Source organism: Dipodomys merriami, unplaced genomic scaffold (genome assembly GCF_024711535.1).
Source record: "Dipodomys merriami isolate MVZ:Mamm:240054 unplaced genomic scaffold, mDipMer1.0.p SCAF_40, whole genome shotgun sequence".
Lineage (NCBI taxonomy): Eukaryota > Metazoa > Chordata > Mammalia > Rodentia > Heteromyidae > Dipodomys > Dipodomys merriami.
Genome location: NW_027205604.1, coordinates 6,905,640 through 7,193,997, shown reverse-complemented (window position 1 = coordinate 7,193,997; position 288,358 = coordinate 6,905,640). Strand labels below are relative to the sequence as shown.

The following is a 288,358-nucleotide window of genomic DNA, read 5'->3' as shown; positions in this document are numbered from 1 at the left end:
TACTCTATTTCAGCTATCTATTGGTATCTTATAAACACCTCTGAAGAATAGTGACTTCAAACAGTGATGCCATGTTTTTGTTCTTCCATAAGCAGGGCTCTACTGGGTGGTTCTTCAGCCAGTTTTGTTTGTATTTCTTGCTCATCAGCATTACTGTGGGAGCTTGGTTGGGATGGGAATGTCCAACATGGCCTCCTCTTCTCCAGAGCCTTTATATGACCTCTCATCATTTAGGAACATAGCCTAAAGTTTTTAAATGGCAACAGCTACATTTTTGGAAGGATAGGTGTCATGCTCAAACATTTATACAGCCTCTGTATTATGTTTACTAATGTCCCATTGGCTAAAATAAATCACAGGGCCATGCTTAGTCATTGTGGGAAGAAACTACCTAAGGGTATGAGCACTGGCAGATATGTTAACTGGGAACCAGCGTGTAAGCATCCGACTATTTTGTAAGGATTAAATAAGGTATCCTGTGTAAATATGATTATTATCAGTCTTAATATTAATCTTAGCGATTGTTATTAATGACCATCAAAATCAACCCTTAGTACCCGAAGATATTATTCCTACCTTATTCACATATCTGCGCAAAAGGAAATGGAGCCTGCTTGCTTGTTTCTCGACTAGAGAGCTGAAGTCAGTTTCCTTTGTGCTTATTTATTTGCACTGTCTATGAGATAGATGGTCTGTAATTATACAACATCTAGCAAAGGGATAATCTAATATTCTGGGAGTTTGTTTTTGCCCTTGAATTTGTTTGATTTTTTTTCTTCTATGGTATTTTATTTTTGTTCCCTCAGCCCCTCCTGTGGTGCCTCCCCACACAAATGCAGTCCTGTGATCAGTTTATCACTGCATAGTTCAGCCTCTCCTAGAGATCTCCTTTGAATGGAACCACACAGTGTGTATTGTCTTGTATTTTTCACTTGGCATGTTGCTTTTGAGATGAACTCGTGTTCCATGTACCAGTTCTTCCCTCTTTCGGGAAGTAATAAGATACCATATTTTGTTTATTCGCTCATTAGTTGACATTTGGGTTGTTTGCTATTATGAATGATGCTGCTATGAATACGTCACACACACACACACACAAATGCTTGTGGGGACATATACTTTTATGGTCCTAGGAACAGAATTGCTGGGTCCTATAACAAGTGTACTTTATTCATTCATTCATTTATTTATTTACTATTTTATGCTGGTCTGGGGATAAACTCAGGGCCTTGAACTCTGTTTTGTTTTTTGTTTTTTTTGGTCGGTTGTGGGGCTTGAACTCTGGGCCTGGCGCTGTCCCTCAGCTCTTCAGCTCAAGGCTAGCACTCTACCACTTGAGCACATCACCATTTCCGGCTTTTTCTGCTTATGTGGTGCTGAGGAATCGAACCCAGGGCCTCATGCATGCAAGGCAAGCACTCTATCACTGAGCCACTTCCCCAGCCCCAGGCCTTGAACTCTTTACTTGACTTTTCTACTCAAGGCTGGCACTCCACCACTTGAGCCACAGCTCTATTTCTGGCTTTTTGCTGGTTAAATGGAGATAAGAGTTTCATGGACTTACTTGCTGGGCATGGCTTTTAAACTATGATCTTCAGATGTCAGCCTCCTGAGTAGGTAGTATCACAGGTGTGAATCACAGTGCTGATGGTTGTCTATTGTTTAGCTACTGATAGCTTATTTCCAAAGTGAACATACCATTTGCATTCCTATCAGAAAAGTACAAACATTCCTGTTTCTCCATTGTCTTGCCACTGCTCTAGGGGAATAAAATGCAAAGCTCTTGGCCCGTTCTCTCACAGGCATGGTTATAAGCTCTAGTCATGTGACACATACATGTTCAGGTCTCATGTTTCCATAAATGCAGACATCCAGCACACTAATCAGAAGGCAGGTACATCTTCATCCATTACCAATAGCTTCCCCTCTGTTCTATAAACTTAGACCAATGTGCTATAGCCACCTGTCACATGCAACTCAACCCACATATGACTCACTAAAATATATACGAGCTTCTTGAGAATGTGTGTGTTGGGAAGAGAGAACTATGTTGGGAAATTTCCTCTTTTGCATAAAAGCTAATTAAAGGGCAATCGGGCTATTGAATTTTTCTTGTTTCGCTTTTTAAATTTTTTTGGCTTGACAAGACAATGTGTGGGCTGAGCTTAGATCTGTGTTTGAATAATTATAACTACATGAAGCATCTACTCCATAAGGGGATCCTTTGGTGAGAACCATGCTAGAAGACGTGGGACACTTACATGAAAGACAGAAGATCTCAAGTACATCTGTGTGGCCTGACGTTTGTGCTCAGTGTCACTCTACCATTTCAGCCACAGATCCACTTTTGACATTTTGCTGATTTATTGAAGATAAGAATCTCTGGGATTTGTCTGCCTGGGCTGGCTTCAAACAGTGGTCCTCAGATATCAGCCTCCTGAGCAACTAGGATTACAGGCATGAGCCACCAGTGCTTGGCTAGCATTTGTACTTTTGATGTCATCCCTTTGCCAAACCACCCATCAATGCAGGGCCCGGTATTCACTATCTCCACCTTGCAGATGTTAAACTGTGACTCACAGGTTAGAGTTACACTGTTAACTGAATGCAAATGAAAGACTCTCCATTCCTGGCCAGGAAATGCTTATTTTGTGCTATAATTCTTCTCTATTATGTCATATGTTGTGCGATTATTCTTAACATCATCGTTGCAGTACAGTCAATGAGTTGGCTGTGGCTGCTTTTGGGTTAATAGGGCAAAATTGAGTCACTGCTGGCATACACATGGCCTACAAAGCCAGACCCAGTACATGGCTCTTTAAGAAAATGTCTTCTAGGATCTGGGATTTAGTCAGCGTTAGAGCAGTGTTACCTAGCAAGAATAAGGTGTTAGGTTCAATTCCCAGCACTGTGTGTGTGTGTGTGTGTGTGTGTGTGTGTGTGTGTGTATGTGTGTGTGTGTGTGTGTGTGTGTAATTGTTATTTGCTTATAATTCTATAAGCCTATAATCCTAGCTACTCAGGAGGCTGAGATCTGAGGATGGAGGTTTAAGCCTTTTTTGGCAGACTATTCCAAGATACTCTTATTGAAGATTAACCAGCAAAAAGCCAGAAGTGAAGGTGTGGCTGCAGGGGTAGGGTGCCAGCCTTGATCGAAATAGCAAAGTCAGAACACAAGGCCCTGAATTCAAGCCCCCATACCAGCACACACCAAAACAAAAAGCCAAAGAAATAAACAAGACCCCAAGAATCTGTGTGGCTGACCCTCCCTCCACCTGCCCTCCCACTGGCTTTTTCTTGTTCCTTCATTTGCTCTGCATTTGCAGACCCATTGGGCTCCTTCTTCCATATCAAGCTATGGGGCCCTTAATAGTTGTCATCTCTGACTCCTAAAAACCCCCACAGGCTTAGTCCAAAATCCTGCTCAGGGAAGGACTTTAAGATTGATTCTTGCACGATATTGTCGAATTGTTGTTGGCCCCCAGTTCTTCAAAAATAGCCTTGTTCACATTGAGTTTTAGTTTAATCTGCCTGCATTCCATTGTATTCTCCCCCTTGTCTGAGAAAGGGGTGGGTCCATAGCTTTTACAACAGGAAGTGACTTACCACTCCCTTGGGCTTCTCAGAGCTTCCAGCCGGCTGTTCTGCTCACCTGGCAGAGCTCTGTGATCCTTCCCAACTGTGAGGAATTAGCTTCCAACCATGGGACAGAGGAGAGGAGGGGAGGGAATGAGCCAAGTCTCAACAGCTGCTGCACAAATGGAGTAAGATGCTAATAATGTCTGATTGAAGATCTGGTTCGTGGATTGATGCTGTAACCTTCCATCAAACACAACTTTCCAGGGATGATTTGGGTTGGGATGCCATCTGCATCACAAGATGGCCCAGTGCAAGCAAAAGCAAAGCTGGGTTCCACCATGAGGCAGGATGGAAGGGTTGCTCCTATGCCTGGCAAAGACCCGACATGGGCACTTCCAGCCCTGACTTCTGGCTTCACCTTGTCTGACCCTTGCAATTGTTCTACGCAGGCTGATTTCATGACAGCTGTCTTTTGTGCCAGCTGTGAATGGCAGCCCCACTTGGTTCATGGCCAGCTGTTGCCCTGTCGATACCCACAGTTGCCCATATGGTTTTCCTTTGGCTCTCATCTCCTTTGTTTCCTCCTCATGTACACCCTCATTTCTCCTTTATTTACTCCAGTGACTGATGGATTTCATGCTCTCGAAAATGTTCTGTTGCATGAAAATTTTTGTTCTGAATATGCAACTTTTTTTTCGGAAAGGCTGGAAACACACAATTGGTAAGGGCTACCATAACAAATGACTGGGAATTGGGTAGATTACAGTATCAGGACTTTATTCTCTCACAATTCTGATGCGTAGAATTGTGAAATTCAGGTATGAGTAAACCGGGCTCCATCTGCAGAACCCTTCCTTGCCTCTTCCAGATTCTTGTGGTTGGTGGTGATTGCTGGCATTCCATTGGCGTTCCTGTCATCTTGCTCCACTGCCACTGTACAAATCTGTGTCTTTTGGTTCAACTTCCCCTCTTCCTTATCTGGTAAAGTCACCAGTCATTGGATGTAGGGCCCACAGTATGCTAGCATGACCTCATGTCAACTTGACTACATCTATAAAGTCCTTAATTCAGGTTAAAAAATCCCATGAGTCATGAATTAGAAGCTGGACATGTCTTTTCAGGGGGCACAATTAAACCCACTGTAATATGCATTAGTGTTACTTAGGAAGGTGAGGTCACATTTGGCCAAGATCATGCCAGCCTTGAGTGGGAAAGCTGAGTGAAAACCTGAGGCCTTGAGTTAAAATCCCAGTACCAGCACAAAAGAGTGAGATAGAGCCTCCTATTGCTATTTTACATACGATAAACACAAGACTCATCAAGGTTATGTTAAATCTTATCCATGAAAATACAGCAGATGAATGACAGCTGAAATCTGACTCCCATGTTATCAGTCTTTTAACTCATTCTCCTTGGTTCAAACATTCATTTGCATGTGCATTCTACTGTCATGAAACACAGTGTTAGGCTGCAGTGATTAAGCCAGGAACCTGGTGGCTGTAGCTGCAATTTTGCATGGCAGAAATAGAAATCTAGAGGATGTCCAGGAACTGGTGCCACAAAAGGTTTTAAGAGAAGCACGATTTTACCTAATAGAGCAAAACCATCTGAAATGCTGTTAGGGCAGGGTTGGTGTGATCTCTTTTGTCTTTAGATACGTCTTAAGGCTGAATGGAGGGAGTTTATCCACAGAGGACAAAGGCTTGGTCAGTTGCAGTGGCAGAGGCTTCAAACTTGCCCATACCCCCATAGCTCAGCAGCTACTACTCTGTTACTAGACTTTCTTTGCTTGCTAAGTTCCCAAGACTGTAAAACAAAGATGGGTTAGTTCAAGACTGTTATGACACATACTGAGCTTGCTCAGTGTTCAAATATGAATATGACTGGACTCTAAAATAGCCGCTTGGGTCTTCTACAGGTTTAATCTTGATATCTGACAAATAAAAATGCTAATTGCATTCATTTTTTAAACCAACCTATTTCTGAAGGAGAGGAAGACATAACTAAAAACTAGATACCAGCCAAGCTCCAGTGGCTCCTGTCTTTAATCCTAGCTACTCAGGAGGCTGAGATGAGAAGATCACAGTTTGAAGCCAGCCTGGGGCAGGAAAAGTTGGGAGACCCTTATCTCTATCTAACAAACAAAAAGCTGGAAATGAAGGTATAGCTCCAGTGGTAAAGCTCCCGTGTTGAGTACAAAAGCTAAAAGACAGTGACCAGTCCTGAGTTCAAGCCCTAGTATCAGCACAATAAATAAACAAACGAATAAATAAATATTAGATGTGGTAAGTTTGAGGCCAGTCTAGGTTACATAGAGAGTTTGAGAATCCCAATTGTTTAGCAAGTGTCTATCTCAAATAACACAAACAAACAAGCAAACAAAAAACCTATCCTGGACTAGCAAACATGCCATGCAGAAGCCTGTCTCTGTTATTTGTGCGGTTGTCTCAGTGAACCTGGCCAGGCTGCTGGCTTGGCTTTGGTTAGGTTTGGGAAAGGAGAAATGAAGCTCAAGATGCCATGGGAAAGGCTGCCACCTCTGTGTCATCCTTATGAGCAAGCCCTAGGGATTTTTGAACTCCCTGCTCTTTATTGTAAGTCTTTTCCTCTAATTCTTTATATTGGTTTTATTGGACTGGTTTCTGCCCAATCCAGTTTCAGCCTAGAACTGGGATCTTATCTGTTATGCTCATGGGTTCCTTTCATCATCTTACATGAACCACTTAAAATTAATTATATATACAACCCTACTAGTTGCTAGTTGGTACAAACTCCTCTGTCTTACTCTCTTTACAACTGGGAAAAGGATCTCTTAAAATCTTTTTATATCACTAAAATATCTATTAAGCAAAAGACAAGATGCAAAGGATCCTAAAATATTTTAGGATCTGTGTGTGTGTGTGTGTGTGTGTGTGTGTGTGTGTGTGTGTGTGTGTGTGTGTGTGTGTGTGTGTGTGTGCACCTGTCCTGGGACTTGAACTCAGGGCCTTACATTCTTGCATGGCTTTTTCACTCAAGGTTGGTATTCTTACCACTTGAGCCACAACTCCACTTCTGGCTTTTTGCTAGTTAATTGGAGATAAGGGTCTCATAGACTTTCCTGCTGTGATCCTCAGAACCTAGCCTTCTGCGTACTAGGATTATAGGTGTGAACCACTGGCTGCCTAATTATTATTATTTTTTAAATCTTAACCCACTATCACCCCCTTCTTTTCCTCTTCTTACTCCTCTAGTCATCTCCTTTCTCCTTTGCCACTTCTCTACTCATACTGACATCATTCCCCTTTCTGCATCCCTAGAGTTATACATGTTTTGAAATTTAGAATGTGTCAAACAAATACATGTGCATTCCAGCATGAAGTACTTTATAATTAAACATGTCAATTATTTGTATCACAATGCAGAAATATTCATGTGAGATCAAGATGATAAAGATGATGCCAATCCAGACAGATTTTACCATCAACTAAGTTTGCTACAGATTTATAAATAAGACAAAGCAAAACAAGAAAGGATGCTTTTCAGGAGGTTTCTATGCAGATTATATGAAGATCCTATGCAATTTCTATACAGGCCAATCTCCCTGCTACAGCAAAGGCCAAAGCCTGCCCAGCAGGGCCTTCTGTAAAACCTTCTGTAGGAAGGGTGCCGGAGCCCTCTGCACCTGTTGATTTCTGTGGCTGGCATGCTCACAAAGAAAGGTTCGAGCTGAGTTTGAAGTGAACCAGTGAGCCCAGCTGACAGACTCTTACTATCTTAAACCTCTAAGGGTGAGAAAAGAACAAGAAATGAAAGTAGAAATGAAGAACAGCCTGCTTTCGACTCCCCAAGAGCTGAGCACAGGACAAAGCCAAAGGCATCTCATGGAGCAAGTTTACCTCGGAGGCAGCAATATTGCTTTCAGACTCGTCAGACATGTAGTCGACAAGACGGACTGAGAGAAGCCAGGCCCACACATGAATATTAATGACAGCAGTAATTAGGGTACTGCTCGCCATTTCATGACGGCCCATGGACAAGGCCAGGTTCTGCCTATGCCAAGAGCAGGCAAACATTTTCAGAGGATACACGTGGTGTATCCTCCTCACCACTGGCTGCTTTTCCATGCTCTCCCAGTGCAGTGGTGCGCGTGGTGCTGTCCAGTGTTAAACACCAGAACGCCACTCTGGATGGAAGGTGACACTTCTCCCTGGTGGGGTAAACTCACGTGGGAGGCTGTCCAGGGCCATCCCACTCCCCACCAGGAATGGCCTGTATCCTGCATGGGGCTGGTGACAGGTGCAGACGGAGTGGGGGCTGCTATGCTGTTGACTCATTGAGTGTGACTCATTGCAGACTTGACCATTGAGCAACTCCCTGAGCGTGAAGGAGGAAAAGTCCACCTCTGGCAAAAGAGCGAAGAAATGCACTTTGACTTTGAGCATAGCTTTGTAAACTGAAGAGAATATATCATTCCCCACTCTCATTTATTTTTCTTGTCTTCATCTGAAGTCTTAGGAATCTCATAAATTTTATGGGATCCTCCTGGTTATGAATCAAAATTTCTCCAATCGAGTCCCATCTAACTTCTGTGTAGAGCAATCCTCTGTGGTGTGTGTGTATGTGTGTGTGCTGTCCCATAGCTTTTTTTCCCTCAAGACTAGTACTCATGGGATTGCATAAAGTTGCAGAGCTTCTGCAGGGCAAATGACATAGCTAGCAAGATCAATAGAAAGCCCACCGATTGGGAGAAGATCTTTACTAGCCATACAACAGACAAGGGTCTCATATCTAAAATATACCTGGAACTCAAAAAATTAAGCCCCCCAACAACAAATCCTCAAAGAAACAACTGCCCAATGAATAAGTGGGCGAAAGACTTAAAGAGAAACTTCTCTGAAGAAGAAAGAAGGATGGCCAATAGACACATGAAGAAATGTTCAACATCCCTAGCCATAAAAGAAATGCAAATCAAAACAACATTGAGATATCACCTCACTCCAGTTAGAACGGCAAAAATCAAGAACTCTAACAACAACAGATGCTGGAGGGGATGTGGACAGAAAGGAACTTTACTTCATTGTTGGTGGGAATGTAAACTTGTTCAACCACTTTGGAAAGCAGTATGGAGGTTCCTCAAAAGACTTCACATAGAACTCCCCTATGACCCAGCAATCCCACTTTTGGGCATTTACCCAAATGTTTACAAACAAGACCACACTAAAGCTACCAGCACAACAATGTTTATTGCAGCATTATTTACCATAGCTAAGATATGGAACCAACCCAGATGCCCCTCAGTAGATGAATGGATCAAGAAAATGTGGTATATATACACAATGGAATCCTATGCCTCCATCACAAAGAATGACATTGCCCCATTTGTTAGGAAATGAAAAAACTTGGAAAAAATTATATTAAGTGAAGTAAGCCAGGCCCAAAGAAACATAGGTCCCATGGTTTCCCTTATTTGTAATATCTAGTATATGTAGGAGTCAAGCGGAAAAGGTCAGATAATGTGATGTCAGGAAAATGAACCCTTAGATGTGTATTTTAATGTTTTTTTTCTTTCATGCATGTGTTTCTAACGCATTTATAAGATTATCTCTTTGTTGCTTTGTATGTCCCTCCCCCACAGTATAACCCCTGCTTTCACTATATTTGATGTCAGTATAACTTGTGGAGGAGATGGGGAAAAACCAGTTGTTTAAGGATAAGGACCTGTTGCAACAATGAGAAGTACAAGTTGTCATGTCCAAAACGAGCTTTACAACGTCGGTGCGGGGGGGGGGGGAAGGGAGGGAAGGAGAAGGATTGGGATTGGGGGGTAGGGGGGAGGCTGGGAAGGTATGTGAAGGGTAAACAAAGGAGGAGGCTGCAATGCTTGGTAAGAAATGTACGCATTATCCTGCCCATGTAATTGTAACTCCTCTGTACAGTATGTTCACAAATAAAATAAAATAAAAATTTAAAAAAAGACTAGTACTCAACCACTTGAGGCAAACCTCTACTTCTTAATTTTTGATGGTCAATTGGAGATAGGAGTCTCATGGAATTTCCTGCTTGATTGGCTTCTGACCACAGTTCTCAGATCTCAGCCACCTGAGTAGTTAGGTTTATAGGTGAGAGAATCTCTGGTACTGTTTCTGTGAATTAATTTAACTTATACAGTGGAGAGTGATCACTTATCAGAACAGACACATGGACTATGAATTGGCTAGAGAATGTAAGGAAACAGAAGTAGTCATGGGTGTCTCTGGGAAAGAGAAAAACTATGACTCAGAGGCAGAAAAGAAATGGCTAAGAGAAATTACTGTACAGGATCTAGACTTTTCCACTACTGTGTGGACTGGAATGATCCTTCCCAATGTCCTCACACCAATTCCTTCACTTAGCAGAACAAATATCCTGAATTTGACAAAGTCACTCTAGACTCATTGTATTATATCATCAGTGTGAGATCATATGGGATGAGAATGGGAAGTCAATCCATCGATATGCCAGAGGGCCCCGAGTGCCACAGAGGAAAATGACATTTCTGTGATGTGTTACATGGTGAAGAGATCCATTGGCATGCATTGGTAAGCGTATGATGTCACTGTGACTTATGGGGAAAGAGACAAGGCTAGGGAAAGGTGACTCATCTGTGGTTGGTTGTAATTCAAGTGGGAGAAATGGAATAGGTGGGTCGGAAAAGACAAGCTTTAGAAAAGGGTTAGCTGTATGTGTTTACTGATTAAATGTGGTTAGTAGTCTTGTTAATTTGGTTAGATTAAGAAATGCTAGGAGATTAGTAAAATATACTCCAGAGGTGTATGGGATGACATTTCCAGAGACAAATGCTGAGGGCTCTGATCCAATCAATGGAAGGATTCATCAAAGGGAACATGATGACATTGTTGGTGGCCTTTAAAGGAAGAGGTGGGACTACTTGGAAGAAGTGGGATTCTGGGAACGGGTTCTCGGTGGAGTAGATCTTGCCCCAGCTCATTTCTGCATCCTTTTTTCTCTACTTCCTGTCCATCATGATATGAATTGTTTTTCTCCACCACACCCCCTTACCAGGATGGACTGACACCTCTGTAACTTTGAGCCAAAAAGAAAAAATTCTTCTCTGTTATCACAGTATAAGCTAATTCATAGTATTAATTAGCAAGGCATTTTGGTCACAGACATGAAAAGTCTGACTGATACAAATGGTATTTCAAACAACATTGTGATTTCTAATCTGGATAGCGGAGAGAAGGAGCTCACCTTTGGTTGGAGAAGGAGAGTAGGAAGGCATGGGCTCACTGGGGCAGATTATTAATTTTGTTCTGTGTGTTGTAATTTTGAACTGATAAAGATACATTCACAGAGTGTCTTGTAGCTCATAGGACAGTTGATGGCTAAAGCTGTGAATACATAAGAGATCTTAACTGAGGAGACAGGCAGAAGTTGAAGGTGGTCAGATGACCGAGATGTGTGGAAAGAAAAAAGTGGCTAGAACTTAATAGGGATGACTGAGTCTAGTCTCCCCATCCATAGCCTGGGATTACTCCAATAGTTCTTCATTCATTCATTCATTCATTCATTCACTCACACTGAAGATTAAGTGGTGGTACCTTAAAATATTACTCCTCTCTTGAAAACTGACATTTTAGTGGGGACCAATATCTTGAACTAAAAAATCAAGTAAAAAACGGTTAGATCTACTTGAAAAGTGACCACATGACTACCACGGAAGACCTCTCCATGCAAAGGCCAACAACAGACCAGCTACTTTCCTGACCATCTGAAGGAGAATAACAGTGATCACGGGAGCTTTCCCCAAAGTGCAAACTGTATGTATGCACATACAGATGACCCTTATTATTCATAGAGTCTATATTTTCAAAGCCATCTCACTCATAGTCCTAAAACAAATGCTCAATGAAGCTTCGTGGTCATTCTTGGATGGACATACATACTGAACATTTTTTGGTTTTGTTTATTTTTGTTTTATTGTAAGTTGTGGGGCTTCAACTCAGGGCGTATGACCTGTCTCTGAGCCTTTTCTGCTCAAGGCTAGTGCTCTACCACTTGAGCCACAATTCTACTTGCGGTTTTCTGGTGGTTAATTGGAGGTAAGAATCTCAGGGACTTTCCTGCCACGCTGGCTTCAAACTGCTACCCTCAGATCTCAGCTTCCTGACTAGCTAGGATTACAGGTGTGAGCCACCGGTGCCTGGCTATGCTGAATGTTTTGAATTGTGCAATAAGTACAATCCCAGTTAAGGTCAGCTCAGGGGATGCTGCTTTCTTGTTTTACTTTATATTGTAAATTGTCTTTTTCTTGGTCTATTTAGTGCTATGTTTTCCACATTTTCGTGTTCTTGGAGGCTATTCTGGTGTTTAAAATGGCCCCCAAGTATAGTCCAGAAGAGTTCAGAGGTGTCGTATTACAAAGCACAGGAAGGCCATGGCGAACTCATGGAGAAGGAAGATGTGTGTCATAAGCATTGTGTCAGGTCACAGTATTGTGTGCTTATTATTTCAATGTCAGTAATTGAGGATTTATATTAGCTAGGTGTTTTAAGGGAATACGGTAAAGGCAGGGATATACTGATGCATGGACAAACATGTTGAGATGAGGAGCTCCTAGATACTGACCCTGTATCACTCTTCCTGTGTTCGTGAACTCAGTGTCTGTAGTGGCTTTGAAGAACCTAGCTGCCGTGGTAACAAAAGTCTTCTGCATTCTAATTCATTTTATAGAGAGAGAGGCATTGTGCTTTATTCCCTACTTTGATTGGCAAATAAAAACTGTGTACATTTATGGGACAGAAGATGCTGGTTGGTTAAATATACACATTGTAAAACAATTACCATGACCTGGCTAATTAACATGGCCATAAAATTGCTTCTTTGCCATTTTTGTGTGTGGTGACAAGATATAAAGTCTACTCTCTTAGCAGTTTTCCAGGGAACAATTTGTTATTATTAATTATAGACAGCATGCTATTGCACAGGTCTTGAGAACCTCTTGGTGCTTTCTAACTAAAACTTTACATCTTTTGATCAATATCTCTTCAGCCCTAACCCCCATTGCTTGAAATTATCATTCTACTCTTGCCTTCTCTGAGTTTGGATATAAATGAGATCATGCGGTATTTTTGTCTTTCTTACTCAGCTCAGCATAATATTCTCTAGGTATCCATGTTGCTGCAAGTGACAGAAATTCCTTCTGTTTAGAGGTTGGGTTGTACTCTAGTGTGTGTGTGTGTGTGTGTGTGAGTGTGTGTGTGTGCGCGCGCATGTTTGCATACATGTCACATTTCTTTATGGTTACTTAGGCTGTTTCCATCTGCCCCTTGGCTATTTGTGAATAGGGTTGCAATAAACATAAGAATGTAGCTATCTTTTCTTAATATACTGAATTCATTTCTTTGGATATATACCCAGAAATGGGATTGCTGGATCATTTGGCAGCTCTGTTTAAAATTTTTGAGCCAGCACCATTCTGTTTTCCATAATGGTTGTAATAATTTACATCCACCAGAAGTATTGTACAAAGGTTCCCTTTTCTCTCAGTCCTTAACAACATTTTCTAACACTTGTAGTCTGTTGTCTTTTCCTTTTCCTTTTCTGGTAGCACTGGAATTTGAACTCAGGAGCCTGTGCTTGCTAAGCAGGTATCCTACCACTTGAGACATACACACAGCTGAGGTGAGTCACCCCAGCAATTAACTACTCCCTGTTGACAATACACGCCCCCACCTCCTAGATGGAACAAGGAGAAGAGTTGGTGTACAAGGAGAGCCATAGACTTTACTATTTTGCATCTGCCTTCTTTTTCTCAACATTTTTGGTGAAACTCACTCTTACTGCTTTGTTAGCTTGTTACTTTTTTTTTTTTGGTCAGTCACAGGGCTTGAACTCTGGGCCTGGACACTGTCCCTTAGCTCTTCAGCTCAAGGTGAGTGCTCTACCGCTTGAGCCATAGTGCCACTTCTGGTTTTCTAGTGGTTTATTGGAGATAAGAGTCTCACAGACTTTCCTGCCTGGGCTGGCTTTGAACTATGATCCTCAGATCTCAGCCTCCTGAGTAGTTAGTATTATAGGTGTGAGCCACCAGCGCCCGGCCTAGCTTGTTACTTTTTATTGCCAACTATCTCAAAGTGCTTATAGTATCCACGTTCCCAAACTGGGCAGAGGTAACTGGCCTCTCAGTCAGTCAACAAACATCCATGGAGCATTTCCTATATGTAGACCCTGAGCTTAGCAATATTTGCCTATCAAGAGTTCCTGTAGCCAGGCTCTGTGGGATAGGCCTATAAGCCTGGCTACTCAAGAGACTGAGATCTGAGGATGGTAGTTCAAAGCCATCTTGGGCAGTCTGTGAGACTCTTATCTCCCATTACCCATCAAAAACTAGAAGTGAAGCTGTGGCTCAAGTGGTAGAGCACTATCCTTAGGCAAAAAAGCTCAAGGGCAGTGCCCAGGCCCTGACTTCAAGCCCCAAGACCAGCACACACACAACACACACACACACACACACACACACACACACACACACACACACACACACACACACACACACACACACACACACACACACACACACACACACACACACGGAGTCCCAGCTCAATGGAAAACCAGAAGGGGATGGAGTTAGTCAGAAGCCTAGTTCCCCAAATATGTATTAATCTGATAAGATCCTCTTAAAGGAAAGGGAAAGCAACTAACTTTGAGAATTGAAAACTAGATACAGTCTCCATTGTTACTAACTCATCTATCGAAATAGCAGTAAGGTCAGGCTTAGGGGCTCATGCCAGTAATCCTAGCTATTCAGCAGACTGAGATCTGAGGATCAAGATTTGAAGCCACCCCAAGCAGAAAAGTCTGTGAAACTCTTATCTCCAATGAAGCAGCAAAAAAAAAGCCAGAAGTGGAGGTGTGGCTGCAGTGGTAGAGTACCAGCCTTGAGTGAAAAAGCTAAGTGTGAATGCCCACACCCTAGTTCAAGCCCCAGTACTGACACACACACACACACACACACACACAAATTAGCAACGATATTCTCTTACAAGTACAAAGAGCACTTTTTGTTTTGTTTCTGTATTAAATAAAACTTCCACAAGCAAGTAACCAAGAGAATATTTCTGAGAAAAGAACTATTGTGCCACCACATGAACCCTACCTCAGCGGGATCACCTCCAGAGAAAACCTATTATTCTTAATCACCATTTATTGATGGGTAGTCATTAATTATAATAATATTTTGCGATCCAGGAATCCTTTCATCCTTCATTTTCCAAGTGGTTTATAGCTCACAATGAATTCCCCTAACCCCCTGGGGACCAATCGAAAGGCAGCAACGTGAGGCGAATTTGCACTCATGACTCACAGTACCTGTGCTCAGAAGTTACAGAGCCAGGTTACTGCTTTGTGGTCCCACAGCGTACTGATGGCTGGTTCCTACATGATCGCTAGAGGAGATGTAGTCAAAGGAATCTCTCCCCCTGCTTCTGGTGTTAAAAGCAAGAATTCAGAAAAGCAGCAGTGACAGCTGGCCAGACTCGTTAGGTGCTCCCTTGGTCTCTTGGACATGCCACCACACCAGCTTTCACTTTGGGGTGGGGAGAGGGCAGCTGGCTCTCAGTGACCCAACTTTCACCAGGTGCGGGATAGAGGGGGTAGAGTAGAGAGGATGGAGCCCTAGCCTGAGCTCAGGGTCTGGGCTGCCCTTGGCGGCTCTGTTACTTTTTGACTTTGGGGCCTTTTAACTAGTCATCTTACTTCTCTGAGCCTTTATTTCTTCTTTAGCCATATTAATTTGGATGATTTTTATGTCACAAATGAGCAATCCAAGCCACACTATTGGCCAGTGGCTGTATTTTGTTTGGCCACTGTGTGGTTTTCTTTTCTTTAAAGCATGGACTTCCTGGTTTGCCACAGTTCTCCCTATTCCTTATTTATTACCTTCTATCTGCTCTTCATGATTTACGTTACTTGCTTGTTCTTACAGACACAGGAGTTTGCCATTGGGCTAGAGTATCTCTGAAGCTATTTCCAACTCTGGAAACCACAGAGTCTCTCTGGGTCATAAAGAACTACAGTGCCTCAGTAGTCTGGTGGGGAAAAGACTTTCAGGATTGTGAGACTTTGGAGTTCTTTATTCTTCTTCTGATGATGTCATCTCTTAGGCCTCTATCTGTGACACTTCTGAAGCCAGGATCTGCTTTCTAGAGCCTTTTCTATCTCTTGTTCATAGTAAGCAATGATGGCATACAACTTAAGGTCCTGAATTACTTTCTAATTCTCTCTCCTGGATTCTTTAAGATGGGCTAACAGCCAAGAAGCTCTTATCAGGAGAAAGGCTGGAATAAGAAAACATCGATGCAATGGGTGGTTGTCCCCTCCTAAAGTTAAATTTATAAGGAGTCTTTAAGGCAGGCTGATTCTTTCTAGGATTTTTTTTCCTGTGGGTTCCCAAGCTTTGACTCTTTATAGCTGCTCTCGACTTTAAGAAATGCATGGCTGGCAACGCTTGTTTTAGATAGCTCTATGTAGGGTTTCCCTTCCTCGGGGCATCTGTTCCTGCTGACCTGAGGGCAAACAGCTGCTGTGGGCGCCAGGGGAAGGCTCTCCTGACGAAGCAGGCTGTGTGGTAGAAAGTTCTTCAGCTACACATCCACACGCTGGGGTTCTGTCATGAACAGGGTTGTGGTCACCCTGTGGAATTTGTGATGGCTAAGGAAAAATAGTGCCTTTCTCAAAAGCTTTCTTTTGGTAAGCTTTGGCTCCCTGGCAGCTGGGATTTTCTTTTGTAGCTGAACACCACAAAGAAAAAGAAAAAGAAGAAAACTATTTTAAACATAATCCAGCAGATGTGCGCCCTCTCAGGCCTGCTGAGCATGCAGGTGAGACGTGACCTGAACCTCAGAGCCATTTGCTGATGTGTCATTTTCTGCTATAAAATCAAGACATGGATTCTGCAAGCTACATTAAAACATGAAAAAAAAAAAAAACAAACCAAAAACAAAACATAGTCTAAAGCTGAATGCAGTGGCACATGACTGTGATCCCAACCTAGCTGGGAGGCCTGGGCAGGAAGATGGTTGCTGAGGTTAAACCCCAGACAACAAGCACAAGACTATATCTAAAAAAGAATGTAAGAGGAAAGCAGCTGGAGGTGTGGCTCAAGCGGTAGTGCAACCTGTTTAGTATGTGCAGGGTTGCAAGTTCAAATCCTAGTACTACAAAAGTATAAGGAAATGTAGCCTAACAATTACCTCTTCTTTTTAAAATAGTTAATTCCCCTCCAATAATAACGTCAGTCATTCCCACTGTGGAAAATAAACAGAAATCACCTGTAGCCTCTCTACCTAAAGATGACTCTTTCCTATGCTTATGGATCACTCTAGTCTCTTCTCTCAAAGTTACTTCCCTTTTCAAGAGATGATGGCATCTCTCAGGGAAGGTGGAAGGCTTGCATCATTTAGTTCATCTGTGATAAGCTTTTCCATGGTTGAGGGGAGATGGGAACGCTTGCCAGGATCATTCAATCTCTTCCAGAGATTCCACCTAATACTTGTGAAAAAAGAAAATAAAAGCCATGTTGTAGGGTGGAGGATGCTGGGACTTGCGTGGGGGACCGTGTGGAGCCGCACAGAGCATTTCCATGCCAGCATCGCCCAGATGAAGTTGCTGGAGAGGAGGCCAAGGTGGCAATGGGTCTGAGCAAGATCCAGATGTGGAGCTAGAACACCCAGAGTCAGCTCGGCACAAAAAGCATGCCCTCTGGTTGCCAAGGGAACACTCTATAAGAAGATAAAAAAAGGAAGACAAATAGTTTCCTTAAACACAATGCTTTAAACGAAACACCGACAGGAAATACTAAAAGGAACATAACGGACTCTCCTTAAAACGCAAGCAAATGCCCGGGTACTCTCACCGTCTGTCCAGGAGTGGGAATGGAGCAGACGGTTCACGTCCAGGCAGCCAGGAAGAAGTCAGGATGCCTTGCTCTCTGCTTCCCTCCTCCTTCCCCCTTTCTTCCATCCACCTATGGGGATGGGTGCTGCTCACATTCAGGTCGCCCCTGCACATACTACCAAGAGACACCCAACCCTACACATTAGTAATCTCCTAAGTGCTTCCTGATCCAATCAAGCTGACACACATGACTGCCCAACTGCTTGTTGATTAAGAACCATAGTTTGGAGACCAGGGCATGGGTGCCTGACACCTGGAACCTAGCTACTCAGAAGGATGAAATTTGAGGATTCTGGTTCAAAGCCAGCCCAGACAGAAAAGTCCATGAGACTTTTATCTGCAGTGAACCAGAAAAAAGCCAGAAGTGGCGGTTTGCCATTCAACCAAGTGGTAGAGTACCAGCCTTGTATGAAAAAGCTAAAGGCCCAGGCCAAGAGTTCAAGTCCTGGTGTGGGCATGTGCGTGTGCACACACACACACATGCACACACACACACACACTATAGTCTGGGTCCTTATCTCTCTATATTGTAATGTATCTTTGATAAGTTAACAGTATACTATTTTGTGCTTCTAGGAATTACTTTGTTCAAATTATGTTTCTGTTTTCCCCTTTCCTTCCCTTCCTTCCTCCTTCTCCTTCCTCTTCTCCCCTCTTCTCCCTCTTCTCCCTTCTCCTTTCCTTCCTTCCCCTCCTCCTCTCTTCCCCCTTCCCCTCCCCTTTCTATTGGGACCATAGGAAAGATGTCTGTAGGCATCTCTGGGAGGCTGGGTAGAAGACCCACATGATGCTGGTTTTTCAGGCATATGCAAGGCAAGCAAATGTCATGAAGGCATCAGGGGCGATGTTGGGCCCTGGTGGTGCACGTCTATAATCCTAGCTGCTCAGGAAGCTGAGATCTGAGAATCGGGATTTGAAGCCAGCCCAGGCAGGAAAGTCCATGAAACTCATCTTCAAAGAACCACCTGAAAACTGGAAGTAGAGCTGTAGTTCAAAGTGGTAGAATGTTAGCCTTGAGTAGAAGAACTCAAGGACAGTGCCCAGTCCCTGGCTTCAAGCCATATGACCATCAAAAAAGAAAAAAAAAGTTGGGGCCATTTAAACCTACTTGAATCACTGCTCAACCTTTGCCTGCTAAGAGGTAAACCTGGGGCTTCTGCTTTGGTGTCTGGTGGGTGATGGACACTTGTTCTTTCAGCCATGCTATAAACTCCTAATGGGGGAAGGTGTGCGTGAATGGGATGGGGAGAGACAGAGCAGGCGCAGTTCACTGACTGCACAGCTAACTTGTCCAGGCAGAAGGTTCCTTTCCTATCCAGGATTTCAATGAGTGTCTCCCAGAGAGTTCTGCTTTCTTCTCATTTTGCTTAGTAAGAAAGACTATCAGAGCGTGGCCATCCGTTACGCTGTTCACGGTGGAAGTTAACAACACAAGTTGTAATTTCCTTGTCCTCTATGTCACTGAAGCCAAGTTACTGTGGGAACTGTTAGCTGGTTCTATAGACACTGTAGTTTCTGCTTTCTAACTGGCATGATTTGGGTGAGGAATTGTACTGGGATTTGAACTCAGGGTCTCATAGTTACTAGGCAGGCATTCTATCATTTGAAACACACCTTCAGCCTTTTTTTCTTTAGATATTTTTCAGATAGAGTCTCATATGTTTGCCTAGGCCAAGCTGAAATACCAATCTTCCTTCTATCCCTGCCAGTAGCTAGGAATACTGGAATATATCATCATATCTGGCTGGTTGGTTAAGATGAGGGTCTTACTAATGTTTTGCCCAGACTGGCCTTGAACTGTGATCCTCCCAATTTCTATCTCTTGAGCAGCTGACTTGATTTTGAGAGGCACTAAAGGGGACACTTATGGTAAAAATGGAAGGACAGAAAGTCTTTTAACTTTTTTTTATGTGAATTCATTCATTCACTCATAGGACTACTAGTCCTGTGTGGAGTGCCAGAGAAATTACTGATAAAAAAAAAAAGTCACAGAAGTGTCCCTCTTCCATCTAATGGGGGGGAAATATAAAGCAAGTATAATTTAGTCAGAGCTCTCAGAAAAAATATGGGTGAATTCTGCCAGCCATTCTAAACTGCCGAGGACTGAGGTAGACTCAAGGAGGAGGTGGCATATGGGGTTGGACCAGGACAACTGTGAGAGGCTACTGGCAGGCAATTCAGCTAGAGGACAGAAAGGCACAAGAGTAAGGGAGTTCACATTACTGGCCAGCAGACTATAGTTTTGTATGGCTTGGGTCTCAGGTCCACAAAGCCAAGAGGGAATAAAAAAATGGAGATGTAAGTTGGCATTCAGTGAAGACACCTGCACACCCACGCTGCTAGCATCACTATTTACAAGAGCCAAATGATTCAATCAGCCTTGTTGACCAATATCTGATGCATGGATGTAGAAAATGTGGTATCTATGAGCAGTGGCATATTAGTCAGATATGAAGATGAGTCAAGTAGGTTGTTTGCAAGAAAATGGATGGAACAGGAGATCTTCCTGGTAAGTGAGCAAAGTCAAGCTCAGAGAGACAAGTACTGAATATTTTTGCTTGTATGTGGAATCTAGTCCTTAAGTGTGAGTGACAGGAATGTAAAACAGGTCTAACAAGGGGTGGACATTAGCAGGAGGGTAGGTGAACAGAGAGGGTGCAAGAAGGTGAGTATGGTTGAAATATTCTATATATGAACATGAAAACAGAACAATGAAACCTGCTGCAATTGTTTTCAGAAGGGGAGGGGAAGGGGGAGTGATAGGGGAGGATGTGATGGATGGTATCTGCTGTAATCTCAGCTACATGGGAGGTATAGGTAGGAGACTTGAAGTCCAAGACCTTATTGGGAAAATAATTAAAGCAAGTGCTGGAGGCATGGCTTAAGAGTAGAGCACCTGCCTAGCAAACATGAAGACATGAGTGCCAATCTCTAATACTGCTTCACACATGCACAAGTACAGCTTGTGTATTTTAAGAACTTGGATTTCCAGAACATAAGGATGTTGCTGACTTGGGGATAAATGTCAAGGACTTCTACCCTGCAGGTGTCTTTCACTCACCTGTGTGCTATGCAGAAGCCACTGAAATGGGCTAAGACAGTAGCGAAAGCACCAGGTGCTGGTGGCTCACAACCTGTAATCCTAGCTACTCAGAGGCTGAGATCTGAGGATGGCAGTTTGAAGCCAGTCTGAGCAAGAAAGTCCATGAGACTCATATTCTCTAATTAATAAGCAAAATGTTGGTAGTGGAAGTGTGGCTCAAGTGGTAGAGCACCAGCCTTGAGTCAAAAAGCTAAGGGACAGCTCTCATGCCCTGAGTTTAAGCCCTAAGACTGGCATAAAAAGAAGAAGGAAATAAAGATGAAAATGGAGAAAGAGATGGAGGAGGAAAAGGAAGAAGAGGAGGAGGAGGAGGAGGAAGGGGAGGAGGAGGGAGGGGGAAGAGAAGAAAAATGCATTAATGTAAGTGAATTGGAGGGACTTTCCTTGTCCTTTGGACTTTCTTAGTTGCCTGGAACAAAAGGACTCTGTTAGCTATTTCCCATACAAAACAGTTCTGGAATAAATTTAGTCTGACCTTCGGAGTACAGAAGGATTCTAATTTAGGGCTCAGCTTTTTACTTTTTGTTTTCTCTGAAAATATACATTTTCTAGTCTGTCTAGTCATCATAGGAGACAGTATTAGGCAGTAGTGTAACCAACAGCCCTAGGTTTGAATTTTGTTTCTACTCCCAGTGACTTCACTTTTTTTATGGAGTTGGGGATATTAAAGGTTTAACTCTGGCCTGGCATTTGTGAGCTAAGTGTGTTGCCACTTGAGCCTCATCTCCAGCTGAATGATCTAATTTCTTGAAGTCTAGTGTTTTATATTAAGATAGGGACACAATGACAAATGCATGGGATTGTGAAGACTAAATGTAGGAGCACATGGAGATTTCGTTTTGTTTTTGTTGTTGTCTCTTTGTCTAGGTTCCCTGGTCTCCCTCTTGGGGGTGGGGGGGGTGGGAATAGCACATCTTTGTTTTGATTTGTTAAGCAGTGGTCACTCACTGCTGGAGGCCTTTCTGATTGGATCCCCATTTGGGGACCCTAAGCTTGTAAGTTCTCATTCTGATGGGCTCTTCCCATCTTGGAGCCCGAGGCAGGCCATGGACAGTTCTACAGTGCTCAGCTGACAGCACTGTGACCACAGCCTCTGGAAAACTGTCTGCAGCAGCTGTGCCACCAGTCCCTCAGGGTCAGGGGAGACAGGTCCCACAGGGGTTGAGGTTGGATTAAGCATCATCCCCTCCTAGCTCTCCATAAACACCAGCACGTGGAATCCCCAAGGAATATGAGATAATTTCCATGTCAGCTCTTTTCTGCCCGCTGGGAAAGCTCTGGGAAGGATGAGATGGGACAGGAGATTTGCTGGGGCTTGTGACACAGACCAGAGGGAGGAGGCCCAAGAACAAAGGGAAGTTTTGTCTTCTTTGAAGGTTAGGAGATGCCTGCCAGAGGGACTGTCCATGCTCCTCGCAGGCCTGGGGACTTAGATGCTGGCAGGGAGGAGTGTGAACTTCCAAGGACCTGCAGAGTGCAACCATGTAGCTTTTCATCCCAGGAAAAAAGATTGCCCCAGCCTCTTGTCGCACCATCCTGGACAAGAAAGCAGAATGCAGACCTGGGGGTGACTTGCAGAAGGAGGGTGTCTCAGGTCAAGCGGGTGTAATGGGAACTTGATGCTAAACAAGGCCCCCACAAAGGTTTCCCCTTACAGAGAAGAAGCAGACACCCCTTCAACCCAGCCCCTCAGAGAGGGCTCTTGTGCTCTGGTTGTCTGGCAGGAAGAGCAGGACTGAGTGTCCATTTGTGGAAGGCCCAGGGCGTGTCAGTTAGGGGGAGGCGCTCTCCTTTGCCTGGTAGACAATTTAGCTACAACCTTTGCTAGACAGGAAATGCAGAATTTGCCGCAGGTACCAAGATGAGTCAGAGAGAAAGCAGTAGAGAGACAGGAATTTAGGACATTAGGGAACAGGGAAAACAATTTTGTCACTCTCCCCCCCCCCCAATGGTGCATCTCTGTGAGAACAAGGAAGCAAAGCTGTGGGGCTTCTAGAAGCTGATGGAAGGCTCAGAGTTGGAAGAAACGTTTACAAATGTGGCATTTTCCAGAAGAACACAAGGCCAGGGTGATGGGAGCAAAGTCACTAACGTAAGAAAAGTAGCTTCTGTGGACCAAGTTCTGCAGAACAGCTCTCAGTCTCCTCAAATCTTCCCGGCAAGGCGAGGAGCTGGGGACAAAGTTTGGTGACTCGGCCAAGGCCACGTAGTCAACCTTCAAAGCTTCCAGAAGCTTCCCAAGTCTCCCTCAAGGGCAAACCTCCAGGGGAGCAGTCATCAGACTCTAGCTACAGTCGGATCCCCTTTCTTGCTCCTGGTGTGGTGGGCCCTGGGCATCCAGTTCTAAGACCACCACAGGATGCCAAGCTTAAGAGCAAATGCCAAGGGGTAGCCACTGCCCTCCCACTCCTCTCCTCAAGCTCCTCAGTAGGAGGGGATCCAAACAGAAGGAAACTTCCTTGTTTGGGTGAGCCAATCAGAAAGCACTTTACAAAGGGCCAAGAGGAAGGCAAGACCACTTCAGCCCTAGTGCTCCATGAAGACTCCAATAACACTGGAATGTTTGTGCCCCCAGGAGAGGGATCCAATCAGAAAGGCTTCCAGCAAGGAATATCAATACCAAACTTAAACTCTATTACAAAGCTATAGTAATAAAAACAGCTTGGTACTGGCACAAGAACAGATCTGAGGACCAATGGAATGGAACTGAAGAAATGAACCCACAGACTCATGTCTACCTAATGTTCCATTAGGAAGCCAAAAAAAAAAAAAAATAGGATGGAAGACAGTCTCTTCAACAAATGGTGCTGGAAAAATTGGTTAAATATCGGTAGGAAACTACTGTTAGATCCTTCTATATCATCCTGCATCATAATCAATTCCAAATGGATCAAAGACCTCTAGGTAAAAGCAGATACCCTGAAAACATTAAAGGAAGGAATAGGAGAAATTCTAGGGCTCCTTGACACAGGCTGAAGTTTTCTTAATAAAGACCCAGAAACACAATAAATCAAAGTAAGGTTGGACAAATGGTATTGCATGAATCTGCAGAGCTTCTGCGTGGCAAAGGACATAGCTAGCAAGACAAATAGAAAGCCCACAGATTGGGAGAAGATCTTCACTAGCCATACAATAGGCAAGGGCCTCAGATCTAAAATATATGTTGAACTCAAAAAATTAAATCTCTCCCAAAACAAATCCTCAAAGAAAATACAGCCCCATTAATAAGTGGGCTAAAGACTTAAAGAAAGACTTTTCTGAAGAAGAAATAAGAATGGCTAATAGATACATGAAGAAATGCTCAACATCTCTGGCCATAAAAGAAATGCAAATCAAAACAACATTGAGATTCCACCTCACCCCAGTTAGAATGGCTATAATCAAGGAATCTAATCACAACAGATGTTGGATGGGATATGGACAAAAGAGAACCTTACTACATTGTTGGTGGGATTGTAAACTTGTTCAACAACTCTGGAAAGCAATATGGAGGTTCTTCAAATGACTAAATATAAAGCTCCTCTACAACCCAACAATCCCACTTCTGGGCTTTTACCCAAATGACCACAGCAAGGCCATACTAAAACTACCAGCACAACCATGTTCATTGCAGCATTATTTACCATAGCTAAGATATGGAACTTATCCAGATGCCCATCCTCAGTAGATGAATGGATCAAGAAAATGTGGTATATATAAACAATGGACTTCTATGCTTCCATCAGAAAGAACGACATTGCCCCATTCAAAAGGAAATGGAAAGACTTGGAAAAAATCATATTAAGTCTAGTAAGCCAGACCCAAAGAAACATAGATTCAATGGTTTCCCTAATTTGTAGTAATTAGTATATGTCTAGAATAGTCCTAGAAGAAGATCACAATAGCTCAATAGTTATGTACATATGACCATATAAGATGATGCTAAGCAGCCAGGCTCCAGTGGCTCATGTCTGTAATCCTAGCTACTCAGGAGGCTGATATCTGAAGATCACAGTTCAAAGCCAGCCCAGGCAGGAAAGTCCGTGAGATTCTTATTGCCAATAAACCACTAGAAAACCAGAAGTGGTGCTGTGGCTCAAGTGATAGAGCATTTGTCTTGAGCTGAAGAGCTCAGGGACAGCACCCAAGCCCAGAGTTCAAGCCCCACAACCACCAAAAAAAAAAAAAGATGATGATGCTAAGTGAAATGAAGAGGGTTTTTTATTGTTGTTGTTTTTAATGTACTATGTGAAATTATTTTTTTTCCTTGTGTTTCTTTTCTTCCCCCTCCCCCTACAGTTTATCCCTTGTCACTGTATTTGACTTTGGTTCCCTATGTATTGTATATACATTTATCTGAATTAGGGAAAGGAAGGGGAACAACAAAATGATGAGACTAAGGACAAAGGATGAACCAATTCAACAGTGATACTCAGAAGACAACATGTTGGAAATGAACTTTACAATTTGGGGAGGGGATTGGGGGGGAAAGTTTGACAAGGAATGTACTCACTACTTTACATATGCGACTGTAACCCTCTCTGTACATCACCTTGACAATAAAATTAAATTTAAAAAATGATAAAAGAAAGGCCTCCAGCAGCACATGATCACTGCTAAACAAATCAAACCGAAGATACCAGAGGGCAGGACCAGAGACCAATACCTTCCAGAACCAAAGAAACCAAGATGTTTTCTTGAGTGTGAATTCCCTCTCCACACTCAGAGTCCTGCTGCGCTTAACTCTTCTTCCTTTGCTTTCACCTGCAAATAAATGTACTGCTTACATTATTAAATACTTTCCTACCCTTTTGTTCTTTGTAGAGAAAACTTGCCTCGTGGCTCTCCACCCACAAGCCATCCACAAAGCCGATTTCCGGTAAGAATGTCCCTGTCTGATTTCAATGTGTTTTCCCAGGAGCTCCTTTGTCCACCTCCACATGGACACAGGTGAGAGTGACTGAGGCCCCCAACCTGGAGACTCACCCCTGGGGGTTCACCTGTGTCCTAACCATGCCAGGATGGTCAATAGAATTTTGCTGTGCAATTAGATCTCATGTCATATAGTCCTGTCCCTCCTAGACCTGGGCTTGAACCCACACCAGTGCCTCCTGGGTTCTCTTGACATTCAGAGTATCTCCCACCCGCCCCTCCAGAGCCACAGCCGCTGGCCAGCCATGCCTTGAGTTCTGTCTTTCACAAACCCAATTAGGCAGTGTTTCTATCTAAATATAAGCAAACCCCCCCCACATTATTATTCCTTCTAAAGAAAGCTTTTGGCATTATCTTTGAAATTTTTTTTAAGGAGCTTTTATGGGATTATAGTTTAAAAAACTTAATTTGTTCTCAACAAAGAAAGACTGTAAGACACAACGGTTTCCAAACTTTTATTCATACAAAGTATTTTATGAGGTGGGGCGTTAGTGGTTAATGCCTGAAATCCAACTCAGGAGGCTATGCCCTAGAGGATGACAGTTTAAACCATCTGGGGCAGAAAAAGCCCATGAGCCTCCATAGTAGAAATAATGGGCAAAACACAGGCTGGAGGCATGACTCAAGTGGAGGAGCACCAGCTATGAACAAGAAAGCATGAGGTACTGAGTTCAAATCATGGAACCTGTGGGTGGGTATGCAGCATATTGTGAGTTACTTGGCCATGCAGAACAGATGTGACATGTCTCCTTCTGCCCCCAGGGTGACAAGTAATTATGATAATGACAATAATAACAGCAACAATACATAGTGTAATGTGCATGTTCTGAACACTACACTTTTTTGGGGGGGTGGGGGTACAGGTGTTTGAACTCAGTGTCTCTTCCTCTTGCTTGGCACTTTTGCTCAAGGCTGGGACTCTACCACTTGAGTCATACTTCCAATCCCAACTTTTTACTGGTTAACTGGAGATAAGAGCTTCAAAAACTTTTCTGCCCACACTGGCTTTGAATTGCAGCCCTCAGATCTCAGCCTCCTGAATAGGTAGGATTACTGGTATGAGCCACTCAACACTTCCTATACTCTTATACATGAGCTATGCTCTTTCAAGTTTTTGTATATAAGGAAAGAGAGACCCAGAGAAGTGACTTGTCTAAGGCCACACAGCTAACAAGTACATCATCTTCAAAATAAGGGAATGGAACCATTTTCATCGGGATTAAAAAAGATTTTCTGCTTTCCCCACAAGCTGATACAAACAGTAATGAGGATGCAGACTTGTTTTCTTTCACAAATAATTAGCTAAAACATTACTACTGGCCACAATCAGAGAAGGTGGCTCAGGTATGATTAGAATTCCCAGCTTCTGATTTCAGCATTGGATAGAAACCATGGAATGTTCCAAGAACATCTGCAATCTAAAGACTTTCTTTCCCCGGGTTCTGGGTGGCTCACACCTGTAATCCTAGCTACTCAGGAGGCTGAGATCTGAGGACTGGGGTTCAAACAAAGCCAGCCTGGGCAGCAGGCTCTTATCTCCAATTAACCACCAGAAAACCGGAAGTGGCGCAGTGGCTCAAGTGGTAGAGCACTAGCCTTGAGCTGAAGAGCTGAGGGACAGTGCCCAGGCCCAGTGTTCAAGCCCCATGACCAACAGGAAAGAAAGAAAGGAAGGAAGGAAGGAAGAAAGAAACAAAGAATGAAAGAAAGAGAGAGAGAGAAAGAAAGAAAGAGAGAGAGAAAAAGAGAGAGAAAGAAAGAAAGAGAGAGAGAAAGAAAGAGAAAGAAAGAAAGAAAGAAAGAGAGAGAGAGAGAGAAGGAAAGTTCTTTCTTAGATGGTGCCTCCTCCTTGCTACTCCTTCCCCCACACTTTGCCTTCAGTAAGGCCAACACCCACTAACTGCTCATTTACATCTCTCCACCCACTACTTAGAAACTACCTTCTATGGTAACAGGAGCCCTCCCCCCTTCCTCCTCCCCCCCCCCATTCCCGGCCAATGCTGGGCCTAACAGGCACCAGAGCCTTTATTTACTCATCTCTTCTGAGGCATGTGTCACCGACTTCCTTTCCTTTCTTCAAGTTCTGACCACTTCCCAAGACACCCCCAAACCACCTCTTCTTCCTCCCCTTTTTCACTTTCTCCTCGTTCATTACAATTCTTCAAAATACGGGATTCTAAATGTGCTTCGGATCAAATGAACTCACAGTGATTTTGATGAACTAAAAACCAGCACAGATGATGATCCTAGCATCTCAGGAGGCTGAGGTCTGAAGATAACAGATCAAAGCCAAGCCAGGGCTGAAAAAGTCTGACACTTTTATCTCCAATTAACTAGCACAAAGCTGGAAGTAGAGGTGTGGCTCAAGGGGTCGAGCATCAGACTTGAGCAGCAAAAGCTGAGAGTGTGAAGCCCTGAGTTCAAGCCCCAGTGCTGCCACTAAATTCATGAATTGACTTATTGGTTAGAAAAATTAAAAAAAAAACAGCATGGGGCCCAGCTTGGTGACAGGAAATGGTGGAAGACCCTCTGCAGGCTAGAGTTTGCTCAGGGACTGGCTGAGAACCCTGCTCCAGATGAAGGACAGGGATGGCATCTGGCTGTGTCCCTCCTGGGCAGTCACCATGGCCCTTCAAGGCAGAATAGTGTCACAGCAGCCCTGTATTTCAGAAGGACCTGCCCAGTGGGCAAGGCTGTGAGAGGGCGGGGCTTAGTGACCTACACCTGCAACCATCTCCTAGTTCCTTGGGTGTGAACTGGAAGCTTGTGCTTTCACTCACATTAATTCCCCAGCTTCTGCTAGCCCCGAGGGCTACAGGTTTTCCTTCTAGGTGACAGATCACTGAGCTACATCCAGGAAGAGATAAAACTCCTTGCAATCATCCTAGAATTAGGTTCATAGATTTCCAGTTATGGAAGTGCTCCATTGTGGGTAAAGCAGTTGCAATTGTAAGTTATGTGCCTGAATTGATTGTGCATTAATTTCTCTGAGGTTACTTCCATGCTGCTTAAATACCGCTTTTTAAAACTACTGTGGTATTTAATTTTCAGTAGTTGTACCAAGAGGCTTCAATGCAACCTCTCCGACAGACTACAGTGCATCTTGGGCAACGTCACCCCATTTCTCCCATACCTATCCATCCCTTCAAGTTACGTAGTTCAACTTTTACATAATGTCCATTGAAAATAATGGCCATTTGCTTATCCTTCTCTCTCCATTGGTCTGACCCTAAGAAAAACCATGTTTCAGCTTCCTGCTGGCCATTTTGTTAAACTGTTTTGAACTCTGGGCCTGGGTGCTGTCCCCTAGCTCTTCAGCTCAAGGCTAGTGCTCTATCACTTGAACCACAGTGCCACTTCTGGTTTTCTGGTGGTTTATTGGAGATAAGAGTCTCACTGACTTTGCTGCCCAGGCTGGCTTTGAACCATGATCCTCAGATCTCAGCCTCCCGAGTAGCTAGGATTATAGGTGTGAGCCACTGACGGCTGGTGGCATTGTATTTTAAAAGCTGATTCATTTCCAGTGCAAAGAAGACTCAAAAGACAAGTCCTTCACCAGTGAACAATTCTTGGCAGTGAGCACTGTGTTTGAACAACTCCCAAGTGTGTGTCAACATGTGGCTTCTGTATTCCTCCTCTTATAGGACACATCATGGGACCAAGACTGGGCTTTTAGACTTCCTTGAAGGATCACCGGATGACCATAGAAAGATGCAAATCAAGTCACGTGGTGCTTGGGGGTTGCGGGGAAACAGATAGTGGCGTTGAAGCCAGATTTAGTCTAAAGGTTTAATCATTGTGCCAGAACAGGGGCTTGAACTCAGGACCTCCCAGTCTCACTTGGCTTTTTCACTCAAGGTGGATGTTCTATCATTTGAGCCATACCTCCACTTCCACCTTTTTTTGGTGGTTAATTGGAGATAAGAGTCTCATAGACTAGTCTCAGGACTAGTTTACAATCAAGATCATCAGAGCTCCTGAGTAGCTAGGATTGCAGGTGTGAGCCACAAGGGCCTGTCACTCAGTCTTATTCTGGGCCTTCAGGAAAGCCCTGTGGGCTTGGCTGTGATGGTTCCTGGTTCCCCTGCCCCTACAATGACCCCTATCCTGTGTGTCGCATGTCTGTGCTGCTGTGACCCTAACATACCTGTGGTGGCATCTAGCTGCCCTTTACACAGCTCACGGTGGACATGATTAACAATCAAATAGACAGGAGGGCCTTGTTTGTGGCTTGATCACTGGTTCTGGGGACCAAGGTATGAGGTGCTGAAAGATACCAGGTCCCTTCCAGCGAGCCAGCCATCCTGGGGTCAGTGGAACACACATGGTCTCTGTGGTTCGTCCCACTTGGCACAAACTTGACTCTGCATGCAGGGTTAGCAGGCCTGTTGGGATACTAGCTGAAAGGGCTGGTTGACAGCCTGTCACTTGGATTTGGGAGGAATCAGAGTGAGCAGTAGTAGAACAGCTCCTGGAGGAGTGGTATTAGCAATGTCATTAGAAACATAACTGTGTTATTATAAGTAACAGAAGAGTGGATGAGCTCCATCAATTTATCTTGCATTTATTATATCTGTCATATGTGTGACTTATTATACATGCAATTTAAAGAATGGACAATACTTATTTACTCTGTGGGTCTGGTGAATCATTTACTAATGTATTTTGAAGCATTTACTAATACAAGTAGCCACTATCCTGGCTATTTATAGTTTTCCTTGCTATTTATTTCTAGATTTTATCATATATGTAACAATTTCTGAACAATATAGTGATTGGTTGTGTATGTTTTTATTGGATTTATTCTGTTGGGGTACATTGAATTTCCTTAATCAGATTTAGAAAATTTTTTTAAAATGCATGTGTGAAGACTGGAACTAAAGTAGAGTGTCTGCTACCCCACAGTTAATTCCAGAGAAAGCTCTGGACTCCAAGACAATGGGATTGAAAATTCCCTTTGAGGTTGTAATACTTAAGGAAAAATTCTGTTGCAAAACTGTCACATTTACCATGGGGTGGCTCAGATTTGGATTCTAGCGCCACTTAGAGGAGAAGATGAGAAAACACTTTCCATTCTCTATTTTTTCAGTTTTCAAAGCTCTTTCACTTAAGTATCTTGTTTAATATTCAGGTAACTGTCACTCAGGCCAGAATTACTATCTTCATTGTACTAGTGAACAATGCAACTTACCGTGCAAAGAATCTGATCAACTTGTGTGTTTATGTGTTTAAGCACTGGGACTTAAAGTCAGGGCCTAAAGCTCTCACTTGGCTTCTTTTGCTCAAGGCTGGTGGTACTCTTGAGTCATAGCTTCACTTCTGACTTTCTTTTACTGGGTAATTAGATGTAAGAGTTTCAGATTTGCTACTGTGCTTGGCTTTGAACCATGAGCCTCAGATCTCAGACGCATGAGTAGCTAGGATTCCAGGTGTGAGCCATCAGTGCCCGGCTTCTCTATTTAGTCATCAGATGTTGGCCAAATACCAAAACTGATTCCATACCTTAGCTACTGTGAACAGTGCTGTGATCAACATGGTGGGAGGGACTGCGCTTCTATGTTGATTTACTCTCCTTTGGACATATGCCCAGGATTGGTATAGGTAGCAGGTTTTTTTGTTTAGTTTTGGTTTGGGCCAGTCCTGGGGCTTGAACTCTGGGCCTGGGCGCTGTCCCTGAGCTCCTTTTGCTCAAGGCTAGTGCTCTATCACTTGAGCCACAGTGCTACTTTCACTCTTTCCTGTAATTAATTGGAGATAAGAGTCTCATGGACTTTCCTGGCCAGGCTAGCTTCAAACTGTGATCCTCAGGTCTCAGCTTCCTGAGTAGCTAGGATTACAGGAGTGAGCCACTGGCTTCTGGTTATCTTTTTAGTTTTTGATGAACCTCCTATCAGATGTCCATAGGGGTATTGCTAGTTTCCATTCCCACCAACAGTGTAAATAAGGATTCCTTTCCCCTTTGTGTCCTCTCCAGCTTTTGTTGTGGTTTATGTTCTTGATGTCTGCCATTCCGGAGTGAGATGGGATCTCACTGTAGCTTTGATTGGCCTTTCCTTTGTGACTAAGGATGGTGGACATTTGAAATATCTTTACTGGCCACTTGTACTTTTTCCATTGAGGATTGTTTGTTCAATTCATTTGCTCTGCTATTAACTTAATTATTTGTTCTTTTGGTATTTAATTTTTTGAGCTCTTTGTATATTCTAGCTATTAATCTTTTAGCCAATGGCTAGTTTGCCAAGATTTTCTCCCATTCTGTGAGTTGTCTCTTCCTACTGATAATTGTTGCCTTTGGTGTGCCAACGCTTTTTAATTGAATGCATTCCCAATTGTCAGTTCTTGCTCTTTCTGTCTGGATAATAGGAGTCCTATTCAAAAAAGTTATTAGCAGCCAGCCTGTGCTAGCCTCCAGATTCCAGACATTTCTACTTGACCTGTGTTTTCTGTCTTCAAGGTCCCTGACCAACCTTCTCCAGACTGGCCTGGTCCTGTTCCCAGGCAGAGATGCAGTGCTGGGCTGTGGGTTTGCTGAGTCTTCTTGCTGTCACACTGTTTAGGTCCATGCTGAGATTTCAAAGATGCACCAGCACTCAAGCCAGGACTGCTCTGGTCCGCAAAATTCTCTCTTGTTTCAAGGATTGAGGGTTCTTGAGAAAGTTTTTGTGGTCCTGTCACTTGGAAAGTCCTTGCCATAAAACCTTCCTAATGCCTTTTCCTGATGCTTTGTATAAATGGAATCAAAGAAAATGTGTTTTCTTTTACTTAGCATAAGATTTTGGAGATTTACCCATGCCATAGCACGTATCAGTATTTCATTCGTTTTATTGCTAAGAACATTGTAACAATATGTGATATTATATTTGTCCACTTGCCAGACAATGGGCATTGGATTGCTCCCTATGTTTTGCTACTATGAATAATGTGCGTATTATAATAATGTGAGTAGTTGTGTGGTAGCTATCTTTCTAAGCAAAAACTCCAATAGTAAACAGACAATGAATCATATGTATGAAAAAGAGCTCTTACTTAACTTCTGTGTGTTAGGGGAAATATAATCTGATGATGTTCAAGAGGAACCCAGGAGTTCTCGGAACCACATTCTCACAGAGCCATGGGAGTATAGGGAACTTATTCGGGACACGCTGATGGATTAACAGCATTCAAAGACAGTTTAAGAAGTTTCTTCCTACTGGCCAATGGACTCTGTCATAGAAATAGACTTGGGAACATTTCTGAGGCTGGGGATTGGGGTCTTATTGTGGTCCTTCTTCAAATGATGACAGGGGTCAAGGACACCTTTCAAAAGTGAGAAATAACAGGATCATAAGGGAAAGAAAGGGGAACTATTAGGCAGATAGAGATATAAAGTGACAGCACTAACACGTGGTTGATAACACATGTCCCATCATGATGCTTCTTCTTGGTCCACATTCCCTGGATTTCTGCTCAAATACTGCTTCTTCCCACAATGTCCTACATGCCTTCTCAGCCAAGGAAACAAGCCCTAGCAATGCATACACAACTCATCAAGCAATCAGTGCAGAGCTCAATGAAGGAAATGTAGGAAGAATCCCGTAGTATAATAACCACCCTCGGAGTGGACTCCATTGGTTTCTTTGGGCCCTTTGCTCCACAGGATCTTTCTGCTTTCCGTTTCGCTATTCATCTTGAACTCCCAAATTAACTTGTTCTGTGTACTTTAAACACTTTCCTGCCTCTTTATTTTCATGGGTGGACAGCGTTAGTTGGATGTGTCTGAGTCCAAATCCAGTCTCTGGAAGTATCTATAAAACTTTGGCTGGTCAGAGATTTCATTACTCTGATTGTCTTGAAGTTGATGGTGCCTACTTGAAGCTCTTACCATGTTTTGCTCAGACAGCCAATGCAAGGCACTTACAGCACAGGGCATGGAGGACAGTGAGTTTGGAGGCTATTTTGGAAGGATGAGATCATGTCCATGGTATCTAGAAACACTGACACTGACCTTTCTTTAGTCTTGGGAACCTTTTACACTTTTTTTTAAAATTGGATGTTTCTGGTCCAGGATTCTTGCAAAGAGGTAAATTTCCTTGATAGGTGATAAAAGAGGACCATCATAAAAAAAAAAACCCACACAAAACAGTTGCCCAACAACCAGAACACCACAGGCCAGAGAGAAGATGTAGTGTCAGTCTGAAGGGAGCCGTTAGGACTTAGGGAGATAAACAGAGGAACAATTAGCATGATAAGCTAGAACTCATTCTGCATATAAAATCCTCACGTAGGTCTCTGCAGAGTTCTTCCAATTTGTTGAAGACAGTCAGAGGTGCTTGGGCTTAATCAAAATTTAATACCCTGAAAGGAGAAAGACGAGGAATACAAATGCGTGGATACGGGTGATATGTCAAATGCAGCAATTGTCTGTGTTAAATAATCTCTCCTGCTGGCCTCCTTTGCAGCTTGATTTGTAGTAAGGAAAACATGGCCAAAACCTTATTAAATCTCTAGGAAAACTAAGCCACAAGATACATATTCTATCCTGGGGGAAATAGATCATCAACAATACCATAATCTTGAAGATGACAAAACAACATATCCAAAAGTATTTCAATCAGAGGATTTTTTTCCTCTCTCTCTGCATAGGAAGGAAGACCTGATAGATGAGTCTGCTTTGAGCTGCTTGTGTCTGTGTCTCCAGCCAAGCAGTAAATTAAGAAGGCTGAAGTCACATCGAGTCACAAAAATTTTGCTATGAAGCCAGCCCAGTCTGGTAAACAAAGAAATGCGGATGTGTCTAGTGTGCCACACACCAGATTGAACTGGTTTGGAGACACTGACTGCAAGCCTGGGGAAGAGTGAAGCCGTCTGCTGCTTTGGATACTGATGTCCTCTGACCTCTGGGGCTCATCCCTGCCGCATTTATCACATGACTGCACAGGTTGTCCACTGGCGGCATCGTGCTGGTGTTCGGCATGTGACTTGCTGTGGGTCACGTGATGATGGCTCCGCTCCAGGCTTTGTCCTCAAGGGGTACTGTGGTTTCCATTGCCTTTGTGTGCTTCTACCAAGGGCAGAACAAGAAAATGCCCCTTCCAGCCCACTGGCCTAAGGAAGAGGGCAAGAAATACATGATGAGATGCACACATGTTTAGCTTAGAACAGCTGACCAGCAGGGGACCCAAGCAAGAATAACTGATGATTGCTGAAAGCTAGTGGATGTCAGGCAACATGTTGGTGATGACAGGAGACTGATCTGGATGCTTATTTTACAGGGTTGGCTGAAAAGGCATTCAAGACAATGCCTGTCTAAGGACTTCCGCATCTTTATGATCATGTTTGTTCTTTGTGGGTGACAGGAAGCTAACGTTTGAACAGCAAGTGGAGCCCATCCTATACCTGAAGCTAATTAGTGGTGGCTTATGTATCTAAGTCTAGCTACTCAAGAGACAGAGATTGGGTGGATTACAGTTTCAGGCCAGCCCAGGTAAAACCATTCATGAGATTCATCTAAACAGAAACAAAACAAAACAAAAATGGGGGCCTGGTGGCACATACCTGTTATTTGTCTACAGCAAAGAGAATAAATAGGAGGATCACGGTCCAGTCTGGCCAGGGTAAAATAAGACCTACTTCAAAACTAACTAGAGAAAAAGGGGCTAGAGGTATAGCTCATGTGGTAGAGTACCTGTCTAGCAAGCACATGGCGAAGTTCAAACCCTAGTACTGCCCAAAATAATAAAACAGAGTATAGAGGAGAACTAAGAAAGGATGCATTGGTTTTTACTTAGACAATTCTACTTCGTGTAGCATGCTCTAAAGGGCCTTCTTCTTTTATAGCCCACTCTCCAAAGGACAAAGGTCTAAAGAGAACATTCTTGTCATTTTTCCTTCTCTCACCTCCCCCCATTTGAATCTCCATTTTGTAATCTGATTGATTTTGAGCCACATTAATTCTCCTTTGCCAGAGATGTGGAGAACCCAGAGTTGGAGTTCTGGTGGGGCCTGCTGGGTTAGCACCTGCAGGAGAGGCAGCTGTCCCAGGGGCCGGGTCTCAGATGGAAACCATGTCTAGGATGGTTGTCTAACCACTCCTTTTGTGAGTTATTGTGAGGCTCACTCTCCCAAATATTCTTGCCCATCCATCTAAGATCCATATTGGATGTGTGGAGATCGAGGGCTCAGATTCCAGGCTAAAGTCTTGGAAACCCCGGCTGGGTGTGAGGTTCAGGTGAGTGTTGGATTTCACAGGTATTAAGTAAGAACCAATCCTAAGCATCAGTGAGAAGGGACAGGCCAGAATAAACAAAAAGACAAACATAAAGCAACCTTTCTCAACAGGTACTCCATCTAGAAAGTATTATAAAGTCTTTGGGAACTCAGAAGAAAAGACTATCACACAGAGACAAGCTCTACTGACATTTTGTTAATTCTAATCTTTTTTCTTTCTTTGTAGGTGTGTGTGTGTGTGTGTGTGTGTGTGTGTGTGTGTGTGTGTGTGTGTGTGTGTGTGTGTGTGTGCATGTGTGTAAGGCTTTAGGAAGCTTTGAATATTAATATTTCCTAAAGTAGATTTCACTAGGTGTTAGAGGCATTCTGTGATAAAAAGAATTCTAGAATCACCTGAATTAAAATACTCTGGTGGCTGGTGCCAGTGGTTCATGCCTGTAATCCTAGCTACTTAGGAGGCTGAGATCTGAGGATTGAGGTTCAAAGCCAGTCTGGGTAGGAAAGTCTGTGAGACTCTTATCTCCAACTAACCACCTGAAAACAGGAAGTGGAGCTGTGGCTCAAGTGGTAGAGTATTTGCCTTGAGCTGAAGAGCTCAGGGGCAGCACCCAGGATCAGAGTTCAAGCCTCATGACTGACAAACAAAACAAAACAAAAAAACCTTACTGTGGTGTGTGTCTTTTAAGAGACTGACTTTAGAATATATTAAAGTTCTGAGAATATTTAAAGTAAAGGAAGTTATAAATCACAAATTATCTTACCTTGTAGAACACCTTTTTCCCCCATGGGAACCTACCAATATCTTATGGCACTGTTACATTGGTTTCTAACTTATTTTGCCTGATGGTTTAAAAAGTTGACCTTTCAATTTTCGATTCAGATCTTTCTTTGGGCTGGGAAAGATTTCTTCTGTTAGTTCTTTAACTATGGCTTCTGCTCTGACTTCTTTTTTTCCTCTAGAATTCCTGGCAACAATTATATTGGATTTCCTGAAATCCAGTGGGCATCTCAGCATTATCCTCATTATTTTCTTTTTTTTGGGGGGGGTCCGTTCGTGGGGCCTGAGCTCTGGACCTGGGTGCTGTCCCTCAGCTCTTCAGCTCAAGGCTAGCACTCTACCACTTGAGCTACAGCACCACATCCAGCTTTTTTCTTATGTGGTGCTGAGGAATCGAACCCAGGGCCTCGAGCATGCAAGGCAAGTGCTCTACCACTGAGCCACCTTCCCAGCCCCTATCCTCATTATTTTCATCTAATAACTTCTCTCCTTCATTCAGTAAAAATTTCAAGATTGCTTTCCACTTGACTGCTCTGGCTCTATAATATTCAATATCAAGTTATGCATATTTTCAAGAAGTTAGGTGGACCTAATTTGAATGGTTAATTTAAGATGCAAATTAATTTTTCACGTATCTCTTGGCAGAATTTTGATTTAAAAGGTCCAAACATTTGCTTGCTTCATACTTCCAAACCCCAATACTTTGTGTGGAATTCTCTTTTACCGATTTAGAACAAATGCACTACTCAGTAACAGATGCTCTACTCATTAACACAAGGACAGACATCCCAACAAAGACAAATACACAGCTTCTGTCAGAAGCAGCTCTTGTGTTCATCCTAGCATCTAGGGCTGTCCCCTCCCCTCTTGCTGTCCACAGAACTGATTTTCCTCCCTGAGGCTGTGAGAAGATGGCTTATCAAAGACAGAAGTCTGAAAGGTGCCTGCCTGACAGCTGTTGAGCATGTGCCGGTGTGGTACCATGTTGGACCCCTGACTTACCGTAGGCATGCCCTTCCTCTCAGGCAAAGCAAAGATCTACACAATAATATTCCCATGTGGAATCAATGTAGGTGCAAGATCACTTGTACCATATATAATATCCCTTCTTTAAAGAAATTGTAAAAAAAAATACAAAAACCCATTTATTGTGACTTAGAAAAGCATTCCTGTTCAGAGAGCAGTATATTCCTAGAAAGGAACATGGACCTCCAAGACATGGAGCCTGGAGGTTTTTTCTTTTGTTATTGTTTTTGTTTTATATTCATCTTGTTTGTTCACTTAGCTGTCTATGGGAAGGTAAAAGGGGGACACAAATGGAGGGATAAAGGATGAGCAAATGCAGCAGTGATACTCATTAGACACTATGTGGAATATAGACTATACAACTTATGGATGGGGATGGGAAGGAAAAACGGAGAGAGTGAAGGAAGGGGCGACATTGTTGAAAAAGAAATGTGCTCTTTACATGACTTATGTAACTGAAAACTCTCTGAGCATCACCTTTATACTAACAATAAAAAATAAAAAATTAAGGAAAAGGAACATGGCCTAGCACAGGGACTTCTAGATTCTCTACGTACTGGGTTCTTTTTGTTCCTTTTGTTTGTGGTACTGATGTAAACTGGTTAGGCAGGTGCTATACTGTTGAACCACGCTTCCAGTCCTGGTTTTCCCTTTGGTGTCAAAAGCATCTTTGCTTTCCCCAAGTCTACTTTGTAAAAGTAGAACTCCCTTGTTACTCCAAAAGCAAATCCTCTCTTCGGCACATGCTGTTTGCATGGATGCTGTCTCTGCCCTATCATTTTTTAAAATCTCTGCTGGCTGTGTTTCTCTCACATTCACATTCATTGTGGTAAGGCTCATAGCAGGCTCCTGACATAAGGAGTTGTTTCTTAATAGACATCAGGCTGTAAAAAAACAATTTCTCAAACATGAAACAGCTCTCCAGCTCCAGGATGTGACTGTTACCATGGCCTGCCAGTATCCCATGAGCTTCATGGGCATCTTTAGTTCCTGCCCATAGGAGAATGAAGAGCCTGGAAATTGCAGCCAGAACTAAGGTCTATCTAATGTCTCCTCCCTCAAAACCAAAATAGTCTTGTTTCAAAGGCTCCGAATAATGGTCTTCATTTTCAAAATGTTTTCTTTCCTCATCAAAGCAACATGATTTTTCAGAGGAAAGTTTTAATGAGACCAATTTCTAGGAGTAAAAATAGCTTACTGTACTCTAATTTATTACTCCTGTGAGCCAAATATTTGCATGTGTGTGGTTCAGATTCTCCTTGTTTCTCATCCAGTCTCTGGATCCTCTTTCTAGCTCAGGCTCATGTTCCTTCTGCTCTTCAGTCATTCTAAGGAAGAGCTAGTTGTCAGATAAAATGCAGTCTGAGGGTGGTGTTGGGAGAGATGGGAGAGAATGATGCGAGGTGACAGTAATCAAGATGCATTGTAAACTGACACTTTGAATTGTAACTCCTTTGGCAACTACTAAAAAATAATACGAAATATGGTGTTTCCAGTTAAGCCTGATTTTCAGATAAAAAGTGAATAATATTTTAGTACATCTACTCCAGAAATGCATAGACTAAAAAAAATATGCACTGTTAAATTTAATGAAAGAAGTCCAAAACTTAAACTCAAGACCATAAAGCATCTCTGAAAGAAATTAAAGGAGATCTAAAGAAATGGAAAGATAGCTCTTGTCCATGGATCAAGAAATCTTATACTATTAAAACAGTAATATTTTCTAAAATTATCTGTAGGTTCAATGGAATTGACAACAGAGTAGCAGCTGGTTCATTGTAGAAACTGACATGATAATCCTAAAATTTATTAAAAACCCAAGGGATCCAGAAAAGCTGAAATAATCTTGGAAAAAAGAACTATACCATTTCAACACTTACTACTAAGTGACAGAAACCAAGGTCAATGGCATAAGAATAGATCAATGGAACTGAATCATAGAATAGAATTGAAAGCCCAGGAATGAACTCATTGTTATCAATGACAATGGGTTTTTTTAAATACAAAAACCAGAGGGAAAGGATAGTCCTCCAAAAGTTAAAGATCCAGTAACTGTATGACCTGTAATTTCCATTTCTAGGTCTATCCTAAGAAAAATATAAGCACAAAATTTTGTAGGGATAGTCATCGTGACATTGTTAATAATAACTAGAAGATACAAACACTCAATGTCCATCAACTGACAAATAGATGGACAACATTTGGTAAATCCTTATAATGGACTATTAATCATAAAAATGAATGGATGAGTTAAATATGCTACAACAGGGATGAAAGTAGAAAACATTTTGATAAAAGAAGTCAGTAATGAAAACAAATCATATGATATAAGATTATACTTACATGAAAGTGTCCAGGAAAGGCAAATCTGTGGAGATGGAAAGTAGAAAGTGGTCACATATGGCTGTGTGGGTTATGGAGATGGGTGTTTGGTGAAGAACACATACATACACATACACACACATACACATGTGCACTGGTACTTGGGCTTCGAATCATGATCTTGAATTCTCACTGGCTTTTCTCCAGTTATGGCTGGCACTCGACCAGGAGCCGTGACTCCATTTCCAACTTCTTGCTGCTTAATTAGAGATAAGATCCTTGGATTTGTTTGCCTGGGCTGGCTTTGAACTATGATCTTTACATTTCAACCTCCTCAGTAGCAGAAATTTTAGGTGTGAGTCACCAGTGGCCAGCAGGGTACCAGTGTCCTGACAGAAGTGACTAGTAAATCTAATCATGAGGATGCTCATCCACATATCAGTACACTCCCAGTTGTACACTAAGCAGATGAACTGCATGATATGTCATTTGTACCTCAACAAAGCTGTTACAAAAATAAATTATTCATTGTTATTTGAAATTCCAGTTTTACAGAGGGTCCTACAGTTTGATGTACTAAAACTGGCAACTACATTTTAAGGAGAAATTGTTAGTGATCGCAATTCTCTGTTACTTAGTAATACCTAATCTTCATTGGCCCAAGGAGGCTAGTCTACCGTCCCTCCTGAACAACTTGCTCTTTTACATTGTGCCTAAACCTCTCCTCGTGTAGGATAGAAGTCTAGATTATATTCTGCTCTTGTGAGAATGAATTCCCCCTTTACCACCCTGCATCCAAACGTTTTCAAGCTGAGTGGGAGAAGATGAGAATAATCTGATTTTGTGGCTTTTTTCCAGTCTAGAACAATATTATGTTTTTAAATGTGAAGACTTACTTTCTCCCTTTTCTTTCAAACCAATGTTTTCCAAACATTGCTGCAAAGTAACACATGTGGGAAGATTTGAAGATTCCAATGAGAAGGCCACATGCTTTAGAAGATGTAGGGTGGGAGCTGGGCACCAGTGGCTCACGTCTATAGTCCTAGCGACTCAGGAGGCTGAGATGTGAGGATCAAAGTCGGAAGCCAGCCTTAGCAGGCAAATCTGAGAAACTCCTATCTCCAACTAACCAGCAAAAAGTCAGAAGTGGAGGTGTAGCTCAAGTGATAGAGTATCAACCTTGAGCAAAAAAGCCCGTCAAGAATATGTGGTCCCTCATTCAAGCTCCAGCACTGGCACATGTGCACACATGTGTGCGCGTGCACACACACACACACACACACACACACACACACACACACACACACAGAGATATAGAGTTTGGGACTCTTGTATCAGGGACTTTTTTTTTTTTAAAGCTTTCCAATGTGTTCATCCAAAGGTATTCCATACAAGTCATCTAGGTACTTGTTTAGCTTCAGATTCTGATTCAGGAACTAAACATCTGACCTTTCTATCACCTACCAAGTTGAAGCTGAGGGGTTGGCTCCATAGATCTCTTGAGCATGAAGGCATTATAGGAACTCGAGATCATGGGGCAGGGTAGCAGATGTGGTCTTAGCCAGCTTTACCATGTTGTCACCTCCTGAGGGCCCAGGCTTTGGAAGGCAAAAGTTATAAGCTTAGCACTAATAGTGAACACTTCCTTTCCACTGAGAGGTTACCACTGGCAGTATCTGTGCAGACATGTCCTCATTGAGGCTTAAGCTGGCCTGTAGGGCTGGGCCCCGGTACTGTTGCTGCCCCACCCACGACCCCCTTTCTTCCCCATGCTCCCTCTTCATTTCCAAGGCAATCTGAGCCTCTAGTAAATAGGTTAGTTCTCTTTGTCTTTTCTCATTTTTTCTTTTTATTTCCCGTGTGTGTGTATGTGTGTGTGTGTGTGTGTGTGTGTGTGTGTGTGTGTGTGTGTGTGTGTGTGCATGCATGCGTATGCATGCATATGTACACCAATATTGGGATTTGAACTCAGGGGCTGGATGCTGTCTGTTAGCTTTCTCACTCAAAGCTTATTCCAGCTTTTTGATGGTTACTTGGTGATAAGAGTCTCCTAGACTCTCCTGCTTAGGCTGACTTTGAACCATGGTCCCAGATCTCAGTTCCCTGAGTAGCTAGGATTACAGACGTGAGCCACCAGCACCTAGCAATAGTCACTGTCTTATCCCAGGGCTAATGAACTGTTCTGTTCTTCTTGTTAAAATACAATCCAAACCTTACTTCATTGTTGGTGGGAGTGTAAACTTGTTCAACCACTTTGGAAAGCAGTATGGAGGTTCCTCAAAAGACTCCACGTAGAGCTCCCCTATGACCCAGCAATCCCACTTTTGGGCATTTACCCAAATGTTTACAAACAAGACCACACTAAAGCTACCAGCACAACAATGTTTATTGCAGCATTATTTACCATAGCTAAGATATGGAACCAACCCAGATGCCCCTCAGTAGATGAATGGATCAAGAAAATGTGGTATATATACACAATGGAATTCTATGCCTCCATCAGAAAGAACGACATTGCCCCATTTGTTAGGAAATGGAAAAACTTGGAAAAAATTATATTAAGTGAAGTAAGCCAGGCCCAAAGAAACATAGGTCTCATGGTTTCCCTTATTTGCAATATCTAGTATATGTAGGAGTCAAGCGGAAAAGGTCAGATAATGTGATGTCAGGAAAATGAACCCTTAGATATGTATTTTAAAGTTTTTTTCTTTCATGCATGTGTTTCTAACGCATTTATAAGATTATCTCTTTGTTGCTTTGTATGTCCCTCCCCCACAGTATAACCCCTGCTTTCACTATATTTGATGTCAGTATAACTTGTGGAGGAGATGGGAAAAACCAGTTGTTTAAGGATACAGGTGGACCTGTTGCAACAATGAGAAGTACAAGTTGTCATGTCCAAAACGAGCTTTACAACGTCGGTGCGGGGGGGGGGGGAAGGGAGGGAAGGAGAAGGATTGGGATTGGGGGGGAGGGGGGAGGCTGGGAAGAGATGTGAAGGGTAAAACAAAGGAGGAGGCTGCAGTGCTTGGTAAGAAATGTATGCATTATCCTGCCCATGTAATTGTAACCCCTCTGTACAGTATGTTCACAAATAAAATAAAATTAAATTAAAATTAAAAAAAAACAAACCAAAAGGGTGCGTCTGCTTTTTATACTGACAGGGTCTCTGAGTGGTGTACTACTGCATGAACAAGACATGGCAAAGTCTCTGGATGCCCTGGTGGGGCACATATATGCCAAAGACTATAAACAAAACCTCACTAAAGTCCAGGGCCTGGTGCCATGACATATGTTTCCACTGTAACATTAAGTATCAATGGGCTTAACTCCCCGACCAAAAGGCACAGAGCAGTAGATTGGATTAAAAAAAAGTTTCAACCATTTGCTGCCTCCAAGAAACACATCTCACAGTCAAAGATAAACCCAAATTCTGAGTGAAGGGATGGAAAAAGATCTTTCATGCAAATTCATCCTGCAAGAAGGCTGTAGTTCTCTGATAAAATAATTTCTTATTAAAATCAGTATGAAGAGACAAGAAAGGACATCACATATTACTAAAGGGAATCAACCATGAAACCACAGGAAATGGTTCAGGAAGTCACAGTGGTTAATATATATGCACCAAACAAACGAACCCCTAACTCCATTAAACAAATACTCTTAGACTTACAGAACAATGATACTGGGAGATGTTAGCATTCCACTTTCACCAAAGAACAAGTACAGCAAACAAAAGATCAGCAAAAAAGCCTCTGAATTAAATGACACTGTAATCCAAGTGGACTTAATAGACATCTACAGTGTATTTCACCCAACTACACAATTAACATTTTTCTCAGCTGCCCACAGAACCTTTTTCAAAACTGATCATATTCTAAGACACTCAACAAGCTGAGAAATACAAAAGTACTGAGATAATTAGAAATACAAAAGAACTGAGATAACTACTTGCATTCTATTTGATCACAATGGACTTAAACTAGATCTCAACAATGAAAGATACTCCAGAAAACATTCAATCACATGGAGACTGAACAACACATTGTTGAATGACAGGTGGATCCCTGCAGAAATAAAGGAGGAAATCAGAAAGTTCCAATAATACAATGAAAATGAAAACACATCATACCAGAACCTCTGGGAAACTGAAAAAGAAAGGCTGAGAGGAAAGTTCAGAGCTTTAAGCATGCACATAAAGAAATCAGAAACAGCCTCATAAAACAAATTAGCCTCCTGATGCAATTAAAAGTTCTAGAAAAATCAGAACAAACCCAAATCAAAAGTGCAATACAGAGAGATAATAAAGACTAGGGCAGAAATCAATGAACTAGAGACTAAAACAAACCAAACAACAACAAGAAGAAGAACAACAAAAACCCTATATATAAAGTGAAAGAAACAAGAAGTTGGTTCTATGGAAAAAATCAATATAACTGACAGTCTGCCAACCAGTTAACTTGATGAAAAATAAAGGAGTGAAGACACTCAAATCAATAAAATTAGAGATGTCAACAAACATCCAAGAAATTCAAAAGGTTATGAGAGACTACCTATACTCATAAGATGAAAAAAAATCTAGTAGAAATGGATAAATTTCTAGAGACATATACTGCTTACGATGAACCAAGTATATATAAACCACTTAAACAGACTGTAACATGCAAGGAGATCAAGGAAGTTATCAGCAATCTTCCAACAAATAAAAGCCCAGGTATCGAAGGATTCACAGCTGAATTCTGTAAAACTTTTAAAGTTGAATGAACACTGGTACTCCTTGAACTTTTCCATGAAAAAGAAACAGAAGGATCAATTCCAAACTCATTTTATGAAGCCAGTATCACACTCCTCCCCAAACCAGGTAGAACAAAAAAGAACTATAGACCAATCTCTCAGATGAACATAGATGCAAAGCTCTCAGTAAAATACTAGGCAAAAGAATTGCAACTAATCAAAAAGAAAAAAACATACATTGTGATAAAGTGGGTTTTAACCCAGAGATGTAACACTAGTTTAACATAAGTAAATCAATAAATATAATATATCATATCAACAGAGCCAAGGACCAGAAATTCATGATCATCTCAATAGATGCAGAAAAAGCTTTTAACAATAGAGAGAAGAGAAAATGAGAAGAGAAAAGGAGCGGGTGAGGGAAGGGAAGGAAAGGAGAGAAGGTTAAGCTGTAAGCATTTCAAAGTAATAAGCTTGGCCTGGTTTTATTTTGACCTAAGGATAATTCCCTTGGGTAAGTTGTATAGTTGCTAATAAATCTGAAGACCTGCTCAAAAAAAAAAAAAGAAAAAGAAAAAGCTTTTAACAAAATTCAACATTCATTCCTGTTAAAAGCTCTGGAAAAGCTAAGAAGAGAAGTAACATACCTCAAATTAATAAAGGCTATACATGACAGACCAACAGCCAACATCATACTAAACAATGGAAACCTAAAATCATTTCCCCTAAAATCAGGAAAAGGCAAGGACGTCTATGCTCTCCACTCCTTTTCAATATAACTCTGGAATTCCTAGCTGGAGAAATAAGGCAAGGAAAAGACATAAAAGAGATTCACATAGGGAAAGAAGAAGTCAAATGACATATTATACCTAAAGGACCTGAATGACTTTATCCCCAAACTTGTAGAGCAAAGTAGTAAGACACACAAGTAACCCACAAAAATCAGTAGCCTTTCTGTATACCAACAATTTACAAGCAGAAAGGGGAATCAGGAAAACAATTCCATTTCAATAGCCTCCAAAAACTGGGAATAAACCTAACAAAGGAAGCAAAAGACCTTTAGAGTGAACACTAAAAATCCGGAGAAAGAAATGGAAGATGGCATCAGGAAATGGAAAGAACTCCTAGATTCATGGATGGGTAGAATTAACAGTGTGGAAATGGCCATACTGACAAAAGTGACCTAACCCTTCATACAATCCCCATCAAAACAGATGGGTCCTTCTTAGTGCCCAGTGCTTCCTGTTCAGAGTCCCCACTCCCACCATCCTCCCCACCCGTTCCCTCCTCCAGACTCATTTCACATTTCCCACTCATTGCCACTTCCTTCACATGCGCACACTGCATATTGTGGCTGTATTTGTCTTGTTCTCGTTTTCATTCATCCAACTCTATCCTGCCACTAAGCTACCCCCTTACGATCTTGTTTCAGCTTCCCCTTATTCATTTTGTTAAACTGCATGTTAACTGTTCTAAAGGTTTGCTCCATGGAGGTTCACTCCTGTGGATGCTGTCCTCTAGTCAGAGTGCTCATGTGTATAAGCACATGATCCTGTGTGTGTTTACATGGAAGCTTGTATTTTGTGTCTCATGTGGGAGAAAACACATGTCCTCCAGGACAAGGTAATTTAAAATTAGGATTTGATTGGACTATTCTCCAATCTCACTTTAAAACTTAAACTTCAAAATAATTATTGTAGGGATTGGAGGCATGGCTCAGTTGGTAGCACGCTAGCCAATGTGCAAAGCGTCAGGTACTGAGTTCAAGTTCGTCTCACATCTAAAAAAAAAAAAAGAAATAAAATTTACATTTATGCAATGTTTAAGTTAAAAAGTACAGATAGTATAAAAATAGAATAATGGTATAAAAGTAAGTGGTGTAAAATATAACTTGTAGTCAGGCACTGGTGGCTTACACCTAAAATCCTAGCTGAGGCTGAGATTTGAGGATCATGGTTCAAAGCCAGCTTGGGCAGAAAAGTCCCCATGAGACTCTCATCTCCAATTAACCACTCAAAAATGAAAGTAACACTGTGGCTCAAGCGGTAGAGCACTAACTGTGAGCACAAAGGGGCTCAGGGATAGGCCCCAGGCCCTAAAGTTCAAGTCCCATAACTGAAAAAAAAATACTGTTTGGCTCATGATACACCACATGGACTCTTCTGTGTCACATTGTATTCAGAATGAAGAACATGCCAGCAGCTGGGCACTAGTGGCTCATGCTTATAATCCTAGCTACTCAGGAAGCTGAGAGCTGAGCATCAACATTCAAAGCCAGCCCAAACTGGAAAGTTCTTGAAAGATTTATTTCCAGTTAACCACCAAAAAGCCAAACTGGAGGTGTGGCTCAAAAGGTGGGGCAGAAAAAGCAAAGCAAGAGTTGAAGCTCCAGTACACACACATATACTCTGTCTCTCATACACACACACACATACACACACACCACCACCACCACCACCACCACAGCCAAGCACTTCACACTTCATAGCTATGTGAAGAGTGGCATTAAACAGCTAAATGGCTGAGCTTGGCCACTCTGAATAGTCTCAACATTATCTCTCCTTCATTTCTTATAAGAACAAGACTTTTTTCCTCTCTTGAAATCAAAAAGAATGACAGAAATCAGCAGGATATGAGGTACACCATTTATAGGTATTTCCAAAGATGATAGGCAATTTGGAAGAACAGATTCATCATTGTTTTTCAAGGCTTTAAATAATGTACACAGGTAATTTCTTATCAGGCATTGTGAGGTCAAGATAAATGAAGCTCTAGTGGAGAATAATGGTGTGAAAGAATCGTGGGTAGATGGTCTTTCATGAAATCTTCGTGGCCCTTGTTACTATAGAAAGCCATTGTACCACTAACACATCTTGGCACATCCAGTGCTGTTCTACAGTTCCATGCCTTGCTTTGAGAAGACAGAACAGAGACTTGACCCAGAACCCAGCAGGAGGAATTCTTGTCTGATATTCTGAAAGCTTTTTGGTTCATTAGTGCTCTCCTTTATCTCGTTTTTCCTTCCATGAACTTGGACTGACATCTCCTACGTGCTGATGTCTGATCCAGGCTGATCATCAATGGAAAACACTGCACGGTGAAGTCCCTGCCCTATGGGGCTTCTATTCTAGTAGGTGGAGATGGACAAACACACAATCCCATAATGCCTCAGGGCTCACAACGGTTTAAATCAGTTTCACTTGTGGGCAATGAGGAAGGGAAGACATGGGCTGCCACACATTTGCAGGTCCCAGCTACACTATGAAGACACGAGGGGCTTTGAGCCGTCCTTCCCCTAGCCTGAACCCCACTTGCCTCTTCTGTACATGGAGTGGGACTGGTTTGAGTTGTGTCTAATGGTCCTTTAAGGACCTTTTATTTTTCATGGTTTGGTAAGTACATCTTATATAAAACTAAAAGCCAGTATTTTTTAACTTCTAAGGTTTAATTTTGTGTTTTAGCTTGGTGGTACGGATTTTAAAAAAATTTGAACTCAAGGTCTTGTGACTGCTTGGTTTGCTTCAAGGCTGGCACTCTACCACTGGAGATTTGTCTCCAGTCCTGCTTTTTGCTGATTATTTTGCAGATGGAATTTTGAGCACTTGGCTGCATGGACTGATTCCGAACGTTGGTCCTCTGGATCTCAGCCTCTTGAGTAGCTAGGATTATATGCAGGAGAGTCATATTGGCTGAAAATATTTGGAAACAAATTGTTTTAAAAATTCAGTTGGGCCTTGGTGACTCGTGACTGTAATCCTAGCTATTCAGGAGGCTGAGATCTGAGGATTGCAGTTTGAAGCCAGCTCAGGCAGAAAGAATCTGTGAGACTTTTCTCTCCCATTAACTGTAAAAAAGCTGGAAGTGGAGCCGTGGCTTAAGTGATGAGTGCTAGTCTTGGGCAAAAGAGCTCAGGAGTAGTCCAAGCCCTGAGGTCAAGCCCTAGTATAGACACAGGCATGGGCACAGGCATGGGCAAGCATACGCACACACAGAATTCCTTAAATATATATTTAGTACTTCATATGCAATCTCACCCTCTTTCAATGTAAAAATGTCTTATTTACAATAGCCATAGAAGTATGCTTCTCTTACCATTGGTCACAAAATCTCACCCTATTTATACCTGGTCCGCTGGTTGTAAAGCCCTTTCTTGGGGTCTGACACTGTCTCTTCTACTAACCGATACCACTGGCATTGAAGACTGGCACATCTTTTCAACTGGAATATCAGCTCATGAAAACAGGGACTGGGAGAATGCACTGAAGAAGAGCCTAAGGGAGATCCTGTCCTGGCAATCTCTCTCTGTGCACCATCACCACACCAGCACCATGTGTACCAGTCTCAAGCCTCTGGGGCACCCCCTGAGCTCTTCATGTGGTCAGAAGTCTGCTTAGTAAACTCAGACCTTTGGTCTATCAAAGGTACCTGCACATCTGGACAGAGGAAATGGCTTTCCAGAATGGTTCATAGACTAGGACAATGGGATGAACCATGTGCACAATTTCTTCAGCTGCCCTGGTGGAATGTTGGGGCCTATTTTACCATGCAAGCAAAGGAGAACCTAGGTTCTAATCAGTGACTTTGTTTTAAAGGGGAAATGTCAGGAGAAGGCTGTCAAATGGACTCATGCTGGAAGTCATTAAGTATAGCTTTTCTTCAAAGACAAGATGCATTCACTGCTTTGAGTCTGAAATGAAGAAATTCAAATTTCAATCAAGCCAGGAGCTAAGACTGCAGGGGAATCTGGGAGATGCTAAGGAGCTTTCTTATCTCGCTCAGACTCTCATGGACACCTAGGCAGTTTTGAAGGCTCCTGCTGAGATTTATCTGGTTACTACAATACACCCATATCCTACCCGAGGGTTTCCAATCTCATCAAGTGTGCTTAGTCATAAGCACCGATCTTGGCAGTGGCTTTGGCAGCAGAGTGAAATCTGGCTGTACGGGAGGTATGCTCCTTCCTGTCATTCTGTGGTATCCGGATGGCTATCCACATTATCACCAGGGCCTAACCTGGCCTTCTGTGTAGTCTGCCCTGTTCCTGTGTTCCTGTACTATGTGAAAAGGAACACTGACCAAGTCATTGGTTGGGTGTGGACACTCCTGCGTAAGAACCAGCTGGACAAGGCTGCTCCATTATAACCTTAAGGAATCTTGAAAAAACCCTACAGCTTGTTGCACACAATGACAGCCCAAGCACTGTGAGTGTGGACTAGGAGACGAGTCGGATCCAGTAGAGGGTGGCTGTACACACGAGGGGCAGCGAAGAATGAGATGCAGGGAACCTGGACCCCAGTAACTGCTAGATCCTGGCTAGCAAAGGAGAAGGATTTTGGTATATATCATGGAATTTGCTCCTGTGGTTTAAATCGTTGATTCTATACTACTAATAAGAATAAAGTCCTTTTCATTGGGATAGGAATTGGAGTGGGAAACTCCATACTAATGAATTCTGGCCTCGCATGTGTATGACTGAGTCTTCCTCGGCCATTCCTAAGGATCCAGGAGTGCAACAGGTCTAGCTCTGGCTGTGTGGTCCCATGAAGCCTCTGCGTGTACTGTGGGTAATGCAGTCTTCAGAGCAGAAGTCCATGAACAGCAAACATGCTTATGTCTTAGGTCCACACCTCCATGGGCACTATGGCCTCCTTAGTTCCAACAGGAGGCAGGAGGTTTTCTTCAGACAAGAAATAAAGGGGGAATTGGACCAAGAATCCGCGGATCTTCTTCAGTTCTTCCTCAGCTCGAAGGGGATCTTCCCTGGCTAGGATAGGCTTGCTTATGAAGTCCCGAAGCTGCATTAGATTGTGTACTTCGTCATTAGGAAGGCACCGGAACACCTGGTGGGAACACAAACTGGAAAGTGAGTGATGGGTTTGAAAGCAAAAGCTTCATGCTGGTAAACCAAAGCTGGGCCTTATGAACCACACTGAGATCATGAGGAAGGTCAGCCTTTAGCCTTACTGTTCTTATCTACCCACAAAGCAACAGCTAGGGATTTTTTCCCCCATTCCCCAAACCTGTGGATTCTTCTATCTAATCTACCACATAATAAAATCAAGCTACTGATAAGGGATTTCACTGTTGTTACTCCATGCTGAGGTGAATCTGGGGAATATCAATTATCCCAAGATCTCATTGGATGTACATCCCAGATAATGTCAACAATTATCAACATGTAACACAATGCTGACTGAAAACAAATCTCAGACATCAGAACAATTCACTGCTGTATATTCAACATGGATGGTTTAAAAATAAGGACATGTATGTTTATGATACTATCTTCAGACCTAAGAAACTTAATTCCACAATGTCACTTAAGTTATATCTTAGGTTCAGAATTATTCTTTAGTCCCAAATGTCTTTTACATAATAGTTTCCCTCAAATATAGCTCAAAGAAGACTAACACAAGGCATTTGTAAAATATTTTAGAAGATTCTATGTACACAATCTAGTTGATCATAGCCTGAGTCCTTAACATGAAATAAAGCAATGGACAGAGTTGTCATGTGTGATTAAGAAAGATGAAATCTTGCTCTGGAATTCAAGTCATAGGGAAGAACAGAGTCTACTCAACTTGTTGTAAATAGTCAACAAATTGAGAGGAGAAAAAGAGCCTGGCGGGGCAATCAGGGCAAAGGCCTCCTCCCCTAGAGGGTCAGTATGCCTCACCATGGCCTTGAGCGGTCCTGTGTGCAGACCCTTAGATATCACATTATCATGGCCTTCTACTGTCGTGTACGGGGGCCTTGGGCATTATGTCAAGGCCTATTGCATCTGGAAGACTTGCACATGAACAAAGGGCACACAGAAGTGTGCTCCAGAACAGGCAACCAATCAGAGGGGCTCATGGAGAGCTCATGCAGGCTGGGTGGAGCCTCTGATTGGGCCTGGGGACTGCTATGGCCTAGTGGTTTTCCAATGTCTTGATAGTCACATAGCTCTCACCCTGAGACACTTAGGAACCTCTGCAGAACACACCCCAGGTAACACCTTTGCTTGAGGGAGGCACCCTTGCTGTCCAGTGGGAGCTCTGCTTGTATTTTTCGTCAGTAAGTCTGTGACATTTTACTTCTTCAGTGCTAGTAGCCTCATTCTTCGAGAACATTGAGGCAGCCGACCTAATCTAGGTGTTGCCGTTGTTCAGTAGCAGAATCTCAGCTTGATGATTTTCTATCATGGGATACTGGCTACTTCATTAGGTGACAAGTTCCCGTCATATCGTAACCAATGGCTACAACTTACCAGGCAATGTATCTGCTATGAATTAAATGAAGCTGGGCTTAAACAACTTTTCTAAAATTAGGGATGTCCAACCGAGGATATTTAAAAACTTCACCAAAAAAAGGATATTATTTAGAATGTGTTTATGTGCCAAATATATTTATTAGCTTATTTTATCATCACTACTCTGATGAATATCCCCCAATCTGCAGAGAGAAAAGGAAGGCTTGACACTGTGTAGAGTTGTACCACCAGCCAGTGGGTGACCAAATTCAAACTCAGTTCTGACATATTTGGATCAGAGTAGCTCTCTTCTCTTCATTGTTAAACATGATGATCTTGATGAGATTCCTGACTCAGATGACGGGACAGGGTGCCACTAAAGTCTCTTCTACTTTATAACCCATGATTCTTTTTGATCTTTGCTTTTCTAATTTTTATTTTTTCTTGTGGTTATAAAGGTGATGTATGGTAGGGTTACAGTGGCATAAAGTCAGGAAATGAGTCCATTTCTTTTTGGGACAATGTCAGCAGCTCCTTCGCTCTGTTCGCCCCACCCCTCCCATCCCCGGTCCCTACCCACATGTGTATGGTTCATTTTCCATACAAGGTCAATCAAGTGAGGACCACTGGATCTTTGCTTTTTTATGTCTGGAAAGACATATCTTTACAACCTGGATATATGCTAGTACTTTTGTTGTTTTGTGTTGGTCCTAGGGCTTGAACTCAGGGCCTGGGTGCTGTCCCTGAGCATTTTTGCTCAAGGCTAATACTCTACCACTTGAACCACACCTCAACTTCCAGATTTTTTGTGCTTAATTGGAGATAAGAGTTTTATGGGGACTTTCTTGTCTGGGCTGGCTTTAAACCACAATCCTCAGATCTCAGCCTCCTGAGCTAGGATTGCAGATCTGAGCCACGAGTGCCTGGCTTATATCTTTTATACTCATTAGAAATATTCAGGGTGGGCATTGAAAGTCCATGTCTATAATCCTAACTACTCACAAGGTTGAGATCTGAAGATCATAGTTCAAAGCCAGCCCAGGAAGAAAAGTCTGTGAGACTCTTATATCTAAATTAACAACAAAAAGCTGTAAGAAGAGATGTGACTCAAGTGGTAAGGCACCGGCTTTGAATGAAAAAGCTTATGCCCTGAGTTCAAGCTCCAGTAGTGGCAAAACAAAACAAAAACATTCTGCAGAAATGAAATGCAGAAATAACAATATGATTTTCTCTTGTGCATGGGGAGATTTAATTTTTAAAAAGGAGAAAGGAGAAATAGGCAAAGCTCACCTTATCATACACTGTAGCATTTCGAGCTGCTGTTGAGACCCACACATCCTTGAAGAATTTGTCACTCACTGGGTCCTGGATGTCCTCACTTGGGTCAGAAAGGTAGCCCAGGACAACCCTGAAATAGAAGGAACCTCCAGACTGAGTGTCAAAGAAGTTGCTGCCAGTATTGTTTCTAGTGGTGACAGTAAGTCAGGCACTCAGTCACAGGAGTCCTGGGAGAACAGAATCAGAAGAAGCTACAAACTCACATGTGCAAATATGGCTGCTGGATGGAGCACAGACTGGGGGAGGGGGGTGAAGGAGGGCTGACACAGGAGACACAGCAGTCACTGTGGTGAGGCCAAGGGTGGCTGTGGCCTGGTGGTGGGAGGAACAAAGACAGAGCCAGCTTTTACATCTGGAGAGGGCTCAGGAGAGGAGAAGAAGTGGCAGCCCAGGTGACTGACAGAGCTAGGTCCTGAGCAGCTGGAGGGATGCTGCTGCCATTAGCCAGGAGTGGGGAGAAGAGCCGGAAGTCAGTTCTCAGCCTGCTAAGACCTCCATGATGCATCCACCACATCAAGCTCGCTCGGGTGGGGACATGGATTGGGAGCGGAGGGGAGAAGGAGAGGCTGGAGAGGGAAATCTGCAGAAACCACAGGCTTTACTGAGGAACTACTATGAGCAGGAGAGGCCTGCTTCAGGTAAGGGCACCCAGCAAGGCCAGAGGTGGCCAGAGGATGGACTATTTTATTGCCACGTAGGTAAGCATGCCAAGCAAACTGTCAAATTCAGATCATGGTTCAAAGCCAGCCTGGCCTGGGTAGAAGAATCTGTAAGACTCCGTCTCCAATTAACCGGCAAAAGGCCAAACTGGAGGCATTTCATAGCTCAAGTGGTAGAGTGCCAGGCATGAGCAAAGAAAGTTGAGCAGGTGTGAGGCTCTGGGTTCCAGATCTGGTACTTATACTACTAATAATGATCATTATCATAATAACTCAAACAAAACCTGCAAACGTACAGGTTTCCACATTTATATCTGTCACCAGTAGACACTGATGAACTTTTAGTAATTCTGGTTGCATCCTGTGCCACTGAATTCGTTCAACTTTTAAAAATAAGCTGACTTTTAAACGCTTAAATGTGTTCATATGCTTTGGCCTGGTCTTAAATCAATTCATGTATTTTAAATGCTGGTTTGCCTGATTGTACATAAAACTAAAGGGCTATGAAAATAAAACGGCGATGTGCACACACGTGTGGAGTGATTTTGCACTGGGCACACGGCCTGCCCTGGGGAAGACTGCTATCCCAGCGTCCAATCTGGCTGTCAGGGCAGGAGGCAGCCCTGGGAGAGAGACTCAGCACTGGAGGGCTGACCTGAAGCATTGCAGGCGAAGCCCATGGGCGAAGCAGCCAGCCTGGTACTCTTTCCCATCCATCACAGCAGGGATCGTCTCTGTGTCCTGCACCATGATCGCCATCTCACTGTCCCGCTTCCCCAGCATGCTGCGGTCGTTGATGTTAGCGGAGCCTGTGGAGACAGCAGACGCCTGCCATGCTCACCCAATTCTGCACCAAGAAAACCCTTCCCGTAGCTGGCCCTGGTGGCTCATGCCTGTAGTACTAACTACCTCAGGAGGCTGAAATCTGAGGATGGTGATTCAAAAATCAGTCGAGGCAAAAATGTCTGTGAGACTCTTATCTCCAGTTAACTGCCAAAGAGCCAGGAGGGGCTGTGGCTCAAGTAGGAGAATACCAGCTTTAAATGAAAAAGCATGTGAGAGTATGAGGCCATGAATTCAAGCCTCCGACAGGCACAACAATTTATGACAAAAAAAAAAAAAATCAAACTTAGTTCAGGTTCTCTAGGGAAGATCGCCTTAGGCATGAGACCAATCTTGATCAATCGAAACCAGACAAGATAATTGCATTATTTAGGTCAGTGACTAGCTTAGGATTGGAACTTGAAGGGTTCTAGCATCCTGAAAGTCTCCCAGGGGCTTCTGAGAAAGTTTATTTTTATAAAGTTTGTAGGGGATTAGAAGAAATGGATGTTATCTGAACTTTGGGTAACTGACTTGAAAGGTTGAGTGAGGACACGATTCTTGGAGCTTCTGCAGTCATTTTGCAACCCTGAGGGAACAAATAGACAAGCTAAGCCCATCTCTACCTTTTTGTTGATTAATTTAAGAGTCCCTTGGATTTGTCTGCTTAGGCTGGCTTTGAACCATGATCCTCAGATCTCAGCCTCCTGTGGAGCTATGATTACAGGAATGAGCCACCAGAACCTGGCTCCATTTCACACACTTCTATTTAAGTTTTCTACTTGTGTCATAAAGGAGTGTGTTACAACCTTAAAGCACTTCAGGACAACTTTAGACCTAAGATTCAGGCTGCATAGACTTTAGCTGTCATATTATAAATGTCAAAATGAGAGAGCCTTGCATTAGTTCAGTCTGAGTGCACTACCCACTTTGGCTGGGTATTCAGAACCCAGGCCTCAGCTCTGTGGATCTCATGTTTTATTCATGGCCGAATCTCCCTATGGGGTTTTGCAATGGATTAAGGAGTGTTAGAAATAATCCTTTCACTTAGTCAACAGGATACACTTCATTTCTACTAGAACATAGTCTTGTTCGATTTAGAAGACACATAAAAACTGGCCTTGGTGTGTGCTAAGATTCCAGGAGGAGAAAGCTAGATTGATCACAGACTTCAGGAGCAACAGGGCTATTCAGAATCACAGGTAATCAGAGCTACATGTAAAAGAGATTTGGGTTGTTAGACAATAAATGTTTCCTTATGAGGAAAAAATGAGGACATACTATCATAATTTTTCTAGTTAGAAAAATTAATCCCAAATTAATTTAATCTCCTAGTTTGTGTCAATACTGGGTCTTGAACTTGGCCTGAATGCTGTGCCCTAGCTGTTTTGCTTAAAGCTGGTGTTCTACCACTTGAGCCACAGCTCCACTTCTGGCTTTTTGCTAATTAACTAGAGATAAGAATCTCTCAGATTTGTCTCTCCAGGCTGGCTTTGAAGTATGATCCTCAGATCTCAGCCTCTTGATTAGCTAGGATTACTGGAGAGAATCATCAACACCTGGCTAACCTTTTTAAAGCTTTTGAATAGTTAACTATAAACAGAGTTTGGTTTTGTTATTTAGAGGTACTAGGGTTTGAATTTAGGGCTTTTCACTCATTGGACAGGTGCTCTGCAACTTGAGCCATGAGCCTAGTTCTTTGGTAGGGTTATTTTTCAGGCAGGGTCTTACAGTTCTACATGGGTCAGCCTTGGAGCCTGGTTCTTCTACCTCGGGAAAACCTTACCATCTCTACCAATGGAGTTGATGGTACCATGCCCACGGTGCCACAGACCCATGCCATCACACCTGGCTTGCTTATTGAGATGGGGGTAGGGGATCTCAACTTTTTGCCCAGGCTGGTCTCAAAGCATGATTTTCCATTCTCCACATCCTAAGCATCTGGAATTACAGATGTGTGACACCAGGTCTGACGAACCCTGATGAAATTTTTTTTCCATCAGGATTGTTTATAGACAAATAAAGAAAAGGAATTGCTAGCTTTACAGTGTACCAAAGAACAATTGATCCAATTGTTTTGTTTGTTCTTCAGAAAAATTTTAGTATGATCATTATGGCAGGGGTTCTTCAACAAATCAAGTTTTTTTCTTTTATGCTGTTGATTCTTTACATTTTATGACAAGTGGATTTTTTAGGAACTTTATATTTTTTCACACTGTCTTAAAAAGGCAAATGTTCTTGAGCAACTATTTTCTCTTTGTCCCAATGGACCTGGAGTCCACCAGATCTCTGCTTCCCACTGTAGCTGGGATTACAGGTGTGAGCTACTAGGCCTGGCTTCCGTAAAATATTTTTGAGACTAAGCCACTGGAGTAAGACGGAAGGAACATAAAAAGACAAAAAGTAACCATAAGGAGAAGGAAAAAGTAAGAAGGAGGAAGAGAGTGAATGAGAATTGCCATTCACTTACATATGTATATGAAAACAGAGCAATAAAACCTGTTGAAATTGTTTTAAAAGTGGGTTTGGGAGATGGCGTTCACTGACTGGAGGAATGGTTGAGGGGGTATATATACATTGCATGCAAGTGTGGAAAAGCCATAATTAAACCACTGTCCCCCTTCTTCAACTAATGGATGATAATAAAAACTTCAGAAGGACAAGAAGGGAGGCAGGAGGAAGGAAGGGAGGAAGGAGGAGGAGCTGAGACTGAACAGGAACTAGGAGGGAAAAATCACTAGAACACTAGCAACTGAATCAGCTGTTGGAGAATGTTCAGGCTTGCCATCTTTCTCAGATGTGAAATGAGATATATAGGCTCTATGAGCACTGGTGTGTGAGTCTAGAAGGTGACTGGCTTTTGTAAAGCCATAGCCGGGGAGGATGCCTCATGTGAGCCCGCAGAGAACCGACCCCTTGGATTGAAGGCTGACTCACCACAGCCTCCTTGCTCCGGCCACAGAATGCCAGCAGCACTGCAAAGTCCCCCAGAGACCATGCATCTGACTGATTTGGAAGTCACGGCCCAGTTAAGAGACATAAATACCCCTGGAGGAAGACCTCTCCATGAGCTCCCACCTTCTGACTGCTTTCTAGAAACTTCTAGCTCATCTCCTCCATGTTCAGTCTTCCCACTCAAAATCAGTCTCCCCTGGCCTGCCTTACGTGCCTCCTCTGCATGGTTTCAGAATTCATCTAGTCTTTAGACGAAGTTTCTGGGCTTCCAGGTGGATGACTGGGAATTTGAGGAGAGAGTTCCTTTCCATCACGGGGCAACATCCTCCCATCCACATCTGGCCCTGGTGACCTTCCCAGCCTCAACTGTTCTCTGAGAACTCTACCCATGGATCTCAGTGCTGGGACCAGAAACAGAGCTCCTAGATCAGAGCATCCTCAAAAACTGTTTGCTCTTCTGAGTTGCCATGGAGATTTAAAGAAAAAAAAATTGGATTTTCCTGGGGGAAAATCTATTCTTTCGGGCACCATATTCTCACAAAAGAATAACAGAGAGCCTGGCACTGGTGGCTCATGCCTGTGATCCTAACTACTCAGGAGGCTGAGATCTGAGGATCGTGGTTCAAAGCCAGCCTGGGCAGGAAAGTCCCTGAGACTTGTATCTCCAATTATCCACCAGAAAAGCAGGGGTAGAGCTGTGGCTCAGAGTGGTAGAGCACTAGCCTTGAGCAAAAAGTGCTCAGGGACAGTGCCCAGGCCCTGAGTTCAAGCCTCATGACAGATTAAAAAAAAAAAGAATAAAAAAGAAAGTCAAAAAGCCCAAGAAAATCAACACTAGGAAAAGTGTACAAATAAGGGACAGGGTTTGGGGGAGACCAAGGGAGAGAAGGAGACAATGAAGCGGGGGAATGCAGTCAGGAATTCGTTGTATACCACAAGATTAGGAAAAAACAAGTGGAGGGTGGGCTGAAGGAGGCTGAGAATATTGAAGGGAGCTCCTTTGTCCAATTAGGTAAAGATAATAAAAAACAATTTTAAAGAAAGAAAGTCAGCCCTGAGGACCAGCAAGAAGGACCTCTCCCTTCACAGCTCCACTATTCTTTTCCTTAGTTTCAACAGACATGATAAAGAATCTGTGCAAAACCAATCAATTATTTCCAGCCTAAATAAACTTCAGCCTTCAAGGGCTTGGAGACCTTTCTAGAAAAGGAAATAATTAGAAAATTCAACAGACCTGTTCAGAAGCAGAGCTTCACATTTACATTTTATGTGAAGGAAGACTGGCTCAAGGTGAAAATGACCTTTCAAGGGCAAATATTTTTACATCTGTCCTTTTAATTCAAGAGGGACTGACTGAATTTTACTTGGCTCTGTTTATGTTTATCAATTCAACAAACATCAATCATTTTCTCTTCCGCCTGCAACTGCCAAATTTTAATATGAAAATATTCTGAGGATGGCTTTTGAAGAAAAACAAAGCCAGAATAGCTTAGGGGAAATGAAAGAAGCCTAGTGTATTGAGAAGAGAAGGAGAAATAAAGCTCTAAAGAGCAATAGATCAATGCCAATAGATCAATGCCGGGCACCAGCGTTCACACTATCATTCTAGCTACTTAGGAGGCTGAGATATGGAGGATCCGGTTCAAAGCCAGCCAGGGAAAAAAAAAGTCTCAGTGACTCCATCTCTAATTAATTGGCCAGAAGCTGAGCTGGAGGCATACTCAAGTGGTAGAGCATCAGCTCTGAGCAAGAAAAACAAGTGACTGCAAGCCATCTTGAGTTCCAAACTGGGGTGTGTATATGTATGTATGTATATATATATGCATGTATGTTTGTATGTATGCCCACATGCACATATACCATGATTTCTATATTTTCTGCTTTAGAACTATGCTTGTAATTATTTTCTGCTAAGACAGCATCATTACTATTATTACAGACGAGACTTTTCTTTTCTCAGAGGAAATGGAAAAGGCATATTCACTGCCAGAAAATTTCCAAACACTTCATGACATTAAAGAAGGGGGGATTATCTGACAGTAGCTGAGAAACTATACATTACTTAAAGCAGACGAGCAGAATTCCTGCTGGTGGACAACACGCATGCCAGTGACATGCCCTTACCCCCGCCTCAAGTCAGTAATGGGGCTACTTACTCATACTCTGTTACATTCTGGCCTTCCTGTGCTCATGAACGTAACATTAAAAGGCAGAAACAATTCCCACTTGTGCAATGAAGCCTTTAGTGTATAAAAAATGGGAGTGAGGCTGCACCGCCACCTCGCTGACCAAGTGGCTGCAATCTGGGTGGAACTTATGAGCAGTACCTGACTCAGCCAGTGGCCAGAGGCCAAGGCATGTCCTTGACCAGAAAGACTGCTGACCTTACTGCAGGGGACAGCACTTCATTCAGTGTGCACCCTTCCTTCTCCCTTCCTCCTCATCTCTCCCCCACACCAACTCAGCTGGCTGGTGCCTCCTGCTTACTGACTCCCAAAACACAGACATTAGGGAAGTGTATGCAGTAGCTACAGGCAGCAATATCTTAATATCCTTCTGACTTTGGTTTATATAACTTCAGATCTATGAAAATGGCTAGGTGGATGTGATACCAACGCCTGAAAATTCCTACAAGTTATTCATTAGAATATTTTTTCTTACTGAGGCTGATATGACACTGTTGAACCATGCCTCCAGTCCTGGTTTTTTTTTACAGGTTATTTCCTGTCCAGGTATGTCCTGAACCTCAACCCACCTATTCTCAGCTTCCTGTTGTCACTGGAGTCACAGGTGGGTACCACCCCATCCAATCTAATCTCTCCATGAAGACAAAGTCTCACTGACATTTCTGCCCAGGCTGGTCTGGGACTGTGATCCTCCCAATCTCAGCTTCCTAAGTAGCTGAAAAGGACTGCACATACCACTGTGCCCAGCAGTAAGTTAAGACCTTTCTGCCCAAGTTAGCTGTGATCCTTCAATACTCAGCCTCTCAAGTAGTTAGGATGACAGGCGTAGCCACCAGTACCTGGCCACTCTTTCATGACACATTTTCTTGTCCACTTTCACACCCTCCCTCCAACTTAGAAAGCCAGCCACTTACATTAAAAATAAAAATAAAGGAGTAATAAAGAATTAGTAAATCAAGCAGATTGTTAAGACTGTCATCCTAAGCCACTGCGTGTGAACAGCTTAATGTGCACAGGGTTCATCTCACTGCTCTGCATCACTGAGGCTTTCTGCCTAAAATTAGAATCAAAAGGATGTTCAACAAAATGACTGCTTCAGGAACACTTCAGGGATAATACCCCTGTAGTTCTCTCAACTGCAAAGAAGCATGGAAGAATAAGGAGGAGGAGGCATGGCTTGGGTTATGACTGCTGCCAAGGACCACACCCATAGACTGACTTACCAATAATGACCGTGTTATCATCAGCGATAAGAAGCTTGCTGTGGACGTAGATAAGCTCGGTGACTAGATTTCCCTCAAGCTGGGCATGTGTTCTAAGACCACAGAATGAAATGTAATTTATCCACTGATTACCAACTGCAAAATTAAAAAAGAAACCATTAACATCAATATGACCATGCTCAGCAGAGACACATTCAATGAAACAAACCAGTTACACAGGCTGCTGAGAACATACTGATGCATCATATATATATATACATATATATATATATATATATATGTATATATACACACTAACACACATATATATATATGATGTAGGTATGTATACACACATATACACATGTAGAAAGAGAGGGGAACACACACACACAGTGGAAGTAGCAGTTAAATTTTACTGCTGTTGGGCAAATAAAAATGTTGCCAGGGTTAAATGCCTTCCCCATCTAGATGATTAAAATGAAGAAATGAAAGACTCCTCACTACATTGAGTCTGGAAATTTCCTGTAGATCAAAGTCCTGTTCTCTTATCCATTAGGTAGAGGCCATTCGTGTGGCAATAAATAGGTCCATTCTATAGCATGCCATCTCCCTGGCCTGAGTGTTATGAGATTTTATAACCTTCTCCCACAGAGCAGTTATCCTAGATAAGCCAAGTCTGATACTAAGGACAAATGGAGTGGAACCAAACTGCCACAGCATAGTAATAACAGAGTATAAGTCTTTAATTTCTCCGAAGCATACTAATACAACCAGTGGAAATTCACCATCCAGTCACTGAACTTCCTGTTTATTACAGATGTTTTCTATCATGGTGTTGATGTTAATCAGTATTTCTATGGAGCTTGGATATTTTGGAAAGAAATTTATTCATAAGTTGCACACAGATTCTTCCACTGACAGATAACTTCCATTATGTAGATGAGCAATCTTATATAGCTATTTATGATCCAAGTGGATGGGTATGTGTACACAAACACACACACACAGGCACACAGACACACAGACACAGACAGACAGACAGACAGACAGACAGACAGACACACACACACACACACACACACACACACACACACACACACACACACACACACACACATCCACCCTTCAAGAACCAGGAAGCAAGACTCCATATTATCACAACTCCTCTACACCAAGATATGTACTAGTGCATGCTGTGTATAAGGCATTTCTGTTCTTAAAGTACTACTCTAGTCTTAAGTTTCATGTAAATGGCATGGACATAGGCAAGACATCAATGTCACACTGGAATGTTTCTTTAAGTATCACCTCTTTTAAAACTAGCCTGTCAAATGCAACATTGAGCTTATTATGAAAGAATCTACCATGTACTTTGGGTGGAAAAAACAGAAAGAAAAATTGAGAATCAATGCTTTAGACTGTTGGGGGAAAAAAAGTTCTAGCCAGGCACTGGGAGCTGATGCCTGTATCCTAGCTACTCAGGAGACTCAAATCTGAGGACTGCAGTTCAAAGCCAGCCTGAGCAGGAAAGTCTGTGAAACTCTTATCTCCAATTAACCACTAAAAGGCCAGAAGTGGCACTGTGGCTCAACTGTTAGAGCATTAGCCTTGAGCAAAAGAAGCTCAGGGACAATGCTTAGGCCCTAAGTTCACGCTCGAGGACTGGTACCAAAAAAAAAAGTTCTATTTATAATAATAAGTAGAAAGCTGGCAGTTTTAACTTGGGTTATAAGAAGGAGGTATCTCTGGGAAAAAAAAATATAGAAACCCAGGCACATATAGCAACATCAGCAAGAAGCAATAGTTGGGGGTAATATCTGAACTCCATCATGAGGATATGAGACTCTGGAGACTTCCATAGATCCCAGGACAAAGCTGAGATCACCAAGGGTGGATGTGCACCTCCAAAGAAGGCTGAGGGTGTGGCTCAAGTGGTTGAGTGCCTACCTATCAAGCACAAGGTGCTGAGTTCAAATCCTACTACCACCAAAAAATAAAAGAAGACAAGTTCAACATACCAAACTCTTCATTTTATAATGAAGTATTTGCAAGGGATACCAAATTTTATTACTTAAGAAATTACAGTACTTGATATGCACGCAGTTTTGAATCTTTTTTTTTTTTTTTTTTGTCATTTGTGGAGCTTGAACTCTGGGCCTGGGCGCTGTCCCTCAGCTCTTCAGCTAAAGGCACGTATTCTACCACTTGAGTCACAGCGCCACTTCTGGTTTTCTGGTAGTTTATTGGAGATAAGAGTCTCACGGAGTTTCCTGCTTGGGCTGGCTTTGTACTGCAATCCTCAGATTTCAGCCTCCTGAGTAGCTAGGATTACAGGCGTGAGCCACCAGCGCCCGACCAGTTTTGAATCTTGACTGAATACCTCTCCATTTCATATTAAATTATACTGTCTTGACTCTAGTGCCATCATCTACAAGAATTACAAAAATGGTAAAGAAATGCTTTAAACTAAACATCAAACCTCAAATACCAGATAATGATGTACCCATGGCTGCTAGATTTCTTTCCAGGAATTTTTATATATTCACAGCAGTAGTTTTGTTGTTCTAAATAATTGAAACAGTAGATCATTATATTTCTCTATCTAATTAGAGATTAGCGAGTTCATGGTTTCTAAAAGCCAGGACGTATTAACAAAAACAAAAGTAGCAATCCAGTTTGCTTCTGAGAGGGAATATTGTAATTAATCTTTTCTCTGTATGTCTAGAATATGAACATTTTCCTACTGAGATTCCTTATTTTCACTTATTCCCAAGGTACTTGGAAATCCTTGTCACAAACAGGTTTACCATCAAGATTCCCTCTTGTGTTAAAACTCCAGCTTATTTCCCCTGAATAACAGGCAGGACAAAGGTTCAGAGCCAATGCTTTATATGATGCCCAGGACATTTCTTTAATTGTTGAGAAATGAAACAATCAGCTTATTTTGATTTTTTAAACTATGTTTTTGCATTTTTATGAGCCACTGCCAGTCAGCAATGGACAAGTTTCACAATTGTATGTTATCAATCTTTCTGTTCTAGAAAAGATAGAATTAGGAAATAAGAGATTGACATGGTAAATCTCTGCCCACAGTCACATCCATCATGTAGAAAGTGTTTGCTATTACTGATAATATGTGCACAGGTCTGATTCTAAAGTTGTTGTCTAAAGTTGCATAGGTGGGACCAGTCATGAAGGAGAACTCATGAGTATACAGCATCAATAGGTGTGTGCATAAGTATACATACAGTGAAAGCCCAAGTCATTATTTGTAAAGCTTACTCATCAGTTAAAGAAAATCACAAAACTTATAAATTTAAGCCAAAATTTGTAGCATGAAACTCCCAGTTTTAGAATATACATGGCTGGAGTGCTTACATACATACATAGCTTAGTGCTTGCCTAGCAAGTACAAGGCCCTGGGTTATAATGCCAGTTCTGCGAAATAAAAAAATGAAAAAAAAAAAAATGAACTCTACAGTTGAGTAGCTGATTGGTTTTTTGCACTCTCTCTCTCTCTCTCTCTCTCTCTCTCTCTCTCTCTCTCTCTCTCTCTCTCTCTCTCTGTAGGTGCACGTGTGCACATGCCTTCTTCAGGATATTCTAGTTACAAGATCACATCATCTGCAAAGAAATAAGGCCAGAGAAACTCCAGGCCAGTTATTTTGTATTAAATAAAAATAGTAATGAGGGGGGCTGGGAAGGTGGCTCAGTGGTAGAGCGCTTGCCTTGCATGCCTGAGGCCCTGGGTTCGATTCCTCAGCCCCACATAAGCAAAAAGGAGAAAGCCAGAAGTGGCGCTGTGGCTCAAGTGGTAGCGCGCTAGCCTTGAGCTGAAGAGCTGAGGGACAGCACCCAGGCCCAGAGTTCAAGGCCCCACGACTGGACCCCAAAAAAAAATAGTAATGAGGGCCAAGAGCTGGTGGCTCACACCTGTAATTCTAGCTATTCAGGAGGCTGAGATCTGAAGGTCACGGTTCAAAACCAACCTTGACAGTAAAATCCATGAGACTCTTATGTTCAGTTAACCATTCCAAAAAGCTAGAAGTAGAGCTGTCGCTCAAGTGGTAGGGTACTAGCTTTGAGTTGATAAGACTCAGAGACAGTATCCAGCCCTGAGTTCAAGCCTTGGGATGGACATTAAAAAAAAAAGCCACAAGGGATAAGGAAAGTAGTTACTTACGTTTTGGTTTTAACTGTCCAACAATAGAATTTTCTCCTCTGCACATGGTTCTAAAAATAGATAAGGAAATAATTACAGAGGTTTCAAAACAACTGTTTTCCTATCACAACATCTGTGTGTTTAATCCTGGATTAGATTGATAAAAGCAGAACAAATGATCCTGTGAGAGAATTGTACACAATGTTTAAAAGTTAAACCAATAATATTTTGTACTGAATAATGGGGAATAATTGTTGTTTCAAGGAAGGGACATGAAAAATGACCAAAGTTATACTACAGTCCAGAAGAGAAGCTATTTTTTGCAGAGAGATTAGCTAAGAATGAACTCTCCCTCTTACTCAATTTGATGACAGTAGAGATAAATCGAGAATGCTGCTGTAGAAAGGTGTTCTTAAAGGGTCACACTGCTCTTGGCAGTGTACAAAGGCCAAAGACCTGACAGAGTAATTTCTGACATCACCACACTAATACATAAAAATGTCTCTATAAAGTCATCACAATCTTGTAAATGTACCAGATATAGTCAACAGTACCTGACTCTGTTCATGATTTTTGTTTCTCATAACACGATGAATTCTAAAGGCAGAAAAAAAACCCCACAAATTCTACATTCCATTTATTTCTCTATGAAACTCTATGGAAGTAATTAAAAACCCAGTAAGGCCTGGGAACCATTAATATTATTAAAGATGATACTAGCACATTGAGATTTTTTGAATAATAAAAGAATATAGTTTGGGTTATGGAACAAAAGCCAAGCATGTATTTAATCTGGCTGCTTCAAACTTAAAAACACAGTTGTAGGAAAATTACAAGTGACATTATTCAAAAAATAATACTAGAATGGCAAATGATGCAGACAGAATCTAATTAAACATTACCAGTGGCTTAAATAATTGAAAGGCATTATTTGTCATATCAATCAGATGACATTAGAAATGGGTGAATCTTCAAGTATATATGTATATATATATATATATATGTGTGTGTGTGTATATATATATATGGTATGCATATATATATGGTATGCATATATATATATATATATATATATATATATATATATATCAAAGAATAGCTAAATTACTTTCAGGCTGGCCCTAAGTAAAATTACCCTGGGGTTTGGTGATAGGGAGGGGAATTATTAGTTGAAATTCTGGCAGATAAATACATCTAAACCTGAAAAAAATCAGCAAGAAATGGGGAGAGTTTAAAAAAAAATCCTCTCTGTCACACCAGGTGCCACTCAGAAGGCTGTGATCTGAGGCTCCCAGTTCAAAGCCAGCCTGGAGAGAGAAATCTAAAAGACACTTATCACACATTAACCAGCAAAAAGCTGGAAGTGGAGCTGTGGCTCAAGTGGTAGTCTTGAGCAAAAAAGCTAAGGTACAGTTCCCAGGCCCTGAGTTTAAGCACCAGCATTCATTCACTCATACACACGCACACATACACGTGCGCACACACAGACACACACACACACACACACACACACACGCAGAGTCGTCCCCGCACCCCCCACCCCCCCACCCCCGCCGCCATCAGCCTATGCCTTCTTGCAGGGAACTTCTGGGAAGAGGCCAGAGCAGGAAAGTACCCATCGCCTTTCCTGGTTTGACTAAGGAAGGCCCTGAGCCCATCTCTACATCCCCTAGAGAAGTGTCCTTTGCACCTGTCACCATCCACTTCGAGTTTGATTAGAGAGGTGAAAAAAATCACAGGTGATTTGCAAAACAAGAGTTATTCAAGGAAACTGTCCAGCAGAGCTGAAAGCTGGGAGTGGGGTTCTCATCCAGGCCTGTCCACTCCTTTCCTTCTGCTCTTTCTTAGGTAAGTGAACCAGGGAGAAAAAAGGTCAGGGTGCTTTGCTAGCATCTTCTATGCTACCTGCTCCCAGCACTTTCACAATGGACAAGTCTGAAGCCTCCTAGGACCCAGAAGTGCCTCCCTACATGAATATGAAAACTCATATTTCTTTTGTGTGTGTATGCCAATACCAGGGTTTGAACTCAGGGCCTCAAGCTCTTGCTCAGACTTTTAGTTCAAAGCCAACACTCTACTACTTGATCCACACCACCACTTTCAGATTTTTGATGATTAATTGCAGATGAAAGTCTTGAGGAGTTTTCTGCCCAGCTAGTTGCAAACTAAGATTCTCAAATCTCAGCCTCCTGAGTGGCTCGGATTACAGGCATGAGCTACTGAATCTGGCTGGAGATGCAGATACTTAGAATATCAATCATAAGGCCATGTTCCCTAAACATTTTAACCAAGATGTAGGTGACAAATAGAATTCTACAAGATAGGACTTTTCATTTTCTAATAGAGGTTATGTTTTTACCATCCTTATTGGAAGACTTGCTACCAAATGCACTCAGTGTTTACCATTTTAGACATTTCATTTCTAAAAAAGAAGATGTAAACCTCTATTATGACTTTGTGGCTCCAAAATAATGTTAATCAATATTATATATATGCATATAGATGGGAAATAAAGGCAGACCTAACATGTTAATTCCTATATGGATCTTCAGTCCACTATTTATGAAGTTTGGCTTGTGTGAATTTTTCCAATGAAGAAGCAAGCTAAGATTTAAAAACAAAATAAGGTGAACACCCATTGCTCAATGCTTCCTGGAATAAATGTGCAGAAACATCAAGGTTCCCTTCGCCAGCTTCCACGCACGGCTGACAGACAGCTCAGGGCAGACACGCTGTATTTACGCACCTGTAGTTGAAATGCATTATCGCCTGCAGTGCACTTCCTCCCCCAGTTGAAATGTCACCTTCGAACCCAGGCAGGAGGGGAATCACAACATACACCCGGTATCTCTGGCCTTTCCTGCAAAAGTCAGGTGCACAGAATGTTACTTCAAAAAGACAACACTCCTGTAGAAACTGCATCCAGTAGTTGAGATGGGTTTAGAGATTGAGTGATTTTCTTTTTGTCTGTGACGGGGATTGAACTCAGGACTGTGAGCTTGCTCACAGATGGTACTCTACACTTGAACCACATCTCTAGTCTGTTTTTTCTGGTAACTAGAGGTTAGAGTCTCATGGACTTTTCTGACTGGGCTGACTTCAAACCACGATCCGCAGATCTCAGCCTCCAGAGTAGCTAGGATCACAGGCGTGAGCCATTGGCACCCAGCTGAGTAACACCTTACCTAATATTATTTGGCCCACTCTCCCAACTGATTCATAATACTTTTTGGAAAAAATAAGGTATCTACTTAATGACATAGCAATAGAAAATGTGTTGTTTTTGATCTACAGGTCTTCTGAAATTCTGAAAGTTACCTTCTGATAGATATGCCTCCAATGTAGAACCCCGGCAAAGTCTCTTTGTTCTCCACTTAGAAGACAACACCGGAAGAAGGGGCAGCCTAGAAATGATTGTGCTGGATACTTACTAGTGTGTCTGAGAGGTCCATGTCTCACACACACACACACACACACATATACGCTACTAGAAAGTTTCAAGTCAAGTCTCATTATGCTTTAGCTGTTCAAAATACTTTTTGTGTATGTGTGTATGTGTGTGTATGTGTGCATATGTGTGTGTGCATGTCTGTGTGTGCACGCACATGCCCTGGTCCTAGGACTTAAAAGCTCAGGGTCTGGGTACAGACCCTGAGCTTTTGCCTTCAAGATGAGCACTCTGCCACATGAGCCATAGCTCCACATCCAGCTCTTTGGTAGTTAATTGGAGATAAAAGTCACAGACTTTCTTGCTTAAGCTGGCTTTGAACCACGATCCTCAGATCTCAGCCTCGTGAGTAGGTACTGGTGTAAGCCGCCGATGTTAGCCATAATACTTAATCTTTAGGGCTCATTTTCTTCTGAACAACTAGCTCTTCCTTTTGCAAAAGTACTGGTACCACTGTGAGGGTCCAGGGCTGCCATCGGTCTCTGTCCCTGTCCTGAATGTCCCTGTCCTTATCGGGAGTGATTGCAGGGTAGGATCAAGGGGGCAGGGCTGACAAGCTGGCCTTGCTATGCAGGTTGCTGTAATGGCATGACTTCATCACTAGATGGCGAGCCTAGCTTGACTTGGAAAGAAAAAACCTTTCTCTGCTGAGTAAGACAGAAAGGCAAACTCCATGGGAAACAAAACAATGGCCAAGAGCAGAAAGCATAGTTATTTTCCCATAGCCAGCTTCAAGAGTCCAAATGAACTCACAGACTTTTAAGAACTGACCTCATTTAGTTTCCACCCCTTCCTTTCTAGAATCATCTTCCCATGTAAAGGGGAGCACAAACTTTGCTCAGAAGGCACCTCTCAACAACTCTGTATTCCCAATGAACCCCCTCCTTGTAATTTTTGCTATTTTGGAATAATTACTCTGATATATCAATAGATATATATCTATAGATGTACATCATATATGTCAACATATCATATATATGCTATATATGTATGTATAGAGATAAGATAGCTATGGTGGATGGATGATAGATGGACAGATAGATGCTGGCCTAAGTCACCCACACTGGCTTCAGTATATTTTTTCCTATACAGAAGTGACCACTGACTAGAAAACTGAGGTTTCAGCTGCAAATGGGAACTCGGAGCCCTGTAAGAATTCTGATTGACCAATGTTTATTTGTTTTACTTTTTGCTAGTACTAGGACATCAACTCAGTGCTTGGGGCTTTCACTTGGCTTTCTAACTCACAGCTGGCACTCTACCACCTGAACCACACCCCAAGTCCAGCATTTGGATGGTTAATTGGAGACAGAGTCTCAAGAACTTTTCTATCCTTGCTGGCTTCAAACCATGAATCTCCAGATCTCACCTTCCTGAGGAGCTAGGATTACAGGTATGAGCCACCTGGCTATCCTTGTTTGTTTGTTTTTTTGAAAGCAAAAGTAACTCCAAAAGGAATACCTCATGTGGAATGTTGAGATAAGTTCTATTTTAAAAAATCATACAAAATATATTTGCAAATTGTAGTTTTTAAAACTCATGATGTTGGCATTTTCCTATTTGGGGGATTCTCTGAGCCCTACATCCAGGCTTTTCTTTTAGTTTTTTTCTTTTTAAAAGATGTGTCATCAATTCCCTGCATGATGAACATCTTAAGCTGTGTTAAGTAAATGAGCAGAAATGACTTAAATTTCACTGCTGTTGGAAATGGGCCCTGGAATTTCAAGCCATAAAATTGCAGTTGAATGGAAGCCAATGAAAATTCACTGTGGCAAAATGTCTGAGCATCTTCAACCAATCCACATGATCCCTGCTGTCGGGGGAGGAGGACGTAGTCTCCTCTGGAAATACAGCATCGCCCTGTCACTGGAGTTGAACAAACACCAGCTATCAGTTAGAGGAACAACCTGGGTCCCAATGTGTTTGATTACTTATGATCTTAAGATTACTTATGATCTTAAGAGCATGAAGACAAGAAAAAACAAGAAGCCAGGCACTGGTCGCTCATGTCTGTAATCCTTGTTACTTAGGAGGCTGAGATCTGGGGATGGAGGATCAAGCCTGCCCAGGTAAAGAAGTCTATGAGATGCATCTCCAATTAACCAGCAAAATATCAGGCAGGAGGGTAAGGCTCAATTGGTAGAGTGCAAGTGGTGAGCAAGGAAGTTGAGTGAGACTTTGAGGCTCTGAGTTCAACTCCCAAACCAGGGATGCCCACATTCACACACACACACACACACACACACACACACACACACACACACACACACACACACACACACACACACACACACACACACACACACACACACACACACACACACACACACACACACACACACACACACACACACACACACACACACGAAATAAAATAAAAAATTTAAAAATAACCCGAAACAAGACAAGAGCCGGTAGGCAGAAATCTATGAGTAACTACTTATCAACCAGGCAGTCACTCCATCACCTGAGTTCAAAGCTACTTTGTAAGATTGACTTCTCAGGACTCTGTGTTACAGTGGATTTTTCTTTGAAAATTTGCTTAACTCTTAGGGCCATTTTATGCATAAGCTGAAAGTTGGAAATGTCAAATAACAGATAATGAACTGGATTATGATATAGCATTCAGGAGAGTGATCTGCTCAGAGACACTCAAAATGACCACAGGGACAGCTCAGCAGCAAAGTATTTCTGGTTCCATGCTTAAAATGGCCCCTGACACAAGTGGGTGATGATGGTCCAGGCCCGCGCATCCTTGCTTCTCGGGGATCTGAGATCTGGAGGGTCACCACTTCATGCCAATCCAGACAATAAGGTCCACAAGACTCTTATCTCCAAATAGCAAGAAACATTGGGCTAGAGGTGTGGTTCAAGTGGTAGAGCACCCGCTGAGAAAGCAAGCCCTTAGTTCATTCACACCAAGGTTCTAGGGGGAAAGAGTTCCAATTATAACACAATACAAATGTGGCGGCTAGTATCAGGAAATAAAAAAGCATGTCACTACTCTGCAGCCAGAGCTCTGGGAGCTCCTGCAATCCCTCCGAAAGCACAGGGTACATGCCAGCTTTCAGAGAAGGACTGGATTGAGCCCCGGAGACCTGAAGTATAAAGGAGTGGGAGGAAGTGTGCATCCAGCCTCAGGGCTCATGAGATTTCCAGGGAAAGTGGGATCCCTCCTCCCCTTACAAGGGAGGGGCATCTGAGTCTGGTTCCATGTGAGGCCTGGAGAAGATGGAGGATGCAGGGTCCAGCAGCTCAAAGAGGGGCAAAACAGAGCCCACAGCCAGCAAAGGAGATGACAATGAGGTCCCCATGCGGCCTGCAGATGCAGGGCTGAGCTGAGCCCAAGGGTCTAACATCTGGAAGAGGTTGGGTCCTGGGGGGGCGGGGGTCTGGGCCTGAGGACTGTGTGCAGATCGCTCTAGGAAAAGTGACAGTTCAACGGACAATTGAGGTACCTCCCCCCAAGTTCGGTGATTGCTGTAGTTCCTCTTGCACCTTTGAATACAGGTAGCAGTCTCCCTTGGAACTGGGGCGGCCTGGTGGTCACTTCTTCTTTCTGTATCTTCCTCCTTGCACAGCTTTTTTTACCCTGAGCCCCCTCCAGCTCACCCCTGCCTCTGTCCTCCTCACCCCTGCCTCCCTTCTCCCCACCCCTGCATCCCTCACATTACAGCAAGAAGGCAGATGGAGACGTGGGCATGTTTACAATGTAGTCTCCTGAGACTATATGCAAACCCGAGAAGCTCAACCTGCTTCTTGAGTGTTGAGACACTTTATTATTTTTGAGTCATATTTCCTCCTGCGACCTGGCAGACATGCCAAGGGTCCTGTCAGATGGTGAGAAGGGGAATTGTTGCCACTGGGCTGTGGAGTCTTTGGTGGAGGGGACTTTGTGCCCGGGCAGCACCGGTTCTGGGGCTTAGACATAACCCTTTTTATTTTGTGTTTGGGTAATCTCTTAACGTGCAATCAATCTTGCTGGGCTTCAGCTCTGTCTGTGAAGAAGCTGGCTAAAATCACTGCACTGCATAGCAGCGTCAGCCCTGGCTGATCCTGTTTTGTCTCTTACACATACATGGGGACTGTCTACAGGTTATGGCGCATTACATATTGTGCACAAAAAACCAATACTACATACTACACACGGTGAACAGTTCCCATTTATCTTCTGAAATTTGCCAGCTTTCAAATGCAAGAGAGATGGGGTGGTTTAAGACTCCCCGCTGGGACTAGATAAGCTTTGACAGGCAGCCCCTCCAGGCCCCCAAATAAGACTACTAAACCATCCCCAGTGTGGCCTGGCCACTCTTCATTCTTCCCTTCCTCTTCTCCTCCCTTCCTCGCCCCTCCCCCCTCCCCCCCCCTCCTCCTGTCCCCTCCTGGCTCACTTCCTGCCTCTGCCAGGGCTTGCCTGCCCTGTTCTAATTTTACATCTATCTGCTGAGATGACCAGTTGTATATTTTTTGGAACAGCATAAAAGCAATTAAATGATCTCAGTCAAAATGTCTCCTGCCACAATCTGTTATTGCCTGTGTCCTAGGGTAACCTCTTTTCCAGGAATTTCATAGTGCTTTTGGAAGATGTCCCACAAGAAAACCATGAAGCTAGCAATTGGCGTACTGAACATGTTTGTTCTGCTTTTTATAACAACTGTATTTTGAATGTCTTTTAAGGCAGAGCTTCTGCAATGTGCTTGGCATGGCTCTTCAGCTTTGTCCAAAATTATAGAATCTGAGAATTATAGGATATAGATGTGGTTTTCATCTCAAACCATTTTTATGTGTGTATCGGAGCAGATAAAATAATATTTAAGGAAATGGAACTCAAGGAAATGGAAATGAGAGGTTTTTCTCTTTTTTGCTGTTTTTGTCCTGTGGAGGGACAAAAGGGGAAAATGGTACTCACGGGACACTACATTTTTCAATGAACTATACAATATGCAGGTGGGTTTGGAGGGAAAAACTTGGAAGAGAGCAAGGGAAGGGATGACACTGTCCAAAAAGATGACACTGTCCTGACTTATGTAACTGTCACCCCTTTGTACATCACCTTTATAATAGAAAAAATAAAATTTAACAACAAGAAAAAAATTTTAAATCAAATGACTACTTCAAAAAATAAAACACAAGAGGGACAAAGGTGTGACTCAAGTGGTAGAGCGCTTGTGCACCCAGTGTGGGACCCTGAGCCAAACTCCATTACCAGCTAAACCAGCCAACAACCAACCGAAACAGCAATCCAAAGCAACTAGCAGTGCCCATTAGAAAGCCTGTATATCTTCTAAGAACAAAGGAAGTAGTGCATCAATTAAATCAAAACTGAACTTCAGAATACCTGGTGCCATCAATAGCAGAAGCATTGATTCAGAACCTGCGATAGCTCATGCAGGATGCCCCTAGACAGGTTTCTGCAACTAAAGCTTTGCTTTCTTTTCTCTAGCTTCTTTTGGAGAGTGACAGGACTAAAGACAGAACTTGGGGTTCCTTTTTTTTTTTTAGGTAGTGGGCGCTGTCCCTCAGCTCTTCAGCTCAAGGCGATCACTTTACCACTTGAACCACAGCGCCACTTCTGGTTTTCTGAGTCTAAGAGTCTCACGAACTTTTCTTGCCCGGGTTGGCTTTGAACCGTGATCCTCAGATCTCAGCCTCCTGAGTAGCTAGGATTAAAGGAGTGAGCCACAGGTGCCTGGCAGAAGTCAGGGCTTCTAATTAGCTAGGCAGGCCAGCACTTACTGCTTGAGCCACACCCCAGACCTTTTTGGCTCTGGTTATTTTTGCCATAGGATCTCCCTTTTTGTCCTGGTTGGCCTGTACCTGGATCTTCCTATTCATGCTTCTTATTGTATTCAGGATGATATATGCACACCTGCACATTCAGTATTATCTTGAATTTTTTTCCCAGGCTAGCCTGGCCTGTAACCCATGATCCTCTTTACCTCATCTTCCTATGTGGCTAAGATGATGGGAGTGCTCTACCATACCCAGCGATCAGATCAGTTGTGAAGGGGGGCGGGGGGGGGGGGAGGGAGTCTCACAATTCTTTTTTTTTTTTTTTTTTGCCAAGATTAGCTCCAAACCTCAATCTTCCTAATCTCAACCTCCTAAATATCCAGGATTACAGGCATAAGCAACCAGGCCCAACTTTCAGTGTTTTTTTTTTTTTTTAAGTGTCTCTTACTCTGTGATATCTAATGATTTTAAAACAAGGACTGTTACGTATCTTTCTAATGAAAACATTTGTTTCTATCACAGGTATTAATTCTGATTTATCTCTGCTTGCATCTTCAAGGTGGAGAATGTTTCCAGATGTAGAATAGCCTGAAACTCTGATAATTTCTTGCACGAATGGGTGCTTTATAATGTACAAATTGCTCCCACATGCAATCATATATGTGACTCTGTTCCCTTTGCTGATAGGACAATCAGAAAAACAAATGATATACTCAAAATTCCACATACTTGTGAATAACAGGGCTGGAGCTAGTCCAGTCTCCAGACATCTGCCCCCCAAGTAATTTGAGAGTTTATACTGGATACCCTCCTGTCTCCCCATATAGATGAACTGTAGTAACTCCATACTTGGAAAGATTATGAAAACTCTGAACAAGTTTTTAAATCACATATTTTAATACAGCTTAATAGTGGTGTGAGTGTGTGTGTGTGTTTGCTTGTGTGTGTGCATGTGCACTCACACGCTGAGATCAGGCTTGAACTCAGGGCCTGGGTACTGTTTCTTAGCTTTTTTCTCAAGGCTGGCACTCTACCACTTGAGCCATGGCTTTACTTCTGGCATTTTTGGTGTTTAAATGGATATAACAATCTTACAAACTTTCTTGCCCAGGCTAGCTCATGTTCCTGAATAGCTGGATTACAGGTGTGAGCCACCAGCACCTGGCCAACTATTTTTATTAAAGGATCAAGTTTTGGTTGTTAACAATGTGAAATGCATGCTCTCATTTAAGAAATCTCTACAAAAGCAGAAAACTTTTACACATTGTTTGCGCAAGCAAAGAACCACAGTCATCTTCAAAAGCCAAGTGTCCCACAGAACACTGAAACATTCACACACACACCCACACATACACCCCTCCGGTCATCTGGTCCAACTCTTATCTGTTGGCTGATTCCAGCATAGTACAAAACAGAAACAGCTGATGATTTCTTCTCATGGGCTCCTGTCACATTTGAATGAAGAAAGGCAGGTGCTAGGGCGGCTGGGAGACAGTTTTAGTTATCAGAGCAACATGCTGCTTGCTTGCTTGCTTGCTTGCCTGCCTTCCTTCCTTCCTTCCTTCCTTCCTTCCTTCCTTCCTTCCTTCCGTTCTTCCTTCCTTCCTTCCTTCCTTGCTTCCTTCCTTGCTTCCTTCCTTGCTTCCTTGCTTCCTTGCTTCCTTCCTTCCTTCCTTCCTTCCTTCCTTCCTTCCTTCCTTCCTTCCTTCCTTCCTTCCTTGCTTCCCTGGCTAGTGCTCTACCAGCTGAGCCATGTGTCCATCCCTGACCTGTTGTTTTCAATGGTCACTCCCTGGCTGTTCTTAGCTCAGTAAGGAAGCCACATCATGAGCTCTAGGTTGTAGATAAGAACTGGTGACCTTGCCAGACCTTCTTCTGTTAAGAATTAGGGTTTGATTTTCCCTGACACATGCAATTTAACGTTTTCTAAAACCTTCTTTTAGGAAGTTATACTGAACCAGGAAGAATGAATTTGATATTTTGTTCAACCCAAAATATTCAACATATATCACTTCAACATGTTTCAATGAAAAATCATTGTACCATTTCCTATGTTACAGGTACTCTCTCTCTCTGTAATTCTGCATTTTATTTTTATTTTGGAATTTCACTTAAGAACTACATTTGGTATCTATTTTATCATTGCAAAATATCTGTATTTTGACTACTCACATTCTTTTATTTTAATTTAGTAATATCTTCTTTTTTTTACTTTTAACCTTATTCTGTTTAATTATCTCTTTATGCCCCCACTATGGACTTTTAACATATAAACAATAAAATCACTATTGCTAGTATAGAGTGAAATGCATTTTGAAGAATGCCAACTAATAAATATATAATCATATAGCATGAAATGTAGTCACATGTAATGTAAAAATATTTTTAATTGACATTATAATTTTTAAAAGCCTCTTCCATTCCTCCCAAATTCTATTGTGTGTATTGCTCTGTCTCTGTAACTGTCTCTGTCTCTGTCTCTCTCTGTCTCTCTGTCTCTGTCTCTGTCTGTCTCTCTCTCTGTGCCAGTCCTGGGGCTTGACCTCAGGGCCTAAGCATTGTGTCTAAGCTTTGTTGCTCAAGGCTTGCTCTCTACCACTTAAGCCACAGCTCTACTTCTGGCTTTTTGGTGGCTAAAAAGAATCTCATAGACTTTCCTGACAGGGAACCGTGATCCTCAGATCTCAGTCTCCTGAATAGCTATAGGATTGCAGGCATGAGCTACCAGCACCTGGCCCTTACCACTGGCCTTTTGCTTTAGCCCTTACACTGACCCTTCTAGCTTTCAGTTTTAATTATCTCTGCTTGTTTTTGGTTTTCTTCTGCTTGATCACATCACCTCCACTGTGATGGATGAACATACAAACAGCCTCACCATTGCTGGTAGACAAAATGTATTTTAACAAATGCAGACGCATCAATATACTGAACATCACTAATACAATCACATGACTTCCTTTCATAAGTCAATTCTACTCCATAAAGAAAAATATGAACCTATGCCATTATTTTTTATTATGTACTGCAATGATAAAATTCAGATTATGAATATTATAACATGCTAATCTAAATCTATACCATTCCTTTGTAAAGAATTTTCTCTTTTGCAGTAACCATCACCGGGTCCATTCCTTCCCTGGCAACCAGTGGCTGGATGAAGTCCCTGGACTGAGTCCCCCCCTTGCAGGTTCTGCCCAGTAGGGCCTCCACTTAGTCCCCCTGGCCAATTATGAGAACCAAGAGAAGATCACCTAGGCGCCCCACACCAATGTGCCTGTAACAGGACAAGAACCCACTGGAGGGGACTTCCTGTACCCACTCTGCCCTCTCTTGGTTAGGAACTGGGGTCGTAGGGATGGGGGTGGCAGAATTAGGGTAGCAGACACAGGGTAGCAGAGACTGAGAAAGCACTGGTATGGCAGAAACAGGGTGGCAATGATTTGGGTAAAGGGATTGGGATGAAACAGAGTCCCTGCCCTTCTTCTCCAGGCTTTGACTGTCACATCACTGGACAATCACTAACTCCAAGGACTGTTCTTCTTCCTTCTGATCTTCCTCTTCCTCCTCCTCCTCTTCCTTTCTCCTTCTTCTGCTTCCTCCTTCCCTTTCTTCTGCTTCCTATTTCTCCCCTTCTCCTCCTCCTCTTCCTTTTTCCTTTTTCTGCCTACTCCTCTTTTTCTTCCTTCTTCTGCCTCCTCCTCCCTCCTCTTTCTTCTTCTGCCTTCTCCCCCTCTTCTTCCTCCTCCTCCTTCTGCCTCCTCATCTCCTCTTCTTCCTCTTCCTTTTTTCTTCCTCCTCTTTTTCTTCTGCCTCTTCCTCTTGCTCTACTTTTTCCTCCTCCTCCTTTTTCCTCCTCCCCCTCTTTTTGCTCCTCCGTCTCCTGTGCTCAGGCACAAGACCACTGACATATGGATATAGTTGATCCAGGCTCCAGTTTGATGGAAAAGTCATGGTCTTAGCCCTGACTTGAGGGCCTTCATCACTATCATGGATTTTAAGTGATAGCTTCTTAGTGATTACATACATTACATATGAAGCAGGTCACACTAGCAGTTATAACCATGGCTAGAGGAGGAGTACCTCTGGCTCAGTGCCTCCAGTGTTGGTCTCCAGATAACACTGCTTTTTTTTTCTTCACTCCTGGGGGATCACCAGGACAATTCCCTGACTGCTATTCTTGCAGACCTTTCTTGGTGGCGGCCAAATTTTTCCATCTTGTTTCTTCTGACATTTGGGAATGGGACTGGTAAAGTGGGGGCACAGTCCCAGAACCTCTGCAATCACCTTAATCACCGTGGTTCCAACAAGTACCATTAACTAAGTTTATCTCCTACAGCTGTTGGTCCTGTGAGCCAAAGTGGAATCCAAGGAAGCGCTAGGCAACTAAGAGTGTGGGTGTGGCCTAAATTCTTCCAAGCCATTGGCTGGTGAGATAGATTAAAATGGAAAGGGATGGTGCCAGCCTCTTTCACACATTCCCCCCACCCCACCCAAAACACCACTCAGGCTAGAATGAATACATGATATCACAGTGCTCTGGCAGCCCCTAATATATAATCTGGCTAATCTATCACCCAGATCAGTTCCTGGCAAAGTAACTGGCCACTCTCAGGCTACAGCCTTAAATCTTCCTGTGTTGCAGTCCGTCAGCATGCCTAGATTCACCCCAGAATTAAGACTTCGTGGAGAAAAGGAAAATGGTCCACTATTCTCTAGTATTCTTAGGATGTGTTGAAGTTTATTCTTTCATGGTTGCTGTGTTACCAATCTTCTTTTTCTGTCCATCACCATGTCTCTTTATTTGGCATTAGGGGGCAAGTGGTCAGATCTAACTTGGGTCCTGAAATTTGGGCCTGGGGCGGAAAAACTCCACTCTGTGAGCATACGAACCCCACCTTTTCTTGCACCTCATCCTACTAGGAGCTAGGGAGTTGGGCTAGGATTGCACAGGCTGATAATCATAGTTCATTTCTCCACCTCCAAATCTCCTTCCCCCCTCAGAACCCTGTTGTTCTAACCTATAGACATGCCTACACCCTACACCCCCAGAGACAGATTTGAGGGTCCCAGGCACACCCCCCCCTACCATGGCTACCTTGTGAATCTAGAGACCTTGTGTCAAGAAATTCTAGAGAATCCCAGCTCTTGAGAAGGAACTAGAAAGTCATGAAGTGGGGAAGGCAAGTGCTTAGAAGCTGTGGAAGGTGGGGTTCCAGCAATAGAGAAGACAAGGCGTGTGGCCAGTGGAGGGTGCAGGCAGTTTAAAGGCCCAGAGCTTTAGGTGGTAGGAGGGACTGGCATTCCTTGGTCAAGTCTGGCTCATTCCTGACTCTCCTTTCCCTCCATTTGCTTTATTATGAATTCTGTTTTGTCCAACAGTTCAATCACCCTTGTTGCTAAGAATGTGACTTTGGCAGGGATGTTTTGAGTCTCACTCAGATGGGTTGAGAACAGAGATGCCTGTGAAGGAACTGAGCCCTGAGTTCGGGGGTGGCATGTCATGGCCCTCGTTAGTGAAGAGGAGGTATGTGGCTGCAGGCAGCTTGCTAGGTGAGCTTTGTAACTTAGCCTGGACTTTGTCTACGAATATCAGCTCACAATTTCAAGTTATTTGTGTATGTGTGCACTGCTGGTACTGGGACTTGAACTCAGGGCCTTTAGCTCTTCTTTGGCATTTTCACTCAAGGCTGGCACCCTAACACTTTAGCCACACCTTCGCTTTTGGCATTTTGCTGGTTAACTGGAGACTAGGAAGTCTCAAGATTTTTTGTGACCACCATAGCTTTGAACTGAGCTTCTCATATCTCAGCCTCCTGAGCAGCTAGGATGACAGGCATTAAGTCACCAGAACCTGGCTCAGATTTCAAGTTATTAAGAAGAAAAATTCAGTTGCCATTACCATGGAGAGGAAGAATGGTATGGGATACAGAGTAAAGGACAGAATAGAATATGTTTGTTTCCAGGAATCAGGAGCATCCAAGGCAAGTCAACATGAGATACACCTACCATTGGGAACAGAGAAATTGAGCCTTGGTCTCTCAATGAAATGTGATGTACTCATGTCCCATATTGAACATGGGAACAGAGTAGCTTGAAACTGTCAGAGCACTCAGCGTGGCCTGTGAGCCTCCATGTAGGAGGTGGGACGTGGGACAGATGCTACCTTACCACAATCTTGTCATGTACCCTGTCATTTCCAGGAGCAGCTCATGAGATCCCTGGGAAATGCTTCATTATAAACTACCTCAAAGCTCCTGTCCTAAAATACTAGGATTTTATAGAAACTCTGGATTTTATTTTTTTTTAATACCAGTCCTGAGGAATCAACTCAGGACCTGGGCACTGTCCCTTAGCTTTTATAAGGCTAGAACTCTACCACACGAACCATAACTCCACTGCTGCCTTTTTTTGGTAGTTAGGTGGAAATAAGAATTTCACAAACTTTCCTGCCTGGGCTGGCTTCAAACTACCATCCTCAGATCCTATCGGCCTGAGTAGCTAGGATAGCAGGTGTAAGCCACCAGCACCTAGCATAACTCTGGATTTTGAGAGACAAATTCATGTGGAGAAGATGCATGTTCTTTCTGCCTTTCAAACACATAAATCCAGATCTTACCATTTATTGTCAGGGACTGATAAAGGAGATGAAGTTCAAGTTCATCCTACTCTACCTATTAGCTGATCACAGTTCCAAAACCACCCCTCATGGTTCAATCTACTGAATTCCTTTGTCTCCTTAATGTATATTTGGGACCTAATTGAAGATCACATTTTTTTCCTCTTTTTTGCTAACTGTGCTTCATAAATAAAGCAAGTGAGCATGTATCAATGAAATGGAAGAGTTCGCGGGAGGATAATTCAATGATGTAAGGTGCACATGAACTGCACTCTAGAACTGGCAGCCAGAACTGAGAGACCGGAAAGGATATAAGAAATCTCTATGCATTCATATAGTCCTAACTGTAAACAAGGCTGTTATTAAGTCATTTCAGGAACAGATCCCACAGTAACTTTCTTTAAAAAGTAGATGAATAGCCAAGCATTCGTGGCTCATGCTTGTAATCTTAACTGCTTAGGAAACTGAGATCTGGAGAATTGTGGCTTGAAGCCAGTCCTGGTCCAAGAGACATCTCCAAAATAAGCAGCAAAAAGCTATTCTGTAGGGGTGGTTCAACTGGTAAAGCACCAGCTAGTAAGTGCTGCATATGCAGGAGTGAATCTCCATGGAGCAAACCTTTCAAACAATTAACAGTTTAACAAAATGAATATCAAGAAATTGAACATGATTGTAAGAAGAGTAGCAGCGGGGGTGTGTGTGGATGAATGGAAAAGAGAATAGGACATATATAGCCAGAATACTCAATGTGCACATGTGATAAAGGAAGTGGGAAATGAAATGAGCCTGGAGAAGGGATCAGACAGGAAGGAGGCTGGCGGAGGGAGGGACTCTGAACAGGAAGCACTGGACACTTAAGAGGGACATGTGAAATTGTAACCCCTTTGTACAATCTTCTGAATTAAACAAAATACAAAATTAAACAAAAAGCAAGAACTCAATGAAAAAAAATGGGCAAAGTATTTGAACAGATTTTTCTCCATGGATGATACACAAATGGCCAATAAGCACACTAAATGATACCCAGTATCATTTGGTCAATAGGGAAATTCAATAAAAAGATCACAGTAAAATACCACTTCACACCTTGTTCAATGGCCATGATGAAATTAATTAGCAATCGTACAGAGTACACTTCCGCACACTGTAGGACTGTAAAATGGTATGAGTGTTTTGGAAGGGGCCCTGACAGCTCCTCCACAGGTTAAACAGAAAGCCTGTGAGCTGCAATTCCACCTCCGCAAACACAATAACACAATTGCATAAAAACCAGTATAGACTGTTTATAACAACATTATTCATAATAGCCCAAAAGCAGAAACAAACTGAACATTCACCAGCTGATGAATACGTAAATAAAGTGTGGCATATTCACATTATAGAATATTATGTGGCAATGAAAAACAAATAGTAACAGATGAGCCCTGAAAATACTGTGTCTTGGGCTGGAAAGGTGGCTCAGTGGTAGAGCGCTTGCCTTGCATGCATGAGACCCTGGGTTCGATTCCTCAGCACCACATAAGCAGAAAAAAAAAAGCCGGAAGTGGCACTGTGGCTCAAGTGGTAGAGTGCTGGCCTTGAGCGGAAGAGCTGAGGGACAGTGCCCAGGCCCAGAGTTCAGGCCCCACGACTGGACCCAAAAAAAGAAAAAGAAAATACTGTGTCTTGAAAACTATAGTTATAAGTGATCCATATGGCATGACTCCATGTATATGAAATGCCCAGATCAACACTGACAGAAAAGGAATTTGGCCTAATGGTTGCTGAGGGCTGGCTCTAGGAAGGAGGGACCAGGTTGTGACTGCTCATAGGGATAGGCTTTCTTTCTGGGGTGCTTGAATAAGAGATTCACTGAAAATCATTGAAGTATTCAGTTTAAGAGGGAGATTGCATAGGCTGTGAAGTTCATCTCAATAAAAGTATTATTTAAAAAGTAATCTCATGAAGTTGGATGTCAGTGCCTCATGCCTGTAATCCCAACTACTCAGGAGGCTGAGAACTGAGGATCACGATTCAAAGCCTGTGAGACTCATCTCCAATTAATCGCCATGAAGAAACAGAATTGGAGCTGTGGCTCAAGTGGTAGAGCATTGGCCTCAAGCAAAAGAAGCCCAAGGACAGTGCCTAGGTCCTGGGTTCAAGCCCTACAACTAGAGCGCGCGCGCACACACACACACACACACACACACACACACACACACACACACACACACACACACACACACACACACACACACACACACACACACACACACACACACACACACCAGCACACACTCATAATCTCATGGGCTAAAAAATTAAGACTGCCGGAAATAAGAATTTAAATATAACCCATGACAAAAATAATAATGATATCTACTTTGCTTTGTTTATAAATGACGTAGTTTACTATCTGCCATTAAATAAATCAAACCACAAACCTCCAGCGTGGGAAAGAGACTGGCAGAAAACTGGTGCCCAGGAAAAATCAATCCCACCACAATGGACTCCAACATTCTCAGCAACGGACTTAGATGAAACCAGTCCATAACCTAACACTGGCTGAGCACCCTTACTGCCTCCCAGGGAATGAGACTTCACCTTGTTCTCTCACTGGCCAATTAAAATATCTGCAGCAAGATCGTCACCCAAAATTTTACACCAAAGCCAAAATGGTACCTGTGAGCTTTCAGGATCCTCTGGACAATGGCATCGCCCACCTTGTTGAAGACAACCTTGTCATCAGCGCAGCTTATGAAAAACTGGTTCTACAAGGAAATCACAGCACAATCCTGTAAGGCTCTCTTTCCTTAGTGGTGTATCAGAAGAAACTGCTAAGTAACAGCAACATCAAAAAACCTACATTGCTGATAAAATTACCTTGCCCTGAAATGTGTCAGGAAAGTGAACACTAGAACATCTGACTCTGGATTGCATGCATGCATGCATGTGTGTGCGTGTGGAGTGTGTGGGGTGTGTGTGTGTATGTGTTGGTACTGGGACGCAAAATCAGTGCTTTGTGTTTTTACCTGGCTTTTTTGCTCAAGGCTGGTGCTCTACCACTTAAGCCACAGTTCCACTTCTGGCTTCTTGCTGCCTAAGCTGGCTTTGAGCCACAATCCTCAGATCTCAACCTCCTCAGTAGCTAGAATTATAGGCATGACCTACCAGTACCCAGTCTCCTGCTTTTCTAAGTCATTAGCCATTCATAGACTATTCGTCAACTGGGAGATTACTTCATGATGCCAAGTTCTAAATTTGTTTTTGAGAAAAGCACATCTCCAAATACATTTTTCACCATTCATATATTGTGTAAATATTTATGATTAAAATAGCTCAATTGGGGCTGGGAAGGTGGCTCAGTGGTAGAGTACTTGCCTTGTATGCATGAGGCCCTGAGTTCAATTTGTCAGCACCACATAAGCAGAAAAAGCCGGAAGTGGTGCTGTGGCTCAAGTGGTAGAGTTCTAGCCTTGAGCTGAAGAGCTGAGGGACAGCACCCAAGCCCAGAGTTTAGGCCCCATGACTGACAAAAAAAAAAAAAAAAAGCTCAATTGGGAAGCATTATATCTCATGGTAAATCACCTGGCTTGTGTCTATAATCCTAGTTATGCTGGAGGCTGAAGTTGGGAGGATTAGCTTGAGGCCAGCCTTCTCAAGCTGCAGCTCAGCATAGTGGCACATATGTTGCTATATGGGAGTTTGAGAGTAGGATGCTTACAGGTCAACCAGAAATTACAGGATTATGCCTGTATTTATTTATTTATTTTGTTCATTGTGGGGCCTGAACTCTGGGCCTGGGAGCTGTCCCTCAGCTCTTCAGCTCAAGGCTAGTGCTCTACCACTTTGAGGCACAGCACCATGTCTGGCTTTTTCTGCTCATGTGGTGCTGAGAAATCGAACCCAGGCCTCATGCATGCAAGGCAAACACTCTATCACTGAGCTACCTTCCCAGCTCTGGAGGACAGAATTTTGAAGCCAGCCTGGGCCTAAAAGTCTGTGAGAATCTATCTCAGCAGAAAGAAGCTGGACATGGTATGTTCCCCTGTCATACAAGCCATGGCAGGAAGCAACAAATGGGAGTATTACAGTCCAGGTACATTCCTAGGCAGAAAGTGAGACCCTATCTCAACAATAAACAGTACAAGAAATGACTAGAGGTATGGCTCAGTGGTAAAACACTTAACCTGGCAAGTGTAAAGCCCTTAGTTCAAATCTCAGGACCACTAAAAAAAACCTGGTATTCAGCACAACAATGTTTATTGCAGCATTATTTACCATAGCTAAGATATGGAACCAACCCAGATGCCCCTCAGTAGATGAATGGATCAAGAAAATGTGGTATATATACACAATGGAATTCTATGTCTCCATCAGAAAGAATGACATTGCCCCATTTGTTAGGAAATGAAAAGACTTGGAAAAAATTATATTAAGGCCCAAAGAAACATAGGTCCCATGGTTTCCCTTATTTGCAATATCTAGTATATGTAGGAGTCAAGCGGAAAAGGTCAGATAATATGATGTCAGGAAAATGAACCCTTAGATATGTATCTTAAGGTTTTTTTCTTTCATGCATGTGTTTCTAACGCATTTATAAGATTATCTTTTTGTTGCTTTGTATGTCCCTCCCCCACAGTATAACCCCTGCTTTCACTATATTTGATGTCAGTATAACTTGAGGAGGAGATGGGAAAAAACCAGTTGTTTAAGGATACAGGTGGACCTGTTGCAACAATGAGAAGTACAAGTTGTCATGTCCAAAACAAGCTTTACAACGTCGGTGCGGGGGGGGGGGGAGAAGGGGGGGGGAGGAGAAGGATTGGGATTGGGGGGGAGGGGGGAGGCTGGGAAGGGATGTGAAGGGTAAACCAAAGGAGGAGGCTGCAATGCTTGGTAAGAAATGTATGCATTATCCTGCCCATGTAATTGTAACCCCTCTGTACAGTATGTTTACAAATAAAAAAAAATCTGGTATTAATGCTAATAAAAACAGGTGAGCCAAATGCCATTGGAAGATGCCACTTGGTGCCTCATATTACAAGGGTACGATGGTCAAAGTTAACATGAATAGTGGTACCAAAGGCGAGGCTTTATGCAGCATTCACAGCCCATTCCCAGTGCCTGTATCTACTGTGTGATCTTGTCAGGTTCAGCACATGGCTCTGGGCTGCTAGTATCATTCATCAGTGTTCTCCTGCTCCAGGCCTGAGAATTAAAGCTCCATCCTCCCAGCGGGCCTGCAATCAGCTGCCACGGCATGGAGAGGAGTCTGTCAGGAGCCAGGGGGAGGAATCTGGGGCTAGGATGGGTCTCCCCGTGAAATCTATCTTGCTCTAAACACTTTTCTTCTTCAATGGGAATAAAGAGATGGGTCTGGTTTCCATCTTCTGCTGTCACCATCCTTTATTTTTCTCAGGAGTTTTCAAGTGCTCTGAGTGCTATTTTTACGTCTACTTTGATGGGCAATTAAAGTTTTCAAACTAAACTCGGTGTTCCCAGATTTTCTCACACACAAAGTCTGGGAACTGAAAAGAGGTTCCCCCCGCCTTTTATTTTGTGTGTGATAATATTATAGCTTGAACTCAGGGCCTGGGCATTGTTCTTTAGTTTTTTACACTCGAGGCTGGTACTCTTACCACTGGAGCCACAGTCCCACCTCTGGATGTTTGCTGGGAGATAAGTCTCACAGACTTTCTTGCTCAGGCTGGCTTCGAGCTGTGATCTCAGCTTCCTGAGTAGACAGGATTACAGGCACGAGCTGCTGGTGCCCAGGTTGTAAAGGCTTTCTAAGGAGTGATGGCTCACCCTGGGTCAAAGACCCTACTCTCACTCTTTCCTTTTTCATATTGTCCCGTGCATTCATTCTTCTGCCTCTCTCAAGCAGAGAGGCCTCCCTGTTAGCTACCTACCCTGTATATGCTCTCCTAAGGGAATGGCACAGGCTCAACTCTCCAGCCAGAGCCAAACCAAAGCGTGCACATCTCAGGTTGGGGTGCTTCTGGCACAGACTATCCTAGCAATATTGCTAGAAAAGATTTGGGAAACTCTGTGTGTGTGTGTGTGTGTGTGTGTGAGTGTGTGTGTGGGGGGGGGCACTGACCATTGGCTTTTTTGCTCAAGGCTGGTGCTCTACCACTTGAGCCACATCTCCACTGTTGGCTTTTCGCTAGCTAATTGGAGATAAAAGGCTCATGGACTTTTCTGCCTAAACTGGCCTTGAAACTCGATACAGATTTCAGCCTCCCAAATAGCAAGGATTGCAGGTGTGAGCCCCTAATGTCTAGCTATCTAGTCTTAATGACAATGCAGGGTAGGCTTCAGGTACAGTGGAAGGTCAAAATTCAGGCCATCTGAATCAGCACTTGTTATCTTATGAATTCTGCACACGATAATACGGCAGCCCTGTGAGGGGGAGCGGGCAGCCTCTGGGTGATGATGAGCGGTCCCACAGGAGTTCACACGAGAACTTACTTCGATGTAGATGTAGTGCTTGCTGCTCTGGATGACGCTGATGTAAGCAGAGTGGATGGACTCTTCGTGGTACTTGATTCCAGCGGACCAGTCAGCAGCTGAGCGGAGCAACTACAAGACAGCAGCAATCAGCAAAGAGCCTCACCAGACCACGGACATGCGCCAGCTGCCTGGAGCCAATGGAGCCACCCAGTCTCTTCCGAACAACTCAGCAATTACTGCAGCTTAAGTCACAGGGAGACAAAGGAGGTGTCCCAGGGTGGGGCTGCTGCAGCTGGAGAAAAGATGGGAGGGGAACTGGTCCGTGGATCTATTCCCCGAGAAAGGAGTCCAGCTAGAAAGCATACCCTGAATATACTCTCTTCCACCCAGAATTATTTCCATCCCAAATCACATCACAAGGTATGTTGTTTCTACAAGGAGTACCCCAAAACTTCCCCTTCGGGTAGCTCTAAGTCACATCACCACAAGTCCTCTGTCTTGTATAGCCCCGATCGAAACAGAAGCTTGCTGTTCTGGAATACTCTCTAATATCCACATTCCCTCAAGTGTTCTAGTTTGGACCACACAGTATGATCATCTAGATTCATATACTCTAAAAAATGGTTCATTTTGGTCATGCTATCTGGATTCTGTCTTTAATTAGCTATTGATCTTTGTGTGTGTGTGTGTGTATGTGTGTGTGTGTGTGTGTGTGTGTGTGTGTGTGTGTGTGTGTGTTGTTCCTGGGGCTCAAACTCAGGGCTGCACACTGTCCCTTAGCTTTACTGCTTACGGCTAGCACACTCTATCTCATAAGCCACACATCCACTTCTGGCTTTTTGCTGGGCAATTGGCGGAAGAAGGATTAAACGAATTATTGTGAAGTGCAAGGCCGGTGAGTGGCTGGCAAGTCCTGTTATTATTAATGACTACATTAGAGGACTTGTTTGGGCCCTGGCAGATTGCAACAGAGACGTTGTTGAAGGGCTGTGGTTGCACAGCAGGGTGACTGGAGGCTATGGCTGGTGTCCATTGGCTTTCTCAGCCCTGAGCCACTGCTGGGTGTCATTCTTTCCCACATTCTAACCAGTGTCACAGTCTGACATTGGCTCAAAAAATAATTACTGACTTTTCTTAAACTATAGCATGACAGCTCAGCAGTTACTCTAAAAATAGATCTGCTATTTCTGATTTCAAATGAATGTTGAGATGGACACTCATAAGGTCAACTAAAATAAAAAAATTTAAAGTAAAAAGAATGCCTCCTTGCTTACTAGGAATAAATAAAATAATACAGAATCAGTTTTATGTCTATTATCTATTTTAAAAGGCTGGTAAAAATGATTGCTCTAATTGATCATTTAAAATTGTATTTAATCAGCCTATTGAAATTTAAAACTAGCACTTGACATTATCAATAATGCCATACTCAATAACATTTTATCTTTGTTCAGCACAAGATAGTTATCATGAAATATTTCCCGTCAAGCCATTTAATTTCATTGTGTGCGTGTGTATGTGTGTGCGTATGTGCATGCACAATGAACTGGAAAATTGAATCATGAACAGCAAGCTGAAAGACACTGAAGACACTTATAAATTACGAGAAAAAAGATCCAGCCTAAGAAAATATCTTGATTTTTATGTCATTTTCTAGGAATTGTACTACTGCCCATCAGGTAGAAATAACAAAGGTTGAAGAAACAGAATCTTGTTGCTAAGGAGCACAAAGCAGAAAATGCAGCCAGTGGGGCAGGCTGTGATGGCCCCTAGCCTGATCTAGCTCTGCAGAAGAAATAACATACGGAGTTTTGCAGGATTGGGGAGCCAGGGCCTGGAGACCGCTTCAGCTTTACAGTTCTTTGCACTTTCATCCTGGATGTGTCACGCCCAAATCATCGGGCTCCGTTTCCCACAAGGGACCATTAGAGATACTTCTCTTTCTTTCCACCTCAACTCCACTACCATGAAGAAAAAAAATAGCACCATAAACACAATGGGCTGATCATGAAATGTGCTTTTAGCAGTGAATATTCCTGTGTGTGTGTGTGTGTGTGTGTGTGTGTGTGTGTGTGTGTGTGTGTGTGTGTGTGTGTGTGTGTGTGTGTGTGTGTGTGTGTGTGTGTGTGTGTGTGTGTGTGTGTGTGTGTGTGTACTGGGACTTGAACTCAGAATCATATGCTTTCACTCAACTCTTTTGCTTAAGAGGCTGGAGCTCTACCAGTAGAGCTATACCTCCAATTCCAGATTTTTGCTGTTAATTGGACATAAGAGTCTCTTGGACTTTCTTTGCACAGGCTGGCTTCAAACTGTGATTCTCAGATCTTAGCATCCTGAGTAGCTAGGATTTCAGGCTAGCTTCTACATGTGTTGCGTCTCTGGCTGTAAATTAGAAGCAAGGTCATATAACGGCACTCATGGGTACGTGCCAGCCTTCCCCTCAAACCCAGAAACTCTACACTTCCTTTCTCACTCTCCTGAAATTTGCTTTATTCAAAAGATCAATTAATGCATTCACAAAAGATAAAATTTAGGAGCATGAAGTAGGGGGTTAAGTTGCGTGTCATGGCTAGACAACTTGGAGTAGCTTCCTGGACAGCTAGGTGGAAGAGAGGTTCCTGGACAGGGCCAGCTGGGATGAGCTCAGCCTGATGGCCCCAGCTGCCATGCGCGGACTGGCCATTTTCCCTAAAGAGTAGATGTAACCAATTCTCTTTCTAGCCATGTCTAAAAACAACTCAGGCTGTACCGTATAAGATCTGTCCCTGTATCAGCGTGTGACAGAGCATAAGCTGAAGAGGAGGGTCCCCTGATTCCTCTGATACCCAGTGTAGTTCAGAGTTCTCCCATCTCCATGGGGATTGGGGGAGGGGGGGGGCTCAAGACTCTTCTCTAGCCCATTGTCAGAGTCCAAACCCGAATCCTTCATTCACACTGAAAACTCGGGCATTATTCCTTCTTGTCCTGCACCATTGAAACTCCAGGGTTATGGAAATATCACCTGAACCATTTTAAATGCTTGAAGGTCTCTCAAGTTTTATCAATATTCATATAAGTAAACACAGTCTGATTACCACTTGAGCCACACTCCACTTCTAGCATTTCACTAGTTAGATGGAGATGAACGTCTCAAGAGATTTTTTTTTTTCTGCCCAGGCTGTCTTTGAAACTTGATCCTTAGATCTCAGCCTCCTTACAGGTGCCAAGGGTGCCTGACTTCAATTGAAGATGTATTCCCTTTTTTTGTTTATTGACCTGACAAGCTTGCCCTGCTTGCCTGTTTTAAGGCAACCTAACTCAGTCAATTATAACGCAGACTATGTGCAGAAATGTGGCTTATGTTAACTACTCCAAGGGAAACCACACTTTCCCAGCCTCAAATCTGAACACTGCTTTAAAATACATGATAATAGCATAGCTCTCGTTTCATGAAGAGTCTCAAAATTGTCGCTAGGACCAGTTCTTTCCCTTTGGCCTGTGTCCAGTGTTTGAACTTAAAACCTAACTTCTCCTTAACTGCACGCCTAATCCTGTCATACAATGGGCTTGACTCGAATATATAGTCTACTTAGGAGAAATCTCTTGAAGGGAAACTTTCAGAACCATTCTTCTGTCTTATTTCTTCTTCTTTTCTCTCTGGAATGCTTCTGCTTTGTCTTATAAACTCAGTGCATCTATTGATGTCTTACTTTGTGTTTTGAAATAAGGTCTCCATACATAGCTCAGGCTAGCTTGGAACTCCAGATTCTCCTGCTTAGGCATCCGGAGTGCTTGGATTCCTGATGTGCACCCGCTTGTCTTCTTATTTTAATTCTTTATTTCTCTAAGCTTCCAACTCAAACGAGGAACAGAGTGTTAAGGATAAATGGACTCCTTTCCCTATCCCTTTCCTCTTCTTCCTTCCCCTCCTTTCCCTCCCTGCCTGCTTCCCTCCGTCTCTCCTCCCTTCCTTCATCCTTCCCTCCCTCCTTCCTTCTCTTCCTTCCTCCTTTTCCTTCTTCCATCTCTCCCTCTTTTCTTCCCTCCCATAAACAAGATTGAAGACGATTCCAGTGGAGTTTTCTTCTATTTAGCTAGCGATTCCTAACACATTGTCAGGCCCACAGCCCAATAAGGCCAGTGAACTATTTGGTACATGACAGAGCAGATACTGAGCTTTCTGTCAGCTGTCTTTGACCATCTGCCTGTATCGATCATTCCCCATGGCCTGTAATGATGTTATATTCAAATTGCCCTTGGCAGGAAAAAAAAGATGTCCATCTCAGTAGAGATGATTTGTTTTAAGTTGACCAATTTAGTAAGAAGGCTCATTCCTGCTGGCTCAGACCTGTAATCCCAGCTACTCAGGAGGCTGAGGTCTGAGGATCAGAGTTCTAAGGCAGCCTGGACAGGAAAGTCTATGAAACTTATCTCCAATTAACCAAAAAAAGCTGGAAGTGGAGCTATGAGTCAAAGGGTACAGTACTAGCCTTAAGTACAAAGCCCAGGACCTGCAGCCAGGCCTTGAGTTCAAGCCCCAGGACTGGCACACACACAAAAGAATCACCCCAATTTATTATGTCAATGCTGACTTACATTTGAATTGTCTCTCACCTTAAAGACTGCCCCTTGTCTCTCTTGGTATTGCTGCTTGCTTGTTTCTTTATTTTTTTTTTCTTTTGGGGCACTAGGGACTGAACTCCAGACTTACACTTGCTAGACAGGCACTCTACCAAGCCTCCATCCCCTTGGTATTGTGTCTTAAACGCCAACAAGAGCTTTGAGGAACTAGTCTATTTTTATTAGAAAGAAAATAGGCTGGGAACCACCTCTTCCCCTTTCTCCCACACCTGGCAGGCTCTGGAGAGGGCCTGGTTCTGAAGGGGAAAAGCCAGGACTATTTTTAAAGTGTTGGTGAAAGCTGCGTTGTCAGCTCTCAGCTCTGGCGGACTTTTTTCCGGCAGCAACTCATGTTGGTGGGGTGGGCCTCTGTTCTCCCCTGATTGGCTGAGCCACTGTCCCAGATAACAATGCTGTAATACGTTTAAACTGGAAATAACAAGGTACCTACTGTCAATGAAAGATTGACTTGAATTCTTGTCTATTATTTACTTTGTGTTGAATTTCACTCCATTACAATAAGCACATGATACACACACACACACACACACACATACACACACACACACACACACACACACACAGAGAGAGAGAGAGAGAGAGAGAGAGAGATCTATCTATCTATCTATCTATCTATCTATCTATCTATCTATCTATCTATCTATCTAAATATATAAAGTCAAAAACTAGCCAAGGGATCTAGCAGAGAAATGTCAATTTCTTTGTGGCAAACTCTTGAAAGATGAAAGGAAAGTATGGCAGAGCTGATACTTACAGAGTACAACTAGTGCACTTGGCTCAGTGTTTTGAGTACAAGAACTTATTTACCCATCACTTCCCATCAATCACTACTATTATCCCCAATCTGTAAACAAAGGGAACCTATAAGAAGAGAGGCCATTTCCCTAGGGTTAAGCAGCAGAGTTGGGATTTTAATATTGCCTGATTTTAGAATCTATTTTTTTCTCTCTTTTGTTTTTCTGGCTAGTATTAGGGCTTGACCTCAAGGCCTTGAGCTCTCACTTGGCTTTTTCCATTCAAAGCTGGTCCTCTACTACTGTAATCCTAGCTACTCAATGTCCAGTCCTGCTTCCTTTTTGCTGTTTAACTGAAAGTAGTTAAACTTTTCTGCCTGAGCTGGCTTTGAACTTCAATCCTCAGATCTCAGCCTCCTGAGTAGGTAGGATTACAGGGGTTAGCCACCAGCACCTGGTTTATAAGCTCTCTTTTAATTGCCACATCATACTATTTCCTCCCATATAAGTAAGCTCATGGCCTGTAAATTATGTTATGCAATAAACCTGCTAAAATCCCAACATATTTAAATTTTATTTATTTATTTATTATTTAATTTCCTAATAGATTATCCTCACAGTACCACTGGGTCTGAACTTTCTGATTTGTAAATTGAAATGATTAGACTGGATGTGCAGATTGTTATGACTCCAATAAGCAAATTCTTATTCCACTAAAAGACTCCTAGCATGACTTTCAATTAAGAACTAACATTAGACTGGACTGTAACTAACCTCCATGGTGCATGGTTCAGCTGCACACCTGATGCAGAAGCAGTGCCAGGTTTAATGAGTAAGGTGTAGGTCCCTTCCCACGGAATTATGGGAAAATCATTCCTTGACCCATCTGAGGAGACGCAGTTATTATTTGTATAAATGAGTTTCAGAGAGAAAATGAACTGAATACAATTAACATAGGAAAGTTAATCCTACGAAGACCTAATTAGATTTGTATTGGAAAAGTCCTGATATAAAAGTCAGAGCCAAAGTAGGCTAGTCAGATCCCAGTCACGTATTCAGTAGCAAGCGGCAGAAATGCAAAGGCCAGCTTACCTGCACAGTAGCATGTACTGCTCCAGGAACCTGATACCTCAGCTCGTGGGCAGTAGTTTGAGACTTTGGAAGCAGGAAAGGATAAGAAAGGGACCGATATTTTGGTTTCATAATCTAAAATAGAGGAAAAAAAACAGATGAAGAAGATTCACATGAGAGTCCATTCTTCCCTATTTTGTAATTATAAAAGAAATTCAGGTTCCTTTAGGGTTAAAAAATCAAGGGACATGTCTAAGGATTATAGATTACTTATTTTTATTTTCTATTTCCTTCCTTTACCCCTTGTAGCAAGCATGTATTGATTTATATTTGTAATAAAAGATTAAATGTAGACTATAGTTATATTGATATAAAATTGTAAAATGGGATCCTTGTGTTGTAAGCTAATTTTTACTTTGTTGAGAATATCTTGCCATAGCAATTCGGCACTATTTTGTTTTTAACAACTTCATAGTAAAATAAAATGAAGCATTTCATATATTTCTAACTTATCTCAATTATTAAAAACAATGTCAAAACCAGGGCTGGGAAGGTGGCTCAGTGGTAGAGCGCTTGCCTTGAATGCATGAGGCCCTGGGTTCGATTCCTCAGCACCACATAAGTAAAAAGAAAAAAGCCGGAAGTGGCGCTGTGGCTCAAGTGGTAGAGCGCTAGCCTTGAGCTGAAGAGCTAAGGGACAGTGCCCAGGCCCAGCATTCAGACCCCACGACCAGACCCCCCCAAAAAAACAAACAAAAAAACAATGTGAAAAGACATGACTTTACTAGACGTATCTCTTCTTTTTTTCCTCTGTGTGTTGGTGCAGGGGCTTGAACTCAGGTTCATACTCTTTGCTTGGCTTTCATGCTCAAGGCTGATGCTCTACCACTTAGCCATAGCTGCAATTCCAATGTTTTGCTGGTTGTCTTGACTTTTCTGCCAGGGTTGACTTCAAACTTGGATCCTCAGTTCTCAGCTTCCTGTGTAGCTAGCTAGGTTATAGGTGTGAGCCATCAGTGCCAGGCCAACACTTATCTCTAGGTTTCTAGATATTTCTAGGTTTCTCTAGGTTAAAGACTAAATACTTAAAAAACAAACTCACTCATGCTGTACCAATTTATCTTCCCTAGTATGGAATATCAGCTTATTTTTTTAAACCTAAATCCAACAGAAAAGATTAGCATTCTTTTGACAGTACTTAAATGAAAGGTAATTGTAGTTTATTTTCCCACATCCTCTAAGCTTTTGCATGAAGTATTTGCATTATATATTTTTAAATTTCATTTTTATGGTTATGTAAGTCAGTCAGATGATGAGTACATTTCTTTCTAGACAGTGTCATTCCTTCCTTTGCTTCCTCTTAGCTTCTATTATGTTTTTATAATGTATATATGAATGGTAAGTGTTGTTTATATAACTTTTTCCAGCTTATCAGGCTGGGGGGCGGGGAGAATAAACCAAATCACTGAGTGTAAACAAAGTGGGGTTTGACCCCACCGGACTTGTGCTCCTTGGGATCAGTTCTCACAAGCAATGAAGGGCAACTAAAGATGACATTATCCATCTGGAGAAAAGAAAAATGGCTCCCCCTCACCCTGCTCAGCTTGCACAGAACCAGCTCTCAGTACCCTTCCCAGTGCAGCTCTAAGACTGGAAGTTCCAGCCCCCTCATCTGAACAGGGCTCCCAGATCCTTGCAATCACCTACTGAGCCAAGCGGGGTAAATGCTTAACCATTACTGCACATTAAAGAGGTTAAAGGAAGAGGCCTTGGATCAGCAGGTGTCTCTCTGCACTCTGAATCATTTGTGGGATGGAAGTTCAGGAATATTTTCCTTTCCTGAATGCCCTGAGGCTTGGGCACGCTGACAGTGATGTATCCAGTGGGAGATGATGTCAGAGCAATGACTACAGCAGCCTTCTCTTTCCAACCCTCTGCAATTCCCCTCTAGCTGGGACCGCCAATGGACCACCCAGGTGGACAGAGAAGCTGTGACACAACCAGTACCTTGGTGAAGTTCCAGCGCTGGATGAAGTGCCTGGCCACATCTCGAGCTGCCCTTCCATGGACGGCGGAGGCAATGTCATGCCAGGGCATGCGTGGAGTGGCATACCTGTCAATGAAATCTGCCCAGGCACACCAGGCAGCAATCCATCACTGACCTCTCTGTCGGGGACAGAAGCCCTCTGGCCCACGGTCACATCTAAGTGATATCATAAAAAGTGTTCACGTTCACTATGCACATATTTCTTTGCTTGGCTAGAATGGCACTTTTCTAATTAAGCAAACACAAGCCTTAAACTGAGGAATAGTCTCCTCCAACTTCCCTGTTTCATGCATTGTCAGTCAACAGGCAAGGTGAGTTAGATTCGTTATCCAAGGCTGTGCATTGAATTTATTTTTCTTGTTTGTTCTGTTAAAATAATGGCAGACTATATAGGCAGTACCTATATAGTCTATAGGCTTGTATAGCGTATGTATATAGGCCTCTTAGACCCTAAACACAATTATAAGGTGAAAATCGGCCATTCCGAAGGACAGAAGGGCATAAGGAAGATAAATGGAGAATGGCTATCATGTCCTGGAGACTAACCTATGCTTACTGGAAACCTGTAGGGTGTTAGCTTTCAGACAGGCCAACTTTACTTTGTAATATTATTATTACTGTTATTATTATTACTACTATAAGGAAATGTCTTTAAGTGACCAAATCATGTTTACAAAATTGAATCAAACTTCCTTTTCATTCTTTGGTGTATGTGTGCATGGGGGGGTGTATGTGTGTACGTGTGTGTGCACACATGCGCACATGTACATGTGCACACTAGTACTGGAGCTTGAATTCAGGGTCTTGCCCTCTCACACAGTTCTTTTGCTCAAAGTTGGAGCTTTACCATTTGAACTACAGCTCCACTCCACTTCTGGCTTTTTGCTTGTTAATTGGAGATAGGAGTCTTACTGACTTTTCTGCTTGGGCTGGCTTTGAACTGTGATCCTCAGATCTCAGCCTCCTGAGTAGCTAGGATAACAGGTGTGTGCCACTAGTGCCCAGCTCAAACTTTCAAAAACGAAGACAAAACACAGAATAACCTAAAAGCATTTAGATCCTACACATGCATACCCTTTGAGATGCTCAAGAGTAAAAGATTAAATACAACCTGCAGCCCAGAACAACGATTCTCACCAGCAAAAGGCTTATCCAGTTGAACCCAGTCTTTGAAGACAAAATTACAGTAGTCCTTGCCGTGCCAGAATCTGGTTTCCCCATGTAGCTCTCCCACACCTGTCTGTAGGCTGCGGATGGAGCCGCTGTCTGTGAATATAACAAAGTCAACTCAGAGCCTCGGCCATGTGAGGGGGCAAGGCTTCCTCTACTAAACACCTGCCCAGGGCTTCATTGTCCTTCCTGGGACTCTTAGCTAGGGCTGCATGTGTCCATTTGATTAGAGGCTGGGGGATGACAACCCTTATAAGTTTAGTTTGGTGGGGGTGCTATGGTTCATTGTTAAACAGTAACCCCGAATATTCTCCAGCAGTTTGGGCTGTTGATTCTCACTGCCTACCAGAACATCAGATCAACAGATCCTGGGGGTTACCATGAAAAAATGATTCTCAAAGTGAGACTTCAGCGAGCAGTAAAGGCAAGTGAGGGTGGAGAGACAAGAGATGTGGAGATGTCATCTCAATGTTTATAGACATGACGTCTCATGATTACAGACAGCCTGTGTGCCACACTCAAAATTTATCAAACATTAACTAGCCATGTGACACACTTAGCTTTGGGGTTTTTGCGGGGGGGGGCATAAATACCTTCTATATAAAAAGAAGCAATCAAAATGGATAACAGCTTAGATGAGACTCTAAGATTTTATATTCCTAAAACTAAAGACAGTATCTATTATATATATATATATATATATATATATATATATATATATATATATGTATAACACCAACAGACAAAAGCTTCTGCTCAAGCATGAAAGCAACAGCCTGTGGTAGCATTCACAATGACCTTAATGAGACCATATCCCCTAAGGGTAAATAAATACCTTGAGTTCAACAGCTGGTAAGTTTAAGAGTTACATCAACTATTGCGACAAATGAGGCAGAAGACTAACAGAACTACAACTCACAAACACAGCGTTTGGCAGAAAAAGCAGCACCTGATCAACAGACATAGGGGGCAAAAGTATTCTGTGAATGGATAGATGGATGGATGAATAGTACTGCTTGAACTGGCATTGAAGAGGCGTAGACTAACCACCTCCCCTCCCCACCATACTGGCCTAGAACTGTTCATAGAAAATGGTATAAAAGTCTTTCTTGTTGGGTCACCTACTGTCTACAACAGGGTCAGGTCCCAAAAGCTTCTTGTGCATAGAAGTTCTTCCCAAACCATTGTCATGGAACTTTCTGGTTCTTGTTTGCCTCTCTCAGCCCCAAAGCCCAGCACACCACACCATTCCTGGTATTTTGACAGGCTTGGCCTGGTTTGCATGCTCTGCTTTTTGTCTAGAATGTTCTTCCCTCCACATGGCCTGGTCTCTGGCCATCCTCAAGAGCTGGCCGCACTAGCTGTCATCTGCCCTACAGAACCCTGTGAATCCAGACAGCGGGGTAACCATGGTCATCACTGTCCTCCGGACAGGAATTGCACCTCGAGGCCTCTGACTCTGTGGTTCCCCCATTCCCCCCAGGAGGTTGTAGCTCCTCATAATGGGGACTGTACCCCTCACCCCCTAGGAAGCTTGGCAGCTAGGCGTCAATCAAGAAATATGTGTAGAACAAGTATGACTGTACATCATCAGACACAACTACAGGAAGTTCTCCTTATTCGTGGATTTATGATATGTTGTTTTGACCAAGCACAGTCAAAAATTATCATAAAAAGTTTTAAAATTAGAAGCTATTTCCCCAAACCCCAAAATTTAAATGTTCACCCACATGTACATCATACAGCTTAGTTGCTCTGAAGAAACACTCAGCTGGTCCTGTTTTGTCATCCATTGTATTTAAGTCATTGTATGATCTGCTGAGGCTTCTGCCCTAAGTTTTGTGAAGAATCTGCCGCCCACAAAAGCAAATGGAATACCCTCTCCCCCACCCCCTCCAGAAAGCAGGGTAAAAGCAAACGTGCTTAATTGAAGTGAACAAGTGAGATCTGTTGGTCAATCCCAGGACCTCACTGGACACTGTTCGGCTTGCAAGTTTTATTTTTATTTATTTATTTTTTTGGGGGGGGGTCCGGTCATGGGGCCTGAACTCTGGGCCTGGGCGCTGTCCCTCAGCTCTTCAGCTCAAGGCTAGCACTCTACCACTTGAGCCACAGCGCCACTTCCGGCTTTTTTCTTTTTGCTTATGTGGTGCTGAGGAATCGAACCCAGGGCCTCATGCATGCAAGGCAAGCGCTCTACCACTGAGCCACCTTCCCAGCCCTGAAAGTTTTATTTAGAATTACAACTATCACGATAGTCACGAGTGTCCTCAGCCATCAAGCCTTCCCCAAAGGGTTCTGTTTCCTGTTTAGTTTCTGAATTCCAACATACCCCTCCCCCGGTCTTTTCTTTCCCACTTGCCTACCCCCCTATCCTCATCCTCTCCACACCCTGCCATATTGGAATTCTGCCCATTGCTCTTTTGGAAAAGTTACTCCTATTCAGTTTTAACATGGCCCACTGGTACTCCCCAGTCCCATGCCCTTTGCCTTTGTGTGGCCTCACCTTTAACCCTTTCCCCCAGTAGGGATTCTATGGCATTTAGCTGGTGCAGGTGCACTCTCAGCCCGCCTTACAAGCCCTCATAAATTGGTGCAGAGATGGCTCCCCTCACCCCACCTCACCCAACCCAATCTGCCTACACAAACTCATCTTTAAACACAACCACCAATCCCCAAAAGCTCTGAAAAACCTAATTGCTTAAATGGTTTGCTTATAACCCTGATATTCCCAGGCCCCTGTTGGGAGGGTCACATAATGTATGGAAGAGTTATCCCTTTTCTAAAATCCAGAACCTTCTACTTTCTGAAGCATATCTGACCCCAACGGTGCTGCAAGAAATTATAGATTTGTCTGTCCCCCGCTCCACACTTAGGTCGGGAGTTGAAATAAATACTTGGGGATTTATGTATCTGTGCCCTAAACTTAAGTATCTACCTTCTGAATTTATGTCTCTATTTAGTTCCACTGGTCTTCAATGAATTACAAACTTTACAAATCCTGTGGTCTGGAAACTTGCTGTACTTTCGGATTGTTATCTGGGTCTACAGAGTTTGTATTCCATCTATGGAGAAAGCTTCACCAGAAGTCCAAGGGACTGATTCTAGGCGAATCACTAAGGTACTAGATGGTACAATGTAAAATAATTTATGTAAATATATTAAATAATGCTCACTAGTCGATACTAAGCTCTTTGGAAGTGGTCTATTCATTGCACCTGAGAGAAAAGAGTTAAGAAATGGCTTAACTTTGTATTTATTATCTCTCTAGTTACATATTTAAGGACTTGTCTTAACTAAATTATAAACAAAATTCTATTCATTAGCTATTTAATACTGTGAACAGGGAATGGTCAGCAAACAAGTACTGAATGAAAGGGGAATGAAATTCTAACTTTTTAAAAATAGATGCTATTATCAGATTCTAGTGGCTCATGCCTGCAATCCTAGATACTTATGAGGCTGAGATCTGAGGACTGAGATTGGAAGCCAGCCTGTGCAGACAAAAATTCAAGAGAGATCTCCAATTAACCAGCAAAAAAGCTGGATTGGAGGTGTAGCTCAGGTGGTAGAGCACAGCTGTGAGTGAAAATGCAGAGTAAGAGCATGAAGCATGAGTCCAACCCCAGTGCTGGCAGAATACAACAACAACAAAATAACAATGATAATAATAAAAACAGTATCAAGCAGATTTTGATCTGAGATTCTCCTTCTTACAAAAAATTCTGAAAGAAAAGATATTCTTCATGATAGCTTAGTAACTCTGAATTAAAATACTTATCATAGAAATCTAGGACTCCTCTTTGAGGGCTTTGCTGCTTTATCATGGCTTTCCTTTCACTTTCAAGTAAATTTACTCAGTTTAACTTTAAAAAAAAATAAAATTAAAAAGCCTGGTGCAGATGGCTCACCCCTAGCTACTTGGGAGTTTGAGATCTGAGGACTGTGGTTCAAAGCCAGTCTGGGCAAGAGTCCATGAAACTGTTATTTCCAACTGACCTGCAAAAAAAAGCCAGAAGTGGAGCTGAGGCTCAAGTGGCACAAGCACTAGCTTTGGTGTGTAAAGCCTGAGTTCAAGCCCCGGAACTGGCACAAAAATAAATCAATACATAAATAAAAGAAGTCTAGCCAGGCTACTAACCACCTTGGACATGAACTAACAGTAGTGCTTGCAGTCTCTACGTTTAACTCTGTGTGGAGATTCTGGGCATACATGTACAGGTTTCTGCCTCGCTCTTGGGTGAGGTAAATTGGGGACATTTCTACCTATCTTTGTACAGCTGGGGGCAGCACCCAACAGAAGCAGTCTCCCTAAAGACAGGACCCCAACGTGACAACCAAGCATTTCCCCTTCCCAGAGGAGTGTCACCCCATGCTTATTTGTGTGACATATGTTTACAACATCACATAACTTACGCCTACAGCCATGCATCTAAACACGTGCTCATGTCCTTCATGGAAACTTGTTTTTCTGAAACAAGGAGCTCCAATACAGGTACAGGTGGGAACGTTTGGACTGAAGGAGGTACCCATACAAGAGGGTGGATGTGGGGTTGCCTCCTCCGTTGACCTTCCAGAGTCTCTGGATAAACTCTGGACTCTAGGGCATCGAGTTAGGGAAGCAGAGCTCTATGAAGATCCAAATATCCTTTGGCTTTTCTTCCTAAGTGACTCAATATTTTCCCCTTCTAATAAAAAACACCTGAATTTGCAGCTGTATTTGGTCATGAGATAAATGACCATCTTTAGGTAGTCATGCTGGGAATCCACCTCAGGCTTGGGCTGCCTGGTGCTGTCCACTCTGGCTTTCTGCTTCATCTCAGTCCCTGGAAACCCCTCCCACTGGCGTCAAGGATGGGGTCCCCCTGCCCCAGCTCCAAACCCAGGGCTTCAGCCAATGCTGCGCCCTCTACCCTCAGCATTAAGGCAGCATCTACCCTGCCTGTATAAACCTCAGGCAGAACCTCGTCCACCTTGGCCTACCAGCTTTCAGTGACTCCCTCAGAAGCCACCATTCCTACAGAACCCTGGAAAACAGCATATTACCCATCCAGTACCTGCCTCTCTTTTTTTTTTTTTGTCGGTCGTGGGGCTTGAACTCTGGGCCTGGGCACTGTCCCTCAGCTCTTCAGCTCAAGGCGAGCGCTCTACCACTTGAGCTATAGCGCCACTTCCGGTTTTCTGGTGGTTCATTGAAGATAGGAGTCTCACGGTCTCTCCTTCCCCGGGCTGGCTTTGAACCTCGATCCTCAGATCTCAGCCTCCTGAGTAGCTAGGATTACAGGCGTGAGCCACCAGCGCCCGGCTACTACCTGCCTCTCTTAACTAACTTTTCCTGACAGTCTCCTCTGGCCACACCATGGCCCCTACCTTAGGGCCTTTGCACTCCCTGCTTCTCCTATCTAAGACAATCCCCCACACAGCCTCTTATGCCCATTTTTCTATCCCTTTTGATCTGTGCTGACAACTTCATTGACCGCACAATGCCTTTCCATGCACTCCAGGCCTACAGGCAGCCTGGCACTCAGCCTATGTGCACAACTTTCTGTGCTTCCGCCAGCTCATTCCACAGTGAGGTTGAAATTTGCTTCTCAGCTGCTCAAGCCACACACTGGAATGGCAAGCCCCTGCCCTCAATGGTTCTCAAGTCTTCACCTTGAATACATGTGGTCTGTTCCCCTGGACCTCAGACCACTCCTCCTATCTCAGCCTCCCAAGCAGCTGAAATCATAGACATGTACCATTTCTCTCTACCCAATTAATGCATCTCTCTTTCCTTCTCTCTTTCTTTCCTTCTTTCTTTCACCTCCCCCTCCCCTCCCTCCCTCCTTCCCTTCCTTGGGTTATCAGGTTCACTGGCCCTTGCTGGCTTGACTGACTCACAGGCCTGACTGGCCTGATGCTAGCTGGGTTCTTTCTGCCCCGCCTCCTTACCCATGTGTAAGACAGCCTTGGCCTTGGACTCTGGCCAACAGGTCAGTATGGCTATGTCACAAATCTATCTCCTGAACCCTGAGACACTGATAAGCTAGGAATTCTGGAGCAAACTGCTTATCATCCATAACCCCGTTTCCTGGGCTGAGGAAAGGAGATAATGGGTGACCCCAAGAGCAGCCCACACACGTAGGCAGAGGCCATGCCTAGAGTGGGTAGGGAGTGGTTTTACTACTGTCACTATGACCAGGACTTAGCCCTGCAGAGGCTCAGCTGCCAAATCCTCATTTCTTCCCACCACCGTAATTTACAGCCTGATTTCTCTCACAAAGTCATTAGACTTCCATCTCCTTCTTTCCTTCCCTCCCTCCCTCCCTCCCTCCCTCCCTTTCTTCCTTCCTCCAGTTCCAGGACTTGAACTCAAGGCCTCATGCTCTCATTTAGCTTACCACTCACAACCGGTACTCTACCACTTGAACAACACCTTACAGCCCAACATTTTGCTTGTTAATTGGAGGTGGAACCTCACAGACGTTTCTGCCTGGGCTGAATTTGAACCTGGATCCTCACATCTCCTGAGTAACGAGATGTGATTCACACATAGCCCATGATACTCCACTCAAAGGCCTTCAAGATTTTCAACCAAATTAAGTCCTACATGATTGTATGCATCACCCTAGGCTTACATCAAAAACCACATCTAGCTGACTGAGGATTTTCAATTTTCAATTTTCCATCTAACACCTTTGTTCTCATTTCCAACATCTGTAGCACCTATCCCAATCTCTCTCTCTCTCTCTCTCTCTCTCTCTCTATCTCTCTCTCTCTCTCTCTCTCTCACACACACACACACACACACACACACACACACACACACACACACACACACACACACACACACACACACACACACCACACCTAACTACTGGTGGGCGTAGAGGAAGACCTTGCCTTCACTGCTAAAGGACGCTGTTGGGCAGCAGCAATCCCAGCCGTAAGGGACAGACGATTCCCCACATTCTATGAGGCACAGAAGTCACATGAGCAGAAAGCCAATCTGGAAGCACACTTGCTCACTTGGAGCCCAAGCAACAGACAATTGAACAAAAGCAGAAGCCTGCGGGGCTGTGCCACATTGGAGCCATGGCCACTTACCAAGGCGGGGTCTAGTGAGGCCCTGCTCAGACCCACCGCAGGGTCGGAAGAGTTTCAAGTGAGGCTTGAAACCATGGATTAAAGTCTGATGACTTCTGTAATGATTAAGATAACCTGGGGAAAGGTGAGAAATCTTTTTTTTTTCCAAAAGAATATTGATAGGCATACCAACTTTTCGAAATTGGAAGGCAAATTCAATCATTTTTTTTTAACTAGCAGGATTACTAAAAGCAATCTGTGCAAAAGAAGCTGCCGTGTTAAGACATATTTGATAAGAGCAGTAAGAGATGTAGACTATTTGATGGCTGATGATAAAAGCTTAATATATAGAGTGGAACAAAAACAAAAATTTTTTTTTTTCCCCATAGTACTGGGGACTGAACTCAAGTTCCGATACTGCCTAGGCAGGTACTCTACCACTGAAGCCACCATCCCATCCCCGTTTTTTTGCTTTATTTTTGGATAAGGTCTCTTGTTTTTGCCAGGTGCTAGTCTTGAACCCCCATCTTCCTATCTCTGCCTCCTGAATAACTGGGATTACAGATATGAAGTATGAGTCCTGGCTTGTTGGCTGAGATGACGTTCTGTTAATGTGTTGTAAGAGTCCACCTCAGCTCAAGAGCCTCTTGATCTCAGTCTCACAAACACTGGGATTACAGGTGTGTTTTGTTCTGCCAGGTATAAGAAATGAAATTTCTAAGGAAAGCTTAGAAAATTTCTAAGAAATTGTCTAATACCTTTCATTTTCCTTGATAGCCTGACGTAGTTTAGGAAACCTTATTCAATATACTACCATCAAAAGTGGAAAGTGGAAGTGGGGATACTCTGTGAAAAGAAAACAGTTGATCTGAAAAGAAAAAAGTCGGGGGGCAGCATGATGCTGAACAGGATGAGGCAGCGGCCGGTTCGCCTTGCTCATTTTTACTGCATGACAGCAAGACAGATTTGAAGACAGGTATGTCAGTCAGCTATAGTGAGTGGCTCATGCCTGTAATTGCAGCTACACAGGAGGCACGAACAGGATCATGAATTTGAGACCAGCCCAGGTGAAACTTGAGACCCTATTTTAAAAACAATGCACATGGATCCTATCCACAAGCAGGAAGGAAGGAAGGAAGGAAGGAAGGAAGGGAGGGAGGGAGGGAGGGAGGGAGGGAGGGAGGGAGGGAGGGAGGGAGGGAGGGAGGGAGGGAATGAAGGAACGAAGGGAGAAAGAAAGAAAGAAAGAAAGAAAAGAAAGAAAGAAAGAAAGAAAGAGAAAAGAAAGAAAGAATGAATGAAAGAAAGAGAGGGCTGGGAAGATGGCTCAGTGGTAGAGCGCTTGCCTTGCATGCATGAGGCCCTGGGTTCGATTCCTCAGCACCACATAAGCAAAAAGAAAAAAGCCAGAAGTGGCGCTGTGGCTCAAGTGGTAGAGCGCTAGCTTTGAGCTAAAGAGCTGAGGGACAGCGCCCAGGCCCAGAGTTCAGGCCCCATGACCGAACCCCCCCCCAAAAAGAAAGAGATAGAGAAAGAAAAGGAAGGAGGAAGAAAAGGAAGGAGGGAAGGAAGGAAGGAAGAGAGAAAGAAAGAGAGAGAAAAGAAAGAATGAATGAAAGAAAGAAAGAGATAGAGAAAGAAAAGGAAGGAGGAAGAAAGAGAAGGAGGGAAGGAAGGAAGGAAGGAAGAGATAAAGAAAGAAAGAGAGAAAAGAAAGAATGAATGAAAGAAAGAGAGAAAGAAAGTGATAGAGAAAGAAAAGGAGGAAGGAGGAAGAAAGGGAAGGAGGAAAGGAAGGCAGGAAGAAAGAGAGAAAGAAAAGGAGAAAGGAGGAAGAAAGGGAAGGAAGGAAGGAAAGAAGGAAGGAAAGGACAGAGGGAGGGAGGGAGGGAGGGAAGGAGGGAGGGAGGGAGGGAGGAGGGAGGGAAGAAGGAGAGGGAGGGAAGGAGGGAGGAGGGAGGGAAGAAGGAAGAGAGGGAGGGAATGAGAGAGGAGGGAGGGAGGGAATGAAGGAACAAAGGGAAGGGAGGGAGAAAGAAAGAAGAAAGAAAGAAAACAAGGAAGGAAGGAAGGAAGGAAGGAAGGAAGGAAGGAAGGAAGGAAGGAAGGAAGGAAGGCAGGAAGGAAGGAAGGAAGGAAGGAAGGAAGGAAGGCAGGAAGGAAGGAAGGAAGGAAGGAAGGAAGGAAGGAAGGAAGGCAGGAAGGAAGGAAGGAAGGGAGGGAGGGAGGGAGGGAGGAGGGAGGCAACAGAAAAGCTGCCTTGACTTTCTACAGAGGTGGTAAAGATGGAAACTCACTGGAGGTGCTGTCCACGCTGCTCAGGCTGTCCGCGTTGTGAAGGTGGTGTAGGTGCAGCTGCCGGTACAGGCTAAACTTGGAGAACTTCCTGGACTTCCCGATCCCTTTCAGTCTGGAGTCTGCGTCGTCAGCACTTCTGAGGACGGGCAGGGCTGGAGGGCTGTCTGCTCGATCTTGGAGGCTGAGGGAGTCCATGGACCCTGTGACTGCAATCTGGGGAAATGGGAGGACGCGACTTGCAGCCTGAGCTGTGCTGCCCTGGGACATCTTGTCCAGAACAGTTGGGGGAGACTGAGGTAAGCCTGAAGTATTCTGGATTCCTGAAATCATCTCCACAACCCTGAGGATCCCAGAAGGGCCACTGAGGCCTGAAAGCCACCTTTCCATGTCAACACACTGGCCACACCACCCACTTCTCCCTGATCTACACAGCGGGTCTCATCCTCTGGCCATTGAGGCCCTGCCCACAGCTCAGCAAGGTCTTCCCCAGAAAGCTGCCACCAGCCCCGGCTCTGCGCCTGAGGGAGCCATGACAAAGTCCACCAGTCCACCTCTCCAATCCCCAGCTACCACGGCAGCCTTGGGCAGATGCTGGAAAACCAAGAGTTTGTCGTCTTCCAAAGGAAAGATACTTGGAGAAGTCATCAGTTGACTTTCTGCCTAAATTCAGCTTCTTCTACATCATCCCCAACAGCCCTAGCCTGTTGGCTTGCACACTTGAAGTTGTAAGGTTCCCGAATCTGTGGTTAAGTATGTGTCCTACCCTTGAGACACGTCCTAAGACACACCTGCGGTCCCCATGCTGCTTTTTAGGTTACTTCTGGCTAGTTAACGTGCGTCTTCCCATACATTTTTGTTCATGAACCTCCTTTTCCAAATAGAAGAGAAATCTTGGATTTGAATAGGAATCCCAGGGTTTGAATATGAGCTCCAAGCGTTGGGGTCATGGAGGTGGGGGCGGTGGTTGGACCTGTGAGACTTAGGCCACTGGATGCCTGACCAGTGCCCTCAGCCCCTCCATGGACAGGCCAGTCCCCTCCATCAGTCAGTCAGGCCACACATGCATATGGACAGACAGACCAGAATCATTCACTCCGTCCATAAAAGAGTCCTTCACCCACCGTGAGAGAGCCAAGGGATGGCCCTGAAGTGACCCTCTTCACGCTGCCCACATCGGTCAGCCTGTGTTCATGGTCATCCCACCTCCCGTAGGCCAAGTCAATGCCACCCACAAAGGCTATGGACTGATCGATGATCACCAGCTTCTCATGGTGAGCCCATAGGTAGACGCTGGAGGACACATGATCCGGGTGCCTCATCACCTTGAAAGAAGAGAAAAACCTCCATGACATGCTTCGTCCACTGTCCTTCATGGCATTATTAAATAGTTCTGCTTTCTCCTTGAAGAACATTTTTTTTTAGGGCCAAGCATGGTGTCTTATGCCTGTAATTACAGATACTCAGGAGGCTGACACTGGGAGGACCCAAAGTGGAGGCCAGCCTGAGCAAACAATTATTGAGACTCCGCCTTAAGGAAGCTGGGCATGGTGGTTCACACCTTTGACCTCAGATCAAATAAGAGCTGAATACAGGAGTATCACAGTTCTAGGCTAGATTCAGGAAAAAACGTGCATGATCCTTTCTCAGGTGGCAGAGTGCTTGCCAAACAAGCATAAGGCCCTAAGTTCAAGCCCCAGTACTGCTCCCCCCCAAAAAACATTTTTTTCAAATAATTTGAATACATACATACATATATATGTACCGAACAAAGCCTCCAAATTTGTAACTTTATTCTCAGTATTATCAGTGTCATTTGCAAGGAGGAGGGAATGCAAGATCTCACTGTGTAGCCTAGGCTGGGCTTAAAGTTGATATCCTCCAACAGTCTTCCAAATATTGGGTTATAGGCATGTACCACCACACCCAGCTTTTATCTACTTTTTATATCACCAGCCTAGATGCCATATGTCATTGGGCTTAAAGTCTGGTTACACATTAAAACCACTCATGTTGATAGCTGTTGGCCCCTTTCCCCTCTTTAAGGATCTAGTTGTATTTGTTTTTAACTCTAAAAATGTTTTACCAACATCTGCCTCAGGAAAAAAAAATTTAATTAATATTTTGGCAACTGCTGGATGTAGTGCTATTACTATTTTCACAGCTCTCCACTTAAAAGGGACTTTGAGAAGTTAGGAACTTTCTGCTCTCAGATTTCCTGAATGACCCAGTCACAACTCTCCAAATTTTCACAGGGTTTTAAGTAAGAAGATTCCAAAAAGTTCGGTTGTTATTTTGAGCGCTTCCTTCTTCTCAAGCACAGCATTTATTCCTATAAACTTCCCCTTCTCTAGCTGTGTCTCCCAAGTTTGGGTATTTTACTTAACCATCATTTGTGTCTAAAGATAAAAGTTCTTGTAATTTCTTATTTGGTCTATTTCTTGTTTAACATATTTAATTTTGACAAATTTTGTGAATTTTCTAAGTCTTTTTTCTGATTTCCTCCTGTTATGGTTGGAGATGCTCATATATTTCTCCCTTCTAAACTCCAAGAAGATTCAATTCTGGACTAATGGGATCTCCTAGAAATGTCCACTGTCCCACACATTTGAGAAGAATGTGTGTGTGTGTGTGTGTGTGTGTGTGAGAGAGAGAGAGAGAGAGAGAGAGAGAGAGAGAGAGAGAGAGAGAGAGAGAGAGAGAGAGAGAGAGAGTAGTTATTGAGTAGTGCACTCTCCATATGTCTGTTAGATCAAGTTGACTTAGTGTGTGAAGAGGAGGAGGAGAAAGAGGAAGAGGAGCAGGAGGAGGAGGAAGGGGGGAGGAGGAGGAGGAGGAAGAGGAAGAGGAGGAGGAGGAGGAGGAGGAGGAGGAGGAGGAGGAGGAGGAGGAGGAGGAGGGGAAGGAGGAGGAGGAAGAAGAGGAGAATATAGAGATGTATTCCTCCGAAGTGGCGCTGTGGCTCAAGTAGTAGTGCTAGCCCTGAGCTGAAGAGCTGAGGGACAGTGCCCAGGCCTAGAGTTCAGGCCCCACGACCAGAACCCCCCCCCAAAAAAAAAGAGATGTATTCCTCTACATATTTTCTGTCTTGTTATTTTATCCATCATGGAAAACTCGGTATTTAAGTCTCCAACTATTATTGCAGAATTCCTTTCCTCCCTTTGGTTCTGTTTTTCTTCAGAAAGTGTGGTGATCTGTTATTTGGTACAACAATGTTTATAACTATTGTATCAACTTGCTGTACTGAATCTCCTATTAATATATAAGGTCCTTTGTGTCTGTGGCAATCTATTTTTGATTTAACATTTACTTTATCAGATACTAGTTTGATCACCCTGCTCTCTTTGGACAACTAGCTGCATGAAATATATTTTCAAACTTTCATTTTTCTCTATCTGTGTCTGGAGTGCTATGAAACAGTATGGGTACCACATATTTTTAATTGGTTATATATATATATCTTTGGGTCTGGTCGTGGGGCCTGAACTCTGGGCCTGGGCACTGTCCCTCAGCTCTTCAGCTCAAGGCCAGTACTCTACTACTTAAGCCACAACGCCACTTCCGGCTTTTTTCTTTTGCTTATGTGGTGCTGAGGAATCGAACCCAAGGCCTCTTGCTGCAAGGCAAGCACTCTACCACTGAGCCATCTTCCCAGCCCTAATTGGTTATATTTTATAATCCATTCTGGTGATCTTTCAATTTTGACTAAATAGCATTGAGTCCTCAGAAATAAGACAAACCTAAAAAAGACTCAGGCAGAACAAGAAATGTTGGTCATCATCAGAAAGGGCGCAGATACCTTTATGTTGGGGTGCAGCCTCATTAACGCCTTCTTGCTGTATTCACTGTTGATTCCAAGTGCAAGCTCCACCTCTTTATAAAGCATGATGAAGATCCGCACTCCCTGTTGCTGTTCCAAGAGAAAACAGGGAGAAGGAGGGATAAGAGTCTCCAATGAGCCATGACTTCCCCATCTTCTCCTCCTCTGTGTTGGATTCCCTCTCTTCTATAACCTGGCTACTTAATGCAAAAGGCAACACCAAGAGTGACACATGACTATATATTAAGACCCATGAAAATGCAAAAGATAGAAGATTATCTCTCAAGCTAGGAACTGGTGGCTCACACCTGTCATCCTAACTACTTAGGAGGCTAAGATCTGAAGATGCAGTTCAAAGCCAGCCTGGCCAGAAAAATATGTAAGACTCTTCAACTAACCACCAAAAAATAAGTTATCTCTCTTTCATTCCTTGTGTGTGTGTGTGTGTGTGTGTGTGTATGTGCACACGCACACGCACGTGAGCTGGTAGTAGGGCTTGAACTCAGGCCCCTGATACCTTCACTTGGCTTTTCTCCTCAAGGCCTCACTTGCATATAATTGAGTCAGACCTCCACTTCTAGATTTTTGGTGCTTCCTAAGAAATAAGAGTCCTACAAACTTCCCTGCCTGGGCTGGGTCTATTTGAACTCAGATCCTGAGATCTCAGCCCCTTGCACAGATAGGATTACAGGAATGAGCCACCAGCACTTGGCCTGCATTTTATCAAATGAATGGCAAACCAAGGCCATGACACCGTGTGCTGCTTTGGGGAACATTCCTAAGGAATATTCCCCAGGATCCAAAGAGGAAAAAAATTTATTAAAAAGTAAAAAAGAATATAAAGACTATAACAGCAGGACAGCACTTGACGAGCATGCATGGGATCTTGAGTTCAATCTTCAGTCCTAAAAAATAAAATTAAGCTGGGTGCCAGTGGCTCACACCTGTAATCCTAGCTACTCAGGAAGCTGAGATCTGAGGATTGAGGTTCAAAGCCAACCAGGGCAAAAAAGTCCCTGTGGGGGAAAAAAAACCCAGAAGTGGCGCTGTGACTCAAGTGGTAGAGCACTAGCTTTGAGCTGAAGAGCTGAGGAACAGTGCCCAGGCCCAGAGTTCAAGCCCCATGACTGACCAAAAAAAAAAAAAAATTAACTTTTGCTACTGAACTTGTTTCCACTCATCAACACTCTTTTTTTTGGGGGGGGGGGTTCCAGTCATGAGGCCTGAACTCTGGACCTGGGCGCTGTCCCTCAGCTCTTCAGCTCAAGGCTAGCGCTCGACCACTTGAGCCACAGCACCACTTCCGGCTTTTTTCTTTTTTGCTTATGTGGTACTGAGGAATCGAACCCAGGGCCTCAGGCATGCAAGGCAAGCGCTCTACCATTGAGCCACCTTCCCAGCCCTTCATCAATACTCAGGTTCATTCTCTCTCCCACCCTTCACCTTGCTGCAGCCCTCCCTCCCCCCTCCCACAGCATCCCTCCATCTGACTCAGCCTCTCCCTCCCTGCATACCCACTTACCACCCTCTAACTATCTGAATGAAGCTTTGCAGGATTGTTCAATTTTGTGAATGGAAACAAATTAGACAATCCATCAAAAGGATAATCACAACGAAACAACCCTCCCCACCCCTCACCGCCCGAAACAGCATTTGAGCGCTATCTAATTTCTTTAATTAGACATGAATATTAATATAATCCAGATCTAGTCTATTTAGTTTAATTTAGTCAAGGATCCATTAGTTAAACAGAATTCACTAATCATGTAAATGTTGTCACTGGTGAGACTGCATGGCTGTGATTATTTACTTTTCCTTACAAAAAGACCACAGTCAGTGTTTGCCCACAATCTACAGGAAATACTTCACGTTCTAACTGTGACATGCCCCGAAAGAGCTGGGACATCTTTGATTCTGACTGTCCTTCTCCCACAACCATCCCAACAAGCAGACACCCATCTCTGGGTTCCATTTGTCTCCTACACATGTGACCACATAAGGAACAAAATAAAAGTCTCTGTCTTGTTTCCCCGTTTATTATTCAATGATGAAGTTTTATTGCCAGTTTTGGCCTATAAAATTAACTAGCCATAACTATCGAGCAGAAATTACAGATGGTAATATAATTCATGTTGCAAATTAGGTAGCCTAAAGTATTTATCCACTCAAAAGTAATAAGAAAAACAGTAGAACCAAACAAACTAGGAAACAGTAATAATCCTGATTGTTGCCAAACTCTAAAGTAAAATGTTGAGACTTCAGAGGCAGCATTCAAAAATTATAGCTTTTGTTAGTAAAACACTTACTGCTTTTCGTTTAAGAATGCAGTCCAGCCTCCAGCGATTTCCTTCAACCACAGGTCGTTTCAGGAAGATTTCTGGACTCAGCCTGAAGTCATAAAACCAAGTAAAAATTGTAAATGTTTTACTGTGTCATCAAAACCAATCACAGTTTCTCAGCAAATGCTATTGGCACCCTTCACTGTGGTAGGTGAACTTTATTGTAGATTACTGGAGTTGCCATGGGACAACTTCATGAAGGAAGAAAAAAAAACAGAACTTTATCCATATAAAACATTTATTTCAGTTAGGGTATAACTCAGTGATAGAGTATAGAGTATCTATGTGAACCTGGGTTCAATCCTCAGCACCAAAAAAATAAAAATAAAAAATAAAAGCCTACCTCAATTTCTCTTTTATACACATGTAAATGGAAGTACACGGGGTTGCCAGCCCCGTGTCCACACTCCCATGCTTGCTGTTAAGGCCTGTCTCCTATGAGGCATATGTATATTCTAAATAGTAGCTTTCTTAGACTCTTGTGCAGCTAAAGCAAAGGTGAGGTGGTCCTGGACAATGAGGTATGTAAGACAGGTTTTCCTGGCCAGCTGCTGGTGGCTCATGACTAGAATCTTAGCTACTCAGGAGGCTGAGATCTGAGGATCACAGTTAAAAGACAGCCCAGGCAGGAAAGTCTGTGAGACTCATTTCTAACCACAAGAAAACCAGAAGTGGAGCACTAGCCTTGAGCAAAAGAGCTCAGGGACGGCTCCCAGGCCCTGAGTTCAAGCCCCATGGTCAACAACAACAGAAAGGACTTTCCTTCTTAATGGAACACACACACACACACAGACACACACACACACACACACACACACACACACACACACACACACCACTGCAAGTACATATGTGCAGGAGCACAAGCATGCCACACCAGCAGAAGGCACTTCCAGCATCAGGCTGCATGACACTTGAAGAGGAGCAGCCACATGAAAGTTCTCAGGGAAAAAACCAGAGTCCTCTGCAATAAACTAGTCATGTCCCCAACCTTCAGCGCTGTCCCAGTGACTGAGACAAATCCTCACTGTTCCAGCCTCCTTCAAGTGATCAGAAAGCAGCCCCAGAGTCTACAGGGCCCTGGGGAGGGGGGGGGTAGCTCTCTCTCTGAACAGGGAAGGAGGAGGGACCCAGACACATGAAACTCTCCAAAGGCAAGAGCAATCCCTGGGCTCTTGTTCCCTAGTGGGGCCACAGGCAGCTAAGAGGACAGGTCAGTCACCTCTCCCCTGCAGTTGGGTTCCCAATTGGTGGGAGTGACATGCACACTTTAAGGTCCCTGTGGGGAAGGAAACACAAACAGGGGGTAAAAGCAAGCTCTTCTCTGAAATCTGAGGCCTGGAGGATTAAAGAAAGCCTCCAGAGAATTCCCGTGGGAACCTGGGAACCGTGTTCTGCTTGCTAAAGTTCTCCACACAGGAACTAGACACATGGGAAGAAACCATTACTGTGCTCTATTTCATTCAGTGAAAAGAATTGAAAAATGAAGTTTCTAAAGGAACAGAATGGGCTAGGAACACTAAGGCAAGAGAGGATTCCACACAGCATAAATGCTTATTATACATTTCATTTCGATTAGGAAAAAAGCCAAGAGGCAATTATAGGCAAACAAGAGGACACACAGCAACTGGTGAAAGATCAAAGAACATGAAAATAAATCAGTTTTAAGTAGGGAAAACATCATGGTGCATCTTTGGCTCTCTGAAGGTGAAAGATAGCAGCTAGTTCTGGGGCCTGAACTCAGGGCTTTGAGCTCTTGCTCAGAATTTGCACTCATAGCTAGTGAGGGCTCTACCACTTGAGCCACAGCTCCATTCCTGGATTTTTGCTGGTTAATTGGAAATAAGAGTCTCTCAGAGTTATCTGACTGTGGGGAAGATCTTCAGTTCTCTGTCTACTGAGAAGTTAGGATTATAGGTATGAGCTACCAGTGCATACTCACTACAAATCATTTTTTTTTTTTTATTTTGGCCAGCAAGGCTAGTGCTCTACCACTTGAGCCACAGCTCCATTTCCAGCTCTTTTTGTAGTTTATTGGAGATAAGAGGCTCATGGACTTTCCTGCTCAGGCTAGTTTTGAACCACAATCAGAGCTCAGCCTCCTGAGTAGCTAGGAATACAGGCGGGAGCCATCACAAGCCGTTTTTATATATACATTAATTATGCATGTAGCAGCTTCAATTTGAGGGGATGTTTTAATAGTTTTTTTCTACAACTCACTTGGGAGCAGGATATTCTACTGGATATTTTGAAAGAGTGGAAGAGAGGTCTCAAATAGTCATAAATTTTAGAATGCAGGAAAAGACAGAAGAAGGATACTTGAGCTCTACACAAAGTGTAATTAGTGGCCACATGGCAGGGGAAGGCAGTAATGACTCTCTGGCTATAATATATCAAGACTGTTTTTACTAATAAACAAGGTTCAAAAGAATGGTCTAATATGACATTTTACTGGACCATGGACATCAGTAATCCTCAGATGCAACATTACTGTGTATCATTAAAAAACAGTTATAGAAATGATATCTGGGAGATGTTATTGAATACAGGATATATCTGAATTTCAGAGACCACAGATGTTAATATATGCCTTTAGGTAAATTCACCCTGTAGAAGGTCCTATAGCTTTAAATATTTTTATGAAAAAATAAAATGTTTAGAACAAATAACCAGAGCAGGGCTCTTATTTAGGTCAATAGAAAATGAAGCAATTACACTAAAAAGTGAGATGGAAGAGACTAATAAGAACTAAAATAGAAACAAGCTAAAAATGGAAACAAAGAACAAGAGAGATGGGCCAGGTATGGTGGCACATACCTGAAAACTCAGTTACTTAACCCAGGCAAAAAGTACAAAATTCTAAAAATAACTAACACAAGAAAAGCTCTAATAAGTTGTTACTGTTTCCAGCCACCCCCTCCCCCCCACACCCTGGTGCCATCGTGGGGTATGAACTCTGGGCCAGGGCACTGTCACTGAGCTTTTGTGACCAAGGCTGGTGCTATACCACTTGAACTACAGCTTTTTTTGGTCCTTAATCAGAGATAAGAGTCTCATGAACTTTCCTCCCCAGGATGGCTTTGATCCTCAGACCTCAGTCTCCTGAGCAGCTAAGATTGCAGCCATGAGCCACTGGTGCCTTGCTGATATTGTTGTTTTAAAAAAGAAGCATAAATTAGCCATGTGATAAAATAAAAGGACAAGAAATTACTATAAGTCTTATAGACATTAACAAACATGAAAATAATATTAAATGGATAATAAACATTATAAATTACTATAGCAGTATTTGTGATAATTTAGATAAAATGGACAAGTCTTTGAAAAAAAAGTTTCTAAAATGGGAATGAAAATAGAAACTCTGATGAACCCTACATATCTATTAAAAACCCAAACTCATACATAATTTAAAGTTTTCCACAAAGGACATTACAGGCCCTGACACTTAACAGATGAAAATTTTCAAATATTTAAGGAAGGAATGTTGATCTTACCCAAATACTTTCAGAAAATAAAGGAGAGAGAACATTTACTAACTCTGTTAACATTTACTCAGCTAATGAGGCCACTCCAGCTGCTAAAAGACAATGCAGGAAGAGAGAAACACACTATCTCTGATAAACAGCAAAGTGAAAATATTGACCAAAACCTAGAAGCTGATCAATAGGACAACAGACCATGGTCAAGTAGGATTATTTTAGGAATGTGAGGTAGGTATAAGAGTTTAAAACAATCAATATAATTTACCACATTGGGAGGGAAAATTAGAGAGAGAGAAAAAAGAAAAGACCAGTTCAAACAGTGAAGGAAAAACTGACAAAATCCAGTAGCCATTCAAAATAAAAACATAACAAATTTTAAGTAGAAATAAATTGTCTCAGTAAAAGGCATCTATAAAAAATGCCTCTCACATTACATATGTTATAAAGCCCTGAATGCTTTCCTCATAATTCTTGGAATAGTACATGGAGATCTATATTACAAATTCTATTCAACATTATCCCTATGGCTCTGGCCAATGTGGTAAGGCAAGAAAATAAAATACAAAGCATGCCACTTTGAAAAGAAGAAGCTAAATAGTCTTTAGTCATAGGTTACAAGATCATAGATGGAAAAAATTCCTAAGGAAGGTACAAACATGACAGCCAGAATGAATAAGTGAATTTAGCAAAATATGTGATTCATATACAAAGGTTAACTATATGTTTAGTTATTTATGCTCTCAGTGACTGGCAAGAAAATGAAGTCTAAAGTATCACAACTATATAAAAGGGACAAAGTACTTAGTGACAAATTTCACAACACTTGCATAAGATCACTACACAGAAATGCACAGTACTGAGAAAAATGAAGTAAGATCTAAATAAATAGCGGAATGTATATTGTTCAATTGAAAGGCTCAATACTGAAAAAGAAACCCAGACCCAGAAGTGTATAGACTGAATGGCATATAGACTGCTTTTCTTTCTTTAGTTCTGTGGCCTGGACAACACCTCAAAATAGTATTGGCACAGAGAAAACTCTAGAAGTCCTCTGGCTCGGGCTTGATGAGGGAGATGGGTGTTTTGTGCTGACAGTCTCCCTCCTTCTCTCTCTCCCCTCTCTCTCACTCTGTCTCTCTCTGTCTCTGTCTGTCTGTCTCTGTCTGTCTGTCTGTCTGTCTGTCTGTCTGTCTGTCTGTCTGTCTGTCTGTCTCTCTCTCTCTCTCTCTCTCTCTCTCTCTCTCTCTCTCTCTCTCTCTCTCTCTCTCTCTCTCTCTCTCTCTCTCTCTCTCTCTCTCTCTCTCTCTCTCTGTGTGAAGGGAACTTTGCACCAGATGGAACGAAGTGTGATGTGTGTGCCCAAGCTGATGTGTGGTGCAGAGCTGGTTAAATCAAACTCACCTCTCTAAACAGTACTGAAATGAGGAGCTACAGGGAAGTAGAGAGCTCCTGAGAGATCATGGAGGGGGATGGAGTCCAGAAAAGCAACTTCAAAAAGGTGCTTATCATCTTCTGACTTAGCACAAGCTGTCCACTGGATCCTAAGAGTTTACGAAGCTGAGCACCTGGGTTCAGTGTGGCCGCTAGGTGGTGCAGTGTATGTACAACAGATCAGACCACCACAGCAGAGACAAAAACAAAAAAAGTAAAAACCCACAAGTTACATTAAAACCACACCCCTGGTGGGCTGGGTTAAACTTTCTGCCTAAACCCAAATAAGCCGAATGCTGACCAAAACAAAAGTAACATTAGATTCCAACAATACTAAGAGTTATAATATTAAATTTTTCTAAAGTACCAAATTACTGCAGAAATCACAAGGAAACAGATGTCAACGGCAAGCTGGATGTTTATCTAGTTTAATTTCTTTTTAGATGAAACAATGTTAAAAATAAGGGAAACACTCATGAAATGACCAGAAAATAAGTCTCCATAAAAAAACAGAAGATACTAAGAGAAGAAAATTTCAAAATGAAAATTTCAAAATGGAAAAATCCACTGCTCAGTGGGTATCTATTACTACAATAAAGATAATAGAAGAATTCAGCAGTAAATTTGAAAATAGACAAATGGAAATTGTTCACTCTAAACAACAAGATATTTCTTAATGAATAGGGCCTCACAGACTGTGGGACTGTATTTAACAAGCAAAACAAATTTTCAAAAACAACACTTTTAAAATGTGTTATTAGAGTTGCAGAAGAAGGAAAAGAGGAAAACACAAAAAAATCTGAAGAAATAATGGTGAGAATTACTCAAATTTGGTTAAAGATATAAAATTACAACCACAACCAGTGCTCAAAGTACCTCAAGCAGAATAAACTCAAATATATAACCAAACTGAATGTAAATTAAACAGAAGGAGCATTTGAAAGCACTCAGGAGAAAAACAAGATATTGTTTAGGAGGGGAGTCAATCACTAAGTGACTGCACATTTCTTATCAGAAATCATGAATGTAAAAGGTAATAGAACAGTTACTTTTAATTACAATATATAAAGATATCCAACAACTGAAAAGACAAACAACCCCATACGTAAAAAGATCAAAGGGTACTAGGTACTGGTGACTCAAGCCTGTAATCCTAGCTACTCAGGAAACTCAGATCTGAAGATCCTAGTTCAAAGCCAGCCCAGGCCTCCAATTAATCAGCAGAAAGCTGGAAGTGGAGGCATAATTCAGGTAGCAGATGCCAGCAATGAGCAAAAAACCTAAGTGAGAGCACAATGCTCATAGTTCAATCCCTAGTACCTACGCCATAAAGAAATTCTGAACATGAAAAGGAGGAGGAAGAAGAGAAAAAAATGTGACCATATATTTCCAAAAAAGTTAAGCAAATGTCCAAAGAGCATTCATGTGCCATCATGAAGACAGGCTGCTGATACCAAATTAAACCAATAAAGTGTTAGTGCACACTCTTTGGGACCACATCTGAAAAATACCCTTGTTAACGGGGAAGTCACCATGAAGATTTCATTTCAGACTTAAATGTAGTGAGAGGCTATCCAAGTGCAGTAATAAATAGAAATCATCTGATTCAGTCTCTTGTTGAGTGTTAAGAAAAATATCATTGTAGGTTCCATCTCTTTATATATTTGCTTATGTCTATGTTTCAGTGTTTATTGTCTTCAAAAGGGATATTATTTTCTTGCAAAAAGCATAAAAGATTATTGGCTTGGGAAAAAAAAATTCTATCTCTGTCTTTATCTCTGTCTCTCTCTCTCTCTCTCTTCTCTTACACACACACCCACATTTGCCAAACTTGCAAAAAATATTCTTAGGGATATAGTGCTGCATTAAGATTGACTTTTTATTGCCTTGTGTTTCAAATATATTCAACAGCATCAACACAAACCTTCTAATTGCGAAGCCATATTCCTTTGTAGTAAGTGAAAAGACAAAGTTGGACCAGGATATGAAGACCAGGACTAAGTTTAGCATCACAGGACCATCAGGGACGTGCCTCCTTATCTAGTCACTATAGATGCTGCAGGACCCTCCTCTACTCCAGGGATGAGGACAAGAGACAATGGGCTTTCTCTCTGGCGCCAGCGATGGGGGTGGGGAAGGAGTTGCTAAGCACCCTACAGTGCACAGGACCACTCCCATAGTGGCAAGATGGAAGACCATTCAGGAATTACTCCATGTGAGTGAGTCAAACAGAAACGGTCTAAGTTGATGTTAGGGAAATGAAACCTAAGATATGTATTCAAATGTTTTTTTTTCTTTCAGGTGATTGTTTCTAACACATTTATAAGGTATTTCTTTGTTGCTTTGTATGTCCCTCCCCCACAGTATAACCCCTGCTTTCACTGTATATGATGTTGGTATAATTTGTGGAGGGAAAGGGAAAAAACAAATCGTTAAAACAGGGATACAGGTGGACCCATTGCAACAATGAGATGTACAAGTCATTAGGTCAAAAATGAACGTTACAACTTTGGTAGGGGTGGGGAAGGAGGATTGGGTGGAGGGTGGGGGGGAGGATGGGTTGGGAAGGGGAAACAAAGGAGGAGGCTACAATGCTTGATAAGAAATGTACTCATTATCTTGCCCATGTAATTGTAACCCCTCTGTACAGTATTTTCACAATAAAAAAAAGAAAACCCATGAAAAATCAGTTCACCTCCCTATTATTTCCTCAACCTCTATCTTCTATAGTTAAAAAAAAATAAATTACAATGCTATTTCCAAATTTCATCTGTAAGATCATATTTGGAAGGAAATAGGCTACAGACAAATAAAGAGCATTTCAGGCAACTAAGAAGATCCCAGAAAGAAATCATATTTTAGATACTTCCATTTCATCTGGACACTTTTAGTCCCTACAATGGGTCTTAACTGTCCAGGCAGATGGGAACTCAAGCCACATTACAATATTCTCACAAACTTTAAGAGCAAAAATTTCAAAGAGCCAGGGAACTTTAGGTCCATGGCTTTAGTAAGCAATATCACTTCCACAGATGATCTTAAAGAGGGTCTAAAAGTTAAAATCTGAGTTATCACCAGAAGAGTTGGCTGGGCCTGGTCATTACCAAAGACATTTGAACTGTAACAGACAAATGAAAGATTTCAACTGCAGAGGGACAACCAGAAGTGTGGTCACTGGACCAGATGACAAACATGCACAGAGGAGAGACCCCCAAGGAGCATCAGCTTCTGTCCTCTCCATAGCAACACCTAGAACTGGCTAGTATCCACTACGATAAGCAAGCACATGGGTATCTGCTTCCAACCAGAAAGATAAAGATGAGGTCATTCAAGCTAAATATTATAAGATTATATGTTTAGAGGCCCAGTTTGTTTGAATATTGGAGGCTACAAGTAGTTGGTTGTGACCTGGGTCAAACAATCTGTGGGCCCCACTAGTTTTCATGATGGAGGGTTCTGAATGAACATGGTACCTTGGTCAATTTTAAATATAGACAATTAATTTTCTTGGGTGAATACTAACCACCAGTCTGTGATAAATATCTCCTCGCTGGCTTCTTCCATTGCATTTGCCACGTCTTCAAAATATCCCTTGGCGTTAACATACCTGAAAGACACAGGGTTGGGGATTCTGTTTTTGGATGACTTTGTTCAACAAAGCAAAATGAAAATGAGCATACCCTACAGTAAAACAAGACAAACGACACTGTCTGATCTATAACATCATCAGGTTTTTGCTCATGTGCAAAAGGAAAAGGAAAGTTAAAATTAAAAACACAACATTCTGCCTATCACCTAGGAAGGGCAGAAGGCAGAGAGACATGAGCAACCTAATTCTTCTCTTCTCAGAGAACAAATGGACTGAGCCTCATTATCAGAGGGGACAGATGAATTCTCCTATCCTATTGAACGTTTGGAACTGAAAAACAGATTTTCATCCATGGCAGACAGGGTTGGTATGATTTTTATTTGAAAGAAACATCTCAGCAAGAGACTCTCTTACATTAACCAGCAAACACTCTGTCTACAGGTATGGCTTAAGTGGTAGAGCCAGCTCTGAGTAGGCAAGCCAAGCAAGTTCAAACTTCAGTCCCATAATAAAATAAAATATGGTGCCAGGGGCCAGTGGTTCCTAGCTCCTAGCTAAGCTACTCAGGAGGCTGAAATCTGAGGATCAGGGTTGAAGTCAACCCAGATAGAAATGTCTGTGAGACTTTTATCTCCAATTAACTACCAAAAATAATACAGAAGCTGGGCACTGGTGGCTCATGCCTGTGATCCTAGCTACTCAGGAGGCTGAGATGAGGATTCCTGTTCAAAGCCAGCCCAGGCAGGAAACTCTGTGAGACTCTTATGTCCAATTAACTACCAGAAAACCAGAGGTGGGGCTGTGGCTCTAAGTGATAGAGTATCGACCTTGAGCAGAAAGAGCTAAAATACAGACCCTGAGTTCAAGCTCCACAACTGACAAAAAAAAAAAAAAAAAAAAAAAAAAGCTGGAAGTAGAAATGTGGCTCAAGTTACAAATCAGTAGTCTTGGGCAAAAAAGCACAGGGACAGCTCCAAGGTCTTGAGAGTGGCACAATCGGGGGGGGGGGGGGGGGGGGAAGACATAGTAGGAAGTAAATTCGATTCCCCAAATTATGGGTAATGAGCTTTCACTTTATATTACTAAAAAAATATGAAATTAGCACTAACTTTAAAGTAGCTAAATTCACAGTGAAAAATCTTACAAACAAAATTAGGGAAATGACTCTTCAGTCACATGTCCTCAGCTTCAGGATGGCCTCCATGCGAACCTTGTTTGATACAATGCATAATCTCCTCAGGGTTTTGAAAGTGCATTCCACGTGAATTTATACCCCTGTGACTTCAGATGGCTCCCATGGACCCCTGGTGAGCCCAGGAGAAAGAGCCCCTTACCATTTGGCTAATGTGTTCTCCTGGATGGCTGCATAAGATCCGAATCGGTGATCTTTGAGAAAGTTGGTGCCGTGTTTCTGGATGAACTCTTCTATGGCCCCTCCCCACCACCGAGCGTGTCGGTAGCTGTTGCATTTTAAAATAAGTGTCCTTTAATGAAAGGGAAAGTGGTACAACATTGTAAGTGTGCGTGTAAATGTCATGATGAAATCCACCCCCTGCCTAACTAATGTATGCTGATCAGCATTAATAATATCAAAGACAAAATGTGGGCCAAGTGGTTACTGTGTCATTGAGCATGCCCTGTTTGATTTGGAACCATAGCAAACGAGTTGAAGTCCATCCCTGGGCATCTGGAGAGACCATCCTGATTGTGGTTTAGGAGAGTCATTTCTTCTCACTGCTAAGTCCTCCAAAAGCTAAGAAAATGCCATAGTTCATCCCTCTGATCCCAGAGCAGGCTTTAGAAGATCATGAGTCAATTCCAACTAGAGAGAACCTCAGAGGACTTGCACAGAAGTTGGGAAGGAAAACAGCACTATCTCAGCTACTGCATATGGTGTGAAGCTAAGAGAAGCCATCTTGTTCCAGTGAAGGAGCCAGCTGTAGGGCTGGGGCAGATCCACAAATGACAGAGAGAAGAAAAACAAGCCCAGCATGGGTGACTGACTCCCTCGGGTATAAACAAGTTTGTGTTTTTCTGGCACAAATAACTAAACTTGAAAATTAATGAACAGCTGAAAACAAATTTTAGAATAGATTACAGAAGGCCAGGTAGAGTAGCCCACACATGTAATCCTAACAAATGGGACCCCATTGGGGGGAAGGGGGGAGGCAGCTCCAACCTTGGAAGCTGGGGAGCCAGGATGAAAAGGCCAGGATGTACTGGGAAGAAGTTGCAAATAAAGCAGAGACATGGGGCCTTGAATTACCCCTGGAGTTGTTGGAGTGCATGTGCCAGGAAGGAGTCTGGGGAAACCCAGGAGGAGGCTGGGGAACCTAGCCTGGAACAGATCCATTTGGCCATGAAGCTCATACAAGAAAGAGAGGGAGGGGAAAGGGAGAGTTATGGGGACCAATGTGAATGTGGCCCAGTCCTGTGGGCCTGTGGAAAGCAGGAGATAGGGGCCAGCCAGGAGGCTGAATAGCAGCATCATGGTGTTTCCAATAACAATCTGAAATATTCCCTTCTCATAGAGAAACAGGATCTTGATACCCACAGCCATACAGCATGTATTAGTGATGACATGTGTATCTTTGTATAAACTGTGTAAGGAGAAATGATATAAATTCATATACATGAGATATAGAGATGAATGCAGGTACACACACACACACACACACACACACACACACACACACACATACAGGGCATGATTACTATCTTCCAAAAAGAAACATATCCACACACATGCACTCAAGAGTAAAATATAACATATAAATAACTATAATACTCACGTGTATATTTGAACTTGAGTATTTTTTCTCAAAAATCTATATATAAGCAGGATTTCTATAAATCACTTTTTAGATTTAAAAAATTATTATTGGATATTTATTGATTTATAAATGAAAATTTTATTAGTTTTATACCGTAAATGATTACTTTTTTGGCTACTTTGGTAAACTGGTAAATGGAGTAGAATGTTTTGTTAAAGTATTGACATGCAGAGTCATTAATTCTGACTGTGTTATATAAATGGTACTCCATTCTTACAAATATATTCAAGGCAGCCAGTTGGGGTGGGGTACACCTGTAATCTAGCACTCAGGAGGCTGAGGTGGTAAGATCCCAAATTTGAAGTCAGCCTGAGATACATAATGAGACCTTGTCTCAGAAAAAGCAAGGGCTCAGCCGATACAGCACTTGCCTAATGCATAGAAGGCCCTGGGTTCAACTGCCAGTGCAGAAAAACAAGACATGTCATATCTGTACACATATATACATATATATATATATATATATATATACACACACACACGTCTTGCTTTCCTGCATATATATATATATATATATATATATATATATACGCATATTAGTATATATGTGTATACAGACACATATATTTCCTCACTTCTGATTCAGGATGTGTTCTAAACAACAATTTTCTAATATTTATTCAACTCTCTTCTCCCTTAAAGCTGAAAGAAAACCTCTGTTTTTAAGAGACTTTGACAGGAATATATTTTTTTAATATCTGGCATTTCTACCTTGAAAGATTATCGATTCGAACGCCGTACTTGGTTTCTGTCTCCTTCCGTCCCACCTTGATCTGGAACTCCTTGTCCACCAGCAGGACAAAGGCGATGGCCCCGCTGTCGGGTTTCATGTAGAGTAAGAAGGAATCTTTCACTATCAGCCACCTGCATGAGGGGGACAAACATTTTATGTGAACCTGCAAGAATAAATAGTTATGACACTAGCAGACAGTGTATTAAAACAGTGCTCTGTTTTACATGGGGACTTATTGTTTAAAAATCACTAAGAAACAATGGCTGGGGATGTGGCTCAGTGGTAGGGTGCTTACTGAGCATGTGTGAAGTATTGAAATAGAAGGAAAAGAGGGAGGCAAAGAAAAGAAGGGAGAGAAAATGGAAAGTGAAGGGAGAGAAGTAGCATTACCATGAATGCAAATACCACTACACCATTTCTACTATCTTTCACCAAGAATTGACAGTATACTATTCAACACAGCTCATTAGTTTGTCAGCCTCTAAGGGTGCAGCCCTGGCATGGGCAGGGGTCTGGTGGTGGACAGAGGACCCCAGCCTTAGAAGGACACATTAAGTTGCTGTTGACTAACATTCACTATCATGGAGAGGCAAACACATTTATTGGTCTGAAGAAAAATTCCCACTTACAAGATTCAGCCAGCAACCAGTGTTTCACATTGTCTGTTGTTCCTTACACATTAGTTGTGGCTTAAGAAATGTTGAGAAGCTGGGCACCGGTAGCCCATGGCTGTCATCCTAGCTACTCGAGGAAGCTGAGTTCTGAGGAACACAGTTCAAAGCCAGCTTTGGCAGGAAAGTCTATAAGACTCTTATCTCCAATTAACTGGCAAAAATCCCAGAAGGTGGAGCTGTGGTTCAAGTGGTAGAGCATAATCCCTGAACAAAATCAAAAAGCTCAAGGATAACACCCAGGTGCCGAGTTCAAGCCCCAGGACTGGTTAAAAAATGAAGAAGAAGGAGGAAGAGGAGGAGGAGGAGAAGGAGGAGGAGGAAGAGGAGGGGGAAGAGGGGGAGGGGGAGGAGGGGGAGGGGGAGGAGGGGGAGGGGGAGGGGGAGGAGGGGAAACCTTTGATAAATATTAGCAGAACAAGCATACATTACTGTGCTTTACAGTGACAACTCAGTGAGGGTGGGCACAGGCTGGCACCAAGGATGAACATCCCAATGAGTCTGTGCTTTAGAAAGGATGAAGGGAAAGAGGGCTTGGTACAGATTGGTACCCCAGTCTCAGAGAATTTCTAGCAAGTTCATGGTTGTTGACTGGGCTAGCACCCACTTTCTGAGTCGTAAAGATAAAGGTGGCAGGTTCACACTGATCATGGGGAGAGCAAGAAAGAAGAGACAGGAGTGGATTATAGTGTGTGCTTGCATCACTTGGCATGCCAATGCCATATTTATCAGATGGAAAGACACCATGTATTTCCCACTGCCTGTCACTGCATGCGGGTCCAATGAACCCATTCAGAATGGAATAAAGCAATGAAAGGCATGATGTGACACACCTGATAGAGCAAAGCACTCTGGGTAACTGCATATGATAGAGCAGGTACTGGGGCTTGAACTCAGGGTCTTTTGCTCTCTCTTGGTTCTCTCCCTCCAGGCTTACACTCTGCTACTTGAGCCACACCTCCACTTCCAGCCTTTTGTTGGCTAATTGCAGATAAGAGTCTCTTGAATTTGTCTGCCCATGTTGGCTTGCATCTGTGATCTTCAGATCTCAGCTTCCTGAGTAGCTAGGATTATAGGGGTGAGCCACTAAAGTGGCTCAGACATGTAGCTACAGTTGAGCAAACTTGGCTGAGGCAAAAAGAGAAGATGGAACCCCATTTATAGGAAAGTTCCCTCTTTTGTCTGGCCTGTGGTGCAATCCAGAGAGCAGACATTGTGACCCTGGCTCGGCTGTCTGGCATTGCTGTGTTACACTGCTGACCAAGAAGGGGCATGGGCTCTGGAAGCCATACTGGCAGCTAACAGCCTGGGAGCTATGTCAAACACGCTGGACATGCAGCTTTGCCTGTGTGGAAGTTAAGGGGATGTGAATACCACCATCAGCTAGAGCTTGGACCAGCGTGCCCAGCATGGGTACTGCAAAACAGATAGGAGAAATACTCCAGAGACCCACGCTCCTGACGTAATCCCAGGGCCAAGGGCAGCAGAACACGTCCTTAGGTAGAAGAAGCACACAGGTGTCCTTGTGCGGGTGTGCAGGGTGCAGGGTACCTGCTATTGAGGCGCAGCAGTGGGGGGGAGGAGGAGCGGGAAGCAGGCTGTGTCCACACGTCAGAATGGGGAGCTTTGACTGTTGGCAATAGCTAGGATATGGAAACAACCTAGATGCCCCACCACAGATGAATGGATCCAAAAATTGTGGTATCTATACGCAATGGAATATTATGCAGCCATTAGAAATGACAAAATAATGGCATTTGCAGGGAAATGGATGGAGCTAGAAGGAATCATGTTGAGTGAGGTAAGCCAAGAACGAAGAGACAAACAGTACATGGTCTCCCTGCTAAGTGGATGATGAATCCAAAATGTTAGGTGATATGACAAAACTAACAGGACTTAAGAAACAAAGAACTCCCACTCATCTGGTTGAACCACTACTAAATATCCCCATGCTGCTGATCACATATATGGTATATAACATATGAGCACCGTTATATATTACAGACTGTGATAGACAATTTGCTCCAGGAAAGTTAGAATGAACTTGTGACTTTAAATGAGCATCATTATTCCACAATACTGTGAATTTCCGGAAATTAAGTAATCACTTAATCACAATCAAAAAAAAAAAAAAAAGAACCTTGGGGAAGGGAGGGAGGGAGGGGATGGTAGGGGGAAAACAATGGAGGGGGTAACAATGTTCAAGAGGAAGTGGAAGTGTACTCATTACCTCACTCATGTAACTGTAACCCTCTGTATAGTATCTTTACAATAAAAAAAAATATTCACAAGATTATAAACATAATTTCTATTATAGTCTAACATTTTGGGGTTTTCCTTTTGCTTTTATAAATAAAAGTTAAAATGAAACATAAAAAAAAAAAAAAAAGAATGGGGAGCTTTGCTCTCATTCACACGGAGACTCCAGTAATGGAAATAAAATTAATGCATTCTGCCCAAGCAAGGCTAAACCCACAGGTGAGTTGCACCCTAAATGGAAGCTCCCTGCTCCCCCAATGTGGGCAGGCTGGAATGCCATTTGTGAAACTCTTTTCATGCTTGCCCTCCCCTTGTGTTTTGGTCAATAATTTTTCTTTCTTTCTTTCTTTTTTCTTTTCTTTTTTTTTTTTTTTTTTTTTTTTTGGTTTGTACTAGGACTTGAACTCAGGGTCTCATGCACTCACTCGGCTTGTTTTCTCACAGCTGGCACTCTTTCCACTTGAACCATGCCTCCTTTTTGTCATGGTGATCCAGTCTTGCAAACTTTTCTTCCTCAAGCTGGTTTTAAACCACAGTCCTCCACATCTCAGCCTCCTGAGGAGCCTCTTTAACAGGAGGCAGAGGACTGGAGCTCTTGCCCTGGGGTCCACCTCCCCAGGCTCCAGTCCCAGCTCTGCCCTTTCTTCAGCTAATTCCTCTGCTGTTCTCTCCCACTGTGCTTCAGACTTGCCAAGCCTGCTCACTTTCTAGCTTTCACATTTGCTGTGCTTCTGTCTAGAACATTCCTTCCAAATCAGCCCACAGAGACTCTGGTATTGCTGATCGGAGCCTTAGTTTAAACATCTCTGTATAGGAGATCACTGCCAACCTCCAAACATGGTCCTCCATCCCCTGTAAGTAGTGGTTGCTGCAATGGGTCACAGTGTGGACGACAGCATTTAAACACGCTCACTGCCTAAAATGTTCAGAAATGCATTTCTTAACATCTCCGCAGTTCTCTCCCTTAAAGCATTATTTGAGCTGAGAAATTCAACTTCTAGTCTATGGCCAAGGGCAGAGAATTTGCTCTTAGAGCAGATGTTGGACACCGTGGGAGAAAGTGTTTCCAGAGATGGTGTTGTAGGGTTTCCTTTCTACTTGCCCAGGGGACAGGACGGCTCTTAAAGGGAGTTGGAGTTTAACAGCTCTGTTTGCTTTATCTCCATGTGTCAAGCCAGGATAAACATGGGATCAGGTAGCTTTCTGTCTCACATAAGACAAAAGAGAGCTGTGAAAGTCACCTTTGAAAGTGAATCCCAAGCCAGGCACCAGTAGTTCACACCTGTAATCCTAGCTATTCAGGGGGCTGAGATCTGAGGATTGTGGTTCAAAGCCAGCCTGGGCAGGAAAGTCCGAGGGACTCATCTCCAATAAACCACCAGAAAACTGGAAGTGGCCCTGTGGCTCTAAGTGGTAGAGTGCTAGCTGTGCTAGCTTTGAGTGAAAAAGCTCAGGGACAGCACCCAAGGCCCTGAGTTCAAGCCCCAAGACTCACCAAAAAAAAAGAAAGTAAATCCCAACAAAATAAGTATAAAAAAAATGGGCACATAAAGAAAGGGAGGACAGGGCCATTTGTGCAGACATAAGTTTTTGTATATACAATGAAATTGAGAAAAATAAGGGAAGGGGTGAGTTGGGAAGGGTGAGTGAGAATACTGAAAGGTATGATCAAGATACACTGTATTCATAACCTGCATCCTTGAATGGCAATTCCTTTGTACAACTATCTAAAGATAATAAACATATTTTTTAAAGTAAATCCCACTTAGGCATGGATAGTCTGCTACAATGAGAAACTTCCTAAACTAATCTTGTCAGCTAAACGTTACTATTTATATGATATTTTAAATCCATCAAATGTGATTCCAGAACGATGAATATGGACGCAAGGCTTTAATTTTCACAGACTGACACAATTTAAAATATGATGCATTTCCTTGTAGGAAGGATTTTTTTTTATTGTCCTGGTTGAAACATGATTTAACATAAAGTTTTTAAAAGGGCATATTTCTTCTAGATAGCCAAGTCTCCCTTGCTGTCCCTGCTCCTATTTCTCACAGAAGTTATAACTCAAGAGTCAGCTCCTCCTGGAGCCTTTCCTTGGCCTGGTGTAGTGGCTCATGCCTGTAATCCCAACTATTTCAAGAGAAGGAGACTGGAAGGAACCACCACAGGAAAAAAGTTAGCATAACCCGTCTCACCCAAGTTGGGCACAGTGTGACATAAATAGGAGGCTAAATAGGAGGATCGTGGTCCCAGGTTTGTTCCAGACAAAAATGTGAGATCCTATATAAAAAAATAACTAAAGCATAAAAAGAGAGCTGAAGGTACAGCTCAAGTGGTAGAATGCCTGCCTAGCAAGAATAAGGCCCTGAGTTCAAATCCCAGTGCCCTTACAAAAAGCTTTTCCTTATATAGCTTTTCCTTGACTGTGTGTTCAATAGCCTGCAGCCATTTTTCTTCCAAAGCTTTCATCACTCTTGGGATTTTTATCAACTTCCTTCCTGCCGAGCTCTGGGAAAGTGGGATCTGGCTTGCACAATGGCTATAACACACCCATGAATGACCCAATTCACCACCAAGGCTTCTTTCTGTTTCCTGAGTGGCTGCTTAGCGGCGGGGTGCCCCTGAGGTAAGCCGGAATGAGGCTGAGATGTCTCCAGCAGCTCATCAGGAGCTAGCAGGGAGGTAGAGGCTGGAGGAGGCAAGGAAGTGTTGTGGGTGGTGTTAAAGTCACCTTCCTGCTGGACTGCTTTAGGAGACGGCTCAGAACATGCTGAAGATTCATCACAATCCAGGAGAGAGCTGACACTGAGTCAGAGGAAAGGATGGTAATGTTGGCATTTCTATTCTGCTCTGAACACCAGCAGGGAGCTCTTACATCCCAGAGCGTCTCTGGATAAAAGACCATTGGTGCTTAAACACTGGTTGGAGATGCTGTGGTTAGACTAGCAGCTGACTTAGACACAGAGATCCAGCACAAGGAATCTGTGCAGGGTGGCAGAGGGTTGGGAGAGGCCTGGGCTGGGACAGGGAGACCTGACAGGAGTAGGCTGGGAGTCCTCCTTCCTAATTCTGCTGCATTGGGTTTCTTCTCCTGTAGGCCTGCATCTGGTTGCCATGACAATGTGCAGCTGGGACATCCTACAGCGGCTCTCCCCTGCTCTTTCTTCTACCCTTCCTCACTCGGCTTCCTGGCACTACCCAACTTCACAAACTTCTGTGCTCCCATAAGCTCAAGTAAGTCATGGGGTTCCTCATAATTTGGGGTGAGAAATCTCAAGTGGGAGTCTCTGGACTTCCTTGATATCATACCCCAGATTTATTCAAGTTAAGGGGTTCATGTGAAAACAAAAACCATTTCTAGAATCTTACTGTCATTTATAAGAGAAATGTTCTGTTTTCTTCAGTTTAGTCTTCTGATCTTTGCCTTGTAATTTCAAACTCAGAAAGTAAAAGCCCAATTTGATGGTAATTTCTCTCGGTCATATGTTTTTTTTTTTATGTTTAGAAGTAGATCACTATGTTAGTTTTATATGTTTTAAATATACTCAAAGCTCAATTCTGCATTTACATATGAGCTCATTTATCATTTTCAAGGTATACAGAAATAAAAATTATGTATGTATACATACACATTTCTTTTTTTTTTTTAGGTTCTGAAGTTTTAACACAGGTCCTCAAACTCATTCAGTTTACCAGCTCATGGCTTGTATACTACCACTTGAGCTAGGCCACCAGTCCATCTTTTTGCTGATTAATTATGGATGGAATTTTGTGGATTCTTCTACTTGGTCTGACTTCAAACCTTGATCCTCTAGTTTTCTGCCTTCTGAGTAGCTAGGATGACAGTTATGAGCCCCTAGCACCCGGCTTTATGTTGAACATCTGTTCATCTGCTCATTGGCTATTAGCATCTCTTCTCTGGCAGACCTCTGGCTGACTGGGTTATGTTTGCTTCCTTCCTTCCCTTCTTCCCTTCTTTCCTTCCTTCTTCCCTCCCTCCCTCTCTCCCTCTCTCATCTCTCCTTTTATTTTTTGGATTGAGAGTCGAACCCAGTTCCTTTGCACATTTTAAGCACTTACTCTACTAGTTCACCCTCCTCTAAGCCCCCTCCTGCTGTTTTTTAAAAATGTATTTAGTATGTTTCAACCACCTTGTATAACCTTTTTGAAGTTCAGAAATAAACACTCCCCCAAAATATCTTGCTTATTAAACAAAGTCAAAACTCTGGAGTCCTACCTTTTTGACCATCGGTAGCACGCCCGTCCCTGGCCACAGCAGTTCAATCCTGGAATTCTGTGTCCCCCAGATCTTTTCATGACCATTCCTTCTCTGAAAGAGACATCGAATTATCCCATCATTACCCCATCGTCTTCAGACTTTCAAGTCACGCTCAGCTGAGCCTCACACTTGGGGCCACATAACGGTGTGGCTCTTACTTCACTTTCCCTTTCCTCTTCCTCCTCCAATCACAGTTCTCTTTCCGCCATGTTTGTTAGCTTGGAAACACTGGCAGCCAACCATAGAAGTGCATGAGGCAGAAACAGCCCTTTTAACATTTGAAGCTGTGAAAATTTGTCAGACCTGAATTCAAGCCCTCCAGACACTCCAGCTCCTGGCTCTAGATACTAAAGGTTCCAATCTTGACAACCTAACACAGACCCAATGCAGCTTAATGCATGAAAATGTTATCCTGAGGCTTATCCTTCTGTACAACTAATTTACCCTAATGAAGAAATGAAAAGAAAAAAAAGACTGTGTATTTCTCTGGGGTTCTACCACTGTTAACACACAGGGTTCACCCCTCATATCCCAGCCCACCTCTGTACCCCTACATACTTAGGTCTAACAACTGAGTCCGGCCCAAGGAAGTAGAGTGAAGCTACTGGCTACTAGAATTGCTTTGTTCAGATGGCAGCTCCTTTGTACAACTACTTAAAGACAATAAAAACTAACTATTTTTTCAAAAAAGAACATGCTAGTTTCTTGATTTGGAAAGACATGACAAAGAAAGCAATTGCCACTGAAGAAATGAGCAATTTTAAAAGAATTAGCAGTTTTTAACTTACTAAACATAAAATTTTAAGCTCTTCTTATGATCAAGATCCAATATTATAAGGGAAAATAAACATGTAACAAATTCCCATCTAGTCACACATCATATTTTTACATAGAATTATTGTTAATCATTATCAAAATGAATGATGGGTAAATAGGTAACTTCCAAATGTGATTACAAGAAGGGATCTTCTATTTACTGAAGGATGAATGAGCAGGTTCTTTCAGTTACTCTAAGTCTACTGGAGAGAAAAGCCAATGTCAAATGCCAATCAACTTTTCACATTCTCTAAAGACCCAATATGGGAACTTACAGGCCCTTTGGTCCCAAATCACGGATAAAAGACAGCTGGCTTATATCAAGGAATTCTGTCTGAAAAGAAGAAAAAAATATCTTTAGAAAGCAAAAGAAATTACAAAAATATGGACTAATATTGTAACATATCAACCATGGTGACTTTATAGACAGGAAGATCAATAACAATGGTATTGCTCTAAGATAAGGTTGAGCCAGGGCCCTAGTGGGTCACCCCTGTAATCCCAGCTTCTCAGAAGGCTGAGATCTGAGGGTTGTGGTTGAAAGTGAGCCCAGGCAGGCAAAATGGAAGAGATCTTATCTCCAGGTAACCAGTAAAAAGAACGGGGAAGTAAAGGTGTGGCTCAAGTGGTAGAGTCAGACTTGGGTGGAAAAGCTAAGAGAGAGTTCAAAGCCCTGAGTTCAAACCCCAGTACCAGCACAGGGGAAAAAAAAAGAAAGAAGGGGGAAGAAGGAGGGTTCGTGTTTGCCTGTGTCTTTAGACCACATCAGAGACACCCTGGATAGAAAGGCAAGGACAAAAACAGATGTGCTCCCAGAGTCTAGAAGCAGCAGGAAGGGAGAGGAGACATGGAACCACATCTGAGGGAGGAAGCTGCCAGTTTCCAGTTAGGTGTGGGAGCCTTCACATGAGGCCGTGCATGTCCTGGCTGAGGGGACCTCAGGATTGTAACTGGAGTAACTGGTGTAAGTTACTGGTGCCTTCCAGGATTATAACTGGGAGTAACAAAATCAAGCAAGCTGTCCTTGAGATTTCTTTTTTTTTTTATTTTATTTTATTTTTTTTATTGTAAAAATACTATACAGAGGGTTACAGTTACATGAGTGAGGTAATGAGTACACTTCCACTTCCTCTTGAACATTGTTACCCCCTCCATTGTTTTCCCCCTACCATCCCCTCCCTCCCTCCCTTCCCCAAGGTTCTTTTTTTTTTTTTTTTTTGATTGTGATTAAGTGATTACTTAATTTCCGGAAATTCACAGTATTGTGGAATAATGATGCTCATTTAAAGTCACAAGTTCATTCTAACTTTCCTGGAGCAAATTGTCTATCACAGTCTGTAATATATAACGGTGCTCATATGTTATATACCATATATGTGATCAGCAGCATGGGGATATTTAGTAGTGGTTCAACCAGATGAGTGGGAGTTCTTTGTTTCTTAAGTCCTGTTAGTTTTGTCATATCACCTAACATTTTGGATTCATCATCCACTTATCAGGGAGACCATGTACTGTTTGTCTCTTCGTTCTTGGCTTACCTCGCTCAACATGATTCCTTCTAGCTCCATCCATTTCCCTGCAAATGCCATTATTTTGTCATTTCTAATGGCTGCATAATATTCCATTGCGTATAGATACCACAATTTTTGGATCCATTCATCTGTGGTGGGGCATCTAGGTTGTTTCCATATCCTAGCTATTGCGAACAGTGCTGCAATAAACATGGAGGTGCACGTGTCCTTGTATATTGGTTCCTGTTGTTCAGGGTAGATGCCTAGAAGTGGTATGACTGGGTCGTAAGGGAGGTCAATCTTTAGCTTTCTAAGGACCCTCCAGACTGCTTTCCAAAGTGGTTGTATGAGTGTACATTCCCACCAGCAGTGTAATAGCGTTCCTCGTTCTCCACATCCCCTCCAGCATTTGTCGTTGGCTGATTTATGGATGTGGGACATTCTGACTGGGGTAAGGTGGTATCTCAGGGTTGTCTTTATTTGCATTTCCTTCACCACCAGGGATGATGAACATTTCCTCATGTGTTTCTTTGCCATTTTTATTTCTTCATTTGAGAAGTCCCTCTTTAGTTCCCTTGCCCATTTAGTAATTGGTTTGTTGGGTTTGGGAGGGATTAGTTTCTTGAGTTCCCTGTATATACAGGATGTTAACCCCTTGTCTGATATATTGCTGGTAAATATTTTTTCCCAATTAGTTGGTTGTCTTTCTAGCTTGGTTGCGATAGCTTTATCTGTGCAGAAGCTTTTTATTTTAAGGTAGTCCCATTTGTCGAGTCTCTCTCCAATTTGTTGTGACCCTGGGACTCTGTTCAGGAAGTTCCTTCCTGTGCCTATTAGTTCAAGTGTCTCTCCTACTCTGTCCTGCAGTAGTTTCAGAGATTCAGGTTTAATGTTAAGGTCTTTAATCCATTTTGAGTTGATGTTGGTGCATGGTGATAGGCTGGGGTCCACTTTTAGTTTTCTGCATGTGGCTGCCCAGTTTTCCCAGCACCAGCGGTTGAAGAGGCTGTGTTTCTTCCATTGTATGTCTTTGGCTCCTTTGTCGAATATCAGCTGGCTGTAGGCCTGTGGGTTTATTTCTGGATCTTCTATTCTGTTCCATTGGTCTTCGGGTCTGTTTTTGTGCCAGTACCATGCTGTCTTTGTTATTATAGCTCTGTAGTAGAGTTTGAAGTTCGGCATGGATAGCCCTCCCATATTGTCTTTATCCCCTAGAATTGTTTTGGCTATTCTAGGTCTTTTGTTGTTCCATATGAATTTTTGGACTGTTTTCTGTATTTCAGTGATGTACGTCATTGGGATTTTAATAGGAATTGCGTTGAATTTGTATATTAGTTTTGGAAGTATTACCATCTTTACTATATTAAGTCGGCCTATCCAGGAGCATGGGAGATCTTTCCATTTCCTAGTGTCTTCTGCAATTTCTTTCTTTAACTTTTTATAGTTCTCATTAAATAGTTCTTTTACATCTTTGGTTAGGTTAATTCCTAAATATTTTATTTTTCGGGAGGTTATTGTGAATGGGGTTGCTCCCTTTATTTCCCTCTCTTCCTGTACATTATCAGTGTATAGGAAGGCAACTGATTTTTGTGGGTTTATTTTGTATCCTGCTATTTTGCCGAAGTGATTTATGATTTCTAAGAGTTTGGGGATGGAGTTTTTGGGATCGTGGAGGTATAGTATCATGTCATCTGCAAAAAGGGATAGTTTAACTTCTTCTTTCCCTATGCGGATCCCTTTAATGTCTTTTTCTTGCCTTATTGCCCTGGCTAAGGGTTCTAGGACTATATTGAAGAGGAGTGGAGACAGTGGGCATCCTTGCCTTGTTCCTGATTTTAGGAGAATTGGTTGCAGCTTTTCCCCATTAAGTATAATATTGGCTATTGGTCTGTCATAAATGGCTTTTATTGTTTTTAGAAATGTTCCTTCTATTCCTATTTTCTCCAGAGCTTTTAGCATGAATGAATGTTGAATTTTGTCAAAGGCCTTTTCTGCATCTATAGCGATAATCATGTGATTCTTGACCTTGGCTCTGTTGATATGTTGGATTACATTTATTGACTTACGTATGTTAAACCATCCCTGTGTCTCTGGGATGAAGCCTACCTGGTCATAATGAATTATTTTTTTTATGTGTTTCTGGATTCTGTTAGCTAGAATCTTGTTAAGGATCTTTGCATCTGTGTTCATCAAGGAGATTGGCCTGTAATTCTCCTTTTTGGTTGGGTCTTTGCCTGGTTTGGGGATGAGTGTGATATTGGCTTCGTAGAATGAGTTTGGGATAGCTCCTTCCTTCTCTGTTTCTCTGAAGAGCTTGAGGAGTATGGGTATTAGTTCTTGTTTAAAGGTCTTATAGAATTCTGCTGTGAATCCATCTGGTCCTGGGCTTTTTTTTGTTGGAAGACTTTTGATAGCTTCCTGTATCTCATTATAGGATATTGGCTTATTTAATTGGTTAACTTCTTCTTTGCTCAGTTTGGGCAACTTGTATTTCTCTAAAAATGCATCCATTTCTGCCCGATTTTCTTCCTTTAGAGAGTATAGCTTTTGAAAGTAGTCTGTTAGAATTGTTTGGATATCTTGGGTACGTGTGGTGATGTTTCCCGTGGCATCCCTAATCCTATTAATATGGGTTTCCTCTCTTCTTTTTTTAATTAATCTAGCCAATGGGCCATCAATTTTGTTTATTTTTTCAAAGAACCAGCTTTTTGTTTGGTTTATTTTGGTTATGGTTTTCTGATTTTCTAATTGGTTAATCTCTGCTTTTAATTTGGTTATTTGGCTTCTTCTAGTAGCTTTAGGTCCCATTTTTTCCTGTTTTTCTAGCTGTTTTAATTGCAACATGAGATTATTTACTTGGTCTGTCTCCATTCTCTTGATGTGGGCACTGAGGGCAATAAATTTGCCCCTCAGGACTGCTTTTGCTGTGTCCCACAAGTTTCTTTGTGAGGTGTTTTCATTTTCATTGAATTGTAGGAAATGCTTTATTTCTTCTCTGATCTCTTCTGTTATCCAGGCATTGTTAAGGAGTGTGCTGTTCAATTTCCATGTATTGGAGAAATTTCTGCGGTATGCTTTGTTATTGAGAGCTAGCTTGATTCCACTGTGGTCAGATAGGATACAGGGTATTATGTCGATCCCTTTGTATTTGCTTAAGTTCCTTGCATGAACTATGATATGGTCTATTTTGGAGAAAGTTCCGTGAGCTGCTGAGAAGAATGTGTACTGTGTTGTTTTAGGGTAAAATACTCGGTAGATGTCAGTTAATTCCGCTTGAAGTATGGCCTCTCTTAATTCGGTAGCTTCTTTGCCAATCCTCTGGTTGGTAGACCTGTCCTTTGGTGAGAGTGGTGTGTTAAAGTCTCCTAGTATTATCGTATTGGGATCTATTTTATTCTGTAAGTTTGAGAGCATTTGTTTGACATATCTGGGTGCACCAATATTTGGGGCATATAAGTTGATGATGGTTATATCCTCCTCTTGGATTGTTCCCTTTATTAATATGTAGTGTCCGTCCTTGTCTTTCTGTACTGATTTTAATGAAAAGTTTATTTTGTCAGATATCAGGATAGCTACACCTGCTTTCTTACTGGGGGCGTTTGATTGGTAGATCCTTTTCCACCCCTTCACTCTGAGTTTGTTTGTATGTTTGGCTGAGAGGTGGGTCTCCTGAAGGCAACAGATGGATGGGTCTTGTTTTCTTATCCAGTCCTCAGTTCGTTTTCTTTTAATTGGCGAATTCAGCCCATTTATATTAAGAGAAAGTATAGAGAGATGCATTGTTGTCCCTGCCATTCCGTTTTCCTAAGTTTTTCTTTTTTCCTTTCCTCCTGTGCTTGCTCAGTTAGACTTTGAGTAACGCCTGTTTGGGGCAGGCCCCAGTTCCTGGCTGCTTTCTTCAGGTTGTGTCCCCCCTCTTAGAATTCTTTGTAATGCTGGCTTAATGTTTATGTATTCATTTAGTTTTTCTTTGCTATTAAAAGTTTTCAGTTCTCCATCAAATGTGAATGCTAGCTTTGCCGGGTAGATCAGTCTGGGTTGGCAGTTATTGGCTCTCAGGGCTCGTATGGTGCTTTCCCAGGCTTTTCTTGCATTCATTGTTTGTGTGGAGAGATCTGCAGTAATTCTTAATTTTTTTCCCATTGTAGTATAGCTCCTTCTTCATTTTTGCTGCATGCAGGATTGTTTCCTTATTATTCAGATCTATCATTTTTACTATAATGTGTCTAGAAGTGTTTCTCCTGGGGTCTTGCTTGTTGGGTGTTCGATAAGCTTTTGTGATGTAGTTAAGATGGTCGTTTTTGAGGTGGGGAAAATTTTCATTGATTATCTTGTTAAATAGGTGTTGCATTCCCTTGCTCTGGAATTCCTCACCTTCGTCCACTCCAATTATGCGAAGGTTAAATTTTTTAGCATTATCTGCTTGCTCTTGAATATCCCTTTGGTTTAATTTGAGTGTTTTTTCCATATCTGTCACTTTTTGGTCCAGTTGGTGTATTCTGTCTTCTGTATCTGACACCCTACCTTCCATTTCATTCACTCTGTTGACAGTGGCTTCTATTGTGGTTTGCATGGAGGAAATGGATCCCTTTATGGATTCAATGTTGGTTCTCAGAGTACTGATCTCACCTCTCAATGAGGTATGCATTACCTCTAATTTGGCATTTATCTCACTTCTTACTGAGGTTTGTGCAGCTTCTATTTTTGCATGCATCTCTTGTTTGATACCCTGTATCTCTTTGGATAGTTCATCCTTGTGCTTTCAATTTCTGATCAATTTCTCGCTTTATTTCTTGAGTCATTGCCTCCAGCAACCCTTGGAAGTAGCCTTTGTCTTCCATTCCTGCTTTGCTCCCACTGGGGCTCTCCCCTGTGTGGCTGCTGGCTTTTGAGGTGGGCTTGCTGTCCTGGGTGGTAGTAAACCTTGTGATTTTTCTCTGTGATTTTCGCATGGAGGTTCAGGAGACTGCTCTTCAATTTTGTTTTGGTGTGTCTGTCTTTGCTTGGTTGCTGATTCTGTATTGGTAGAGAGAGTCTGTGCCTGATCTGGGTTCTGTTGGGAGCCTATTTCCAGCTGCTATTCTGACTTAGGATTCTCAGCTCTCTGCTGTAGATTGCTGGCAGTTCCCGCCTTTGGAAGGGTTGAGCAGTCTAGACTGCTTGTGTTTGCTCCTACGGGTACTCTTGTGAAGAACAGATGCTCTGGATGCACTCTCCCAAATGCTGGAGTCTGCTATGAGCTCCTGATGTGTTTTTGTTTATTTGTTTTGGGCTGGTTGTGGGCTTGAACTCTAGGTTTGGGTGCTGTCCCTCAGCTTTTCAGCTCAAGGCTGGCACCCTACCGTTTGAGCCACAGCACCACTTCTGACCCTTTTTGCTTTTGTGATGCTGAGGAATCAGATCCAGGGCCTCATACATCCAAGACTATCACTCTATTGCTGAGCCGCCTTAACAGTCTGAGCTCCTGCTTACTATCAGGTGCTGGCAGCCTGTGTTGCCCAATTCTCAGTCTAGGGTATATGGGTGGAGTTTTGGTGGGGTTTGGGCTTCTCTTGTCCTGGGCCTCCAGGTCTTTTGTTGTCACAGGCGTGCTTCCCGGGGGAGTGTTGTTTCCTGGTTTTCTCCCCTCTGTTGAGGCGTATGCTCAGCTTTTTACTTCAATTGGGAGGAGTTGGTTGTGTTGTTCAGGCGCCGGATCCCCGGGCCTGGTTCCGGCCCCAGCCTGGAGCGCGCTTGTTAGGCCTGTGCTGATGTGTATACCACCTAGGTTATGCAGCCTGGAGCGCACTCGTTAGGCCTGTGCTGATGTGTATACCACCTAGGTTATACAGCCTGGGGGACACAGTTCGAATTTCTTCTACTGTTGGTAGTCTTGACCCAGGGGCGCTGTTCCTGGCTTGGGCATTTAAGCTCCCTTCCAGGGGTGCTCTTGCTCTAGCCTGGCCAGCTGAGTGTGCTCCACGGGCTGGTGGAGCTCTCAAACAGTTCCCAGTTTTAGTGGGTCCTGTGGTCCGGGTGCTGGGGTAGGGAGTCTAGGTCAGGGTCTGGTGATTCCCTCCAGCTCTGGTCTCCCTTGAGGGATACACTTCCCCTGTGGGGTACTCACCCTGGAGCTGGTTGTTTCTGTGTGGTGTAGGTCGTCAGTTGTTGTTGCAATCCGGGCTGGGTTGGGCGGTGGTGGCTCTGTGTGATTCTTTTCTGTCTCTGCCTCTGTCGAAGCTGTCGGGTCAAGAGTGTCCACGCTCAGGCAGCTTCTTCTCGGTACCTCTGGGGCCCGAGTGACCCCGCCGGGTCGTTGCGATCGTGATTGGGCGGGCGGGTGGTTTGCAGACAGGACCCTTTGTCGCACTGCTGGCGCCGAGCGGCTTTGGCGGGATGGAACCTCTCTGCTCGGGTGGAGAGTGCTGGATCGTTGCGATGGCGATCAGGCGGGCCGGGTGGTCTGCTGGCAGGTCCTTTTGTCACTCAGCTGATGCCGAGCGGCTTTGGCGGGATGGAGCCTCTCTGCTCGGGTGGGGAGAGTGAGGGGTGGGGGTGGGATCCTCGTGGAGACTCCCAGCTGGTAGGTTTCTCTGTTCCTGGTGATCTGCTGTTCTGCAAACCAGTACCTGATGTTCTGAAAGCGGCCCCCTGTGTCTCTGCTGTGTCTCTGGGGCTCCCCCAGCCCCCGCCGGGCCGGCTGGCTGGCGGCTTGGCGCACTGCCGCGCGGCCAGTAAAGGTTGGGGGAGGGGTCTTCGCTTTTCTCTGTTTTGAAATTCTTCTTTTTCTCTCTTTCTTTTTTTGTTATTCTCCGCCTCTGGTTTTTCTCTGAGTGTTCGTCTTTTTGTTGTTGTAGGTCTCTTGGGGAGATTAAGCGTAGGAACTCGAACTCTCTTTTTGGTTGGAGAGAGCTGTGGCGTTTCCCTACTGCCCCGTCGCCATCTTGGTCCCCCCTCCTCTTTTTTTTTTTTTTTTTTGAGATTTCTTATATGTATGTGATCAGAGAGATCTAATATTAACTTTGTAAGAAAAACAATAAATATCACAGAGATCTGTCAGTCCTTGTAAGGTGAAGTTTAATAAAATGCTTGTAGTTCTTTCTTTTCTTGGGGATATTTGAAGAAAATGGTATCTTTAGGTTTTAAATGGACAACTTTTCTTTTAAATCCCGAATTAAAGCTATGTGCACAAAGTATTTTTCAAAATAAAGACACTAAAAGTTGAGGCCTTTATGAGTCATGTGGTTTTTTTTTTTAAATATAAAACATGGGTCATTTAGTAGTATGTATTTTTTGTTTGATTTGTGAAAATATTTTCTTTATTTGGTCATGGGGCCTGAACACTGGGCCTAGACACTGTCCCTCAGCTCTTCAGCTCAAGGCTAGCACTCTACCACTTGCGCCACAGTACTACTTCTGGCTTTTTCTGCTTATTTGGTGTTGAGGAATCAAACCCAGGGCCTCATGCATGCAAGGCAAGCACTCTACCACTGAGCCACTTTCCCACCCTCTGACCCGTTGTTTATCTTTGTAATTGAGCTGTTTTTTTGGAGGGGGGAGGGGTTGGGTTTTTTGTTTTTGTTTTTGTTTTTGTTTTTGTTTTTGTTTTGCCATTCCTGGGGCCTGAACTCTGGGCCTGGGAGCTATCCCTCAGCTCTTCAGCTCAAGGTTAGCACTCTATCATTTGAGCCAAAGCACGGCTTTCAGCTTTTTCTGTTTATGTGGTGCTGAGGAACTGAACTCAAGGACTCATGTATGCAAAACAAGCACTCTACCACTGAGCCACCTCCTCAGCCCCATTTTTGTCTTTATTTTTGTGTTAGCACAATGATTGAACTCAAGGCTTGAACTAATTCTTGCTCAGCTTTTCCCACTTATGGCTGGTGTTCTACTACCTGATCCATGCCTCCAGTCTAGTTTTTTGGTTAAGTTATTGGGGGGGGAGTCTAGGACTTTCTTGATGGAGCTGGTTTTAAACCAAGATCCTCTTATCTCTGCTTCCTGAGTAGCCAGGACTGTAAGAGTTCCCAACCACTATGTGAAAATATTTTCTATTTGGAAAATGTAGAAAGCCATGAGTTATTAGAAATGATATTCAGATTTCCAACCATAGAATCCAAATATGTTTTGAAAACTTCTTCCAGAACTCCTAATTTTATCCATAGGCATCAGATAGTGTCAGTTTACATTCGAAGCAACTTTTACTCAGGTCTGATTACTTCGGGAAATCACTCATCTCATGCTTAGATACTTTCTTTACATAGCACTAGCAAATAATTGATAACAGAAATATTCTCTGAATTAATTCTGCAGTATTGCTAAGCATAAGGAATTTTTCTAATTAAAGAAAATCATATTAATAATGCAAACCTTGTAAGTTTCATAGTTATTTAAATTTTAATCTATCTTTTTTTGTCAGTACTAGGATTTGAACTCAGACCCTTGCACTCTTGTTTAGCTTTTTCATTCAAGGTTGGTGCTCTACCACGTGAGTCATACCTCTACTGCCATATTGATCAAATTTTTTGTTTTTTGTTTTTGTTTTTGTTTTTTTCTTTCCAGGGCTGAGGACCGAACTCAGGGCCTTGCACACACTAGGCGGGCGCCCTTCCGCTGGGCTAAACCCACAGCCCCCATATTAATCAAATTTTTAAAATAGTGATTTCAAAGAGAAACTACACTACGCTGGAATAAACCCTCTGGCAATATTCTAAAGATAAATTTATCAGATTGAAATTAAATGCCAACTAAGTAGCAAACATAAGCTAATCAAGAGGTGAAATTTCACAATGATTATGTTAACAAACTCCTCAGTGAGTTGTTAGCAGTATGAATCCCTGTCTCCACTTGCATGGATGATACTTGTTAATAATAATTCAAAATCATTTTAAACCAACAGTTTTCCATAGGGTTTGCTGAATCAAGAACTAATCAATATCTCTTTGGCAAAGGAAGTTGTGGAAAAACACAATTAAAAAAAAAACATTCTTGCCACTTCACGGAAAGTAATCTCAGGCAGAAAATACCACTGTGGGTTGGCCAAGTGGAGACCTAAAATAAAAAACTCAGGCCAAGCAAGAAATCTCAGGGGAAGAAGGAATCCTGGGTGGTACCCTGTTCTTCTACACCATCTTGTGGTTTTCAGAAATGGCCCATTTCATTTTTTAGGTAGCAAAACATTCAATTGAGTGGCCAGGTAGGAAACTTTGAGAGCCAGGGAAGACAAGGGTTTAGGCTGGAGCATTCTCGAGGGGTCGGGGGTGGGAGGTAGAATGGGTATTCCAAGAACGCCTGCCTTCCAGGCAAAGCAGCTAACACTGGAGCCTGAAGCCCCAACTAGGGTCTCAGGACCCCCGTTCGTTGACTCAAGAAGCTAACACTTCACTGAATTAAGCACAGCCTGTGAGCTCAGTGCAGCTTTTCCCTGCTGGAATGGAATGCCTGTGACTTATATTCTTTACCCACTTCAGGGAAAGAAAATGGTCCTGTCAGATCTCCAGGGGGGACAGCATGTGTCTCACCATGGTGCTCCTTATTCCCATCATACCCTGGGTTTCTGCTCAAACACGTCTTCCTCCCATAATGCTCTGGATTCCCACTCAAATGTTCCTTTACAGCTCAATTTTTTCTTCTTCCCATAATTCTCTGCATTCCCGCTCACACATTTCTTTCCATAGTTCCCTGGGTTCCCATTCAACCAATGAACAGCTCCAGCGTGCACATGCACAAGCCATCAAGCAAATCAGTGCAAAGCCGGGGAGGAGACGTGGGAGGAACCCGCTAAAATCTGCCCTCCTGGCCAGGCGCTGGCTGTCTCACGCCTGCAATCCAAGCAGCTCTGGAGACTGGGGCTGGGGGTTCGATGCCTGCCCAGGCAGGAAAGTCCATGAGACTCTAATCTCCAATAAACTACTCAAAGTCAGACGTGGCACTGTGGCTACAGTGGTAGAGTGCTAGCCTTGAGCAAAAAAGCTCAGGGATATCACCAGGCCAGGCCCTGAGTTCAACCTCCAGGACACACACAGGGGACCTTCTCTTTAGAGAATCTCCCTACTCCTGCACCTTCTATTTTCAAAACCTTGTTCTTCTGCTTTAAATACCTTCCTTCCTACCTTCTAAAATCTTTAATGGGTGAAGAAAAGGAGCCCCACCCTTAGATCTAGACAGCACACCCTTCCCTGTACCTGAGTTATTTATCCCACAACACAAAGGCTGGTGACATCAGCATCTGTGGATGCATTGTCCCAGACTGCAAGCTAGCCACCAGTATGAAGACAAAGGGACCTGACTCACAGTCTATTAACTGATTTACTTTTAGTTAGAGTTAAGATAAGATTCGATCAGTTTAGAATTTTATTTCTTGGGAGCTGTGCATTTTGTCCCATATCTAGATTTTAATCTTAAGTAAAGGAAAAAAAAATGGGGGTGGGGAAGATATTTACTGTTCCTTGTTCTTCTTCCTTTCATTGCTTGGAAGATAAGCATTTTCCAATTGGCGATTAGAATGCCCAGTTTGTAGGTTCCAGATTAGAGCCAAGTAGCACCAGTAAAATTTTTGAGCACAAAATGAATTTCTGTTTGACTTTTTCAGTACCTACTGAACAAATCCAGTAAATATTACTATGCTGCATCTGTGTTAATTACATGCTTATGTCTGCAGAAAAGGTGAAAGCTACACATTCCTGTTTACAAATAAAGAAAATAGAATGCGGGGCTGGGAAGGTGGCTCAGTGGTAGAGCACTTGCCTTGCATGTTCGAGGCCCTAGGTTCGATTCCTCAGCACCACATAAGCAAAAAGAAAAAAGCTGGAAGTGGCGCTGTGGCTTAAGTGGTACAGTGCTAGCCTTGAGCTGAAGAGCTGAGTGACAGCGTCCAGGCCCAGAGTTCAGGCCCCACGACCGGACCCCCCCCCCAAAAAAGAAAAGAAAATAGAATGCATTCCCAATAACCTGAGGGAGCTGCTTTCATCTGCTTCTAGGGGTTTTGTCTGGCAGAAGAACAAGAAGGAAAACTGGCAATAAAATCAAAGGAGGGCATTATAATACTCAAGGAAAAGGTAGCTAGCTAACTGCAGAGCTGAGCACCCACCATATATAAGTAAGAGGAAAGAAATGTCTTTGGCTAACTTCAAAACCCATGTAGAAAACCGCACAGCTAGCACTTTGAAGCCTAACTCATCCCCTTCTGGGCAAATCCTACTGTATAAGTACCATCACAGCAAATCTTTCTCCTGTCTTTAACACAGCCCAGCGTTTACAGCCAAGACCTTTCTGAACTAACCAAAGCCTCTTAGTTTAGTTCTCACTTTCTGCTGATGAGAAGAACCAACTGAAAAGGCAAAGCCCAAACTCCAAATAAATGCAGAACTAGAATCCAGGAGCTGAGGACATAGCCTATCCATTCCCTTGACCAGTGAGCTATGAGTCAATCTGTTTGAAGACTCAAATTAACTTCAAATATACATGTCAAGTTGATATTTTATAAAGTTATAATTTATAGTATAAATTACAATTAAATTATTATATAATATACAAACTAGTTTATAACTAAAATAATGCTATGATCATAATCAAAGTATAAATGTATCATATACATGTAATTTTTATATAAAAATAATCTTATGTAATTATAATTATATAAGTTTCAGGTTTATAACTTATATAATTACTATTATAATTTATAGTATACATACACATGTACTATAATATGTATTATATAGTTATATACTATGACATAAATGTACATATAAATTTAACTATATAAAACAAAAGTGCAAATATCTTATACACATATGTGCTTCTACATATGTATATATGTGTATATATACACACATATATGTGTGTATATATACACATACAAACAGCCACTGCTTTGTGTGTGTGTGTGTGTGTGTGTGTGTGTGTGTGTGTGTAAAAATAACCTTATATGCTTCAGGAAGATGGGATTTTAAATATTTCTCACAATTACTGAAGGAAATCTAGCCTTCAGGCAAGATTAAATTTACCATGAAAAGAAAAAAAATAATGTTAGAGAATTAAAGTACATCAGATTGTATCCTATATTTGAATCATTTGGGAGAATTCAGTTGGTAGAAAAATATCTCAGTAACCATCAGAACAAGGAGAATAATGTATTCAGTAAGTGGCCAGCGAGGTTTTTCTCCCCCAAAGGAAATGTTCAGAAATGAGATTTCTAAAGACAACAGGGCTTAACTTTGAAGAAGTTTTTATGACTGGAAAAGTAATTAAAATGAACATTTCAGAAATGTCAACATTTCTTTAGTCAACATCATAATCTAAGCTGTAATCATGCACAAAGGAAAAAAAGACTCAACTCACCAAGTAGTTTTTCCTAAACCCAAAAGCAATGGTACAAGGACATTCCCAGGGCAGGCAGAAAAGTAAGAGAAATGCAAAGTTATTGCGTATGGGGATTCGTACAATTCAAACAACTTTTCCCTAAAGAAAAGTCATGCAGGTTCATGACTTCAGAGAAGAAAACTGGAGGTTGCATTCCCAGTATCCACAAACAAGGTGCTTAGCCATCAAGTGATCTCAACAATACTTGCTCCCAAGTCCTCCCCACCACCAGACCAGACCCCTCCCATCTCTTGAGATCCTTGGTACAACACAAAATGTTGAAAGAAAACCTTCCCAGATCACACAGCCCTGGAGGCCATATTGATCATCCAGCAGACTCTGGACCAAGCTGCCAAAGAAGGTGGCCCAGTGTGAGATGGCCACCTCCAAATAGCAAGCCAGCAGCAGACAGCAAGGCGGGGGGGGGGGGGGGGCAGCTCTTGTCACTGACTCAGAGAAGCCGGGCACTCTCCCTCTCCCTCCTCTTCTGCTCCCATATTCATAGGATGCCATTGTCTAACCCAGAGGTGAGGTTACAACTGCACCTACTTTTAAATTCTGTCTGCATCCTGTACATACGTTCACCTTCAAGCAACACATCTGTACATTATGTACACAGAAACAGAATAACCCGGGTATTCGCGCTTAGCCCCTGGATAATTGAAAGGTTGTCTTTTAAAAATACCCCATTGTCAGCCAGGCACTGGTAGCTCAGACCTGGCTGCTTCAGGGAGCTGAGATCTGAGGATCATGGTTCGAAGCCAGCCCAAGCAGAAAAGTCAGAGAAACTCTTGTTAACCAGCAACATGCTGGAAAGTAGAAGTGTTGTTCAAGTGATAGAGCACTGGCATTGCACAAAAAAAGCCAAGGGAAAGAGTGTGGTCTTGAGTTCAAGCCCCAATGTCAGCACCAAAACAAACAAAAAAACCCCACAAAAATAACAACAAAAAGCACCCATCTTCAAAGACCTTTCCAAAGACGGAGCACTGTGTTTCTGATGCTGTCAAGCCTACTTCCTCCCACCTGTCTTCAAGCTTAATCTCAGTGGCTGTTTCTAAATCCCACTACCCTACTCTTTTGCCTTGGATTTCTTAAGAGGTTTTTCTTTCCCTAGTTTTCCCAGGTTTCTCCATTTCACATAAAAAAAAAAAAACCAGGCTAATCTGAAGGGATGAAGTACATTTCTCTTGTAATCTTGGAGTATTCAAACTCTGCTTCATGGTTTCCAACACTTACTATTCATTTTTCCTTTGCAGCTTAGCAATCATTGGCTATCATTCTAGAATTCTGAGAGGAGAATGGGGTTCATTTCTAGAATTAAAATCTAGCCTTTAATAGCATTTCAAATTCATTTCAATCGATGGTCATTACAAAGTCTACATTCTAGTCAATATTTTAAAAACAGACTATCCCCATAAACTGTACCATTACTATCCAATCAATTAATTTATTTTAATTCAAAGACCAACATAGACATGTATAAAAGTATCTCTGGTTGGGTGCTGGTGGCTCAAACCTGTAATCCTAGCCATCTGGGAGGCTGAGATTTGAGTATCGCAGTTCAAAACCAGCCCAGGCAGAAAAGAAAAAATACTTCTGGTAATAAACTCTGGCTCTCATTTGACTATTTTGTCAGTGCCCTTCAAGTCACTGAACAGTACTTACTGTTGCATGGTAGTTTCTATACATGGGCATTTTCAGTATTTTTGTCAAATAATCTTCCAGTTGTTTCTGCAATGGAAATAGAGTAAATATGGTCATGGATGGAGAGAAATGTAAACAGTAACAATAAGGAGAATATTACTCACCTTACCTTCCTAAGTTATCCACTTATTATTAATATTGCCTTGGGCAGGGCATCCTGAAATATTTCTAAGGAACCTGGCATGATCACAGAAATCTCTTCCTGATGCTTAACTCTCAACACACTGAGTTTTCTACACCTTGTTGACAAGACTTGAACTACTTGCCTTTAATCCTTTGAGACCATTAAAATGAGACTTTCCCAACAACAAGGAGTTTTAAGGCATTTTACTCCAAACTCATACATTTACAATCCTAACATTCAATTTATTGGAGGATACATTATAATTTCTAAACACTATCTAAGGAAAAACAAAACACAAAAAACGGAGTCAGGTGCCAGTGGCTCATACCTGTAATCCTAGTTCTCAGGAGGCTGAGATCTGAGAATCAAGGATCAGAGTCAGCTCAAGTAAACAAATTTGAAAGGCTCTTATTTCCAATTAACCAGTAAAAAGTCAGAAAAGGAAGTATGGCTCAAGTGGTAGAACACCAGCCTTGAACCAAAGGAAATTAAGAGTTCAAGGCCCTGAGTTCAAGTACCAGTGTGGAACACACACACACACACACACACACACACACACACACACACACACACACACACACACACACACCACACACACACACACACACACACACGGGGGAGAAAGGGAAGATATTCAAAGAAAAAGAAGACTTTCTAGTGAATTGTACTCTGATATCAAATATTAAGGTAGAGATGTGTGTGTGTGTGTGTGTGTGTGTGTGTGTGTGTGTGTGTGTGTGTGTGTGTGTGTGTGTGTGTAGTGGGAATTAACAGTGAAACCAAATCCTGGACCTTTTCCATCAGTCTCAAAGGGTTAACTACCACAGCCATCTTTAGTTAGACTCATATATGTATATTCACACATGTACACATAGAAAGCCCAAACTAATCTTATATGGGCAAATCCTGCTGCACAAATAACATAATAGATCTTTCTCCTATGCCCACCATGGCCTCTTCTCAGTTTATAATTTTATATGTCTAGATACCTTGGGAAATATTTAGTCCACATTTTAAATAAGATGACAACCACAAAGATGAAATAAAATATTCCCTCTAGAATGTAAAATATTCAGAGAACAAAACAGAACTGATAAAAATGAACAAAGAGTTATATATTAAGAAAAATGCCTGGCACAAGTAGCTCATTCTCGTAATCCTCACTAACCAAGAGGCTGAGATCTGGAGGACTGCAGCTTGAGGCCATCCTAGGCAGAACAGTTCATTAGACTCCATCACTAGCAAAAATCTGGGCTGGAGATTTGACACAAGTGGAAGAATTGCAGCTTAACAAGCAGGAGGCTCTGATTTCAAACTCCAGCATTGGGGCTGGGGGTGGGGAAAAGGAAAGGACTTACCCTTCTGCTAAAGAAATGCTCTTCCCGGATTCCATTTTCTGATGAACGAGGCAGACTGGGCATCTCTCGAGGGCACTCCCCTTTGACATTCTGTCTTCTAAAAGTGTGCCTGACACACAGACACACAGACAGACAGACACACACACAATGTAATAAACATGTTCATGGCATCATTCTGAAAAGAGCTATTTAATCAAAAATACTCGTAACCATGCATTCATTATATGTCAAACATATGAAAAACACTATTCATCCAATTCTCCGATAACTTTATATTAATCCGGAAGTCCTTACCTTCTGGTGGGAATAGGGATTCGAATAAAGGCTTTGTACTTGAGCAGCTCCCGATGAAATTCTTGAAAGTGTTTGAATTTCCTCTTCACTTGCCATTTAAATTCCCCATGTGTTAATTCAATAGTGTACAGATTGATACTAGGTACCTACAGTAATAGATTAAGAATGGTTGGCATACTAGATTTAAAATAATAACAACAAATCCCAGGGCTGGGAATGTAGTTTAGTGGTAGAGTGCTTGCCTAGCATGCATGAAGTCCTGGGTTTGATTCCTTAGTACCACATGAACAGAAAAGGGCAGAAATGGTGTTGTGACTCAAGTGGTAGAGTGCTATCCTTAAGCAAAAGAAGCTCAGGGACAGTGCTCAGGCCCTAAGTTCAAGTTCCAGGACTGGCAAAAGAAGAAGGAGAAGGAGAAGGAGAAGGAGAAGGAGAAGGAGAAGGAGAAGGAGAAGGAGAAGGAGAAGGAGAAGGAGAAGGAGAAGGAGGAGGAGAGGGGGGGAGAAGGAGGAGGAGAGGGGGGGAAAGGAGGTGGAGGAGGAGAATAAGGAAGAGGAGGAGGAGGAAGAGGAAGGGGGAGGGGGGAAGAGGAGGGGGGAGGAGAAGGAGGAAGAAGTAGTTCCCAAATCTGGCACTGGTGTCTACACTTGTAATCCTAGCTATTCATGAGGCTGAGATCTGAGGATCACAAGTTTGAAACTAGTCAGGCAGGAAAGCCTATGAGACTCTCATCTCTTACTAAAAAAGCCAGAAATGGAGCTGTGGCTCAAGAGCAAGAGCACCAAACTTCATCAAAAAAGCTAAAAGTATAGTATCCAGGCCCTGAGTTCAAGCCCCAGGACTGGCACAAAAGATGGTGGGAAAAGGTGCAATATTCAAAAAGTGGGAAGAGTTAGAAGCCATGACTGACATTCAGAACTCTAGCCACTGAGGAGGCTGAGATCAGGAGGATCACAATTTGAAACCAATCCAGGCAGTAAAGTCCACAAGACTCTAGCTCCCAAATATCCAGCAAAAAGCTGGGCTGGAAGTTTGACTCTAGTGATAGAGTACCAGCCAAGTAAGAAAGCTGAGAAAGTATGAGTTCTTAGTGTTGGCAACAAAAAACCAAAAACCAGAAGCGGGGAAGGGACAGGGGAAACAGGTGGAGGGGAACATAAAAATGAAAATTAAATGAGAAGAAAGCAAAATCTTGAGAGATGAGGAGGACTTGGAAATGTCAAATTTAAAAGAAAACCAAAGGCAGAAAATATATTAATGTAGTAGTAATGCAGTAAATATATTAATTTAGATATTTGGATACAAAATAAGTGCAAGCTGTTGGCGCTCTGACCTTAGTAGTAGATGTGAATCTCTCTACTTCTAAGACTTGGGCTTTGATTGGACAGCCGGTGAGATATGTCTGTATATTCGGCTCCTTAAATCCTTGAGTATTATAAACAGCAGAGAAAGGGATGCATTCTAAAAAAAAATGAGTAAGTTATTCCAACGTACGATCATTGAATGAATCCATATGATCACCCTTTTAAGAATCATAATTGCTGAAATCAGCAAGCCTCTTAGGAGATGCTGTCAGCCCAAGAAAGACAGGATTGCTGGGAATTTCAAATTGTGAAAACTTTCTCCCAGCTTTCCATACGATCACCTTTACCTTCCTGAGTTTTGGGGTCACTAGGAGACACATCATATTCCACCTCCTCCCCTTCAAAATGGAGCTCCCGAGTGTCCAGATTCTCTATCAGGTTGCTCATGTCTGCTGCGATTTTCTGCAGAGCAGAGGTATTTACTCTGGACTCGTTTTTCAGCGACATTTTAACGTGAGGCCGGGCTGGAAGAAAAGAATACAGTCACACAGACTTAGATTCTGATCACATAAAACCTTTCACACCATTCAATCCAGGCTGAACGAAAGCATGTAGAAGCCAGTCATCTCCAGTTAGCCCCAAACAACCTATCCATTGATTTTCCTGCTTTTCATTGAAAGGACTCCTAGTCAGTGAATTAAAATGGAACAGAACACTTCATCGTAAGCAAAAAAGGGAAAGAAAAAGCAGCAGCAATATTGAATAAATGCCAGCATTTCTCTAATCCAATTTTATGAACTTGAATAAATAAAAGACAAGGTACATTGATTTGGAGATGTTGACAAAGAAAAGAAAATCCTTTTTCTTCCACTGTAATAAGTACATTAAAGATACATGTAAATGTATTATACATGGAAATAAGTAATTTGTGGTACTTCCTAAAGAAACTTCAGTGTGTTCCCCATATTTAAATATACAGATTTGGAAATATTTTTATGATAGCATCATCTCTCTACATTTTTCTCTGTAGGTGATATCTCAAGCAGAGAACATCACCCCTTTGAGATATAAGATCTGGGCCATGACTTAGCCTAGTATGCAATTCTGTGTCTTGAAAGGAGAATGAATAATATACCTATTCCCATCCATACCCTTCCCTTTTTCAAGGGAACTAGTTCTACTTCATTCTGACATTTAATAACACGAGTTGTTGCACACCAATACCTAGGGAAGGGGAGTTCCTATAGATTTTATTTTTCACTTAAAATACTGAGATTTCAACTTTGAGCCCTGTCATCGAAGTTGGATGAAGTGTCTATGGAGTGATGTAGAAATCATTTCTCTGTTACAGTCAGGCCAGAAGTTGGAAAGGCTCTCACTCAGTCATTGCTCTGCCCTAGGTCACTTGTTACCGCCAATGATGAACACACAGCGAGCATCAGCTCTGCTTGAATGATTAGAAGGTGCATAAAATGGAAATGTAAAGATGAATGAGGCCTGCTGGGAGCGAGGGGCCAGAGACAGTACCCCAAGTTCATGCCTGGCCTCACCCAATGTCATGGGCATCCTGGGAATGGAATGTATATATTCAGGGACAGATGATTAATGGAGCTTTTGGTAGCAGTACCAAAAAATGTGGTACCCTTGTAAACATGCTACCAAGAGACTCAGGCAAAACTGAGCAGCCCACATTATAATTCAACAACATACCATTGCGTCTGAAGAAAAGAGACCTTGTCTGGAAGTTCAAGGGTAAATGAAATGTCTCATACCTATAATTCTAGCTACTCAGGAGGGAGATCTGAGGATCTCAGTTCTAATCCCAGGCCAGGCAGAAAAGTTCATAAGACTACTTATCACCAGTTAACCAGCAAAAAGCTCGATGTGGAGGTGTGGCTCAAGTGGTAGAGCACCAAAAGAGCTAAACAAGAGAGGTCCTGAATTCAAACCCCAGTACTGGCATGCATACACATGCATACACACTCACACACACACACACACACACACACACACACACACACACACACACACACACACACACACACACAGATGAAGTGTGGTTTAGCCATATTTCATCTGGTTTAGCAAGATAACTGGACTTAATAAATCTGTTTCCTGTAAAATGTATAAGCACTTATATTTCTTTTTCCTTGTTGTCTATAAAGAAACCTAAAATATAAAACATAAAATTATAGACTAGCTGGGCACTGGTGGCTCATTCCTGTAATCCTAGCTACTGAAGAGGCTGAAATCTGAGGATCACGGTTCAAAGCCAGCCTGGGCAGAAAAGTCCGTGAGACTCTTACCTCCAATAAACCACTAGAAAATCAGAAGTGGTGCTGTGGCTCAAGCGGTAGAGCACTCGCCTTGAGCTGAAGAGTGCAGGGATAGTGCCCAAGCCCAGAGTTCAAGCCCCATGACCGACAAAAAATAATAATAATTGTAGACTATATTAGCAAAACATAGGGCTAACTTTATCTAAATCTTCCCCCCAACTACCTCACTTCTAATTTATGTTATAATAATAAATGGGAGTACATTGCTTAGTTTGTACCAGGCTAGTGAAAATCCTTTATATACATCATTACATTGATCTTCAGTAATAAATCTATCAAGTTTACTATTTCTCTTCTGAAGCTAGCAAGAGATGATTATTCCCTTTTTGTAGGTAAGGAAACTGAGGCACAAAGACACTAGTAACTTGATCAATGCTTTGGACAATCTATCCAAGGCCACACAACTGGTAAATGATAGAACAGGGATTTGAACCCATGTTTTACTGATTCCAAAGGAAATTCTCTCAAGCACAGTCTTTATTTTGCTATCTGATTTTTGTTGTTGCTATTATTTTGTTTGGTTCTGAGTTCTGAATTGCTGTGAAATAGAAGAAAGTGCAATGGAGAGATCTAGAAATGAATTCTCCTGTAGCTCAGTCAGCATTGAGCAAAGCCACTTCAAAGCTCAGGGTCTATATAAGATGATGCTAAGGGAAATGAACCCCAAAGTAAGGACATAAGAGGTTTTATCTTTGTTGCTGTTGTTTTCAATGTATTATGTGATTTTTTGGTTTCTTTTGTATGTTCTTCCCCCATGGTATAACCCCTGTTTTCAGGGTTGATTCTGGTGCCTTGCATCTTGTATATACATTTTTCTAATTTGGGGAGGGGAAGAGAAATAACAAAATGCTGAAACAAGGATACAGGATGGCCCATTGTAACAATGAGATGTACAAGACACTATGTTGAAAATGAACTTTACAACTTTGGGGTGGGGAAGGAGGAGATGGGGAGGTGGGGAGGGAAGGGATGGTAGGGGAAAAACAAAGGAGGAAGTAACAATGCTTGATAGGAAATGTACTCATTACTTTAAACGTGTAACAGTAACCCCTCTGTACAGTACCTTTACAATAAATATATATATAATTAAAAAAGAAAAAAAAGCTCAAGGTCTTTGTTCCCTGTTGATAAATTAAGAAAATAGAGTCATTTCATTTCTAGGTTCCCTTTAGTGACAAAATCCTGACCATAGTTAAAAGATTCCAGACACCTGTTCAGCTTTTTGTCTAGCTTCATTTATCTTCATTTAACCTTCTTCTATCTCAGCAAATTAATCTCAGTAGTTTTGCAATTAAATAAGGCGTGGGTAGTAGAATGTTTTCTAAACTGATCGTTTAATTAGGCTCTGGTTAGTTTCTTCTGAACAAGCCATTATTTGACCATTAAAATATTTCTGCGTTTCCTTTTATCTTCACTCACAAAGAGACATTTGTCAGATGACAACCAAGAGCCAAAGGTTCGCTTTATTTAAAATTCAAGGTAATGAAAAGTTTAGAGGAAATGAGATAAGGAAAAGCAAAAAGGGAACATATCATGGTTGATAGCTAATTTTTAAGATTTTAAGTATTTTAAATTGATTAAATACATGTAATAATTAACCTAGCCATCTTTCTCAACCCAAGGAGGAGAAACAAAGGTTATTCCAAATGGCCTTCCTCTTATACAAAGCGGCATGTTAAAAACACATGTTAGTTTTGAGGTATATAAAGATTAATGTGAACTTGGGATAAATACTATAGAGCTACTGAATCAAGCTAAAACAAATATCTTGTTTTAAGTAGAAAGGCATAATAACATGTTGAGAATGTAAAGAACAGTGAGCCAAGAAAAGAGAAAGGAAAAGAACTTCCATAATAACAGTTTCTTATTCATCATCAAGCACTTTTTATATTATGAATTATGTTAATGAATTGTCTTTATTTGGGTATCAGTATGGGGGGCTTGAACTCAGGGCCTCACATTCTCAATTACTTTGCCTAAGGCTGGTTTTCTACCATTTAAGCCACATCTCCTCTTCTGGCTTTTTGCTGGTTAACTGGAGATAAGACTCTCATGCATTTGTCTGCTTGGGCTGGCTTTGAACCTAGATCTTCAGATCTCAGCCTTTTGAGTGACTAGGACTACAGATATGAGCCACAGGCACTAAGCCTTATCCTTCTAGTAGTGTGTGTGTGTGTGTGTGTGTGTGTGTGTGTGTGTGTGTGTGTGTGTGTGTGTGTGTGTGTGTTACTGGTGATTGAACGCAGGGACTCATGAATGCAAGTGTTCTACCACTTTACGTATGCACACACACATACCACATAGAGCTATTTTTTGTTTGCTTGTTTGTTTTGGGTTTTGTTTTGTTTTGTTTTTATCTGGGTGCTTGTCCTGGTACTTGAACTTAGGGCCTGAGCACTATCCTTTTGTGCTTTTGTGCTCAAGAATGGTATTCTACCACTTTGAGCCACAAGTCCATTTCCAACTCTTTTGTTCTTGTTGTTTTGTTTGGGGGTTTATTGGAGATAAGAGTCTCACAGACCTTCCTGCCCAGGCTGGCTTTGAACCATCATCCTCAGATCTCAGCCTCCTGAGTAGCTAGGATTACCAGTGTGAGCCACCCCACTGGTTACACAGACCTCTTTTAGAGAAAGTATCTGATCGACAATCTTTTCCTCAGTTGGCCTCAGACTTGAAATTTTCCTCCTTACCTCTTGTTTAGTTGCAATTACAGGCCTGGCTCATTTAATACTCTCACAGAGAAAGAACAATGCTTACCTCAGAGGTAATGCTTACCGATTTAGTTCAGTAACGTGTTCAATGACATTCACTGTGTGTGCAGTTGACTAGCTCTAAAATCTTACAAACTTTGTTATAGGGGTTCACAAGTACTGATTATGTTTTATGGTCTTGAGTATATAAACTGAAGATAATCTTTTATATATGCTGATACTCTGCAGCAAAACTCAACATCCAGTCCCTTCTCATTACAATCCCATACTCATTACAATGATGGAAATACCACCGCCCAACAGCTTCCTCAGTGTTCATATGATTCATCACGGGAGGTCATGTGGAACTTCAGGAGACCCAGAAGATCAGCAGGTTGATTTGTGGGATTGTGAAGACTTACCCACCGAACCACAAAAAATGGACCAAATGATTTCTCCATCTCTACTTTCCCTGTCTCCTCTGAATTTTTACCCAACAATTCTTTTGCTGATACCACTCTTAAATATCAAGCTAGAAGACCATGTGGACTCCTCAGTTGTCAAATCTTTACTTATAAGTCAATGTAATGTTTCATCTCAAATAATCTCTCCTGGGGGGTAGGGGTGGAGTGAGTCCAGCAGCTGCCAAAAGGGCAGTGCAGGGTTAACCAGTAGTGTTAAGGCTTTCAGGGTTTATACTTTTGATCATGTAATTTGCTTCATTACCTCCTTATAAAACCATACTGCCAGATCTTTATCTCTCTCGGTACCAAGAAGAGACCGTGGCCAGGGAGAGATCAAAGTAGTTGTGTTTTATTTCTGTTTGCATAGAGAACAGGGAAATAAAACTGAATCATGTTATTATTCGGGTTTCCTGTGCTAAAGTTAAAAATCTTTGCAAGGAACATCTAATGCTTTCCAATTATTCAGGGATGAGATCAGAGAAATAAGCATTTTCTTGGACTGTCAATTTTCAACAAGATTGGTAGAAAAGGGGTTTAGATATTTTCCTTCACAGATAATAATAAACCCATGACCCTTCCTTGAGCCCAAACAATTGTGATAATATTATTAACAATTAACTATAATTATTGATATTAAAGCAAATGTTACCATTAGCTAGTGTTTAGCTGCAGTCCAGATACTGTACAAAGGAGTTGATTTTGTGATCACATTGGGTGCTTACAACAGCCTGACGTGCTAAGTATGAATTATTGTTAGCCATATTTACAAGAGAAGGTTTGAGAAGATAGGAAACATGCCCAGGGTCCCACAGCTGGGAAATGTGAGAGCTGGATGTGACCTTTGGCCATCTGACTCCAAAGTCCAGCTGATTATCAAGCCAGTGGTGACACTGGGAGTGGAGGTGGGAGACAGTCAATGGAGACTCTTATTTTCCATATTGTGTGTGTGTGTGTGTGTGCGTGCATGATTGCCAGTAATAAGGAGTGAACTCAGGACTTTACTCTCTTGCTTGGCTTTTTCACTCAAATCTGGTGTTCTACCACTTGAACTACACCATCAATTCCAGCTTCTTTTTGCCAATTAATTGGAGATAAGCAATTCACAGACTTTCCTCCCAGGGCTGGCTTTGAACTTTGATTCTCAGATTTCAGCTGTCTGAGTAGCTATGATTACAGGGATGAGCCACCAGTGTCCAGCCTCTTTTTCAAAGGGTCATGCAAAAATGAGCCATCACCACAAAAAGAACAACCTTGTGTTTATTTTGTGAAGACAGTCATGACTTTGTCTTCCTTTTTAAGTAGTATGCAGAGTTTTCTCACATTATTTGTACTTAGCAAAAAAAAAAAAAAGTACAGTGGATTTCTAAGCCCCAAAAATCAAAATATATATACAATGAATTATAATTTTATCATTTTAAACTAAACTGATTCATGAGAATTTTGTTTTCCTATTGAAACCAGACTATAGGTTCTCTCAAATACATTATACAGAAATCACTACCTGATGCAGACTTAATGTTCTCTGAAGTACAAAAATCATAAATGTGAGCCACATACCAGCAGCTCACACCTGTAACCTTAGCTACTCAGGAGGCTGAGATCTCAGAATCACAAAGCCAGCCCACGCAGGAAGGCCCATGAGACTCTTATCTCCAATTAACTATCAAAGAAAGCCAGAAGTGGAACTGTGGCTCAAGTGGTAGAGTGCTAGCCTTCAGCACAAAAGCTCAAGGACAGTGCCCAGGCCCTGAGTTCAAGCCTCAGGTTAGGCATACATTAAGAGACAGACAGACAAATGGACAGACAGACAGGCAGACAGAGACAGAGACAGAAAGGGATAGAGGGAGGAAAAAGAAGGAAAGGGAGAGTGAAAGAGAGAACCCCCCCTCCGCTTCCCCCCAAAACACAAGATCCTAGATGAGATTCTTTCATTTCTGTATTCTTTGGATCTGACATGGTAGGCAGTCAGCCTTCCATCTCCACTTCCCATCCCACACTTAGCATCCATCAGCTGTTTTTCGAACTGGTTATCTCTAAGAACCAGGCTCTCTGGTTCAGCTAGTCCAGCATTTTCTGGATCATACCACAGTATTGGTGGAGAAAGCAGTCAGCCCTCCCTTTGCAAATCCAGTTGGAGACAGATAGTCAGATTCAGTCACCCTTCCTTCTCCCTGGGGTCTCCCTGACTTCACCCCAGCTCTCTCTGATGGTGATGCCATTCATCCCACCTGTATACCTACATGTTTTCCTCACAGTAGCACCTACTCCCTACAGAGTCCAGTAACCTTTGCAACTTTGATCAAACCTGAAATACCAAGAAGGCGGGGGAGGGAATGTGCATGCATAGCATTTTGTATGCATTTTATAGACCCATGGATGTTGTACATGGAGCTACTGATACACCTGTTCCTATGAGAGACAGGATGCTCCTGGGAAGAAAAGGTTACTGCCAGGGCCATTCACCCAGACACCCCATTGGCAGCTGCCTGCCAAATGTTTGTTCTGAAGTGACTGCAGCTGTCCACAGAGAAACCTGGCAGATGCAGCTGAGAGGTGTGTTTCAGCCTGGACTGCAGATGCTCAGATGCAGACACCTTTGGGTTGGTAGAAATGGAGAGGAAGGACCATCAAGTAAATGAAATAGATAGGCTGTGGATCACAAAGCAACTGCAACCACAGCAGTGAACTTCCATGGAAGGCCAGTATGCCTGCTTTTGCCTAGGGCCTCTTAGGATTAATTCTAAATCATCCAGACATTGCACCCCATAGAGAATGAACCCAGGGAGTCAGGGGGCCGACTCTCACTTAGCCAGTTCTGCCTCTGTCTTTCCATTGTACCTCAACCAAGAAGATGCTCTGAAGCAGAGTTCCCTGCTTCCCCACCCCTCTTGTGCCCAGTACCTGCTCTTCCATCTGTGGTTTTAAGAGATGAAGTTAAGACTCCAGACACTGCTGGACCAGAGCTCAGCCTGATCTCAGGAGCTCAAGGCCCTGGATCTTCCAGTTTTGTCTCCTCTCTCTGCTTCATATCAGACCTTCCATCTGGCTTTTCTCCCAGAAAGGTCCAGACTGGACACAACAAAGCTGTGGAATGTAGACTCCTCTTGCCTGCAGATGTGAGGGTCAAAGGCCTTCTTCTCTTTTTCCTTAGTTAAAGCAAACACAAATCTACTGTGCCATAAAGCAAGATGCTGTCATGGTTCTTGACATTTCCATAATCTTTGCATTTGGTGTAGCTCACCTGGTATTGCCCATCATTAGCATTAGTAATGGCCCCGCAGAGCTGGTTTTAATACTGACCCAAGTAACTGGGACAGCTGCAGGGCACAGAGACACCAACCAGTCTCGCGAGATGTCCTGGGTTCCAGAGGGGACACACCTCTCAGGGGTCCACCCTGCAGCTGCCAGGTTTTGTGTGAGGATAGAACTTAAGGTTATTTCTTGACTCACGGGATTTTCCTGAAAATCTTTCTAACTCTGTCTCCAGGGTGGCTGGGATTAAAGGAGCCCAACAACTTGCCCAGCATTTAGGTATCTCTGTGCATTAAGTAAGAAAATCTCCTTTTTCCCCATTACACAATGTTGGACACAACAATCCTTCTAACTGATAGAATCATCCCATCAGACACAAACCTAGCACAAACGCCAGAGGAATTCAGGTAACAATTCTGAACCTCTTGTTGAAACTGTTAGTTCCAATGCAAGTACAAATATGTATATTAGAAGAGAAAATGTAGGAATTTACTGTCAGGAAGTGACTTTGAACAACCATTAGGTTGACTATCATCAATAAGAAATCTTAAAGGAAAGACAGGTATGGTGGTGCAAGTCTGTAATCCCAGCCCTCAAGAGGCTAAGGAAGGAGGGTCAGGAATCTGAGGCCAGCCTGGGCTACATAGTAAGACCTATTTCTTAAAATAAGAAAGTACATGAAAATAAATTAAAAACAACAACAACAACAATAACAACAATCTCACACACACACACACACACACACACACACACATACACACACACACACACATCCTATAGGAAATTTCCTTCCAGAAAGAAATTAAGTTGGGTGTTGGTGGCTCACGTCTATAATACCAGTGATCTGAGGATCACAGTTAGAAGACAGCCCAGGCAAGAAAGTCAGTGAGACACTTATCTCTAATGAACTACTGAGAAAAAGCTGGAAGTAGCACTGTGGCTCAAGTGGTAGAGCACTACCCTTGAGCAAAAAAAGCTCAGGGATAGCACCTAGGCTCTGAGTTCAAGAAAGGAAGAAATTAAGCCAAGCACCACTGGCTCCTGCCTTAATCCTAGGAAGATACTCAAGGGGCTTAGGATCAAGGTTTGAAGCCAACCAGTACAGAAAAGTTTGTGAGACTCTTATATCTCCAATTAACCAGCAAAAAACTATAGTTCCATTATGGCTCAAGTGGTAAAGTACCAGCCTTGAGAAGAAAAAAGGCAAAGGAGAGAAAGAGGCTCTGAGTTCAAGACATAGGACTAACACCAAAGGAAAAAAATATGGTCAAACTTGAAAAAAGAAATCACATCCTTGAACTCATTATGAGTAATCAGCTTTTATGAGCAGGAATAGAATATTCACACACTGAGAGTAAAGGTGAAAATGCTTACTGTACTCAAACTGTGGGAATATACTTGATTCTAATTGGTAAAATATGCTAAGCAAAGTGAGATAAACATTTTTCTCACCAATGACTCAGTGATTGAGGTAAATGTGAGAAAAAAAATATTTCCCCCAAAGGAAGGTTCACCTGTATTAAAATAAAAAGAATTCTTATGCTGGTTCAGAATACCAGATAAAATTCTTTACAAGCTGGGCCCTGGTGGCTCATACCTATAATCCGAGCTATTCAAGAGGCTGAGATCTGAAGTTGGTGGTTCAAAGCTAGTTCAGGCAAGAAAGTCTGTAAAACTCTAATTTCCATTAACCACCAGAAATCCAGAAGTGGAGCTGTGACTCAAAGTGGTAGAGTGTTAGCCTTGATGAATAAGAGCTCAGGGACAGCGCCCAGGCCCTGAATTCAAGCCCACGAATGACGAAAATATATATATATATTCTTTACAGAAGTCAAGGTAACTTTTGGCCAGAAAATTTATGATCAAGGAACTGCAGAGATTCAAATTTTTCATTTCAACATTTCTAATATCATTTGCTCCTCTTGTTTCTGTCTCTCTGTCTCTCTGTCTCTCTGTCTCTATCTCTGTCTCTGTCTCTCTGTCTCTCTCTTTCTCTCTCTCTCTGTTTCACTGTTATCAAGGCTTGAACTCAAAGCCTGGTGTTCTCACTTGGCATTTTTGCTCTACCATTTGAATACCTCTACTTCAGGCTCTTTGCTAGTTAACTGGAGATAAGAATCTCACAGGCTTTTTTGCTCAGGTTGGCTTTGAATTTTGATCCTCAGATCTCGGCCTCCTGCTAGGACTACAGGCATGAGCCACTGGTGCCTGGCTTGCTTCTCACCCAGTATCAGCACAACATGGAAGCCCAAGGCATGGACAGTATTAGAAACAGATGGGTTAACCATGACATCCTAACTGGGAGAGGCCCACCAGTCACCAGCACCAACTGCCCAATCACATGAAAAGAAAAATGGTCTCAGATGTGCTTCCTCAGTGACAAACCTCAGTACACAAATGCGAAGGGATCTCTAAACTCATGATATCTGCTTGTACCTCCTTGGCTATCACTGAGCTGTGGGCTCCTTGAGAACCCAGAAAGACAATTACTTGAACTAGTGTCCAGACTCCCCAGTTCCCACAAACACCCTGTGACCACAGTCCATTTGCTTCTCTGAGTCTGGACAAGGAGCTATACACTCCTTGCCATCTCAGAAGGAAATCTGACATGGCCCACCTCAGACCCTTAGGATTTCTTGAGAAGAAATGAAGAAGGACATGAGTGACTCAATCTATGGATACTATTTCCATTTGGGGAGGGAGAGGTGTGCGTTTCAATTCAATACCCCTGTGTGACAGGGTAAGATCTGAGAATACAAGAAACCAGTGGCCAGGCAAGGGTGACTCATGCCCATGATCCTAACTACGCAGGAGGCTGAGATCTGAGGATCCTGTTTGAGGTTAGCCTGAAAGGGAAAGTCTGCAAGAACTCTCATCTCCAAGTAATCAACAAAAGAGCCAGAAGTGGAGCTCAAGTGGTAGAGTGCTAGCTTTGAATGAAACAACAACAACAACAAACAAACAAAAACTGAGGAACAGCCCTTGGGCTTTGAGTTCAAGCCACAATAGCAGCATGAAAGTAAGGGGGAGCAAAAGGAGGAGAAGGAGAAAGAGGAGGAGGAGGAGGAGGAGGAGGAGGAGGAGGAGGAGGAGGAGGAGGAGGAGGAGGAGGAGGAGGAGGAGGAGGAGGAAGAGGAGGAGGAGGAGGAGGAAGAGGAGAAGGAGAAGGAGGAGGAGGAGGAGGAGGAGGAGGAGGAGACTAAAAAGGAGAAGGAGGAGAAGGAGGGAGAGGGGGAGGGGAAGGAATAAGAGAGGGAAGAGAAGGAGGAAGGGGGCAAAGGAGAAGGAGGAGAAGGAGGAGGAGGAGGGAGGCAGGGAAGGAGAAAAGAAAGAAGGAAGGAAGGATGAAAGGAGGGAGGAAGGAAGAAAGAAGGGATAAAGGAAGGGAGGAATAAGGAAAGAAGGGAGGGAGGCAGAAAGGAGGAGCAAAGGGAGGAGGGAGGGAGGGAAGAAGAAGACGGGGAGGAAGAAAGGAAAGAAGGAAGGAGGGAACCAGTGGATGCCATATTTGGTGGGTGGTCTTGGCATTTGGCCCAACTCCCTCCAATGAGAAAACAGAGGCCAAAGTCACCCAGAAAAAAAGAGGCTGGAATGCTAGCTTCACCACCACACCTGCCCAGACTGGTGTGGGCCGGGCAGGGGAGGCTTCTTTGCACTGAAGGCGGCTTTGAACCATATCTGCAATATGGAGCAATCTCAGCCAGCCAGGCAGGCTAAACCGCTCTGGTTGAGCTGCTGCCAGCCCCTGCTCCGTGCATGAGGGCAGGACAGAGCTCCTTGGGTCCTTGCTCAGGAAGGTGCTTAGGATCAGAGCCACTGTGGGGACATCTGACTCCTGCTACATTCCCCAAGGGTCAGAAGGACGTGGGTTTGCTCCTGTGTGAACAGGAAATGCCATTTGAAAGACAGGCTGCAAAGCTCTGATGCTCTGGAAAGCTGACAGCTGGGTCTCTGCAGGATCAGTCAAGCAGCCTCAGGGGATGTCAGTAATTCACTCAGTGAGGGTTTATTGAGCAACTACTAAGTGCTGAGCCCCAAGCTAGACTTCAGGCCTATAAATGACTTCATGCACTTTATTTCATTGTGAAAGTGTGGTGGTTGGGGGGAAGTTTGGGAAATGTTCCCCCTAAATATCACTCGCCATACTTGTGTATTCACCTCATTCCCTACCAACCCTTCTAGGTGGCCCCTCCTGCCTCTCCCATCCCTCATGCCCTTCCCATTGCCTCTCTCCCAACCTCTACTGCACCTGTGGCTTTTCCTAGTATCGATTAAAATCCCAGCTCAGTTCCAGGATGCTTGCCTCTGCCTCTATCTCTCTGTCTGTCTGTCTCCAACTCATAAAGATTCTGAGTGAGAGGCTGAGCCCATGTAGGTGCTGGGTCACTAGGTGCCATTTGGTAAGTAGATAAAACAAGAATGAAAAGATCTGATTAGATGGGCACTGGTGGCTCGTGTCTGTAATCCTAGCTACTCAGGAGGCTGAGATCTGAGGATCATGATTTATGTCCAGCCTAGGCAGGAATGTCTGTGAGACTCTTCTGATTAACCACCAAAAAGCCAAACGCTGAGGTGTGACTCAAGTGGTAGAGCACCAGTCTTGAGCAAAAATGCCAAGTGAAAGTGCAAGACCCTGAGTTCAAGCTTCAGTACTGGCAGACACAGACACACAAATGCATACACACACACACACACACACACACACACACACATACACCAACAATACATTGTCTGCGTATGGTAGTGTATGTCTATAATCCAGCTAAAGAAGACCACTATCTTTCCATACTATTGAGCCCATTTCTTTCTTTGTGACTCTGTCATGCCAGCAGTTTCTTGAAGATGGGCAAATAAGCAAACAGCAAGACAATGGTAGCACAGCAGGGCAGAGGTGCAGGGCAGGTGATGGTAAAATATTTATCCTCAGCCCTACCTGGGAGCCTAGAGCTAAACCGCTTTCAGCATAAAGGTTTGGGCTGCTCAAATGAAGCCCTCATAGCAAAAGTGATGTCACTTTCCCTTGGTTATTTTTCCCTGTGATGTTCATTCACAAATAGAAAACAATCTCGCCTCCTGAAATTGCTACCATGGAGCAATGGTTTCCGATGAGTTTGAGTTGTGCAGGAAATTCTTAGTGGTTGTTTGGTTGTGTCACACTGGACAGACAATACAAACTGTAAAGTCAGCAAGCTCAGGTGGATGAGGGCAGAGAATGAAGTTTGTGGGGAGAAAGGATCACAGGACAATAAAGAATATGCCAGGCTCAGTAACACCTGGGCATAGTTGAGAGATTTGTTCTGGGTTTGGTTTTGTTTGAGACAGGGTCTTACTATGTAGTTCAGGCTGGCCTTGAACTTGAGATATTCCTGCCTCAGCCACTTCTTTGCATTGGCTATTTTCCATGTAGGTTCTGAATTTATTTCCTAGTATGACCTGAGTTGTGATCCTATTTCTGCTTTTCCACATCTTTTGGTACAACAGGCATGCACCACCAAGCCCAGTCATTGGTTGAGTTGGAGTCTCAGACTTTTCATCCTGTTGCAACAACCTACATTCTCTTCATCTTGGCCACCCAAGCAGCAAGGATTACAGGCTTGAGGTACCGTGCCTGATCCTACATTTTTTCATAACAACAATAAATTGCTGCTTAGAAGCAAAAAGATAAAGGAAAAAGACATTGTCAGAATACCTCATAAACGCAATCTGTCTGTGTCCATACTGAATATTGCTTTTAATCCCATTATTTGGAGATTCTGCTCAACAAGCAGAAAAAAAACAATACTACAGTATTGTCCTCAAATTTAAAATATATTTTTTAAAAAATTACAAAAAGTATGTATCACAAAGAAAATGATTTTAAGTTTACAAAAAGCATACAAGACTTAACTAGAAAAAAAAAAAGAATGAATTAATTAAGCTGGATATCAGTGGCTCAGAAGACTGAGACCTGGAGGATCTCCGTTCAAATTCAGCTTAATCAGAAAAGTCCTTGAGATTCTATCTCCAATTAACCAGCAAAAAAATCTCCAGCTAGGCTGGGAAGCATGGTTCCAGTGGTAGAGTGCCAGTCGTGAGCAAGCAAGCTGAATAAGATCTTGAGGCCCTGAGTTCAAGCACTGGTACCAGCATAAAGAAAAAGAAAAAGAGCTGGGTGCTAATGGCTCACACCTGAAATCCTAGCTACACAGGAGGCTGAGATCTGAGGATCCAGGTTCAAAGTCAGCCTGAGAAAGAAAGTCCATGAGATTCTTATCTTTAATTAATGAACAAAAAAGCTAAAGTGGAGCTGTAGCTCAAGTGGTAGAAAACTAACATTCAGCAAAAAAGCTCAGAGTCAGTGACCAGGCCTTGAGTTTAAGCCCCAGAACCAACACACACACACACACACACACACGCGCGCGCGCACACACACACACACACACACACACACACACACACACACACGAGAATAAATAAATTTGGAGTCCATAATCATTTCCTTTATATGACAGGGATCCAAAAACAATCTGAAAGTAAGAAGTAGTCCCTGCAAGCCACATATGTTTAGGTCCTCCATGATTGTTATTTTTTTTTAAAGCAGGATGTAAATGTTTCAGTGTATTGGAAAAACAAGTTTGTTTATGCAAAGGTAGAGTGCTTCTGAAATCACCTGGTAGATGCCAGAGGTGATTGTGAGGGGCGGATCGTCTCACCACAATGGACATTGGTGATGCCAGCCTGTCCACTGATGCCACCCCATTCCAGTTACTCAAGCAAAGTTCGCTGATAAAGCAGCAGAACGAGAGTGGCCCTTTCATCTCCATCCCTGGAGCAAACTCACTCACATACATGGAACCCAGAGTCAGAGCCATATGGGTTCATGCTGTGGCCCTGAGTCCACTGTCACTAACTGTGTTTCCCTTAAAGTTAAATCTCCCCAGAGCTTGGTTGCAATTGGTCTCCAACAGCAGAAGCAACTACTACGCAGACACACGGTAGACACAAGAGCCTTGAATCAGAATCAAAATTTCAGATCTAACTGAGAAAAAGGCTGAGACAACAGCATCACAAGTTCAAGACCATCCTGAGCTATACAGTGACTTCAAGAACAGCCTTGCTCTCAAATAAAACATGCCTGTAATTCTAGCTACTCATGAGGCTGAGATCTAATGATCTCTGTCCTCAAAATCAATCTAGGCCAAAAAACAGTCTGTGATTTCCAAGTAATCAGTAAAAAGCCAGAAGTGAAGCTGTGGCTCTAGTGGTAGAGGGCCAGCCTGGAGTGGAAAATTCTAAGGGATAGTACCCAGGCCCTGAGTTTAAGCTACAGTACCAACACACACACAAAAGAAGCTTTACATCTCATCTCTACTCAGATGACTTCCAATAAACCAATGAAGTAGCCAATGAAATTAAAGGGTTGACTTTTAATTTTCTGTAACTACCTTGCTCTGTCAGATAGACAGCTGATGCTTTATAAATGCATCCTGAACCGGGCACCTGTGGTTCACACTTGGGATCCTAGCCACTCAAGAGGCTGAGATCTGAGAATCACAGTTCTCAGCCAGACTGGGCAGCCAAATTCAAGAGACTCTTATTTCCAATTAACCACCAAGAAGCCAGAAGTAGAGATGTGACTTAAGCAGTAGAACACCAGCAAAGAGCAAGAGGCCCTGAGTTCAAGTCCCAGTGCTAGCATACAAAAGACTGCCTCCTGAGCTCTTACCAAGTATGTTTCCTATTATTTGTTTGTCTCCATTTCAGAAGCTGCAATGTCTAGAGATTAGTAATGAGTGCACATGGTTCAGTTGCTGGGTGACAGAGCGAGGCCTCCAGAGGGCAGGTTCCTAACGTGTATTGCTGTCTATCTGACCTTCAGTAGGTACTGGCCAAGGTCATCACGGGGCCCAATGACCGTGGCAGGCTTCCCTTCCATAGTCCTATCAATTGTCTTCTCCCACCACCTATCTGCTGGAAGAGCTATGCCATCATCTGATAACAGGTCTGTATGTCAGTCACCTTTAATCCAGGAGTTTGTCTTTTCCAGGTTACTTCACCCTTTCTAATAATAACCTATCTTTGAGCATATATGTAACAGTGAAGTTTATGTAAATGAGTTAACACTAGATTTAAACCTGAAGGTGTTTTTTTTCCCAACGAGGGTGATGGTTCTCTTTTTAAGTGGCAAGCCCTATTCAGACAAAATGGCCATGTCTTTAGCTTCAAAGGACAGAATAGTTACCTCCTCTCAAGAGGCAGGGTCATAAAAGGCCGTAAGTCAGAACCAAAAACCACCCCTGACCAAGTTCATTTTGTCCAATACTTTTTACTTGTTTACTGAGTTATAAAACCCTAGCAGCTCCACATGTAAAAGTTACACTTGCAAATGAAAGGGGTCATAAGCTGGTCACCAGTGGCTTGCATCTGTAATCCTTGCTATTCAGGAGGCTGAGATCTGAGGACCTTGGTTCAAAGCCAGCCCAAGCGGTAAAATCTGTGACTCTCACCTCCAATTAACAATCAAAAAATCCAGCAGTAGAGCTGTAGCTCAAGTGGTAGAACATCAACCTCGGGTGAAAAGAGTTCAAGATGGCCCCCAGGTAGTGAAAATCATCTTCTGGATTCAGAGATTTTTCTAGAAACTGCATTTAAAAAAAAAAAAGTTTCATAATTCAGGAAAAGGAAGGAAGTGAGCATTCTTGAGGTCAAGGAGCCAGTAGGAAGCAGAATGAAGTTTATGGCTCCAAGGAGTCTTACAGAAACCAAGTTCAGAGGCCACTGTGAGCAGAGGTACATATTAACTTCCTAGGAACCCTGGTCAGAGAAAGCACAGGCCTGCAGAATACAGACTCAAGGAACATGCATGCGTGTCCAACACAGCCGACATGAATCCAGGAATAGACTAGTAGTTAAAACGAATAACCAAGAAACCAACCACAGTGCTGCGGGCCCACTTACTGCCATGCTAGTCTCAGCAAATTTACTAGTGTGTACAAACACGAACACACCATTCTGATCTGACCATGCCATTTAAAAAAAACGAAGAGGAGGTGGCATTGACCCATGCACTGTAGTCATAAACTGATACGTTGAATCGAAACCCTTAGAAGATAATAAAGTAAGCGTGGGTTGGGAGGGATGGGGGAGAATGTTGAAAGAGGTGACAGTACGCAAGAGGCATTGCATTCACAAACTGCTTTCCTGAACAACGACTCCTTTGTACAGCTATTTAAAGAGAAGAAAAATCTTTAAAAAATAAGCTCAGGGACATCATCCAGGTCCCAAGTTCAAGCCCCAGGTCCAGCACGCATACACACACACACACACACACACACACACACACACACACACACACACACACACACACACACACACACACACACACAGACTAGAAGAAAATCTACATTCAAATTAGGCTTTAAAACCAGCCTCCACTCTTCTTTATGGCAAAATAATACTCAACACTTGATTGTGCAAATATATGTAAGGTATGTGTGTGTGTGTGTGTGTGTGTGTGTGTGTGTGTGTATCTTACAGCAGCATACTCTCAATTCCAACCACCCATCCCTTGTAATCATTTATTTCTATTTATCTGCTATAGTAAATGGATGCTACTACTAACTTAAATAAAGTTAATTCTTAGATCAACTAATAAAACAAAATATAGAGAAAAGGGCATATACAAAGTTCATCCCTGCAACTAAAGAGATTTAACTAACCAGGATGAATACAGCCATCTGTCCTTACGTTCAAACCCACACACAAGGGCAGGCTGTATGGTCCTGGATGAACAGCCTGCATTTGTGCGGGAGCCCTGGGGCTTTGCATGGTGGAACTCCTGGGGGGAAGGAGAGGCAGAGGGGATGACAGGACCCAGGGCCCTGGTCAGACTGGATCTGAATGCGGCTCTGCCTTGTACAGGCTACAGCAACGTCTTTCCATTCTTGGGTCTTGGCTTCCTCATTTGGAGAAAAGGCTTTGTTGGATTTCTTTGCTTTAAGGTGTCCTTTCTGACCCCTTTTCAGAATCAAGGAGAACTCACTGGCTGGGCCATCCAACAGCAAATCAACCTCAGGAAATGCAAGGCTTCCTAAAATAAGGGGTGCTCCATCAGCACCTCCCTTAGCCTGTGTCTGCATTCAGGAAGTGGTTCCTTATATCTACTTCAGCTTAGAAGTCAGACCTGTCCTCCAGACTGACGCAGGACCTCTGAGGCCACTCCTAATAAAAGGGGCTCAGAGATATGCACCAGCATGGAACTCGCCAAAAAGAAAAGAACTAGGACACTGGAGGTCCTGGGGTTGGGACCACTGGCCTGAGGACTGGTAAATTCAAGCAAGGAGGTGAACTTCCCAGGGCATCTAGAGTGGACAGATGTTAAGGCTTACTTTCAAAGCCCTGTTGGACCCCGAATGAATCCACTGATGATGTGGACCCATTTTTTATGATTTATAGTCCACATTTAGACCCATACTCTTTGCTTTATAGATAGACTAGCATGAGCCATCAGCACCTAGCTGAGAAACTAGTACTTGTGACTAAGGCAATGGTGCATCCTAACCCTATAGCTTGGGAGACAATGTGGGTTCCAGTCTTAACTGGCTCTTAGGAAGTGCCTAGTAGCTACATCTGTATCTCATTATCTGTTTTAAGGTGTGGAGCTCAACATCATACTGGTTTTCAGCAGAGCTGTCATCTCCCATCCTATGAGGGTGGCTGAGAAACATCAAAGGCCCTCTTCCAAGCCAGGGGCTCTCATCTTTTATTTTATCTGACCATTTCTCATTTCCATGTTCCTTCAATTCTGAAGGAATGACAAATAAATGTTTATTGAACAGCTATGTTACATAAGGGCTGGGGAAATAGCTCTGTGATAGAGTTCTTACCTAAATTATATTAGTTCCTGGGTTCAATCCCCAGTAATGCAAAACAAGACTACAAATCCTATATATGTGCTTTCATTGCTAATATTTATTATTTCCTTTAATTTTTGTCTTTCTACTGATGCTATTGTCTTTAGTCTTTGGTTCTAATATTTAATATGTGTATGTAATAGTACACAAATAACTTTATAAGCAACCTCAAATCCATAGAACATAAATGCAGTCATAAAATATGAGATAAAAAAGTTTGTTTCCAGTGAATAATAAATACACTTACTATTTAGAATGCAAAAGCACTGAGATGGCCTATTATATACATTATTTCAGTTAATTCTTATGAGAGCCTTCTATGTAAACACTAATATTATTGTCTCTTTTTTATTTTTATTTTATTTTTTATTGTGTTATTGTCTCTTAAAACAGAGCTGGGATTGGTTGTTCACTCTTCTAATCCTAGTTACTCAGAGGCTGAGCTCTGAGGCTCAATGTTCAATGCCAGCCTGGGCAGACAAATCTGAGAGACTCTTATCTTTAACTAATCAGGAAAAAGCCAGAAGTAGAAATAAGGCTCAAGTAGCAAAATCCTAGCATTGAGTGTAAAAGCTAAGGGAGAACTTGAGGCCCTGAGTTCAAGCCCCAGTACTGGCACAAGAAAAACAAAATGAGTCTTATGAAGTCAAGTAATTCACTCAAGGCCACAGTTAAAAATCAGTGGTCCATCCAACAATTTTGCAACATAGTCTATAACCTCACATTAATGCGTATGTACTCCCATATTTATTGTAAATTTTGAACAGCTAAAAAGTTAGAAACTCAAAACCTAATAAAACAGGTGACAACTCTGGATCATTTGTTCTTTGTCTCCTCCCACTTCAGAACACTGTTGAGTTACCCCAGTTACCAGGGTAACCAGGTCATAGAGCCTGAGTGGACTGAATATTACTTGAGCATCCTAGTTAAACTCCCAGGATTCCTCCTTCCTGAGTCTATTTGCATGAAATGTTCAGAATGGGCAAATCTAACTAGAGAGAAAGTAAAATAAGGTCTTAGGGCTGGAGGAGAAAGAAAATGAAAACATTCCTTTTCAGTGGTGAAAATATTCAAAAATGGGTTACAGAACGTTAACGACTCTAACACCATTGAGTTGCACACTTTAAAGAGGTTAAGTTTATAATATACAAATTATATAATAGTAATAAAACTGCTAAAAGCAAAACAACTTCCATGCTCCAGTATCAAGTGTCACTCTGTGTGGCTGCGGCCTTCCAAAACAAACATGGGAACCAGATGTGTGTTCAAAAACCTGAACCAAAGAACAAAATGTCCAAACAACCATCGTGAGAGTGACTTAGTTTGCAAGAAGGGTTGGTTTTCCTTGGAAGCAGAAATCAGCCTTTCACCTCTTGATGGACTGTCATTCAGTAAGGGCAGAATGACATTAGCTTTAGATTTTACCAACTGAGAATTAATGAAAATATAATTTCAGGGGCTGGGAAGGTGGCTCAGTGGTAGAGCGTTTGCCTTGCATGCCTGAGGCCCTGGGTTCGATTCCTCAGCACCACATAAGCAAAAAGAAAAAAGCCGGAAGTGGCGCTGTGGCTCAAGTGGTAGAGCGCTAGCCTTGAGCTGAAGAGCTGAGGGACAGCGCCCAGGCCCAGAGTTCAGCCCCACAACTGGACCCCCCCCCAAAAAAAAAAAAAGAAAATATAATTTCACTCATTATGATGAAAATTGGACAGATGGGAATATTAGCAAGAACAGCACAGGGCAAACTAAGGATCCAGCAAGCACTAATGGCGCCTTGAGGAGGCTGGCATTGTGGGCTTCAGTGACTTTGTCCAGAAAAGAAGAGAGGAGAGGAGAGAGGTCAACTGGCCCGAGGCTTCCCATCTTCCTTATCTATCCTCTCTTCCAAGGGTGGATGTGTTGGTTCATTCTTGCTGTACACTCATCATCAAATCTGTTATCAGTCTGGACTTGCTGCAAAGCCATCCAGCGTTTAAATGAGCTTCTTCCCACATCACTTACTAAATAAGCTGTCTCTGCCTTATAATTGATTAGCTCTAACATTTGATGAGATTTTTAAGCTTGATGCCAAAAAGTAACACAGCTTGGTATATTTGAGAAAAATACTTGTTTTTCAAGTAATATTCTCCAATCCTTTATAAAAGAATAATTTTGCCGTATGTTTAACCTATCAGTCCTAACCCCCCTCTCTCTCTCTCCCTCCCTTCTCTCTCCCTCTCTTCTCTCTCTCTCTCCTCCCCCCCCTCTCTCTCTCTCCCAGTTCTGGGGCTTGGACTCAGGGCCTGGGCACTATCCCTGAGCTTCTTTTGCTCAAGACTAGCACCCTGTTACTTGGTCCACAGTGGTACTTTCAACTTTTTCTGTGTATGTGGTACTGAGGAATTGACCCCAGGGCTTCATGCATGCTAGGCAAGCACTCTACCACTAACCCACATTCCCAGCCCTAATTTCATTTTTCTATTAAAAATAATAAATTCTTCCAGGCATTCACACACATGGTGGGACCAGAGGAAGATACCTCTAGGTACCTCTGATTATATATTTTTTTAATGAATAATAATAATAAATTCTTCTTAAATGAAATATTATTTTAAAAATCAAAAAGCTTAAGGTAATTTTTAGAGTTGCTCCTTAATGATTATGAATATTGTTAGTCTTAAATTTGGAGCATATTTTGTTCACTTTTTCTTTTCTTCATGAAACTTTTATCTTCCTTTTTTATTTTTTGTGAACATAAAGAAACCATGTTTTAAAAGTGCTAATATTCAGAGAAGCATATAAAGAAAAAATAAACCAGAAGTTCCCCCTCCTCTTTTGAAAATAGTAGACTAACCCTAATTACTTTAAGAGTATAATTCTTTCTCTGGGTTTTTTAAGCACCACACAGACAAGTGTAAACACTCAGTAAGGTGATTTAAAAAAAAATAGTTATCTCCAGAATCTTAACTTAAAGACCTACCATCACCATTTTCTACTACTACACATTTTCAGAAATATTATAATGATTTATCATGTGATTTTCTTTTGATACGGTATGCTTTAACTGCCATATTTCACAATAATATTATGCTTCAATGCACATTTCTGTACCTTTTCAAACTGAGAAACCTCAGATCTCAGAACTCTTTTCTTCTGTTATTTTCTCTATTAATTTTGGGAAATGAAAATGCTTTCCTGTCCAAAGATCAGAATTTTTACTATTTGATTTATTTTCTTTCCTTCATTATGTTTATTTTCTTTCCTTCATTATATTATTTTTAACTTAGATATCTTAATCTGCCTGCACTAAATTGCCACATATTTTTAAATTTTCTACACCTATTTGTCACATATTTATGCCCTAGCCATATGTAGTATAGGTTATTTGCTCAATATTTTTCTTTTTCTTTTCTTTTTTTTTTTTTGGTCCAGTCGTGGGGCCTGAACTCTGGGCCTGGATGCTGTCCCTCAGCTCTTCAGCTCAAGGATAGCACTCTACCACTTGAGCCACCGCGCCACTTCCGGTTTTTTTCTTTTTTGCTTATGTGGTGCTGTGGAATCGAACTCAGGGCCTCATACATGCAAGGCAAGCGCTCTACCACTGAGCCCCCTTCCAAGCCCTCGCTCAATATTTTTCAAATGTGTATTTCTGTTTTTATAGGATATATTTCTTTTGTCTCATAATCTTAACTCTCCACAGAGCTTAAGAAAGTCCTGACACAATTACCAGAACCAAAAATACTGAAAAAAAAATTCCAGAGTTTGGATTATCAGCAGGAAGTCATTCTAGGCAGCAAGGAAGAGGACAGGAAAACTAAACAATCAGAAAATCCAAGTTCCTACTTTTGGTGGTTCTATTATGTTAACCTTAAAAAGTTCTCAAGACCAGCTTTAGGTGGCAGAGCACAATAAGTGGTGACTTAATCTCTGCCTGGAAGGGACAGTGCTGGTCTCATCCACCTGCCACAGACAACCTCTATATTCTGTGATTGGTCACCAGGTTCTGGCCATTGGTCACCAGCAGAACAAAAAGGAGGCAGAACCCAAACTCACTCATTCCCTCCCATAGAGAAAGGACTTGAGGACATGCGGGACAAGCCTATAGGTTGACAGGGCATTCATGGAAGAGCCTTTGGAAGGAAAGCTGGCACAGACATCAGTGTTCACATGGCTGCTTCTCATTCATAATAAATATTGGATTATACATTCTATTTGTGTGTGTTGGTAGTGGGGTTTGAATTGAGGCCTCATGTTCTTGCTTCACTTTTTTTGCTGAAAACTAGTACTCTACCATTTGATCCACACCTCCACTTCTAGCTTTTTGCTGGTTAACTGGAGATAAAGAATGCCACAGATTTTTCTGCTCAGGCTGCCTTCAAATGGTGATCCTCAGAGCTCAGTCTCCTGAGTAGCTAGGACTACAGGAGTGAGCCACCAGGCTCCTGGCTGGATTATACATTCTAAAAAGGCACACCTATGGGTTTTCTCTGACCATGGCCTTCCTTGATGCTATTGCTGTGGCTTCCTAACTGGATCAAGTGTCTTGCCTGTTCTGAGACAATTCTTCAACTTGCAAATGGAGATAGTATAGACAAACTCTTGGGGTTATTCTGAGGATTCAGTAAGATGCTTAGAATAGTGGCTGCTCTAGGAAATTCCTTTAGAATTTTTGCTATCACAGCTACTCTACTGCTTTACCACCATCTCCTCCAGACAAGCTAGGTCAAAATTAAATTGGGTTCCTCAGAATGGCACAAGGAACTGGGAAGGGCAGAGTGGTCCATTGAACTCCAAGAAAATGATTCATTCCTCAGCATTTGTAATCCTTCTGGAAAATGGAAAGTTAGCCATCATCACTATGAGAACAGTGGATTTTAGGGATGGATAGCATTGCACTCCCCTCTCCTACCCTACTTTCTGATATGCAAGCATAAGACCCTTGCACCCTGTAGATGTGTAGGTCAAGTGAAAGGCTTAAAGACAAGAACAACAGGGTTAGAAGGGAAAAGGCAGAACTGATCCTGATAGTCACTGAATAAATATGTAAGTATATAAACGGAAGGTCAAGGGCCTTCGCCTTCTAAAGGGTGTACTACAACATTCAGGATTATACAAGTGGGATTGACTGGAGTTGTGAATGGAACCAGGTGATCAGAGGAAACTCTCTCAAGGTTTAGCAGTCAGAAAATCCACTTCTAATATCATAGCTCCTCTCACTTCTTTATTGGTGGCCTATCTTTTACCACCATCCAATTTTTTCCCAGTGTTTCAGGAGTGACATTTGGCCTAAGGCTTTGTCTCCACCTTTGAAAGTCATAACCATTTGGAAAGAAAATTGTCACCCAGGTCTCTGGGACATCAGCTAGGTTCATAAATCATCCAAGATGCACGAGATAGCTGGAGTATCTTGAATGTCGACAGAAGGCATGCTGGATAAAAATGAATCAGAGCCAAGCTCAACTTGAACTTCGATGGTGTAGACAGAGCAAAAGGCTGGTCTTTGCTTGAATTGAGCCAGAAGCAGAGATGTAAAGGTGACAACCAGGCAAGCAAGTACAGTGCATGCTCCAAACTGAACATTGAGAACAATCTAGATTCCTTTAGACATGTTAGCAAGATTTACAGACCTCTAAGACCCTTCACTTAGTCTTTTCCCCTCTCCTCATGTTGAGAAAAAACTGATTTTCATGTGCATATTCTGTGGAAAAACCCCTACATTCCAAATTTTAGGTACTTTCCTCTTTATTCTATTCTTCGTCACATTGTTGTTTGCTTTGTTACTAATTCTAGATGAAACAGTTCTCTGAAGCACTTGGAAACAGGGAAACAGATCTCTGTACACAAGTAAGTTTATTTGAACCTTTTAATATTTTTTTCCATAGGACGAACAAGCAATTTTTCTTTAAAATCATCAGATCGGGGCTGGGAAGATGTCTCAGGGGTAGTGCTTGCTTTGCATGCATGAGGCCCTGGGTTCAATTCCTCAGCACCACATAAGCAGAAAAAGCCGGAAGTGGCACTGTGGCTCAAATGGTAGAAAAAAAATCATCAGATCAGCAAATTGCCAGTGCCTCACATCTGTAATCCTAGCTATTCAGGAGGATGAAATCTAAGGATTTCAAAGTTCAAAGCTAGCCAAGGCAGGAAATCTATTAGACACTCTTTGCTCAACTGATCAGCAAAAAGCCAGAAGTGGAAGTGTGGCTTAAATGATAGTGTAGCAGCCTTGAGCATAAACATTCAAGGACATTGCCCTGACTTGAGTTCAAGCCCCCAAGCCAGTAAATACACACCAAAAATCATCAGGCAGCTATAACCAGAATAACAAAGGTTCTCCTTAATAAAGATTTAAAGTAGTAGCACTTTGTAATCACTAATCAAATAATAGCAGAGATACATGTGGTAACTACATATGCATTATATATTTAAAGCCCAGCAAAGTCAGAGCAACCATTGTAAACTCTTTTGAGAAAACTAAAATCATGTAGCAGTTACAGAAAATATATGCAGAGATAGGGGACAATGATACATCTGAGCAATTGTATTTTAAAGGTCTAAAGTACAACTTTTTGGTCCTGATGGGGATGGTAGCCAGAACTTTACAACTTCACCTTCAGTACAGAATGGAAATGGGATCCTTAAGCTTTAGCCCTTGGTGTGGTTTCTGTTTGTTTTGTTCTTTCTTGATTTCATGTTTATTTCAGTCTTCCGTCACTCCATTTTTTTTTTTTAACCCAAGGCGAACATGAAGGGACCGTCCTTTTCATATGTACTGTTTTTCTCAGTGGTGATTACAAAAGCACATTGCCATATATTAAAATACTGGTACCCTCCCTGAAGTAAAGCTGTATTTTATAAAGCATTACAAATGTTGGTACACGGTCAAATTGACCATTCTTACAGAACAATCTCATGGCAGATTTCACTGGTGGCAAATTAACATTGACAAAATTGTTCTCTAGATCTTAAAGAAATCAAGGAAGGGAGCTTCCCTGAACATAATTTTATTGGCTTCATTTCTTTATTACTATTAATGATGTTTTCACTTTTTACAAGTCATGCTGCACTTTGACGCTGTTATTTCCTCCTAGGGCAACCTTGTATTGCAAGGAATCCCTCCTGGATAGAAACTGACAGGCTGAGAAAGGAATTCCATTCTGAACCCACCTGCCCTCCCCTCCCAATTGCTTACACTGCGGATATTTTAGGAGACATTCTGGAAAAGTGCCAGACTTTTCAAAAGCAAACATTTAAGTGATATCCTGACAGAACTCTCAGGGGTAGGCCCAAGGGAAATCGTGCATCAGACAGGCTGTGGTGTGGGATCAAATCAAACCATCCATGTAGAAAATCATAGTCACCCCTAGAAAACCTACTGGGAGCAAGCATAGCGAGGAATTCCCAAAAAGGAACTGAAAATGTTTACCAGCAAATACAAACGCTCTAGATAAACATCCAACCCTTGTATGACAGTACCTCTTGGCCTCCTCTTGCAGGAAATATTGTCAAACAGTGTCACAAGGAGAAACACACCCCATCCCCCACAGGATCAACAACTCACATTACACACCCTCACCTCAGTACAGAAGAAAAATCTGACTGAAGCAACAGAAAGTTCAAAAGGTTACTACTAACCTGGTGCCCCTGGAAAAGAAGTCGCTCCATATTATTCTAAAGAAAGAATCCTTCCTATGAAACTAATCCTCAGGTCAGCTGACAGCCGAGGAAGAGAGGGGGAACAAAATTGATTACTCTGTGAATTCACATAAACAGGGAACCCACAGTCCTGTTCCCAAGCTCAGCTTTGGCCACCTCCCTAAAGGCAACTTAAGTTGGACACACCCACCAAGCACTGTAGCCAATCGGCTTTAGGAATGAACTTGAAATCACGCCCCGAAGGTTAAATGGACGCTGGGAGGCATTGCAAAAGAAAATGCATACACAGAATGAGCTAAGTCTTCAGGCTTGCTTTCTGTACTCGCTACCCCAGAACACCAAAACACAACTTAAACAAAGAGACTCTCACTCCCTTTTCTCCCCTCAAACACTGTATTAAAGTGGCCAATTCATCTTGAACAAGGGGAATACAGTCTGCCTTCTCTGAGGGCCGTGAAATCACTTCTTCATTGTTGGCCCAAGTTGCATGGGGGTCATGAAATCTACAGTGCTATAATTTTGCATTGCCTAAGATGGACATAGGACATTATTGTGTCTGGGAAGCGAACTTACATGCTGTCACTGGTATCAGATTTTTGCATAATACCAAATAAAGCTTAACCTCCCTAATTATTAAAGTTCAAAATTAATATATGTTCAACTTGGCACTCACGAGATTTGAGGATTTGTGGATCTCACTTTGAAGCCAATTCTGGCACCAAGTCCTGAGATTTATCTCTAACAAACCAACAGAAAGGTAGATTTGGATTTGTGGTTCAAGTGGTAGAATGCCAGGCTTGAGTAAAAAAGCTAAGGGATATTGCCTAAGTCCTGAGTTCAAGTCCTAGTACTGGCACACACAGGGGAAAAAATAATATTTGTTCATGAAAAATGGTCAAAGTTTAGAAAAATGTAATTAAGGTAGATTAAGTCCTAGAACACAATCGTAAGGCTCCAGCACATTGCTGGAGAACTCATGTTCTAAGCAGAGCACCAGTGTAACTACTCAGGAGGCTGAGATCTGAAGATTGTGGTTTGAACTCAGACCAGGCAGGAAAGTCCATGAGACACTCATCTGCAATGAACTACTCAGAAAATGCTGGAATTGGCACTGTGGTTCAAGTGGTACAGTGCTGCTAGCCTTGAGCAAAAAGCTCAGGGACAAAGCCCAGGCCCAGAGTTCGAGTCCCAGAACTGGAAAAAAGAACAAGAAAAGAAGAAAAAGGGGAAGGAAAAGGAGAAGAGGAAGAAGAAGGAGAACGAAAAGGAGAAGAACAAGAAGGAGGAGGAGGAGGAGGAAAAAGAAGGAGGAGAAGAAGGAGAAAAAGAAGGAGGAGAAGAAGGAGAAAAAGAAGAAGAAGAAGAAGAAGAAGAAGAAGAAGAAGAAGAAGAAGAAGAAGAAGAAGAAGAAGAAGAAGAAGAAGAAGAAGAAGAAGAACAAGAAGAACAAGAAGAACAAGAAGAACAAGAAGAAGAACAAGAAGAACAAGAAGAACAAGAAGAAGAACAAGAAGAAGAACAAGAAGAAGAACAAGAAGAAGAAGAACTGATGTTCCACTTTTAACTCAATATATTCCCAGTGCAATCTTCTTCTAGTTTTTAACTCCAAGAATAGCTTTAATTCCATTAAACTATTATTTCCGTTCTATCTAAACGAAGTCCCATTTTATTTAAAACAGATCTAGGTTAACATAGTGGCCAAGGTTTCTGAACTCTATTGTTTGTTGTAAACCACAAGACTATGAGGCTAAATAGAACTTTGATTTCTGGTTGTCAAATAGACCTGCACACCCTTGTGGTAAAAATCAAGTTACTCAAAACCTAAGCCTTGGTGTGTTAGCTTGAAAATCTCAGAGACAACTTTAAATCCAACACCCACCATGCTCAACTCCCTTAGCTACCTCCAGATCAGGGTCAGCAGGTTCTCCTAGGGTCTCTTTTGAACACGTGGAGGGGGCAGGGGGGGTAGATAATAGCAGTAGTGAAGGAAGGAAATGGTCCCTAGGCAAGTGTCTGACTTAAAAAGGAGCCAGTACCCCACCTACTGGCTGAACCAAGAGAAAACTAGTATGATGGACGAAAGCTCAAATAAATACCATTACTTTGATATAATAGAAGAAAAAAATGAAAAAAAAATCAGTTAATATCAAATGCGTTATATGGCTAAGATGTATTTTAAAAAGTCTCCCCTTCTTAATAAAAAAAAAGAACTAGCAAAAAAATTCTCCTCTTACAAGAGTAGAATATTTCTAGATGATATGAAAACGTTTGTACAAAAAAGAGTTATTGTATTCAAACCACCTCTTTTATGCATATCAGATTCGAAAGTAGCATGATGAGTTGCATTCTTAAATAAATTCCATGGTAAATAATATTGAACTTTCACCCATCCAGACAACTACAAGGTTCCAGCCCTGTGCCCTGAGCATAGTCTGGAATATAAGAAGTACAGAAAAGTCCTCAAGTCAAATAGATAAACTAGCAATATGACTGTGTCTCCAAAATTCTGGTCAAAGTCTCTATCCCTGGGATTTCTTTTACCTTTCTGTCAAAACTTACTTCCTTTTAAAGCCAGGCTCTGGTAGCTTAAGCCTGTAATCCTAGCTACTCAAGAAACTGAGATCTGAGGACCGAAGATCAAAGCTAACCCAGGCAGGAAAGTCTATGAATCTTTAATTAACTACCAATCGATATCCAATTAATCACCAATTAATCTTCAATTAACCACACAAAAGCTGGAAGTGGACATTTGGCTCAAGTGACAGAGTAACAGCCTTGAACCATATAATTAAGGGACAGGGCCCAAATCTTGAGCTCAAGACCTGGTACTAGCATACACACAAATTATTTCCTTTTATCTCATTATAAACAAATGCTGCTAAAAAAATCAACGTCCAAAATCAATATCTCTGAAAATGAAAAATAGTTAAATATGGGGTCCCAAATTACAGTACAATCTTTCTAATAAAACTCCAGCGAAAAGATCAAAGGGCAATGGAATGAGACTTTGTGTATGTGTGTGTGTGTGTGTGTGTGTGTGAGAGAGAGAGAGAGAGAGAGAGAGAGAGAGAGAGAGAGAGAGAGAGAGAGAGAGAGAGAGAGAGAGAGAGAGAAAGGGAAAGACACAGACAGAGGCAGAGAGACACACAGAGAGCGTTTCATAGACTTTTCTGCCCAGGCTGGCTTTTTTTTTTTTTTTGGGTCCAGTCGTGGGGCCTGAACTCTGGGCCTGGGTGCTGTCCCTCAGCTCTTCAGCTCAAGGCTAGCACTCTACCACTTGAGCCACAGCGCCACTTCTGGCTTTTTTCTTATGTGGTGCTGAGGAATCGAACCCAGGGCCTCATGCATGCAAGGCAAGTGCTCTACCACTGAGCCACCTTCCCAGCCCCCCAGGCTGGCTTTGAATCTCAGATCACAGTCCCCAGAGTAGCTAGGATTACAGGCTTGACCTACCAGCGCATGGCTGACATAAGACTTTCAAGGGAGGCCTTGAGTAAATGAACAAGGACAGCTGTTAGAGAAGGCCTCACATGAGCCCTCCATGGATCTAAGAGGGTGGCAGCCCCTCCTCTTCCCACAATGGCACCAGGTTTCAATAAGAAATGAGTTATGAAGGGTAAGGACTTTGCTCACAGACCACTTAGCTGGCTGCAGACAGGATTAAGACCCAGTCCTTGTTCCTCATTCTGCACATCTGGCTTCAGATCTGTGCAGTCAAGCAACCTGGGGTAGAAAATATTGGGAAAACACATTGTGGCTTTACTGAACATTTGTCTTGCCATTACTCCCTAAACCATGATAGTTAAGTATAATTATAATTATGTTGTAGAATAGTTGCAATACTCTTTAAATAGTGTTATTTATACTATTACTATTCATCATAAATTATGATTATTTGTCATTCATTGTTGGTGTTAATATAAATAATTAAATGTTATAAGTAACCTAGAGATAACTTTGCTATAGATAAATAGTATGTCATTTTCTATAATGCACTTGGGTATCTATATTTTTGTGGGGGATTTCTTGTGCCTTGCCGGAATTAGAACTCAGAACCTTGTTGCTTGCTCAGCTTTCTTGTTCACAAGTTGGTGCTCTACCCCTTGAGCCATGCCTTTGGTCCAGGATTTTGCTAGTGGATAGGAGGTAGTCTCTTTCAGACATTTCTGTGCTGGCTGGCTTTGAACTGTGATCTTCAGATCTCAGCCTTTGGTAACTAGGCCTCTGGTGCCATCTGTGGATCTTGATACCTAAGGAAGGTTCTGAACAATTGCTTTCATATATCAAGGTTGACTGCTGAACTCACTCTCACCATCGTGGACAAACAAGGCCTTTGGAAGCGCCGGTGAGTCTGGTGAAGGAAGAAGAGAGGAACAGGGAAGGCCTGCACTGTGAACGGTAATGCTGAAGACATTCAGAGAGGTAGCCACAGAGCTGACATGAAATGAAGGGAACGGGGCTGGGGACACCAGTTAAGACTGCCAGAGCAAAGGAGGGAATGGAGCAGATACTGGACAGGACTTCTGTGGGACTCTCATCAAGTCCTGGTGATGGCTGGGTCCTCCCCAAGGGACTTCCAAGCACGTTATAAAGACAGGAGGGTGGGGGCTTGGCAGGCAAGTAGAAAGCTCAAGACATTTTAGATCAAAGCCGGAAGGTCTGGCACGTATGGATGCTCTGACAGGTCAGCGTTGGGCCAATCACAATGTTGTCAAGGCAGCAGAGCCGGGGATTGGGCAGTAGCCCGTGCTCCCTTGTCCTGCAGGTGGGTCTGGGCTGAGCAGTGGGTGTTAATGCCATTCTCAGAGGGAGGGAGTCAAGAGAAAGAGTCAGCGTGGAGGATGCTGGGTCGCAGGTCCCGTGGGCTATCTCAGTTGAGGTCCAGCAGGCCCAGAGGCTGCTCTTACCCCATCCTAGGGGAGCAGCCTACGGATGAGTCAAAGCCACAGCTGTGGTCCCTGGGTACATACTGCTCCTGGTGCATGTACAACAGACAGGAAAGGGCGAAGGGGTGTTTTGTGTGGTTGCTCTTTCTTTTTTTGGTGGCACTGGGGTTTGAATTCAAGGCTTTAGGCTGGCTAGGCAAGTGCTCTACCCCTTGAGCCATGCCACCAATTAGTTCTCAGGTAAAAGTCTCATGCTTTTTCAGGGGGGGGGAAGGAGAAGGATTGGGATTGGGATTGGGGGGGAGGGGGGAGGCTGGGAAGGGATGTGAAGGGTAAACAAAGGAGGAGGCTGCAATGCTTGGTAAGAAATGTACGCATTATCCTGCCCATGTAATTGTAACTCCTCTGTACAGTATGTTCACAAATAAAATAAAATAAAATTTTAAAAAAAGTCTCATGCTTTTTCTCCAGCCTCAGACCGCGATCCTCCTATCTGCAATTTCCACAAAGCCAGATGACAGGCATGCACCACCCTGCGGAGGTCCCAAAAGGTGAGGTTTTAAGATAAGGGATTCCCAGCAACTCAGAAGAATTCAGGATGTGAGGGGAAAGAAACTCAGTTTTATTTATTTTCATCTTAAATTGGAAAATTGTCTGCAGGAAGATTCCAGCAATCCACAATAAAATTGGCTATACCTGTAACTTGTCACTACTAGTGGTCAAAGGTGTTTTCTTTTTCCTTTTTGGTCCAGTGTGCAGCCTGAACTCTGGGCCTGGACACTGTCCCTCAGCTCTTCAGCTCAAGGCTAGTGCTCTACCACTTGAGCCACAGCGCCATTTCTGGTTTTTTTCTTGTTTGCTTATGTGGTGCTGAGGAATCGAACCCAGGGCCTCAGGCATGCAAGGCAAGCGCTCTACCACTGAGCCACCTTCCCAGCCCTCAAAGGTGTTTTCATATCACACTACAGTTATTGAAAATATCTCAGAGTATACTCTCCATTCATCATTACCTCAAAATAACAATACTACCCAAGCACCAGTGGCTCACACTTGTATTGTAACTACTCAGGAGGCTGAGTTCTGAGGATAGGGGTTCGAAGCCAGTCCAGGCAAGAAAACCCCTGAGACTCTTATCTCCAATTAAACACCAAAAGCCAAAAATGGAGCTGTAGCTCAAGTGGTAGAACACTAACCTTGAGGAGGGAAAAATGCTCAGGGATAGCACCCAGGCCTTAAGTTCAAGCCCCAAGCCCAGCATTAAAAAATAATAATAAATTACAGTACTTACTAGACCTATGACTAGGTTATTACATGGAACATTTTAACAAAGGAAAGTACTACAACGTAAGTTTTCATTTTATGCAGTAAGCATTATTCTTTTGTCCACTTCATTGGAATGATATAGAGGCTGAGTGTTAGTGGCTCACATCTATAAACCACTCAGGAGGCTGAGATCTGAACATCCAGATTTGAAGCCAGCCTGAGCAGGAAAGTCTTTGAGTCTCCTATCTCACAGGTCCCCGAGGGACCAAGTCTTTCCAGGATTGCTTTTGTATTGCTTCCTTGGGAGACCAAGCTGTCCAGCCAAATTGGCTTAAGCCAGTGAAGTATGCTAGTGACCATAGTTACCCTGATGTGTTACAGAACACTAGCTGTATCCCCTGTCCAACAGCACCCACTCAGCCCTCCACCCTCTCCCCTACGCTTTCCCAGAATCCAGTGACCCTGGCTTTCCCCTTGGCCGAGATTAACTCTCTAGTGCCCATGCATAGGTGAAAACATGCAATATTTGTTCTTCTGTGCCTGACTTATTTTACTTATCAAAACATAAAGAGGCATGTGTGTGTGTGTGTGTGTGTGTGTGTGTGTGTGTGTGTGTGTGTGTGTGTGTGTGTGTGTGTGTGTGTGTGTGTGTGTGTAGTGTTGAATTCAGAGCCTCATGCTCTGGCTTACCTTTCTTGCTTACCACTGGTGCCCTATCACTTGAGCCATGCCTCTACTTTCAGGTTCCCCTCCCCCCCCCCCCCCCCCCCCCGCCAATTAATTGGAGCTAAGAGTCTCTTGGATTCGGCTTCAAGCCTCAATCATCACATCCCAGCCTCCTGAATAGCGAGGATTACAGGTGTGCACCATGCACCTTGCCTTAGCTAAAGGGGGCATCTTTAAAGAAGGAGGTTATTGTAGAATGTTAGAATAACAAGAATGATCTCAAGATAACAAGGTACTTAAAGGATGCTGGTAAGAGAAGGCGGAGAGTTCTAAACACCCAGGGGCAGCAGATGGGGAGCATGGAGGTTATGGAGGACCTCAGCCACATGAACACTCAGGACTACCACAAAGAACAAGTGATGGTGTGCATTAGCATGTGGACCTGACATTAGCATATGGGGCACTTCTCAACTGACCACACCCAGCTCACCCCGAGATTCCTGACACATAGAGAAAAACCTGAAGTGTGCCGTGTTCACCTCTGCATTCTTGGTTTAACATAGAGATCCAGGTTTTATTATATGAGATATCCCTAAGTTAGCCTTCAAAAGTGTATGTCAATTTTAACTGAGCATGCCAGTGGCTCATACTTCTCATCTTAGTGACTTAGAAGGCTGAGATCTGAGGGCCACAGTTTGAAGCTAACCCTAGCAGAAAAGGATAAGACTCCATGTCTAATTAGCCAGCAAAATGCCAGACTGGAGGCATGGCTCAGGTGGTAAAGCACCAGCCAAGTGAGCAAGCTGGGTAATCAGAAGGTTAGGGAAGAGCCTAGGTCCTAGCAGTTTATGCGTGTACCCTATTTCTCTAATAGTGCAGTTCAATAGACTCGTCACCAACATGAGCCACATACACTATTTTACATTTTCTCATAGCCACATTACAAAGTAAAAAGAAACAGCTGGGTACCAATGGTTCATGACTATCATCTTAACTACTCAAGGAGATGAGATCTGAGGATTATGGTTCAAAGCCAGCTGCGACAGACCTATTGACAGCCAAGAAAGCTAAGCACTCAAGGCCCTGAGTTCAATTCCTAGTACTAGCACACACACACACACACACACACACACACACACACCACCACCACCACCACCACCACCACCACCACCGCCACCACCACCACACGCAAAAGGAACAGGTGAAAATACCTGCAATTACATTTTATTGAACTTAATCCAAAATCTGTATAGTGTTAATATATAATGTGAATGAAATTATTGACAGCTCTGGTCAGTCAGGAGATTGGGGCCTCCTGAGTCTTGGGTTGCAGAAGTCGATGTTGAGAAAGTTAGGTGTTGAATGCATTTTCAACTCATTCTATTTCCAACTTAGCACAGGTTGATCAGGATGTAGCCCCATCTGGCAGGGAGCATCTGTATATCTTTCAACACCCACAATGCCTTGTGGACAACAACCTCATGCTCACTAACTGACAGGGAAACCTTCCAGTCCCCAGCCACACATTCCCTGTCAGATTTCTTGAAGAGTCACTCAGTTAGCCAGGCAATAAACAGATTTTCACCGCATAGATCCAGCAGAGGGCTAGGCACCCAGCTGCACAAGACTGAGCAGGATGTGGGCCCCATCCACATCTGGGCAAGCTGTCCAATCATTGCCAGTTCTGCCTTCCCACCGCTGGCTTCCTCTGAGGTCCTTAAGGCTGCCAACGTTCCCATGGTCACCTGGCCAGGGTTTCACAGACTTTGCCTGGCAAACCAGGCTTCCTTAGCATGACCCAAACTGGGACACGCTGTCTGCATTAAAGTGGGCGGGCACTCCAGCTCTGTCCCCTCCTCCTGGACATCAGATCATCTTCCCTGGACAATGCCCCCATTTTCTTCATGAAGTCAATAGCTAGGCATCCCAAATGCTCAACGCTCCTCACCCGTGCAAGAGCTCCTTGTACAAAATGCAAGACCCAAAGGGAACAGCTCTGGACCATAAGGTTAAGAGAAAACGTTACCCATTATGCCCTGGAAGGCACCTCTAAATTTATCTGTTGATGCTGTGATCCGTTTAGATGTCACTAGCCCCAGAAGATAAAATTAAGGCCACTTCCCTGCATGGCCTTTCCTGCTGTGGTATGTGGTAGGGGGAGGGGAGGGCACCACATCTTCCTACCAGCAGGGTGTGTTAGCCCTGATTGTCATTTTGGGGGAAAAAAAGTATCTTTCCCCCTAGTAATTTAATGAAATGTAGATAATACAAGAAATACTTTGGCTGGATTTTTAATTAAAAGAAAAAGATTTGTTAAGAGAAACTATTGTAACTGTCAGCCTCAAGAACAAAATGACCTTTTGTGCTTTGGATGTATCCATCTGCGTTTTCGTTTTCATTGTGCAAGGACTGAAAGCAGAGCTGTGGCCCTCTAACTGATGGATAGATATGAGAGAGAGAGAGAGAGAGAGAGAGAGAGAGAGAGAGAGAGAGAGAGAGAGAGAGAGAGAGAGAGAGAGAGAGAGAGAGAGGAGGGTCAGGTTACCTGCTGCTGAGAAAAACAGGCAAGCATCACCAATCACCAGCTACCAACACCACTGCGGGGGAGGATAAACGTTTCCCTAATCCACAGGACTCTTAGATCCTTCTTACAATTGAATTCAGTTCAGCTAGGGTTTCAATAAACAAAGAAGTTTGTTACTAGCTTCCTATCAGCTTATCAAATAAAAATGAAAGGAAATAGACCCTACAGCCAAAACAAAACCAATATAACAATATATTATTAACAATATCATATAGCCAGCGAATTGTTCTAAAAAAACCTTTTTCATGTCTTAAGAACAGGTACCAGTGGCTTCCACCTGTAATCCTAGCTACTCAGGAGGCTGAGATCTGAGGATCTGGGTTAGAAGCCAGCCTGGGCAGGAAATTTCCACAAGACTCTTGTCTCAAGCAGATGGGAATGCCTGAGAAGAAGCTAACAGAGCTCATTCCTGAGGACTGTTTTTTTGTTTGTTTGTTTGTTTTTTGTTTTGGACAAATTGCAAATTGCATAAGGGAATCATATACTCAGAATTCTATCATTTGCATCTTTTTCTTTCTTTTAGAGTTTTCATTCATGCATACAGGTGTTAGCATTTACTGCCTACCATCCATTATACTACAAAGAACACAGTCAACAAAATAAAGTATCTGCTGGCATGGGGTCTTTGTGTTAATTAAGGCTGGAGGTAGAAGGGGAGGTGTAAAATCAAAACATACATTTGGAATATCAAAACACACATGTGTGATATTCTAGAACTCAGACAAAAACAGACCAAGGAAAAATGGATGGAGCAGGACAGAATCCTGTTTAAAATACACAGTGAGGCCAGGTGCTGTTGGCTCACGCCTGTAATTCTATATAATCCTAGCTACTCAGCAGGCTGAGGTCTGAGGATGGCAGTTCAAAGCCATACAGGGCAGAAAAGTCCCTGTGAGATTCTTATCCCTAATTAACCACACAAAAGCTAGAAGTGGTGCTGTGGCTCAAGTGGTAGAGTCCTAGCCTTGAACACAAAGAGGCTCAGGGACAGCACCTAGGCCTGAGTTCAAACCCTGCAACTGACAGAAAAACAAATCAACAACAACAACAAACAGTGAGGGACAGCATCTCTGACAGCATCTCTGACATTGAAGGAGAGATCTGAGGGAATTGAGGGCGCAGACACTGGGATGGGAGTGTGTTGGCATTTTCAGTATTCCCAGAGTCTGCAGCCAATTTATAGAAAGGCTTAATTTCTCCCACGACTGTTTTGAAAGCAATGCCCCAGAAGACAAGTCTCTTCCCCAAATGCACTCTCATATCTTTTCTTTCTGTAGATGTGGTTTCTTCCCCTGGTAATGTATAGCTAGGGAAATCCTACATATAATGTACTCTACCTCTGGGGGAGTTCATGTCACCTTGCACACACCTTAAGATGCTTTCATGAATTCCAGAATGGGTTTGCCAATCTCTCTGCACACATGACCAAGATTTCCAAGAAAGTCTTGATTAACTTGGAAGGGCAGTGTTTAGCACTGAGCTGGCACAAAGAAAAGGTTCAAGTGCTAATTGCTGAATTAAAAGAAGGAAAGCCTAGATAGCCAATGACTTCTCAAAGCACAGTTTATGTAAGTGTGGTAGAAAGTTCCTAAAGCAAGAGCCTATGTACATTCTCCTTATGAAACTGAGAAAAATAAACATTTACAACTCTGTCCTGACCAAAAGTTAATTTCTGTTTCCAAGAATTAAAGTCTGAATCCAGACCCAACACTGAGGGCCCCCCACACTGATAATCCTAATTACTCAAGAGGATGAGACTTAGAGGATATCAGTTCAAAACCAAAGCAGGCAGAAAAGTCTGCCATACTCCATTTCCAAATAACCAGCAAAAAGCTAAGCTGGAGGCATGGCTCAAGTGGTAGAATACCAGCTGTGAGGAAGAAAGCTGCAAGTGTGAGGCCCTCTCTTCAAGCCATAGTAAAGGCATACAAGAGAAGGGAAAAAGAATTTAAATGAGAGACAACAGGATTGAGGTTTTTATGCCCTTCTTCCCTCCCTCCCTCCCTCCCTCCCTTTCTTTTCTTTCTTTTGTGCTAGTCCTGGGGCTTGAACTCAGGGCCTGGGTGCTGCCCCTGAGATTTTTTTTTTTCCCTCCAGGCTAGTGCTCTAGCACTTGAACCACCACACACTTCTGGCTTTTCCTGAATAGCTTATTGGAGATAAGCTCTCACAGACTTTTCCTGCCCAGCTGGCTTTGAACACCAGTTCTCAGATCTCAGACTTGTAAGTAGCTAAGATTACAGGCATACAGTGGCCTACCTGTTCATTTCTTTTGAACATCAATATCTGTATCAGGATGAGATCCTGAAAATGCAAAATCTGAAACTTTTGGAGCACCAATATGGAAAGTTCCACAGCTGAGGTTTTTTTGCCTCAAAACACAGGCTCCCTAATATTTAACGTGAACTTCAGACTCTGTGTTTAGGATGTGTAACAAGTAAATAAATTTTTGTCTGTATTTGGGTCCTAGTCTCAATATAACTCATTATGTATATGCAAGTATTAAATCCAAAACAGTTCCAATCCCAAGTATTTCCAATAAGATACTCAACCTGTATTTAGTGTAAAAGAATATAGAGGTTCTATAATTAGATAGGGTAGTCAAAACATAGTCTTGTGAATATATTTAATATCACTGAGTTGTAGCCAATAAAAATGTGAACTTTATAATATGCAAATTATAACTTAATAGACCCATTGTTTAAAGAAAGAATATAGAGGACTGTTTTAATTATTAAATAAAAGATATTTGCTCATCTGGTCTCATCAATAAAAACACAACAAAGTTATTGTTACCTAAAAACAAATCCTATTATTAGCTAGATAGAGAAGGATAAGGCTCTAGTAGTGGTGTACAGAGACACAGAACATTTGTGTTCTTAAAAATGTAGATATATTGGGGCTGGGAAGGTGGCTCAGTGGTAGAGCACTTGTCTTGCATGCATGAGGCCCTGGGTTTGATTCCTCAGCACCACATAAGCAAAAAGAAAAAAGCCAGAAGTGGCGCTGTGGCTCAAGTGGTAGAGCACTAGCCTTGAGCTGAACAGCTGAGGGACAGCGCCCAGGCCCAGAGTTCAGGCCCCACAGCCGGACCCAAAAAAAATTTTTTTTTAAATGTAGATATCTTTCCATTAGTTTTAAAAGCAAATGTGAAATGCTATTAACTTTAATGAATTGCCAATGGCTGGTGAACTTCAAAACTCTGCACTTAGCTAATGAAAACATTACAAATGGTCTTAACTACTGATGATAAGCAGAGAAAGAAAATGAAATGTTGTGGGGGGAGGAGCGGGATGGGGATTTCACAACCCATAAGAGATTCACATCTTAGTCAATAATTGTAGCATCCATTCATCTTGGTCAGATGCCAGAAATGAAGAAATACTGATCTGTTTTCACCCAATGTCTCTCTATATAAAACAGCTGTGCTGGGTGCTGTGGTTCACGCCTATAATCCTAGCAGGAGGCTGAGAGATCTGAGAACTGAGGTTCAAAGCCAGCCTGGGCAGAAAAGTCTGAGAGACTTTTAACCTCCAGTGAACCAGCAAAAAGCTAGAAGGAAAAGTGTGGCTGAAATGGTAGAGTGCCAGCCTTGAGCTAGAGCACCAGGCCTTGAAGTCAAGTACTTATACTGGCAAATACACCACACACACACACACACACAACAATTCCTTGTCATAAACCCCTAAATACACATAATTTACTAACCCTGCCTCTGTTGTAAAACTGACATAATAATTATTGCAGGGGTTGGAAGACAGAGACAGGCATGGAATCATCCAGAAAGAAACTTAAAGACTCACTCTTGGAAGCGCTCTTTCAAAGTCACTTGCAATAATGGCCAAGAGAGAACAAGATGGTGAGTTAGATAATTGTTCCAAAAATGAGATTTATACTCACTTAGGAATATGGAGGGGGTGTGTGTGTTAGATCATAGCTGCAGCTAGGTGTGGCAGCTGCTCTGACGTAAATGGGAGTGTTAGCATTAGGAGACAGGTCTTCACAGGGACGTGCCATGCCACACTCTCCATTTCCCTCCACTCTACTCAGGGCACCAGCATTCATCTCAGACAAGTGTCCCATAGGTGAGCTACAAAGCTGCAGAACCACCATGCCAGTTCTTGGATGTCTACGTCCACTTTGCTTTGATAGGAGAAATAAAGCACTCTCTCAAGCACCTCTGATAGTTAAGGCACAAGTCTTGATGGGGGAAGAAAATTAATGTGTTCTAGTTTTCCTAATTCCCTAAGCAATATACTTCTATGTCTTAAACTGCTACAGTGTGGGGCTGGGGTGTAGCTCGGTGGCAAGGCACTTGCCTAGCAAGTATAACATCATGGCTTCGATGCCCAAGACCAAAAAAGATTTTTAAAAAAATGCTACTTTATAAGGAGTAGTTATACTTCCTTTTAATGCTGGCCACATGGGAACAACTAAATGTTTAAGAAGATTGAAGCAGACAAATGGTCACAGGAAAAGCCCATCCTTGTGTTTCCATGAGCCTGGACTTTGGCAAAAATGAGGCTGCATTCAACCCCTTCACAAAGTCATGAACCTAAATTCACATGGGACTGAGCTCCCTAGGACATGCCGGTAGTTATATCCAAACCCAGTTATTTGACAGATTGTGCTCTAAAAAAGTTCACTCTGTTGTCCCTTCAGATAGGCTCTGTCTTTTCTTTTTTTGGGGGGGGGGGAGGGGGTCTGGTTGTGGGGCCTGAACTCTGGGCCTGGGCGCTGTCTCTCAGCTCTTTAGCTCAAGGCTAGCGCTCTACCACTTGAGCCACAGCGTCACTGCTTGGCTTTTTTCTTTTTGCTTATGTAGTGCTGAGGAATTGAACCCAGGGCCTCAGGCATACAAGGCAAGTGCTCTACCACTGAGCCACCTTCCCAGCCCAGGCTCTGTCTTTTCATGCTAGAGTTAAGTGTTTCCCCCAAACCAACAACCCTTAGTAGGTCCTGGCTGCACTTTTTTGCCCCATCAAACCATGTGGTCACTTTGAAGCCTGTCATTCAGCTCTGTAGCCCTGGCCTCATTGGCTGTCCACAAACATCACCACCAAGAGTGACTCCCTTGCTAGGTACTGGTGGCTCAAGCCTGTCAGCTACTCAGGAGGCTGAGATCTGAGGATGGTAGTTCAAAGCTAGCCCTGGCAGGAAAAGTCTGTGGACTCTTAGCTCAATTAATGAGAAATTAAAAAGCCACAAGTGGAGCTTGGCTCAAGTGGGTAGAGTGTTAACCTTGAGTGAACAAGTTCAGGCCCTGAGTTCATGCCCCAGGACTGGCACAGGAAAAAAAAAAAAAAGAATAGAGGAACATGAACACACACACACACACACGCACACACACACGCACACACACACACACACACACACACACTTGGCAGTGGCCTTGCCTGCTTCAGCTCTATTGTGTCCAGACACACCAGGCAGCTGAAACTAGGAGAGAAATAGTAAAAATAATACCAAGCCTGTGATGCAATGCAAGGGTGTGTGTGTGTGTGTGTGTGTGTGTGTGTGTGTGTGTGTGTGTGTGTGTGTGTGTGTGTGTGTGTGTGTGTGTGTGTGTGTGTGTGTGTGTGTGTGTGTGTGTGTGTGTGTGTGTGTGTGTGTGTGTGTGTGTGTGTGTGTGTGTGTGTGTGTAAGGGATTAATATGGAAAACACTGCCAGGAACATGAAACAGGCAGAAGCTGACGCTTTCCTTACCTTGAGTTTTAAGTCAATTTGTTTTCTCCTCGCTCTGACTATGCAAGGATGAATCAAAGTGCTCATGGGTCCCAATGTGTCAGCTGTCTTCCTGCCCCAGGGCCATTCATGTGACTCCTTTTCAGAGGAAGACAAAACTTGGGAACCACGCCTAGACACAATGAGTTGGCCTGTTCCCAGATTCCCACAAGGCTGCGGGAGCCTGGGCTCGGTGCTCCCTGCCATTTCCTTCCGTTCACAGCTGGGCCACCCTCTGCATGCCATAGCAGACGGTGGTCCCATCATGCACCTCATCGTGTTAGCTGCTCCTCCACTCCTGAGCTGCTGAGAGCAAGTGGAGACTGGGGAGTCTGAAGGGAAGTTCCTTCAGTGTAGGAGTAGAGGTTGCAGGGGGCGGGGGGGGGGGGGGGGGGGACTCGGGGTCCTCGGCCTGCAGATGCCCCAGCAGATCTATCTGCAAAGGGAGAAGTTGCCTCTGAGCAGGAGCTGGGATGAGCTGGCAGGAGAGAAACAAGGAGTTCTTTCTCTGCCCAGCCCAGATGGCTGAGGTGCCGGCAGCAAGTAGCTACAGGAAGAAGCGGAGAGGACTTGTGTGAGTCATGGAAAACAAACCCCAGCAATTTTAGGTTCTGGGTGACAAAGGGAGCCAGACATTTGTGCAGCCCTAAAAGCCATCCCTGCCCCCGCCCCCCAGGTCCCAGCATCTTTCTAGAGCTCCGTCTTGCAGATTCATAGATTTGAGAGGACAGACCCTGACCTCTGACTTCCTTGGCCTGGATCCCAGCCCCAGGAGGGCACCACCTACCGGGATGGGCCTCACCCACTGCCCTGGCTCCGGGTCAACCGGGAAGCAAAGCAGAGGATGCCATGGGGTGGGGCTCTGAACACAGGGAGGTGTCCAGATGCCACCAAGGCTGGGGGGGGGGAAGAAGGGGGGACACTTCACTAAGGGCCCTACAGAACAGCACAAGAACTGAGGACACTGTTTAAATCCATCCTCTACATTCTCACCCTACTGCATCTTTAGTTCATTTCCCCACCTCCCACATACACCCTTCTGATCCATTTCTTTCCAAACATTTCTATACTTTGCTACCAAGGGGAACTTGGGAAAACGGAACTCCAGTGGTGTGTCCAATTTTCAGGAATGTCATGAATCAGTTGTTAAACATAACAAGACTAAAAATAAAATGAAATATATATATATATAGGAGTATATTTGTACATGTTCTTATGAAGTATATGTCATACATTCTTTATCTAATAAATTTATAATTTATTAGTGAGGCACAAAAATTATTTACTAATAATTCATATACTATTAAATTTATAATTTAATACTGAGGTTAAAATATAATTTTACATCCAATAATTTGTAATTGTATTAATGCATTAATAAATTTACTTACTAATAATTTATTAGTAAAGTATAAAATATAATTTATTACCTAATAACTTTATAATTTATTGATTTATAAGTTATTAAATAAATGTATCTTATTGGATAATTGTCAATTTTATATTTATAATTTATTAGATAATAAATTGTTGAATATATTTATATTTACAATTCATTAGATAAAATTACAATTTATTAGATAATTATACTTTTATACCTCAGTATATAAACTATATATATATATATATATATATATACCTGTATATACATGTACACTATCACTCTTTGCATGAGGCCAGACTTCCAGTCCTTTGTCTCCTTAGCCCCTCCCCCACCCTTATCCCCAGAGGCATGCCAATCAAATATGTGGCTTCTGCAACCAGTGTGGTGCACAACTGTATCCTTCCCACCTTGTGCTCCTCTCCATCCTGTCCCTGTGAAACCAGGTTTTTAGACCACAGGCTGAAAGTCCCAGAGTCCCAAGATCCTTCCACTCATCCCCATCTGCCAAATAAACACGGGTGGTGAAGGGCAGTCATGGAAGGCAGCCCTTCAGGACATCTCCAGCTTGGCCATCGGGGAGCCCCCATCTTCCCTGCTGTTTGTCCCTCCTCTTCCCATCCATCCCAATATCAAGGCATGGCTCTATCATACTGCTCCTTTGCTGCTGAAGTGCAAACCTCAGGGACCTATTAATTCCCTTCCATTTCCATCTCTCTTATTCCCAATTCTATCTGTTCCCTGTTGTTCCTTCCCCAACACTATCCCCACACCATGCACCCTCTCCCTTGTGTCTCCTCTGGGAAGGAGTTACTGTCCCCCAAATGGCCTACCTGTCAAGTCCGTGTCCACGCATCAGGATCTTGCTTAACCCCTTCCTCTTCCATCAGGACTCTGACCTCATCTCTCCACACCCTGCTGTCCCTCCTAGGACTCAGACTTATTTCCCAGCAGTTAATCTTCAAATCATGGTTAGCTGATGTCAGCTGAGCCATGAGGGCAGTGGTTCTCAAATTGTGTGCTCTCCAAACCAGCAGCATCAGCAGCAGCTGGGAACTTGTTCGAAATGCAAATTCTCTCCCAACCAGACCTACTGAATCAGACACCAGGGTGAGGCCAGGGGCTGTGTTCTGCTGAGCCTTCCAGAGGAAAGGTACATGGGGAGAACCGCTGACCACAGTGCAAAGCCCCAGAGGAGAGATGATCATGGCTAACTCCTCACCAGCTCCAGACCCCAGACACAAACAGACCACAAGAGTTCCACAGGGATTTACAATTACAGACAGCTTGGGGTCACACTTAATGGCAGAGCCACCAAACTAGGATTCTTTCTAGCATGCCCAAAGTTCCTAATAGCAAATTTGGACTACTTGAACATATACATAAACACCTAGGGAAAGTAAAACATGCATGTATATGACAGATAATACCAATTCATAAGTCAGGTATGGGACTAGTATAATAAAACTCCTTTGCATAATTCACATATGCAAATGAGAAAAAAAGAGGAAGAAAAGGATTTTTAATCAATGACTTCAAAAAGATGAATTAGTTGAACTGGCCTTATATATGAATGAAATCAGGCACTGAATTTGTGATTTTCAAATCTCTTACACAATTCACTACCAAAACTATAAAAGTAAGTCAGCCCGGTACCAGAGGCCCATGCTTGCGATCTGATCATCATGATAAGAAGCCAGTCAGTGCAGAACAATCCAGGGGCTCTTATCTCCAATATACTAGCAAAAATACAGAAGTGAAGGTCTGGCTTAAGTGGTAGAGTTCCAGCTTTGAGAGAAAAAGCCAAGTGGGAGCTGAGGATCTTCAGTTCAAACTCCAGTTCTGGCACAAAAGCAAAACAAAATGCTATGGAATCAAAAGTAGAGCAAAGTGATAAGGGAGTATTTTCCAGCCTAAAGAAATGAATCTGAGGCAGGGCATCAGTGGCTCATGCCTATAATCCTCGCTACTGAGGAGGCTGAGATCTTGAGGATGGATGTTCAAAGCCAGCTCAACCAGGAAAGTCTGTGAAACTCTTATCTCCAATTAACCACCAGAAAGCTGGAGGTGGAGCTGTGGCTCAAAGTGGTAGAGTACTAACCTTGATAGCAAAAGCTCAGGGACAGTGCCCAGGCCCTGAGTTCAAACCCCACAACCAACAACAACAACAACAACAAAATGAGTCTGTGCTTTGAGAGAAACAAAGCCTCTGTTTTGAGGGCTATTCAGAACCCAAAGATCTCAGCCAGAGTAGAGACTTCTCCTGGAGTTATAATGTCACATTTGTTCCACCTTCTTCTGAGGATGATGGCCAGAGGGTCACAAAGCCAAATAACATTCAGCCTCTCCTTGTCCTGGACTAGATAAATCTGGGTGCCATGACATGAAATGCTATTCATCATTTCTAGTCATCCCTACTTATTAAATATGTGTGTTGTTTTAGGTTATAAACAGTTTTTGCAGTCCCCCTCCACCACCATCTCCCCCCCCCACCCCCAGTCCTTGGGCCTAGGGAATGGAAATCCACAAGGAACCTTTTGCTCAAGAGAAGTCATCTCATGAAGGTCCTGTGACTTAGTGAGTGCATAAATAACCTGAGTTATTTATAAAATCCTGGTTGGGCTGGGAATGTGTCTTAGTGGTAGAATCCTTGCCTAGCATGCATGAAGCCCTGGAATCGATTCCTCAATACCATATAAACAGAAAAAGGCGCTGTGGCTCAAGTGGTAGAGCACTAGCCTTGAGCAAAAGAAGCTCAAGGACAGTGCCCAGGTCCTGAATTCAAGCCCTAGGACTGACAAAAAAAAAAAAAACCCAAAAAACAAAACAGGTTGGCATCAGGAACTAATGTGGATGGATCCGGGCAGAGGGTGGACCTGAAAACAAAGCAGCAGAACCGAACATTGGCTATAATGTGTTAAAACAATGCTAACTACAGTTAGCTGTGGGAAAGATTTGTTCCTTCTGCTTAATTGCCACGCAGCCCCATGACTTCTCAACCTATTGCAATTTAAGTTAGTGCTCAAGAGTCTGCATATTGAGCATACTCTGTATTACTGAGTACCCTCAAGCCCTTGGCACTGTTTATTTGGTCGTAAGGGAAAACTCTTGAGGCCTGTCTAACCAGGTGTGTGTGTAAGAGAGAGAGCCCTAAGTTCAAGCCCCAGAATAGGTAGACATGTAGGTCAAGTCATCAGATACATGTCTGAGCAGCGTGGAGAGCCAACAGAGCCCTAGAGGACATGATTTCTAGACACCACATGGTGTCTTGGAAGGGACCCTGTATTTGAAAGAGAACAAATCTGAATAGCATAAGGATGTTAATTAATAATGTATCTGTACTGGTTCATTAAGCAACAAATGCACCATACAGCAAAGTAAGATGTTATTGTGCCCCTGGGGAATTTTCTCTACTATCTTTGTAACTTTTCTATAAATCTAAAACAAACGGATTGCTTTCATTTTTAAAAAGCAAGTACATTAAAAAGTATATTTTTAATGTTTTTTTTAATTTTGAGGTAGGGTTTCATATTTTTGTCTGAGACTGGCTGGGCACCATGATTCTCCTCCCTGCACCTCTTGAGTAGCTGGGAATGACATGCACACACCACCATACCTAACTTGTTGGTCAACATGAGGTCTCGCTAACTTTCTGCCTGGCCTAATCTTGAACTGTGATTCCCCCTGATCTCAGCCTCCTCTGTAAGCTGGGACTACAAGAATGTGCTATGGCATCTGCTCTCTGAACTTTTATTTATTTAATTTTTTTTAAAACAAAGGCATTAATTCTATTTATGAGGACTTAATCACCTCCCAAAGACCCCACTGCCATAATACCACTGCCCTGGTGTTGAAGATTTCAGCATAGGAATTTGAGGAGGCCATAAATACTGAGACCACAGCAACGTCCTTCAAAAGAGCAATTTGAAAATCACTGTCAAGGAAACTTGACCCATGCTCTCAGGAAAGCACCTGCTCCTCTCGGTTGGTGCAAGTCAGTCCTGATTCTGAGGCTTGTTGTTGGGCTGTAGGTTCTGTGCAGCTGGAAGTACAACGTAGATGGCCAAGCGCATGCGCAGTACAATATGGATTACCGCCCCCCCCCCCAAAAGAGCCTGGTTCTCTATTAAAACACAGCCTGCTCCGGACTACTGCAACGACAATCGGGTAAGGGTTCCCTGACAAGCTGTTGTCCACTTTCCAGGACAAACATCCAGGATGTACTTCAGGTTTCCTGGTGTCTGCCGCCCCAGCCCCCCATCTTCCCACCCAAAACTACTCCTGGTAGGAGTCAAAAACGGAAGCGAGCAAGGTAGCCCAAACCCATCACATTCACCCGCTCTTACCTACATTCACTTTCATCCATCCCCTTATTCTAGACGACTCACCCTGAGGAAGAACTGGTCGACCTGGGTCAAGGCCTTATACCTTCTCTCGAAGTGCAAAGGGCGCTGGGGCGAGAAGCTTGCGCTCTTCCACCTCTCAGGCGAAGGCAACACTTAGGCCCAGTACGAGGCACAGCTGCGCAGTGAATCGCCGGCGTGGGGCATCTGCCCTGCCGGAGAAAACAATTAGAAGACAGCTCTCCACACCAACACTAAATACAGTTAGCAAGAGCCGGGCGCCGGTGGCTCACACCTCTAATCCTAGCTACGCGGGAGGATCCCATTTGAAAGCCATCTAGGCAGGGACATCCATGGGATTCTCCTCTCCCATGAAGCAGCAAAACCTGGAAGCAAAGGAATGGTGCAAGTGGTAGAGCCTTGGGAAAAGCCAAGGGAATTCACTTGAGTTCAAGCCCCGGTGCTGACCTGTACAATTAATTGATGAGTTAATTAATTTAGTAATTTGGAGAGGCATCCATTTAACAAGGAATCAATAAGCTGCTCTCCTGGGGCTCGCATTCTTGGGTAGAAATCCAGTGAATCAGTAAACAAGACAGTTAATTCGTTGCAGGTTACAAGTGGAACAACACAAAACATAAAAATCTTTTCGGGAAATCTCGATCAACCTTGAAGAAAATGATTAGACACTATCTCCTTTTGTCCATTCAATGACTCCTTTCATTCCGCTGCCAGATACCTTACACTATGTACGCTGGCCCCAGGACCTTGCCTTCCCTAACCAAAGATGGTCAATGGTCCTGGCATATCCAAGGATTCTATTAACAAGCTAGATCTAAAACCTCCCCCAGAAAAAAGGCCTAGGGACCAGAGAAGATGGCTAAGAGAGTTTTCAGGCTTTGTTGATTAGTAATGGCTTAAAGACCATTAAGATCACTTCAAGATAAACCAGAAGAGAGACTGTCTTCCACTGTGTTGGACCTTTCCTAGGTTTTGCCCTTAGTGAAAACCTGGAGCCCAGGCTTTTCACAGAGAACTATAAACATGTGCACACCAGCCTTCTCTCTGTCTGATCTGTACCACTTTCTCTCTGTATTGTTCTCCCTCCTTTCCCTCTACTTCTCTCATGCTTATTTCTACTTCCCCTCTTTCAAATGTACTGTGCATAAAAGCCTTTAAAAAAAAAATCCTAGCGGGCTGGGAAGGTGGCTCAGTGGTAGAACGCTTGCCTTGCATGCCTGAGGCCCTGGGTTCGATACCTCAGCACCCCATAAGCAAAAAGAAAAAAAGCTGGAAGTGGCGCTGTGGCTCAAGTGGTAGAGCGCTAGCCCTGAGCTGAAGAGCTGAGGGACAGCGCCCAGGCCCAGAGTTCAGGTCCCAAGATCAGACCCCCCAAAAAAAAAAAAAAATCCTAACTACTCAAGAGGCTGAAATCTGAGGATGGCAGACTGTTATCACCAATGAACCAGCAAAAGCCTGTAAGTGGAGGTGTGACTCAAGGAGTAGAGCACTGGCCTTGAACAAAAAAGCTAAGCTAAGGACAACATCTTGTTCAAACCCCAGTACAGTAAAACTGTCCCCTTCCCTCCAAAATAGAGGGGGAAAAAAGAACCATGTAAGATACAAACATTTGTTTTCCTGCTTTTAATAGAAGTTTGCAGATTTATGTCCTTACAATTCTCCCCTACCCCCCTCTTCTCTCTCTCAACAAAACTTATTTTTATTTCCATGTTGCTTTTGGCTGGTTTTCTTTTGTATGTCAGAACCTTTCAAAAAGTTCCCAACTTTACATTTAAAATGCTCCCAAAAGATTGAGTACAAAATCAGATATGATCTCATACAGGGGAGCGCAGAGACATAGGCACCACAACAGCTGGAGGAAACCGGATTCCTCAGCCCTGAGCAAGACCTCCTGAGGTGGACTTCCTGCTCTGCCTACCTCCTGCACAATCTGAGCCTTGAACCAGCAGACTGGCTACAGTGGGCTCCCAGCAAGTACAAAACTACTGAAGTACTTTGCTCCTAAATGGCCAATACCTCTTGTTTGTTTATAAATACATCCCTGGCCTCCCAGACTTTTCCAAGAAAGAAAGAAAGAAAGAAAGAAAGAAAGAAAGAAAGAAAGAAAGAAAGAAAGAAAGAAAGAAAGAAAGAAAGAAAGAAAGAAAGAAAGAAAGAAAGAAAGAAAGAAAGAAAGAAAGAAAGAAAGAAAGAAAGAAAGAAAGAAAGGAAAGAAGAAAGAAAGAAAGAAAGAGAGAAAGAAAAAGAGAGAGAAAGAAAAGAAAGAAAGAAAGAGAAAGAAAAAGAGAGAGAAAGAGAGAGAAAAGAAAGAGAGAGAAAGAAAAGAAAGAAAGAAAGAATGGAAGGAAGGAAGGAAGGAAAGAAGGAAGGAAGGGATGGAGGGAGGGAAAAAAGAAGAGAGAGAGAAAGAGAAAAAGATAAAGAAAAAGAAAAGAAAAGAAAAACAAAAGGCTGGGCACCACTGGCTCATGCCTATAATCCTAGCCACTCAGAAGGCTGAGATCTAAGGATCATAGTTCAAGGCCAGCCCAGGCAGGAAAGTCCATGAAACTCTAATTTCCAATTAACCACACACACAAAAAAAACTGAAAGTGGAGCTATGGTTCAAGTGGTAGAGTGGTAGCCTTGAGCACAAAATCTCTGGGTCAATGTCCAGGCCCTGAGTTCAAGCCATAGGACTGACCCAAAAGTGGCGCTGCCACCTGCCCTAGTGGTGGACATAACCCTCCATTTCTGGACACACTCACACTCCATATGGCCTTCCTCTGCTGGGGGGAAAAAAAATGAAGGGAGGTGAACAGATGATTGCAATTAGGACAAATCATTTATCCCTAAGGAAAAGATGGAAGTATACACTCAGAAAAAGGACATTTGTTAGAGAGCTCGAACCTGGGGCAAAATTTCTCTGAAGACACTCAGGCCTATACAAAAGCTCTGCAATCAGAATTCCCGCAATGGAGGCCCAGCCCTGTCATGTGCTACCTGTGTGATCTTCCCGGCCTCCAACTACCGCTCCATAAAATGGGGATAAAAAAAAAAAGATTACCTCCTGTGCAGGGCTGTTTTGAGTATTAAATGTGTCCATGTTTGTAAACTGCTTCAAACAGTGTTTACCACTGGCTAAAGCATCGTCTAAGTGTTTAGTAACTGAACAATTCATCTTCTTTGGGCCCCACAACATTTTCTCAGCAATTTTTAGTTTTAATGATGAAAGTTTCGCAACAGAAAGATAAAAATCCTGTGACACTATAAAACAGTTACATAATACACAACTGTTGTTGAGTATCCCAGCACAAAAACATCTGGAATCCAGATTGCATGCTGCACTGCGGACTCAGAGACCAACGCCTGGGAATGTGGTCCTGCCAATGCAGGAGATGTGATTTGTACCATTCCCTTTCTAACCAGAAATGACCCAGGCTACGGGAAGGGAAGGTCACAGGTTTGCTCATTTTAACCCCATGACTACTTACTGTCTCTGAGTTGTTTCCCTCAAGACTAAGGTTCTACCACTTGAGCCACAGCTCCATTTCTGGGTTTTTTTTGTTATTGTTGTTGTTGTTTTTTTGGATGGTTAATTGGAGATTAGAATGTCATGGACTTTCCTGCTGGGCTGGTTTCAAACTGAGCCTCAGATCTTAGCATCCTAAGTAGCTAGTATTACAGGCATGAGCCTCTGTAGCAGCCCTTCCAGCAACTAATAACCACAGCCCAGAAAATGTGTGCTAGGACTGAAAGGCTTTATTCAGCACTACAAAGTATTGTGTTCAGGAGCAAAGCTATAGCCCCCAAACCAGCTCACCCACATAAAAAGTCAGGAATGGTAAATTTCATTGTGTGTATTTCACCACAATAAAACTAAAGGAACTTTGAAAAAAATCTTAAAACTATAACTTATAATTTCAAATTAAGAAACAAACAACTTGGCAGGTGTGAGATTCCCAGCTATGTCTTTATTAGAATGCTTCCATTTCTGTGCTGATACTGCAGCTTGAACTCGGGGCCTTGTACTCTCAGTTAGGTGGCCCTCAAACTCTTGAGCCACACCTCTACTTCCAGCTTTTTGCTGGATAATTGGAGAAAAAAAAAGTCTCACAAACTCTCTTCTGCTTAGGTTAGCTTTGAGCCACAAGCCTCAGAACTTAGACTCCAGGATTACCGATGTGAGCCACAGGAGTTTCAGGTATAAAATAGTGAGAGGAGCGCTTAGACAATCAGTAAAAGGGCATCCAAGAAGTAAAAGGCTGCTTGCAAATCCAACAAGCTACAAGAGCTTAGTGCAAATTCACTAGTAAGTGCATCTCAGAACACTTACTAGGGAAAGACATGGTTGGGCAAATAGGCCACATGCACGTGTAGAATGTGACAACAGTGGTACCGGCATTCTTTTCATTCTTTACATTTCCATTCACAAACAAACACTAGGTGACCCCCCTCCCCCCACCAAGGGTCTCGGGGTGCCTGTCCCAGCGACCTGAGAGGCCTAAGACCCTGAGCTAACTTGGATGTGGCCTGGCAGGTAAAGTTCCCCGCAGAACCGCCCATTCCTGGAGAGCTCTGGAGCATCCCAGGCAGACGCTTCTGTGGTCCTTAAGATTGTATTTATTTGCACGTGCCTTCCAAAAGAGGCAAACAAGGCTGCAAACCGAGATTAAGAGCGAGCCCAGGGGTGGGGGTCCCGCTGGCTTGAGTCTGTGCGCAGACTGCTGAACTACCTCACTCCTAAGGAGGGTGGAGTGGAGAGCCAGCCCTGGACCAGGCTCCCGGCTCCGGCCCCGGGCCCCTGGCCTCCTCCCCGTGGCCAAGTCGCGTCCAGGAACCCCGCAGAGAGCAGCTGCGTGGCCTCCAGCCCGGAACCGAGCTGGGGGCGCGGACTCTGAGCCGGGTACGCCGCACTTCCTGCTCCGTCCGCGGGCTCGGTACCAGCGCTCCGCCGTCCGGGTCCCACCGGGGCTGGGGCGGGGTTGGGGGGAGGGTGACGCCCCCCACACACCAGGGCGCTGGGGTCCCGCGGCGGCGGCGGAGGTCCGGCTTCCTGCAGCCTCGGCCTGGAGCCCCAAAAGCGCGCGCCCGACTTGCCAGCGTGGACGCCGCCGGACGGGGCCCAGAGGCGGGTGCCAGGAGCGCCCCGATGCTGCGATCGGGGTCCTCCTGGAACTCCCTGGTGATACAACCCGGGGGTCCGCCGGGAGCTCCCCGGTGCTAGGATCGGGGGTCCTCCGGGAGCTCCCCGGTGCTAAGATCGGGGGGTCCGCTGGGAGCTCCCCGGTGCTACGATCTGGGGGTCCTCTGGGGGGCCCCCGGTGCTACGATCTGGGGGTCCGCCGGGGGCTCCCCGGTGCTACGATCGGGGGGTACGCCAGGGGCTCCCGCGTGCTACGATCCGGGGTCCGAAGGAGGAGGAGCAGAGGGCGCGGACGGCGGAACCTTGGCGCCCGCGGGACCCCTGCAAGCAAGCGCGGGCCCCGCGCGGCTCCTACCTGCGGGCGAGGGGCCGCTGGCACCTGCGCGGCGGCGGCCGACCGGGGCTGGGCGCCGCTGGCACCGCCGGCGCGGAGGAGGCGGGAGAGGGAGGACCGGGCTCCGCGCCCCGCCGCCGCCCGGAACTGGCCTCCCGCCCGCGCCCGGCCCGGCTGGGTGGGGCCGCGCGGCTGGGTCCTCCGCGCGCCTGAGGTCCGGGCGGCGGCCGGGCGATCGCTCGCGAGGGTGACCCCTACCCGGGCCGGGAGCCGCCTCGAGCCCCGGCCGCGTCCTGCACGCCGGGCCCCCGCTCTCTAAGACCGTCCCCCTCGGCTCAGGTCTTACAGTGCTGTTCGCGTCCTCTCAAAGCCGGCCTTGCAACTTCGAGATGGGTGTTCTAACCAAAGCACGGGCGAGGAAACTGAGGCTCGGGAGAGGGAAGCAACCAGATTGGAGTTACCCAGCTCAAATGGAGGGAGAGAGACCTTTTCTTGACTTTCTTTTCTTGTGTGCGAGTTGCGTGCGTGTGTCTGTGGCTGCCTCCTTCGCTCTCCCCCCACAAGCCGCACGCTCTACCACCGGGGCCACAGCCCCAATTCGTGCATTTTGCTGGTTGATTGGAGGTAAGATTCCCCAGGCCTTCCCTGTCCTGGCTGCCTTCCAACGTTGATCCTCAGATCGCAGCCTCCTGAGGAGCTGGGATTACAGGTGTGAGCCACCCCACCTGACTGGAACTTCATTCTTGATGTACAACTCTTTGCGCAAATAACTAATAAGCACATTGGGAACAAAACAGGGAAGATCCTCTTCCCACCGTGAACCTGTCGAAATAGCAAGTTTGACTTCTTCGTCCATTTAGAAGAATCCCAAGCAAAACCGTTCCCATGTGGCTTGAATAACAGCCCTTTGGGGGATCGTTTTGGATATATTACACAATATGGCAACCCACCAGTGCTGAAGGAAGCGATCGCCAACTGCTTTAAAAAAAAAAAAAAAGCAGGCCACTTGAAAGCCTGTGGGGGCCATTATGCAGCCCAGACTGAGTTACATAATGTCTTACTTCACACAGTACAGCCTGAAATGAAAAATAGAATACTTAGGTCCAAAATAAGGGAGGGCATACAATTATAGTCTGGAGCTCAGCTTTCCTGAAACCTATGCATTTGCTCAGCCCTCTCTCCTAGACTACATTTTTCTCCCCTGAGCACATCTTTTCCTAATGACCCCACGGTCACATGACTGTCACTCTTCTCTCGCTGACAGATGTAATTGATGGCTGTTGAATCCTGTGATACTGACAGATTTTTACCATTAAACACATGGCCTTTGGGGCAAACCCAGTATTGCCTAAGAGGAATTTGGCAAGATAACCACAAGCATGTAACCAAAAGGCCGAATACCTTTCTTCCTCCCCCTTCCTTGAGTTTTATTCGTCTCCGAGGATTTCATAAGCATTGTGCTCACAAGTAACCCCCATCTTCCAAGCTTGTCTTTTGAAATTGTAACTGACATTTTGGATGGAGAAGCAGAGGCTAGACCATGGCATTTCCATTTCTTAAAAGTCATCATTAAAACATTTAGCCCTGACCCAAAACAATAGGTCTATTAACTGTAATTAGAAATAAAGCTAATGAAGTGCACTTGTGAGAACTGATTTTTCCACCTCCCTGAAGTGGAGAAATAAAATAGAGAAATGGCCAATGCTGTTCCAAGATGAACTTAAGCTATGCGCTGTCTAGATGGCTGTGTCTGCTTTTCTGAGAGATTTGGGGGCTTTACTGTTTCTTTTTCAGACATGTTGAGAAAAAAATGACTAAGAATGGGCACTTGACACTTTTATCAGACAAGTAGTATTCCGCATTTTTATAGATTTTTTTCTTTCTTCTGGGTATAAAAGTAATATATGTTCATTTGTGTAGTGTTTCCCATTATATTTTGCAAAAATACAGTCCACAGAGTGGGAAAATCTAATTAAAATTGTCCATACTCCTTATATTCACACCGTTAACATTTTGGTTTTATTTTTTTGTTTTTTTGGGGGGTTTTTTGGGGGGCCTGAACTCTGGGCCTGGGCGCTGTCCCTCAGCTCTTCAGCTCAAGGCTAGCACTCTACCACTTGAGCCACAGTGCCACTTCCGGCTTTTTTCTTATGTGGTGCTGAGGAATCCAACCCAGGGCCTTGAGCATGCAAGGCAAGTGCTCTACCACTGAGCCACCTTCCCAGCCCCACCGTTAACATTTTGATACATTACCTTTTTTTGGGGGGGGTCCGGTTATAGGGCCTGAACTCTGGGCCTGGGCACTGTCCCTCAGCTCTTCAGCTCAAGGCTAGCGCTCTACCACTTGAGCCACAACACCCACTTCCGGCTTTTTTCTTTTTGCTTATGTGGTGCTGAGGAATCGAACTCAGGGCCTCAGGCATGCAAGGCAAGAGCTCTACCACTAAGCCACCTTCCCAGCCCCTGATACATTTCCTTTTTATATATCTATTTTTCTCCATGTCTGAATATGTTTTATAAACTTAACACAGTACTATATATACTTTAATGACCTGATCATCTCACTGAATACTTGTAAATCGAGTTTTTGCTTGCATTAAGTTTTCTTTAAGGCATAATTTTAATGGTTGAAGAACATTACAGTCATTTAATAATATATCAATAGCTTTGGGAATAATCTCAAACTTTCTTGCAATTGACAAACCGTGCTGAATGAACACAGAATTTTTCATCTTTGTTAGATCTCATTGTCCTTAGGGTCCTAAAAGTGGATCAACAGCAAGAAGCAACTTTTTTATTTCGATGCTGGTCCTGGGGCTTGACTCAGGATTTGGGCACTGTTCCTGAGCTCTTTCTGTTCAAGAATAGTGCTCTACTACTTTGATCCACAGCTCTACTTCCAGCTTTTTGCTCATTAATTGGAGATAAGAATCTCATAGATTTTCTTGCCTGGGCTGGCCCTGAACTGTGATCCCCAGATCTCAGTCTCCTGAGCAGCTAGGATTATAGGCATGAGCCACCATGCCCAGTTCTAGAAGCATTTTTAAACCCCAGTGTAATGCTAGAGAAAGACTTTCTAGTGTTAAAGATTCTGTTACCTATAACTTGAAAATGAACTCAAGCCCTGTCTTGCTTGAATCAGCATTTCTTTGACAAGGGTTAATGTTGATCACTATTTCATGATCATTTGATCACTCATTGATCATTTACATCATTTCCTAAGAATGACTGCCCTTTGTTCATTTCTATGGTGAATTCTTCTTCTTGTTAATTTGCAATAATGTTTTCAATAAGAAGAGAACTCACCTTTAACTGTATCTCCCAGATGCATCTCTCCTGATGTTTTTCTTCTGGTTCATTTTATGTCTGCCTCTCAGAGCACTTGGCTCTTCTGGAGCTACTGGCATCATCAGTCTTTGAAGCAGCTTCATTCCTTATAGAAAATTACCCACCTGCAAATGGCCAAGAACTGCCAACGTCAGGCTGCCAACACTAAGACCACAGCGGGTCTTCCCTGTACATTTTCACTATCACTAATCAGGCGGCACCTGTGGGCCAAGGGCACCCATCTCAAGAAATTGGGGAGCAGGAGATGATAGGGTTGGGCTCACTGAGCAGAGACAGAAGCAGCCTATCAGGGGCTCTGTCTAGATTATGTTGACTCTCCCACAAAAGCTGTCTCCTCTGCTTTCCTTGATCCCCAACCTTACCTTGATTCTGTGAGTCCCTGAATGCCCTTTTCCCTGAGAAGATAAGAATCTACCACCATCGCCTATCCTTTGAAGCCTCACGGAAGTAATCCTCAGGACTCCTTCAGGAGTCCTTCAGTCCACCACATTAGCAGTTTGTCATTCATTCATTCATTCACAAATGTTGAGTTGTTGATATTAATTAGCCACTAACTCATGTGTTTGTCTGGAATGCTGAGTATAGAACAAGATACGTGATCCTCAAGCACCTGCTGACCATAAATCACTGCAGCCTCCCAGACAGAGGAAGAATGCAAGAGGAAGAATGTAGTTCAATTTAATTTTTTTCGCTAAAAAAGGCCACAGCAAAGACCAAAGAATTCAAGACAAAAGGAAGAGAGTGGGTCTTGCAAGCTAGACCAGTTTACAGAGTATGTGTGCCTTCCTTGCAGCTTCCTGTGGCCCATCGGCCTGTTTCCTAATGACTCCCGGTAACTGTCAGCTTGTGGGCTGTTTGTCTTATGCCACAGCTGCCTGCAGCCCCCGATTTCCACACCAGGGTGAAGCCTTCACAGTCACCCTTCAGCCGGTCCCTGTAGAACCTCTCCATACTCAACAGGCCCAAGGCAACCCGCTTCCTTCTGTTTAATGATTTATTGGACATGGTTCATCTCTATATTTTCAATGTTTACATTTTGAAGCGCATTCTTGTGGGCCTGTATATTAATGTAAAGGAATGTGCTAATTCAATGAGTGAAGTGCAAAAAGTTATTTAAAATTAATAATATTTAGAACCATACAATTGTGTGTTAGTTGGTTGCTACAACTGTATTCTAGAATGTAAAAAGAAAAAAAAAGATCATCTATGGGCCAGGCACTGGTGGAGCATGCCTGTCATTCTAGCTACTTAAGAGGCTGAGATCTGAGGATCATGGTTCAAAACCAGGCCAGGCAGGAAAGTCCCAGAGACTTTTATCTCCAGTGAACCACAAGAAGATGAAGAAGGAGAAGGAGGAGGAGGAGGAGGAGGAGGAGTAGGAGGAGGAGGAGGAGGAGGAGGAGGAGGAGGAGAAGCAGCAGCAGCAGCAGCAGCAGCAGGAAGTAGAGCCATGACTCAAGTGGTAGAGCACTAGCCTTGAGCAAAAAAAACTCAGAGACAGTGCCTAGTTCCTGAGTTCAAGCCTTAGGACACAAACCAAAATAAAACAAAAACCGTATATAATCACTCCCCCCCTGCCTGCCCCAAACAGCTAACAAACTAAGGAAAAAAACAAACAAACAAAGTAATGGCTCTAGGAACCCAAAATATAAAGTAAAAGCAAATATATTTTTCAAAGCTGAAATATCTTATCTGAGCATATTGACTTGAGACTTACCACAAAATATAAATATTCCTACACTCAACCACAAAGCTGTGTGGGTGCGGTATAAAATTATATCTATAATATATTTATACATATTTTATATAAATATATAAATTATATATATTTTTTCTGTATTGCCAGTACTAGGACTGGAACTCAATGCCTTGAACCCTTGCTTGGCTTTTCTGCTCAAAGCTAGCCTTCTACAACTTGAGTCACAGATCCACTTCCTACTTTTCAGTGGTTAACTGGACATATGAGTCTCACATACTGTCCTTGGGCTGGCTTTGAGCTGGGATCAGATCTCAGCCTCCTGCATAGGTAGGATTTACAGGCATAAGTGCCCAGCTCACTGCAGCCTGAGCTCCAGCAAGGACATTAATTAATAGTTGACAATATAAAATTGATAGGGAGAAGAAAGAAGGCATTAGTCAGGCCCAGTTGCCTCTCTAAACTTTAGCTAAATAATATTCTGCTTATGAAATGTAATTTTACTATAGTTTTACCTCTGCTCTACCAGCTCATATCTCACAGATATTCCTGTGTCACCATTAAAGACAACTTTTCTCCCCACCAACTTCTGCCTCCAACTTCACCTAAGTAAACACACAAAGGAGAAATTGTGTCAGAGCATGAACTGGACCGTGATTGAAATCAGATACTGTACCTCTCCTCTCAAAATGCTCTGGCTTCAGACTTTTTATTGGTAACAAATTAGCACTCTTTCCATTTTCCAAGTAAAATGTTTCCACAAATAGTTATTTGGTTTTACGCTCTACCCAGTTTTGATCTAGAAAGTTAGGTTTGTAATATCAGCAAATGTTTCCAATTAAAACAGAAGAATAGAAATAGAAAGACTTGTTACAAAGGTTTCTTTAATGACAGTAGGAATGCTAAAATTTCCCAGACTAAGAGCAGCTTGGCCCCCTGCCCTTGTCCTTCGTAATCCTTTAAGTCTACCAGAGAATTATAGAAGTGTTTTCTTGGCAAATATTTGCTAATAGGCCGGGGCAGGAGGTGGGTCATGGAAAACATTTTCATCTCCCAAAATCATTTGTCATTTTCCAATAGAAAGGTCATTCTGTGGACACACACTGGTCTGTTGATGGTATCACTAACATCTGTCCATTAAGATGCACGTTCAAATCCTGCCTGAGGCTAGCTAGTAGGGTGGTCCAGACAGCCCTCCCCGTGAAGTCTTGGCATTGCTCAGACCCCTCTCAGCTTCAGATGACCTCAGGGTGCCCTTGGAAGCACAGAATGTCTCTGTGAGAACCAAATGGAGAGTAAAATATGTGTGTGCATGCATGTATACACACATGTGTATATACATACCTTTCTAATGGTACAATTTGCTTCACTTACAATTCATTATTTGTTGTTGTACCAGTTCTGGGGCATGAACTTAGGGCCTGAACTCTACCACTTAAGCCACAAATCTACTTCCAGATTTTTGCTGGTTAGTGGGAGATAAGAGTCCCATGAACTTTCTTGTCTGGGCTGGCTTTGAACTGTAATCCTCATATCCCAGCCTCCTGAGTAGCTAGGATTACAGGCATGAGCCACCAGTACCCAGCTGCAGTTCTGACCCTTAATCACAAACCCACAGACCCAGGCAATGGAGACATAGACAAAGTAAGACAGGGAGTTATTATAAGGAACTGGCATATGCAATTACAGAAAATGAGAGGGTCCACAACTCTGGCTGCAAGCTTAAGGTCCAGAAAAGCCAGAATGATCTCAGATCAAGCCTGAAGTCTGCAGAACCCAGGAACAGCAGTGTAAGTCCAAGTTCAAGTCCCAAGGTCTGGAACACAGAGCTCAGATGACCAAAGGTAGGAGAAGATGAATGGACAGTCCTGCTCAGAGAGAGCAAGTTCACATTTTTCTCACTTTGGACCCTCATTCATTACATGGTTGCTGCCCAACCAAATTGGTGAGAGCAACCATTACCTAGCCTATTTTTATATGCAAATATTTCTTCCAGAAATACCCTCATAAATATATGCATATATACGTATATATGTATATATGTGTGTGTGTGTATATATATATATATATATATATATATATATATATATAAAAATACATTCTGGCTATCTGAACATCCCCCTTAGCTGAGTCAAGTTGGTATTTGAAAACCACCACAGTCCATCAGTGAAATCTTGTTGTGCTGCAAGAGCTTCTTGCTTTTAATAAAAGCAATGAAAAGAGGAAGGGTAGTCCAATACGATCATGATATTTAATATCCATATGTGAAAAAGGAGCCAGGTAACTTGAGGAGATGCGGGGGTTGGCAGGGAAGGGGGCAATGATGAATGGGATGACACTGACTTGTTGAACTGAAACTCCTTTATAAAACTACTTAAAGATAATTTTTTAAAAATTAATGTATTTTGGAGCTATTTCTTTTCTTTTTTTTTTTTTTTTTTTTGGGTCCGGTCGTGGGGCCTGAACTCTGGGCCTGGGCGCTGTCTCTCAGCTCTCTAGCTCAAGGCTAGCGCTCTACCACTTGAGCCACAGTGCCACTTCCGGCTTTTTTCTTTTTGCTTATGTGGTGCTGAGGAATCGAACCCAGGGCCTCATGCATGCAAGGCAAGCACTCTACCACTGAGCCACCTTCCCAGCCCCATTTTGGAGCTATTTCTATATTTTTATCCTAGAACCCAAGTTTTATACCAACCAACCAAAGCACTGATCCTTAAGTGGTTACATTGACACTGTTTTTGCATAAAACTCTGTTTTTGTTATGAAAATCCTATGTTCACTAATCCTTGACCCTACCAGAGTAATATGCTTTTAAAATTGTTGTAACACCCCCTTTATTATCTTGAAATTAAATTCATTTATAATTCCAAGTATGCACACAATACATTAACAAAAACTAAAGGAGAAATAAGAGAAGGTATATTACAGTAAGATAAAATATTTCTCTGTTGGGCACCAGTGGCTAACGTTTGTAATCCTAGCTACTCAGGAGGCTGAGATCTAAGGATCTTGGTTCAAAGCCAGCCTGGGCAGGAAATTCCATGAGACGCTTATCTCCAATAAACCATCAGAAAACTGGAAGTGGTGCTGTGGCTTAAAGTGGTGGAGTGCTAACCTTGAGCTGAAGAGCTCAGCGCGAGGCCCAGAGTTCAAGCCCCACGACTGACCAAAAAACAAATTTCTCCATATTTCAAATCTCAAACAAATCACACTGTGTATCACATTATGTATAACGAAGAGGCCAGATGTTTATTAGTATATTTTTATTTGATAATTGTAACAATTTTTACCTAATTAAAGCATTGTTGCTTCTTAAACTGTGGTATGTATCCAAGTCACCTGAGGGTCTTGTGAAAAATGAAGATTCTGGGTGCTCGCCAGTGGCTCACATCTGTAATCCTAGCTTCTCAGGAGGCTGAGACTTGAGGATCGTGATTTGAAGCCAGCCCAAGCAAGAAAATCCATGACACTCCTATTTCTAATAAACTACCAAAAAAGCCATAAGTGAAGCTGTGGCTCAAGTGGTAGAGGACTAGCCTTGAGCAAAAAAGCTCAGGGACAGATCCCAAGCCCTGACTTCAAGCTCCAAGCTGGGAACCCCCCCCACACACACACACACTTGTGAGGATTCTGATTTGATAGGTCTGGGCTCAGTAACTTCTAGCAAGTTCCTGAGTGATTTTGATGAGCTGTTCCATAGAACACTTACGTGTGTATGTATGTATGTATGTATGTATGTATGTATGTATGTATGTATTTTTCACATGCAAAAAAAACTTTTAGAACATTCCATGACTTTGATGGACTCTATAGGCTGATCATCTGTGAGTTGGAAATTTAATTACACTTTCTTTTTTCTCCAAGAAGTCCTTGTAATCTCTCCATCTCCCCCCAAGTGGATGTCAGCCTCTGGCTGCTTCCTGCTGCTATGAAGCATAGGCCGAGGGTCAGGAGTCTTGGTCCTTGCTCTCTAGTGGTGAGGCCTTTGTGGGTCCCGGGTCCAGGGATCTCTAGAGGGCCTTTGTGGAAGGGGTACATCCCTCTGAGGTTGCAATCAGCAGTAGTGTGTGAGGAGTAGCTCTGCTTAGTTAGACTCTGATCAGTGCCATTTGTAATCATATCAGCTGGAGACAAGGGAAAACAAATTTGGTTATAAGTTCCCAATGTCAGTTCCACAAGGAAGAGTGGCATCAGGGTTTCTCCTGGGGCTATAGGGCATGCCCTCCTGTCCCAGCAGAGGATTCACATGACCACATTAACAAACCAAACCTTCCCACTTTCCTTGCTTTGGCAGACATGGGCATGCTTGGGTTCTGACACATCCCTCTTTTTCTTTTTTTTTTTTTTTTGGGGGGGGGAAGGTGCCAATACTGAGTCTTGAACTAAGAACTGCATACTTTTGCTAGGCTTTCTTGTTTATGGCTGGTGCTCTACCACCTGAGCTACAGCTTCTGTCCAGCATTTTGCTGGTTAATTGGAGATTGAGTGTTGCAGTTCTTTTTTTCTGCCCAGGCCAGCTTTAAACCTCAATCCTAAACTGGGAGAGAGCAAGGGAAGGGTGACATTGTTCAAAAAGAAATGTATTTTTCATCTGACTTCTATCACAATAACCCCTCTGTACATCGCCTTTACAAAAAACAAACAAACAAAACAAAACAAAAACCACTTTAAGGGCTGGGAAGGTGGTTCAGTGGTGGAGCGCTTGCCTTGCATGCATGAGGGTTCGATTCCTCAGCACCACATAAGCAAAAAGAAAAAAGCCGGAAGTGGCGCTGTGGCTCAAGTGGTAGAGCGCTAGCCTTGAGCTGAAGAGCTGAGGGACAGCATCCAGGCCCTGAGTTCAGGCCCCACGACTGGACCCAAAAATAAAAACAAAAACCACTTTAATCCTTCAGGTCTCAGCCTCCTCAGTAGGTTAAGATTATAGGTGTGAGCTACCAGTGGCTATCTAATACCCTCTTTTGTCTGTACAAATTTCTTCTGAACTGTTTGTCTTTGGGCCCTCATTGCTGGGATAATCTTGTTCTTGGTAGGCCTTACTCATTACTGACATGAGATGCCCCAGTGGGTTTGAATTCACATTGAGACAGGAAGGGCCTGGCAGGAAAGAGTGTTGAGTTCCTTGGGTGAGATTATGTTAGAGTATAAATGGGAAATTGCTCAATTCACCTGCATTTGGGCAGCAGTTCAAGAAAAGGTTCTCAAGGTGTTTTTTGTTTGTTTTGTTTTTTAATCTCAAGTCTGCCTTCAGTCTAGGAACTCGGGCAAACTCAGGCCCTAAATGATGTTACATGTGCATAGTTGGACAACTCTGTGCAATCTCATTGTTTCTCCTCATATCTTACTTAGTTGTCAGTTCATATTTTGCATTTGAATCTGCTGTACACTGTAGATGAGTTCATTTATAGAAAGTTAATGTCTCGCCCCTGGCATTATACTGCAGAATTCCTCTCTCTGGCACACTACTGGGTGCTACCAGAATCACAAGGACCTGACATAAGAAACATTGGAGCTAGGGCTGGTAGTGCATGTGTGTAGTCCCAGCACTTGGGAAGCTGAGACAGGAAGATTGCAAGTTTGAGACTGGTTTAGCCTTTTCTAAAAGAAGATGAGGTTGTGTCACTGTTCATACACTTCTCTGTACACACATAACTTCCCTGACTGCTGCAGAGTATTTATGAAAAAACAATGCAGTAGGACTTAAAGGACACAACTGAATTGGAGATGGATGGCTAAAAGACATTTTCTATTTTCATTGGCAAAAATCATGAGCCCAAATTTGGTCTTGTTTCATCATGACTTCTGTGACAGTTTGCTGACTATATTGATGGCTCCTGGTTGAATCTTAAAGATGGCTGCTGGAGATGGCCTCTGCTTTGATCATCTCATTCTGAACTTTGCAATGTTATGTCAGTTAAATAAGCAATAGGTGGGGGTCGAGGGGGGGGAGATGGGAAGGGATGGGAAGGGATGGGAAGGGGAAATAAAGGAGGAGGCAACAATGCTTGATAAGAAATGTACTCATTACCTTGCCCATGTAATTGTAACCCCTCTGTATGGTATTTTCACAATTAAAAAAATAAGCAATAAGCTTCCTATAAGTCAGGAAACAAACCTTTAAGGGATTTTTTCTCCTTCTTTCCTCCTTCCCCTCCTTTCTTCTTCTCTTCCTCCCTCCCTACCTCCTTCCTTCCTTCTTTCCTTCCTTCCTTCCTTCCTTCCTTCCTTCCTTCCTTCCTTCCTTCCTTCCTTTCCTTCCTTCTTTCCTTCCCATCTTTTCTCCCTCCCTCCTTTCATTCCTTTGTCTGTTTCTCTCTCACACTTTTTCCTTCATTACTTTTCTATATAGTCTTGCCAAATACAGCTTAAACCATGGGTAACTATAGAGTGCCAAGCTTTGTAATGCCCAAGGTCTGTTCCCTCCCCATCAACCCCAGGCCAGCCTAAATGGTTGCAAATTCAAATAGACTTAATAAGATGGGTTTAGGAAAGGTGGGTTTAGGACCAGCTATGTTTAGACCAGGCCAAGGAGACCCTTGGGGAAAACAATGATAAGAAGACCCAAGGCCAGTGTCTGGGCAGAGATAATGGACCAGACAAGACTGTGACCACTGGACAAGTACAGGCACTGTGGTGGGAGCCAGCCAAGGGAGCAGCTGCAGGAAGACACATCGCATGGAGCTAGCTGGGGGCATGAGTGTGGAGGGGATGGGTGTGGAGGAGGTGGGTGTGGAGGAGATGGGCTGTGGACGAGCAGAGTCCATAGGGAGATGCTCCTTGCAAATCGAGTGTTTCCTTGGAGTCCCACGCAGGCTGGGTAAAGGGGAGCAGAATGTGGTGTGGCCTGAAGCACTGTTGTGTCTTGTTTAAATTTCCTTTTTTCTTGTTCATTATCTTCTGACAGTTGCACATGCGATTTCAATGTAACATGTCCGTTTATGTGTACAACGCAACTTGATCAGACTTACCCCTTCCATCGATCTTATACTTGGTGTGTTTTGAACTTTTTTGTTCATTTGTTACCTGTCCCAGGGCTTGAACTTAAGGCCTGGGCACTGTTCCTGAGCTTTGGTGTTCAAGGCTAGTGCTGCTTGAGCCACAGCTCCACTTCTGACTTTTTGGTAGCTAATTGGAGATCAGAGTCTCATGGTCTTTCTTGCCATTACCTTGAGTAAGGTAATGAGTCCATTTCCTATTGAACATTGCCCCCTCCTTTGTTTTTCCCCTACCATCCCTCTCCTCCCCTCCCCTCCCAGTTCCTCCTCTCCTCCTACCAAGTTGTAAAGTTCCTTTTCACCATAGTGTCTTGTACATCTTATTGATACAATGGGTCAACCTGTATCCTTATTTCAGCATTTTGTTATTTCTTTTCCCCTCCCCCAATTAGAAAAATGTATATACAAGATGCAGGGCACTGGAATCAAATACAGTGACAACAGGGGTTATACCATGGGGGAAGAACATACAAAAGAAACAAAAAAAATCACATAGTACATTATCAGTACATTAAAAACAACAGTAACAAAGATAAAACCTCTTGTGTCCCTATTTTGGGGTTCATTTTGCTTAGCATCATCTTATATGGACATATATACATAGCTTTTGACCTTTTCTGCTTGTCAATGGAAAGAAAGAATGACATTGCCCCATTTGTTAGGAAATGGAAAGACTTGGAAAAATTATATTAAATGATGTAAACCAGGCCCAAAGAAACATAGGTCCCATGGTTTCCCTTATTTACAATAACTAGTATATGTTTAGGATAATCTTACCAGACAAGCAAGTCTCTCTTCTAAGGAAACAGAGCCCAAGGTTTGTCCAACTAAAGTGATCGTGTCTTTCAAAGGTGTTATTAAATCTATGTTATAAAATTTTCTTTTACTTGAATTTAAAATGTGAGTGTGTAAATTATATAAATTTATATTGTGAGCATGTAAGCTTTCAAATGTCTTTTGGAAAGCAGTAGAATCAGGGATTTGAACTCAGGATCTTAAACTTGCTAGGGTGGGTTTTACCACTTAAGACACATCTCCGGCCTCGGAATGTCATTCCTTTAAAAGATAAAATAAGCTGTTCAGCACTGATCTGACATGCCTATTATTGGTGCTACTCAGGAGGGAGATCTGAGGGTTATAGTTGGAAGCCAGCTCATAGAAAAGTCTATAAGACAATGATCCCCTATAAACTACCAAAAAAGCCAGAAGTAGAGTTGTGGCCCAAGTGGTAGAGTGCTAACCTTGAGCAAAAGAAGCTCAGGGACAGAGCCAGGCCCTGAGTTCAATCCCCAGGACCAGCAAAAAAAACCGAATACCATTATCTTTTGTAACCAGGAAATGACAAGAAAAACAAGCAGATTTTTAAAGAATTTTTATTGTCATCATTATTATTATAGATAAACATACAAATAAATTTCCCATAGTGGAAGAATTCTCTAGCACTAGAAAAAAAATATCCATGGCTTATCATAGGCCCTAAAATGCTTATTGTTGGGCAAATTGTGGCTTAAAACGAATCTTTTCTAACATTGCAACTTAAGTTAAAATGTGCATCACTGTGCCTCCAGGGCACAGAACACATTTCCATTTCAGTGTTTACAAAATGTATTATTAGGAGACAGAATAATAAAACATACAATGAGGCAACGGTGTAGGAATTTGGCTTTTCCTTTGCTGTTAGTAGAGGCATTTGGAACAAACTTGAAAAAATTCGTTTTTAACTTAGTCTAGAAGTCATTTTAAAGCAAGAATGGCACTTACAGTCACTGGAATTATGCAGATGAAAACTATTTGAAGGATAGAAAGGGAAGGAAAAGAGGTGGCGTCAGAAAGCCCCATGCACTAATGCTTTTTTAATAACCTTTATCAATTTATTATAAGGAAAGCCCCCGAATAGCCAGGCACCAATGGCTCACACCTGTAATCCTAGCTATTCAGGAGGCTGAGAACTGAGGATGATGGTTTGAAGCCAGCTCAGGCAGAAAACTGTGAGACTCTTGTCTCCAATAAACTACCAAAAATAACCAGAAATGGAGCTATTGCTCAAGAGGGCTAGTCCTGAACAAAAAAAGCTCAGAGACAGTGCCCAGGCACTGAGTTCAAGCCCCAGGAACAGATAAAGAAAATTTTGAGTTGGTTGTACATGGGCGTGTGTGTGTGTGTGTGTGTGTGTGTGTGTGTGTGTGTGTGTGTGAGAGAGAGAGAGAGAGAGAGAGAGAGAGAGAGAGAGAGAGAGAGAGAGAGACCTGCTTGCATAGGTCTAACAAAGAGGCACATGTCTAGACTTTCTTACGAAGAAGCCGCTGCTTTGTCTACCACTCTGTTTTCTTCTTCATACGATTCGCTAAATATTTATTTCCAAAATGGGGTCTTTACAAAATTCTTTTCTCCACTCTTGTAGGAAATAAACAAATCACTGGACATATAAACACTTCTTCCCAAGTTTATAAGAACAGAGGTCAGGATTTTGACACATCTTCATTTTGAAAAAGTTGTCTATCCTTGACGTGAAACATAATTAAAGAAGTATAAAAATAGTGCATAGTTCTTTGCATTATCATCTGAGCCCTGGGGGACAGGAGAAGAGGGCTTCTATGGAAAAGGAATTTGGAGAAAACCTGAAGTTGGAATTGCTTGTAAATATACCATAGGTGAAGCTGTATAAAAATCATAAAGAAAGACTATATAGAAATAGAATCAAGGGAATGAAAGCAAGCTGGGAAGAATATTTGATAGGAAAGTCAGTTTTAGTCATGTGTTTAGTTTTCAGCTCATGCCTGTAATCCTAACAACTCTGAGGATCACTGTTCAAAGCCAGACCAGGCAGGAAAGTCTATGAGACTATCTCCAATAAACTAATGAGAAAAAACTGGAAATAGCACTGTGGCTCAAGTGGTAGAGCACTAGCCTTCAGCAAAAGAACTCAGAGATAGTGCCCAGGCCCTGAGTTTAAGCCCCACGGCTGACCAAAAATAACAACAATAATAATATAAAATAAAAGAGAAAGGAACCTTCTCTTTAGGATTAGATTGAGGGACTTTTATTTATTTAGAACTCAGGGCCTGGGTGCTATCCCTGAGCAGCAGCGCCCTCCTCCTCCTTCCTCCTCCCCCCCTCCCCCCTCCCCCCTCCTCCTCCTCCCCCTCCCCCTCCTCCTCCTCCCCCTCTTATTTGGTAATGGGGATCAGCCACTGAACTACACCCTAGCCCTTGTCCCTGAGCTTCTTTTGCTCAAGGTTAGCACTCTACCACTTGAGCCCAATTCCACTTCTGACTCTTGGGGGTTACTTTATTAGAGCTTAGAGTCTCACAGACTTTCCTGCCCAGGCTGGCTTTGAACCATAATCCTCAGATCTCAGCCTCTTGAGTAGCTAGGATGACCATCATGAGCCACCAGCTCCCTGCAAGGATACTATTAATCATCCAAGTAATTAGATCTATGCTAATTCTTTCTTCCATTTTACTCTAGGCTCCATAATACAACTGAGATGATTTCACACTGAGCTTCCATTTTCCCACTTTTCTTTCTGGATAAAAACCTAGCGAGGCTTGTGTTATAGCTCAGTAGAAGCATGAGTGCTTAGCATACCCAAGGCTTTGAATTCAATTCCCAGAATCAAAATGAAAGCCAAAGAAAAACCTAGGAATTGAGGGGGGGAGGACTACAACAACTTATTTATTAGCATTGGTGGGTATTGCTACTGATAAATATCCCAACTGGGGGAAATTCATGGACATTGTTTTGTTATACATATTACCTAGGAAGCGTTCTTGTTTAGCATTATTGCATGACATGATTATAGCACATGCAAGTTGGGGAACTTAAACATTTTGCTGGCCATGTGCCAAATTTATCTAAATTTATCTTCAGTTTCAAAAGCCAAGGAATGATGTCAAGCACTCACATCTAATTGCTGGAGTTTGTTGCTGTTTGTGCTTGAACTCATGACCACCACTCTTATTATGGTGCTCTACCAATTGAGCCTTGCCTCCACTTCTGGCTTTTTGTTGATTAATTGGAGATAAGTCATGGAGTTTTCTGCCTCAACTAGCTTTGAACTATGTTCCTCAGATCTCTGTCTCCCGAGTAATAAAAAGTAAATGGAAATTTTGCTTTCTTCTCAACTCTTGAATTTCTTCACACATGATCTGTCTGCCTCTCCCTTTGGTGTTATCACTCAAACCTAGAACAACTGCACTAATCTCAGTAATGACTCATCTGTCACTAGATGGGGTTAAAGTATTTCTGTCCTCTGTTACTGGGGAGAAAGTTCTAGAAGGTCATCCTTTCTCCCACTCAGTCTGTGTGGGAGTATTAAACCCCAAATAGAACAGTGCCCAATATTTTCCCCCATATTTTGTTTCTCTATAAACAGACTTTATCTGTGGCCTTGGTGACAGATGGTCAGTTCCAGGAAACACCCAGAAATCAATGTCATTCCCCTTGAATTGCACGTAATATAGAAAACAGAGTTTAAGTAAATATTTAAATTAGGACAATTAGAAAATTTTAACTTTGGAGTCGCCTTTTCTAGCGTGCATCGATCCCATCTTCCAGAGGCTGAGGTCTCCGTGGAAGAAAGCTGACACAACTAGACAGGTTGGATGAAGTAATTCAACATGACCGGCCATGCACCTGCACTGGATGGTCACAGAAGGAAATACGGGATCCTGGCAGCAGGGAATTGAAATGGGGAGGTCCGAGTCTTGCTCCATCTCTAAGAAGAGCAGGTCTATAAATAGCAGTATAGCAACACCTAGTGCTAAACAAAAATATAGCAGAGCAGGAACCCAGCTCCACCTGCCTGAGAACCAATGGTTAGATGAGCCCCCTTCCCCCAGTATCTACCCCAAGGAATTGCTCAGTGAAATGACAGACTTAGCTTGGAGACTGCCTATAAGTCCCTACTACCTCTGGCTTTGTGATTCTCTGGTTGGGGTTTTTTATTGTGACTGTCCAACATTTTTTTTCCAGTGAACTTGTCCACTAGATAAAATGGCTGTCTTGGGTCCAGCTCTTATTATCTTTGACATCAATTAGCCTTGTGTAGATGGCATGAGGAAGAAATGGAAGGACTTTTGTCCTAGGATTCTATGATATGAAAGTTTATACTGATGTCTTTTGCTCTTGTCTTGACTCTCTAGGAGAAAATAAAAACAAAAGCAAAGGTAGGTATCTGAGTTGTTGAAAAGAGAAGAGAAAGTGTGAACCTTTTAAGGCAAAAAGTGGTACCTTGGATCCTTTGAATTAAAAAGTGGTACCTTGTGATGGTGGCCGGTGGCTCACACCAGCTACTCAGGAGGCTGAGATCTGAGGATCATGGTTCAAAACCAGCCCAGGCAGGAAAGTCTGTGAGACTTTTTATCTCCAATTAACCACCAGAAAACCAGGAGTTGAGCCGTGGCTCTGAGTGGTAAAGAACTAGCTTTGGCGGGGGGGGGGGGGGGGGGGAGTTCAGGGATAGGGCCCAGGCCCTGAGTTCAAGTCTCACAACTGGCACCAAGCAAAATAAAATAAAAGTGGTACCTTGGATCAGCCATCAAAGGTGATGTGCATCGCCCAGAGATTTACATCCTAGGTTGCACAAAGTTGATCATTTTCCTATTTCAGAAAAGATCACCATATTATCTGTATGGGAATACTATAGGAGCACAGCCCAGATCCCCCCAGTAAAAACTTTTAATGTCTTTGTTATTTCCTTTTTCTCCAGAATGAGGTGGAAGGAGGGAATATTTCTCCTCTGTGCAAAGCAGTCAGCTGATAAGGCTTCGGAATATTTAGAGATCATTAAAACCAGGATCCCAGGGAAAGATCCACTTCGTTTGATTATCAAGTGCAATCTGAGTTGAAAGCTAGCATCTTGGGTGCACTACAAAGATGCCTGCCCCATTTCTTCCTCAGGCAGAAGGAAGTTCTTGCTGGACTCCAACAGGGTTAGTCTGTGGCCTGTGTTTTCCTCAATCTAACCCAGAGTCATGATACACCCAGGCCAACGCTGTCCTGGCCACCAGTCATCCCAGGGTGCCTCTCCCATCTACGGGCATGGGATGTACATACATGTACAGTACAGTTTCACAGCTGGCTGAGCTAACCTGGAAGAGCTTCCTTGGGTTTCAATGTGGATTTTCAGGAAGAAGACAACTAGAGGGTTGTTTTGTTTTGTTTTGCCATACTGGAGTTTGCACTCAGGGACTGAAGCTTGTTAGGCTGGTGCTCTACTGTTAAGCCATGCCTGCAGTCCTGTTTTTTTGGGGGGGTCCGGTCGTGGGGCCTGAACTCTGGGCCTGGTCGCTGTCCCTCAGCTCTTCAGCTCAAGGCTAACGCTCTACCACTTGAGCCACAGTGCCACTTCCAGCTTTTATCTTTTTGCTTACGTGGTGCTGAGGAATCGAACCCAGGGCCTCAGGCATGCAAGGCAAGCGCTCTACCACTGAGCCACCTTCCCAGCCCTGCAGTCCTGTTTTTTGCTGCTTATTTTTAGGATGAGGATATCCTTCTCTCTGGGACATGCATTTGAACTGTGATCCACCAACTTTAGACTTCCTATAGCTCTTGAAATCAGAGGTGTGTCCCCATATCCAGTTTTTCTCTGTGGAGATTGGGAGGTGTGGGGGGAGGGGGACTTGTCTGGGTTACCCAAGGTGGCTTGGAACTTTAGTCCTCCTAATCTGCTATGTAGCTTGGGATGACAGTCATGTACCACTGTATCCAGCTATGGGCTGAGAAGGTGTCTCATGAGCTTTTCTGTCTGGGTTAACCTTAAACCGCAATTCTTCTGATCTGAGCCTCCCACATGGCTATGGAAAGGCTATGGTATCTCATGCTTCTCATGCTTCTTAGGACAGATCTAAGTGGGGAGCCTTTATAGCAAATGCTCTGTATACCATAGGGATGGTGGTAATGTCAGCTGAGGCCTCATTCATTTCTTCAGTCAACGATCAATACTTTCTAAGCATGGCTAGGCTCTATTCTCTTGCTTCTGGACTGAAGCAGTAAATAAAGTCCTGACCTCCATGGAGCTTTCATTGTACTGGGGACACATAATAAACATGAAATCCAAGAGCTGTGAATATGGGTCTTTTTAAAGACTTATATATAATTAGTGTGTGTGTGTGTGTGTGTGTGTGTGTGTGTGTGTGTGTGTGTATGCGCACGCACGCATGCGCACGCACACCGCACACATGCAACAGTACTGGGGCTTTAACTCAGGACCTAGACATTGTCCTTTAGCACTCAGTGTTAGTGCACTGTCACTTGAGCCACAGCTCCACTTCTGGCTTTTTGCTGGTTAATTGGAGTCTCATCAACTTTTCTGATTGGGTGGTTTTGAACAGTGATCCTTAAATCTCAGATTCCAGGGTAGCTAGTATTATAGGCTTGAGCCACTGGGGCCCAGCTCAGAGCCATAAGGATAAAGTCAGGTGGTAAAAAGCTGTAAAGAACAGAAAAGGTAAGGGAATGGCAGAGCACTTGGCAAGGGGAGAGCCAAGGCCTCTGAGCAGGAACAAGGGGCTGTGCCCCACTGCTGGAACCAACTTCGGCTCATTTGTTTTTCTATCTGTGTCCAAATATCCAGAAAACTTGAGCTTCTGATATTTTTGACACTGCTTGGAAGACCCAGAGAAAGTTCGTTGTTTTCTGACTGTAAGAACCAATTTATAGAGAGGTTGGGTCTCTCTAGTCTAAGCTTTTGCCTCTAGGCTGTGAGGCTCACATGGGCTGCCACGTGGAGCCCTGGTTGAACTTCCTGCTCTCCATCTACCTACTCTATGAACTCCACATCTACAAAGGGTGCCTGCTCTTCTCCAGCCCTTCATCCTTCCTCCCGAACAGGAAAAGAGTTGATTCCATTGCTATGCATCCACTCTGTAGCCATCTAGATATCTGCTGTGATTCCTAACTCGTTTTCTGGTTTTGGTTTTTGTATAGTACTGGGGCTTGAACTTGGAGCTTGGGTCCTGTTCCTTAAGCTTTTTCACTCAAGGCTGATGCTCTACCGCTTGAACCATACCTCCACTTCCAGCTTTTTGGTGGGTAATTGAAGATAAGAATACCTTAGATTTTCCTTACCTTTCCTGGCTTCAAACTTCAGTCTTGAGATCTCAGCCTTCTAAGTTGCTAGGATTTACAGGTGTGAGTCACTGGCACCCAGCTGCTAACTCATTTTAATTGGTCTATGGTGCAGACTATAGGAGCTGGGCTGAGATCACCAATCTGTAACTCAAAGGTGCTGATTATTTAGTTGATAGCCATTGGCTCTCTAGGACTATCCCTTTGTGCTCTACATGGATCCAAGTGTGTTCTCCTTCTAGGAATGCTAGGCAAAATGTCTCAAGCAGAAATTTAATTGGCCAAACCCCAGTGTGCAATGTTTATGATGTCTCAAGCAGAAATTTGATTGGCCAAACTCCAGTGTGCAATGTTTATGATGTGTCCCTGGCTTGTACCAGAGAGAAAGGGACAGTGGCAACATGATACAAGACTACATTCTAACAGATAAGAGCTCCAAATGGACAGGGAACTGGCCCTATTGGTACTTTTTTTTGACTCCTTGGAATATAGTCATGGTAACATGGGTAAAAAGAGGTCTTAGGAATTATCCAGGGCAGCTTATACCTGTAATCCAAGCTACTCAAAAGGGTGAGATCTGAGGATCCTGGTTCAAAGTTAGTCCAGGCAAGAAAGTCCATGAGACTCTTATCTCCAATTAACTACCAAAAAACTGGAAGTAGAGCTGTGGCTCAAAGTGGTAGAGTTCCAGCCTTGAATTTAAAAGCTAAGGGACAGTGCCCAGGCTCTGAGTTCAAGCTTCAAAATTGGCACACAAAAATAATTAAGTAATGAAAAAAAAAGTCCTCCAGGGCATTCTCCACATTTTACCAGGATACCAAGAGTCTGAGAGCACTCCATTTACTCATGGCCATTTAACCCTTTCTGGCCACAGGCTTCTCCTCACCTTACTTAAGACTTGTATGCAACAAGGGCAGATTCCACCCTCAAAGCACAGAAAACTAGTTGCAGGGAGGGCCATATAGAATCTTTGATGTTTCTATCAGTGTCAGAAACAAATCTTTCATTTTACTTCTGTCCTTTGGTCTATTTAAATTTTAAAAAAATAGCTAAATGTCTCTTTGTTCAGTTCTTTAAAAGAAAAAAAAACAATAAAACTAGTACAATACTCAGAAGTTCTGATCATGTGTCCTTTGTTTATAGGTGGTGTTTCCTTTTCTACCACCTGCTTAATTCAAGGACAGCCCTCTAATGATTTGGCATGCCTCAAGGTAAATATTTCAGATATCCATATGTTAAAACAGAAAATATACACTTGTCATGGCACTCGTGACTCTCACTCTCAGAAGGCTGAGATCTGAGGATTGTGATTTGAAGTTGTCCTGAGCAAGAAATGTCTGTGAGGCTCTTACTTCCAATTAATCATAAAACGCCAGAAATGGAACTATGGGTCAAGTGATTAAATGCTAGTCTTGAGCAAAAGAGCTCAGAGACAACACTCAGGCCCAGAAATCAAGCCCCAATACCAGCACACACACACACACACACACACACACACACACACACACACACACACACACATACACACACACACACACACACACACACACACACAGTACACTATGTATTGATCTAGTAGGGGAAAATTAAAAACAATCTATGCTGGACACTGGTGGCTCACACCTGCAATCCTAGCAATTCAGGAGGCTGAGATCTGAGGATATAGTTTGAAGCCAAATTGCAGACAAATTGTATGGGTAGACAAATTGTATCCCTAATTAACCAGCAAAAAGCCAAAAAGGAAGATGTTGCTCAATTGGTAGAGTATTGGCTTTGAGTGAAAAAGCGAAGTAAGAATAAAGTTCAAGTCCCAGTACTGGCACAGCAAATAAATAAATAAATAACCCCTCTGTACATCACTTTTATAATACCTTCCTAGGTTCTCAGACTTGGAATTCACACTGGTTTTTATTATCCCATAACCTCGATTTTGAAATAGAAACAGTAATGACACCTGTTGAGGGTTTCCCAGCCCCCTCTGCGCGTCATTCCTCTTTTTCTTGTGCCTTCTAAGGGGGTATAAATGAATCACAAACAATAGGACATAAAATTCTGAAAAGAAACTAAATGAACTTATCTTCTCTGTTTAAAAGGAGTCCAGGGTTTCTTTCAAGAAAGCAATTTTTAAAAAGTGAACAAGCAAAATCTGAGAACATTTCTGGATACATTGAACTTCTCTTTTCTCATTCTGAGTCTCCCCCCCCCCCACTTTCCCCTATTTCTTTTCCTTTTGTCCTCCTCACAAAACCTCTTTTGTGAGATGTACAGGAACAGCCCGCAGCTTCCATGGGTTCTGTGTCCCCAGATCAACTCTGTCCAGACCCAGGCTTCTGATGATGAGTGACGCAGGACTTGGCTTTTGGCTCCAGAAATGTTTTTTTCTCTCAAGTAGGTCTGACTCCTCTTGCGCCCCCCCCCCTTTCCTCTTCATCTTACCTTCCCCCCTCCCCCCCCCTTCCAGATTGTTTGCTTAGTCTCTTCCCCACTTCCTTGGTGGCCAAAGTGCCAATCAATCACAGCTGGCTGTCAGGATCTCAGCTCTTTCTTTGGCCCCTCTATCTCCATGATAAAACAAGATAGGAGTGGTCTTTTCTAGCCTGTGGGCGGCAGCGGCTGGCACTCAGCAGTCAGCCAATGAGAAGAGCCCGTCCTGTCAGCTGCAAGGGCAGTCAGCCAATGAGAAGAGCCCATCCTTTCAGACAAACCCACAGCTCTCTGCTCAAGTTTGCAAATGCCACAGGATTAAGTTGTTTTGCAGAGAGGGGAGGTGGTGGAGAGGGGATTAGAGAGGGGGAGAGGGAGGGAGGGAGGAGGAAGATAGGAGGGAGGGAGAAGAGAGAGGGAATTCTGATAAATTCCAGATGATTTGAAAACACATTTGAGGGTCAGATATACACAGCCAGATATTATCGTAAGTGTAAATTGATGCACTATTTAGGTCCAAACATCCTGCAGGCTTTAAATTTGAAGATTCCCAATTAGAGATGATAATTAAAAGGAAAAAAAAGTGAATTTTGCTGTCTGTAAGCCCGAAGCCATTATTAAAAGAGAGGGTTTGCTCAAAGTTGAAACTGAACAGCTAGTAAAGTAATGATGGATATGTATTGGAAAGGGTTTAAATGCAGAAAGAAAGAAAGAAAGAAAGAAAGAAAGAAAGAAAGAAAGAAAGAAAGAAAGAAAGAAAGAAAGAAAGAAAGAAAGAAAGAAAGAAGGAAAGAAAGAAGGAAAGAAAGAAAGAAAGAAAGAAAGAAAGAAAGAAAGGAAAGAAGGAAAGAAGGAAAGAAAGAAAGAAAGAAAGAAAGAAAGAAAGAAAGAAAGAAAGAAAGAAAGAAAGAAAGAAAGAAAATACTGGAAAGATAAAAGTATGTAAAAACTGGTAGAACCTCTTCATAATGTAACCAAGGACCAGATCCATCTTTTCTGTTTAGAAAGTCGGGGTGGGGGGTGGGGGGAGAGTTGGAGAGGTGGGAGGGAAGGGATAGTAGGGGAAAAACAAAGGGGCAACAATACTTGATCGGAAATGTACTCATTACCTTATTCATGTAACTTTGTATAATATCTTTACAATAAAAATATATATTAAAAAAAAGAATCCTACAAAAAAAGAAAGAAAGTCAAAGTCATCTCATAGGCTGGTCCATATTCACCAGGATCACCAGAGGGTCCAGCTTGGCCACGTGCCTATTTACCTTTGTCCTTTCCTTTAATGCAGCTAATTAATGTAAAATATATATAATCTAAATTATGTGTTAAAATATGTATTTATAAATTATCTAAATAAATTATTTATATGACATATATAACATATAATATATAAATATATATAATATATAAATAATTATTTATTATATAAATATATTTATATTAACATTGTCATATATAAGATACAAGTAAATATGTAAATATATTTAACATATATAAGATATTTAAGATATATGTATACACACATACAGGTATACTTTTTTTCAATGCTGGAATTATTAAGGCTTCACACTTGCAAGGCAACTACTAAAGTACTCAACTCCTACTTGACACCTCCAGCCCCTCATCTCTCCACTTGAACTTGAGATCTTCAGCCCTCCAGAAAACAATAAAGAGCACTACTACCATTGAGTTGAACCAGCAGGGCATTCTCTTATATAAATATGATGCCACACTCCCAATATATTTAACATGGACACACCAAATATTATCTACTATCAATTTCCCAGTTGTCCCAGTAATCTTCCTGTTATCTTTTGTAACAAGGATGTGCTTTGTGAAGTATTCTGGCCCATCTGAATTTATCTAAGTACTTACTTTTGGTCAGATTCAGGCTAAACATTTTTGCCATGCTACCCAAGCAGGTGTGTGCATAGACTGTGTTCCAGCTGGAGGAAGTGATGTCAGAGAGCTCTGGTATTTCTCTTGTAGAGTTGGGTGGCTTGCTCATGGTGCTGCATGCCCATCCTCCCCCTGTCATCCTCTGGCCTTTATAACTCCTGCCCCAACCAAATACTGTGCTGGTGTCAGTGGGGTATTTCTTTCTCCCTTCCTCTCTCCCCCCCCTTCCTTCGTTTTTCATATATAATGGTAATCTTCAAACCCAAGTCTTTCTGACACCACAGCTAATGCTCTTTCTGCTCCATGAGCCACCTTTTTAATGTATAAACTATATAAATACCATGTGTAAACTACATATATATATATATATATATGTATATATATATATATATTAGTGATACTAGTTGTCTGAAGCTATTAGGAAAACACAACTTTTTCATTTCCTCTTTCTTGGAGAGTTCCATTTATTTCCTTGCTTTCTTATATCATTTCCTTTTTCTTTTTTGATAAAAATGAATCCTTCTAGGGGCTAGTAAGGTGGCTTAGTGGAAGAGTGCTTGCCCTGCAGGCATGAGGCCCTGGGTTCAATTCCTCAGCACCAAATAAGCAGAAAAAGCCAGAAGTGGTGGTGTGGGTCAAGTGGTAGAGCACTAGCCTTGAGGTGAAGAGCTGAGCGACAGCACCCAGGCCCAGAGTTCAGGCCCCACAACCGACCAAAAAAAAAAATCCTTCTAGTCTGATGCCAGTGACTCATATCTGTATTCAGAATTACTCAGGAGGCTAAGATCCAGAGGGTCTTGGCTCAAGTCAGCCTGGGCAGAAAAGTCTACCTGACATCATCTCCAAAATAGCCAGGAAGAAGCCAGACTGGAGGTGTAGCTCAAATGGTAGAGCAATTACCTAATAAAGGCAAGGCCCTGAGGCCAAACCCCAAAACTGCCAAAAGAAAAGAAAGGATTGTAATCCCAGCTACTCAGGAGGCTGAGATCTGAGGATCACAGTTGGAACCCAGCCTGAGCAGGAAAGTCCATGAGACTCTGATCTCCAATTAATCACCAGAAATCCACAAGGGGTGCTGAGGCTCCAAGTGGTACAGTGCTAGCCTTGAGTGCAAAAGCTCAGCTCCAGTGCCAGGTCCTGAGTTCAAGCCCCACGGCTGATGTGAGGGGAGGGGAGGGGAGGAGAAGGAGGGGAGGAAGGAAGGAGGTCAAGCCCCGTGACTGGCGAGGGAAGGTGGGAAGGAAGGAAGAGGAAGGAAGGAAAGAGAAAAAGAAAAATTTTCTACCTTTTCTACCTTTTTCTTTATTATAGTAATGAAATAAGGAGGTCAGGTCTGGTGGGCGCCATATTGGCCACATGGTAGATGGTAGAGTCTAGCATCTTGTTTTCATGCTGGGGAGGAAAATGCCATCTGCCTCCCAGGAGATGGGCATGCCTGAAGCCCTGTAGTCAGGGGTGGGCACTTGGCTGATAGGTTACTGAATCTGTCAGTCCAGTGGCTGGAACTGGGAATTTCCTGTGGATCTGCCCCACTGATCTAGGCTCTATTTAGGCCTGGACCAGCTCAGCCGCCATTACATCATGTACATGTGTCTCCGTGGTCATGTTCTGTGTCCTGTCTCCTGACTCCTCTCCAGTCATCGTGGCGTCCCAATTCAGCCCTCCATTGGAGCTGAACTGGCTTGTTGGTATTGTTTTTGTTCTTTTTCCTCTCTAGCATGTTTCCTAGCTGTGTTATGTGTAGTTGGGGGCTGCAGGCCTTTGTAACAACTGGCAGCCTGCAGCCTGCTAACTGTATAATAAAGACTTCAATATTCCATATTTCAAAATGTGGCTTCTGGGGTGATTCACCTACAACAGTAAACGGCAACACCTCTTCTAATACTAATAAGTTCAGATTTCTAACTCACACCTGGTTAGCCTTGTGAGGGTTACAAAGCCCTGGGCAAGTTCCCCCAAATTAAAACAAAGCCAGAAACAAAATTCTTTGTTTGCCATCTTTGTACTGTTTAACACAAGTATTTCAACAGCCTCTATTTTCCAAACATGCAACCAGGAGAGAGTAGTCTGACCTACAACCTATTGACATATCATGTGGCCTTAACCTTGAGATACAAAGCAAAGGAAAAAGTCAAAACAGCTGTAAGCAAATACCAACACAACTCCAGACCCTTTTCCCCTGGTATCACAGGAGGCTTACTGGCAATGTCCCTGGCTGTGGGACACACATGCTCACCTACCCTTCTGCAGCTCTGTGGGGCCCCACATGCACAGTTGGAAGATCAAACACATTTAGCAATGAATTCAAGTGCTGCTACCCATGCCATCTACCATCTACCATGCTGGGGCTGTGTTGTGTATTCACGTATACACAGAGTCTCTGCTCTTCCTTGTAGTTTAATGTTGCTAGTACAATCCAAGAGTACAGAGATGGAACAAAGCAGCGACATCAGAAAGCTGAAGCCACTTGCTTCCATTCTGCATATTGAAAAATACAACTGCTTTCAAATCTGGTTAACCTGAGGAATGTCTTGAGGACCAAAAGTCAGAACAAAAAGGCAGAATTTAAGAGAAGTTCTCTCTTCCCACTGCACATGGCAGAATCCTATGAGAGTATTTTTGTTTGTTTGTTTGTTGTTGTTGTTTTACCAAATCAATCAACAGAATGGAATCTCATGTGGCCAAAAAAAATGATGGGTAAAAGGCAGGGCAGTGTCTGTGTCTCTGTTGCACTACATAGGAACTCTGAAGACAGAGTATCTGAATGTCACACGGGGCACTTCCTAGACATCCTTGTTCAGTGCCAAATAGTCACACCGTTGACTCAGTGAATCCACTCAGCCAATCACCTTTCAGGAGATGCACATTAATGTTCTTTCCCTCTCCAAATAAATCCAGAGAAGCCAGGTAACATTCCTTTCCTAAGAGAGAGCAGAGCCAGAAAGCAGGTCTTAACTCTGTGTGACTCAAAATGCAGGTTCTAAACCTTCACTGTCAGCACATCAAATTATCTTACATCCTTTTTTCTTTAAAAGAAAAAGAGTATTCATAATGGAATAGAAAAATTAGACAACTCACAATTATGTTCTGCCTTCAGGATATTTTCTTGGAGCCAAGCTTGATGGTGCACATCTGTTATCCCTAGCATGTGGGAGGCTAAGACAGGAGGACAGTGTGCTCCAAGACAGCCTGGTGTACATAGTGAGATCCTGTGACACACACACTCACTCACACACACACACACACACACACACACACACACACACACACACACACACACACGATATTCAGGCTGGCCGATGGTAGCTCACACCTTTAATTCTAGCTATTTAGGAGGCTAAGAGAGGAGGATCACGGTTTAAAGCCAGCCTTGGCAGAAAACAAACTATTATTTCTAACCAACTGGCAAAAAAACAAAAACAAAAACAAAAAACCTGGAAGCAGAGGTATGGTTCAAGTGTCAGAGAACCAGCCTTCAGTGAAAAAGCCAAACAGGACCATGAAGCCTTGGATTCAAGTCCCAGCAATCTCAATCTCTCTCTCTCTCTCTCTCTCTCTCTCTCTCTCTCTCTCTCTCTCTCTCTCTCTCTCTCTCTCTCTCTCTCTCTCTCTCTCTCTCCCTCTCTCTCTCTTTCTCTCTCCCTCTCTCTCTCTCTCTCTCTCACACACACACACTCACACACACACACAAAGGAAGGAAGGATATAATTTGAAAGAGACAATGAACATCATATTAATCAAAGTCAACTCCACATCACTTTCTCAAATGCATGAAAAATTAAGAGATGAGCTTTTAAATGTGCAGAAGCCCAACATCCCATATTAAAATGACTGGGAGATGAGTAGAGATCAGTGACTTATTCAGCCGACCAATTACTTCTCAACATATACTTTATTGTACACCTACACACATTCATCTTTGCACTCACTCACAAGCTGAATTCGCAATAACAAGCCAGCTTAGTAAAAAACAATAGAGAAATTCATCATGGAAATTAAGCCTACCTGGAGATAACTCCTATCAAACACCTGTATCAAGAACTCCAAAGGAATTGCACTAGAATGAAAATTTGAAAGGAGTGGAGAGTCTTGTTTTGGCTCTAAGTCATTAAGATGTAATGAAAAGAGATTGAGTCCTTGTTTATACTTTGTTTTGTGGGAAATTGTGCTCGGAATGTGGATCTATTGTGCCCAAAGGATATTGGCTTAATTCTGTGCCCACCAGGCCGATGGAGCTGAGAAACAATTAGCTCAGTCAGCAAGCCTTTGAATCTGATTAAGCCAGGAAGTGGTCACTCCCCAGACAGGGCAGAACCAAGGGAGTCAAGGCAGCAACACCCAAACAAAGACTAATTTTCTCCTCTGCTCAAATTAAACCAGTATTCAAAATTCATCATGTCCAATTTATATCAAGGATCACGTCAACTACATTTCATCTCTGGTGAAATCAAGAGACTCTGGCTTCCAAGTAGATTAACAGCCCACCTGTGTCCTGGCTACTGTCTCTAAGAAACTGCTATTTATTGAGTCCTGTTACAGCCCCGTGTTTTGGAAACCAAATCTCTTTGAGATCAAGGAATCAGGTCACAGAAGAGAATGAAGGACCTCTACCAGACTACGGGCCACATTCTCCTTTCTCTGGGGAGTCTCAGCGTGTTCTCCGGGGTCCTTGCCTTTTTCCCTGTGTTTTCTTTCCTCCAAGCTTTGGTTCACTGGATGGAGTGTGTGGATTGTTTGTCCCATCTGGAATGGAGCATTGGTAGGATATATTTTATTAAATATATTGAGAGAAAATAGTTATTAGCAAAATAATATAGTTAAGGAAGTGGGGGATGTGGAGGTGGAGGGAAGGACATAAAATAATACCCTTTACATTTTTCCCCCAAAATACAAAAATGTCTAAATTCTCCAGAAAACTAGAATTCAGATTTTATATAATTCAGATTTTATATAATGCATTTCATTTTATTTTATTATGTTCATGATACTTGGAGTTGAACTCAGGGCCTTGGGTCTGCTAGTCAAGTGCTCTACCACTGAACCACAACCCTAGCCCAGAGTTCGAATTTGAAAGCATGGGTTTCTATAAGTTGCATAGTTAAGTATAGACTATCAGTATTATTTTATTACATACATGTAGCTGGAGTCCTAGGCCCTGCTCTGGGTATTCCAACATGTCATTCACTCTGAAGCCTCAAAGAAAGCCATAGGAAATAATGAAATAATAAAGGCAGGTAAGGATCTTAATCAACACCTCAAAGTTGGGAAGATGGAGGAGATTAAGCTTCTCAATTCACCTTTGGGTGCTGACAAGAACTTTTGGGAAGCTGGGTGCTGGTGGCTCACGCCTGTAATCCTAGCTACTGAGGAGGCTGAGATCTGAGGATCGTGGTTCAAAGCCAGCCTGGGCAGGAAAGTCCATGAAACTCTTATCTCCAATAAACCACCAGAAAACCGGAAGTGGCGCTGTAGCTCAAGTGGTAGAGCGCTAGCCTTGAGCTGAAGAGCTGAGGCTAGCCTTGAGCTGAAGAGCTGAGGGACAGCGCTCAGGCCCAGAGTTCAAGCCCCACAACTGACAAGAAGAAGAAGAAGAGGAAGAGGAAGAGGAAGAAGAGGAAGAGGAAGAGGAAGAAGAAGAAGAAGAAGAAGAAGAAGAAGAAGAAGAAGAAGAAGAAGAAGAAGAAGAAGAAGAACAACAACAACAACAACAACAACAACAACAACAACAACTACTACTACTACTACTACTACTACTACTACTACTACTACTATTTGGGTTAAATAGAAGAATTGGGAAGGGGTCAAAAAACAGTCCAGTATAGAGGTTTGAACTCAGGTCCACAAATTTCCTTGGCTTTCTCTCTCTCCCTTCCTCCTCCCTCTCTCCCTTCCTTCTTTCTTCCTTCATTCCTTCCCTTCTTTCTTCTCTTCTCTTCTCTTCCCTTTTTCCTCTCTTTCTCTTTCTCTTTTTTCTCTCTCTCTCTTTCTTGTGTGAATCCTGGGGCTTGAACTCAGGGCCACAGCATCACTACTGGCTTTTTCTGAGTAGTTTATTGGAGATACGAGTGTCATGGATTTTTCTGCCCACACTGGCTTCAAATTGCAGCCCTCAGATCTCAGCCTACTGAGTAGCTAGGATTACAGGTGTGAGCCACCAGCACCCAGCTTGCTTGGCTTTCTTGCTTATAGCTGGTGCTCTACCACTTAAACCACATCTCTAGCCAAGCAGTTTTCTGACTAATTGGAGCTGGATCTGAAATGCAGGCCCATGTACAGGTTTCTAGATAAATACCTTTATATTCATTGACACTGGTAGTTCACATCTGTAATCCTAGCTCTCAGGAGGCTGAGATCTGAGAATTGCAGTTCAAAGCCAGCCCAGGCAGGAAAATCTGTGAGACTCTTATCTCTAATTAACCACCAAAAAGCTGAAAGTGGAGTGGTGGCTTGAGTGATAGAGTGTAAGCATTGAGCAAGAAAGCTCAGGGATAGCACCCAGGCCCTGAGTTCAATACAGGCATGCATTCTTTCTCTTTCCCTGTCCCTCCACCTTTCTCTCTCTCCCCCCTCTCTCTTTCTCACACACACACACACAAACACACAGACACAAACATGATCTACTTTCAGTTGCAACCCCTTCCTCCTGATGCCATTTTCTGCCATTTTCACTTCCTCATACCCTGCTCTCCTTCCCCTCAAAAACCTATCAACCTCAGCTAAGGACAAACTCCTACTGACCCTGAAACCTGGCTTGCAAACCGTGCCTTGGGGAGGAGCAAGTACAGTGATTTCCATCTGGGGACTCAAGCCTGGAGAATGCAGACACTTGGCCAGTGGCGGGCGGACAGAGTCCGGCTGAAAGACAGGGATCTGGGAGAAAGCTCAGGGCCTTACTTAGCCATGCCTGCATGACCTCATCTCCTTCTGCATTCACTTATTTATCACTGTGGATTATATGAAGATGGGATTTTCTGTTCTATTTGCTTTATTGCTATATCTCCCATAAGCTGGAACTAAGAGAGTAACACTCTAAGCTTGAACAAAATAGTCTTTCATGTTATTGAGTAAGTGGATTCTCCATCCTCCAGCAGAGCAGTGCAGAATGTCTTCCCCGGGTGAGCTCTGATTAGATTGCAAAGACCAAAGGTCAAGCTGGTATTTATACTGAAGCAGGAAAAAAATCCTCACCAGAAGGAAATCAATAAGAATGCTTGCTCTTGCAATAATGTCTAAAAGTGGAACAGCAGCATTATTTCTCTACCTAGCCACAGTCTTGTCAAGGTCAAAGTCAAAAGGCCTCTCTCTCTGCCCTGAGTCAGTGCTGGTGGTCCCTGCCTGAACTCCTTGCTACTCAGGAAGCTGAGATTTGAGGACTGTGGTTTGAAGCCAGCCTGGGGTAGAAAAGTCCGAGACCCAATTACCAAGCAAAGAACTGGAAGTGGGGATGTGGCTCAAGTGAATGAAAAAGCTAAAAATAGCTAAGCAAGAATGTGAGGCCCTTAGTTCAAGCCCCAGGACTGGCACCAAAACAAACAAACAAACAAACTTCTGCCTTCTTCCACGGCCTCCCTGACCTGTCACATACTCATCTTCAAAGGATGTTTCCTCCTGTCAAAAGCTCATCTGGACACTTCAATGATGTTGATGCTGTCTTCTGCAAAGGACACCATACTACATTTAAGACATGAAATGGATACGTTTTTGCAGGTGGTAAAGGCCCGGTATTCGTTCAAGGCTATCTCAGCAGTTCACAACTATGAATCCTAAGACTCTCCTATCTTCATTCTGACAGCCACATGACTCCCACATTTTCTAGGATTTCTGAGGGAGGTTATTTAAAGGCATCAGCTGCTTGAAGAATGCAGCAAGGAGCTCCTAATACTCCTAACACTGTAAGGGTGGAGCCCTGTTGATCCCAGGGTTGGGCTTACTGACCAGGCCCTGGGGGGGGGGGGCGGGGGGAAGCAGAGGGCCTTCCACCCCTTTGGCCAGGCCAGAGACCCAGCCAAAGGCAGCAGCATTGCAGCCAGAGTCCTGCTGAGAGGCAGGGATCTGGGAGAAAGTTCAGGGTCCACTTAGCCCTGCAGGGCCTGGTCCCCTCAACTGTTAAAGAAGGCATTTGGTTCTGGAAAGGCTTCAACTGTCACATGACTACAGTTACCAGATGATGGTAAATACAAAACACCACAAAACTCAGAGTCAGTCAGGTAATAGATGAAGCAGTAGAAACATTTTATTATTTAGTACTATTGCAATAGAGAGAGAGAGAGAGAGAGAGAGAGAGAGAGAGACAGAGACAGAGACAGAGACAGAGACAGAGACAGAGACAGAGACAGAGACAGAGACAGAGACAGAGAGAGACCTTAGGCTAACCCTGGGTTTGATTCCAAATACAAAATCCCAAGTGGGAACTAATAGCCCTGGCCCTGGTCAGTGCATGGAAAATTACTAAGGAGAGGATATTGGGAATAAATGATTCTGGATAAACTGGCCAATTAGGATTTTTTTTTAAAAATTTCAACTAATGAAGCTCAGCTTGCGTGTTTGGCTGACATGTTATCACTTGAGCCATATGCCTCCAACCTGGCTTTTTGCTGGTTCATTAGAGATAGAATCTCACAGACTTTTCTGCTGAGACTGGCCTTGGATCTCATCCTCTAGATCTCAGCCTCCTGGGTAGTTAGGATTAGATGAATGAGCCACTAGGGCCTGATTCCAACCTATCAGAACTTTTGCTGAAGACAGTTCAGGCAAATCAGATGGGAACTGACTGGGAATTGGTGGAGGAGAAACACAAATAGGTATTAAGTGTGAGCAGACACCACAGGCACTGACTGCAGGGACAATTCTTTCTGAGAACTTCATAGGGGTCTTGCCAGACTGGCACATAGATGGATCAAGGAGAAGAGTGAGGAACCTGACTAAAATTGGGTCAAGCAAAGAATCCCAGGCCCTGATCTGGTTTTTTCCTTAGATAGACTGTTTCTTCTTTTTTTTAAATTAAATATTTTTTATTGTTATTATGAAGGTGATGTACAGTGGGATTACAGTTACATAAGTCAGTTACAAGTAATGAGTACATTTCTTTTTGGGCAATGTCACCCCTTCTTGTGCTCTCTTTTAGTATTTCCCTCCTGTCCCCACCCACAAGTTGTATAGTTCACTTTCAACATCGTGTCCAGTGAGTACTACTGCTACATTCATACATCCTTTGTCCCTTCATTTCTATGCCCCTCCTTAGCTCCCCATGGCAGATAAACAAAGACACAAAGAAAATTAAGGACTGGGAAGGTGGCTCAGTGGTAGAGTGCTTGCCTTGCATGCATGAGGTCCCGGGTTCAATTCCTCAGTACCACATAAGCAGAAAAAGCTAGAAGTGGCACTGTGGCTCAAGCGGTAGAACACTAGCCTAGAGCTGAAGAGCTGAGGGACACTGCCCAGGCCCAGAGTTCAGGCCCCACAACTGACAAAAAAACAAAAACAAAAACAAAAAAATTCTTGATTCTATTTCTTAGAGTTAATTTCTATAACTATTATTTTATATGATCAGATGCATTTAGGCATTGCGCCTTTGTGTTCCTCCCCTAAGACTGTCCTCCTTTGGTCTCACTGTGTGTGAATGCCTAGAGTCTTGATAATTTATCATGTCCCCATATATTTTAGATCTAGCTTCCAAACATGTACCATTTGTGTCTCTGAGCTTGGCTTACCTCAGTTAACATGATTTGATTTGTTCTAGGTCCATCCATTTTCCTGCAAATGGCATAATATTATTCTTTCGAATGGCTGTGCAAAATTCCATTGTGTATGTATACCACATTTTTTTGGATCCACTCATCTACTGTAGGGCATCTGGGCTGTTTCCATAACTTTAACCTATTTCTTTCCATGCACCTAGTTTGCCTAAAAACAAATGAATCATCTTCTTGCCAAAGTCATTTCTTCCATTTCCAACTTCCCTTTCATTGTCTTGAGGGCAGGGAAGGGGGGGGGATTTTGCTGCATGTGGGTTCTAATTCAGTAGGTCTGGGTGGAACCTGTGTTTGCCCACCATGCTGCTGACCCTTAGACTGGGCTGTAGGTAGCAATCCCCTAACACACCCAGCTCAGCCCAAGGAGCTGCCCTGTCTGTGGCTTTGGATTTTCCCAGGAGGCACGTGGCTGAGTCTCTTCCTCTTCCTGCTCATAATCACCTTCCCCACACTTCCCTCCCTGGCTCAGACCCCACATGGACCTTGCTTCTACAGTCAGATGTAGTTCAGTATAAGCCCAGTCTATCAGCCAGCATTTATAATGAATAGAACAGGGTGGGTGAACGTTCATGATCATACAGAAGAAAGCATTCTTTTTGCTAGATGTCATGGATGTATTGACTGGGCCACGTTGCATAATGTATTCCTTGCCATAAGTAGAGTTAAAAGAAGATGTGTGAGACAGGTGGTGGTGGCTCATGCCTGTGAGGAGGCTTAGGAGACTGAGATATGAGGATCACTGTCCAAAGCCAGCCAGGGCCGGATTCTTATCTCCAATTAACTACCAGAAGAGCTGAAAGTGGAGCTGTGGCTCAAGTGGTTGAGCACTAGCCTTGAGCACTAAAGCTTAGGGATAGTGGCCAGATCCTGAATTCAAGCAGGAGGAAAGAAGGCTGAGGAGGAACAGGAGGAGGAGGAAGGAGGAAGAAGAAGGAAGAGAGGGACCCAAAGGCCTTATTCCACTCCCATCTCCACATGCATACCATACGGACCTCATCTTTCTAAACCTGCTTTAGTAGTCAGGCTAGTGCCTTCTTCCATAGCTCCTGGTGTTTTATAACCTCTCAACAAAATCCACACATGCTAGCATACTTTTGAGGTCTTCTTTCCCCTGATGTCACATAGATTTTTTTTTCCTGCTGGAAGTCTGAGCTTCTTCCTGCCTATTCACCAAGCAGGATACCCCAGGACCTTTGCATAGTCTGCTCCCATAGCCTGGACTGCCCTTGATTTGTCACTGACTACTGAAGTAATTCCCATCCTCCAAACTTGCTTCAGAATTTATTTCCCTGGGTTCTTTCTTCATCATTTTTTCCTGGAAGTGGGATCTTGCCATCCAAGCTCTTGTCATGTGAAGAACACTCATTGCCTAATTGTGTGGATATTCGTGTGTGTGTGTGTGTGTGTGTGTGTGTGTGTGTGTGTGTGTGTTCCAGTACTTGGGCTTGGACTCGAAATCTGGGCTCTGTCTCTTAGCTTTTTTGCTCAAGGCTGATATTCTACTACATGAGCCATAGCTTCACATCCCACTTTTTTCTTTTTTTTTTCTTTTTTCTTTTTTTTGATGGCTAATTAGAGGTAAGAATTTCATAGTCTTTCTTGCCCAGATTGGCTTTAAACTGTGATCCTCAGATCTCAGCCTCCTGAGTAGCTAGGATTAGAGACGTGAGCCCCTGGCTCCTGGCTTATGTGAAAATTCTTTTATGTGCATTATTTTCAGAACTAGACTGTAATTTCCAATGAGAATTGGAGCCGTGTCTGGTGCATGATTAATCGTGCTCGTGGGTATCTTAGCCTGTCTGTGCCTCATTTGAAAAGTGGAGGCTCCTTCTAAGGGCTAACTGCCAACTCAGGCTGAGCATTTAATCCAGTGCTGGGCAGATGTGAGGCGCTCATTCAGGGGGAGCCGTGAGATTTGTTTGCTTGTTAGTCTTGGGGCCCCAATAGATGCTTGCAAATGAAAAAAAAAACTTTCCATATTAATATGATGCTTTTAAAAGTTTCTCTTTCTCTTGAAGTTGTTACTGCTCCCTGCATCCTTCAAGCGTGTCTGCGTCCTTCTGCAATTTAAATACTTCTAAGAGGCTCAAATCACCACGCGATCAAAGTGTAAGCAGTAAAACCCAAGTCAGGCAGTGCGCATGCCCAGAGAGCAAGCCGCTTGCATGGAGACAGGCTGAGGGCGCAGGTGCTGGCCACGAACTGCTGGGTACCCAGTCCGTCGCCCCCCCACCCCCACCCATCCTCCACGGCCTCACTGTTTGGAGTCCAACTTGTCATCTCTCCCACACACCCTCTCTCAAATTTCTTTTCCCCTCCTCTTGATTTTCTTACTCTCAAACCTCTTCCTTTGTCATTGTCTTCCCTTTCTCTATCGAAAAACGGAATCTAGAAAAATGGAAGTGGGGCATCAATAAGGTCCCTGAGTTAGAACTCCGGTACTGCAGAGAGAGAGAGAGAGAGAGAGAGAGAGAGAGAGAGAGAGAGAGAGAGAGAGAGAGAGCATGCCAGGGGCAGGGAGTTCACACCTGTAATCCTAGCTACTCAGAAAACTGAGATCAGAGGATCACGGTTCAAAGCCAGTCTGGGCAGGAAAGTCTGTGGGACTCTTATCTCCAAATAACCAGCAAAAAGCCAGAAGGGGAATGCAAGGCCCTGAGTTCAATCTGTAATGTGAGCGTGTGCACACAGACAAACAGACAGACAGACAGACAGACAGACACACACACACACACACACACACACACACAGAGGCAAAACAGAGGGATAAGATAAGGGACTCTCTGTGACTCTTGGCGTTCACACCTTACATTTCCCTCCCCAGCGAGGCAGGGCACTAGCCAACATGGGCGGGTTCACCTAGGGGGGCCTACTGTGCAGTGTGGATTTTGCAAATCACTGAGCTGCATTCATCCAACGCCTCCTCCCTGAAAAATCTTTTCTCCAAGCATATGTAAACAAAGCAAAATTCAAGCTGGCAGCCACAGCCGAATTAACAAGCAACTGTGATTCTGCAGCCCTTTCCAACATGTGAAAGGAAAGAAATGGCCCATGCCAGCCTCAGGAAGGCAACCTGGCACCTCAGCATCTGCTGAGGCCTGCTGTCTAAGCCAAGCGCAGCGGCCGAGGGGCGGAGCCAGCCTCCTCATGCTCTCTGCCTAGTGACAGGACCATCTGTCAATCAAGGGCTGGGAGCCTGGACCAGCCCCTGGCTCACCAGAAAGCACCAAGTGAATCGCTCTTATTAACCCGCCTGTTTGGTTGTACTATTTTTGCTGGCTCGACCTCCATAGGGTCCCCTGAAAACTTTCCTCTTGCAGACACAAGCCAGGAACTTTCTAGACTACATTTTTATCCATGGAAGTATTATGGGATGACTTTGCCCAGTCAGGATTTCTGGTTCAACAAGACACCAGTATATTTTGTGTGAGCGTGAATGTGTGTGTGTGTGTCCCCAAATTCTCTAAATGCAGCTTTCAAAATAAAATATGTCAGTGCGATGAAAAGCTAAGTTGTCAAACAATGAACATGCTAAATGTAGAGCCAAATAAAGTAAGCATACCCCCAAACTGTGCTGGTGGGACCAATTTGGGTTTGTTGATACTATTGAAGTACAGACATTAGGTCTATGCTTCCTAGATAATTAGCCCTTGAGTTCCCCTGATCGTTTCCCTAGATGGTTTGCTTTTATTTAACACTTCTGTTAGGTTTAAGTGTGCTTACCTGGTTTGCTTTGCTGATATATAACACTTTGGTTCGGTTTAATTCTTCACACCTATGTGTGGTTTTGGCCTATATAAGCTTTGGGCTAGCTGCATTCTGGGCTGCTGGTCCTTGAGATAAGACCCACCAGCAGTCCTCTGGCTCTTCAATAAGACTCATAATGTGGCCTCAAGTGTTGGCTTCTCTGTTTCTCATCACCGAGTTCCGTTACAACACTATGCATACACTCATGTGCATTTTTCTGTCAAAACCCAACACTGTGTTACTTTAAGAGCTGTCCACATTCAACATCTTCTTTTCAGTATTCCTCTTCCTAATTTACTCTCTCAACCTTAAAGACTTCACTAGAGAGCAGGGGGAAAAAGAAAAGGAAGGGAAAACCAGTATCATGGATTGGGAGTAGCAAATTCTAGTCTCCGTGATTTTTAGTAGTCTACTTCAGCAGGCTTGGTGTCAAATCATCAATGAGCTCAGAGACTTCTGTTTCATTTCTTTATCTTTCTCTCTCCTTCCTTCCTTCTTTCTTCCTCCTCCCTTCTTTTCCTTTCTTCTTCCCTTCCTCCCTTCTCTCTGTCTCCCTCTCTCTTCTCTGTCTCCTCTATTGCTCAATTCTGGTGACATTCTGTGAATGCTTGTGAACTCTTGTGTGTGTGTGTGTTTGCATGTGCGCGTGTGTGCGCACGCACGCTGATCCTAGAACTTGAACTCAGAGCTTGAGTGCTGTCCCTGAGCTTCTTTTTGCTCAAGGCTAGTACTCTTTCACTTGAGCCACAGCACCTCTTCCAGCTTTTTTGGGTATTTAATGGAGATGAGTGTCCCTCGGACTTTTCTTCCCTGGCTGGCTTCTAACCATGATCTTCAGATCTCAGCCTTCTGAGTAGCTAGGATAACAGACTTGAAGTACCCACTGGGCTGAACTCTTTACCCTCTGCACCTTGGGCCGTGTCCTTCAATGGTAACTATAAAGAAAACCTTTTCCACAAAGCTAGACAGGGTTATAGGCACAGCAATAATCACCACTTGGGCATGCATTCTAATGATAACCTTTGTTATTTGAGACATGGAGGAGTATTTGCATCCTGCCTACAGTTTGCAGCTCCGAAATCTCAAAAAAAAAAGTCTCAGAAGGCAAAGCCACTGGGAGGGATTGAGGGTCTGGTGAAAAGTCTATTCCAACAGCTCCTGGTGACAATTTTAAGGACCTGTGAGGAAGATGAAAACTAGACATCCCTAAATGTTTCACCTTGTAGTAGCAGGGTTTTTGATGGCTACACCAAAGGCAATCCAGAGACTCCAGCATTGAGCTGCAGTGAACCATAGCTCTGTGGCCATGCCTGCCTTTCCTCTGATGAGGAGAGTGGAGCCACAAAGCCATCGAGTGACCTGCGGTTCCTTCCTCTTCAAGACAATGTTGTGCACCTGTGAGACTGATGTTGCTTGGACTGTGAATATTATTTTTCCCATTTTCTTTCCCTAGGTGATCACAGCTGGTGGACTTTTACTATTGGTCCACAAAGAATGGACCCAGAGGCATTTGATAAATATATGGACACCAGGCAAGGATGGCAGGGGGCATCTGAAGGTCAAATCACTACTAATTTAGGATGGGACACAGACAATATGATTTCCAGTTATAAAGGAATTTGATCTAATTGAGGCCTTGCTATGATGGATTTCAGTAATAAACTGAATTTTAAAGGAATGAGTTTTATCTGATTCCTCCTCTAAACAATTTCTATATGTTTCCTTTGATTTGTATTGCCTCTGGGAAGGCAGAGCCAGTGTAAGTGCTCCTGGATTTCATTTTGAAAGAATGGATCTTTAGGCTCCTGTTCTCAATCATTTTAAAATTACATTTAATGTGTGTGTGTGTGTGTGTGTGTGTGTGTGTGTGTGTGTGTGTGTGTGTGTGTGTGTGTGGTGTTGGGGATTGATTCAGGACTTTACCTGCTCTTTTTTTTATAAGGCACTTTAACATTAAGCTACACCATCAGCCCTTAATAATGTAATTTTATGTCTCAACTCAGACTCAGATCTCCTGTCTCTGTCTCTTGTCTCTGTCTCTGTCTGTCTGTCTGTCTGTCCCTCTCCTCCCTCTCCCCTTCACATCTTGATGTTTCAACATTCTAACGCCAGGTAATAAATAGAATGATCATGATGTACAAGCACAGCTTTATCTGATGACTTTGTTCTTAGCTAAAGCTGTCCTTCTCAATCTACAATGCTAATCACTCAGAGACCTGGTTAAAATGTAGCTTCTGAGCCAGCACTGGCGGCTCATCCCTGTAATCCTAGCTGATCAGGAGGCTGAAATCTGATGATCATGGTTTGGAGCCAGCTCAGACAGACAAATCTGAGAGTCTTATCTGCAATTAGTCAGCAAAAAGCTGGGAGTGGAGATTCTCCCCTCCCGGCTTCTTGTCACTATAATCCTATCTGCATCAAAGTAACAGTTTCCTTCTGCTTCATTTGCATTGGGAAGCCAGCCTCACCTTTGTGATTCTGAGCATTACAGGATGCCCAGTTCATTTTACCATAAGCTTGGAGTCCACTCTGCTGGGCCCATACTGTTTCTCCTCACTGACAGGTATGGTGGAGGTCAACTACCTGTGCTATGCTGTTGCCTTCCCTTTTCCATATGCAAAATTCCCATTGGTCTGCGTGGATCCGCCCCACTATGAAGAGTACCACCTGACCCTTCAAGCCCTCGACTTTTGTCTAACTAAGCCTGGTCCTGTTCTGTACCTCGCTGTCCATGGGCATCAAGCTTTCTGCAAGACTCATCCAGAAGGGACACATGAACATAAGTTTCAGTAAGGGGGAAGCTGCTGTTTGTTCAATCCAGAATGGTGAAATGGAAGATCTGCATAGGAAGGCTGAGGCTCTCTCTTTTATTTGCTGCTGTATCCTCTCTGACAGTGTCATCCTGCTGTGGGCACCTGGCAGGTGCTCCATAATGGTTTCTGAATGAATGGAGGGAAAAAGCTGAGCAAAAGCCCAAGACCCTTAGTTCAGTACCAGCACAAATAAATAAATAAATAACTGAACTACTATGGCTGGGGATTGTAGTACCGTAGAATAATGTTTGCCTGCGGTGTGTGAAGCCCTAGATTTCATAATCCCTTGTGCTAAAAGGAAAAAGAAAAACAACTATCAGCTATCATATGCTTGTGTCTGGGCAAATATCTTAAGGGTTTGGGGGGGAAAAGCATATTTTGAAGGGCATCTGCCTTCCCAGGTTCATTATATTATTTACAACAGCCAAGATGTGGAAACAAAGGGGCTATCAACAGATGAATGGATAAAAGAACTGTGGTATCTATAATGAAATATTACTCAACCTTAAAAAAAAAAAAAGAGGACATCCTGCCACACGCCACAAGATGGGAAAAACTTAAGTGTAAGTCAAAGACAAATACTGCATAATATTGCTTACGTATAGAATCTAGAAGAAAGAGATGTATAGAACCAGAGCATATGGGTGTTTCCATGTACTGGAATGGGGGGTTGTAAGAGAAGGGAGATTATGATCAAAAAGTACAGCAGACCATTGGTGTCCGCCAGTGCGTGGTTCCAAGGAGGCCAGTGAGGAGACACCGTGCATGCTCGGGATGTGAACGCTGGGTTCATTTCCCACAACTATACCCAAACTCCCTGAAGACGGGGCACCTGCCCACAAATGTCAACGTTTCACGTTATCACGTAAACACATCCACTTTGACCCTGCTTTGGGGAACCTTTTGCTACAAGAAGGCAGATTTTCCACAAAAGTCAGAGCAGGAAAACCTCCCAAAGGCCACGAAGGATGGAATCTCTCCCTGTCCACGGAGCTGTGAGATGCACGTGCAGGAATTTAAAAGGTATTGTTTTTGAAATTTCTTTTGATTAAAAAAAACACTATTATTATTAACCACACTTGGTCAAAACCACACATAATATATCCACAAATAACGGGGGGGGGGGCTGCTGTGTAAACTTTCAGCTCTAAAATGAGTAAATTCTAGGGGTGTAATGTATAGCATGGTAAATATATATAATGCTATACATGGTGTACGTGAAACTAGCTGAGAGGAAAACTTTATGGTGTGTGTAAGGAGAGGTTTGCAAGCTCCTAGGGCTTGAACTCAGGGCCTGGGCACTTTTTTGCTCATTGCTGGCTCTCTACCACTTGAGCTACTTCTGCTTTTTGGTGGGCAATTGGAAATGGAAGTCTCATGGATTTTCCTGCCCAGACTCACTTCAAACCACAATCCTCAGATCTCAGCCTGCCGAGTAGCCAGGATTACAGGTGTGAGCTACCCAGTGTCCAGCTTACCTTTTAGAAGAGGCCTCTCTCCACACACTCTCATGCTGGTTTTATCATTCAGATGAGACTCATAAGAAGGTTAATTGCATTGCAGTCATGGAGGCTAGTTTTGTTCTCAGGGCTGCCCAGCCCCACCCCAAACATTGAAGCCGGAGGACAAGAATTGGAACCTTTGGTTGTGTTCGGTGACAATCTGTTGCCTTTCACTTGGGCCTAAATCTGCAAAGGAAATCCTGCACATTCCTAAGGAGCAGGGCTGATTTGGCAAGGTCTGCCAAGAGCAGAGGCAGGAAAAACAAAAGGTCCTCCTTACTGTACTGCAGGGGTCTCTAACTTCTGGAGATTTCTCTCTACTGAAATGAACTTTATTCTAGACAGAATGCAAGCCTTGGAGATGTACTCACTGAAGTATTAGCAATCAGAACAGCTCACTACAGGATAACTCACTGGACATCTAACTCTGGTAGTAGGCACAGCACATGCTAACACCTATGTTTATCCTGGGGCAGAAGACAGGAAGAAAGAAAGGGAAGGAGCCTTGGAGAGCTTGGCGATGGGCACCAAGCGGAGCAGTGAGCTCACCTGAAGTCTCTGGGAGGAGAGGAAATGAGTTGATGACAGAGGTGATTTGCAGTTAGAGGCAAAGGGCTCCCAGATAGAAATTTTGCATCTGTCCACATTGCTTAGACAAGCTCCTGATGCAAGATGCTGAAACCAATCACGGGCCAGATACTTCCTAAAGTAAACCAGCAGTACCAGAATTACCCAGGATTTCAATTACACCAGATTTTAGGACTGCACATTAGCCCTACTATTATGTCCAAAATGCAGGGATTGAAGGCAGGGAATTTGCATTTTTTAACTCATACCCCTAAAAATTCAGAACTATACTTGACTTCCTTCCTTCCTTCCTTCCTTCCTTCCTTCCTTCCTTCCTTCCTTCCTTCCTTCCTTCCTTCCTTCCTTCCTTCCTCCCTCCCTCCCTACTTTCTTTCTCTTTCCTTCTTTCTCTCTCTTTTCTCCCTCCTTCCTTCCTTCCTTTTCTCCTTCTTTCTTTCCCTTTCCTCCTGACTTTCCTCCTGTCTTTCCTTCCTTCTTTCCCTCCATCTTTCCCTCCATCTTTCCTTCCTTCTTTCTTTCTTTCTTTCTTTCTTTCTTTCTTTCTTTCTTTCTTTCTCTCTCTCTCTCTCTCTCTCTCTCTCTCTCTCTCTCTCTCTCTCTCTCTCTCTCTCTCTCTCTCTCTCTCCCTCTCTCTCTCTCTCTCTCTCCCTCCCTCCCTCTCTGTCTGTCTGTCTGTCTGTCTGTATTGGAGTTTGACCTCAGGACTCTGCACTCTTGCTTGACTTTTTCACACAGCTCCATTTCCAGCTCTTTGCTTGTTAATTGGAGATGAGAGTCTCATGGACTTTCCTGCCCGGGCTGGCATTGAACCACCTCATATCTCAGTCTCCTGAGTAGCGAGGCTTATAAGCATGAGCCACTGGCACCCTGCTCCAAGTGTGTGTTTTTAAAGATCCCTATGTGATGATCAACACTACTACGAAAAATATCATTGCTCAGAAGTTTCGTTCCCCTCCTACAATCTCAAAAACATGGTCAGAAATGAGTGAAGCCCCTTCTTAGGAATGTCTCCTGTTGTGTTGTCTGCAGTATACTCAGGTTGTCTTGTGAGTGGTCACATAGCAATGCAGTGTGAAGAGTCAGTCACTTGGCACCCAAGGTAACCTCAGTGTGAAATGCGTGAAAGAGACACCAAGCATTTAGAGACCAGATAAACACAAATGCGCATGCGAGTCCCTCTGACTGTCATGGCCCTGCACAAATTAAAGTTCTGCTGCTCAGGAGGCTGGAGAAGGAGTTGTGGGGATCCCAGGGGTTCCTGGGGGCTCCAGGACTCAGTGAGGGGTACAGCATGCCAGCAGAGATACACACTCTGCCACAATGTCCACCTTCTTGATCCTGTGAGAAAGTTCTAGGGAAAACAGCACCAGGCCACGCAGCCTCTGCGCCCATTTCTGCTCCTCCTCCGTGGAATGGAATGGCTTCATCTATTTTTCTTTCATTATTTGTTGTTATGTTTGTGGCTTTTTTTTAATAAAAGAAGAAAGGAAAATATTTCCCCCTTGTTATATGAGATGGTGGTTTGACTTTTTTTCTTCAGTGACATGAGAACTGTTTGCCTCACATAAACAAGGGAGGTAAACCATTTAAATGCAACTTAAAGACCTGTGTGGGTAGAATATTTATCAGCCATGACCCTCTTCCTCAAATAGAAATGAGCAGAACGTGCTAGTTCCCAGTCTCCCAGGGGACCTGTACTGCAGGACTAGAAATATAAATACGCTTTGACATGCGTTCACCTATAACTCTCAGGGGCCTAAGGCTTCAAATTGAGCTATAGTAAGATCTCTCTAGTGCTTCTGGAACTGAATTTTCTTGGGGGAATACAAGTAGGACTCACCCAGGCCCCTGAGTCTGTAAGGATCCACTATATTTCTTTTTTAAAATAATTTTAGTGGCTATTTTTCATTTATTAATTTTATGAATCGAACCCAGGGCCTCACATATGCTAGGCAAGCACTCTATCACTAAGCTGCATTTCCAGCCCCACTATATTTCTTTTCACAAATTCCATCATGAGGTCTCAGCAGGACACTGGGAGCGGTGGCACATATGGTAATGTCAGCTCTTTGGGAGGCAAAAGGTGGATCACAGTTCAATGTCAGCCTGGGCAAAAAGTTAGTGAGACCTCCCTCACCTCAGTCAATAAAGCTGGGCATGGTGGCGCATGCCTGTTATCCCAGCTATGTGAAAAGTGTAAGTAAGAGGGATCGTGGTCTAAGGCTGACCCTAGACAAAAGATGCAAAACCCTATTGGAAAAATACCTCAAAGCAGAATAGGATTGGAGGTGTGGCTCAAAGATAAGAAGTGTCTACTGTCTACTAAGTACAGGGCCCTGTTGAGAGATAGAGAGAAAGAGATAGAGAGGGAGAGAGAGAGAGTGCGTGGGGAAGGAGACTTCTCAGAAGTCTGAGATATGGGGATCAAGTTTCAAAGCCCCAGCACTTGTACACTTTGTACTCATAAATACAATTCAGGGATATTACAATTCAAGGCATATTGGCAAAGCTATTATTATTTTTATGCTTCTTTTTTTTGGATTTCATCATCAGTGATTCTTCTATTATTAAGTAATGTAGATAGTTAAGTAATGTGGACAATGCAGTAGTTTAAAACAATGACGACAGGACAACAGGCACTGGTGGCTCACACCTATAATCCTAGGCACTCAAGAGGTTGAGATCTGAGGATCACAGTTCAAAGCTAGCTTGGTACCAACTATCTATGAAGAAGAAAAAGAAGGAGGAGGAGGAGGGAAAGGAGAAGGAGGGAAAGGAGAAGAAGAAGAAGAAGAAGAAGAAGAAGAAGAAGAAGAAGAAGAAGAAGAAGAAGAAGAAGAAGAAGAAGAAGAGGAGGAGGAGGAGGAGGAGGAGGAGGAGGAGGAGGAGGAGGAGGAGGAGGAGGAGGAGGAGGAGGAGGAGGAGGAGGAGAAGAAGAAAGCAGAAGCTGGAAGTGGAGTTGTGGCTCAAGTGGTAGAGTGCTAGCCTTGAGCACAAGAGCTCAGGGACAGTGCCCACGCTCTGAGTTCAGAGCTCCAGGACTGGCACGCGCACGTGCGCGTGCACACACACACACACACACTAAATTGTGTCGGCGAAAGATGGGACTGGCTTGTAAGGGTCAGAAAAGGTAGTAGGTACTCTATTAATTTTTTCCTCTTTCTTTTTCTTTTCTTTCTTTTTTATTTATTCCTTCCGTCTTTGCTTTCTCTCACTCTCTCTCTCTCTCTCTCTCTCTCTCTCTCTCTCTCTCTCTCTCTCTCTCTCTCTCTCTCTCTCTCTCTCTCTCTCTTTCTTTGTATGCTGATACTGGGTTGGAACCTAGGGATGAGAGTCTCACAGACTTTACTGCCTGGGCTGGCTTTGAACCATAATCCTTACATCTTAGCCTCTGTGTAGCTAATAGTACAGGAGTGAGCCACTGGTGTCAGCTAATTTCCATTTTGGGGTTGTTTTTGTTTTTTGTTTTTTGTTTTTGTTTTTTGCCAGTTCTAGGGCTTAGACTCAGGCCCTGGGCACTGTCCCTGAGCTTCTTTTGCTCAAGGCTAGCACTCTACCCTTTGAGCCACAGCACCACTTCTAGCTTTTTCTGTTTATGTGTTACTGAGAATCAAACCCAGAGCTTCATGCATGTTAGGCAAGAACTCTACCAGTCAGACACATTCTCAGCCCCTAATTTCCATTTTCAATGTCTTTCTATCCATGGATAAAATCCTAGTTAAGCCTACAGAACAGCCAGGCATAGTAACTCATGCCTGTAGTTGTAGCCACTTGAGAGGCTGATTGCTAAGGGCCAAGATTTGAAGCCAGCCCAGATATTAGAGTCTGTGACACTCTTTATCTCCAGTTAACCACCAAAAAGCTGGAAGTGGAGCTGGGCTCAAGTGGTAGAGCACTAGCCTTGAGCAAAAATCTAAGGAACAAGCATCCAAGTCGTGAGTTCAATCCCAAGTATAGCCCGTGTGTGTGTGTGTGTGTGTGTGTGTGTGTGTGTGTGCGCACGCGCGCGCACACACACACACACACACACACATACTCACATGAAAGCTCTACAGTAATATTTCAAGCCTAAAAATAATTCACCTTTTTGAGAAATTTGCTATAGTTAGAAATCGAGAGGGTCTCCAGAAAGGAGTAGAGAAGAAGAATGAGCTGGAATCTCTAGGCCAAGGAACAGTAGTGGTCTGGAGAGTTGCTTTTTACCATTACTGAAGATACCTGGAGAAGAAAATGTCCAGTGGTACATTTCAATCAAACAACTTGAGGTTTGATTGTTTCTTCCCTCCCTTACCATTAGAGACAGCCTTGAGCAAGTTAAGATTCACCCTGTGCAAGCCTAAGCTTTCTCATTTACAAAATCTAGATAGTCCCTACCTCACACCATACAGAAAGAAAATGATAGCCTTTCCTTGTCAAGGAAAGCATTGCCATAGTTCTCTTTAATCATCAGTTAATTTTTCAAAAGCCCTAAGCCAATCCAATCAAGACAAAATAAAGGACAAGCGACTAATAGAATATTCCATTTCCTTCCACAGCCCCAACCACTGAAGCAATGGCTTGTCTTGTGTTGTCTTCCTGTATTACACACAGATTTCTCATACCTTCATCATTGCCAGCAAATTTTATCTCTGTGGATTCCTCCTAAACCCTCCAGTGTGTTCTGGTGACGTAAAGAAGATTAAATTAAATGTCAGAAAAGACAGGACTTTCTGATAAACTATAGACATAAACATTTCTTTCTGATTCTTTTTTCTTTCTTTCCTAGTGTCAAAAGAATGGATGATAAACTTGGAGTCATGTTCCCCTTAAATCTGCCATATTTTGTGGTCATCTGTTTGATATACTTTAAAAAACATTTTCATCCTGAAACTTTCTCTGCTATGTTCTCAAGAAATAAGATTAAAACATTTGGGGCCCTTTTTAATGGTTGATTTTTTTAAACCTACAGAGTATGATATAAAAATGAAAGTAGATGATTGTTTTCATAGAAATATAAAATCTACAATGGAATTTTTCAGCGGATGAACATTTCTTTGTATTTTTCTCATTCCTTATGTGGTGTTCCATGGAACTTCTGGTCTTTCCTACCCCCATTAAGGAATATGTTACTAAGCTGCATGGGAGGGGACACTAGAGTTTGAACTCAGGATTGCACACGTGCAAGAACTATACAGTGTGAGCCATACCTCTAAGCCTTTGTGCTCTGTTATTTCAGACAGATTTTTTTCATTTTTGCCTAAGGTGGTTTAGAATGTGATCCTCCTATTTTATGCTTCCCCCCATCATACTGATAGGCACATACTACCACACTCAGCCTTTTCTGTTGAGATAGTGTTTTCTAAATTATTTGCCCAGGCTAGCCTGGACTGGAGATCCTCTCCCTCTCAGCCTCATAGATAGCTAGAATGACCAATATGCATGCCCCATGATACCTAGCTATTGGTTGAAATGAGGTGTCACAAACTTTATGCCCATGCTAGACTGGAACTGCCATCTCTCAGTCTCCACACCCTGAGTACTCACTTGTACCAAGTTGCCTTCCTTGCTATCCCTAGAGAGAGTCTAAACTTTCAGGCACAATTAAAACACTGAGAGGAATGAAGGTTAACTGGCTGTGAATTCTGGTCAGGACCTCAGTTTTCTCCAAGTCAAATGGACGTGAGAAGAGTAACTGAGCCATAGGTCTACTGAGAGAACTCAAGCCTGTTCCCAGGAAAACTGTGTAGCAGAAAGCCCATTACAACTTGAGCAGTCAAAAATAGTGACAGTGTTACCGATCTACTGAATGTCAATATGGAGTTCACCCACTGGAGAATGGACAAGTCGGGGGGAGGAGTGTAAACATTTAACACATAGATATAAGACTATTGAGTACCTTCATCTCAGACACAAAATCTGATATTAAAAGAGGCTAAGCCCTGGCAGCTCACACCTGTAATCCTAGCTACTCAGAAGGCTGAGGCCTGAGGATCATGGTTTGAAGCCAGCCTGGACAGAATAGTCCATGAGACTCCATCTCCAAAATAATGTGCAAAAAGCTGGGCTGAGGATGTGGCTCATGTGGTAGAGTTCCAACTGTGAGTCAGAAAGCCAAGCAAAAGCATGATGACCTGAGTTTAAACCCCAGTATTGTAGAAAGAAGGGGGGGAGGGAGAGAGAGAGGATGAGAAGAAAGAGAAGAGAAAGAAGGAAAGAAGGAAAGAAAGAAAGAAAGAAAGAAAGAAAGAAAGAAAGAAAGAAAGAAAGAAAGAAAGAAAGAAAGAAAATAAGAAAGAAAGGAAGGAAGGAAGGAAGGAAGGAAGGAAGGAAGGGGGGAGATGCAAAAGGATGGGAAGGGAAAACAAAGGAGGAGGCAACAATGCTTGATAAGAAATGTACTCATTACCTTGCTCATGTAATTGTAACCCTTCTGTACGGTATTTTCACAATAAAAATTTTAAAAAAATAAAAAATTTTAAAAGAAAGAAAGAGAGAGAAAGAAAGAAAGAAAGAGAGAGAAAGGAAGAAAGAAAGAAAGAAAGAAAGAAAGAAAGAAAGAAAGAAAGAAAGAAAGAAAGAAAGAAAAAAGAAAAGAAAGGGAATGTAAGGGAATGTAATGGAAAGGAAGGGAAGGGAAGGGAAAGGAAGGGAAGGGAAGGAAGGAAAGGGAAGGGAAGGGAAGGAAAGGAAAGGAAAGGAAAGGAAAGGGAGCGAGATAAATGATTTGGTCAAGAAGTATGGCTCAATTTATAGAGTGCTTACCTAGCAAGTGTGAAGTCCTGAGTTCAAACCTCCATACAGAAAACCAAAACAGAACACTTCAATAACAACAAAATTTAAAACCACACCAATTACTGATTCCCTGAAGTCCAGTACATACCTTGCAATCCCCAGCTCTTCCTTGAATGGTTTTTGTCTGTCACTTAATGGAGTGATAAGGTATCTAGTGCTGAGTCTGGTGATTACACATGTAAGGAGATCAGACTTGTCAGTATAATGTCTGCCTTAACTCTGTGTGTGTGTGTGTGTGTGTGTGTGTGTGTGTGTGCGCGTGCGTGTGGCCTTACACTCGCTCAACTTGCTTGCTCATGGCTGGTACTCTGTCACTTGAGCCATGCCTTCAACCTAGCTTAAAAAAATATTACATTAGCTTTATAATTTGTTTTTATGTTAACAAAAATTAATCCACTAAATACTTGTATGCATTTATAAATATTGTGCTTATGTACACGTTTTTTTCTAATTTACTGTATTGTTGTTTTAGAGGTATTATACAGCGGAGTTACCTTTACATATGTCAAGTAATAAATACATTTCCTTTCATCTGTTCCATCATTCTCTCCCATTCCCTCCCTCCCATATCCACCCATGAGTGGCATAATTTGCTTTCTGAGAATAGTGTGCTCCACTGCTTTTTCCTCTGATTCTGTTCACCCCCTCCCACAGATGTGCACATGAATACACCGTACATAAGGTAAAGAATAGAGAGTCATCAGATAGAGAAAAAACAATTCAAGAAAAAAGTCCTTTGTTTCTATATCTTTGGACTTCATTTCAGAAAATGTATTTTTTATAGACATAAGAGGCACTTGGGTATTGCACCTTTGTGATTTTCTCCTAAGACTATCTTCCTTTGGTCTCATTGTATATGGGTGTCTAGAATCCTGAACACTTTGTCATGTCCCATTGTGTTTTAGGTCTAACTTTCACATATCGGGGAGAATATACGTCTTTGGGCTCTGATCATGGCTTACCTCACTTAACATAACTTATTCTCGTTCCATCCATTTCCCTGCAAATGACATTACTTTATCCTTTCTAATGGCTGTGTAAAATTCCACTGTATGTAGGTACCACGTGTTTTGGATCCACTCATCTATTGTGGGGCATCTGGGTTGTTTCCATCTCTTGGCTATTGTAAACAGTGCAGCGATGAACATGGAGGTGCAGGTGTCCTTGTATCTTGGCTCATGATGTTCAGGGTAGATGCCTAGGAGTGGTATGGCTGAGTTGTAGGGAAGGAAGATCTATGTTCAATTTTTTTGAGGGACCTCCAGACTGCTTTCCAGAGTGGTTGTACTAATTTATATTCCCACCAACAGGGCAGTAGGGTTACTTTTCCCCCACATCCCCACCTGCATTTGCTGTCGTGGTAAGATGGTATCTCATGCCAACCTAGCTATTTGCTGGTTAATTGGAGATGGAGTTTGGTGGGCTTTTCTTCCAGGGTGGGCTTTGAACTATGATCCTCAGATCACTGCCTCCTGAGTAGCAGGGATTATAGGCATGAGCTCCCGGCACAGAGCTTGAGTTAACTTGAACACTGTGTAAACATTCCTTTTTAGTATTGGGCACACATATTGTTTATTTACCTACATTTTGCTTTCTTGTTCATATCCTGCTGTGTGATGAAAGAGTATAAGATGACTCTTGGGCATTTTCTCAAGACACAGGAGCCCTGGTGTCTTCTGCACCAAGGGGTTAGGCCCCTGAAATCCGATAGTTCCTTCTAGAATGGTAACAGGAAGCTCTCCGCAAAATGTTCTGAGAATCCCAAATAGACACATGATTTCCGTGAGGTAACATAATCCCAGAGGTTTAGGTTAACCAGGATCTCATGTATATTGTGAAAAATGACGTGCAGACATCAAGGAATGTGGGAGGTTCATTCTTGCCTTTACAGCCACAGAGCAGGGAGTTTTTGGCTGTGTCCTTTTTTTCCTGGAGCACTAAATGGTTAACCCTCTCCATCTTATGCCCAAAGAGTCTACTTTCCAGGACACCGGAAGGAACAAGACACCTTCACTTTAACACAGCTGGCTTCCAGTCTGGGGGTGCGTAGGGGTGCGTGGAGGGGAGGGGAGGGAGGAGGCTGTTGGTATGATCCAGGAAAGCCAAGGCAGGAAAAATGGGTTGGGTTCCTTCCAGCTCTCAGTGTGGACACAGCAGCTTGTGGGAAGAAAACTATTTCAAATGGGGCTTAGGGAAAGGGGGGGAAAATCCCCGGTCCCCAGATGAGATTCTTTCCTGATGTTGTCACGCAATCTCAGAAATCTCCACAGGACAGAAGACTGCTCCCATTGGCTATATGCAAATTACCCGAGCCCAGTGGTTTCCTGGCAGGGGAAATTTAGAATAACAGAGTAGGAATGCGATCCGAGCCCTTGCTATCTGAAACTCCTGCAAGAACACAGTCGTTCTGGACAAGGCAATTTTAACCTTTGACAAGCCAGGAAATACCTTCAAAATATCCTTCAGCCTGGAGTTGTGTGGATCCAAGGATGCAGCAACAAAAACCCGTAGTACGATTGAAAGTACCAGCGTTCATTTTCACAGACGTAAACAAGAACCACCAGCAGAACAGAATGCAAACAAGACGTGCTAATTAAATTTAACATTGTCACTACTAATTAAATCCAGTGCAGGGAGAAGAAAGTGTTTGGCCAAGACATCATGGACACATCCTGAGGCCTATTTCCTCTCCATTTCCAGGGTACTGGGTCCCTGCCAAGTTCACGATTTGACACCCAAACAAGACAGTGTTTTTGATCCTTAGAAGTGAGCCCCAAGAGTGCAAAGACCTTTGTGAGATGTGGGTGCCGGCCTTTGCATTTCAATGTGTTTCATTTTCTCCGGTGCCCTCCAGCTGAGAAAGGCTAGGAGCCTGGGTTCAAAGTCAGGAAGTGGATCAGGCCTACTCACTGACATCATTTTGTTGTGGTGACTTTTCTTGGAGGAAAAATGATTCGAGCTGACAGGCAGCCAGTTAGCTGGGGTGTTTTGTATTTTGCAGTGGAAGGTGCGAGGCCCGCCTACCCTCAGCTCTGGCCTCTTCACTCCTGGTTTTTTGGCTGGAGCTTCTCAGTAATGGGGGGGGAGGGTAAGAGAAAAGTGAAGGGAGGAGGCAGAGCAGGGGGAGGGAGGGAGAAAGAGAAGAAGAAAGCGGGAGAGAGGTGGAGAAAGGACCAGAGGGGAGAGGAAGAGAAGCTCCATCCACTTTCAAATTTTTGACAGTCCTGATACATTTAAAGGTGAGTGTAAGCCAGGCACCCATGGCTCACACCTGTAATCCTCACTTCTCAGGAGGCTGAAATCTGAGGATTTCAGTTGAAGGCCCACCAAGGCAGGAAAGTCTGGGAGTCTCTTATCTCCAATTAACCACCAAAAAGCCAGAAGTAGGACTGTGGCTCAAGTGGTAGAGCACTAGCCTTGAGCAAAAACACTCAGGGCCAGCACGCTGTGAATTCAAGCCCCAGGACCAACACACACACACACACACACACACACACACACACACACACACACACACACACACACACACACACACACACACACACACACACACAAAGTGAGGTAACCTAAAACCTAGTCACAACAATTGTGGGATATTTTTATTGCTAAAGCAATTCAACTCGTAATATACAACAAAATTTAAATGGTAGCATTTCTCCAATAATTTCCATATTGATTTTTCGTGATGTATAGGCATGAGTGTACAGAGCAGACAAGAGGCAGACTGGGATTCAAATGGGGCTCTCTCCTGTGGCCACGCACTTGCTTCTGGCTCACCAAAGGTCCTATGACCCATGGCAGGTAGTCTGGTCATGACACAGGTTTAAGTGAACAATAGGCCTGACTTGGGCTTTCTGTCCAAATGCACTCTACAATCTGGGGCTCACATCTCTGGAGGCAGGAAATCTCCAGAAGTGTCCCAAAGCCTGCAGGCGGCCTGGTGTGAGTCCCCGGGTAGATTACACCTAACACCTACTGGATCCCGTTTTTGGAATTGACAAGAGGAGGTTGCTTAGGCCCCAACCCAAGTTGTATGAGGTATGTGGATGGCTTAAGAAGCAAGAGCACCATGCTGGGACTCAGCCTGGCCACGGGATGTTGTACACATTGTCCAGTTTCAGTGGTACCCCCTGCTGCCCATCTGGCTGGATTCCATGCACAACAGGATTGGTCCAGCCTTTAGGACTCACTTGAAGACATGAGTCAAGGCCACTGGAAGTTAATGGCTCTGATGGCTTCTCCAGCCTGGTAGCTCCATGTGGTAACGGAGCTTTTGCCCTGGACCTCTGGGTGCTATCCAGATGGCACTTGTTCCCTTTCCAACAGCCATGGGGGACCACAGGGAACCCCACAACCCATGAGGTAAGGGGACAGCCTGAGAATACTCTGAGTTTTCTTTTGTCTTCCCACTGGGGTTGTGCTGAGAGTTAGAATCAACTATGGAGAGGACAGAAGAAAAGAGCTTCTCCATATTTCCTTCATGTATTTCTAAACAAACCAACAAAAACACTGTCATTTTACTTCAGTGGAGGAGAATGAACAGGATGGGAAGTTTCTTACTTGAAGAAAAGGAAGGAAGGAAGAAAGGAAGGAAGGAAAGAAAGGAGGGAGGGAGGGAGGGAGGGAGGGAAGGAAGGAAGGAAGGAAACCCAGCATTGCTAATATCCACAATGGATCTTTCTATTAGAAAGAGAACTTGTGCTCAGGCTCTGAGGCCCTGTAATCCTAGTTACTAGGGAGGCTGAGATCAGAAGGCCAGCCTAGGCAGAAAAGTTTACTAGATCATCTTCCAAAATGACCAGCAAAAAGCCAGAAGGGAGGCGTGGCTCAAGTGGCATAGCACCAGTGACACAAGCAAATACAAGGTCCTGAGTTCAAACTCCAGTACCATTAAAATAAAAGAAACTGAGCCAAACAAGTTGAAACTCTCCCTGGCAGCTGTGTGGGTGGAGCCCACCTTTAATCCCTCCATATTCCGATGACTTATTTCCGGTCACTGTAGCTATCCCCTTGATAGAGTGCTATCTCTGGAAAAAGGAGCAGTATCTGAGAGGCGTAACCATTTCCCCAGGATGGGTGAAAACTCAGCCCTCTGTTTACACCTTTTTCCTCGGTATCCTGTGCCTCTGCTCTCCCTTGTGTGGCCCTCAGCTGAGTCACTGTTTCCAAGACCTGTCTAAATCATCAGTTCTTCTAAGGTTAGGAAGCATACCAAACTGAGGCAAAAGCATAGGCCTTTTAAGCTATAAACAAATGGTAACATGTCCCAAATGACTGGGGTTTTATTCCTGGGCTAATTTGGCCTTCTAAAACTTGAGGATTTATTTTTTTTCCTATAGTCAGGCCTATTTGGGGGGAGGAGTAAGGAGGGGATGGGGAAGAGATTGGTTTTTCACACTCGGTTTGAACAACCCAATTGCTTGCCCATACATGTTGGAAGCATTGTTTAACTTAAATCCACAGATCCGACTCCCCCATTTGCTTTGCTGTAGGCAAGGAGGAAGATCAAAGCTTCGTGTAGGTTTCAGGGGTGACCCCTGCTTCTTCTGGACGCTCCTCACATCTGTTTGTAGAAGTTCCGACAAAGACTTTCTTGTTTTTCTATTCTATAAATCTCCTTCTGAGCAAGAAGGCCCTTGCTGGTCAAGAAAAGGGAATTTACCTATGCTTTGGGATGATTTTTTTAACTTAAGGTGGAAATTTAATTTATTGTTGTTGTTCATTTAAAGAATAAAAGCATTAAAGCACATATTTTCAGTGAGTTCTCAAAATTGGGGTGTAAGGAAAGCATTTGTACACATATGTTCAAAAGCTCATCTGTTCTTGTTTGCCTTGAAATAGCCAAGTGAACAGAGTATCTTACATATTTTATTTTTACTTTAAATAACCCTAGTTTATTCATACATTCATTCTTTGACTGGAGTACATATATAATGGAGTAAATGAACAATGATCACTTTGTTCTTAAAATTATTATCAATGGAAAATATTCAGGGTATTAATCAGAAGATTGGAAATGAAATCTTACACATCACCAAGAAGAGGAAATATAGAAGGTAACCATTAGAAGGACATTTGAGCAAGTTTGGCACCAATGGTTCATGCCTACAATTCTAGCTACTCTGGAACTGAGATTCTCAGCTCTCAGTTCAGTCCAGGGCCAAAAAGCTCATGAGATTTTTGTCTACAATTGTATCTACAATTAAAACACACACACACACACACACACACACACACACACACACACACACACACACACACACACACACACACACACACACACACACACACCAGAAGTGGAGCTGTGGCTCAAGAACACTAGTCTTGAGCAAAACAGCCCAGGGATAATACCCAGGTCCTTTGTTCAAGCTCTAGTAAACTACTTATCAAGAAAAGAATTGAAGGCAGGGTTGTATCTCAGTGACAAAGCCTTGCCAAGCAAGTCCAGCATCCTGGGTTCAATCCCCAGTACTAAAAAAGAAATGATTAAACAAACAAACAAAAAACAGTTAAAATTGTCTCACATGCATGAAGCCCTGGGTTCAATTCCTCAGTATCACATGCACAGAAAAAGCCAGAAGTGGTGCTGTATCTCAAGTGGTAGAGTGCTATCCCTGAGCAAAAAAAAAGAAAAAGAAAAAGAAAAAAGAGAGCTTCAGGGACAGTGCCCAGGCCCTGAGTTCAAGCCCCACAATGGGCCAAAAAAAAACCCCAAAAACTGGAAAACAAAATCATTTTGGGATTTTAGTTTTCCCACACCTGAACCAAAATTAATTGTCATGTCCCAAAATGCTGGGTCTAACAGCAATCCATATATTGGTGCGAAAGTTAATTTGAAGCATGCAAGTCCAAGCAGGCTTTGTTTGGCAAATTTCAGGATGAAGATAAGTCCAAATATGAATTATGATTTCAGATAGGGAGATAGATGTGGTCTTAGAGAACAACACAGAAGAAAGGGGGAGCTGGTACAGGAGGGGTGGCTGAGTGAAGCCGGCCAGGCAGGAGGGGGCTGAAGCAGATCTTCGTAAGAAGTTTGGGCTGAGTGCACTTCCAGGCTTAGGCCATCAATCAACAAGGATTTGATTCTCCTCGGGTTACTTTATTTGTTAAGGGACTCTTAAAGGGGTGCGTGAGATAACATAGCCCAGGATTATATGCCGTGCTAAGTATAGTAGACTTGCAAAAATATCCTAGCGCCTAACTCTAAAAGACTAGCTGGGAAGGGCATGAATGGCAGGAGAGGGCTTTGGAGCTATTTGAAGAATGCATTCATGCTTCAGCAATGGGTCCCCGCTAAGGATTGCAGAGAAGCAGCTGCTGCAGGCAGCCCAAGGACTGGTACCCCAAAATGGATTTAGCATCTATGTGTCCACTGTGCAATTAGCACTTAGGAGGGGAACTAGAAACTGTTGCAAAGAATCACCTTGGCTCCCAACCAAGGAATAATGGTCAGAATTCCTGAAGATATGACACTGGTTTTGTAGGAAGACTGCCACATGACTCATTTTTCCCAGAGACAGTCATGGGAGGAACTCATGAGATGCCCTACGAGACTGTTGTGTCGCACAATGAGAACTAGATGATGCTCATGGTCCTTTTTGCCTTGCCTGCCAGGAAGCTGGAAAAAGAATTTAGACTCAATTCGAGGGCTCGAATGGCTAACGTCATCTTTGATTTTAAAATCGCTACTTCATCCTTGGTTCTTTTCACACTTGTGTCCTATTCCTTTGTCTATTTCAAAGGTATTTATTATTGAGCATTTACTTTGTGTCAGGATCATTAAGGCCTGTTATTTTTTGGGGGGAGGGCTGAGGGAAAAGGGGCTTTGACTGGCACACCGGGGACCCAAGCTTTAAAAGCTGCTCTGTCCATGCCCGACCTGTGTTTAGGTCTTAGGACTTCAATGTTTATTCTTGGGATACAGTTCAGGCATTTCCAGATGAGCGGGGCTCAGGGGCATAGCACTACGCTTCCTACCGAACTCACCGGATTTTTCCTCTGAGAGTCTTTGATCTCACAGCTGCAGACACTCTGGCACCAGGGAGCCTTAAAGGTCAAGGATGGAAGACACACAGGATCAATGGAATCAGAGGACATCTTGGTGACCCCTAGGAAGCTGTGGGGAAGACCCTGTAAGAGAGAGCGCTTCAGCTCCGCAACATGGATGGATGGCGTCCTCTGAGCTAGAAACAGCTATGAACTTACTGAGGTCTGTCTGCCTGAGGTCCAGCAGATGTGTTCTGAAAGAGACTGGGGAGGAAAGGCAGCCTCTAAGCTGTCCTTCCTTCAATCGGTCTCCTTTCTGATTCCAGAATCCTAATGAGGTGTGAATGAGAGGCTCAGTTTCCTCATCTGTGGAATAAAAGATGGAGACCCACCAGCCTTTGACTTTAGGACTATAAATGCTATCCCCAGCTTCCTGACTCATCACTCCCCCTCGGAGAGTCGCCCGGCACTCACTCTCTTCAATCACAGTGGACAGCCTTGTGCAGGCAAGCACAGTGGCGACCCGGAGTCATGGCATTGCTGAAGGACAGGATGGCGAGCTAACAAGATGACTGGCAAGAGAATGTGGGGTTTGTGTTTTTTGTTTTGTTTTTCTTTGCCAGTCCTGGGACTTGAACTCAAGGCCTGAGCACTGTCCCTGAGCTTCTTTTTTTGCTCAAGGCTAGCGCTCTACCACTTGAGCCATAACAATACCTCCGGCTTTTTCTGTGTATGTGGTGCTGAGGAATTGAACCCAGGGCTTCATGCATGCTAGGCAAGCGCTCTGCCACTAACCCACATTCCCAGACCAATATGGGTTTTCTTTATGTTTTACTGTGGTTTTCATTCTTTTATTTTTTTTGTATTTTTATTGTTTTGCATTTTTTGTTTTTGTTTTGTTTTGTGCTTTGGGGAAGCTGAGCTTAAACTCGGGGTCTCAGGCTTGCCTGATTTGCTTGCTCACATCTGGTGCTTTACCACTTGAACCAAACTTGATTCTTTATTACCTAATTAGAGATACAGACTTGAGGACTCTTCTGCCCTGGCTGGCTCTGAACCACTGTTCCCAGATCTCAGCCTCCAGAATAGCTAGATGTGAGCTACCAGATGTGAGCCACCAGCACCAGGCATGGTATGTTATTTCTTTTCAGTATACATTTTTTTTATTTATAGCATTTGCAAATTTATGAAAAATTGTGTTTGTATAGTTCTAATACATGTATATGAATTTATATTCATTTTACTATTCAGTATGGTAAAATGATAGAAATAAATAATAAACATGGAAAATATCTCAATAGCTTTGAACTCATGAAATAGCTCATGGTATTTTAAGTTCATGTCTTTGTTGGTATGTAAAACAAGTATAAACTGAGCACTAGTGGCTCATACCTGGAATCCTAGCTACTCAGGAGGCTGAGATCTGAGCCAGGGAATTTTGTGAGACTTTTCTCTCCAATTAACCACCAAAAAAGCCAAAAGTGGATCTGTGGCTCAAGTTGTAGAGTCCTAGCCTTGAGCAAATAAGCTCAGGGATAATGCCTAGGCCTTGAGTTCAAACCCCAGGACTGGTACACTCTCTCTCTCTCTTTCTCTCTCTTTCTCTCTCTCTCCATATATATATATATATATACATATATACATATAGTGTGTGTGTATATATATATATAGTGTGTGTGTATATATATATATATAGTGTGTGTGTGTGTGTGAGAGAGAGACACAAATAGAGTATACACACAGTTTCTGCCCCCAAAGAGTTAAACTTAAATGGAACTACTTAAAGTATAGAAGCAGGCATCAGTGGCTCACACCTCTAATCCTAGCTACTTAGGAGGCTAAGATCAGAGGATCCTAGTTTGAAACCAGTCCTGCACAGTAAAGTTTATGAGACTCTTATCTCCAATTAACCACAAAAAAAATCTGGAGATGGATCTGTGGTTCAAGTGATAGAGAGCCAGCTTGAGCAAAAAAAACTCAAGGACAGTCCCCAAGTCCTGAGTTCAACCTCAAGGACTAGCTAGCATACAAAGAAATGTAGCCGGCATTGTATTTAAATATTCCAAGAGGTTCAGTGGTGTTTAAAGTGTGTATATAAAAAGCTACCACTGCAGCTGGGAAGGTGGCTCAGTGGTAGAGTGCTTGCCTTGCATGCCTGAGGCCCTGGGTTCGATTCCTCAGCACCACATAAGCAAAAAGAAAAAAGCCAGAAGTGGTGCTGTGGCTCCAGTGGTAGAGCACTAGCCTTGAGCTGAAGAGCTGAGGGACAGCACCCAGGCCCAGAGTTCAGGACCCACGACCGGACCTAAAAAAAAAAAAAGCTTGGGGGGGAGGGGGGAGCTGGGAAGGGATGTGAAGGGTAAACCAAAGGAGGAGGCTGCAATGCTTGGTAAGAAATGTACGCATTATCCTGCCCATGTAATTGTAACCCCTCTGTACAGTATGTTCACAAATAAAATAAAATTAAAAAAAAGAAAAAAAAAGAAATATTACAAAAAAAGCTACCACTATACCTATAATGAAATATTAATATTGTACACTACCCACCATGCTAAAAGCTGCACATACAAAAAGGTAGCACAAGTCCTGATATGTCACAGAACTAGAATCTTCAAATGATGTATATTGAAGGCAGGTGCCTGTGGCTCACACCTGTCATTCTAGCTACTCAGAAGACTGAGATCTGAGGACCACCATTCAAAACTAGCTAGAGTAGAAAAAAAATCCTTGAGATACCATCCCCAATAACCAGCAAAAATCTGGACTGGTGGCATGGATCAAGCAAATAGAGTACCAACCCTGAGCAAGAATGTCCAGAGAAAGCATGTGGCCCTGAGTTAAATCCTAGATATGGCACAAAAAAGAGAGAGCGAGAGAGAGTAGAAAGACAAAAAAGCAATGTTCTGTTATTCATCCTAAAGCCACTGAGTGCTGGTTATGTGGAAGGCTCTACAAAAGCACTTAGCAGCAGCACAGACATGATTAAGATCCTGTCCTGTCTTCAAGGATCCTAAAGTTTAGTGGGAGAAAGGAATCCTCTAGCAAAGCCAAGGGGGAAGAAGTATCCATAGAAAGCCTTCACAGAACACTCAGAGGCCGGTGTAATTTTGCCCTGGGAGACGGTCGAGGCTGAGCAATGGAGAGCCTGAAAGTTGAACAGCATTTAATGGTGGAGACAAAGGAAAACATCTCCAAAAGAGAGATCAAGGGTCATAAGAGCATGAAAAATCAGGGCTCTGGGATTGGGAAGGAGACAAGAGTGGCTGGAGCCATAAAAGCAGGAGGGAGAAGGAGGCCAGAAAATAGGGATGGGGCATGGTGGAGGGGGGGCCTACACTGCCTTCAGACCCCAGGAATCACTCCTGTTCAGCTAACAGCACTCTGTCAGCAGAAATTCAAGAGGACAAGATAAAGATCAGAGATGTTATTCATTTATTCATTTGTTGATTTATTGTCCACGTACTAGGGCTTGAACCCAAGGCCTAGGCACTGTCTCTGAGCTTTATCCCTCAAGTTTGGCCATTTGAGCCACATCTCCACTTCTGGTCTTTTGCTGGTTAGTTGGAGAGAAGAGTCTCTCACAGACTTTCCTGCCTGGGCTGGCTTTGAAATGCAATCCTCAAATCTCAGCCTCATGAGTAGCTAGAATTACAGGCATGAGCCACCAGTGCCTGACTTCAGAGCTGTATATTTAATAGCAAATATGTCACTTCTGAAACGAACATTGGCTGGGAAGCAATCAAAAAGACTGCCATCCCAGATGATCCATCTTATGATCATGCTTGGTAAAGAAGTTGGGTGCTGGTGACTCACCCCTCTAATCCTAGCTTATTCAGGAGGCTGAGATTTGAGGATTGTAGTTCGAAGCCAGTCCAGGAATGCAAGTCCATGAGACTCTTTGCTACTAACAAGCTCGTGGATGTGTAGTAGAGCGTAATGTTGAGTAAAAAAGCTCAGGGACTATGTCCGGGACCTGAGTTCAAGCACAGTACCTATGTATGTACACACACACACACACACACACACACACACACAGATGTGAGTGAAATTGTAGACCCTTCAAACCAGTTCTTCTGCCAGCCTTTAGGTAAACTCCATAGGCTCCCTGAAGCCAAAGAATTGGCCACCAGAACGGGTCATCACAGATCCAATCTAGAGATTCAAGAAAACAATTGTGGTTTGAGGCCAACAAATTTGGCCTCATAATTTGTAACATAACAATAAGAGCTTGAACAACCATCAAAGATTCTCCCAGTCAGAAAGCTCCCCAGTAACCTCCTATAAGAACTGAGGAAAGTCAGGTGCAGAGCAACACACCACGTTTATCCTCTCTCAACATTGCAAGCAATAAAGCAAGGCAGAGGAAGCAGCCCCTGCCTCTGGGACCATGGTTTTTTCCCTGCATAATTCCTGATATGGCATCAAGGAAACTTCAACCTCATTGTCCAAAGAGTCCACACAGCAGTCCTTTGTGCTTTTTGTATTTTTTAATCCCATTGATACTTGGATTTCTAGTGGTTGGTAACCGGATTGATAAAATTCCTTGACATATAACTAACAAGAAAACTGAGCTGTACACGTGTGGAGAAGTCGGAAGTGTTGTGAGTGATTGAGACATTTGAACAGATCTCCTTTAAGTATGCACAAGGATATAAACCAATGACGTTTCTCCTTCAGATTATCCCTTGCAGTTCTTAGCTTCCATAACTGGAAAGCTGTGCATTCCCAATGTACAGAAAGATCTTTTTGGCTCAGGGAAAAAAAAATCCTATTACTATCAACCCTCTCTTCTTCCTATCACTTGTTGCTGCCAGTTGGTGATTTACTATGGACAAGCTTCTTCCTGCTCTTTTTTAAATGTTAGGCTCTTAAGTAGAGGAGTAATTCCTCATCCGTTGGCCTCAGGGTAAGTTAGGCTAATCTTGCTGAGAGAGTTTGGGTGTTTACAGCTCACAAGTCTATGTGACCTGATACTCCACAAAAGAGAAGAGGGTCTTACTGCTGAGCCTGAAGCCAGTTGGGAAAGAATCCACACAGAAATCAGTAAATCCAGCACAGTTGGTATGTGTGGGAAAGAGAATCTTTTGAGATCTTGGAACCTAGGGATGGCATTATAAAGATGGGAATGTTTTCCTTCCCAAAGATCAAAGTTATTATCCTTTTGTTAGTGACAGTGTCCTTATGCTTTTTAAAAATGGATCTGCTCAAGGAAAACAACTAAATAATCAAATGCACATGCTGGCCATATAGATCTCTAAGAAAAAATTATGCCCACTGGTGACTCAAAATGTAAATCTTCCCACAATGTTTTTGCTGTTTGCGAACGATCTGAGGAAAAGCAAATGGTCCATTCGGTTCTCTTCTGAATTCTTTCCCATCATTAAATGCTCAGAGGTTAGTTCTTTCAGACTCCACCTGTGATGTCGAAAATCCGGGGATAGAGGGATTTCAGGGATGTTATCTGAAAAAGCTTAACATCTAATAGCAAACTGATTTGAATAAAACAGAGGACTGATGGTCTGGGGGTGTGGTTCAAGTGGTAAAGCACCAGCCATGCGTGGAATAAGCTGAGCGAGGGAGAGTGCATGATCCTGAGCTTGAGCCTCAGTATTGGCACAGAGGTCTTGGGGCTTTGGCCCTCGGTGGAGGAGGCTGGGCGGTGCTGGCCCCTTTCTGTGCAGACTTGGCCCACCTCTGGGAAGGGAGCGTGCAGTTCTCAGCCTCCCTCAGGCGGGCTTCCAAACCCAGCCAAGAATTCTGGATGGTTCCAGCAACTGTGCTGGGGACAGAGTCTGTCTGGACTGTCTCTCAAGTGCCACGGCCATAGGTCTGCTCCACCCATCAGAGCCGACCTGAGAGAGGCGGCTGCAGCTTAGCCTCGTTCACTTTCCATGTAAACCCAAGTATACAAGAGGTCGAGCCAAGTGAAGTGGCTGAACTTTCCAGAAACTCGGCCTGTCTCTTAAGCTGCTTTCTCCTCCATAGCTCACTTCCTTTTCAACTGCACGTTGCTTGAAATAGGAATCCTCACTTGCTGGTTCTCTTGCCATACTCCTCGGCCTTCTTACCCCAGATCTCTCCTGAGAGCCTCCCATACCAGGCCGGTGGTAGCCCCCCCCCACTGGCCCTCTGGGAGCAGGTGCCACCATGACCCACCCTCTTCCCCAGCTCCCCATGTGCCTTCTTTGTCTTGGGTGGATTCTCTATTTCCTCCGGAGTTCCTATGAGATCCCACGTGATCCCATGTGAGCCATTTCCTAAATGTGAGAGCTCTCTGAAGAAGAGATTTTCTTCTGTCTTTGCTTCCAACTGTCTCCCCACAGAGGGGCTTATAGACTGGACTCCCCATACCCAACTAATTTGTTAAGAAGGGGGCTTGCTAACTTTTTGCACAAGCTGGCCTCAAACCTCAACCTCCCTATCTCCACCTCGCAAGTTAACTTGGAGTTACAGGTGTGCGGCACCACAAAATGAGGTGACTTGTGAGTATGTGGTTCTGGGGTCAGAGGGAGGTAGTAATAGAACAAGGTTGCAGACACTCTTTGAAAAGCTAACTATAAAGAAAGATGGGATTATAAAGAAATTTAAATTAATTATAAAGATAGATCTTTTGTACAACTACTTAAAGATTTTTTGTCAGTGGTGGGGCTTGAATTTGTGGCCTAGGCTCTGTCCCTGAGCTCTTCTGCTCAAAGCTAACACTCTACTACTTTGAGGCATAGCTCCACATCTGGTTTTTGAGTGGTTAATTGGAGATTAATTGAAGGTTAATTGAAGTCTCACAGGGACTTTTCTGCCCAGGCTGGCTTCAAACCTCCATCCTCAGATCTCAGCCTCCCAAATAGTTAGGAATATAGGCATGAGCCACCACTGCCCAGCTTAAAGATAATTTTAAAAGAAAGATCAAATTCTTAATAGTAACCTAACCTTTATAATTGCTGAAGGAGAATATCAAGTAAATCTTCAGAGATAAGATGGCAGATTTTGGTAGTGTATCAGTTAGAGTAGGTGAGATTATGCTATGTAACAACTATCCTGATTCAGTTACCATCAACACCAGTAAGTCTTATCTATTTTTGAACAAAATATAAATAAAACCTTATAGTATAGATTTGTGTATATGCAACTTCTCTATCTACATTAGGTGTAGGAGATTCAAGCACTATGCCACAAGTATTAGATTGATGCCTTCTACTGTAAACCAGGGTATAGATGTACTTCAACTGGCTTCTCCTACTTTCCTGGTGATGGACAGCAGGACTTTTCCCACTCTTGGATAGTTTGAATAATGCTACTGCAAATGTGGGATTTGGGGGGGAAGGGAGCAGACATGTCTTGATATGTAGCATCAGGCTGACCTTGAACTTTCAAACCACCTGTCTCAGGCTCTTGAATATCAAGAGTACAGGTGTATATCAACACACTCATCTCTGAACATGCCTTTCTTTAAAACATTTTATTTATCTGGGTGTCAGTATTGGAGCTTGAACTCAGGGCCTTGTGTTCTCTCTTGGCTATTTTGCTCAAAGCTGGTGCTCTACCACATAAGCCAGGCCTCTACTTCCTAAGCTTGTGTTTTTAGACATATAAACACACACACATACAGATGTCTCACATGCCCGGCCCTAGGAGAAATGCCAGCTCCCCTTGCTGACCAGCAGCATGCCAGGCCACACCCATGCCACGGCTGCTATCCTCGGTGCTTTTAATTGCAGCCAATCTGGTGAGGGGAAGGGACTATTAATATTGACTGACCGCGTGGATGTCTTCTTTGGGAACTTACAACTTTTGTCCATTCTTCTCCATAGGCTGTCTTCATCGTTATTGATATGTGGAAGTTCCTTAAATACTCCGGCTACATGTCCTCTCTGAGTTCTATGTATTACAAGTGTATTCTTTCATTTTGCAGCTTGTCTTTCTAATGTCTTAATTGTTGCCCTTTGATGTAGAAGCTATTTATTTTGTGGAAAGCTCCTACATCCACCTTTCCCTTTTGTTGAAGAAATACTTGTCCACTCTGAAGTCACAGAGCTCTTCCCCTGGTGTATTACAAGGCTGGACTGCTTTTCTTCTCACATTTAGTTTCACGGTCCATCTAGAATTGCTTTCATAGTGTGCCATTAGGTGGGGATCCAGGATCTCTCTCTCTCTCTCTCTCTCTCTCTCTCTCTCTCTCTCTCTCTCTCTCTCTCTCTCTCTCTCCCCCCCCCCGTCTTTTGCTGGTAATACTGGGATTAAAACTCAGTCCTCACTAGGCAGGTGTTCATACATAAATTTCTAATGTATCTATACATTGAACTGTATTTACAAATTAATCATTTGTCAAGTCTCAACTTACCCATAGTGGCTGCTTTCGAGTTGAGGCGCCTGGGTGATTGCCTATACTGTGGGTGTCCTGTAGACATCGCATGCTTTCCTGAAATGCTTTGCTAGTGGAGGCTGAGGAAAGACGTTGTACCTCCTTATCACAGCTCTGAGAGTGGGCAGGCTGGTATTTCCTCCTAGCAAGTAATTACAGGGTTCTGATGAAAGACGATTTGTGTGTGTGTGTGTGTGTGTGTGTGTGTGTGTGTGTGTGTGTGTGTGTGTGTGTGTGCATGCACGTGCATACGCACACCCTACTCCTGGGACTTGAACTCAGGGCCTTAGCTTTTTTTTGTTCTACCACTTTTTGGTGATTAACTGGATAAGAGTCTCATGGACTTTCCTGTCCAGTCTGATTTTGAACCATGATCCTCAGACCTCAGCTTCCTGAGTAGCTAGTACTACAGGTGTGAGCCACCAGCACCTGGAGAAAAAAAAGAATTTTTATCCACCAAAATAAGGAAACTTTCAGTCCATCAGCTTACACATATCATGTATCATAAACTAAATTCTATTTGCTTCCATGGTAGTCTGCAAACATAGTTTTTCCCCTGAGTTTATGAGCTGCAATATTTTATACAAAGCAACTAATTGGCATAGGGTGGGCCACACCTTACCGGCTGAAGGAAACTTGTGCCCTCACTGCCCAGGTGCCCATGCACTAACAGCAGCTACCTGCAGCCAGCAGGTAGGTGAAGAAGGACCTGCTCTACATAACACTGCCAGATTCTGATTCCAGTTCCATCTTGGACAGATGTGGCCACAGGCAATTCCCTCCATTATCCAAGTCTTAGCTACATTCACCAGCAGGCTGATGATATCCCAGGGTTATCCTAGGTTCCACATTAGTGAAAACAAACAACAACAAAAAGAAAGTCCAAAGGCATGCTGTGATGGAAAGAAAACCATTTTCAAGGTCAAGGCATTTCCAGGGGTAGCCAGAGTAGATTAAGCAGCTGATAAACATGGTAGCCATGATCGAGTAAGAGAATGGTCTAGGGCCTGTACTCCTCGAAGTGTCACAAGTACATACTTAGCAATGTCCCTTCAGAAGTAACCTTGCCAGTTCACATAAAATGTTATAGCATCGAAGAGGCCTCTCTGATGGAGTAGGCCTTTAGACTCATTGAAAGCAACTCCATGTAAAGATGATGCAAATCTTTTCAGCTTTAATTGAGATATTGACAGTGACCACTAGCTCTAATTGCAAAGACTTGGCTTAATTCCCAGCACCTACTCAGGCCTGTAATCCTAGCTACTCAGAAAGCTAAGATCTGAAGGAATTTGGTTCAAAGCCAGCCAGAGTAGGAAAGTCTATGAGATTCTACCTCCAAAATAACTAATCATAAAACTAGGCTGGTGTAGATGGTGGAGCACCAGCTGAGCAAGCAAATGGATTGACTGCAAGGCTCTGAGTTTGAATTTGGTATTGGGAAGAAAAAGAAAACCAGATAGCTGTGTGCAGATGGAGATGAACAGGAGTACAGGTAACCCCTTCTAGCTCTTCTTCATAAATGCTAATGATTGGGGCTGGGAAGGTAGCTCAGTGGTAGAGTTCTTGCCTTGCATGCATGAGGCCCTGGGTTCGATTCCTCAGCACCACATAAGCAAAAAGAAAAAAGCCAGAAGTGGCACTGTGGCTCAAGTGGTAGAGCGCTAGCCTTGAGCTGAAGAGCTGAGGGACAGCGCCCAGACCCAGAGTTCAGGCCCCACGACTGGACCCCAAAAAAAAAAAATTCTAATGATTACCATGAACCCATTTGCTTAAAGCAACCAAGGAAAAAAATCTCAAAGAATGAAGGAGTAATGACTTTAGATAAGAACTTTTTTTTTCTTTTTTCTAGAAGAATAAATTTATGGCTTGTGTGGCCAGGTCCCATTGCCCATACATAACAATTCCCAATATCCACTGGATGAACATGTTCAATAAATGAACATGGAGATCTTAATCGATACACAGCCTTTTCTTCCTTCAAAACATGTGTGGGGTTTTTTATTTATTTTGCTTTAGTTTTCTTTTGCTTCTTATGCTTGTATTGCTTTGGTTTTCTTTTGCTTTTTTTGCTTTGTTTTGCTGTTGTTTCTCTTTCCTTTTTTTTTATTATTTTGTTTTTGCCAGTCCAGGGGCTTGAACTCAGGGCCCGAGCTTTTGTGCTCAAGAATAGTGCTTTAACACTTGAGCCATAGTTCCATTTGTGTGTGTGTGTGTGTGTGTGTGTGTGTGTTCATGTGCTTAATTGGGGATCAGAGTCTCATGGACTTTCCTGCCTGGGCTGGCTTCAAGCTATGATCCTCAAATCTCAGCCTCCTGAGCAGCTAGGATTACAGGTATGAGCCACTGGCACGCAACTCATTTTATTTTATGAGCTGGGGATTGAACTCAGGGCCTACACATGTGCTCACCACTGAGCTTAATGCCATATTGAGTAGAGGAAAATGGAGAGTAACTGTCCTTCCAGCTTTTGCAGAGCCCAAAGTGGGGGGAGGGGGTGGAAGGAGTCCCACACAGCCTGATCTAGGCAATTCTTGGCAAAGAGACAGGAAAAGGTGACTCCATGGCTCCACTGGGTCTGTGGATGCTGACTTAAATATTGCTAAGAGGCCAGGCATCTTCATCGATGTTTAAGGTGGGGGCACGTGTTCCTGGCCTATCAGTAAGGGACAACCTGACAATAGGATCTGTATGAGCAGAGGTAGCCATTCACATGGGTAGAAAGCAATCGTGTCCACTGCCGACTCTCCAGCTGTGGCACATCTGCTAGAGGAAAGGCCTGCTCAGAGCAACACAGCGGCTGGGGTGGCACTCCTTGGTTGTGGGTTAAAAAGGTCTGTGACTCACCTAGGTGGATCCATAAAAGAGAAATGAATTGGAGGGGCTGTGTGGCTCGCTACTCAGGAATCCCAATTCTCAATCTCTCTCGTTCACTCTCTCTCTCTCTCGCTCTCTGTCTCTGGGTCTCTGACGGCCTCTGTCTCTCTGACTTTCTCTGTGTCTTATCTGTCCTGTCTCTCTCTGACTGTCTTTCTATCCCTGTCTGTGTCTCTTTCTGATTGTCTCTTTCTGACTCTGTCTCTCTCCCCTCTGTCTCTCTGTTTCCCTCTGACTTTCTAAGCCTCTGACTCAGTCTCTGTCTCTCTGATTTTCTCTGTATCTTTCTCTCTCTTTGACCGTCTCTCTTCCCTGTTTCTGTCTCTCTATCTGTCTTTCTCTGTGTCTTTCTATCTGTCTCTGCCTCTCTCTTCCCTGTCAGTGTCTCTCTCTGACTCTGTCTCTCTCTGTCTCTGTGTCTCTCTCTAACTGTCTCTCTCCTCTGTTTCTGACTTTGTCTCTCTGTCTCTCTCCTCTCCGTCTCTGTGTCTCTCTCTGACTTTGTCTCTGTCTCTATGTTCCTCTCTGTCTGACTTTCTGTCTGTCTGTCTCTCTCTTCTCTGTCTCTATGTCTCTCTGTCTTTGACTTTCTGTCTCTCTGTGTCTGTCTCTGTCTCTATCTCTGAGGTTAGCCTCTGGAAGCTGACATACAGTAGAATGGGAGATCCTTCTCAACACCCCACAGGTTAGCTGTATCCCCCTTTTCTCTCTGCTTACAATAAAGTCTCTTTACCTAGAACCTATTTAGTGAGAAAGACATCTACTGATAGCTTTGCCATTGTTGTTTTAATATGCACCGATAACAAGGCGATTTCCTTCATGTATTAAGTCATTACTTAAAACATCTTTAATCAGTTTTAGTTAAAGTACATTCTAATCTCTTCATAAATTAAAAAAAAAATCAGGGACTGGGAAGGTGGCTCAGTGGTAGAGCGCTTGCCTTGCATGCATGAGGCCCTGGGTTTGATTCCTCAGCACCACATAAGCTGAAAAAAAAAAGCTGGAAGTGGTGCTGTGGCTCAAGTGGTAGAGCACTTGCCTTGAGCTGAAGAGCTGAGGGACAGCGCTCAGGCCCAGAGTTCAGGCCCCACAACCAGACTCCCCCCCCCCAAAAAAAATCAAATGCTTCTACTATGCCACGAAACAGTGGCCCTAGGTAGCTCTAGGAATATCCTTTGCTTCAGAGTTAGAAAGGAAATAGACCGCTTTTTCCCTCAGTACTTGCAGAGCATTGGGGCTGGGGCCCTGTTAGTAATATACTATTACATTTCAGGTGAGACCCTTAACTTCTCTGCCTCATCTCCATCTGGACATTCAGGCCATAAGCAGCACACACCAACAATACCTTTTCAGAGGCAAACTGGGAAAACATTGGAAAGCACTTTGTAAATATGAAGTGCTCTGTAATTACTGCTTGTGGTGACAAACTATTTTCAGACCCATACAGGATACAAAACACACACACACACATACACACAGACACACAGACACACACCAATTTTTAATCTAAACTAAGCAGTAGGATCTGAACAGAAATACAGCAGGAAGAGAAATTAGTCTTAAATAAATCTTTTACGACTGTAGAGAGAAACTGGAAGAAGGAAAATTTCCTGTGTCCAAGGGGGTTGTGAAAACACAAGTATTGTTTCATTTTCCTCCCTCCTGCTCAACACAGACTGTTAAAAATTCTCTCTTGTTGACCTTGCAATGGATACTACAACTAATATTTCTTCCTTCCTTCCTTCCTTCTTCCTTTCTTCCTTCCTTTTTTCTTTTCTGGTGCCAATACTAGGGTTTGACTTCATTGTATGGCCACTGTCCCTTAGCTTTTGCCATTCAAAATGGGTGCTCTACCATTTGAGTCACAGCTCCACTTCTAGGTTTTTGCTGCTTAATTGGAAATAATGGTCTCATAGACTTTCCTTCTCAGTTTGGCTTGGAACTCTGATCCTCAGATCTCAGCCTCCTGCATAGTTGGGATTGTAGGCATGAGCCACCTGGTGCCCACCTGATTTTTTTTCTATTCAAGTTAAAGAATTACTACATGAACAGAAAAGAAATTATCTTTAACCCAAATTTAAGGACAACAGTCTTTCAAGAAAATGTCCTGTTTGTGAAGATGGTTATATGAGATAGAATTCTCCAACCAACATGGTGGTCTTGAGATTGTTCTATTCTGGGCTGTTGAACCAGATTGTGTTCAACTAGTATTTACTGATGACCTCCTATGTGTGAAGTGTTCTGTTAAGTTCCTAAGTCAAATGCAATTTAATGCCAGGCACCGGTGGCTCATGCCTGTAACCCTAGCTACTCAGGAGGTTGAAATCTGAGGATCACAGTTCAAAGCCAGTGCAGAGAGGAAAGGACAGTTAATCTCAGAAATAGCCAGAAGTAGCACTGTGGCTCAAGTGGGTAAAGCAAAAAGAGCTCAGGGACAGTGCCCAGGCCCAGAGTTCAAACCCCAGCACCAGATTTTTTTTAAAAAATTGCAAAGCACAAAACTAAAGTTAATTGCAAAGCACAAAACAAAAGCTTCTGTTGGGAAGAGTTCTGAATCTAACTGGACAAATAAGCCAAACTCGTGGGAAGAGATAAAGTAGCACCACCAGGCTGTCATTGAGAGGAGACAAGTGGCAGGTTCAAATAGTAAGTAAGAGAGCAAAGGGCCAAGTCACAGAGCGGGCTACGGTGGTCAGGGACGGATTCTAAGACAACCTCAGAAAAGGCAGCATCAGCAGTGGAATTGGGGGCATTGGAGCAGGCCATGTGCAGAAAGGTGGGATGGACTAAGCGGGGAAGAGGAATGAGTAGGTGATTAGCAAGCAGAGGAATCCAGATTGCAGTACAACACAACTGTACCTATTCTCATTCTGTTTCTTTCTGTCTCTTGGCCTCTCTCTTGTCTCTGTTTCTATGTTTCTGTCCGTTTTTCTTTCTTTGACTCCATCTCTGTCTTTCTCTCACACATACATGCACGTACACATAGTCACACAAAGAGACAAAGCATTCAGTGTTAAGCATACCCTAACTTTTGGCTTTGACATATTGAGCACAGTATTTCTGTTGTTAATTATCTTTCTATTCTCATCTCCCTCTCTCTTTTCCTCCTTTTCTCTCTTCCTCTCTATCCTCCTTCTTTCTTTTATCCCTAGTCTGCTTAGGGACTGACGTATTCATCACTTTTAATTTTCCTGACATAGTATGAAAAGAAAAATCTAGAACTTCTTGTGACTACTTCTGGAGCCCTGTTGGGCTTTCATGTCTCAGGAACAGCACAGAACCTACTCCACAGGGACCTCAGTATTCACGTCACCCTCATGGCAGCTGACATGAGACCCCTGTAGCAGCCAATAGCCTTTGCGCCCATCCCATGGAAAAGACACCTCTGGGTCCCCCAAATGTACTCTGTCAGAAATCACATCTAAACCGCTCAGGTTGAGATGGCTCCTATGACATCCTTTGATTTAAATGAGTTGCTGTGTCCCCGTGGAACCGTTGGGTGGGTGCTGGCAGTACCAGGTTGCAGATATTATGTCAAACTCAAGAACAAGCTGTGAGCAGAAGCGAGCTGCACCCATGTCGAGTTCTCTGATTCAGTCTCATGGACAGCCTGGCAGAACAGGAGAGAGGGAGGGAGATGGGGGCGGGCAGGTAAGTGCACTTTACACTGGGGCTCCTTCAAGTTCCAGTGGCCCAGGCCTGTAATGCTAGCTACTTTGGAGGCTGAGATCTGAGGATCGTGGCTTGAAAGGCTGCCAGGAGAGCAGACAAATTCATGAGATTTTAATCTCTAGTTAACCAGCAAAAAAACAAAACAAAACCTAGAAGCGCTTGAGCTTTTACCCTGTTGAAGAATGGCTCAGATTAATCCTTTTTTCTAGGAAACTTGATTTGCAAAGACAGCCAGAAAAGGCTTGGCTTGCTGAGTAAAATGTAAAAGTATTTTAAAAAAAAAAAAAAAAAACTAGAAGCGGAGCTGTGGTTCAAGTGGTAGACTTGAGTGAGACCCTGAGCCCTGAGTTCAAATCCCAGTACTGGCACACACACACACACACACACACACACACACACACACACAGACAGTACATAGATTTAACTGATACTGTCATGCTCTGCCTAGCCACTCTTCCCCACTTCTCATAAACAAATGTACACAAATTATGTACACACATACATGTACAAACATACACATATAATATACATATATACACATGCATAAGCAGACACAGATATGCACGCACACATACATATATACATACACAGAAAAACAGCTACATGTGTGTGGCTGTGCACACACAAAACAAACATACATGTGTGTGTCCGCACACATGTATACATATTCATGTATTTGTGAAAACACATATACAAACACACATGCCTCTTTACTTCTAAGTACAGAAAATTCTATAGAATGGAGAAACAGACTCATTCCCAGAATAACGAAAATCTAGAATCCACCAAATAATCAGAGACATTTTAATAATCATCTTGGCATAGTAATTGTGTTCTTTTTTTTTTTTTGGTCCGGTCGTGGGGCCTGAACTCTGGGCCTGGGCGCTGTCCCTCAGCTCTTCAGCTCAAGGCTAGCACTCTACCACTTGAGCCACAGCACCACTTCCGGCTTTTTTTTTCTTACGTGGTGCTGAGGAATCGAACCCAGGGCCTCGAGCATGCAAGGCAAGTGCTCTACCACTGAGCCACCTTCCCAGCCCCAGTAATTGTGTTCTTTAATGTAAGAGTTTTTCGCAGAATATACGTTGTTGGTCAAGCAAAGATTTTGATGGCTTTGATGACAGTTTACAAACTGGCATGACTTAGGAGAAAAGTCTGGAACACAATGTGGTAGATAGAGTCCACAATTGAATTTTAGCATTTAGGTTTGAGGCACATGGAATAGTCTAACAAATTTTATAATTTCATGATTTTTATAATCTTTGGTCTAGTCTAAGAAGCATTATTATACATGAAAGTCTCTTTTCTTTTAATTTCCCTGAACTCCATAGTAGTTTAGAGAATGTTAATACATGAAACTAAAAGAGTCAGAATCAAAAGACAGATACATGATTTTTCTATTTTAAAAGCCTGCTCAAGAAATCATTTATTGTGAAGAACTTTTGCTGTTAGGTTACTGTTAAGGAAGAGCACTGTGTTCATTCCTGTACACGTGTGCTTCAAAACTTAGCTGCTCATCTTCCCTTGTTTTCTTACTTCAATAGGATAACATTCTCTAGATGTGTGGGATTTTTTTCTTCCTTTCTTCTCTCTCTCCCTCCTTCCCCCTTCACCCTCTCTTCCTCCCTTCATTTTCTATTGATTCTTCCCTCCTTCTCCATCTCCCTTTTTTCCTTCTTTAGCCTCTTCCCTCATCCTTTCTTCTATTCTCCTTCCATCCTTTTTTTTTCTTTCCCTCCCTCCCGGCCCTTTTTCTCCCTCCCTTCCTCCATCTCTCCCATCCTCCCTCTCCCCTTCCCTTCCTTTCCTTCCTCCCTCCCTTTCTTTATTCCTTTCCTCCTTTCCCTTCTCCCTCCCTCCCTCCCTTTCTGGCCATTTTCCTGAAATGCCTAAAGCAAAACAAGGTTGCTGATATCTCCCAGGACTTTAATTAGGAGCACAGTTTTATCTCTAAGCAGACAGACACTGCCCAAATGTTTGCTTTCCTCCCAGTCACAGAGCTAACAAGGTTCTTCTAGGTTCAAAGAAAACAGATTGTAAGACTTAACCAGAATTTACCATTCTCAGAAAAAAAGAAAAAGGAACAGATATTTCTAAAGAGACTGAAATTGTCCAAAATAAAAGAAACAAAACCAACGACCACTTTAACCTAATCCTATGGGAAAAGGAAGAAGGGGAGATTTTAGAGGAGATCAGCAAAAAGATAGAAAAGAAGAAAGAAGCTGCATTTTAAAATCCCTGTTCTGTAAGCACACACATTCTTAGGCATGCTGAGCATGCATTGTGCTGACCAATAGCTCCATCCTATTATTCCAAATTGTTCCCACTATCAGCAAAGCCAGAGGAAAAGTTCCCCTCTGGCCTGCCTGCAAGAAAATGCAGTTCATCCACAGGCTGAGTGCATGTGACTCTTCCTCCCTCCAGCCACAAACTATCAGCAGGAAAAGGAAGATTCTAACTTGCTGTCCTGATTCCAGCAGGCTTTGTTAGTGGGGATGTTTTTGTCTGTTTGGTTTTCAGTCTGTTTGTTTTTGTTTTGTTTTTGAGCCAGTACTGGGGCTAGAGCTCAGGACTCTCCTTTAGATTCTTCACTCAAGGTTAGTACTCTATCACTTATGCCACAGCTCTACTCCTGGCTTTTTATTGCTTCATTGGAGATAAGAGTCTCACAGACCTTCTTGCCCTAGCTGGCTTCAAACTGTGATCCTCAGATCTCAGCCTCCTGAATTGCTAAGGTTACAGCACCCAGCTTTGTTAGTGAGGAGGTTGATGACTTGACATGAGAGACTCTCCAGGCACATGAGAGACTCAGGAGGCTGACTCTGAAAGCTGTCTGCACTGAGGTTCCCATGATCCCCATGAAATCCAGGGGTATTGGAGTCCACCTCCTTGTGTATAGCAGCTTGATGCACCTCCTTGTGCTGTATCAAGCTGCAATACAGTCACAAAACAGCCATAATACATCACCAAACTAAATGAAGACATTCCACGCACCTCTGGGAAAAACTGAGGCCTAAAAGGCCCATTGTTGGATGAGCTCCCTTGAGTTCAAGGATCAGAAAGCAGACACTGGGATTCTGGGTCTCTTCCATAGAGAATATGGTGAGTTCTCACTGGAGATCCTTATATACCTATGTCTCTCGAGACCATCATTTGGGGGAGAATGGCTTTATCTCTGGGGGAGATGCAAGACACAAAGCATGTTGGTGGCATCCCTTTGTTTTCTTTTGACAAGTTAGTTGTCCAAGAGTTCTGAAGCAAAGTGACTGAGAAAGTAAAATGCTGTCCTGCAGAAGAGTCGTAGTGGCTTAGCTGTCACCTAAGGCTAGATGACACTCAGGGGGAACTGAGGCAGGATGGAAGGTAATTCTGTGACTCACCATAACGTGGGTTCTGACAGGAGAAGCCCACCTTATTTGACCAGGTGTGGAGATTAAAGTGGATGTTTAGACCCCAGCCCCAAAGTCCAGGAGTCCCAAGTTAGGTCCAATTACTCATTCCCATATGCCAAGTAAAGAGGTGAGGGGCTGGGAAGGTGGCTCAGTGGTAGTGTGCTTGCCTTGCATGCATGAGGCCCTGGGTTTGATTCCTCAGCACCACATAAGCAGAAAAAGCCGGAAGTGGGGCTGAGGCTCAGGTGGTAGACTGCTGGTCTACAGCTGAAGAGCTGGGGGACAGCGCCCAGGCCCAGAGTTCAGGAGCCATGGTGAAGGGCAGAGAAAGGAGATTTCTTCCATGCAGCTGTGGAAGACAGCCTTTCAGGACATCCCAGCCATCTTCAGAGGCGCAGACACGGGCTGACATAGGGAGAACTGGGCAGCAGGGAGAAAGGGATGTAGGGTTCAAATAGTCTGGCTCACAGGCGTAGCCTGGCTTCAGTCTCTGTCCCTGGAGTTCTGTAGGAGTTATCACTTTATTACAGGACTGGAATAGAAGCAAGGTTGTCTCCTGAATTTGAGTCTGTTTTCCTTTAAGACCATAAGAAGGCATTGCTTGTTTGAAAGGCAGTTTACCTTCCATACAAGATGGTTTCCTGACCAAGTTGGGGGACTTTCAGTTACCTCACAGGGTCCAGCAAAGGCATCGTGTGTGTGTGTGTGTGTGTGTGTGTGTGTGTGTGTGTGTGTGTGTGTGTGTGTGTGTGTGTGTGTGTGTGTGTGCCAGTTCTGGAGCCTGAACTCAGGCTAGCATAATACCACTTGAGCCACAGCACCACTTCCAACTTTTTAGTGGATAACTGGAGACAAGAGTGTCACAAACTTTCCTTCTGGGCTGGCTTCCAACCTTGATCCACAGATCTCAGCCTTCTGAGTGGCTAGGATTGTAGGCGTGAGCCACAGGCACCAAGCTAAAAGCATCTATTAAGTTGCTCCTTACACTTTGTCTTTGACAAGACTCACGGCTCCCTCAAACCACCTCTGGGTGACCCCGGTCCCTTTAGTCCTCTAGAGCACTGTCACTCCCACACTCTGGATCCTGTCTTACTGGTGTCCTTCCCATACTGCTAGCTCAGATGGGCTCTGTTTGCTCTGCCCTTTGGAAAGCCCTCTGTATCTACCCGAATCACAATTGTTCTGTAGAATGACAGCTTTTCATTTCCAGTGTTTATTGGGGCGGGGGCGGGGATGGAGCTGGAGCTGGAGCTGGGGAGGGGTGGGGCGGTTCAAGGGCATTGTTTCCAGCCCACATAGGAAGCTGGCCTTGCCCTGGATATGGTCTTGGCTCTCTCTCTCTGTGAGGAAGAGATTCTTGATTTATTTGCTTTTTTGTTAATATTTTAAAGGAAATCTTAATCGTGGTTTTGCAACTCCCCTGAGAATCTTCAGTAGCCCAGAGGGTGTTACAAAATTCTAAAGTCTCCACAAGCAAGATCACTCAAACTAATAAACATGTCACACAATCCTCTCTGGGGCCTGGGGAAGGGAAATATCATGAAATCAAGCAATGATCAGAGATTAAAACTCCCCAAAGGATGGTCAGCACAGGCTAAGTGGCTGGAGGTTGGTGTTTAGTTTTGTTTGTGTAACCTCAGCTCTCCTCCATAATCATCCTGCTTGTGCTCATCAACACTTTGGCAAAGCTGTAATTGTACCAATGATTACTAAAGTAGAGCACTGTCCCTATCTACCACATACCTACTATGTGCTAGGCACTGTACATTGTCTCTAAACCTCATGGCATCCTTAGATCTGCTAGCAATATTACATATGAGACAGGTATATAATCAATTCTACCACATTAGTTATGATCAACGTTGCCATATTCATAGATATGGTGATCCATGTTACCATATTAATAGACATAGAAGTAATATTATCATATTAATAGATATGGTGATAGACTTTGCCATAGTAATATGGTAATTAACATTACCATGGTAATAAAGATGGTGATCATTTGCCATATCAAATAGATATGAAAAACAACACAGTCACAGTAACTGATATGATAATTAGCATTATCATATTAATAGACCTGCTGGTGGTCTACACTATCACATTAATGGATTTGGTGATAAATATTACCATGTCAGATACATACGCAGACCTGAGATAGATATGGTAACCAAGATAACCATATCAGATAGATATTTAGTAGGTGGGGCCATCAAAATTCCAGTATTATATAGATGCAATTATCAATATTACCATATTAGTAGATATATCCTATTAGATAGATATGAGAGAGACATAGTAGTTAATATGTACCATATTTGACAGATATGGTACTATACCTTTTTTGATTGATAGGGTAGTCAATATTCCTAATTAGAAAATTAGCAGTTAGAGAAGTTAAGGAAATTGCTCAAAAGTCAAGTAGCAAGGAAAGCTCAGCAGACCCATACCCTCTGTGTCCCAGGGTGGCTGAGCTGGTCATTAAATCTTTCCACAAAAGCAATATCCACTGGCTCAAAGATATACCTTAAGGAAAACTCGTGTTTGCAAGCCCTGCTTTGGAAGAGCATACCTCCCCCTGCCCGCCCCTCCCCCCCCAACAGCAGGTCACCTGTGAGTTCATTCTATGTTCATTCCGTTCTCCAAGTTAGCCCTGCTTTCCATCTCACCGGGTTACATGTAAGCAAAATGCAGTGCCAAGAAAATTGGAACTGTAGCATGTGGATTCAGCATCCTGTGTACGAGATGTGACATTCATTAAGACCAACAAATTAATTTTTTTATGCATTCTGGTACTGAAGGCAAAGACTAGGTGCTGGCCTTCAACCTTCTCATTCAAGACTGGCACACTAATACTTAAGCCACAGCTCCACTTTGGGCTTTTTGCTGCCTAATTTTAACTTAAGTTACAAAAATCAATAAAAAGGCTCACTAATAATGAAAGTCACTCAAATGTAGATCGGAAAACACCATTACAGAGAGGGGGCTATTTTTCTGCTCTGTGGCATATATTCAGAGTCCAGGTTTCATTTGTAGCAGTAGTTGGTTCTATTTGGGTTAGGTGTGGAGAATGATTAAGAGACAGCCATTGAAATATCCAAATGTGGCTAGGCTGCCAGATCAGATCTTGTAAGAAAAATAGGGTTGGTCAGTAGATATTCCTCTTTGGAGGAGCTCTGCTCATTCTCTTGCTGCCTGGAATGGGAATGTGATAGCTTGAGCTCTAGCAGTCATGTTATGGAGGACAGAAGGACAGTGGAAAATACAAAGAAGGAAAGAGGCAAATATATTCCTAGCACTTCTGATACTCCTGGATTTCACAAAGAAAAGAGGCTTTTCCTGTCTCCCCTGTCAAGCTGCTGTGCGTTTTAATATTTTTGTACACTGCCAAGCTTAATTATAATTTAAACAGATGGGTAATCTTATGCTCAGCTGGTAAAATAGGAAGTGGAAAAAATACTTTGGAAAATGATTAAACATTTGGCAATTAATTCTCCATGAGGAGTAATTCATAGAGGACTCAAAACAAATGTGTGTATATGTGTACCTTTAAAAGCAGACATTTAACTCATAAGAACATCCTTAAAGATGTAGCCCACTACAATAGGAAAATATGATATACCCATTAAATCTTTGAAAAGCTTAAGAATATTATTTTCTTTTTATGAGTGAGCAGGCTGGGGCTTAAACTCATGGCATGAGTGCTGTCTTCAGATTTTTCACTCAAGGCTGGTGCTCTACCACTTGAACCACAGCTCCACTTCCAGCTATTTGGTGATTAATTGGAGATAAGACTCTATGGACTTTCCTGCCCAGGCTGGCTTCAAACTGTGATCCTCAGATCTCAGCCTCCCGAGTAGCTAGGATTACAGGCATGAGCCACTGGTGCCTGGTAGAGTATGGTTATTTTCATAAGGATTTGATGGCAAGAATTCAAATAATGTGAAAGTTAGTACAGCTAAAGCAATATTCTTCCTTTGCCCTCTGAATTCATACCTCTACCTGTTTCTAGTCTAAATTTTCATATGCAAATATACAAACATGGATCGACTTATTTTAGGATTTTTAGAAACTCAAATACATATTCCAAAAGTATCAATAATACGGAGAACTGTTCTGTAACACTCACAAATTTTATGTTAGAATATAACATTTGATACAAATAAGATCTTAATTGATTCTCAAAAGTTACCTAAAAAAAAAAAAAATAGTTAGGTTCTGGTGGCTCACGCCTGCAATCCCAGCTGCTCAAGAAGTTGAGATCTGAGGATCGTGGTTCCAGCCTGGACAGGAAAGTCTATGAGCCTCCCATCTCCAGTTAACCACCAGAAAGTTGGAAGTAGGGCTATGGTTCAAGTGGTAGAACACTAACCTGGAGTAAAAAAGCTAAGTGAGAGCATGAGACCCTGAATTCAAGCTTCAGTCCTGACACACAAAAAAAGAAGACTAAAAAGTCTAAAGACTAAAAAGTTACTTTAAAAAAGAAAAAAGACTACAGTCCAAATATGCAAATAAATGACTTATCCTAATTGCCAATCTTAATTAGCAATGCTTACTAGTAATATTAAATCCTACTTTCCCCTACAATCCTCCAAAAACCAGCTTTCTGCATTTCCGGGAAATCTTGGATACTGCGAGCGCATATTTGAGCCACCTGCTTCCAAGTTCTATCCAAAATGACCCAGAAATTTTAAAAATATGTAAAACCCTGAATGAGTCCTGGAAGCTAAGGAAGGAAATCATCTAAATTCCAGAAACTTCAAAGAATTTCTTTTAAGTCTTTTGCAATTGGGACCAGATTAAAGAAGGACCTCTAGCACCCATTTGCCAACAGCCAGAGGAGCAGTTGACCTGGGGAGCCACAGCCTGGACCCCACAGCAGGGCCCAGAAGGTTCCTTCGGCTTCCGTGGTGCAGATTTGCAGAGCCAGGCTGGAAAGCTGAGGTAAGAAACCTGTGCATCTCAGCCATAGCTGTTTATGGATGAGCCTTCAAAGCTTTGGAGATGTGCACACTCTTAGTGGAGCTGGGCGCAACTACTTTTTTAAGGACCTTGAAAGCACTCATGTAAAAATAAATGAATTTTGTCAATAGATAATATTAAACTGGGAGTGTGGCATACGCCCGGAATCTCAGCTACTCAGAAAGTAAAGATCGGAAAGATGGAAGTTTGAGGATGATACAGGCAAAAAGCTAGCAAGACTTCATCTCAACCAACAAGACAGGCGTGGTAGTGTACACAACTATGATCCTCTGCTATCCAGCTCTGCTGAGACATAGGTAGGTGAGTTTCAGACCAGTACTGGCCCCAGGCAGAGAGAGAGAGAGAGAGAGAGAGAGAGAGAGAGAGAGAGAGAGAGAGAGAGAGAGAGAGAGAGAGAGAGAGAGAGAGAGAGAGAGAGAGAGAGACTGTATTTGAAAAAAATAACTAAGCAGAAGGGACTAGAGGCATGCCTCATGTGGGTAAAGCTTGCTCAGTCCAAACCCCAGTAAATACCAAGGAAGGCTCAATTCCTGGGGATAGATTATAGGCGGGTTTTATATCAGAGAAGATACATCAGGTTGACCTCTGAAGGACCTGGAACTTATGTCCAGATAGCAGGGAGCAGATAGTGGATGGAAAATTACTAAGGAAACACAACAGGTAATCAGGGGAAGGAGGAGAGGGGAGATTCTGACTGAACTCACCTAACAAGATTCTTGCTAAAGGCAGGCCAGGTGATCAGACATGACCTACGTGACAGGAGGATGAGGGCCATCAGACATCCAGAGTGGTCAGATTCTTGCTGAACTTCCTCAGCAGAGGGAATTCTTATTGTGATCAGATAGCTCAGAGCTGATCATGGGAACCCAGAGGTTGGGCTTAGGGAAACCTGACAAGGTCTGGTGGAGGAGAGATTCTTAGCAGATGCTAATAGAACTTGCAATAAGATTCAGAAAATCTCAGCAGGGCGCCAGCTGAAAGGGCCTGAGGTTCCCTTATCAAAACAGAAGATGAAGATCCAAGAGGCAATGGGAAAGACTGATTCCTATTCCTGGTCACAAGCAAGAATAATTAACAGGAAAAGGGACTATTACCCATTCTTTTCTTGTCATTCCTGACTGTCCCTACTGTTTATTGGGAAGAGAGTTACTGCCAAAAACTCAAGACCAAATCTCATTCCAGGAAGACAGCACTGAGCTAATTCTAGGAGATGTACCCCCTTTAGTTTTCTGCTACTCAGGAGGCTGAGATCTGAGGAACGCAGTTCAAAGCCAGCCCAGGCAGGAAAGTCCATGAGACTCTTATTTCCAATAAACCACTAGAAAACCAGAAGTGGCACTGTGGCCCAAGTGGTAGAGCACTCGCCTTGAGCTGAAGAGCACAGGGACAGCGCCCAAGCCCAGAGTTCAAGCCCCACGACCGACCAAAAAAAAAAAAAAAGATCCAGAAAATTTTCGGGAGAATCCGTGGAAATGTGTTCTGATAATAACAAAAAGAGATCTGAGGAATTTTCTCAATTACATTCTACCAAATTTCCAAGGAAGGTTGTATTTATAACACTAGAACAAGCACTCAGGAGAAGAGGTTATAAAGCCAGAGACCAGGGACTCGTGCCTGTAATTCTAGCTACTCAGGAGGCTGAGATCCCAGGACTGAGGTTAGAAGCCAGCCTGGGCAGGAAATTCTGTGAAACCAATCTCTAAAAAGCCAGAAATGTAATTGTGGCTGAAGTGGTAGAACCCAAAAACTCAGGAATCTGTCAGGGAAAAGATTCCAGGCCCAGATCCAAAACACACACACACACACACACACACACACACACACACACACACACACACACACACACACACACACACACGAGAGATTGTTTAGAAAATACAATTTAAGATTAACAAAAAATGTAAATAAAAAAATTATACTGATGTTATGTATAAAGAGACAGAATTATGAGAAAATTGTAAGGGAAAGATGAGGAACAGACCCAGGAAATCCAGAGCTATAGACTAAATGTGTCTCCTAAATTCATGTATTGAAAGCTAGTCAAAAAGAAAGAAAAGAAGAGAAGAAACAAAGGAAAGGGAAGGGAAGGGAAAGGAAAGGAAAGGAAAGGAAAAAGGTAAAAGAAAAGGTAATGTCAAGGGGATGTTATTAGTGGTGAAAATGTGGGAGGTAGCTAGGTCCTGAAGGCCATTCATGATGTCATCAAAAAAGGCCCAGAGACCCAGACAGAGCCTACCCCTTCTGCTATGTGTACATTCAGCAACAAGATGGTCATACTGAACACAGAAAACATTTCCTTAACCAAACACCAAAGCCATGGCTATGTATAAATTCCAGCCTCCATAATCATAAGAAATAAATTTCTGTGGTTTATAAGTCACTCAGTTTGTAGCATTTTATTACAGCACACCCCCTCCCCAGTAGATGGAGACAATCAACATGACTTAAAGATCCACAAAGAAGACAATAGACAATAAATATGGCTGACATGATATTTAAAACAATAGCAGAGAAATATGGCTGAATTTATAGAACCCAAAATTAATGATCAGGTAGAGAGAAACCTATACCTGCCCTGTGATTATTTTTTCAAAATTTAGA

General features: G+C 43.0%; 2 protein-coding genes across 4 annotated transcripts in view; one reads left to right on the top strand and one right to left on the bottom strand.

Moving 5' to 3' along the window:
• Positions 1-47,231: 47,231 nt before the first annotated feature.
• Pld1 (phospholipase D1) lies at positions 47,232-199,596 on the bottom strand. Of its 3 annotated transcripts, none has more exons than XM_069991897.1 (27): positions 199,451-199,596; positions 151,639-151,815; positions 151,321-151,448; positions 149,988-150,133; positions 149,694-149,802; positions 148,173-148,238; positions 132,933-132,991; positions 131,800-131,892; positions 124,605-124,757; positions 122,394-122,543; positions 120,994-121,077; positions 112,525-112,606; positions 110,198-110,308; positions 107,523-107,723; positions 106,401-106,614; positions 104,125-104,238; positions 97,003-97,131; positions 95,826-95,944; positions 93,840-93,953; positions 87,412-87,522; positions 83,617-83,705; positions 67,905-68,018; positions 65,180-65,229; positions 61,015-61,149; positions 54,484-54,637; positions 53,122-53,239; positions 47,232-50,440 (listed from the first exon to the last, which is right to left on the bottom strand). In XM_069991897.1, the coding sequence occupies exons 2-27, from the start codon at positions 151,796-151,798 to the stop codon at positions 50,216-50,218; spliced, it is 3,228 nt and encodes a 1,075-aa protein (XP_069847998.1). In that variant the 5' UTR covers positions 151,799-151,815; positions 199,451-199,596; the 3' UTR covers positions 47,232-50,215. The 3 variants fall into 3 exon arrangements, with proteins under 3 accessions (XP_069847998.1, XP_069847997.1, XP_069847999.1); XM_069991896.1 differs by lacking the exon at positions 199,451-199,596 and adding an exon at positions 178,537-178,684; XM_069991898.1 differs by lacking the exons at positions 104,125-104,238; positions 199,451-199,596 and adding an exon at positions 178,537-178,684.
• A 34,315-nt stretch (positions 199,597-233,911) lies between these two features.
• Positions 233,912-288,358, top strand: part of Tmem212 (transmembrane protein 212) — a 133,401-nt gene continuing 78,954 nt past the window's right edge. Inside the window, 5 exon segments of the mRNA XM_069991957.1 lie at positions 233,912-234,007; positions 234,009-234,074; positions 244,268-244,327; positions 245,266-245,511; positions 245,513-245,603. Of these exon segments, the coding sequence (XP_069848058.1) occupies positions 233,912-234,007; positions 234,009-234,074; positions 244,268-244,327; positions 245,266-245,511; positions 245,513-245,603 (559 nt within the window).

Coding starts and splice junctions, on each gene's coding strand:
- Pld1 (XM_069991897.1), bottom strand. CDS start 151,798: ATGTCGCTGAAAAACGAGTCCAGAGTAAATACCTCTGCTCTGCAGAAA. Junction 131,893..132,932: donor GATTTGGGACCAAAGGGCCT/GTAAGTTCCCAT, acceptor TGTCTCTTTCAG/AGAAGGAATGGTCATGAAAA. Junction 54,638..61,014: donor TGATAACACGGTCATTATTG/GTAAGTCAGTCT, acceptor CTGTCTCCACAG/GCTCCGCTAACATCAACGAC.